The sequence below is a fragment of the Talpa europaea genome (assembly GCF_964194135.1).
Source record: "Talpa europaea genome assembly, chromosome: 12".
Lineage (NCBI taxonomy): Eukaryota > Metazoa > Chordata > Mammalia > Eulipotyphla > Talpidae > Talpa > Talpa europaea.
Window position 1 is genome coordinate 22,171,125 of NC_140079.1, and position 286,563 is coordinate 22,457,687.

The following is a 286,563-nucleotide window of genomic DNA, read 5'->3' on the forward strand; positions in this document are numbered from 1 at the left end:
AGAATTCTGACCCCAACAGAGCAGTACCTCTTGTCAGGTTACCCACTTTGCCTAACTATGCTGGGTTTGCTCAAGCATTTTCAGAATGCTTCTATCCAGTCAGACCTCTATGAAGAAGACATTCACAGGAAATGATATCAGCAATTTGTTATTCATCCTTCATGGACTGTTACTCATCCTGGACAAGGGAATAAATGATTATTTTCAAAACAGACCAACGCATATGAGCAAGCCACCACCAGGGAGGCCATTCAGATCTCCTGTCAAGTATCACTCAACTTCCCAGAATTTTCCACATATGTTCAGACGAGTAGTTGCTGCAATTTCACTGGTGGTCACTTTCTGAATGGGGAAGTGGGTTGGCTCTGAGGACAGCTGTATTAGTCACAAGAGCAAGGGATGGCGACATTCCTGAAAACAGAAGGGACCAGAAATGGAATTATAGATATCTAGAGCTTTCTTTTCTCTAGAGAAAGACTCAGAAAGAATAGCTTTAATGAGGGGGAGTAGGGTAGTATGTAACAAGACTAATGGGAGGCAACCCCATACAGGAAGCAGCACTTCCTGAAATGGTCTGAAGAGCCTTCATTTATAGGAAAGATTCTGAGCATCTGAGGAAGAACCATATTACTTAGATTTCAAAAGTCAACCATGATGATGTTCTGAGCCCTTAGTTGCTAGAATTGTGGGATTATGGGAACCTGTAGTGAAGTGAAAGAGGAAAAAGCCTATGAATGGAAAGCAAGCAGTGACAATGACTTTGGAAGCTTAGGAGCTTGCTGCTTGTGTAGGGAATCTTTGTAGGGGTAATATCTACATCTCCAGTGTCACCTTGAGCCATGTTAGCCCTGTTAGAAAGACTTAAGACTATCCCTTGCTCAAGTCTGTCATCTTTCCTAAAAATCCATCACCACTACTGGAGAGAAATTCCAAGTCCTATCATCTGAAAGACTTAACAATCATTTCTCAATTAAAGAAAAAAATTGAAAATTTCAAACCCATGGGAAAATTGAAAGAACAATTCCATAAACACCCCTCCATTCCTTCACCTAGATCAAACAACTGACAAGTTCTTGCCATGCCCACCTTACATGGCACACTCTATGTTTATTCGCATTCTTTCCTTTAGTCAAACCACGCAAAGGTTGTCTTGCCATCTAAAACTTCAGCTTGCCTCTCCCAAGGACAAGAAGATGTTCCTACATAGTCACCACATCATTAATCACACCTAAGAAAATTAACATGAAGACAGTGATAGCATCTAACATTGAGTCCATACTCAAATTTCCTGAATTACCCCCCAACTGTCCTTTATGGTGGAGTTGTGTTTTTGATGCAAGATGTAGGCAAGGTCTGAGCATTGTACTTGGTTGCCATGTTTCTCTACTTTTCCCGACTGTGTAGAACATGCCACTGGCTCATTCTGATATTCGTGGATTTGGGCCCTTTATTGGCTGAAGACTACTTGTCCTGTGGGATGTTCCACCTTCTGGATAAAAGACAGTTTCCTTGGGAATAAATGTAGGTGACATTTTTGTCCCACTCATTGTGTCTCATCTCAGGAGTTACAAGTCAGGCCAGCCCATGATTGGCAATGCTATTGTGGAGTTAAGTACATGACCTATTCTCTCCATGGTAATACATGCTTTTCCTTCTGTAATTAACAGAAAATCTGTGGGGGCAATACTCTGAAACAGGGTGAAGATCTTATTTTCTAACACCTCCTTTTTCCAATAGCTTGAACATCTACCAGGCAATCTTAAGTGAATCTGCCATTACCTTCAGAGCTACAAAATGGAGACAGCTAATTCTATCACTATTCCTATACTTATTTATTGTCATTATTTAGTAAAGAACAATTTCCACCCTGATTTCCCCACCTTTTGTAAGTTCTCTTTATCTTTGAAAATGTCACTATAGATTTATGTATTTTTCTTTTCCACTTAGCCTGTTATAATCCAGTGTCATCACTTGTACAAGGTGGTATACAAATTGGATGTAGCTGTAGGAGCTCCTAAAACTGACTCCTTTATCATTTTCCTACAATCACATTAATCTGGGAGCAAATCCTCACGTTGCAGCACACATGTTCCAGGCTGACCTTGTGCCTCCTGTTACCCTGGCTTGAGCATCCTCCATGGAGTCTTGGTTTCTTTTTAGTAGGAAATGGTACTTAGAAATTGAAATCTATATGCTAGGTGTACTCTCTACTCCAATTTTAAGTCAACTAATTCCTAGGCCTCAGCTGCCCGTGTGTGGAATTAAAGAGACACCATGAAGGCTAAGAGCAATCCAGAATAACGCTGAGGATCTTCCTGAAGGAATCTCTATTTTGGATGTCTTTTTGAAGCTGAGGACTGATCCATGCCTTTGCTTGGCTTCACTCAAGAGAAGTCTATATTTTAAGGAACTTGCCCTATCCTCAAAAAGAATACCAAGTCATGAGAGAGTTTGGGACCTAGTCCAAGACAAAGAGAAGCACATTGCTAGAATGGTTTTCATTTCTGAAAGAACTGGGTCTGAACCCTGATTGATGTTCCTGCATCACTGTATTATCATGAGTAGGTCATATATATTCTGAGCCGCAGTCTTGTTTTTCCCTAAGAAAAATATATTTAATGCATCCGAGACATGAAAGAGAGATGAAGATTTGTCTAATCACCATGGATATAGAGAGAGGGAAATGTAAACTTTTGACCTGTACTTTAATCCAGTCCAGCCAGGGTGGGGTTGTGGGGTGAGAGCGAGTCTCTTGGCCTGGTGGCACAACCAGGGAAGCAAAGAAATGCAATTGCATATGTGCTATCAGGGGCTCTCATCTCAGCTGGAATGCAGTTCGAGTCCTACAGATAGTTACTAAGAGCCTCCTGAGGGCATAACTATGGGTAAAGCACAGGGAGTTCACAGTCTACTCTGGAGTCAAGCACTGAGCACACATCTCCCTTGATTGATAATCGGGTTACATCCCGATAAAACCCATCGCAGTTTGAAAATATTGTAAGTCGAAATTGCAGTTAATACATCTAATTGACCGTACTCCTAGCTTAATCTCGCCTAATTTAAATGTGCTCAGAACACTTATCTTATGTATAATTGGGCAAAATCACCTAACACAAAGCCTGTTTAGAATCTTCATGTACTTTATTCAATACTATACTGAAAGTGAAAAACAGATGTGATAGAATGCAAAACACAAAACACTATATCCCCAAAATGCTGTTTACCCTCAAGTTCCTGGTGTTACTGGGAACTGGACCTCACAGCTGCTACCCCACAGCAGCTTATCACTAGCCTGGGGAAAGACCAAAATTCAAAGTCCTGTTTCTACTGAATGCCTATCATTTTCCTGCCAATATCCAGTCAAAAAGTTGTAAGTTGGCGAGTTTGTGTGTGTGAAATGCCACCATTGTGCTTGGTGCTTGATAGAGGGGACACAGAGGACAAAAGTGCAGGAAAGGTGGTGAGGTTGGAACAGGGTGGTCCGCAGGGAAAGGGGTGGTTCCAGCTTCCCTGTCCCACCCAAGGAAGGGTGGAGCTGAGCAGGTAGGAGGAGCAGAGAAGGAAGATCAAGAAGGAGACTTGGAGGAGAGAGACATGTGAAGAAGCTGCACTTACTTCTTGACTTTGGACTTGTACTAGGGACTTGGGGGACATGGAAGGTGATATTTGAAACAGATGCAGGTGAGCTGTGAAGAGGCTGAAAATGGCAGACTTTATCTTGATGTTTATTTTCCTCTTTTCCTTGCAGATTGTCTGGCCCCCGTCTGCCAGTTTCCTATGGGTACCCACCAGAAGGTACATAAGACTTGTGGCAAGCTTTTGGGCCTCAGTGGTCCTACTTTGTGCCAACCCTGTTTGGCTAGGCATTTACCCAAGAGGGGATGGGTAACTTTGGGTGTTTATTGTTAATTGTATAAAAATTCTTTTCTTTTAAAAAAGATTTATTTTATTTATTTATGCATACAAGAACTGGGGTATAGGCCAGAGGTATGGGGGGGTGGGAGGATTCACCAGAGACAGAGTGAGGAGCAGAGCAGGCGGATCCACTGAATTACACTGCTGAGGGGAGCAGTGGGCGAGATAGAAATCTGCTGTGCCCTGTGTGCCCTGGCCAGGGATCGAAATCATGCTGCAGTCGTTGGTGATGGCTTGATCGCGCTGAGACTTGATAGCACTGAGATCACCAGGGAGACCCCTAAAGTTCCTTTCTATTGAAGGTCTTATGCACTAGAGTATGTTTTGTCTTGATGCAGTGGATAGCAGAACCTATTTAGAGCAGGAAGTTTTGGGGCTTCCTGGGTTGCCCCTGATGGTGCCCAATAATAAGGTCAGTCAAGGACTCTTAAAGGTCTGGGAAAGGAGTGTGAGATAGAGAGAAGAACATAATTGATTCACTCTGTCCCTCCCCATAACCTGTCTCCTCCCTTTAATCCAAATCAGGAGGTTAAAAATATTTCCCCTGAATTTTGATGTCCGGCTTCAAAATTAACTGCTCTAAGAAATACTGATGCAGACGGTTGAATAATGTCCACTAAAAGATGTCAGATCCTAAGCCCTGGAATCTTTAAATATTACCTCAGAAGGAAAATAGGGATTTTGTAGTCCACGATGTTTGTTGTTTCCTTGTCTGTCACCTGATGACCTGTTGAGTTTCATAAATGTTATTTCAATGTCTGATTGGCTACAACTGCTTTTATTCACATGTCTTTGCCAAACAACCTTAACCTGCAGGGCGAGGCAGTACTGTGGTTCATTTAATAGCATAGCCAAATAATTATCCACTAAAATTAATTGCCTATTAAAATAGTTTAATTGCTATTAATTAATTAAGGTTAATTGTCATGTGCCCTGCAGTTAGATTCGCATTTCAATGCCAGTTCCAGCACTTAGCAGCAATGTGAACTTGGGGAAGTCACACAACCCCTCTGAATCTCAATAGTTTATCAGTAAATTGCCCACATCAATATTTGCCTGACAGTTCTGCTGATGGGATAGAATTATGACATGTGAAAGTCCTCATCCATACGTGTGTTCCTTTTCCTCCAGGGATCACCATGAGAGGGTAGGGAAGCTGGGGAAGGAGGATAAAAATTGGCTGGAATATAGGAGAGCTCTAGTGATTAAGCACTCATCAGGTGTCCTGTGCCTTATGTGTAGCAACTCATTTAATTCTCACAGCAACCCTTTGGGATTTGGTTCTGAGAGGTTAAGTAAACTGTCTAACTTTTTAATGAGATACTCTTTACTAGTGCCCTTCCACCCACCCCCCTTTTCCACTATCAGTTCTCAGGGCCAGGGGGACGCATCTGCCAATTTCCATGCTGTAAATATTCCCAGTATGCCTGGTTTCCAGCTACTTTTGGTTGAATAGCTGGCTCCAGGTATTTCTGAAAAATTGACAGTGAACTCTGACCAGTTGCTTGAGTGGGGTCTGGCATTCTGGTGCCTGCCTGTCTTAATTCTCCACACCCTCATTGTTTCAGCTTTGTTGACCATTGTGTTCCTTTGGCCATTCCTAACTTAGAGCATTGCATCTTCATTCGGCTGCTTCCTTCTTGTAATTCAGATCTTACCTCTTATGTCACCTCCATTCAGGTGACCTTCCCTACCTACTTTTGCTGAAATAGCTCCCTACCCTTACTCACTCTTTAGCACATCACCCTATTTTCCTTTCTTTATAACACTTTTCATTGTAAGGAATTTTTGCTTACTCATTCAATGTCTTATCTCTCACTACTGGAATGTAGGCTTCTTGGGAACAAGGACTTTATATTGTTTATTTCTATGTCTTCAGCACATAGTAGATGCTCAGTGAATGTTGAATGAATGAGTGAGTGAATGAGTATGTTCAAGGTCACATGGCTCATAAGGAAGAAAGTAGAAGCCAAACATAGAGCCCTTGTTCTCTAACTCTCTAACTATGTTAGTTTATCCTCAAGTAACTTGTAGAATAGTCTGCAACACAGAATAGTTAAGTAGCCACAGACAATTATAATACAAATCTCGCATGTGCTGCTGTTGAAAATACAAGTTGGCATAATTACTCTAGAAAACATTTTTCCCTCATCTTCTAACTTGAATATGATCCAGCAAGTCTGTCCTAGGGATAGTTCAAAGAGTGATTCTTGCATACATACACCTAGAGACATATGAGGAAAAAAATGCTCAAAATAGTATAATGCTAAAAGCAAAAACTTGGATATGATCCAAACATGAATTAATAGGAGAGTGGACTATCATACAAAAAAACAAACAAATTACCCAATATTCAAAAGTATAGATAGACTATAGATAGAAAATATAAATGGTGCAGACAATAGTATATATAGTGCCCAGATAGACCTAGATAGTGTAGATAAATAGGATCTTAGCCAGGTACTATGGAACCAAAAAAAGTAAATCACAGAAGAACACAAACAGCAATGTATCTTCTCATGATATTAAAAAAAATTCTCAAATTCTTTAAGTATTCTTTTCAAGGAAAACATAGATGCAATAAAATCATATGAATGGAAAACCAAGGGACTACAAGATTACACCAACCTCTTGGTGTTGGGAAGCAGGGGATGGGTTTGTTGGAGGTGAGAGTGGTCATCTGGTAACAAAGCATTTGTCACAGTCCTAACTTTTGTTTTGGGCAGAGGGCTTGTGGGTGCTTATCATATTACTAAAAATGAACTGATTAAATAACCAGTTTAAATTGCTAAAATGGAGCCACACATGGAACATTTACAATTAATTAATATTAATTCTGTTTTTTTAATTTTATTTTTATATTCCCCATACAATTGCAACCCCCTGATTTTGACCCAATCCCTCCTTTCCCTGCCCCCCACCCCCCACCCCCCATAGTGTGTCTCTGGTTCATAGTTGTTTGTTGATTTTGATATTTTCTTTCTTATAGTTATTCTTTTTCCTGGTCCCTTATTTAGGTTTTCTAAATTCCTGTAATGAGTGAAACCATCCGGTATTTTTCTTTTTCTTTCTGGCTTATTTCACTGAGCATGATCTCTTTCCGCTCCATCCATGTTGCTACAAATTGCATGTGTTTATCTTTTTTGATGGCTGAGTAATATTCCATGGTGTATATGTACCACATCTTCTTGATCCAGTCATCTATTTTTGGGCATTTGGGTTGTTTCCAAAGCTTAGCTATTGTAAATAGTGCTGCTATAAACATAGGGGTGCAGGTGCTCTTTGGAATTGATGTTTCTGTGTCCTTTGGGTAAATACCTAGGAGTGGAATTGCTGGATCATATGGAAGCTCTATGTTTAGTAGGTCAAGAAATCTGATTAATTCTGCATCTAAAGTTCTAATTAAACAAAGAAGCTACACAAATGTGGTGAGAATGGAAGGTGAATAGTGCATAGGGAAAAAAATAAATCCATTAAGCCCCCAGAAAATAGGTGGCATCTTGCTTTTTATATATCATTCACATAATTATCACAAAATCTCTATGAATTATTGTTTGCAGTTTAAAAATGAGGAAATGGAGGCAAATTATTTTGCTAGTTTTCCCAAACTTACAACCCAATCCTAAAATAGAACTTGTCATCAAGCGTGACTAAATACTTTTTAGGGTGGTTTGGGTCAAGGATGGGGCAGGCCATAGGTAGGGGAAGTAGCAACTGGCACTTTTAATATTTTAATTTTCAGAATGAAGATGAAAAAACTATCACAAGCCAGAGTGTTAGTCTCCTTGTGACTTAGTCTAACAAATTTTTCCCTGTGCTATTCCTGTTCACCTCATATAGCGTGCATGAATTAGAAAAGTGTAACTCCAGTGAGGCCCACAGGCCCACAATGCTTCAATAACATGCACTTTATAGAATTTTAAAGTAAACTTACATTTTCAAAAGAAATATTCAGAAATGACATCTTGCCATCACTGAGAACACTGAAATTTTAAATGGTGAAAGTTGTTTTTCTGCATACCTTGTTTCATGACGATGGTGTCCACTCTTTTAAATCTTTGCTTCATATCTAGGTTTTTCTAGTTATTTGTTTCTTAGAAATAAAATTTCTCTTTTGGCTGCCTGTACATTTCCGTTAGTATACAAAGAGGAAGTTGTGTGAGAAGAGGGGGGAAAACATTTTTTATAAGCTGGTACAGTTTATTTCACAACACTTCCATTGTTATTTGGCAAGTCAAGGACACACACCCTGGAGCAACGATATTCAGACCCAGGCTTCCATGAGGAGGAAATGTGGACAATGGCGTGTCTCCTACAAGGATTCCAGAATAGACAGGCTGGGATTTTTGTTCAGAGATGAGCAAAGAAGAAATAAAAATAGACTCCCTCCCCTTTTCTTCTTTTTACCATTGTGGGACAGATTTTAATTTTTCAGTATGTGAGAAAAATATAAACTTTTTATTGGTCTGAAGCAATATGCTAAACTTTTTTTCAGACTTAGCTTTTCCTGCTGGGTGACACAGCATCGCAGATTTAACAACCCACCAACTATCATGGAAGATGCTAGAACATGTATTATGTGTGTGTGCATTGTGCTACAACGTAGGGACAATTCCAGGTCCTTAGGTCTGTCATTATTGTGCCTTGGGACAGGTCAGAGCTGACATGACTTTCTAAAGTCTAGTTCACTCTATAGTCTACCTATACAGATCCTGCCCTTTTTCCTACTCCACCTCTCACCTCTGGTCCCTCTCTTGCCAATCCCACTTCATCCCCCTTCACTCTCCTTTTTATTAAATTACGGTCTCTCAGAACTAAAATGGCTGCTAAGGAATCATCTAGTGCTTTTCTGAATGTCTTTTTGATCCTCTAAAAACCATCTTTCCACAGAAAACCTTACGTAAAAACCCCAAGACATAAAACTGATAGAAGGTACTCATTCTTGAAACTGTGATGGTCTCAGCGGTTTTTCTTGCTTCTGTTCATCCTTTGACAATAGCAGGCAGGCTAGCAACAATGGCACAAAAATATACCTCCCCACTTGAAACAAGGAGGGAAAACACTTGATATTTCATAAGTTGACAAGTTGTGTTTCAGAATGCAGGCACAGAAGATTGTTCATGTCCTTGAGATGACAGTTCATTGTCTAAACCAAAAATAGCTATGGGAGATGGAACTAAGATATCAGACTCATGGTTAAATGGACAACATTCAGGAGTAAGTGGTGCTCAGTCTGTTGCAGTTCTGGATCCAAATTTGAGTGACACCATGATTTAGCAGAAAATGCAACTCGCATTTTCTATATTTGTTCTTCATTCCCATAAACACTGCCCAGAGCCCCATCCTCTGGGGGACGGATTTGAAGACCTGGCCTCCAGTCTCCTGCCTGGTGACCTCATATTAAACTGGTTCTTTTCTCTAAAGCTGGTGGCATGGATTTTGGCTTCTGTGCCATCGGATAGCAAGCCCATGTTCTGCAACATTCTGAAGAAGGGAGGATGCCTTGCTTCCCCCACTCAACCAATGGAGAAACCACAACCCCAACACATTACCCACAAAGAGTCCCTGAGGGTCCCTTGCCAAAGCCCTAAGAATCCCCAGTCTAAGTTACCCCCTTATACGACAGATAGGGAAGCTGAGTCCCAGAGAGATCATAACTAGGTAATAGGCAGCACTGAGGCACCCTAAATCCCAATTCTGGAACCCTCTCATCGTTCTTTCCCTCTGTCCTTACCACATAGTTTCAAACACTTCTGGTCATGGAAATCCCCCTAAAATCTAGGGCTAAAATCATTCCCAGTGATTTAAAAGCTGTCTTTATTTGCCAGGGCAACATCCCAGCCCTCAGCACTGAAGACATTCTCACACTTTGTAGCTCTTCTCAGTGCAGGCCCTTGACCTTTCCTCAAGGACAGAGAAGAGAAGGAAAGGCAACAGGACATGCTCCAGAAATTACATGTGCTGTCGCCTGGCCCATTCTGGGCATTCCTAGGGCCATCTCAAAACTCCCACACCAAGAAAGTGGCTGAGGTCAGGGCGGGTAGAGTTCACCATTGTTCATGTGAACAAAATGGTTTATGCTCCAAGGTTGACTTCTGACATGACCTGCCGGTGCAGAGGGACAAGACAACTTGCTTTCCCTTCTGAGGAAGCAATTGAATGCTAAAGTGTCAGCTCCTTCTCCAGACAAGGCTATGTTCCCACCTGACTCCTCCCTGCCACTGCACCACTGCCAGATCTCCCGTCAGATGAATAGTCATCCTGACTCTCTTTGCAATATAACAATATGGACATTTATAAAGCCTCCCTAGCTTTTCAAAGTCAATGCAATTAAAGCACAATGCATCTTAATTGCCAGGACCCTCCCCGGGGCAGAGCAAATGGCAGCCTTCCTAACTAAAACAAGTGCTGGCACCCAGCTGAAGCAGGGCGAAGACGCCAGGCTGGGGTTTCTGTCAAAGTGCCCCAGACAGAACAGTCCACATCTTAGGTGTCTGGTTTTCCATAGTGCTTTTTCCAGGCTACCTCAAACTACTTTTATAGCCATCATTTCCTCTCACAGTTTGTCTAGAGGCAAGGGAAATGATAATCCAATTTTTCCGGTGAAACAGATATCCAGCAATTCTGTATTGACGTGTATTAGAAGTCCAAAAGATGACCATGTTCTTTTAATGGTTGGCATCTCATTATCGTCCTAACAGTAGCAATAAGTGGTCAGTCAAAGCTGAAGAGTTCAAATCCTGGTTCTACCACTTATTAGCCATGATCTTGGGACATGACCTTGGACAACATACTAACCTCTGCTTCAATATCTTCATTTGTTAAGTGACTGATGGTGGTATCATGGTACATCCTTCAACTCCTTGACTAGGGAATAAATGAGTTATATATGCAAGACACTAAGAACAGTATAGCAAGTTCTCAATAAATTTGAGTTACTATTCACATAGTCCTTAAATTTACAAACTGCTTCCACAGATATTATCTCTTGGCTAGGCTCATTTGATGCTCCACCCAAGCCTTTGAAAGAAATTCAGAATATTGGGTGAGGTCCAGCATCCTTTACTGAACACATTCCAAGGGGCCTAGTCTACTAGGTATGGTTTTGACAGCCGAGTGCTGTCTCTGCTCCATGCCCTGGAAAAGCACTCTGTCAGACTCCAGGACACTTCCCTTGCTCTGCCAGAGGCTCCCACCCAGGATGTGTGAACTTGCCCTCATCCTTTACACAGCAAGAGACAGCTATGCACATTGTTGTTTATGCCCCAGCAAGCTTTATCACCCCATTTCCATACAGCACTAGATGGACATTCCTTAGAAAACCAATTCTGGGCTAAGGAACTCAAGCTGTGTCACTTCCCTTGGTGAAAACTTCAGCTGCCTTTTAAAGCAATATCAAGAAGTCGCTCCATGTGTGCTGGTCACCATCCCTCCCACACTGTCCAGGCTAGGAGAGGAGCTGACATGCATGAAGAACCCAGCGTGCACAAGGCTAGGTTACTATGATGCACACAGATGAGGACATGCACTCTGCAGGACAAGGAACTTGTCCGAGGCACCAGAGGGGACAAGAGTTCTGGCTATCCACTTCCGTCCTCAACCTCTCTGTGAATTTTTTATTCTGTAAAATTGGTATAATAATCATACACACCCTTATAAGGTCATTGTAAAAATTCAATGACAATTAATTTATTATGCTAAGCATAATGACTGATGCATGCAAGAGCTCAATGAATATTGGATTTACTAGTGGTTGTATTACCTGAAAAAGGAGCAGCTACAGTTGACTGCCTTGTGCACTATATCAGTTGGAGTTTCAGTCACCCATGGAGGGCAATTAAGTTTGTCTCGGAATGAAAGAGCTTTAACATCCCAAGTCGAGCTCATGGTGTGGGGGGGCTTGAAGGTGTGGCTGTGTCTAGGTCTTCCACCGACATTGAGGTGGTAGTACTTTCGTCCAGCCTATGATACGATTCACTTAATCACTTCTGAACAATGATACTCCAGTGTTTCTTTGAGTACTTTTATGACAGGATGCTCAGTCCCTCCTGAGAAACAACCCATTCCATTTTGAACGCCTCTTAAAATTAGAAAGTTCTTTCTCTGTTCCTTCTCCCTCAGCCTCCTATCACTTCCCACTTCCTCTCGCTCCTTCCTCCTTTCATTTTCCCCTCCCTCTTCTTTCCGCCTAGCCCTCTTCCTCCTTTCCTTTCTCCTCCAAGGCCCGAGAGCTTGAGATGCCACCCTTTGCCTTCCAGTCACTGTCTCAGTCCAGGACCGCTCAGGCGGGCTTCATTGTACATGCCACCCCTTGGTAGGATCCTATGGCTTTTGCAAAGTCATTAGGGAGCAAAACCCTTTATCCAGGCATTATGCCTGATCTTTCTGGTTCGTGTCTCCCAGCTTGCCCGGTTTCCACTAATAACCAAATCCAGAGCCACACAAAACTTAAAATGGGTTGACCTGATGACTTGAGGCCCAGCCGGCCCTATATGCATGCCAAGGAGTTGATTGGCACGCTAGGGATGGGAATGAGGAGCGAGGGCGGGGCCTCTCGGAGCCAATGCACCTTGGCAGCCCTGCAGCCCCTAGTCCTCTGCCCACCAGCACCGGGACCGCAGAGTAAGCGCCCAGCCTGGAGCTGCCTCCTGCGGGCTCGGACCGCGCTGCAGCTTTAAGAGAGGGGCGGGGCCCGCGCGTACAGGCAGGGCCGGGCCAGCCCACAAGGCTCCTTTTTCTTTTTTGATCCATTCAAAAATTACTCATTGCAAATTCCCGGACTGCTAGGAGAGCAGCAGGGGGGCGGAGGAGAGAGGGCTGCTGCGGGCGCGCGCGGGGGGCGCGCGGGGGCTCGAGGAGCTGCCGCCGGGTCGGGCTGGAGCCGCTCGCGGGCCGTTCGGGCTGGGGTGGCCTCACCAGGAAGCGTCAGAATCTCGACACCGGGGGAGCTCGGAGCGCCGCCTCCCGCCCGGCTCCGGTCCCCGAGCCCCCTCCCCTCTCAGTCGGGCGCTCTCCTCGCTCCTGGACGCTCCTGCTCCGGCGCCCTCCCGGCGATGGCTGGCCGCTGAGGCATGGCTCAGCACGGCCACCCCAGCCCGCTCGGCATGGCTGCGAGAGAGGAGCTGTACAGCAAAGTCACCCCGCGGAGGAACCGCCAGCAGCGCCCCGGCACCATCAAGCACGGCTCGGCGCTGGACGTGCTGCTCTCCATGGGGTTCCCGAGAGCCCGCGCGTAAGTGGCGGGGCGCGCAGCCCTCGCGCCCCCTCCCGCCCCTCGCCGCTGGCCCTCGGCTTCGCTCCGGCTCGCCTCCCAGCGCCTGCCCGGCGGGCGGGCAGCGCGCTCCCCGGCTGCCCACGACCTGTTGGGGGCAGGATGGGCACCCCGGCTGCCCCGGGCGCGTCTCCTCCTGGAGAGGGTGCAGGGCCAGGCGCCGCGCGGGAACGCTGGGCTGGGGCTGGCTTGGGATGCCTAAGGTGAGGCATACCTGAGGGCGGGGAATGCCTAAGGTCTGGAGCACGGGTTAGAGTCCCAGGCACGGTACCCGGCGTCCAGCCTCCTGGGTGGGGCTAAGCCGCGCTCCAGCCGGCTCGCGGAGGTCTCCAGAGCCGAGCCCCTGGGGAGGCGGGGCCCCACGGGGCATTCCGGCACCCTCAGGTCTGGATCGCTGGGCTGGCTTGGGATCCTCTCATGGCTGGGAAAGGGCAGGGGACAGCGGCGCTGGGAGGCCGACGCTCCCACTGCATCGGCTTCCAGCTCCGGATGTCGCTCTCCGGTTCTGTGTCCCTCCGGAGTAGGAGGAGCGGGAGCGTGGGTGTTGCTGCGTGTTCATTGATAGGGAGGATGGAATAATAAGAAGAAGCGATTCCTCCAGAGAGAATCTGGGTTCTCGTCAGTGGTGACGGCAGCGCAGAAATCTGTGGGTGCCTGAGAGTAAGGAGGGGGAGCTGTTCTCCCTCATCCATCTTCCCCTTGGAGGGTGGGGTTGGGTAGGGCAGCGGGAGCCGGAGGGCAGGTGGCTGCCCCTGCTGCCCGCCTGGAAGAGGCCTGGTAGCCAGCCTAGGCTGCAGAAGCAGCGGGAGCTTTCTGAAGCTGATCAACCCAGACCTTGGGGGCTGGAACCCTGCCTAGGAGGAAGCCAAGGCCAAGGCCAAAGCCAAGGCCAGGCCCTTCTCCCTTAGGTAATTGCTGAAGAGCTCTTTGGTGGGGATGCAAGGCTGGGAGCCTACGAAGGGGGCACTGCTTTGAATTACTCAGCTGAACCTGAGACTTGGGCAAACTTTATCAGGAAGGGCCAAGTTAATCAAAGTTTTTCCCTCCCTCTCTTTTCACGTGGTGAGTCCAGGTTTCCCTTCCACCACCTCTGAGCAAACCTTGCTACACTCTTTGCTAACTTGATTGTAACCTCTTCGTCAAACAGACCCATTTTATCATCCTGCCCAGCCTGCTGGGACAGGGTAAGTGGCCTTGGAAGGCCAGGAATAAACTGAGTTTCTACCCTGTGCTGCTACCCCCTTTCTTATGCCACAGCTACAGGGAGAGGAGGTGGTGGGTTGTGCTGGAGTGTGTCAGCGGCTGCTGACAACTAGGCAGGCACGTCTATGGATGACCCTTGGGCACTCTTCCCCTTAAGAAGGGAGTAGGGGCCTGGAAGTCTGCTGGGCCATATATTAGCAGAGCTCCTAGCATCTGTCTGTTCTGAAATGAGGCCAGCCTTAGGACCTAAATTGGTTAATTCAGGGAAGAAATACTTAACTGCACAGATTGTCATGTTAGCTATTCAACCATCGTTAAAGGGACATCTTTTATCCTGTTCTAAGTGCAGGAGGCCTTGTCCTGACAGATTAGGATGGTCTCATTTCAGTTTGTGCATCCCCTGAGATCTCATAATAGCCAGCACTTCTTCAGTACTTACTACATCTTGTTCTAAGCACTTTGCCTTTATTATCCATTTGATCCTCCTGGCAACCCAGTGAGAAAAGGTAATGGTATGCCCATTTTGTGAATCAGATTTAGAGAGATGATATAACTTGCTAAGTAAGGCTCAAAACAGTAAACCGTGAATCTGGGTTTCAAACCCAGGGAGTGTTCTTCCTCAACCCCAGCCTCACATCTAGCACTGGGATGTCCTGAGTTCGAAGGTAAAATGCTTAGTGCAATGCCTAACACACCATGAGCAATCCTTCAGTGTTCCTCTCTGTGGATGCACTAACAATGGCCACAAACTGGGTGACTTAAAACAACTGAAATGGACCCTCTCCCAGTTCTGGATGTCAGACGTCGATATCAGTGTCTCTGGACTGGAATCAACGTGTGAGCAGGGCCGTGATCCCTCCAGATGTTCCAGGGGAGAATCCATTCCTTGCCTTTTCAGCTTCTCTCTGCTGCTAGCATTTTGAGGCAGGGGCCCCATCACTTTAATCTCCACTTCTGTGGTTACATTGTCGCCTCTTCTGTCTGTGTCTAGTCTCTCTCTGTCTCTTTCTTATAAGGACACTTGTTATTACATTTAGGGTCTATCCAGATAATTCAAGATCAGCTTCCTATCTCAGAATCCTTAGCTTAATCACATCTCCATATCTCCTTTATTTTGTCAAAAGGGGATAGGCAACAGTTCCCAAAGATGTCTTTGGGGCTGCTGTTATTCAGTGCAGCACAGATGCTACTTTTCTTCCCAGTGCTGCCTCTCCTGGAGGTCATGATGAAGCAGTCCCCTAGGTGGGAGGGCAGTTGGATTTGCTGATCTGTCTCTTTCCAATCCTCTGCTTCAGAGAGGATGGAGCTCTTGGTGGTCTCCTGGTCTGCTCTCAAGCCAGGTTCTCATCTCTTCTACTTCAACACAGAAGGGCTGACACTGGTCAGCCTTCCACTTAACGATGACTCAGGTCATAAGAAGAGGGACTTCTGCATGGGCCATCTCAGAGTCTAGAGAGTCATTGAACTTCGTTTTGGAGAGCTGAGAAGGAAGCGAACAAGGTCATCAGGTGTAGCCTCTAAGGGCTTAGGTCTAGAGGGAGGAGCGCGATGGAATTCAGAACGGGGGAAAACTGGGGTGGTTTTCTGGGTCCAGCAAGACTTGGCTGTGATGCCTCATAAAGGGACATCTGTCATGTGGCTCTTTGGATTGCTGGCGGCAGCCAAGGCTGACACCTCTGGGTGTAATTTGGTCTGGTATTCTGCAGCAGCAAGACGGGGCCTTCACTGGGCACTGGGCGGCCTGGCAGAGAGCTCTGAGACCAGTAATATTTGGATCCCACCCCATCCTGTGCCATACCTACGTCTTGGATAAATTGCTCAGCCCCTCAGAGCCTCCCAGGCTCCCTCTGAGGGAGCTGGATTAATTAGTGCTGGTTTGTTAAGTGCTTGACAGAGCTATCAAAGAGCAGTGCTGAGCAAGCAGAGTGACCTCAGAGTATGTTCTCTCTAGCTCATTGCTCCCTAGAGCTGTGCTGGAGTTTTTCCATCCTGTCATATGAAATGGGGTCCAATTTGGACAATGCTGCAGAGAAACCTGCTGCATGGAAGAGGATGGAGAAGTGGTGATTTTTATGATGTGTGTGTGTGTGCATGTGCACACATGCATGTGCAAACACAAGATAAGGGGTAAAGAAGTATTAATTAGGGAGACCTCAGGAAGCAAATTTTCATGCCACCAAAATGGCCTATCCTTGCCTTTTTTCTTTCTATGCCCATCAGCTCATCACTGTTCCAGAAGTTTTAAAAATAAAGGTCTAGCTTCTTCAAAACTGGAGAGAGGGTGGGGGAAGCAAATGAAAATGTGTGTTTGCCAGGCAGAGGTGTCAGGTGGGGGAGGCAGGGGCCAGGACAGGGGCTGACATATGTCCCCTGAGAAGGCAGGACAAGACCTGTGCTTTGCGCAACCCTACTTGATTTCTTAGCCCTTACCTCCCCACCCCCCAACCCCCTGTAGTTTCTGAGAAGGGAGGCTCTTATCTCTTCTGTAGCTGGAGGCCAACTGAACAATTGAATTTGAGGCATCCTTCCCCATATAACTCTGTCCTTTTGTCTTGTTTTGGTTGAGTTTGTTTAAGACTGCCTGTGGCTAGAACTCCTACAAAAGGCTTTCCAGTGTTTGGTTAAGACAGAGAGCTATAATCTGGTAAGAGGACTGGCATTGGGTGTCCCGAATGCCAGCCTAGCTTCTGACTGATACTTTTGAAGTCTGTACTTCAGGTCTCCTCTTGCAACCCTATTCCTCCATATCCTGGTAGATTCTGTGTGTGGCAATACCTGTCTGCTATTACTCGTAAGACCATGTGAAGACAAAGGGAGATAATGGGCAGGAAAGGACTTGGAAAGTTAAACCTATAACATAGACAAAAGACATATTGTTACGGCATCATTGTGTTGAATTGGAAGAAAAGGGAGATGGTGGTTGAGACTGATGACAGGGATTTACATGGGCTCTTACGTTGTCCTTTTTTTCTGTGACTATTTGAACAGTACCTATTTAAAGAGCAGGGCAGCAGCAGAGAGGGAAGAGTTGGAATAAATTCCTTCGATTTTTGCTTTGGACAGTAAGCTGTGTTAGCTATGCCTCACTGCCCAAAGATAAAGGCAGCTCAAAACTGTCCTCACAAGGAGTTGAGAGGCATCTTGCAGAGCCCAGAATTTAAAGTATCTGTTACAGGGCAACCCCAGTGTGAAATGTGTTGGCCAGTTCCTCTGGCTATTACTTGGGTATTGACCTTGGAACCTCTGAAAGCACATGGTCCACCCAGCATCTGGATTCTGGCTGACTCTGGATTGTGGGAGCTGCAGCTGCTTTCTTAGGAATCTTGAGTAGAAAGAGAAGACAAACTGGGGCCACTTGGAGCTGAAGGCAGTTTCAGGCAAGAAAGTTTCTCATGTACTCATCAGTACTCTCTCTGCACCCTTGAGACATTCTCTTGCACTTGTGTGTCATTTTGCAGTTTAAAAATTGCCCTCACGTGATGTTGCACGGGTGCATTGGTGAAGGAAACTCTATGGGGACTACACCTGAGGGGGTGGGGTGAAGCAAATATTGTTTAAAAATGAACAATGATGTAAAAAATATATAAAAATAAACAAAATATTCTGATATTTTAAAAAAATAAAATAAATAAAAATTGTCCTCACGTGCACTAAATACCCCTTTTGATCGGCGCAGCAGTCCTGTGAAGCAAACTACATGATGAAGACCTGGCTTTCAAATTGAGGAGACTTGAAACTCAAGGCACTCAGGAACCTGCCTTTTGTGGGGTCGTGATAGCTTCGGGCTAGAACTTCAGGTCCAGTGAGCTACACCTAGGCCTTGGTTTCAAAAGAACTGACATGCTTTCTTTTTTTTTTTTTTTAACTTTATTGAAGCATCATTGATACACTCTAAACTAGGACATGCATGTGCAATATACTAAACCTATTTAGAGATGGGTCAGTTTTGATATTCCAGGACTTGCCACCATGGAATACAACACATGTCTGTCACCCCCAAAATTTTCCTTTTATCCCTTGGCAATCAATCCTTTCTTTCCATGACATTCCCACAAGTCCACCCAGCTGCTTTATGTCACAGTAGAGTAGTCTGCAGTTTCTAGAGTTGTAAGTGGGGTCCTGCAAAGCCCATGCTGGTACCTGCCTGGCTTCTTTTCTTTAGCATAATGTTCTTTTTTTTTAAATAAATTTTATTTTTATATTCCCCATACAATTGCAACCGCCTTATTTTGACCCCAATCCCTCCCCGCCCCCCACCCCCCTTAGAGCGTCTCTGGTTCATAGCTTTTTGTTGATTTTGATTTTCACTTTCTAATAGTTATTCATTTTCCTGGTCCCTTAGTTAAGTTTTCTAGATTCCTGCTATGAGTGAGACCATCCGGTATTTTTCTTTTTCTTTCTGGCTTATTTCGCTGAGCATCATCCCTTCCAGCACCATCCATGTTGCTGCAAATTGCATGTATTTATCTTTTTTGAATTTAGCATAATATTCTTGACATTCGTCCATGACTTTGTCGGTGTCAGCAATTCATCTCCTTTGATTGCCAAGTAGACCTTGATGTGCTTTGAAGGTACTGGTAATGCAATTAAGGCCCTTGGTACACAGCGTCAGGTTGAAAATTCCCAATCACACCCTCGTACTACCTTAGATTTTTAGACCATTCTATAGATAACAGAGCGGATGTCTATATACACGCAAACATATCAATACAATTACTATTAAGTCCCAGACATGAGTAATTTCATGAGAAAGTTCAGAAGATTGAGAATGAAGAGAACCTGCCTTGTGACTCTTTCCTGTGGTTTCTGTCACCCTTTCACCCTGCCTTAGGACACCTGCTACTCTGCCTGCTTTTCACTGAGTGGACAGTAACTCTCAGAGCTTAGAGGCCTTGCTATCCAAAGAGGCAGCACATCTAGGGGATTTTGTGTCTCCCTCCAGCCCTGCTTCCCCTGCTGACAGTGGTTATGGAGTCATCCGTGCCACCCCAGCCCAACAAGCGTGTGTGTGTGTGTGTGTGTGTGTGTGTGTGTGTGTGTGTGTGTATGTGTCCCTCTGCTTGGTCAGCCAGGAACTGAAAAGACTCCCTCACTATATGCCTAATACACAGAAGTCCAAACTCAGACCAGCTCTGGCCCTTACCAGCTAGGTGACGTTGGGCAAGATGCTGAACACGCTAAGCCACAGGACAGCTGCCCACAATAGTATTTATCTCAAAGAACCATCACGAAGATTAAGGGGGCTGGGCCCTGCATATGTTGGATTTTCAGCACTTGGTAAACCCTTAGTAGGGAGCTTGGGGTTATTGCTGTGTCCAGGGCTGGTCTCATTCCACAGTGCCCCCTGTGTTGCCTGGTCCCCAGGCTGCCCTCCACTTTTACCCTTCCCCACTCCTCACTGGGCTGTGGGTGTTAAAGAAGGAGTGCAGGGCAGAGGAGGCCAGCGATGTCCTCCTTCAGTTTTCACCCCTGTGCCCTGCACCTCTCTCCGTCCAGTGCTCCAAGGGGTGCCGGCCAAAGGGACACAGACCAGTACAGCCCAAGATGCTGACTATGATAAATGCCTGGGCCTGGAGGACTTGAAGGAGTGCCACATGGTCACTGTGGCTGTGTTCTGATTAGTTGCAAATAGAAACAGACTCCAGTCCTGGAGATTAAAAAAAAAAAGCACATTTAAGAGGAGCTCTTCTGCACTGTGACAGATAGTCCCCAGTAGACACCAGAGCCATTGCTGGGAGAATGGGGTGCCTGGGGTTCCTGGGGTCCCCATCAAGCTGAAACCCTTTTCTTCATTAGAAGTTTCTCCCAGGGGTCACTGGTGTTACCTGGAAGCTAGTGGGGAAATCTCTGGCTTCCCTCTTCCCTGGATGGATAAATGTGCCATTCTGTCAGGGACTCAGGCTGTGTGATGGGGCAGACCCTTTCTTGTTTTTCTGTCTTGATAACAACCCCATTTTCCTGGTGACTGCAGGCATGTTCTCTGTCACCTACTATTTCTGAGGATGAAGCCTTGGGGAAGTACCTCAGACTTGGAATGGAATTGTTATAGCTCTTTCTGTGTGCACAGCATCCTACTAAATCCTGTGCACAGCTCGGGAGGAAAAAAGAATGTCAGGTTTCCCCTCCTGGCACTCTGGGTCGGCCTCACTCTAAGGGCTGCAGATCCTGCAGGGACCTTAGGGGAGAAGGTCTGCTTTTTCTAGGCATGGGGTAGAAAGCATTGCAGTGACAGGTAACTACAGGCTCTGGATTCAGCGTACTCTCCATGGGTCTCCCACTGGAGAAAGAATAAAAGCAAATTTCATTTATCTTTCTTTCAGACCCTGACTTTGCACTCTCCATTGCTGGCTGTTTGTACTCACAGGCATCCTGCTCCCTCTGCATACTTCTAGTTCCCCACTGTAAAGGGGGTTGAAGTCTGATGACTGGGGGTGACCTGGGAGTGACCTGCTGACAGGGATGTTTTAACTACTTGCCCTTGCCTATCCATACGGAAGCTTTGGGCCTTTCTGTTCTTGTTTTGTTTTGTTTCCCCCTGTGCTTTATTGTCTTAGTCTTCTCTTCTCCCTTTAAAGAAAACTCTTTAGGGCTGTTGATATTCTAGAGAGTAAATAAACGGAAAGAAAGATATGAGGCAATTACAACGGTGGGGAGTCTTTCAACTAGTAGGCATTACTGTAATTTTTAAATTGGTACATAATGTGCATTTTTTTTTGCAAAATACAAACACTGCTTAATTGAGAGTGGAGGTTAGTGCTTGGAGCCCAAGTTCTCAGGGAAGGAAATGCCCCTGGGCACCTTTTTAATTTAAGGGACAGCTCTCCTTCTGGGGAGCAGGCAGCTGTTTGTGTGACAATCCCATTGTGTTCAGTTGCCCCAATGGAAGCATAAACATTTTTGTACATAAAGCGACAGTGGCAATGAACTCCACCAGGACCAGGACTATTGCCACACACAGTGGGGAGCTGAAAGAAACTCTACCCTAGCAGCTCACAGAGGCTCGAGGTCGGGAAGATGCCAAGGAGAAGCTGACAGCACAGATGGCCAGAGGCAGTGAAACATTTCCGATTTCTTTCAGGTTTTGTTGGCTAAACCTCCACAAATCAGGTGGTAGGATTGTTTAGATTCCGACTTCCGTCTTGACTGTGCCCCATTCAAAAATATTTACTGTGACATTCACTCTCTAAATGTTTATTCTTTTACCTTGGGTAGGAAGCTCTGAGAGAGTAGGAAAGGAATCTGCTCCTGGCTGCTTTTGAGTACAGCACATTCAAATGCATGCAAACACAGGCGCGTCCTGTGGCCTCTGCTGCCTCATGTCTTAATCTGCCCTGGACTCGCCTGTCTGCCTGTTCTTTCTCTCCTCTTTTTGCCTCATCAGATTTTTCCTGTTCTGGAGCACTAGCTAGACCATAGTACATAATGCTTTCTGCTTCCCTTTGCTTTCCTTCCCTCTACTTCCTTCCTCTCTCATCTTCTCTCCTTTTCTCCTTGCTCTTCTCATCTCTTCTCTGTCCTGCCTTACTAAGATTCACCCTGGAAGCAAGCGAGGGAGAGAGGGTCATCCCCCTCTCAACAAAGACACAATCCAAGGTCTTCAGCTATTTGCCTGCAAGTGATCTTTTCTCTTTGAAACCTCCTGTAATTTATCTTGACAATCGAAGGTCTTGAAGAACAAGACCAGGCAAACAACCAGCATCGTATTTATTTCATCTCAATGAAGTTTCCTGGGTAATGCCACTTAAACAAAAAAAAAAAAAAAAAAATCTATAGACACTTCACGAATATATGGGCAACTATTAGAGTCTGTTTTAAGAGAGGTTGGGGGTGCAAAGATAATTAGATATAATCTCCACCCTCAGAGAACAGGCCAGCCAGTGTGGAAAATAGGAAGTTACGATAAAAGTAGTTAAGTGCTTTGCAAGAGATAGAGACAGTTTTCTGTGCAAGAGGATGAAGAAGCTGGTGAAACCAGACAAAGGGTCCTGGTGTGAACTAAAGAGTAACCAGACAGCACCCTTCTTCAGTTTGAGGGGTAGGAGCTGGAGAAGATCAGTAGTTCAAACAATTTAATATTACACCGTAGTATAGAAGCATAGGCATGCCCGCCTTCAGTATCATCAGTTTCTTGAATTATTCTACTCAGTCCTTCCCTCTTCCATCTCACCAACACTACCCTCATGCACCCTACCCCCCAGTAATATAACTACTATGTTACTATCTAGTTTAGAAAGAAAAGGAACATGGCTACCAAAGAAACAGCTGGGCCCACAGTTGCACCTCACTTTATTTTTTTTATAGATATTGTTATGTTCTTTTTTTTTTTCAGATTTATTATTTATTTATACAATAGCTGGGGTAAAGGCCAGAGGCATGAGAGTGTGAGAGGATTCACCAGAGACAGAGTGGGGAGCAGAACAGTCAGACAGACCAAAAGCACTGCTGAGGGGAGCAGCGGGCAAGACAGGAGAGGTCTGCGGCGCCATGTGGGAATGTCCCTGGCCAGCCAGGAATCGAACCCTCACGGCAGAGGCTGCGGACAGCCTCATAATGCCGCGCTCAACCCTCTGCGACATTGGGGAGGCCCGTCGCACCTCACTTTAGATTTGACATTATTTCATTCATTCATTCATTCATTCATTCATCTATTTGGCATTTTTTGAGTGCCTTCTCTGTGCCAGGAACTTCATAGGCATATGAAGATTGCCTTTCTTCTACAGGAGCATCAGGCTTTCTCAAGAAAGACATGTAAACCATAAACATAATATAATTATACAATTAGTGCCAGAGTAGAGGTTGGAAAAAAGCTCTGTGGGACCAAAGAAAAAACGATCAGCTCAACCTGAGAAGGTTGGGGCTAAGCAGTGACCATTAAGGCAGACCTTAAAAACAAATCAAGACTTTCCAGGCACAGAGCAGGGAAGGGCATGACAGTCAGAACAGCCCCAAATGCAGAGCCTAAGGCACAACGGGTGGGTGTTGGAGGAAGGACACAAAAGAGGAGTGAAAGATGAGCGTGGAGAACTAATTTGGGACCAGATTGTTTCCTAGAAGTTATGGAAAATAACATTTTAGTGCAGAGAAGTTAATATAAAGAAAGGAAGTGAGCAGAGGAAAAAAAAAAAAACAGATATGGAAACCACTAGAATGTGGTAGTTAATAGCTCAGATTAAAAGATTAATAGGGTCTGGATTAAGATGAACAAGAGTGAGATTCTAGAGACGTTTTTCAAAGTGAATTGGCAGGATTTGTGATCTGTTAGAGGTAAAAAGTAAAAAGTAGGGCAGCAAACAGCTCAAGATTCTAACTTCGGAAACTAGCAAGGTGGAGACATTTTTTAACCAAGGTATAACCTACAGGAAACAAGGCAGCTAGAGGATGAGGGGATGAACTTGGTTTGAGACATGTTTTAGGTGCTCTAAAAATGTAGCTAAAGATGCAGTTGGACATGTGCAACTCAAAAGAGAGCTTAGGGCTAGAAATGCAGTTTTGGGAATTGATGGTAGTAGAAGGCATGGGAGTAGGTGTAAGAACCAGAGTGGAAATGAAAGGAAAGAAGCCTCAAGGATAGAATTCTGGGGGACCAGCTGGTGGGTAGAGGGAAAGGAACAGGTGGAGGAGGCTAAGAGGAATGATTTGAGAAGCAGGAAAAGAACAAAATAAGAGGTACCCTGGAAGAAGAAAGAAGAGAATTTTATGAAAAAGAAGCTGTGTGGAGGTTCCTCAGAACACTAAAAATAGATCTATGATCTACGATCCAGCTTCCACTCCTAAAAATCTACCCAAAGGACACAAAAACAGTAATTCAAAAGGTAACCTGCACTCCTATGTTTATTGCAGCACTATTTATTTATTTATTTATTTATTATTATTTATTTATTTATTTTATTTTTTTTTTAGATAATAAATTTTATTGTTATATTCCCCATACAATTGCAGCCCCCCCATTCTGACCCCAATCCCTCCCCTCCCGCCCCCGCCCCCCTAAAAGCGTCTCTGGTTCATAGTTTTTTGTTGATTTTGATTTTCACTTTCTTATAGTTATTCATTTTCCTGGTCCCTTATTTAAGTTTTCTAGATTCCTGCTATGAGTGAGACCATCCGGTATTTTTCTTTTTCTTTTTGGCTTATTTCGCTGAGCATGATCCCTTCCAGCGCCATCCATGTTGCTGCAAATTGCATGTGTTTATCTTTTTTGAATGCTGAGTAATATTCCATGGTGTATATGTACCACATCTTCTTGATCCAGTCATCTATTTTTGGGCATTTGGGTTGTTTCCAAAGCTTAGCTATTGTAAACAGTGCTTATTGCAGCACTATTTATAATAGCGAAGATATAGAAATACCCCAAATGCCCCCAAATAGGTGAATGCATAAAAAGATGTGGTATATTTATACAATGGAATATTACTCAGTGATCAAAAAAGACGAACTCATGCCATTTGCTGCAACATGGATGGAGCCAGAGGGAATTACGCTAACCAAAATAAGTCAGAAGGAAAAAGATAAATATCCAATAGTCTCACTTATATGTGAAATATAGAGAAACTAAGCAAAAGGTCAAGAAAAAGTTAAAACTAGCAAGCTGACCATAGATCTGAGGCATACAGAAAGGGAGGGGGATCAAAACAGGGGAGGGAAGAACACAAGAAAATATGGTGATGGTTCACTGGTGATACGTTGTTGGGCAAACTATGGGGACTATAATGATAAAAGAAAAAAAATAATATAAAGGGGGAAAAAGATGCAGGTTAACAAAACGTTTCTTTCCCTTTGCATTTCCAAAGTGAGTAAAATCATGATTTGTAAGTGTAGCTGGTTGTGAATAAGATGTTCCCCTACTAAGATTCCAAAGCTGCTCTGGGGTTTCTGGTGATCCCCCAAATTCTCCTAGTAGCCTGAGGACCAGGACTCTGGGATCCTGCTAGCTTTTTCATAGCGATTTTGTCAGAGAACTGGAATCTGCTCTCTCGTGTTGAGGCTGCTAACTGAGATCTGACTGTGACAAGACAGGTGACCTGGATTCTCCGACGGAAGAATCATCTGCCCTTCAGAATTACCTCATCGCTAAGTTCATTACAGATTTTACTCCCTCCCTCCCATCCCTACTCAGTATCAAACTCACCACGCCCCTGACAACTCCCATCTGAACTTACCTGTCCTCATTGGAAATCCAGTCAGAGACACCTGATTAACCTTGCTGGATAGCCTTTATTCATTTCTTTATTTGACACGTCTTTGCTGATCTTTACTGCCTGCTTTACTGCATGAAGTGCTATGGAGAAAGAATTGAGAAGCCTTCTCTTTTCTCCTCTTTTTAGTCTTGGGATGCTGAGGTCTCAGCCTGCCACACTCTCTTCTGTAAGCCCTGCCACCACTACCAGCTCCCCCACCAGAAATAACTCATCAGGAATGCTGGTCATCTCAGCTGTCCAACGGACATGAAGACTCATGAGGTGGGGGGTGTTCTGGGGCTAGAGAAGCTTCTATGCTCTCAAGGGAAGGTTTTCTCTTCTCTAAAGTCTTTGGAGTTACTGTAAGTTGTGTATTTAGGTCTGTCTGTTCTCACCTGCCACCTGGAGAGGAGAGGGCAGGTGTGGCATATGAATGGATGCTGGGCTTCTGGGGTGCTTTTGAAGGCAAGTGAAAGAAAATCAAGGAAGGAAAAAGAGAGAGACCTTGAACTGGGGGTACCTGAATCAAGGTTGGAGAAAATTACATTTACCTCAAAGGGGAGGAAGTTTTATTTTACTATGGTAGGTTGTATGTGTGAACTGGATATCGAAGAGACACTAAGACTGAAACACAGAATGAATAGTTTAAAATTTAGGTGATTTGATGAGTGATGGTTCCTCAAAGGTGGCCAAAGGATGTGAAGATGAACAGTGTCCTGAACATAGTATTTTGTGAAAGTTTAGATAGCAGATCAGTATAGGTGCTCAAGAAATGTTATTATTACACCCTAAGTTGTGTGTGTGTGTGTGCACATACACACATTACCCTAAGCATTATCCATATTCAACGCTGTTTCTAATATTATATCATTCCTAATAGTTATCATTTGCTTTTGGTTGGAGCCTTGCATAGGATGGGAGCTATGTTTTGTTTCAGAGTGAGAAAACCCACACAAGGTTCCTGCCCTTGGTTCAGAGTCACTCAGGTACCCTACCAAAATAAAGGTTCCTGCTTGGGGAAAATACTGCAGTGGCAATTTTTTCAGAATTGGATAGCTGGAGTTTCTGGTAGAGCTTTTCTTGTCCAATTCCCTCTCCTTGCAAATGAATAAAATAAGATGAGCAACTTCAAGATCAACAGCTAGTCTGAAAGAGCTGGGGCTTACCTCCTGACTTCCAGTCCAGACCACAGTTTCTGTTTTCAACAGCAGGCTACTTCCCTCACTTTAGGCTCTGCCTCTATGAAATAGATTTCTAACAAAATTTATTAGGTCTCTTTCCTACAGGAATGGGCCCGTCTATTGTCTAGGTTTAGACTTTTCATCTTGTTTCTCTGTCTTTTTTTTTTGCTTTGCCTCCTTCCTTCTGCCTGCCACTTGTTTGTGCCTCGGCTTATAGAAAACAACACTAATTTGGTGCTAGATCACTTGGGGGATTACCTCTGAGAATGAGGGTGGGATGAAAGGGTGAGGAAATGTCACACCAATGGTAGCCAAATGTTAGAGGGGATCCATAATAGTCTTAGTCACCTACCCACGAAGCTAAGAACAAAAGTGCATTCTACTAACGGGAAAAGAAAAAGAGTGAGTTCAAATTCTGGATCTGTCACTTTCTGAGGATGTGGTTTTGAGCATTATTTCTATAGGTTGGATGAATCTAAGTGAGGCAATGTGTATAAAAGTAATAAAAACCACAACATGTCATGCACACATAAAGTGATACTATTATTTATTTCATTGCTTGGGTCCTCCAGAAAGTGTGTAGAACTGTTGGTTTTGTGTGATGTTGGCAGATTATTCTAGTCTTCCCCAACCAAGCTCCTTTGTTTCAGAGAGAGTAATTACACGCGGGTGAGGACCCTGAGGAACCATTTGAGAGGTCAGATCCATCCAAGCAAACACTTCCTTCAGGAAGCTTACATTTTCACTTTGCCCCTTTTAGGAAGTAGGGACATGAGTCATAATGAGTTAGCAAGTGGCTTTTGTGAAATATGAGAAGTTTTGTGAAATACAGCACATGTGAACAAAAGCATGCCTAGTAGTTTTTTATGGTTGCAGTGACTTAAAATTCCATGACTTAAAACAACACAAATTTATTTTCTTAAAATTTGGAGGTCAGAAGTCCAAAACGGGTACTGCAGTCTGAAATCAAAATGTCAAGAGAGCTGTGTTCTTACATGCAATTTGCAGCAACATGGATGGCGCTGGAAGGGATCATGCTCAGCGAAATAAGCCAAAAAGAAAAAGAAAAATACCGGATGGTCTCACTCATAGCAGGAATCTAGAAAACTTAAATAAGGGATCAGGAAAATGAATAACAATAAGAAAGTGAAAATCAAAATCAACAAAAAACTATGAACCAGAGACAATTTTTGGGGGGTGGGGGCCGGGAGGGGAGGGATTGGGGTCAGAATGGGGCATGTGCAGTTGTATGGGGGAATATAAAAATAAAATTTATTATTTAAAAAAAAAAAGAGAGAGAGAGAGCTGTGTTCTTTCTGGAAGCTATCGGAGAGAATTTGTATCCTTCTCCAACTTTTGCAGTCCACCTGCTTTCCTTGGCTAGTGGTCCCTTCCTTCATTTTCAAAATGTATGACTCCAACTTGTGCTTCTGTTGTCTCATGTCCTATATGTTTCTGACTCTTCTGCCTCACTCTTTCCCATATAAAGAACCTTATGATTATCTCTCTCCTGTTAAATCTCCTTAGCACAATCACAACTGCAAAGACTCTTTTGCCATGAAAGATAATACACTCAGAGGTTCTAGGGTTGAATGTGGACATCTTTGGGGAATATCCTGTCTGCCATGGCATGTGCGTTTGTAAGCAGTTGGTCTGCATTTCTCCTTTATTTGTATTTCTCACAGCATAGGGGCCCACCACTAGGCTGTCCTCATTTGCCTTTACTATTACTAGCTCCTCATTTCTTGTCTCATCACTCTCATTCCCAACCTAAGCGCCAAATATTCATAACTAACCTTTACTGAGTGTCTACTGTATCCCAGACCATACTGTAAACACTTAACATTTGCATTATTTTGTTTACTCCCTATGTGATAAGAATTATTATTATCCACATTTTACATGTTGAGAAAAAAGAGGCACAAGGATGTTTAATTTGACCAAGATCAAGTAGTTGTAAGTGGTAGAAACAACATGTAAACCTCAGGCAGTCTGACTCTGAGTGTCAATTTCTAACCAGCACCCATGGTATTGATCTGGAGCTGGTATTTTGTAAAGTTCAATGAGTAACAGACGAGAGGAAACTTGAGGTCCAAAGAAGTGATGTGATGTCCCTAGATTACACAGAGCTGGAGTATTGTGTATTGTGTCTTGCGTATTGTTTTGATCTGTTACTGAACCCCCACTAACTGCAGGGTGGCTGGCAGCCTAATGGTGGTGTATAGAATTGCAATATTATCACCCTTTCTGAAACATGTGATGAATAGTGTGTGAGTGTGAGTGTGAATGTGTGTGTGTGTGTGTGTATACTACCCATCTCAGCTCCAAACTATGAGGAGACAGGTACACAGGATTGTACTCAGGAGTTAATTGAACACCAAGTCCCTGCCAAACACCTCTCCCAAGTCTCCCTCTGCTGCTGCAAATTGAGCATCCATGAGAGAAACGGAAAGCATACTTCTAGCCCCGGGGCCCCCTGAAGGGGTTCCTTGGACAGAGTGCTAGTTGACTTGCCTGGTACTTGATTTTGTGATCAAAACACTACCTTTACATTCTTATTCCACTTTGGGAAAGTCACTTAACCCCTCTATGCCTCAGTTTTCTCATCTGTGAAATGAGGGTCATGCTGTCCTCCTCAAAAGATTGCCATGACTATTAAATTAGATAATACACATGAAATGGTTAAGGCAGAGTCTGATTCTTATGCACACAGTGGTGAATATGACAGGGACTCACATTGGAATCACAGCATTATGTGTGGTACAGTAGGGATCTCTGGGTACAGATTCCTAAGCCATTCTAAATCTTTGGTGAGAGTGTGTTTCTAAGTTTCTAGATGCCAACATCTTTTTTTTTTTTTAAAGATTTATTCATTTATGCATACAAGAACTGGGGTACAGGCCAGAGGTGTGAAGGGTGAGAGGATACACTAGAGACAGACTGGGGAGCATAATAGGCAGACTGACCAAAAACACTGCTGAGGAAAGCAGCAGGCGAGGCAGGAGAGGTCTGCTGTGCCATGTGGGTATCTCTTCAGCCAGCCGGGGATTGAACTCATGCTGCAGAGTCTACAAAAGCTCCACAGTGCTGTGCCCAACCCCCTGCCCCACCAGGGAGGCCCAACATCTTTTTTTTTTTAACTTAATTATATCTGTTTTTAAATAAGTTCTTCTTAAAAAATAATTATTTATTTTTGCATAGAAGAACTGGGGTGCAGGCCAGAGGTATGGGGGGTGAGAGGATTCACCAAAGACAAAGTGGAGAGCAGAACAGGTGGATCTACTGAAATACACTGCTGAGGGGAATAGCGGATGAGACAGGAGAGGTCTGCTGTGCTATATGTGGGTTAGCTCCCTGGCCGGGGATCAGACTCAGGCCATAGTGGTGACAGTGCTGAGGCTTAACCATTAGACCACCAGGGAGGCCCGATGCCAACATCTTTAAGACCTGGGACCTAGGGACCCTTTAAAGAGGGATTAGTGGATTGGGTAAGCATTCTGGGGAGTGGTGAAGTTAGGTGGGGAGCTGGCTTAGGAATAGGGATGCCTATTCCTCAATACAGCATCCTAACCACTCACTCCTGCCCTCTGTCTGGTCCCAAGAGCACACTGAGCCACCTTCCTTATGAAGAACCCTTGACAGACACATCAGCAGTGTGGTGATTGATGGCAAGGGGTCCAGCTTGTAGGGAGGTCTTGAAAATCAACTGATCCATCAAGATGAGCCTCAGACCTCACTTGGCCCCCACAGCGACTGAGTGCATCAGGATTGAACAGAAAGTCTGAAGTTCTTATCTCCCTCCGATGGGAGATCACAGGCTCACAGCTTTAAGACCAAACAGACAGTCATACTCTGCTGTCTGGCTGCTTCGGATGCCACAGCTCTCTGGGTGTCACTTCATTTATCAGGCCTTGGCAGGGAGGCAGCCAGTGTGGTTGTCTTGTTATGGCCTGTGGCTGCCTGCCCTGCAGTCAACGGAGCAGAGATAGGTTAGATAGGTTGATGGAGGAAGAGGGGCTGGGCGCAGGCGACACCACCAGAGCAAGATGGCCTGTGTTCTGTGAGTCAGGGAAAGCTCTCAAATGGAATGACTCTCAGGGGATCCTGAGTCGACAAAGAAGGTTACTACTTGCTAGGCAGCTGGCTCACGAGATGTGGAAGAGAAGATGAGCATAAGCATGTTTTTTATTTCTCCTCTCCTTCTTCTGTAGCCTGAGGGACTTAGCAACTGCTTTTCTGAATTGACCTGAGGGGCAGGTTATGTGGGGCTAAATGTGTTTAGCCTGAAGCTTAGTCTGAAGAAAGCTTGGAAAGTAATAAGGCACAGAAGAGCGAAGATCCTTTTTGTCCAACACAAATTAATTGAGCAATGACTTTGTGCCAGGCCCTGGGGTTTGTGCTAAGTGCTTGGGGGTGCAAACATAGTAAGTTTCAGTCCCCACCACAGGGGCTCCCACACTCTTGAGGAAGACAGACTGACTTTGACAGAATATGATAAGATATAGAGGAAAGGGAGGTAACTCTCCTCTAACATCTTGAGGGCTGTTATGCATGAGGATGATGCTTATTTTGTGGACTTTTCAGTGAGACCTTAGTTATAATTATTGGGGCCACAGGAGCAACAGCTTTGGGGAACCAGTGGCCCAACTATGGTATGCGCTGCCTCCCCAGGAGTGTTTTCTCTCTATGGTTACCTTTGCTTATAATCCAAGCTGCCTTGTCAGACTCCTCCACAAGGACCCAAGAGTTCTGAGTTGGAGTCCAGAGCATATCTGAAGTCCCTGGGGGATGAGCCTGGGCCAGCCTAGATGCTGAGGTTCCCTGGGAAGGATGTGGAATCTGAGGATGTCCTTTATGGGTAAGCTTTTGGATAGGTGTTTTCACATACATGATGGGGAATAAAAGGAGATTTAAGGAAGTGAAGTGCACACGGAACCATTAGACCCTACAGCTAGGCAGTCCTAAGCATATACATAGAGAAACCAAGGGGAGACCCCAGAGGGACCTAGTACACTCCCAGAGGTATTGACCAGCCTAGATGTAGGAAGGGTGGCAGGAGGAATAGTTCCACAGCAATCCAAGCCTTTGGCTATTAAAATATCTTGGGCCAAGTCTCCAGGACTCTCTGAACCTCCTTTCCTATCAGGGTTGGTTGGGAATGGTTTATCCATCCACACAATGGTTGAAGAAGAGGTGTGCAGCGTTGAACTGGGAGGGGATGGTGGTTGAGCAAAAGTCTACGAAGTGGTGAGCTTTGAGCTTGATATATACTTGCCATTGGCTGGGCTCTGGCTACATAACAGTGAGTTGTGACCCACATTTGGGGACGGTAAGAGTGGGTGGAGGCTCAGAGAAACAACAGTGAGCAAGATGCAGTAGAGGAGACTGGCCAACAAGTCCAGCATAACCAAAACAGCACCGAACAGACACTTTAAAAAGGAAGAAAAAGAACTGTTAAGCAGGAAAGAAAGGGAGTGAGAATGGGTTTGAGTTTATCATCAATGAAGAAGCCCCATGTTTTTAGCAGTAGGAGGAATAGCCTTCAGTCAGCCATTAACTCCTTCCAGCAGAAAATCCCAGAAGGACTAGTGTTCTTTCTGTCGTCACTGCAATTTCTGATGATAGAAAATATATGTTGCAACTTTTTGCTAAAGAATCCAAGTTTATTTCCTTGTTTGGGCTTCTTTGCTCTGGGATTGCTTTTCTACAGAGGGAGTTTTTGTCTTCAAGAGAAAAAAGAAGAGTGGATGAAGGAGGAAGTGCTCTTATGTTCCTTCAGCTTTTCTCAGTCTGCTGGACTCCTGCCACAATATTGAAATATCATCTTAGAGCTGTATGTCAAGGGTTCAAGATGCCTCTTTTTCTCCCTTCTACTAATACTCTGTTAATATGGTTGATTTTTTTTTAAAAAAAAAAAACACATTTATTGGACCTGGGATCAAAAGAAATGAATATGAATAAAGAGTGACTTCCTCCACCTTGCTGCTCCCACCCTCATAGGGAAGAGAAGAGGTCAAATAAGTTTACTACTCAGAAGCAGACATATGCGGCCCAGGAATAAGTGGGTAAATTCCACTGGGGTCCTTCACTTCTTCAAAGCTCTGGGCATTCTTAAGTGAATTCTTACAGTGTTTCAGGCAAATACCATTACAAGCACAATAAAAGACTTTATTATTTTTTAAGACCAATTTTAGGCTAATGGCAAAATTGAAAGGAAGATACAGAGAGTTCCGTATGCCTCATGTCCCCCTCCGTGGACTTCCCCATCGTTAAGTTTCACTCACCAGGATGTGGTACATTTGCTACAACTGATGAACCTGCATTACCCCCATCACCACCACCCAAAGCCTGTTGTCTTCCTTAGACTTCATTCTTGGTGTTATGCGTTTTGTGGGTTTGGACAAAGGTATAATAGCCTGTACCTGCCATGGTAATATCATACGAATATTTTCACTGCCCTGAAAAACCTCAAGGGCTCTGCCTGTTCATCCCTCTTCCCCACCTTCTGGCAACCAGTGATCTTTTTATTCTCTCTAAAGTTTTGCTTTTTCCAGAATGTCCTATAGTTGGAATCATACAGTAGTTGGCCCTTTCATTTTGCCTTCTTTCATTTAGTAATGTGCATGTAAGGGTGTTCCATGTCTTCATGGGTTGATAGTTCATTTCTTTTCCATACTGAGTAACATCCCATTGTCTGGATGTATCAGTTCATTCACCCACTCACCTACTGAAGGGCATCTTCTTGCTTGCAGGTCTTGACAAACATGAAAAAAGCTGCTGGCAACTTCCATGTGCAGGTTTTTGTGTGGACAGATATTTTCAACTCATTTGGACAAATACTAAGATGCATGAGGGTATAGATCACTTTTGACCATCTTTTTTGTTTCAGTCACTAGCACCTTACACTCTGTCACTTACCCTTCATGGAAAACCGGTGCATTAGTGAAAATAGACCCATTTACAAATGAGCAGTGGAGTCTCAAGAGGTTATATGACATGCACCATGAATAAGGGGCAGGTGGGGTTTCTAACCCCAGTTTTTCTGACTCCAAAGGCCCTTCCTTTAGACCTATAGTCAGGGTGCCTCTGTTCCTGCTTTGCTGGTTTATTTTCGTTCCTGGATCACAGCTTTAAGCTCACTCACAGAACTGTAGCACTCTGACTGGCAAGAAGACATTACTGGCAACCCAGCCAGCTGCTGTTTCCTGTGTTTACAGCCTACATTGCAGGAAAGTGTCTTAAGAGCTGTTTCGAGTGTTGTGTCTGAGAGCGCCAATGCCGATTTGGGGAGAGAGGACCGGGACTCAGGATGCTGGGTGCTGGGTGGCGCTTTCCATTTGCTGGAGACCTGGAGGGGGATATGTATGTCACTGGGTGAGATCGGAGTCTCTCCTCTGTTTGGTCTGAGACCATGTGGTCTCAAGAAATCAATGGACTGTGAGGTCAAAGTTCTAGAGCTGGCTTCTCTGTCGTCTGTCCTGTGTCTTGGGCTAAGACTGTTTATGTCGGCTTTGTCTGTCTGCACGGATGAGTTCGCCAAAGCTCCAGGGAGCATCCAGAGCATGTGTAGATCTGTGGGGCCCGGAGACAAACAGGATGCATTCCTGGCCCCTGTAATCCCTGAGATTAGGAAGAAGGTTGATAAAGAAGCAGCAGATAACCACCAAGCCAGGAGGTACCATGTGCCACGGTGGGCGAGAGCTGGTTTCTTCCAGGTTTTCAAAGGACCATCTTAGAACTGCAGGTATTTGGAGCTTCTTAACATAGATGGAGACAGATAAGTATCAAGAGCTGACATTTGTAGGGATCCTACTATGTGCGATTTTACCCTTTTCTCAGTCCTGAAAGGATTAGTAAACTAGTAGTATTTCCATTTTACGAATGGGACAGTCAAGGCAGACTGGATTTATCCAATCTATCTCAACTAGTCTGGCTTCGGAGTCTTTTGCCTTTCAACCTTACCCTAACAACCCTTGGAAGACTTCGATTTAAAGTTTCAGACATCTAGAGTCCAATACTCTACGACTCCACTGAAATGTCTTTGGCTCCCTTTTGTGTTTTCAGCTATCCCTGTCAATCAACAGTAATCACAGTCTGGTTGCTGCCAGTCTCCTTCTTTCCCCACGTTCCCCTCCCCCACTCCCTCTGAGACTTGCATACTCTTTTACCGCTTAAGTTTCTGCATTTTCAAAACCTCTGGGTTTTCTTGAGCTTATTAATGAATCAGTGAGTCAACAAATACCTTCTTCCTGGGTACATTTTTTCTCTTAGGTGAAATCATATAACATCCTTTTCAAATAAACTCTCCTTGGAGATGATTTCTCATTTCACACTCCACCTACTTCTCTCTATCCCATCTCAAAGCAGAGTATGTGTGCATGTGTGTGCATGTGTGACTGCGTGTGTGTGCATGTGTGTTTGCTGCCCTAGCACGTGGGATCTAACCCTCCCCTACTATATGGAGGACTTTTTCTCTCACATTGTCATATCACCCCAGACTGGGCCTTTTAAGACCTTTTAAGTCTTACTCTTCTGTTTCCATAGTATTTTGCATGGTGCCTAGAACATAGCAAACACTCACTTTATTAATTCATTCCTTTATTGGCATTTTATTTACTATTTATATGCCCTGTGCTAGGAACTAAGGAAATAATGGCAAGCACGTTGGACTGTCTTGATCCTGCATTCAGGAGCTTAGTAAAGTTTGGTGGAAATTGAAATTAATCAACTTACCTGTGAAAAAGGCTGCTGTCAGCTCTGGCTGCTATCACAAAATACATGGACTGGAGCTTAAACAGCACACATTTATTTTCTCAGAGTTCTGAAGGTTGGAAGTCCAAGATCAAGATCCAGTGAGGCTGGGGTTCTGGTGAGCACCCTCTTTCTGACTTGCAGATGGTGTCTGCACTTGGCCTTTCCTGGGTGGGTGATCATGGTAGAGAGAGCAATTTCTCTTCTCACCAGGGCTAATCCTATCAGATCTATGCCTTGCCTTCCTGCCCTCTTCTGACACTAATTACTTGCCAGTGGTAATTTATGTCTGCAGGTACCATCATGTTGGGGGATAGGACTTCAACATATGAATTGGGGGGCTGGAGACAAAATTCAGTTCGGTCAATAGCAGCTATCAGCAGTCTGGAGGAATGCCTCTGTGTATTCAGTGATACATGAAGAAAGGGAGGGGAGGCACTAATTGAGCCGGCCGGCGCATGTATCCAGGTAGGGTACAGCTTTTTCCACTGCCCCCTCTCCACCCTTCCCCCACCTCTCAAAGTCAGACTGAGTCAGAGGGTCAGGCAGGTGGCCATACTTTCCCTTGCTTTGGCCCTCAGCCTCGGTCTGTCTGGCTGACCCACATTCCTCTGGGTTCAGGTGACCAATAAGGAAATAGAAGTCACAAGAAGCAAGAAGGGAAACTCCTGTGGCCTCAGAGAGAAGTGGTGCAGACTGAGTCTTTTTCCCAGGCCTTGTCACTAACCACTTATCAGCGCTCTGGGCAGGTCTGTCCCAGCACCCCTGACCTGCCACTGCTGTGGGTGCTGGTCTTGTTGCTGTGAGGCTGAAAGGTATATTTCCAGGAACTGCTGCTCAGACTCAGGAGTTCTCTGTGCCCCACAAAGTGGCCAGCATGGGAAGGGGCTTCTATTCTCAAACACTCCAAAGAGTTTCAGCCTACCAGCAGAACTTCCCTCTATTTGCAATGCCAATACCACCATCAGTTAGAAAGAAGAGTATCCATCGCTAACATGTGGCTTAGTGACAAGAAACCACACACAAGGACCCAGGAGGTGTGAGCTCTACCCCTAACCTTTCACTGGCTTTACTGGATAATCCTGGATGATTTATTTGTTCTATTCCAAACAATATGCGGTATCTGTGCTGCGTACTGAGAGCTGGGCTTTGCTTGTGGACATGTAGGAATAAACAGGACACCCTCAGCTCCAGGGATATCAGTGCCACAGGTCATGTGATTCAGGCTGTGAAGAGGGGCATGAGGTACAAAGGTACCTCACCAAAGAGTGCCCTGGCCCAGTCTCAGGGAATCCAGGAAGTCTCCTGTCAAAGGAGGTGCCATTTGAGCCAGGGAGCAGAAAATAAGAAGTTGGATGACTGGACATGCTGATGGTGGAGGGGGAGGCAGATATGAGGGGATATTTTAGGCAAAGAAGTGAGGGTGTGCATGGGCACATGGATGAGCATCAGGGTAGAGGGCACAGTGCCCATGTGGGAGTGTGTTCCTGGGTATGTGCAACAGCTGCATGGTGGACAATGATGTTGGAGAGACTGTCACATCATACTAAGGAGTGTGAGATTAGTTTTCAAGGCTTTGGAAGGGCACCGAAGGGTGTTGAGCAAGTTCATGGCATAACCAGATTGTCTGATAGAGCTTCTCCTAGCCTCCCCAAGTGTGGTCCTCAGAACAGTGACTCTGGCACAACTTAAGAGTTGGTTCGAAATGCAGGAGCTCAGCTCCCCTCTAATTCTACTAATTAGAACCTGCATTTTAATATTCTTAGGTGATCAATATGTACAACAAGGTAAGAGACATGTTGATCTATAGTAAGGGTCAGCAAGGTTTGTAAAGAACCAGAGAGTAAATATTTTAGATTTTGCAGGCCACAGTCTCCGTGGCAACGACTTAATTTTTTGCCATGCTGCGCAGAAGCAGCCAGACAAAATGTAAACAAGTGAGGTGGCTGTGTTCCAATAAGTTTATTTATGGACACTGAAATATAATGAACACATGTAATTTTCAACTGTGACAAAATATCCTTCTTCTTTAGATTTTTAAATTGTTTAAAAATGTAACAACAAAAAACATTCTTAGTGTGTGGGTTTTACGAAAGTAAGTGGCAGGGAGATTTGACCATGGGCTCTAGTTTGCTTGTCCCTATTCTACAGGATTCCAAACCTCTGCTTTCACACAATACCTCCTGGCTTTTCAGCTTTATTGTGAACATCCAATGAGCTGGGAGTGACATCAGAAACCAAACTTGTATTATTCTATTTTTTATTAAGCTTTTTTATTTTCTTATAATGTTGTTCATTTTTATACAATATTTGATTTCTCTGCTCAAGTCCCTATAAATCTCCCACCACCACATCACCCATGAGCCATCACCATAGTCCCTTATGCTCTTCCCTCTCCAATATGGATCCCTCTCCCTCCCCTGCCCCTGCTATATGCCTCAGCACTATAAAATTTGCCTGCAGATTTTGTCTTTTTTGTTTCTTGACCCTTGTGGGGTTTTCCTGTATTCCTCATAGAAGTGAAACCATCCAATATATTTCTTTTTCCTTCTGACTTACTTCACTGAGCATGATCCCTTCCAGCTCCATCCATGTTGCTGCAAATGGCATGAGTTTATCTTTTTTGATTGCTGACTAGTCTTCCATTGTATATATATACTACATCTTCTCAATCCATTCATCTGTTTGGGGCATTTAGGTTGTTTCCATATCTTAGCTATTGTAAATAGTGCTGCACTAAACGGGAGTGTAGGTTTCCTTTTGAATTAATGTTTTTGTGTCCTTTGGGTAGATTCCTAGGCGTGGAATTGGTGGGTCATATGGTAGCTCCATTTTTAGTAATTTGAGGGTCTTCCACACAGCTTTCCATAGTGGCTGGACCAGTTTGCATTCCCACCAGCAGTATAAGAGGTAAACCCTTATTTTTAGAGAACGGAGTGCAGAACTAGAGTGGAAAGATGATTTAACTGATTAGGACTTAAAAACAGGCCTGCTTTCTTCCAAGCAAACACTTGTCCCCTCGCCCACCTGTAACTGATCTGAAGGGAGAACGAGAGCCCTATCTTTTCTACAATGGAAGCTGGAAAGTATGCTTAAAAGGGAAGTTAACTTTTTCCTTCTGATACGTTACAAGGGACTTTTGAATGCCAAAGCTGCTTTGTCAAAGCTAAACGCTGTGAGCAGTCTATCTTGGGGGAAATGTGTTATTCAGAGTAAGACCCAAGGCTTCAAAACCTGAAATATGACATCAAACCTCATTTGTTTCTTTCTATTTAGCAAAATAGTAGCTAACTTAGGTGCTACTCGACACCAAATGAGGTTTGCCTAAAACTGGAAGAAAACTAACGATTCTTATAGCAAAAATCCACAACACTGTAGATTTAAAAAAAATCCACCAATCCATTCGCATCTTCCATAAATACATGCCCCAGTTGTGACACTTTTTCTCTTTTCCCACCCCAAATCTTCAGACAGAAGCAGCCACTCATAAAGGAAATGGGGTTTTTACATTCTTGTTCTTCTTGGCTTTGCCTTTGGATGCAGAAATACAATGATGAGATTCAGAAGATAAGTCCTGGATAAGCCAAACTGGAACTCCACTTGGAAATCAGATGTGCAGGGAGGTTCACTGGAATTTGGCCAAGTAACCTTTAGCAGGACTGGGGAGGTGGGGGTCCTGTTACAGATGTTTGGTGCCCTCTTCCCTGGGTATCCTTTATGGCACTGGGGTAGCCCACTGTCCCCCTCCACCTTGAGGTATTAGGAGTAGATTCCTATGCATGCTCTTACATGCACACACACACACACACGCACATGCATACACATACACAATACACATGCATGTCCCTCTTGCTACCTAGAAGAATTTGGGAAAAAATGTTGTACTCAGTGGCTGGGAGAAGCCTGTTAGGTTGTCGAAAGCCTCAGGGGCAGGGGACACAGAAGATAGTCATCTGTTCTGTCAGACCACAGCCACTTGAGTGTGGGCAGCAAGGCTGATTCATCCCTGCCACCCGGGGTCACCCAGCTCTCAGAACTACATGCCATCTACTCTTCTCCATTCTGTGCACTGTTAAAAAAGCACCCGGGTGTGAGTCAGCTGTCCGTGGAGAGACGTGAGGGAAGCTCAAAGGGTTAGTTAGCTGAGAGCAAAAGCTCCTCCTAAGGAGCACCCTGCTGACTCACTTTGAGGCCTTGAACAAATTGCTTTTTCTTAAATAATTAATTATCACAGTTTTCATTTATTTAGTAGTTGACTGTGTGGATGGTACTAAGAGCCACCATTCCAACCCACCACGGCACCAGGCAGCTTCTCTCCTCCCCATGAGACCTCATCTGATCCCCCCCACTTCTCTGATGCGGATGGTGACAACCCACCCATTTATGGATACACACATTAAAGTACTGAGATATTCACTGGCCCCAGCTGTGCAGCAAGGAGGGGCTCTAAAACCTGTGATTCCAAGTCCTATGTTCCTTCCCATCTGCCTTTCCTGAGTTTTAACTGTTCCTTATGCAAATGAAAGATTACTTTTTGTTACTTCCTTTGTTCCCTGAGGGTGAAGCCAGGAGTTTCTTTTCATTTTTTTTTTTGGCATAGAAAACTGGGGTGTAAGCCAGAGAGGTAGAGGGGTGGGGGTGAGAGGATTCACCAGAGACAGAATAGGAAGCAGAACAGTCCAATTTACTGAAATACACTGCTAAGGGGAGCAGCAGGTGGGTCAGGAGAGGTCTGCTGTGCCATGTGGGTGGCTCCCTGGCCAGGGATCAAACTCAGGCAGTGGTGTGATAAGGCTGACTCTTAACCCCTAGGCCAACAAGGAGGCCCACACCAGGAGTTTCTCTGAGGAAGATGTTGAGAAAACCAGGGATCAGCTCTCCTGTTCTCTTCTAGCAGGTTTGGAGGGACAGCCCAAGGCAGGGCTCTGTGCAGCCTGCCACCCTCCATGAGGGGCCGGCACCAAGTGCAGCACTGTCAGGGCCGAGCCTGCTCTGGAGTGAAGTGAGATTCCGTACACTACTGATTTCAAAAAATGTTAATGGAAATTTTCAGACTTTTATAGAGGTAGTGAGAATAGTATAGCAAAACAAACGTATCTAGCAGTTCTTGTCCTATCTGATTTCTATACCACAAATTTCCCCACCTACTTTATCCTCCTCCAGATTATTCTGAATAAATCCTAGACATCATATTACTTCGTCTGTACATTTTCCCCATATGTATTGCTAAAAGAGTACAATGCTTTTGAAATATAGCCATAGGATTCTAATCACACATGAAAAATAATTATGTTACATCATTAATGTCTAGTATCTAGTTAGTGATCACATATCTTCAATTACCATATGTATGTATATAAAATTATTATTTTCAAATAATTTCTTAGATGTGAACCAGGATTCAAATAAGCCTGTGAGTTGATAAGAGAGGTCTCTTAGGTGTGGCTACATTTCCATCCTGCCCTTTTCTCTCTCTCTTTTTTTATTTGTAACTTTTTTGTTGATAAAACTATTAGTCCATAGTTTCCCATAGTCTGTATTATGCTGATGGCAGCCTCAGGAGGTCATGGACATTTTCCTCTAGTAGCTCCTATAAATTAGTAGATCAAAAGGAAACTTTCCATTTTTAATCTAGCTCTCATTCCAATCAAAATCTCCCCTTACCAAGAATGATTGGTATGACATTAGATACAGCACAAGTGCTTCTTGAAGAACTAGCAAAGTCCCTGAAGAATAAACCAATTTGGGGCATTTGTATTGAAAAACCAACTTGCAAATATGGTCTAGAGTCTATGTTTACATTTAACTCAAAAATATTTTTTTGTTTGAATTCCTAAATTGACTAGAGATACAAGAATGACCAGTGAGAAGTGATCTCGTGAGTAAACATTTATTGAGTACCTGCTATGTAGCCCCCGTAATACTAGGTTTGGGGATTCAAAGTCAAAGAAAGTATAGCTTTGGAGAAGTGGGGTATTCATCTCACTGAACAATAGGAGTCTTCCTGGAGGAGGTGACATATAGAGGACGAGATCTAAAAATTTTAGAACTGAAAGTGTTTGGTTCAGTTCCCTGCGTTTGGAAACTCAAAATGATTCAGACTTGTATTTGTTTCTTTAAAATTTTTCAGCACAGATTCCAAGCAGAGGCTAGAAATCTTCATATAACTGGAAAACCATTTGCCCGAGCTGTCATTCTTTAGCTGTTCTGGTCCATCAACATTTTATCATGCTGCCACTGTGCGAAAATAAAGAACATTTCCTGGGGTATCTCCATGTGCCCCAGGTCTGAAACTTCAGAGGGAAGATAATTTCTGTCTCCAATTCTGGGTCTGTTCCCTGGAATTTCATAGGCAACATTCCTTTAGCTTTGGGACCAGAAAATGGAGAGGGCTAAAACCCTCTTGTGCTCACAATGGGTCAACAACTGCCCTTGTTTTTGTTTGCTTGCTTGCTTCTCCTCTGCCCACTCTCCTAGAACATAACTCTGAGACCTTGACTGTCAGGCTCATACCCTGCCCCTACTATCTATAAGACTTTGCCAGAGGAGGTGCCCCAGAAATGTTATAAATTAATTAATGTGCTTATCTTTGTCCTCCCTCTACTCTTATTACCTGTGATAGTGTTTCCCTGGTAAAGTTTCCTCAGGTGAGAGCCCCAGGTTATGGACTGACAGGATGTGGACTTATTCAAATGTCAAGTGTTATAGCCTGACACACTCCCAGGAAAACACACAGTGCAGTTTATAAAGCATTTCCGTTTCTCTTACTTGAGCTTTTCCTCAGCCCCGTGAAGGTGAAGGCCGATCAGATATTATCACCACCATTTGTTGGTGGGGAGCTGGGGCTGCTAGTGGCTGAGTGGGTAGCGTTAGGTCCTACAGCAGGGGGGGGGGGCAAGGGAGGCACTGAAACCCGGCCTGCCTGACACCTGGCTGGGGCTATTTTCCAGCCCACAGGCCTGTCTCTTTTCTCTTTTCATGAAAAATAAAGACCAACATGGAGCCAATTTCATTCTGGGCCACTCTGAAAAGGAACGTCTGGGTCCAGCTTCAAATTGGAATTTGAATGAATTGGGCTATGCAATGTATGGGGTGAAAAGTCTGCCAGATGTAGCCTCAGTGCATCTAGGGGACAACGGGCTTCTCCAGAGAGGATCACAGGGCCCTGCATCTCCTCAGGGCTCAGAGCTGGCAGCACCTGCTTCTCCTGGCTTGGGCCCCGGCAATGCTGTTTGCTAAGTCATGGTAGATTTATAGGAAAGGTTGAAATGCTGCTGAGATGATCTGAAAGGTTAAGAAAACAACTATAAAACATATTTGGGGGGTGGATCTGTCCAGGGTGAGTAAAGCTCTTGACCAAGGTAAGCAGGGAAAGGACGTAGCCTTGGAGGAAAGCCGTTCAAGCACATGACTAGAGCTTGCAGGGGTGGATGTTGAAGAATAAAGAGCAGAATATTTGGTCTGCTCCTGCTATCCTGTCACAAATGCCTGACTGGAATCATTCTCCCAGCCTTAACTTCCTCCTTTCCCGTAAATCCCTGTTCCTCCACCTCTACTCCTACACGCTAAGTAATCTTGGACAGATCAGCCCATTTCTCCAAATAAGTCCTGTTTTTTTTCCTAAGTAAAATGAAGCTATTTCCTACTTTGTTCTATACTTCCAGGTGAGGTGAGGTGCAATCAATATGAAAAGGTCAAAGTTCTTCACAAACTACCCTGGTGGTAGATGGTTTTGATGCAATCACCTTAGATTCTAGGAATGTCTAATAAATATGACAAGGATGTGGCATCTTCAGGTATGCATAAGATGGCAAGCTGCCATGTGCTTGGGGTCCTGCCAGGTTTCCATTTGGCATGATGATTGATTCAAGGAGTGGTACTCTGATTCAAACCCGTGCTCCAAAATGGTCCCTCATAAAACTGGGCTTCAAATGGGAGAGTTTTATTTCTCTCTTGCAAGGGAGAAGATTTTTAGAACTTGAGGACAATGGAGAACAGGTTTGCTATGCTGGGGTAAGGTTGGATAAGGAGGCACTGGGTGAAAGATATTAAACACCCACTACTACATGTCCCATACTAATTTGTGTGTTTTACATACTATTTTTTTTAACAGCCCCTTTATAGCTATTTTACAGATGAGAAAGTTAAGGGCTTGCCTACGGTCACTCAGCAAATGGAGATCAAGATGCTAAGCCATGTCTCCCTGAATCCAAAGCTCATGTTCTTTCCCCCATACTCCAGAGAATGGCTGCTTCTCTATGGCCATCTTCTTGATGCTTATGCATCTCCAATTTGAGAGAACTTTCCCAGTCATGAAGCCAGCTGTCTATTGTCTCTTCTCCCTATCCTGACACAAATGCCTCATTTAAATAAATATTATTACTGGTGATGAGAACAGTAATAATACTAATTGGTTTCATTTTGGGTTTTCTGCCTGACTTCTTCAGGGCATGTTGGTCTGGGCCAGTTTGCAGGGCATGACCTGTAACTGCAGAGAGAGAATGGTTCATCTGCCAAATACGCCATCCAGTCCCTCACTCTCCTATCATGTGCTTCAGGAGGAAAGAGAAGGAACCTCTCAGTTCTGGTTGGAGATATGTTCATTGCACAGAAGCTGAGTCTGGTAGAGGGTCTTCTCTAGGAGACTTTTCTAGAGGGGTGGCAGTGGCCTCAGATAGGATTTTATGTAGCTCCAGACTTTAAAAAGTGACAGATAATAATGTGTACATTTAGGTAACAGGAAAATATAGAGGAGAACAAACACCGTATTTTACACACACACACACACACACACATTACTATATGTTATTATATATAAATTAAACAAAGTTGTGATTATTACTTGGTAATTTGTTGTGCACATTTTTGTCATTACTTATACTAAACGATTTCTCATGCAATTCTAGTACACCGTTAGATGAACATACCCTTTAATCAATTCCCTATTTTTGGAAATCTGGGTCATGTTGTCATGAACATACTTACACGTAGATTTCTGGGTCCTGAATAGCAGCGTGAGATTAAAAGTCTTAGTTTTATTCTTTTGTTAAAATGGAGATAATAATACCCATTTCAAAACAGTAGCAAGCATTGTATAGACTCGCATATATAAAGAACCTAGCACAGTGCTGTCCATGGCGTTAACTCATACATGTTATGTCCATACATAACTATTATTATTATTAGATGACTTTACCTCTGATTATCTTCTTTAGCAAATTTCCAAGAAGTAGAATTACATTCTCAAGGTTTTTGAGGGGATGCGGTTTCACAACATCAGCTTGTCTGAAGGTCACTGGGAAGAGGGTCAGGTGAAACAGGAAGCCACTGTATCACATAAGCTCAGCCACTGCTTGAACCAGTCAGGTAAGCTAGCCACTGACCCACAGATATGGAATGGCCTGACCCAGACATCCTGGGCTCCTAACCCCCTAACATACTGTGTGGTCCAGCAGCTGCTAAAGTTTAAATATCTCCCCATAAGTGCCAACGAGTGCCACGTAGAGCCATCTTTCCCTTCAAAACTCATCCATGTTCCCTTATTTCACATCTTTGTACCTCAGTTGTGAGTACTGGTGGCTGAGGATGCTGTGCTGGGTTCCATGAAATCATCTTTGCTTTGGGAGGATTCGCCTTAGGTGTGATTCCTTGATTTGGGTCAGACATGTCATCTTGCACTATATTGCCTAAGAATGGATTTCCAGGGCTGAATGGAAACTTCATGATTATTGGGCCTGATCCTCTCTCTTCTTTGAAAAACTGAAGCCCAGAGCATTTAAATGATATGTTCAAGGTCATGAAACAAATTAGTGGCAAAGCCAGAAGCAAACCCCAGGTCTTCCGGATCCCTCCCCCTTCTGGGACTTTTCTCCCTGGACCATGCTTGTTTTCAGCAAATAAAGAGGAACCCAGAATTCGAGGTTGCAGTTAACTTGTTCTCCAGATATGTTGCTTCTCTTTCCAAAACGGAGTGTTTCTCCTGAGAGGCTCATCACTGGAAAAATGAAACCACATGCTGTGTGTCCTGCCCTGGGTTGGGCTGGCCCTTTGCTGCCGAGAATTCTGGTAACAGCATCAAGAAGCAGGAAGGAGCTTTTATAAGGTGGCTCTTATTCCTTCTCTCCCCTTCTAAGTTTCATACAAATATTTGAAGCTGGGTCTTGCTGGATAAAGGACCAAAACTTCTGTAGCCCAGTGGCATTTTTCTCACTTCCTTGGGTGCAAACCAGAGGAAACTGGCCTTTTTTTTTTTTTTACCTCGGATGCTTTCAACACAGGCCTGTGAGTGAAGAAAGAGTGTGTATGCTTCTTGTGCAGAGAATGCAGTTACGAAAACTGCACCAAGACCCTTCGTCCCTCTGGGATGCTTTTGGGACTCTTCCCTTAGCTTCACAGTCAATTTAAAGTTTTAAATCTTTATTTTAAAAAAGTGTTTGTATTTACTTTTCAAAAACACCAGTCCATCTGTCAGTGCTGATCACTCACCACTTGCAGGAAAATCCCCCACGTCGAGCTGTGGGTTATTTTACAAATGCAAAAGAAACACTTTTGGAATCAGTGAAAAGGCTGCTGATTTTCTTCTGCCCATAAGTGTGGAGTGGGTGATTTTGCCGAGTCCCACCACTCAAGGGTGAGGCCATGATGGCCCTTCTGTGGCAGGGCCTTGTGCTTTGAACAGAGCCTATTTGGTGGCTGCATTGTGCTGTCAAAGGCCTGACTAGGGTTATCCATAGCAGGCCCACAGGTTGGCTTCTGATCATAAAGGAGGCCAGTAGGTCAGACAGAACAAGGTTGCAGACTGGACCAGAGTGGGAGTTAAGAACATTGGAGTTTTTCAAGCCTGGGTTCATTTTCTGGCTCTGCCACTTAAGTGGCTCATGCCACTTAATTTCCCTAAGCCCGGGTTGCCTCACCTGCAAATTGGCATCAACAGAAGGCCCTACCTCACAAGGTGGTGGGGATAACTAAATGAGAGACTGCTTAAAAAGTGCCTGGCAGTTAGTAAACACTGTAAATGTCAGCAGTCAATTTAATATTTTTATACTTTTACTGACCTCGACTCTTGGTACTTTGGGGATTGAGGAGGAGAGCGGTAAATAGAAAAATATTTCCACCAGCTAGTCATTTAGTGATTTTTCACTATATGCCAAGTATTCTCTAGTCCCTGAGGACAAAAACAAGTAGCTATAAACTGCTGAACCATAGTGGCTTATCAACAGGTATTTCACTGAGCAGGATAAGCCCCACTCTAAAAGGGGTATGTAGTGTGTTTTGTGGGAACAGAGATGAAGGTGTCACCCCATGGCTTGGGGTGAGGACCTGAAAGCCTTTTAGAGCAGGAATATGAAAGGGAGTTTACCTGTTGTCCCCTCTGGGAGTTTAGAGACTGGTAGGATGAGAGAAGACAAGAAAACGAGTGATTATCATCATGTGATCCTGGTGGTAATCATGCTTCCCTTGAGGCGGGATCCTGAACTGGTCCAGAAGATCCATGGCTAGAAGATGACACAACTAAGACTTGAAGATTTGAATTAACCCACTGAAGGAAAGTGGGGGGTGAAGGAAAATCATTCCATAAAGGACACAGAATAGAAAAGGGCATGGAGGTTTATGTGTGGGCCTGGGTCACTTGAACAGAAAATAAGCCTTAGGTATGACTGGAATCAAGAATGATGATGAGGCTAAGACATGCAGGGATTCATTCATTTAACAAAGATGTGTTAAGTTGCCCACAGTTTTCCTCCATGACTTCAGTGCTCCGAGAGTGCCATAGTAGAGCTCCAAGGGTGACGTGGGTGAGGGGCACAGATTTTGTTAATGGACCAGGGGTCTGATTTAGTCATGTGCAAACTACGAAAGCAGAGAATCACTTGGTAGACAAGTACTCCTTTCTCAGTTTCAATTGCGGGGGTGGGGACAGGCGTTTCATTGCAAAGTTAGTTGATCTTTAATTTCTCTCTGACACTTGTTAATTTCTCTTTTCAGCAGAGAGCTATAGGCCTTAGACTCAGAACTGAGGTAAGAGTATGTAACTAAAACTTAGTAAGATTGTTTTGTTCCATTTTTTAAAATTATTGGATATTTTCTGTCGACTGGAGGTGAGACTAGACTTCTATGTATAGAAATCTTATCAAGTTTTCTTTAAAATACATTTGCGTACAAATAAATAATTACAAAAAGTACTTAAGTACAGTAAGGTGTAGATGCAAGTAGCAAAACTAGTGATTGAGGTAGAAAGGGCCGAGGCCCATGAAGAAGGGTGTTATTGATGGAAAGCCACTGTAAGCTTGGGGAAAGAAGAGCACCTGATGGAGACTTTCTTGGACTAAGGGTTCTTTGGGTGCCAAAGTGAAGGTTGTCATTCTGGTTTTGAGGTTCCAGCTTCCAGTAGAGAGCTTTACACTTAGCATGTATTGAATTTGGGGTATCTAAGGTCATGACAATCACAACTGCTCTGATGTAAAACCTAAAGCTTGCATTTATTCCATTCACTCCAGTCATTGCTCAGGTGCATAGATGCTTGGAATGAGCTAGAAGCTCTGGCATTGTATGACTGGAACCTGTGGATAAATAGGAGTTCCTGTCCCAGGACCGGAGATCTTGTGCACTCAGGTCCTTTGCCAACATGTTGAGTCCCCCTGAGTATGTTATGGTGATGCTTCTACCCCTCCTGGGTTGTCTCTTTGGAGCCTGTTGTCGTCACTTCATTATTGTCAGAGATGGCAAACAGACATGGTGAATGCTAAGTGTCTAATACTATCTCAGAAGTTCTAACAGACTTTGTGATTTCTTTTTTTTTTTAAAGATTATTTATGCGTACAAGAGCTGGAGTACAGGCCAGAGATGTGGGGTGGGTGAGAGGATTCACCAGAGACAGAGTGAGGAACAGGTGGATTGACTGAAATACACTACTGAGGGGAGCAGTGAGCGAGGCAGGAGAGGTCTGCTGCACCATGCCGGTATCTCCCTGGCCAGGGATTGAACTCGTGCTGCAGTGGCTGTGGACAGATTCATAGGTTGCATCTTAACCCCTTGCGCCACCAGGGAGGCCCCTAGACTTTGTGGTTTCTTTCTTGCTCCTTAAAAGTAAATTGTTCAGAAGCATTTTTGCATGTCATGTTTTATGCATTATGATCCTCTCAGCACCTTGAACATGTTGTTTAAACCCTCACTGACTCTGTGCCTCTCTCCTTGGAGGTCCTAAGATGCGCAGGAAGGATGGAGAGAAAAACTGCCTTGTAGCACTGTTGCATCAGTTCATTGGTTCCTGCATCCCAGCCATGCAAAAGGGGATTAAAAATGAAGTTTTCAAGTATGTGACAGAGCACTGTGATATAGAACTGTTGTGAGGTTATTGAACAGACACGTTGAGCTGGTGACTCCCAGCCCAGTGACTAGTTCTAACTTCCTCCATTCTAGGCAGGCAGGTTTTTAACCTTAATGATTTCTACCAGGCATTACATCACTAAATATTTATTTTAAAAGAGAGCTAAAATCTAGATTGAGTGAGTTGCACGTATGTCTGAGTTGGGCCCAATCTGTCTCAGTCCATGCTTAGCACCGAAGACAAGTCACGGCAGCCTTGCAGGTGATGGGATGGCCTCTAGCTTCCCGTCTGTGCAGAGTACGCAGAAAGCAGCCCCACTCTAGGGGAGGCCCGTGTCTGTTGACAGATGTTTCTCCTTATCTTGTTTTCACATCGGTTGCAACACGATGTCTGTTCAGAACAAGCGTGGGTGGGGGTTCCTCCTGCCCTGCCCTATGCTAGCTGTTAAAATAAGAGGGTGGTTGATTGTATTGTTTTTTCAAATAAAGATCAGGCCACCAGTAGCTGGTGAGTCTGATGGGTCACTGGAAGGATTTGCTGCTTGCAAAGGAAAACCAGCCCATCTCTTTGGGAATTCATCAACAATCCACAAAATACCCATCCAACTTTGAAGATTCTGGTATGTGGGAAGTTTGAAGTTTTGTTTGATGGTTAAGGCTGTAGGTAGGCAGCTCTCAAAATACTTAAACTACATTTTCAAGCAGAAATAATTAGACAAATTTTCTAATCAATCACCAGGTCCTGCAATTGACTAGTTACATTTCAACTGTACTTTTTAATCCACCCAACACATTTATATACAGGATTATTCCCATGTTAGAGTTGAGAAAATTGGAGATCAGAAATATTAAGAAAATGTTGAGCAAATTTGTATTTCAAGGCTAGTGACTGAGGGAGCTAGAAACCCAACCCAGGTCCGCTGTCTTGTGGTTCTGGGTCTTTCTCCTCCACTATCACATTTGTTTCCATCTTCTTGTTCAAGTTGAACTGTCGACTTACTGCTGCAGCATACAGCACCTCAGTGTCTTGATTTAGGGTAGCCACGTAATTGGAGATTGTGCATTGTATCACCCCATAGATTTCTAGGTTTGCAGCAAATTAGAGAGAATTTTAAAAAGTATTTATTGAGTAAACGGCTGCTGTATGTGAGCTGACACAAAGAAACTTGCCCAAAGTTGCCGAACAAGTTAGTGGTGGAAGCTGAATCTCCAGGTGGGTCTGTCTAGTTCCAAAGTCAGCCTACATCCTATGAAGAAGGAAACCATCTGGAATGACAACTGTGGTCTCATAGCCAGTCAGTGGCAAAACTGGGTCTTGGCACAATCCCAATCCTCTGCCCAACACACAGACTTTATCTCACAGCTGACAGACCTTATCTCTTAGGGCTGGAATCTCCTCCTCATCAGATAAAAAGTTGTCAACATTGCAGATGACCTTCCTTCTCCCACCTAGATCCCTATAGTCATAGGAACTTTTTTCTACTTTATTTATTTATTTATTTATTTGCATTTTTTCTTGTATCTTGGGGGATGGAGTGATAGGAAGGCACAGTGCAGGATCTCTACAACCTGAGCAGACAGGGTGAAGGAAGAGAATCCTGGAGTCCTTGGTAGCTTTTTCAGGCTTTTATTGAGTTTACCAGGTACACGGCAGGCAGAGGTGCTGGGAGGCCAGGAGGCTGGCAGACCTCCCAGCCCCGGGCCATTCTTCTCTCTTCCTGGGCTCTCTGGCGTTCTCTCATGGTCTCTGCTTCTCTGCTGGTTCCCTTCTGGTCTCTTACTTGTTCTCCTGGTGGTTCCGTTCCTCCAGCGTCCAGTGATGCTGCTCTTATGAGCCCCATCTCAGCCCAGGTGTACCCACCTACATATGCCCACACCCTACTCCAGGTGCCCGCCATCAGGCATACATTCAGGACTGCAGGGATCCATCATCAATCCTAATGGCAGGAGGGCAGAAAAGCCTGTCAATCATTTACCCTACAGGGGAAAAGAGTACTTTAGTCTATTTTTTTATTGGGGTAACAATGCTTTACAATACTGTACGTGGTTTAAGGGAATAAGTTTACACCTTTAAGGATGCTGGTCAACACACCATAACCACCACTAAAGCACCCCTAATGCTCCACCACAGTCCATTGGGCCTCTCCCCATTTTGTTCCCCACCTGTCCCCCTTCCCATAGAAGCCTCGATTCTGCAGTCATAGTTTTAGGGTTTGTTTTGGTTTAGTTTTGGCTGTTGCTTTGTTTTGTTTCTCTATATTCCACATATAAGTGAAACCATCCAGTATTTGTCTTTCTTCTGACTTAGTTCACTTAGCATAATCCCCTCCAGTCCCATCCATGTTGTTGCAAATGGTAAGATTTCATCTTTTTTTAATAGTTGAGTGGGTAATCCATTGTGTATATATACCACATCTTCATAAGAACTTTTTGTTGCAATTCATACCAGACATTAATTTCTATCTCCTGTTGCTCTCTACTTTCTAGAATTTTCCATACTCCTCATCTAGGCTCAGACAAATATTGTTCATAAATAACTCCATTTGTCTATTTGATCTTATGCATTTCCCCTCTACCTTGAAACAAGGTGAGGGAATGACTTAGGAGACTGTAGAAAAGTAGGATATCTAACAAAGCTAAAGTAGAGAGAGATGAATGTGTCATGTAATGGAAACAGCACTGATAGTATATGCGAGCCCAGGGTAAGTGATAAATCAGCCCCACCTTCAAGGATTCTAGAAACAAGACCCTGGGCACCCTGGTTGCTGTATGTGGAAGGCTCCCTGTATTGCTACAAAGGCCAGAACCTAAGGCTGGCCCCCAATCCCCTGTGCTCTCACAAACCTCACTCTCTAAGCTCCCAACACACTGTGCTCCTCATCCCCTTGGAAATCTGCTTCAGGATTGTCAGACTCATTTTAACCTGCAGTGTGTGTAATGCATGCAAAGCAGATATTGGAATTCATTCTAAATCTCGTGGTCCTCAACAGTGTCAGGGGCCAAGGAGGTAGAGGGTTGCATGAGAGGGAACTAGGATCTATGGGCGGGTCTGCTTTACAGAAGTCATTTCATTTATTCCTCACAACATCCTGAGGTGGTGTTTGTCCCATTTTACTGAGGATAAGACTGAGGCTCATAGTGGGTCATTTGTTTACCCTAGCTTGTAAGCAGCAGAGCCAGAAGCAGAATTCTGCTTTCTCTCCAGAACCCAGTCTTTCTGCTTTAAGAGACATCTACCACCATGCAGGTGGCTAAGTACCTACATCTTCCAGAGGGTGAGATAATAGGACCCCTGACTTCAAAGAACTCACAACTGGAAGGCACAGGCGTGCATGTGGAGTCATGGAATTGGGTTTCAATCCTGGCCCAGCTGCTTCCTGTTTTGGAGATTCGGTCTATCCGTGCTGTCGCCTGGTCTGTGACACACCTGTAACTAATAGTACCTACCTTCCAGAATAAGTGTGAGAAACACATCGGCTGACAGACTTGAAGTGGTTTGTGATCTATGAAGCGAAATTATGAAAAGCCTTTAAGGACTGGACCTTGGGGCACACAGGCTGGCCCGGGAGCAGGGAGAGTGTTGCCAGGCTCGGGATTCGCTGCTTTCTTCACCTGCCTGTGTGTGGCGGGCAGGTGTGCGCAGTGAGTAATCAGCCATGAGCACACAAGGAGGCTGGGCAGTTCGGGGTCAGGAGGTCCTAAAAGGGGAGCAGCCATCTTCCCCCAGACCAGCCTGCCTGTGGGTGAGAGTGAAGTCGGTCCCCAGTGACTAGGCAGGGACCCAGAAGTTACTCTTTACAGATATGGTTTGAGGTCCAGTTCCTCAAAGCTTTAAACTGGTGCAAAGCTTAACCCCTCTGCAGAGGAGTTGCTTTAACACCCAGAACTCCGTGGTTTGGGCTTGGACCTACGTTACAGGCGGTAAGTGGTGGTTTTTTTTTAAACCATTCTCCATATTTAGGAGTTTTTTTAAGTTTTATAGTTGAGTGGATACCTGCAATGTTTTTTTTTTTTCAATTGAAATTTCCGCATGTTCATCTGATTCAATCTCATAATTTTGCTGTCGACGTTAGCAGTTTGGGAAACTGCTTTAGATAATGAACTGCATGTTAAGGGGGGAGTCCCATGGAGATTCAGCTCTCAGCACCCAGAAAAAGACACTGCCCCACATTCAACCAGAATAATCATGTTTCATCACCAAAAGACCATGAGTGCTGTGGGCTCTGTTTTCTGTTTTATATTAAAAATCCCCGGCCCCCAAGGTTCAAACCCAAGGGCCTGTACTAATTTGCATGGTTGTGTGATTCTGCTGCATCTGTTTTGAGTTTCTTGGCTGCTTTGTCCTGTCTGAGGGCATTAACAAATCTAGCTGTTTCTTGAGAGGATATAATGATATTGATTTTTTTGGATTACCTAGAAAAGAAAAAGACAGTGGGAAATGTTCTAATTGGCATTTTGATTGTGCCATGTAGCCTGAAGTGTCCCCGGGTCCTTCACATGAAGTGCAAGGTTCCAGAATGCAAGGCAATCGTTTACCCAAAGTCACAGGGTTGCAGCTTTAGGTACACCAGCCCACTGCTTCTCATCTGGTCAGAAGGATGGAGGGTTGAGAATGACAATTGAGACGGACAGCAAACCATCTCGAACCTCCTTTAGCAGCCTGTCTGGCCATTTAACTGTGTTGTTATCTTGACTCCCAACGGAGAAGACAGTTTCTGTGAGAGCAGAAGCTGTGTTTACTTTCTTTCTTTGTCCTAAAATGCGGTTTGGTCATGCTATAGTGTACATATAATAATGTTTCAGGGGTGGTGAGGGAGATGAGCTGGAAGCCCATGAAGAAGAGTGGCATTTATTTCTTTGAGAATGGTATTATTTGCTTTAATAACAAGTCAATCTAGTTCTGTGCAAGGAAACTTCCATATGAAACCCTAGTGATATAAGAATGGAGTGAGGAGCTGGTAGCTACAGTGAAGATCCATTGAAAGTACTTAAAGCAGGACAGATAATACAAAAATAATAAATTATAGGACTCTATCCCCAAAATTCATGAAGATTCCTTTAATCATTCAAGGTCAGCTGGAGATTTCAGAGAACCCCAAATGGCAAAAAAAAAAAAAAAAAAAAAAAAAAATGGAAACCAAAAATGTGTTTAGAGTTTGGGAGAGCAGATGAGACATTAGGCAGAAAGGATTATCAGATTTTAAGAAAAGAAAAAAAAGTACTTTCTCTTTACTATTTTTGGGCCATATTAACGAAATTAAGTGAAAGGGAGAAATTGCTAAATGACTTAACACCCTGATTTTGCATTTGTTGATTTCTTTACTCATTCTCTGAACCTAGCGCATGCTCCCTGAAGAGGGGTGCCGTGTCTGGCTCATTTTTGTAACGTCGTCTTCATTCCTCTTTCCCCTGAGCTTGAGTCCCAACAGGTACTTAGTACATGGCTTTTGAACTGATTTGGTTGCAAACATGCCACATACCACTTGGAAGTTTCTTTATCTTTATTTCTCAAAGCAAAAATCAAACGATGCTTATTCCTTTGAAAATATGGAAAAATATACTTGGTTGAGAGTAGAATAGGTTTTGGGGTAGCTTATTGATTCTAAAAAAGTATAGATCATGTCTGAATAGAAGCTTCTAGATCTTGAAGAGTTGGGGTCATCTGAGACACCAGGGTCTTTGGTGTAAAGGTAAAACTTTGTCCTTTCAAACCCCTTGCTTTGTGAGGCAAGCATCCTGCCTCTCAGGACACAGGAAATGCCTGAGGTTCTAAGAGAGCACTCGGAGACCTGGTGATGGGGAAGTGCATCTTTCTGGAGTAGGAAGAGATTAGTGATGGTGTAGGCCCTAGGAAGTGCCCTCTGGGGACCTAGCATGTGCCCAACTCATCTGGCAGTCCTTTGTCTACCTATCTTGGTAGACAAAGAGGGTCTCCTGCCTCAGGGACCAACAGTCTCGGCCTCACGAATGACTCATTTGGTCTCGGATACAAGCCCCACTTGCTCAAGGTGCTGGTGACTATATAGGTCCTCTAGAGACCAAGGCCATATTTTGCCAAAGCAGCAAATACTTTATAGGCTATGTGTGAACGAAGAGAAACCAAAGCTGGATGACCTTTTACATGCAGGCTGAGGCTTTGACTTGGGGAGCCTAAAGTCTGCCAGTTAAGCGGTCTCATCTGGCTAAATATGGAGCCTCTGAATAACAACCTCCCAGTGTCTTTCTCTGAGCAGGCAGCTGGAAGAAGTTCACAGTTTTCAGCTTTGAAAACACCTGCTGCTCTTTACCTTGGTTATAGACTGCCTTGTGAAGGGTCAGACAGGCCAAGGAGGGTAAGAGTATGTTTCCATGGAAGCCTGATCATAGGAGGCGAAGGAGACCTCCCTCAGTTGCAGCAGATATTAGGGGAATTACCTGGTTCTGAGAAGGGTGGGATATTAGGGAGGCCACTTTCCCCAGAGATTAGGGGCAGATATCTCTGGCAATGATTATTTAAATTCACTTTAAAAAACTAGATAACTTTATTCCAGGGTTTCTTTAAAGACTCCCCTTCCTAGAGGTACAGTAGGTAGAAATAGGCAACCCTTTTCTGTTTATCCTGGGTATTAGAAGAAAGGAAAATTTTACCCTGATGAAAGACTATGGTTAAAGAGAATTTGTATTAAAGCTCCAAGCCTAGTTATTTCATCAGGGGGAGGGAATAGATGTTAACCTGGTCAAAATTATGCGTTTGGCCATATCCCAGCTCTCTCTTCCTGCCGAGACAGAAACTGCCCTCACGGACGAGGCTGCCCTCCTAGTTGCTGGCCAAGATCTTAAGTACCAGAGCAAAGTGGCTTTGAGGTTGCAGCTGGCTCAACCCGAAACCCTCTCCATTACTGAAAATCCAGTCCAAGAGCCCACAATCCACTGATAGAGGGCAAGTGACCTCCCTCCCAATTACATGCCATGGCAGTTTCTCATAGAAACCATAGAAGCCAGGCCTGCCTCCCAGTCCTAATGTAGAGATCCTTTCCCAGCTAGTTACCAGCCTGGATGCTGATGTGGCCTGTGGGCTTCTTCACAAGTAAATTTGAATCTTACCAGCTACCTCATGTGGTTAGTTAATAGGGAGGTTGAGAGGCCTCGTGAGTAGGTGAGTAGAGAAAGAAAACAATTGCAAGTAGCTTCTTGTTCACCTTCCCATCTTCAGCATCGAGCTTATCCCAGGACCTTTTTCTACCCTTGTTTCTGCCTAACTCAGTCCTCAGAGGCTGAGATCATCCTCTTGTGAGGGAAACAGTTGAGTATCTGGAATTCTGATTGCAAATCACACCAAGACACTGGTGGTATACACACTCAACCTAACTGGGTCTAGACTTCAGGTCCCTTAATATCCTAATTAGGGAAAAAAGGAGTCCTAATTAAGGATAAAAACACTCCTTTCTGGTTCACTCAAGTTCTAATTCATAGTGGCATCCTCAGTCTCAGATCTAAGACTTGGGACTTTAGAAAGTGGGGGTCATCTGGGAGAGTCCATCCATACCCTTCCAAACAAAGTTGAAAAATAGATTTGCTAGCCTTCAGCTACACATTGTTGCTAGCTTCTATCGATAGAATCTAGCATTCAAAAGCATTCAAAGTTCTTGTTTGCACATCTGGCCGACTGTGGGAAAAATCCTCCCTTAAAGGTCTGGTGAAGTGGCTTTGTTACCAATTCCTGTTGTTAAGCTGGAGTGTACATTTTGCATTTTACGTGGTAGCCTGGATACAAGATTCCTTTAGGGAGTAGTAACTGATCCTCTTAACTGACTATTGGGGGAGTGGGTCTCTTGGGGAACAACCTTCAGAATCAAGAGTTAAGGCTTGTTCTGCTAATGTTAGACTCCAAAAAGGCCTGGAAGTCTTCCAGAAGACCTATGCAGATGGGTGGTTACAGAAATCACTGGCTAGAAGAAGCACCACGTACTCACACATAAGTTACAAAATATAATGTACAGATTACTTCATTTACTAAAAAGGAGAATTTTCACCTACACATACCTGTAGATATCTTATGTATACCAAGTATAAGATTGCACCATTCCAGGTGAAAAAATGATTTGCCTCTATTTAAATCTATCCAGATCTAACTGGGCTGATGGGCTTTCTTCCTCAATGATAACATTGGTCTCAAATTCTGTCAACACTAAAGTGAAATTCTTACAGAGCAGGAGAAGGGGTACCCCGGGACACCCAAATCTGCATGCTCTAAATGGATTCTGCCATCCGCCACATCAAAACATACTCTAGTGTGTAAGAGTCTTTGGAAAGTAACTTTAATATGTGTGCAATAAAGAGATGAGAGAGGAACGAATATAGTTTCCACATGGAACACCCAAGGTGGTTAAATGCCCAGCCAAACAGTGTTGGTCCAAAGCAAGACCACTAAGGCCCAAAAGCTTGCCACAAGTCTCAAGATACCTTCTGATGGGGAACCACAAGAAAGAGGCAGAAGGGACCAGGCAAGTCTTGGGACAAAAAGAGCAAAATCAAAATCACCCACGTCCCTATCTCTTTCAAGTGTCTCCTTCCATTTCCCCCAAGTCCCTGGTAAAAGTCCAAGACCCAAAGCAAAAGCAGCCTCTTCACAAGTCTCTACTCCATGTGCCTCCTCCAGGTCTCCTTCCTGATCTCCTCTCAGTCTTCTCCAGTTTCTCCTCCCTGCCCAGCTCCAGCCTTCCTTAAGGTGGAGCCAGGAACCTGGAACCTTCCCTTTCCCTGGGGATTATCCATTACAAAATGAGTAAAATACTGTGCAAAGTTGCCAGGTGATCTTTGGGAAGAAGCACCCTTCATTTTGGGATTGTATCCTTCCTACTCTTTTGATATTAAAACATCCTGACATCCTGTCTTTTTGTAAACTAAAGGTGACAAATCAGTAGTGGGTATTTTATATTAATATTAATAATTGAGAAAACTAAAGTTAATGACTCCCTGTGACCCACTCCTACCCACTTGCCTCTATTTTTAAAGTGCATTGGTCCATAAAATGTAAATACTGGTCCAACATATCTACCTATCTTCCTGTCAGTTACCAGGTAGATCAGAGTCTCCTGCTCCCTATTCCATAGGAAGACTCTACAAGTCTACTCTGCAGGTTTTTCTACTCTTCTTTCTCCTGTCCCTAGTAGAGTTGTAATTGTCTAGCTTGTATCTTCTTGCTTGATGCCCTTATGTCTTTTGTGAAACTTTCTAGAAACATTTTATAAGAGAACTAGTCTGACTCTTCCTCCTCTAGGCTGCCCAAGTGCCTTGTCCATACTTTGCTGTAGCCCATACAATGAGGGATAATTTATTGAATACCCTCTTATTAAGCTGTCAGGTCTCCAAGAGTTATATATACATACATATTTTTTCTGTCATCACCGAGATTGATAGGTATCTATATATGGAATGACTAAGCATCCCAAATCTTAGGTTGCAATTAAAGTCTATTGTCTCCTCTGTCACCTTTCTCCTGTATAATCCCCCCTATGATGCACAAATGCTTTGATGATGTTCCTCCTTGGTCAGCTCTTCCCTGACATTATAATGATTCTAGTAGAGAAATACTGGTCCAGGAATCTGAAAACCTGCACATGCTTTCTGACTTCATCCAAAGTCTCTTACTCTTTGGAGATTCTGCATTTTCTCTGTGAGGGTTTGGAAGTAATTATCTCAGCATCTTGCCATCCTCAACATCCTACAAAGAGGTGGCTCAGAGCCTCAGCTATGAGATGTGTAAATAATCTCCAGGATGTTTCTCTAAATCATTTTAAACTTTAGTTGGATTTATTTCTTCATTCTTACAACAAATTTTATCACCAAATGGACAGTACCATTCACTTGTATCTCTCAAGAGGCCTACACAAAATTTTACAATCCATTATCTCTAAGCTTGCTGTTGGCTTAAGTCCTATGTTTCAGGAGCCACGTGATAGGAACACAGGTCTCCATTCAGGGCCTCAATTTTTCCTATGAGAAGAATGTATAAATAACCCCACTGTCACAATTGTTGAGAGAATGAAATGAGAAGATATGTATTACACATCTAGCATAGTCCCTAAAGTACAGTGTTCTACAAAGTCACTTCCCATCACCTCCCCTTAATGAAAGGGGCATTCTCGTGACATCTGACTTAAACACGAGAAACTCATTCATACTATAGTTATAGAGACTTGAAACTCTTCACCTTCCCTACCCCATCCCCCACTTTGATATCTTTACTTTACCAAAAGTACGCTACTGGTACCAAATTTGCTGCTGATGTGATTTCAGGAGTGAAGATTTGGGAAAACTAGGGTTTCGTTGCATCTATGTAAGTTCCAGTAGAAGTCAGCCAAGGGGGTATTGCCTGATAAGCGAACTTTAACTTCAGTGAATCAGAGGGTGAGGGAAACATGCGTGGGTGTTGAAGGGGCTTAGAGATTCAGTGTATGTGTCCTGCTGCTGTGATCCTTTCTTAAAGACAGTGAAAAGAACCCTAGCAATTATGGGTAACTCTTTCCAGGTGTGGGCTGACGATCAGCAGAAGTGTTTCCAGTCATCAAGCACCCCTGGCAACCTCGGTGGAATCATCTAGTCCAAATGGGGAATTTGTGTCTCCACCCAGCTGTTTTTCCCAGAGACCTGGAAGAGCTTACCACAAGGCTTTCGATGCTAGAGTTCTAGGTGTGTGTGTGTTCATTTGTTCAGTTGCCTGGGATTGAAAGAGCATTTTCAGTTATGGATTTAAGATAATGTCTAATAAGTGACATGGTCTGGTCTTTGGTTCCCTGCACCAGGAGGCAGCTGAGATCAATAGACGTTAGAAGACAGAGTAAATGCAGTTTAGGAAAGGTGTTCAGGATTGGAGAAAGAGCCAGTTTGGTGTGTGATGGTTGCTGGGGTTGAGGGGTCATTATTGTGCATGCTTGTCACGTGCCTGGGACAGTGATGTCCTTTGCATAGATTAACTCATCGCTTCACAGCCCTCTGCTATGCAGGTCTAGTTTCCTCCCATTTTTCAAGTAGAGGGCTTAGAGGTAGCAAGTGTGATACTTGTGTCCTTCATCTGAAAAGAAGTAGAGACAGAAGTGAAACCCCCATCTGTCTGGTCACAGTGTGCTAAACCTCTGCTTCCAGAAGCATGTGATCTTGAATTCTGATTAAGTGGTAGCCGAACCTGACATAAGTCAAAAATGGGAAAATAAAGGCATCAAAGCAGAAATGATAGTGGGGGTGGAGTTGCTGCAACTGGGCATATGGGGAGAGCTGGGGTGGGGGGAGTTGTAATTGGTGGCTGTGGGAACACAGAAAGCCTGCCCTGCATATTAATTCTCTAGATCTTTCGTGCTTTCATTCCAGGGGAAGAAGTCCAGGTATAGGCTTTTGGAAGGTATGTTGGGACAGATGGTAGAGATCTTGGGAATAGCAAAGTACATATTTTGGGTGTTCTGGGACACTTTTAATCTTCAAATCATGTCTTTTATTGATAGGTTATAGACAAAACATTGATCTAGATTCTTATTTCAGAAAATAAGGTCACTTATAAAATCATGGTGTTAGGAAGTGTGGGGATTCTGTTACCTAAAGACAGTTGGAAACAAGATTAATGGAAAGAAAAATATGAGCTCTCCTGATTTTGTGATTCTGTATCTGAGCGGGATCCCCTCAGCCAATTCCCCAGAAAGGAGCCCATGCTTTCTCTTTAAAATCTCCGGCAAAGAAACCTCTCAGCCTTGCATTTCAAATTCCAAAAATCTCTACAGTAAATATTTCTTAGGGGGGACACCATCCTCAGCCCAAGCCCTGGATTCTTTATCTTTTTAGTGCATTAGTACTTAGGGAAAAGAGAGGAGAGGCAATTGGAACGCATTCAAAAATCCCTGTCCTTCCTTCCTTTTTTCTTGCCTTGCTCTCCAACTAAGTTGGTCCCATTCCAAGTCAACAACAAATGCTTGCCCCTGAGTCCTAGGCAGACTCACCAGACTCAGGCAGGGTGGAGCTCAGCTCAGGCTAGGATGTGGAACTGGTGAGGAGATCCGAGTGGTAGGCAAGGAAGGCATTGGCAACCCTCAGGTCACTTGCAAGGACACATTCCAGGAATACATATGCCTGTGAGTCTCTGGAACTTGCCCCCAGGTATTTCAGCCTAACCTTGGTCTTATTATGGTCTCAGTCTGCATGCTAGGCACAGTGCATGTGGGAAAATAACTAAGGTTTTCTGACAACTGATTTCCTGTGCTTAATTTTGGGCAAATTGTGTGCTTTCCTTGGACCTTTCTTTTTCCGCCTCCAAAATGGGGGTACTTACTATGTCCCTGATGCCCACATAACCCTCACAAGGATGTTGTGAGTACAAGGGAGTAAAAGCAAGAAGTTTCAGGTTAAAAAACATACCCCAGGGTTCATTTTGTCCATTCCCTACCTCCAGCCGAGTTGTCTACATAACAATACCCATACCAGACAAAGAATGTGCCAGGGCACACAGACCACCTAGGAGGAGGAACCCACAGCTTCCCCTTGGGTGGGAGCCAAGTTGGAAGTTGTCATGCCAGCTTTTGTTTTTTTTTTTTTCTGCATTACTGTTCATCATCAAGTAATTCAGGCCATTTAGAAAAAAAAAAAGAAAATACTTCTCTCAAAATGAGGGAGTGATTTGCAGCATCTGTTACTTCCTTTTTAATTGAATCTGTTCTTCCCAGATACCAGGAGCAAGTGCCAAAGTCAGCAGTAGAATTCAGCTGTGTACATTTTGAAGGCGCTGGAAGATAAATTTGTGTTCACTGTGTGGATGCAGATTGTACAGAAACCAGATGGCCATGTTGTCCTCAACGTCCTCTCGAGGGTGGTGGCCAATCTGAAGCTCTAGGGTGAGGAGGTGGAGGTCAGTTACCTTTCCTGCAGGGCTGCCTTGGTGGATACATGTCTGGGATGGAACTGATAGCTTCCTCCAGAGAAGGGGGTCACACGAGAGGGACTTCCTCAGCAGCCCAAATGGACCCAGAGGCTCTGCTTTCTCCTACCCTGTCACCCCCACTGCTCCTCAGGGATGGTTTAGCATCCAGGCTCCTGCTGGCCCTAGTCTTTTGCATTCCCAGCTTTGCTGAGTGCCCAGAAGGCCACCAAGGGAGGTTATAGCCTTTTCTACCCCCAGAAAGTACCTGGACTGAGTCTAGGTGCTGGGTGGCAAGGGAAGGAAACAGCAGGCTTTGTTAGTTCCTTCCCCCCCTTGGTGCTGTAATACACTACAAAATCCTGAAACATACAAACTGCCTGCAGTCTCATGTGTAGTATCTTCAAAGCAGTTGTTTCCAGGAGAAGTGGGGGTTTTGCTCCAGGGTGAATGAGTAACGGTGGGTGGTGCAGGAGTATACGCTTCAGAATTGAGCTCCAGTTGACTAGATATCTGTCTTTCCTCTCTGACATGCATTCTTTCTGAGCCTCATAAGCAGAATTTGGAGATTGTGATATGCCAGCCTCTTCACCGCCTTCTGTCCTGCTGTGAGACTAGACAAAGTGGCTTGGTATTAGTGTTCCCTATTTCACATGGGGAAGCTGAAGTTCAGAATGGGTAAGACTTTCCTTCAGGTGCAGGCAGGGTCCTAAGAGCAGCACCACATGAGGTAGAGGACTTTGGTTTGAAAAGCAAAAAGCCTCAGGATAGGCTGACGTGGCATCGGATAAGTGGGCATAAAAATACTGACTCATCCACTTGAGGAAGCCATGAGGGTCTTTCAGTGATGGCAGAGCTCTGTGGATGTGTGAATTCTGAGAGGAGAAGGGATACTAGAGCTTTAGCCTGAGGGGGTTGAAGAGTGCATGTTGTCCAAGGAGCTAAGCTTCTTGTTAGCAAATGTAAATAAACTATAGACATCTTGTGTTTTTCTGTGAGCCAGACCCAAATTCTTGGTAAGCGTTTTCCAGAGAATTACAATATTTTATTTTGGCTTGTAGAGCTCCAAAATCTGGCTACATATCAGATTCATCTCAGGAGTTTTACACAATAGATGTTCAGAGCTCACCGCAGAAAATTCTGATTCATTAGGTCTTGTGGAAACTGGGAACCTGGACTCTGCATTTATACTCAACTGCACTAGTATTGCACATGTACAGCCAATTTCGTGACCAGGTCTAATCCAACCTTCCATTAGAAGTGAGTGTCCCATGCCAGAAAACACCTCTAACTAGCTTAACAGAAGGTTTTAGGTAGCTCAAAGAACTGCCCTGAGCCTGTATAACCAGGCTCTAAAAACAAAACCAAGGAAACTGCTGTCCTTGTCACCACTCCTACACTTTGGGTTGCTCCTTTCAGGGGCTAAGTTCTTAATGGGAGCAGCTGATTGGCTGAATCTGGCTCATACCTGGTGTAGACAGTGTTATCTGGCAGGAAGCGGAAGAGCACATGGGTTCCACTGGCTTCCTTTGTAGGGCTTCATTTTAGGATGCTCCCCCAGCCCTCAAATAAGAAGAATGCTGAGATACTGGACTGCCAAAACAGTAGCTGCTCCCCACACATTCCCTGGACAGGATTCCTTTATCGCTGATCGGGAGCTTGCCACCTTACCTTGTCCTATTGGATATATTGGGGCATGAGGAAGCTCTTCACAAATTTGCCTCCCTGAAATTTCTACCCATGGGCCATTAGGTTCCAGTATTTTCTGAAGTCCCAGTAAAACATTTATGGCACCCTCAAGAAATCACCTGAAGCAATTGAGAGGTAGACCCCTTCCTGCCAGCTTTTGGTCGATAACAATGCCATCGAATGGAGAAAGCAAGGGTAGAACACAGTCCTTGCTCCAGGTCCTTCAGTGCTGCTTATTGCATGACTTTAAACAAATTACTTGTGATCCTCCATTTTCTCATCAATACAACTGGAGATAGTAACGGTGGTGGGAATGAAGCCTAAGTATGTCGCCAGTGTTCTTCCTCCTTCCCTCCTTGCTCATAGTGAGGTGGATGGTGGTGAAGGCAGAGGCACTGGACCAGCTTGAGTGTGAGCACAGGTCCCAGTCACTGTCTACACAACCCCATACAAATGGTTGACCTCCTTCTCCACTCATTATAGCATCATGGGCATCACAATAGTAGCTGCCTCCTGGAGATCTGGGCATTAAATGAGATAGATGTGTATGGCTGACATGGTGCTTGGCACATAAATAACACTCATGTTATTGCTTAGTGTTGTTGATCAGTAGGTGGGGTTATCACTCTTTGATCTGGAAGGACTTTGCATCGCTGCTATATGGAGAGGTGGCGGCTGCTATCAGCATCTCTCAGGAATGAGATAGGACAGGGGCAGCTTTATTGGTTTCTGCAGAGAACATCCAGAAAGCTTCTGGTTCAGTGAGTCCCTGTGACTGGTATTGCTTCAGCTGAGCTCTGAGGGGTGCTTATACCATGTTTCGCTAGGAGAGAGACAGCAAAACTTGCTGGAGAAACACTGATCAGAAAGTCCGTGATGATAGCTGCTACTCATCTCTGCCTCTTTCTCCTCTCCCTACCCCATCTGTTTCTCTCCCCCAACCCCCTTCAAAGCACACACATAGACATACACCCCTGTTTTTTTCCCTCTCTCTCTTTCAAAACAGGGAATCATTAAAAAACCAAAATCCAAACATCCAGCAGAAGTTTATGCTTGAGTCTCAGAACACAACATATGGCTTCCCAGCATTGCCAGGTTCTGCAAACCACAGAGAGCGAGGTCTTCAGCCTCGCCGCAGCCCCTAACTTTGAGAACATTAGTGACAGCGCTCCTCCCTCAAAGTTTAGGAGTCATGAAGTTCAACTCCTTGAATTTTACTTAAAACTACATTTTTCTCTCTTTTGAATGTGTTCCAAGGATGGAGGAGATTCAAATCTTTTTCTCTTGTTGCCTCACCAGCACCAACCTTTCTGCATTAGAATTAGAGATAGTAGGGAATGTGAATAGAGGATTTGGAGACAATTTTCTGACCACGTCACCCCGACCCCTGATAGATGCAGATCTGTGTGGTGGCAACAGATTGGGGCTGGTGAGAACACTACGAGATGAGCAATCTTGGGACTCAAATAGGAGTGCTGATGATCCACATAGGGATATCGGGGTGCCCGTTCATGTTCTAGGGCCCATTTGCCTAGAAACCTGGCTCAGAGCTCTCAGTGTTGGCTGCTCTCCAAGGAGTCTTGGTTGCAGACATGTGCTGTCTCCACCACATAGCTGCAGATAACACAACTACAGAATCGTCCACTCCCATAAAATTCCAAATTTTGGGGATCAGACCAGGCTGGAGAAGGGAGTCCCAGAAAGGTTTGCTGGAAGAGAGATAGAAAAGTCCAATCCTTTCCTCCTATTGGAAGACTTTGGACAATGTTGCTCTAAGCTCATTCATCTGTGGATCACAGGGAGTTTTTCAGTGACGGTTTCATCTTCTGCCAAGTGTTGACAGACTCGTGCCTTAACTTCCCATAGCAAGACTTGACTAGCTGCTCAGGAGCAAGGCTACTCCTAGGACCTCTGAATCTCATGGGGTTCCCCCTGGGCCTGGCTGCCCCGCAGGTGACAAAGACCATATGCCCCAGAATACAGTGAGATACCTTAAAGTCTTAGCATATGAAATCCCCCAGAGACTAGGGGATTCTTTCTTCTCCCCTTCCAAATCCTTATCTCCCCGGGAACTGCTACACCAGACTGGCCAACAATGGGAGTGTCAGACACCCCTGCTCACCCTTAGGGAGTGGTCATATGCTTTTTTTTGTCACAGAGTAATCACATCAGGAACTAAAGGACCCGTAGCAGTATAAAGGATGTTCTGGCAGGAACTGAGATGGGGTGGGGGTTAGGTGCCCGTGCCCACGCCTAGACTGCCTGGATCCTGTGGCCTCTACCACATCCATTAGGCGTGGTCATGGCTGCAGAGCAATAGGGGGGAGACACTACAAAGACCAAAGACACTTGTAAATGTCAGTTGCCCTCAGTGGGGGCTGGGGAGATAGCAGCTATAATTAGCTCTTGGTACTCCTGTTCTCAAAAGGGGAAACAACCCCTTGGAGATTGTCTATTTTCCACTGTGTACCCCATGATGTCACCACAGGTGTCTGCTGGCTGACCCCAAGGTTCTTGTTCTCCAGGAACTGCTATGACTGTTGGTGGCAGTTCTGTAACTCTGAGAAGTCACAGGGGGCCTGGTCAACCACCAGCAAATGATTTCCTGTTGCCTTCCCCTGCTCCCCACCAACAGCCCAGCCCCGTGATATTTGGCTCACAGCTGATGAGACTCAGCCAAAAGTGAACTTCTCGCTCAATTTTTAAACACCTTCAAGAAAGAAAAAGCATGCACAGCTAGTCAGGTGTATAAAATGCAATTCAGAGAGAGGCTTTTCTGTTTCCCAGGTTCCCAAACTACCTAACATAAAGCCCTAGAGCCGTGGGTGGAAATCAGACTTCCGGTGGTTAATCATGGGGGTGGGGGGGGGGAATCAGGTAAAGTGGTCAGTCCTACAGTGGTGGATGGAAACTAGGCTTTGGGTGGAGGTGTAAATTTCCCACATACAGATGTCAAACTAGAGTGCTATACACCCAAACCTGTATAAAGTTGTAAACCAAAACAAAAATTTTGATAATATAAACACAAAAGCCCTAGAGACCCAGTTTGCTGGTAGATTGCTGAGATGCTAGGACATGGGTGAACCTGTGGAAGGATCGAGGCTGTAGAGTCAGACAGACCTGGGTTTGAATTCTGCCTCTGCCACCTTTGGCCATCTAGCCTTGGTCAAGTTAGTTAATCTTTGAGCACCTGGCCTGTAAAATAGGATAGTTGCCCAGTCGAACTATGCCAAGGGCAAGTGTATAGATAAAGCAAGTAACAGAGCTCAGCAGACCCTTGGTGATAGTATGGTGTGTATCAGGAGAGTGGATTGGTGAAGGTATAATGGAGGGGCAGAGATGAAAACTCACTCACGGGTGTGTGTTTTTTTCCAGAGAGAAGGATAAGGCTATGTCAGAATTTGCCAGACTGGAGTGGAAAGAGAATGGTCCTTCCTGAACATCTTGCTACTTAACTGTGACACAAATTTTCTAAGTGATTTGCACAACAAATTAAAAATAACACTTTCCAAGCATCAACCATATACCAGGCACTGCTCCAAGTATCTTATATGTAATGATAATTTTCATTCTCATTATAACCCAAGAGGCTGGATAGTCTGATGACTGCCCGTTTGCAGATGGATTAACTAGTGCCGCGAGGTTAAACGGAGGGGCTCAACACTGTATGGTTAATAATGGAGAAAGCCAGGAAGTCAAGTCTCCTCTCTGAGCTTCATTTGCCTCTTCAGATGTTGGTTTTGTTGTTGTTGTTTAATACTCATGTCGAAAATTCTATTCTGAGGGCCTCCCCGGTGGTGCAGCGGTTGAGCGCTGGGTTGCGAAGCTGCCCGCGACCTCTGCGGCGCCAGTTCGATCCCCGGCTGCTCCCCGGCCACCGGAGGAGGGTCCCACATGGCGCGCAGACCTCTCCTGCCACCCGCTGCTCCCCTCAGCAGTGTACTTCGGTCCTTCTGCCTGCTCTGCTCCCCGCTCTGGCTCTGGTGAATTCTCTCACCCTCCCACGCTTCTGACTGTACCCAGTGCATGTATAAACAAACCAACAAATAAATAATAAATAATACATGCCTCTTTAAAAAAAAAAAATTCTATTCTGTGATGAATTGGCTTGGGAAACTTTCTGGAGTATGGGAGCATTTGGTAGTGACTCTAGTGATGGAAAGAAACCATTTAGGAAGCTTTAAATAACCTGGAACTCTTATTTTCTCTTCCCCCTCCTTAAAGTAAGAATCCAAGAGGGAAGAACCTGTCGTATGCACCATTAGCTCATCAGAACCAAGTGTCTATTCCAGCTTAAAAGTCACTGAGCCTCTGTAGAGCAGCCGTGCTTAGTAGCTGAGGAATCATTGTAGTTGTTTCTCTGCTTGGAAATCCTAGTGCATTAAAAAGGGAATCTGAACATCTCCGTCATCCTTACTGGCTGTTTCCACATCCCATCCTGTTCTTCTCTCAAACCTAACTCAGTCAGATTCTGGGTCCCATCTCTTGCTAAGACTGCTTTGGTCACGGTCCCTAGGCCTTAGTATTACAGCATGCAGGGGTCAGTTCCTCCTCCCCATGCCCATCGGCAGAACTTAGCACTGGTGACCCCTCCTTCCATCCTTGACATTTCTTTGAAGACCCCTGGCTGCCAGGAGTCCCTTCTCTTGGTACTCCTGCCTCATTAGCTGCTTCTGCCCCTGCCATCAGTGCCAGTTCCTCATCTCCTCGTTTTAAATGTTGGAGAGCCCCAGGTTGAAACATGGACTCGCTTCTCGAAGCTTGTTTAGATGGCTGGTTTGCAATAGCCATGAGCTGACAACCCAACATGTACATCCCAACCTAGTGGTCTCTCCTGTTTCCCAGATGCCATAGCCAGATCTCCTTAGGGTGTCTCATGGGGCTCTCCACAACAGCTCCTCCTAAAGTTTCTGCATCTCTGAGTCTTTCACACCGCCATGGTATGGTAATTCCATTCTTCAGATGTTCAAGCCTGATGCCTGGGAGTCATCTTCAGCACCTCTTTTTCTCATGCTTAATCCTCCAGCAAATCTGTTAGCTTCCCTGATCCAAACCACCCTCATCTCTTGTTTGTGTTATTGCAGTGGCCTGCACACTGGCCTCCCTGTTTTCACTTTTGCTTTCCTACTGTCTGTCCTCATCTATAAAACCAGACATCCTCTTAAAATGTAGGATAGATTATATCATCCCACCTGTCAAAATACCCGAATATTTTCCCCATCACAGTCAAAGTACAATCGAAAGCCATGTCTCTTGTGGTATATTCCCTTGGTACCTCTCTCAATTTCCTATCACCCTCCTCTTCCATACAACTGAAGCTGCAATTCTGCTTATTCCTTGAACACACTAAATAGGATCCTGCCTCAGGCCTTTTGAACTTTCTGGTCCCTCTGCCAGGAATGCTCACCACATCCATGCCCATCTGGCTCAGTCCCCTTCTGATTCATTTATTGTCTTATCTGACTGCCCTCTATAAAATGGGGATCCCTTCCCATCCTTCCCTGCTTTATTCTTTTCCAAAATGCTTATTGTAAAAGGCTTTACTTGTTGTCCTCTCCCCAAGAATATAAATTGCACAAAGGTGAAGATTGTGTCGTGTGTGTGTGTTTTGTTCACTGCCGTGTCCTCAAGGTGGGAACAATACCTAGCACTTGGTAGATGTGCAATTAGTATTTGTTAAAAGAATAAATGATGATAGGTTAGCTTCTACAACAGATTCTGAATGGCCAGCCAATCGCTTTATGGAAGCCTGCTCACTTAGAGTAGTGGAATCTCCTCAACACAGTGGGGTGTAAGGATGCGAGCAGGATGGTTGGGAGAGCCACTAGACCTTTTATGCCAAAAATTCCTTTTCCATGGGGTATTTACCACACCAAGGTTTCGGCCCTAAATCCCAAGCTTGCTTGAGGATGCACTTGCCCTGAGAATTCAGTAGTTCTCAGGATGGTTTCCCTGTTCCTTGTTGGAATACCATCCCTTTAAAAGGCCTGCATCCAGACTGTGCCTGTTCTGCAGACATTCTGCATTATTTAAAGTTATTTCCAGTGGTGCGTGGGTGGGAGGTGGGAGCTACATTTGTTACTTAGTGGTTTTGAAAAACCTTCCAGGATCTCTTTCCTTTTTACCCCAAGAGTTTGCTTTCTTTTAACCCTTCTTCCCCCAGTCACCTAACATAACCTCTTAGACTTTGTAGCTCAGCAAAAATGTCGGTGCCCTTCATCTGCCCCTGCATCTCACAGTGGGTGAACTTTTGAAACACACCACTCCCTTCTTTGAGGATGTCCTTAGGAAGGAGAGGCTTCTTTTCCTTGGGGAGTTCAAGAATGGTGTTCATAGAGGATACTTGTCAGTAAATGAACCAGTTGCACAGACGTAATTCCTTAGAGCATGTCCCATCTTCCAGGTACAATGCATTAGTCATAATACTTTTGAAGAATAAAAACATTGCATTGTATCTCTATGGCTCTTTACAACCCTTCACATCTGTTATTTCATTTGTGCACATGAAGCTTCCTGTAGCAGACAAATTGTATCTACATTTCACAGATGAGCGGGGAGGTGGCTGCTCAGGGTCGCTCTTCGCGGATGACCCTGTGGGCTCCAGGTCTCAGGTATTCTGTTCTTGAAGGTGGTCACTTCAGCACCTTCCCTAAATGTGAACAGGTGTTCCTGTGACTGTCCCTGCACTCCGGGAACTCATGTCTCCTCCTCAAACACCTGATGAAGGCGTCACCATGGGTGTCCCTTTCTAGCTTGCCTCTGGGTCTCTCCCTTCTGCTAGATGCTGAGAAAGAAGGGAAATGTCTGTGTCTCTGTATGTTCGGGGACAGTTCTTTCCTGAGACTGCTCAGAGGCAAAATGATCCCTGAAGAGCTACTCTCCTCCATTTCTGGGTACCAAACTCCAACGTGGTAAGAGTTAGGCCCACTTCCTAGGCATCCATCATGAACTCACATTCCTTGGAAAAACCTTCCACATGTAAGGGTACCCTTCAAGTATAATATTCAGACCTGTATTTCTTTCGCCACAGAGTTTTAGCACCACCAACTTTTGGGCAGCCCTTTAGAATTGAAACTATGCTGGAAAATACAGATCCAGGAACCCTCGTTTGGCAGTGCTAATTCAGTAGATTGGAGAAGGATCCAGAAATCTATAATAATAATAAAAAAAATTCCTTAGCAATTCTGACAATTAACCAGACTTGGAAACCACTGTTTAGATCACAAAGCCCTTTTGTATATAAGATTTCATTTGTTCCTCACAGCACATGAGGAAGCTGTTAACCTCTTTTGCAGATGTGGTTCAAACATGGTAAATAACTTATTCCAAGTCTCCGAGTTGGGGAATGGCACAGCCAAGTCTCTGGCCTGCGGCTTGGTCTCCAAGCCGGATTCTCTTTCCACTACAGTCTCCCTTATGAGATTCTCCCACCTCTGTTATTTTGGGATGTCTGATCGCTCACTGGCCCAACTCTTTGCTGAGAGCAGTCCTTAGCAGGTTTGGAGAAGAGAGTGGAGAAGACAGGCCAGGCGGGGGAGGGGTAAGGATGAGGAGATGGATTCAGACCACCCTTCCTGTCAGTTATCTGGGACTATTAGGCAACAATGGTGGACAAGCCTGGCCTCACCATGGAGCAAGCACAGAAGTGCCTGGGCCCCACACCAGCTTGCATGCCCAAACGGATCTTTCAGCTCAGTTCCAAGAAAGAATTCTGAAGAGCTAGGCAGAAACCACTGACCACTGGCTTAGAGAACTGGTAGTAAATCTTTCCTCTTTCCATGTGCGTTGTGTTTGGAGCTAAATCATCATGAAAAAAACCTCAGAATCTCAAGTTTCATTGTAATGGGAAGGATGCAGGGTGGCTTGGGGGTAGATGCGGGAAACTTCCAGTGGGTTTTCTGGTATTTGTGGATGAGGTGACACCAGCTAGTCAAGTAGAGAAGGGGGTCTCTTGTTCCCGTCACCCTGCACCGTGTCGAGTCCCTACAGCTGAGATCTCTGGAGGGTGTCCCTGCAGCCCACATTCTTAGTTGGCCACTGTTCTTGGCATTGCAGACCTGGAGAATATTTGCCTTAAGAGTATGGGTTTGATTTCTAGTTATTTGACTCATTTATTTATTTATGGGCATTATTACAAAAGCATGGGCTCTCGAAGCAGATGACCCAGATTCGAAATTTGAAATCTAGCATTGCCTCTCCCTGGCCTGGTAATGTACATCATGGTGCTTATCTGTAAGATCAGGATGACCTCAGCCCCTACTTCCAAGATTACCAGGAAGATAAGGGTTGGTAGTGCTGAGAAGGCAGATGGGCACACTGCAGGGGCCACCTGGTGCTAATGTCACTCAGCAAACACCTGGTTCTGTGTCCACCACCTAGGTACAGAGGTCAGAGACAGATCATTGCCATGTGAAGTGCTGAGTCCTGAAACAGATGAACACGAGCATAGGCAGCCTGCTGCTTTGTACAGGAAGGGGCAGGGCCTGGGCCTGCACCAAGGGCAGCCCTTAGCGGTGATAGCTTTTGTTCTTAAAGGTCAGATGGGGGGAAAGGTACTCCTGGTACGGGGGCAACGTGAGCAGGTCGGCTCTGCCAGGTGCAGGATGTGATGTGGAGTGTGATGCGTCAGGCAGAGGGACCAGGAGGTGGATGGTCAGCAGGCACCACTGTGAGCGCTAGACATGCCCAGCAATCTGGACCACACCAGAAGGAAGTCACAGGGGCTTTTGAGCAACATGTTCAAGTTTGTATTTTAATAAAATCATTCTGGTTGCTGTGGAGAGTATAGAATAATAAAAATGACATAGATCGGGTCTCCCTGGTGGTGCAAGGGGTTAAGACACAACCTATGAAGTTGTCCGCAGCCACTGCAGCACGAGTTCAATCCCCGGCCAGGGAGCTACCTACATGGCGCAGCAGACCTCTCCTGACTCGCCCGCTGGTCCCCTCAGCAGTGTATTTCAATAGATCTATTTATTCTGCTCCCCACTCTGTCTCTGGCCTGCACCCCAGTTCTTGTATGCATAAATATTTTTTAAAAATGACATAGATGACATAGATCAATTAGATGACTTGAGTCTCTCATCCTCATTAAATGTAAGGGCAGGTCATCAGCCATTTTAGAGAACCAACACTGTGACCAGAAAACTGGGGTACCGAGAGTGTGGGGCCCGCTCTGCTCAAGTCCTTCAGGGTGACATTAAGAAAGGCCCTTTATGTGTCTAGACCTCAGTTCTATAGGTTCCAACTTCCTCTCCTACCTCATCTTAAGAGGAGCTGTATTCCTTATGCTACCCTCTGGCCCCTGAAAATGCAGTCTACTCAGAAGGAAAATGGGGTGGAGGGGTCCATTGCTTGATCTTTCTATAGAATATACTTGCATTTAATTTTATTAAGTAGATAGCATTCTCATAATTCAAAAAGCAAAGGGAAAAAAAGCTATACAAGACTTGCACCTCCCTTTTTTGCTTATACGTCTTTTGAGTCTCATCCCTGCCACAAGAAGCCCCTCATACTAGTTTTTTGAATATCATCCCAGCATTTAATTCTGCAAATACAAGTGAAGATTTTTATTGTATCTCCTTCCTTTTATTAGTGGGGGTACTTCTAGAATATGTATGCTCTCTTACTCAGGTAGTATATCAACAAGCTCTTAGAAAAATTGTACTCATAAAGGAATTTCTGACTAGTCCAGTTATTCCTTCTAGAATGGAATAAAAGAATAGAAGCTTGTTGTAACTTGGTCTCCCTGCTCTGTAAAATAGGGACAATATTCTGTCTACCTTGACTCACACGTGGGAAAGTCAGAAGTAATTTCATACTCATAGGCCATTTTGAGCTTTCCAGTGGAAGGGATTCTCACGATGGTGATGTTTTGATGATTTCTCAGTGAAATATTTCCCTCTTGTCCTCTGGTCCCGGACCTCATTAAAAAAAAAAAAAAAAAATCAGACTGCTAATTGTTAACAAGTTGCTGGTCTTTTTCTCCCCTCCAGCTTTTCCGCTGAAATCTTCTGAGCCTTAATTGGCAGCCCCGTCTCTGCCAGGGCCATGTGTGTCTGATTTTAAGTGCATCCTGCCTGCACACATGTGGCTTCAAGTGCTTCTCTGGTATCTGTTGCAAAGTTCTTTATTTTTTCCACCACATGAGCTGAGCCACACAGAAGCTTTAAGGCTTCAAGTCACAGCACAGCAGTGAGCCAGCATTGGCTGTAATTAGCTGGAATTGCAGGCTCCTCCTGGTTAAAAAGTCATGGTATCTTCATATCTTCACTTCCTGGGGAGAATTTCCTGCCTTCTCTGGGGTCGCTGGAGAGGCTCAAAGGAAGGAAGTTGTCTGTGAAGTGGGGGAGGGACTAGACTAGATGATCTCTAAGATTGCTTCAGTTCTAAAATTACACTTTAATGACATCTTTGGGGATCAGGCCTGTCCCAACATCAGGTGTTAGCCATCATGCACAGTGAGGGTAGCAGACGGTGGGAGTAGAGGCTCCTGAGATGTTCCCCAGGAGGAGGACGGTGATGCTGCTGTCTGGAAACCACGGAACCTGGTTAATATTTTGAAAAGGAATCTGGGCTTTGGTTCACTGGAAATCTTTTTCCTTGAGGCAGTAGGCTTACCTGGTTCCTAGGAAGAGTGTAAGGCCAGGACTCTTAGACATGGACTCCGTCATGGGGAGCTCAGTTCTGGATCAAAACCTTGCCAGTGCCACCTGTGTGAATTGAAGAATTCCTGTCCCACCCAAGACTCAGAGGGGTTTTTCATAAGCACTTCACTCTCCCCACCAGGCAGGACAGCCACCTGTGGCTTATCTCCATCCTGAGGGCTGACAACCTTCTCCTGTGGAAAATCCACTGCAATGGGACCCTGTCTCCTGCCTGTGGTTTTCGCCCATATTGAAGCAGAACTATGCCGTTGTTCTGGATGGCTTTGTGCTTGATCTTTAAGAATATGCAAGAGCCATTTAGCATTCAACATCATTGGTCCGTTAGCTGTGGACCTCCCTTTGGGGAGACCAACCCTTGAGAGGTCTCCGGGTGCTATTGGGGAGGTGCTCCCCAACACCCTTCGACACTGACTTTTTTGCTAGGACCACTCTATGGGTGTTCCTGCTGGAGCAGGAGATTCATCTGGAGCATGTGGTGCTCACCTGCAAGATCAGAGACCCATAGATTGGGGCCACCAGTCCAACAGTGCCTACACATAGGTCTCAGCTATAAAGACCCCCAAACACTCCTGTTACAACTGAAGAGCTTTCCTTCTCCAGTGAGCTCCTATTTAAACATTAACCTCTCCAGGGAGATACTTGTGATCCCTAATCTGCAATGTCAGGGACTTTGTGAGTACTCAGTTGTTGGCTGTTGGATTGGGCACTTAATTCAGCACCATCTACTTAGTGCCTACTATGTGCTTGGTACTGTGCTAGACCCTGATAATGCTATAAGAAGATGCAGATCCTCCCCTTCAAAAGTTCATACTCTAAGAGAAGAGGCATCTGTGTGCTCCCAATATTAAGGACTGTACCAGAAACATAGTGGTCACTTGGTGGCTTTGAGTTTAGAATTCTAGAGAGTACTGGAGGGTCTTAGGGATTGTGGAGTCCCTCTCTCTTTCCCCTGAAACATACAGATGGTGAGAGCTGTACTCAAGGCCACCTAATCAGAGTAGAGAGACTTCAGCCTGCAGTCTCTGCTTGTGGCTCTTGCTAGCTACCCCATGCAGCTTGCCATTGGCCTTTAACTAGAGAGATCAAATCCTGAAAAGCAGAGGTAGTACGAGAGAGAACAGGAACCCACTTTCATTGCAGGCCTGCTGTTGCTCAGTGACCTAAATCCTGTAAGGGCCTGTAAGTTCAGACTGGAAGTTTCTGGGGCTGCAGAAGTGAGCTACTCAAAGGCACCAGGGGCCTGACTGCCTGCCAGTGCCCAAAGGGACCTCTCTCTTTTTAAAGATTTATTTATGCAAGAGCTGGGGTACAGACCAGAGGTGCAGGAGGGTGAGACAATTCATCAGAGAGAGAGTGGGGAGCAGAACAGGCAGATGGACCAAAAGCACTGAGGGGAGCAGCGAGCAAGGCAGGAGAGGTCTGCCGTGCCATGTGGGTATCTCCCTGACCAGCCGGGCATTGAACCTGCACTGCAGAGGCTGCGTTCAGCTTCACAGTGCTGCCCTCAACCCGCTGCACCACTGGGGAGGCCCTAGACCTCTCTTGAAAGACCAGAAGTCCCAAGTTGAAGGTCATCAGTTTTGATCTTGTGACTTCCTTCTGCTGAGATGCCAGGTGGTTTTCCGGTTAAGGTACATGAGTGGTTCCAGTTCTTATGTCACACAGTAGAGCTTTCCATCCTGCTAACATAGGGCTAGGACCTTATTTGACCCTGATTCAAGCAAACTAACAGTAAAAATACATTTTGAGGCAATCAGAAGAAAATGAAGGTGGATTTGACATTCGATGCTATTAAGGGATGATTGTAAATGTTAACTATGATAATGGCACGATGATTATGTTAAAGGAAAAAGCAGTCATCAGATAGAAATGCATACTAATGTCTGGGTTTTATATTACTCTAAGGGAAAAAGAAGTCTTAAGTGTTTTGGGGTGAGACTATATGATGTCTAGGATTGGTTTTGAAATATTTCAGGAAAAAAAAGTTGGAACAGATAAACACTGAGACCAAAAAAAATTAGCGTAATTATTAAAGTGGCGTGATGGATGTGAGACATTACTCTCTATTTTTGTATATGTTTGGAAAATTTTGAAACCTACACAAGATGGGGGCTAGCACTGCAATGGCAGACCAGATGGGTGGAGCTGCAGAGAACCCATAGTAATTGATTGGAGTCCCCGACAATCTTAGAGGGTAAGTAGAAGGACTGAAACACTTTTAAGCATGTTTAAGGACCTGTATGATATCACACACACCCCCTCCATTCATCCCTGTTGTCTCTGTCTCCTCCTCAGCCAGGGTAACTCACAGCCATTCTTGGTGTTGCCCTGCCAACCTCTAGTCATGTGCACTTTAGGCCAACCTCCTCAGATTCACCCAGAGAGGCCTATCCCCAGCAAGCCTGCTTATTGAGCTGTTAACACAACATATTGCCCACACTGCATCCTGGAACACAGCAGAGCTTATTTCTTCCCCACACTGCGGTGTCTAAATCCTTACCCCCATCCATGTTTTTCCTTTTCCTCTCCCCCTTGCCTTATTCATTTGTGAAGGTTTTGTTCCCAGCCCTGCTCTTAGATCAGAGGGCTCCTTCCTGTCCTGCTATGGTCATTGAACTATTTAGTACAGAGTGTAGATTCCTTAGGTCCACAGAACATGCTGACCTGGAGCATGGGTCCATCCCACCTCCCGACCCCTCCACTCCGCCACCACACCCTGGGTATATTGGGGACCTGAACAAGGACCCTGCCTCCTGAGTTTCTCACTCATGTCCAGCTACCCCTAACCCTGAGGGTAACCAAGGAGCAGCTCTTTGTGGACTGATCTTTTATTTCACTCTAAAAAAAAAATATTCGATTTTTGAAGTTTACATCATTAAATATGATTGATTCAGTAGAATAGGTTCACAACTCCTCAGATATGCATCACCACACACACCCACTCAGACCACCATGTCCCTTTATTGATTACCATTGTGCCCCTTCCCTACTTTGTTCCTACCTTCATCCCCTTCCAGTGGTCTCAACTCTACAGTTATTTCCAGACTTTGTTTTTTCTGTATTCCGCATGAGTCAAATTGCCTGGTATTTGTCTTTCTCCTTCTGACTTATTTCGCTTAGCATAATCCCCTCCAATTCCATCCATGTTGTCACAGATGGCAAGATTGCATCTTTTTATAGCTGAGTAGTATTCCATTGTGTATATATACCACATCTTCTTAATCCAGTCCTCTGTCAATGAGCATTTAGATTGTTTCTATAACTTGTAAATAGTGCTGCAGGGGTCATAGGAGTACATATATCCCTTTGAATAAGTGTTTTTGCTTCCTTTGGATAAATGCCAAGAAGTGGGATGACTGGATCATATGGTTTATCTATTTTTATTATTTTGAGGAACACCCATACTGTTTTCCATAGGGGCCGGACCAATTTGCATCCCCACCCAACAGTGGATGAGGGTTCCTTTTTCTCCCCCACCCACACCAACATTTGTTGCTTGTTTTTTTGATATGGCCTCTTCTCACTGGAGTGAGGTGATATCTCATTGTGGTTTTGATTTGCATTTCCCTATTGATAGGTTATGTTGAACATTTTTTGTCTTGTGCCTATTGGCTGTTTGTATGTCTTTGGAGAAATGTCTAGTTTCTCGGCCCATATCTAAGTGGGTGCTTTGGGTTTTGTTTTTTTTTTTTTAATTGAGTTGTATGAGTACTCGTAGATCTTGAATAGTTCCCCCTTGTTCGATGTATGATATGGGAATATTTTCTCCCAATCAGTAGTGTGTCTTTTTGTTTTACTGATAGGTTATTTCATAGTACAGAAGCTTTTTATTTTGATGTGTTCTCATTTGTTTATTTTTACTTTCATTTTCCTTGCTGCTAGAGTCCAGTCCCCAAAGATATCCCTAAAGCCAATGATGTAAAGTGTTTTGCATTTCAGATAGAAAGGCATACCAATGTCTAGGTTTTATAATACGCTAAGGGAAAAAGAAGTCTTAAGCTGATTTTTGAGTTAAGTCTTTGAGTTGATTTTTTTTGTGTATGGTATGAGTATTCTAGTTTCATGTGGCTGTCCAGTTTCCCCAACACATTTATTAAAGAAACTTTCCTTTTTCCATTGTATATTCTTGGCTCCATTGTCATAAATAAAATATCCATATAAATGTGGGTTTATTTCTGGACTCTCAATTCTATTCCATTGGTCTATGTGTCTGTTTTTATTCCAACACCATACTATTTTGAATACTATTGCCATGTAATTTAGTTTTCTGTCAGCAGTCTGAGCTGTTAGCTCCATTCCCCTTACTTTTGGCAAAATTGTTTTGACTATTTGGGGTCTTTTGTGGTTCCATATAATTTTTTAAATGTTCTATTTCTTTGAAGAAGTGCATTGGATTTTTGATAGGGATTGCACTGAATCTATATATTGCTTTGGATATGATGCACATTTCAATTATGTTAATTCTTCCAATCCATGATCATGAAGTATCTTTCCATTTCCTTGTGCCTTCTATATCCTCTAGAGGTGTCTTATAGTTTTTAATGAATAGATCTTTCACCTCCTTTGTTAAATTTATTCCTAGGTATTTAATACTTTCTGATGCGATGCTAATGTAAATGGGACTGTTTTCTTTCTTTCTTTCTCTTCTGGTTTACGGATTTTGTAGCCTGCCACTCTACTGTGTTGATTTATTGTTTCTAATAGTTTTTGTTTGTTTGTTTGTTTGTTTTTACACTGCTGAGGGGAGCAGCGGGTGGCAGGAGAGGTCTGTGCGCCATGTGGGACCCTCGCCCGGTGGCCAGGGATCAAACAGGCACTGCAGAGGCTGTGGGTGGCTTCACAGCCCAGCGCTCAACTGCTGCACCACTGGGGAGGCCCTGTTTCTAATAGTTTTTTAATAGTATTTTGGGGTGTGTGTGTGTGTGTGTGTGTGTGTGTATATAAAATCATGTCATCTGCAAATACTTTACCAATTTGTATTCCTTTTACCTATCTCTTGCCTGCTTGCTCTAGCTAGGACTTCTAATACTATATATGTTGAACAGTAGCAGTGAGAGTATACATCTTTGTCATATACCTGAACTTTAAGGAAAAGCTTTCAGTTTCTCAACATTAAGCAGGATGCTAGCTGTGGGTTTATCCTATCTGGCCTTTCTTATGTCGAAGTATGTTCTTCTAACCCTATTTTACTAAGAGTATTTATCATAAATGGGTGCCAAGTCTTGTCAAATGCCTTCTTATATTTGTTGATATTATCATTACTTTTATATTCCTATGTTAATATGGTGAATTATTTTAACTGAGTTACATATGTTGAGCTATCCTTGTATCCTAGGAATAAATCTCACTTGGTCATGTTGGAAGATCCTCTTAATGAATTGTTGAAGTCAGTGTGCTAAGATTTTGTTGAGGATTTTTGCTTCTGTGTTCATCAGAGATACTGTGTCTATAGTTTTCTTTGTGGTTTCCTTATCTTCTTTTGGTGACAGTAATGTTGGCCTCATAGAAAGTGTTTGGGAGTATTCCATCTTCCTCCATTTTTTGGAATACGAACAGAGCGTTGATATGTTTCTGGAGTGAGCCCCATGAGAGCACCTTCCTGGTGGAACTTGCATAGGGCACATATTTTCTATACCAGTTTGTTTGCTTGGTTTAATTACTTTTAAACATGTAGACATTGGGCATATGGGCCCCCTTTATACTCTTGCCCAGGCCCTGCTCATGTTAGCCTTCTATTACCTAATCGAGACTCAGGAATTTTGCTCCTGGCTGGGCTTCATCTTGTGTTAAGGTAGGCTTATATTCTCCCATGGCATTTCCTGAACTTGTAAAATACAGCTTGTAAAGTCCTATCATAGCACCACTTATTTCCTGTGTTTATAATGCAGGTGAAATCATGGTTTGTTTTCTACCATCCCTCTTTCTATTCCTCACAAGTCTCAATTGCATAAGCAAACAAGCTCATTTAAAGTACCCTTAAAGTGAGGGTCACTTGAGTGTGCCAGCAACTTTTATCATAAAAGACACCCCTGTAACTTCATATGCCCAATCAAGGGAACTGACAGTGTTCTGGACTCCATTCAATAGGTATTAGCCATAAGACTCAAAACCTTGAGCTATCTTTTTAAATTAGTTTTCCAAAATGACTCCTCCTCTTCAAATAATGCCAGAATTCCACCTTTATTCTCTCCCTTCACCCATCCAATGAATGCTTCATCTCTCTCAATGAGCATACTGAAATTCCTGATTTATTTTGGCACACCCAACATTATTCCTACATAATATCAAACAAAGAAGACTTGAAGACATTTCCAGATATCAGCAAGTTTTCCCACCCATATTGGCTATATAATTATAATTAATATTTGGTTAGACCCAAAGCTCTCTCTTTAGAGAGAGAGAAGCCCTTACCCTAAACAGGAAATGTAAAAGGACGTTGGGTATAGGGAATGAGTGTATGGGCGGGGTAAGCAAGTATGTGGCTTCACATAAACAGAAAAATCCTCCTGTTTTCATCAAGACTAACATTAGCAGATTTCACTCAATCCAGTACAAACCCCAATTAAATTATAATCCAAATCATCATGAATGCAAAGTTCCATTATTTCTGAAACTCCTTGGTGTCCAGTAATAAAATACTTCAGGGAAGGCTCTCTGGCAGTGACTGGATGAGTATATTGACTTTGGAAAGTCTTAACACGTATGTCAGTGATAAGTCATTAGAAACAAATCCCAGCCATCCAGTTTGCTTGTTTATGTGATTCCAGCACCTTTCATCAAAGCTTGGCCCAAATCCAAATTTCACATTGACAGTTGCTGCCATTCAACATATTTGACTCTTTTCACTTAATGGGTGTTACAAACAAGATCTACCTCCACAATACTTCTTTATGCAAGAGTAATTTCATTCCTACATTTATTCCATTAAATATGTATTGAGAAGCTCTGTGGTCAGCATGGGAGAAGGGATACCCATTACAGGGTAGTCGTTGCCATATCCATGGGTATGTGAACAGATTATCATAGTTATAGGAATATGTAACAGTAGAAGTATGTATCAAAATGTATAAACTCTGAAGTAGTTCCTGGGAGAATTGAATGAAGTATTAGAAACATGACATTTGACTTGGATCTTGAATAATGCATAGGAGAAGGGACAGCTAAAGTGGACAGTTGAAATTTAATTTCTCCTCTCTTGAGATTTGCACTTTAAAAGCCTTTGGTCTTCATGAGCACAGAAATAAAACTATAGGCCTGGAGGTTAATTGGGTGCTTTTAGATGGTTAACAGTGAAGAGAGAAAGCAGAAGAGCTAAAGATAGCCACGCCAGAGGGATGGGGATTACCAAGGAGAAAGGAAGGTTCAAGGGTTGACCCTACCCTTTTGTTTGTGCTATATTCATAGACTTTCTAGTTGTTCATGGTTTCTAGTATGCCACTGGGATGGGAACCAGCTGTCCAGAAAGGTCAGTGGATACAGTTGTCAGCACACATTACATCTGGTTCATTTCAACATCCTGAAGACATGGTGTGTTTCACATACAAACCTCACTGAAACCACCACCTTGATTCACATCTTGAAATAACTCCTCATCACTGGATGAGTATTTTAAGATGCAGCTTTCATCAAGAAGATTCCATTAAGCAATTCCAGTAGAGTGAATAATCATTTTCCCTTCTCATCAGACATGTTTGTCTTACAGAATTATGATGAGTTCAATTCTCACTTTAACCCTATCTTAAAAAAAAAAAATCCTCAGAGAAATAATCCTGCATCTGTGTCAAAAAGTTTCCCTCTGCATTTTCAGATCCTTCTTTTCTGGGTCAGCATTTCTCTTTATGGCTTTCCTTATCACAGTCTTTTTTTAACTTCCTGTTTCCTATCAAACTTTAGTACATAAACTCATTTTGCCTGAAGTCATTCAGGAGTGAACTTCTCCCCTTTTTGGAGGCCAGTGCTTTTTCTGTACCATCATAATCACTGTACTCATGAAGGTCATAGATATTTAAAATGTTTTGACAACGTTCAATTATTTGCACTTTAAGAGTGGAGTAGAGAAGAGGAGCTGCATAAATTATCAGCAAAGTGACGTGCGAGCAATCACATAAATAATATCCAGTAGCACATATTCCCTTTTTATTTGCCCTTGGAATGTACTTGAGATCTTGTTTTCAGCACACTAAGCTGCTTGCAATTGCAATTCTTATACATGTAGTAGATGGGGAGCAAGGTTTATAGTAGAAATTCATCAACACATGGATGAGAGAAAGCTGGGGTAACATAGCTCTTCTTTAAAGAGAACAGCACATCATAAAGAGAGGCTAAATACAGTTTCTAGTTAAGGAAAGGAACAAAAGAGTAGGTCTAGTCTGCTAACCTGTCTCACAGAGACCCTGACTCCATTCCTTTATTCAATATTTGCTGAACTTTTAATATATGACAAATGCTGGAGATTCAGCAAGCCAAGAGATGTTGCCCTGTCTACTCTGGGTTTAGCAAAGGAAAGAACAACTTGACACATGCCCAAATAGATCTGTGAGTCACTGGTAGCAACAACGCCACTGTGTGATACAGAGAAATATTTCATCTGGATATAGAAAAGTATGTGTGGAAATAGGGAAGCAATGTTCCAGGCACAGCGCCCAGCATGTGCAAAGACAAGGAAGGAAACAATGTAATAAGGGGGAGAGGGAGTTGAGGGTTGTTGATGTAGGGCCATGGGAGGGAAATCACAGTGTTAGCCTAGAAAGGTGAATTTCTTTGGGCACCATGATAGAAAACTTCTGTTCTGCAACAGAAAGTCTCTGAAGGATTAAGCAGAGGTAACATATTTAAATTCTGGAATAATAACCGAGAGCACTGGAGATGGGGAGAAAGACTAGAGAAGCCAGAGCAAACTAACAGGTGAGAGAGGAGATGTTCTGGCCCAAGACAGAGGAGGTGCTGATGGAGCAAAGGAGGTGGAGTCGGCCACATTTAGGTTGTTTGAGTACCTGGTGGAGGAAGGGGCATGAGGAAGTTGGGGAAATCAAGAAATGCCTCCTGGAAAAAAAAAATGCCTCCTGACTTCTACTTATTTCAATGGTCTGGCCCATTTTTAAGTGTTCAGATAAAAACATCTACTAAAGCACAGCCCCTGCTGCTTCTCTGCGTTCCTCCACCTCCTTCAGAGGTGGGCAGCTCATCCCTACAGTTCTTCGGGGCCTCAGCCTCATTCCACATTCTGCCTGTAGGTCTGAGGACTTGTTCAAGGTTTGGGATTTTAGCTCACTCTTCTTTGGTTCAGTGAACAACACCGGCAGGATGCTAGAAGAGAAGGCGTGCACAATGCAGACCCAGTCCTTTTCCTCAAGAAGCTCTTAAGCTCATGGAGGAGAAACACAGGCTATGTACCAACCAAGACAGAGTGAAAACTAGCAGACTGAGGGAGAAGAGAGAGAAGCCTGCAGGAGTCAGGAGGATTTCACATACAGGGTGGTTGTGTCAGGCTGGCCATTTTTCCTGAACATCTACTACATGTCTTGTACTTCACTCAGCACTGAAATAACAGATCCCATATACACTGTAAGGAGGAAGAACTTTAGGTAAGTAGTTATGAGCAGAATGAATCCAGGGAAAGAGAGATCATGATAGAAGAGTAACAGATACTAAGAGGTCAAGGAAGACAACCCAGATTTAAGCTGAGCTATGAAAGGTGAACAGGGAAATTGACAAAGAAGAGGGAAGAATGTTCCTGAAATAAGAAGTGCATGTGTCGCTGTTAAGAAAAAATGTGGCATCTTCAAGGAACCAAAAGAAATCCAATGTGACCAGAGCATACTCATGATTAATTGACTTGAATATGAGCCCAAAGAAGGGGTGTGGGGAGGGGAGTCAAGGAGGGATCTTAGGTCTCTAACTTGGGACATTGAGAGATGGCTTGTCCTTAAAAGAATCTAGAGAAAAGCAGTTTTGGAGAGGGAGGAGGGAAAGGTGATTATGGCTTTTGAACATAATGAGATTTAGTATAAGCAGGTTATTTTAAGATTTATTTATGCATACAAAGCTGCGGTGCAGGCCAGAGGTGTGGGGGGTGGGGGAGGAGACTCACCAGAGACAGAGTGGGGAGCAGAAAAGGCAGACTGACTGAAATACACTGCTGAGGGTGTTGTAGAGCAACCCCGATACAAAACGGGGTGCCTGGCTGTGGGTCTTCACCCGCGTGCTTAAAAGGACTTATCAATGCTCTACTGCAGGCACACGCGAAAGGTTAATAAAAGGTTTATTTACAAGGGAAGGGGAAATGAGGAAATGTACAGCTCAGGGAGAAAAGTGGGAGACAAAGTTTTAAATGAGTCCTACCTGATCCGCCGATCAGGAATCCCAAATGGCACTCTGAGACCTGGCTGCAAGCCAGGAGCCGTGAAGCCAGGAGGCGAGCGGCAGTGAGCCCCACCAAGGCCCACGTGTTTGGTTTTTATACCCAACCTGGCTGCTTAACTTCACCCTCAGGTCCCAGCCACCCTCCCTTTGGTGGTGATGGGATTTGTCTTTCCCAATGTCTTGATGGCTTTAGTCTGGACTGGGAGTGGAGTCCACAAAGCCTGTAAGGGATTAGCTCAGGACATCATTTCTCCCTAACAAGGGGAGCAGTGGGCGAGACAGGAGAGGTCTGCTGCACCATGTGGGCAGCTCCCCAGCCGGTGGGGGATCAAATTTGTGCTGCAGAGGCTGCGGACAGCTTCACAGTGCTGTGCTCAACCCCTTGTGCCGCTAGGGAGGCCCTAAGCAAGATATTTAAGTGGAGATTTCCAGGAAGGGACATGTTAGGAAATGAAGCCCTAAGGTTGAGCTAGATAAATAATGACACACATCGATGGGGTGTTGTTAGCATGTAGAGATGGGGGGGTTTAGCTGTAGATCTAGAGTGTGAACAGAATATGAAAAGAAAGATGGGCTGATTCCTAGTGAACACTGGCAACAAACTCTGATCCAGTAGAGGATCTTGCAGAGGATCAGGGTTACAAAGAAAACTGAGAAGAAAAACAGCAGAGAAGAAAAAGTGAGCAGAAAAACAGCAGAATAACAAAAATGAAAGGAAAGGAGAAAGTAGAAAACAAATGTGAAGTGCTGCTGAGGGGTCATAAGAGACAAATTCAAAAAGCCTATTGAATAGACTGGAACAATTCAAATTTTCACTGCTGCTTACTGAGTGACCTTAGACTAATTTTACATTGAGTCTCATCTATAACTGAAGTGATTATAAAGTATTCAGATTAACATCTACATGCTTAATAAATGCTAGCCATGGTTCTTCATATCACTTTTGGTATGAAGAACTATTGGGGACTGTCAGGAGAGATACTTTAGCAGTGACATTTAAGCCAGAGGGGAAAACAAGATTGAGGATTGGGAGCAATTGTTTAAATGCAAGGGAGGAGTTCATAGGAAGGAAATGGAAGATACAGGAGAAGAATGAACTGACTCTCATGGGAATAAAGCAAAACACAGAAGACAGACTTGAGCCAAAGGGTCGAAGGAGTGGAATCACACAGTAGGATGGGGGGACATGGTCAAGTGTGCTGGTTGGGAAGATGTGGGCCGAGCTACAGCAGAGGAATGCTACATGAATGAGTTTGAGTACGTGAATTTTATTTTGTGCCTGTAAGAGAACCATTGATAGTCTTAAAGGAATAGGAAAATTAACTTGTTGTGGGAAAATGACTCTACAAGTAAAGAGAAGGATGAAATATAGGTGAGAAAAATTATAGGTGAGAGAAATTTAGAAAAGAACTTTTTCACCTTGTGGTTGCTGGTGGAACTTTAAATACAGGGCTGAAAGCCACCGCGAGCATCTGATCTTGTCTTGGTCGCTTAACATCAAGACTCAATTTCCCCATCAATAAAATGGGGATGATAATGTTTATCTCGGAGGTTCTTTTGAGCTTTACATTCAGTGAACAATTCAACCAGTGTCCTTTTCCTTCCCCAGTGCCCCTTCCCACCTCTCCTGGTCAGTTGCCTGAATGTCTTACTCACCCCTGGTTTTCAAGGGATGGAACTATACTCCCCACTTTTCTTCTTTTTTTTTTTTTAAGATTTATTTCTTCATACAAGAACTGGGGTACATGCCAGAGGTGTGGGGGTGAGAGGATTCACCAGAGACAGAGTGGGAAGCAGAACAGGCAGAATGAATGAAATATACTGCTGAGGGGAGCAGCAGGCGAGTCAGGAGAGGTCTGCTGCGCCATGTGGGTTGCTCCCTGGCCGGGGATTGAACTCGTGTTGCAGTGCCTGCGGATAGCTCCATAGATTGCCTCGTAACCCCTTGCACCACCTGGAGCCACCGCCCCAACTTTTCTTCTACTAAATTACAATAATATTCCAAAAAGTTTCTTTTCAAGAGTAAGGCTAAATTGTCATCTCTGGTCACTCCCTACTTTGGCAAATTTACATAATGTATTTACTTTGGACCAAAATAGCTTAATGTCTTTGTGTTTGGAACTGGGCAGTGACTCAAGAGTATCGCTTTCCCATTAAGCTTTTAAGGCACTTTCCTACAAGATGTACAATACACCTCTCCTGGAAGGCTGATGAAGCCATTCCCCCAATTTCTCCTTTTATCCTGTCTCCCATGACATCTGATTTGGTTAAATTCATTGCCACCCATAAATAACTGCTTTCTGGAAATGAAATAGTACGGATTTCATTACTCTAAAGCCATATGTTCCATACATCCTGGCATCCCCACATATGCCATTTGATTCCATTTTGTTTTATTCATTCGATAAATATTTATTGAGTGTCTGCTTGGTGCCTGGCAGTGCAAAGAGGAGTCGTATTCAGCTCTCATTCTCATTCTCATTCTGAGAAAAGCAAGACTTAAAGACATCATTTTGGTAGCTTGTGACTTGGGTAAGTAGGAGCTGCCAACCTACATTAAAGTGGGAAGGACCTGGGGATCTTCAGGGATAAACTTCAGCAACGCTGGCCTTTGAACTGAGTCTCACAGTATGAGCTCCATTTTCCCAGGTGAAGAGAAAGGAAGGGATTTCCTGGTGAACAGCGTGTATCTGAGACAGGACCCCTGGCTGATGAAAGTGTGGATCCGTTGCTCACATCCCAGGATTAGGATGCTGACTTCTCTGTGTGCCAGGCAGGGTGCTCAGTGCTTAGTTCTATTTCACTTGACTTACAGAACAACCACATAGGGAGGTGTTATTATTATCCCCATTTTACATAGGCAGTAATTGAGGCTTAGAGGGGTTGAGAAACTTCCCCACCATCACACAGTGACACAACTATAATGTAAACATAAGCCCTCTTGCTCCCAAGGCTGAACTCCATGCTCCTCTGCTGTGCATGAGCTGGGGGCAGGGCTGGAGCCAGGATTGGGTGCAGGACTGGGGCAGGCTGGGGGCTGAATGAGGTACAGGAGGGCCTGAGGCCAGGGGGACAGGCTGAAGGCAGGAGCATGGATTAAGGCTGGTTTTGAGATACTGCACATTAAGATGGAGGTTGTTGATTTCTCTTTGCCTATTTATTTTTTATAAAAATTAAGTCTATTACTTTTAAAGTGAACGGGAGCCCATTAGTTAGACACTTTTCTTTAGCAAAAGTCATGCTTTAATGGGAGATAATAGTTGTATAAATGAGACAAGAGGCTTGGGATAAGTAATCTAACTTAGAAACCGAATGTTCTTAGGGAGGTAGCTGCTGCTAAAATGAAAGCTGCCCGCTGACACATACATGGGTTTTCAGTCATCAGAGTAGACACCAATAATGTAAAAGTGCTTCTAAGTTATTAGATCTTTTCATCTTAAAAATGATCAACTTATTTTCTGTTTAAAAAAAATTGAGAAATTCATACTGACTTTAACTTCACAGCTAGTTTGAGGAGTAAAGTGACATGAAATCTGATATGATTCAGATTTCTGTGAAACTTGTAAAGAAAAAAACCTCCATTTTCCTTCTGTTTGTAAATCATATTCATGTTCAGCTTTTTTTCCTACAATGAGTTTTGTGATCAATTTGGTGCTCATATGAATATATTCATGAAGTATTTCAAAAAGCAGAAATAAAGCAAACAAAAATTATCAGTCAGCCACAGGAATAGCACCCTTGTGTGTTCACTGTTGCCTAATAAGCAGGCTCCTGTCAGAATGCAGCCATGAGCATCACTACAGGGTCTGTTTGCTTCATTGCAGCCCCTGCCTTCAAGATCTAAGTCAGTCCCTTATCGTGGCTGTTCAGCTTCCCTGCACCAGAGCTGCCTAGGTCACCAAATATCCAAATTTTAAATATTGGTCGGGCTCCTGGCAGGACCGCTGACCTATTTGGATCATGAAGCCCAGTGATGTTCCGCTGAGGAAAGCACAGACCAAGAACAAGAGGCCAGCTGCTCCCCTTCCCGCCCATAAGGTCCTCCTGTCATCTAGGCTCCGCAAACATGAACTTTCTAAACTTGGGTGGCCAGGCTGCTTTGGATCCTCTTCTGGAGTCTGGAGGGAGCAGGCATGTTCCGCTCCTCCCTCCGGCCCTCTTGTGAGTTCTGCTGCCTGGGCCCTTGGCTGACCAGTGTCACCTTGAGCAACTCCTGGTGTGTCACTCAGCTCGAGCAGCCCGCTCTCCTCCCCTTTAGGAGACCCTCCGGAAGATTCTGTTCTGGAGCTTGGGCCTCGTCACCTCCCACAGGAGCTAGAGGTTGGTGGCCTCCCCACCCCCATGCAAGTCTGCAGTGACAGCAGTTGCTGGTCTTGGGTGGGCTCAAAGGCTGTTCAGCAACCACTTTCTCACATGTCAGTCAGGAGACGCCAGTGGTCAGTCTCAGCTCAGGGAGCACTAAAGCCTGGAAGGGTCAGGAGAGTTTTTAAGAAAAGGGTGGGACTTGGAGAAAGAGGGAGTGATTTGGACTGTATTCCAGACAGGAGATGCAGGAACAAGCCAAAGAGAGAGCGAGGCATTCTCCCCAGTGCAGGAGTCTCTCATCGTGGTCCAGCAAAGTCAGGAGAGGAAATGGCAGGGCTTCCCCTGAGTCTGACCCATCTTTTTCTTGTGACCGCTGATGTCCCATTTTATAGGACCTGGCTGTTAAATATGTGAAACCTAAAAGGAAGGGGAACATGTAAAGGAGGTCATGCCTGACAGAAGTGCTAGCCTGGCGGAAAAATCCAGTCTGGTCTCATTTTTCTTTTTTCTTTTTTTTTTTTTCCCCTTCTGTCCCCTTGTACCCAAACGTGCCCTCCTTCACTAGGGTTTATCCTCTAGGATAGTTTGAGAGGGCAGTCATCTAGCACCCTTTTCCACTCTCCAGAGCACCCTTTAGCAGGATATGAGGGGGGCCATCAGGGGTGCTCCGTGTGCTCCCAGCTTCATAGTAGTGAGGCCCAAGACTTTTTTGCAAGGTTGCTACAAAGAGGGGGAAATGTTTTGAATCATTTCTCTGCAAGAGAAAGTGAAGTTCCAGAAATGTTATTCATCCCCAGAAATATCATTTTCTGTAGCTCCCCTTCAATTTTTCTGTGTGCCTTGCGGAAACCAGTCTTCTTGTGTGCATGCACGCATGTGTGGAAAGAGATGGACAAGGTGAGCGTCTCTGTAGGCCCGCACGGCCACCAGCCTGGGGCAGTGCTTGCTTTCTTCTCTCTTTAGTGTTCTTTCTCTCTGTCAGTATTTGCTCTGGCTGTTCTGACAGACATGGTCATCTCAGACACACCTTCCATTGAGAGCCAGGGTGGGAGATGCAAGCTGGGACAATCTTGAAAGTGAAAAATGGGGATCCAAAAGTTGCCTCTTGGACCCTGGGATAAGTCCGTCATCTCTTTGCTCACACTTACTCATCTGTAAAATGGGTACATTGTTAACACCTTCATGAAACAGCCTTGAAGACCGAAGGAGGTGCTAGCTCTGAAAAGATTTTGTAAGATACAAGGTGCTGCAGGATTAATCAGGCCTGAAGTGCGTGCACTGCCCTCAGCTTTATGGCAGGAAAAAAGTTTTATTTTGCTGGACTAGTCAGATCTGCCTCCCTGCCCATTAAGAGGTTTTGAGCTTTTTTTTTTTTAAATAAATTTTATATTCCCCATACAAATGCAACCCCCTTATTTTGACCCCAATCCCTCCCCTCCCCACCCCCCACCCCCCACAGAATGTCTCTGGTTCATAGTTTTTTGTTGATTTTGATTTTCACTTTCTTATAGTTATTCATTTTCCTGGTCCCTTATTTAAGTTTTCTAGATTCCTGCTATGAGTGAGACCATCCGGTATTTTTCTTTTTCTTTTTGGCTTATTTCGCTGAGCATGATCCCTTCCAGCGCCATCCATGTTGCTGCAAATTGCATGTGTTTATCTTTTTTGAATGCTGAGGTTTGAGCTTTTAAAGAGTTAATGGGAGATGGGTGAGAAGGTCAAGAAGAGGGCAGGTGTGGTGTGGCGTTTACATTGCCTAGAGATATCGGCTGTTCATGTCTCTTCATGGGTTCCATCATATGGGGGGATTAGCGTGTGTTCAAGGGAAATTTGGGGGAATTGACCTCATAAGTTTACTCCCCTTTGCTACTTCTGGGAGTTTGTCCCTGTGACCTAGAACAAAGCTGCTCCATCACCTGTTAGAATTTGTTCGAACCAGTTTCTGCTGGTCAGACTCTACTGATCCTGCAAAAACAATCTGGCAAAGGTAGTGACAAAGGAGGGATGGGAGAAGGGGAGATAGGGAAGAAGAGAACTGTGGGTGTGACCTGACCGCTCCTTGAGTGACAGGGTTGGACTTTGCAAAAACAGTTTCTGACCATGGTTTCAGGAGGATTTGCTATTAGACACCTGACCTGTAGTGCAGAGTGGGGATGGGGACAGAGCACAAAGTGAAATATTTTCACGGCAAAGGTTCATGACTGAGAAAGTAGCAGCAGATCCATGGGGTGAAGCAGAGCAGGAGGTTGGTGGCAGTTAGTCCAAGGGCTCCTGGCGGAGGTGGTTTATAAAGGAGAAGGGGCTCTGTACTGGCATACAGGAAGGGTAGGGAGTTCCCTTCACACAAAACCCCAGGCCCAATCAGATCTGCGGGTCGGGAGAGCAGCTGAATTGACAACACCTGGCTGCAGTGATGTGGCCACCGGGGCCTCCTAGTTGGTGCTGATGTCGGAGCCGGGCCCAGCCTGTGAGGGAGCCAGGCGCCAGCGTGATGACCCTTTTGAATCCTGTCCATGCACCTGGTTGCCTTCACAGACTTTCTTGCTTCACCAACACCTCCCCTCCCCACTTAGGCTTCCTGTTTTGAAACCACCAATAGATGGAAAATGTGAGTACTGTCACTTTAACGGCTCAGGCTGGATCTGTGAGAGTGTGCTGTGAGCACCGTGGGCTTGTGCCCAAGAGTGGGTGTGTGTGCGTGCAAGGACATGTGTATACAAGTGGGCAAATGTGTGTGTGTGAATACACAGGCATGCGCTATGTGCATGCCTGTGTATCTATGCACCTGTGCGTGGGGTTGGGGTCCGTGGGAGCCTGTGTTGAGTGTGAGCATGTGACACGAGTGTATGGTTATGTGATTCTGGTGGACAGCACAGCCTGGGAAAGGCAGGTGAGGCAGAGGGCCTACCCTTACAGGGGATGACTATCTGGAGGGGCTACTGGGAGCTGGTCCCTTCCAGCAAGCCCATCTGCCTAGCTGGGAAGAGAGTGGAGCACTGTGAAATTAGTGGCTTCGAGCATGCAGGGGAAGGTCACCAAGGCCTTTCCTGGCAACCTTAAAAATACTCATCTCTCAGCTTATAGAAATGATTTTTTTCTTTCCAAGCTTTAAAACAAATGTAATTTCTTACCACTCCAAAAACACCTTCCTAGATCATGTAATAGACCTAGGGCAGGCAATGGGTCTGGGCCATTTCTTTATTCCTTGTACCTAGTATAGTTCCTGGAAGGGAGCAGGAATTCAGTGAATTTTCTAAGCAAGAATTTACAGGGAGTTTACTACACCCTGAGATTGTATGAAGCTGTGAAAATTCAACACAGATTATGACAGTCTCTGATCTCAACTTAGTCATCAGCAGCATGATTGCAAGGCCGTGAATACATACAAATATGGAAGGTGCTGTTAGCACCGGATGAAAGAGTGGATTCCTTTTAAAGAACTCTTTCCTTGACTTGTTACATAAGTCTCTGGCTTGTTTCGGCTATTGGCAAGGGGAGGCCATTACCACCTCCCTATCTTCATATTCAGTATCATCACTGATATAACATCATTGAGCCGCAGTCTTTTGGAAATGAAAATTTTCCCCAAGTGAGAAAATACAAATGGGTAAGATTTCTTTCCTGCCATGTCTCTCCCCTACCCATTATTATTGGCCACCATGGAGCTTCTAACACCTTCTCTCTTTTCCCACAAGTCCTACAAGTCCTTCTCCCTTTTTGTCTGAGTAGCAAACTTCTATTTGTCATAAAACTCTGGGAAGAGTTAACCTCTCCTCATGGTGACCCCCCCCGCACACGTGAAGTGACCATATATGTGTCTGGCACAGCACATTGTGATTATTTGCTCCACGTTGGTTTCTAACAGAGATCCTGAAGCCTAGGAATTATAGTCTGTCACTGAATCTCCCAGAGCCACACAAGGCCAGGTTCTTCTCAGATATTCAGCATGTGAGAGGTGGGTGAATGGGTGGGTGGGCAAAGCGGTCTCAGCCCCTTAACCTTCTGTGTCTAATGACAGACACTGAAGATCACTAAAGAGCTGTGATGAGAGTGGGGCCACGCAAGCCCATACAAGAGACACTCTGAACCGTGGCTGATGCTGCATCTGTGCTACTTTCATATTTTTTTAAATGATCTGTGAAAGGAAATTCAGACTGAAACTTACACATCTGTGATGACACAGAACTCTTTCAGTAGTGACATGCCGCACCAATGGGGTGGACCATGGGAGAATTTCCTAGAATGTGGACTGGCAGAAAAGTGGTTGGTGGCCTCAGCGTGAGCTCATTCCAGCCACTGCATCTAGGCAGAAGTCAGCTGAGGGAAGAGATGGTGTCTCCCCATGATTAGCATTGGTGGGAAAGAGCAAGGACTGGGGAGTCACTCCATTCTGTCAATAATTAAGCACCTACTGTGTGCTAGGGTTTATATTTAGGACTGTTCCTCTGGATCTAATGGAAAGGAATATTTCCCATATAAGGGGGAAATAGAGTTAGAAGGAAATAGTTAGGGGTAAGACTGGCAAGGGCTCACCTGTGCTGGGAGACCACAAAAGATCAGACCTCTGCTAGTGGGGGACAGCAAAGAAGTAGTTGTTTGTTCTTCCCTTTGATTTATGAACACTTCAGGGCATTTACATGCAGTGTGCTGTATTCTGAAGAGCTTTATCTCCAAGAAGCTTGCAGTTCTACAAAAATGCTTTCCATCCCCTCCCACCCACCCCCCCTCTGCCCATGTGCACTTACCCCACTGCCCTTCTCCATACTTCTCCAGCCTTGGGTTTTTGTTTATTTTTTTAAGGATTTATTTATTTATTTATACAAGCACTGGGTACAGTCAGAAGTGTGGTAGGGTGAGAGAATTCACCAGAGCGGGGAGCAGAGCAGGCAGAAGGACCGAAGTACACTGCTGAGGAGAGCAGCGGGTGCGGCAGGAGAGGTCTGCGTGCCATGTGGGACCCTCGCCCTCTGGCCGGGGATTGAACCAGCGGCGCTGCAGATTCTGCGGGCAGCTTCGCAACCCAGCGCTCAACTGCTGCACCACCCCAGGAGGCCCTCCAGCCTTGGTTTTTATCTCTTAAAGTATAGAGGCCCATACATTGAGCAGCTCTAGCATTTTCACTGTACTCCTATAACCTGGAAAGAACAAAGAGAGTCTACCAAATGGTGCACAGGTTGCCTGGGTTCAAATCCTGACTGTAATTTGGGAATATTGCCTTGGGCACTACTCAGTTTCCTTTTTTATCTAATAAGGTGGATAATCATGAGCTGATTGTTGCGAGGATAATCATCTGGTTGTGTCAGGACTGTGCACACAATGCAGATGCAGTGCTTAGTGCAATGAGTGAAACAAAAAGCATTTAGTATTAGCCATTAGCTGGGAAGAAGGTAGCAGCAGCCCAGTTAGTCCTCAAGTCCTATAGGACAAGAGAAAGAATACCTCCCTTGTGCTTGAAGAAATGCCTGGTGGCAATTTTTTAAAAGGTAGACCAAGCTCACACAGTGGGTGGAAATGGATGAAATTTGTCATCCCAACACCAATGTGAGTAACTGATCCTGCAGGTCAGCAGGTGTCTGGAGGGGGCCTGTATGGGAGTCCTAGTCACTTGCATAGGCCAGTGATTTGCCACCTAACACGTCTCTTGTCCGTCAGTGAGGGACAGGCAAGGGGGAGCAAAGAGGGAGAGAGGGAGAACCCTCACCTCTCACTGTGGTGATTCAGGGAAAGCCTTTGCTCTGGGTGGCTGTGTGTCTCTGGCCCTGGCACAGCGCATGCTCCAAACTACACACGAAAGTGTGCTTATCCTCCTTGGGAGGAAGAGCCATCTGCTGACATATCGAAAGTGCTCAGGTTGGATCCCTTATGGCTTTCACTGTCACCAGAAACCCTCCCCTGAGATATATCTGAATCATGTACTGCATGTCTTTAGTGGGCTTAATTTGTGGGGCTGGCTGCCTGGAATGTAGTTATCGCAAATGATACTAATCTCTGAGCTGAATTCCAGAGTGAAACTGCTCCTACGGATGCTGTAATTACATGGAGCAAATACTTATTGTGCTTTTGCTATATGCAAAGCACTGCATATATTGGCAAGACTTGCCCAAAGCCTAGAAAAGAATCAAAATTCTTTGCATTTTCATTGTGCTTTACACATCCATCCTCTCTCTAATAATAAGAGAGAACGTTTATTTGTGCCCATTCTATGTCAGGCATAGTGTCCATGAAGGCCTCCTTGATAACACAAAGTATTGTCACCATCCTCTAGTATCCAATGAGACAATTAGGGATTCGCTATAGGTAGTAAATTACTTGAGTTGTAGAACTGGTTAGTGAGTAGTTGATCAAGGTTCAAATCCAGGTCTATCTCTTGAGTTCCTGGGTTTGACCACTGTGCCAAATTCTCTCTTAACTTTCATAGAGGCTTTGTGAAGTAATTGTTGTCACTTTTATAGATGCAGTACCAGTGCCCAAAGAGGTTCTCCCTAAACTGCAGTTAGAAAATAGGAGAACCTGGGGCCTCCCTAGTGGCACAAGGGGTTAAGGCGCAACCTATGAAGCAATTGGCAGCCACTACGGCACCAGTTCGATCCCAGGCAAGAGAGCTACCCACATGGTGCAGCAGACCTCTCCTGACTCACCCGCTGCTCCCCTCAGCAGTGTATTTCAGTCAATCTGCCTGTTCTGTTCCCCGCTCTGTCTCTAGTGAATCCTCTCACCGCTCCCTCCACACCTCTGGCCTGTACCCCAGTCCTTGTATGCATAAATAAATAAATCTTTAAAAAAGAAAATAGGAGAACCAAGATGCCAAAGCCAGATCCTCTGACCACGTGTTCTGCGTATTTATTAGTGCAATGCTGGTGCCCCAGGCAGAGGGGTCGGGCTGCTAAGAGAATAGGCTTACTGGTGCCAAATGCCCACTGCTAAGAGGAGGGTCAGTGGCAGGACCCCCTTTCTGGCTAATTGCTTGGATTGATTAGGAGGAACAAGGAGTTTTCTCCACTCAGACACAGTATGTCCTCAGTTATACCACATAATGTGCTGGCATGCTTTTGACCTAAACCCCCAAAGCTGTAAAGACCTCTGTGAGGCAAGGGCTGAATCCAGTGTCTGTGCAGTATAGAGAAAGAGAAGAATCTTTCTCCCCAAATGTACCTACAGAAGAGGCAGAAAAGTCCCCAAAAGGTGAAATCTTGCATTCAAGGGGCACCTTCCCCCATAGTCTTCCAGGAAACTAGATGCTGCTTGGGGGAGAAAGCTTTCCATAGCCCTAGGAGCTAAGAAGTGGTGAGGTGTGCAGAGCGCTTCTCTGCCCTACTGCAGAGCGCTTCTCTGCCCTCCAACCCTCCATCTGCCCATGTGAAGAATCATTCCAGTCTGGGACCAGTTGTGGCTGATCTGGGAGATGCTGGCAGCCTGGTTGTTAGCTGCCTTCAAGGCCACCAACCAAGCCCACCTCCTGGTCCCAGCCTGCCCTGTAATTAGGTGTTTTAATTGGGTGCTCTGTTTATACTCAGCATGCACTGTTGTGCTGGCTTGAGCCTCACACAGGCAGTGGCTGCCTGGTGACAACCTGCTCTTCCCTGGGAAGATGGTATTTATTACAAAGGGGAGGAAGTCAGGGGGCACACACCCCAGCTTTTTGTAGTGGATTGGGAGTCTAGACTCATCTTCCGGCATGAGTTGGCTAATAACAGTGGTCCACTTTTCCCTAGAATGCCATTTGAAGTCGCTGGGCTCCACATCACAGCCTCCACCTATACCAGTGTGAGAAGCTTCTAGATGATGAATAGGACTTAGAGGTTTGATCCAGGAAACCTAGGTGAAGAAGATGAAGTATTCTCAAGCATTATGGCAGTGGGGCTCAAAAGCAACTTGAGAGCAGGGTCAATAACACAAACATCCAACTCAGTAGTATCCAAAGTCCTTACTTGTATCATTCCATTTGGTCATATCTACAAAGACTTGGGGTAGCATCCTGACCCCTGTCCTGCAGCTGAAACACACTGACGCTTAAGGGGGCTGATCATCTTGCCCCATCTAGCTCATCTAGCATCTAGGTCTTCTCATTCCCATTGTTCTGCTTCTTTCAGGACCCTTAAATATCTCTTACTATTGTTATACTATATCCCACTTAGCACCTGGCTTTGGGAAGTGCCAGTGGGCACTTAAAAATTTCTAGAGAAATCTGAATTTCTCAGAAATAATCTGTCACTTTGACTTATTAGCATTTAGTCTCTGCTCTAACTTGCCTACCCATGATTTCAATAGATGTACTCAATAAGCTAAGTGCCAGTTATGTGTCAGCACTTCACCATGCTGACCAATACTAAGTCCCTGCTCTTGGGGACCTTACATTCCAGTGCAGTACTATCCACTTGAATGTCTTCTGGTGATGAAAATATTCATATCTGTACTGTCAGCTTGGCAGCCACTAGCACTTGAGCATGATGAGGAACTGAATTTGTAGTTAGCATGTGGCTCGTGGCTATGTATTGGCCAACAGAGCTCCCGTGGAATAGTTATATGGGTAATAATGAGGGGAGTTCCAAATGTTGGCCTCAATTCCTCAGACAGACTATAGAGGGAATAAGGCTTTTCCTCTGAACAATGGAGGCTGCCTTCCCAGCATACTGTTACCACACCAGGAATAGCAGGTCTTTTAGCCTTCTCTCGTCTTATCTAGGTATCTGCCTTTTTGATAAACTGAAAATGACAGCTCATTTTTCTGAAGAATCATCTCTTTGGGTCTTTACCATTGAACACAGAACAATAATTGGGGGAACCTGCTCTGTGTGATATCTCAGAGAACAGCTGGAACATCGAGACCATGTATGAATGACTTGAAGACTGAGTATATGAACCCTCTGGGCTGGATGAAGCAGCTGCCACGTATAGAGAAGGCTGCAGCTTAAAATGGCTGCTCTACACTTGTTGGGTGTAGTGGGTATGACTCCTGCATTGGTATCTGGCGTCAGTTCCCAGTAAGGATGCTCCAGCTTCTCCATCTCCCCTAGCCTGACCCCTCCACCCTCCCTTGCAGGCCACTCTTCATGACCCGCCCACACTTGGCATCTCTCATTGCCATTTAAGGTTAAGGAAAGAGACCAACTTCCTCCCCCTGGGGTGTGGAAGGAGAAGAGAATCCATAGCATGAAGACATACCGGTTATTAGAACTGGAAGGGGCCTTTGAGATCCAAGTCCCTTTGACTTTTCCATGAGCTAGAAAGGTTAGGGCACTTGCCCAGGGTCACACAATGGCAGGACTTGGCTGTACCACCACTTGATACTGCTCCCCTCGTTGCACAACGGAGCAGTGGAAGGAGGACCTAGGTTGGGGCAGCAGAGTGGACAGAATGGCCTCATGACTTGGACTTCTAAGTCCTGGGATCTAAGCTAAGATGTATGCTGACTCAGTTTGATATGAAAGAAGTGGCTTTCTTCTCTAAGCCTCAGTTCCTTTTCTTCAAATGGAGAAGCTGAGATGTTCTCTTTCCCCTCCACAGGCCAGTGGCCAATATGCTTGCATGGGATTCAGCAAAACCCAGCACTTGGAAACACATGTATGAAGTCAGTACCCCCTGTCAGGGACACGTCTCCAGAGGCTCATACTGTGCACAAGTGAATACCCAAGTGCAAGTGCAGGCACCCCACCCCACCCCCACCATCCATCGCCATTTCTCTGTTCATAAACTAGATGCAGACAAACCTGCATAACAGTTGAGTCTTTGACCTGTAACCTACTAGGGAAGGGGCCTGAATATTTTATGCCTTTTTCCTTTTTTTTTTTTTTTTTTTAAGGAAAGTGAGAATTGGGCTTTTGGTCACAACCTGGGTCAGAGGGTGTGGTCACTCTGGGGGATGGTCAGGTACTCAGGGGCTTCACCCAGCAGGGTAGGGTCTGCCCCTGACCAGGGTGAGTGCTGCTAAGCCTCTGCTTATCACACCCTCCCACTGAGAAGGCAGCTTATCAGCTAAGGGGGAAGCAGGCAGGGGGAAGTGACTCATTTAGGATCCTCCTCTGAGCTGGGGGGGGGGGGGAAAGTCAGCTTAGCCCCTGTGGACTCTGGCTCAAGGCCCCATGACTTTAAGACTGGATTTATATTTAGATGAAAGAAGCGGGCTAGAAAGCACTTTTGAAAGTTTCATGGCAAGACACACCTGGTCTAAACACAGGTAATTCATTATAATCTGCTTCGGTTTTCTTATTCACTGGTTAATTTGATTTTTTTCCTGTACTTGGGGCTAATAACAGAAATCGTTTGCATCTAGACTTTGCACCACAGGGGGCGCTGGACAATTCTTGGGCTGGTTAAAGGAGAGCCCTGTTAGTTAGGACAGAAGGAATCAAGTCCACCGTTTAACATAAGCTCCACCACTTGCTGACCTGAGAGGAATCAAGGCTGCCTGCAGTGCAGGGTGACATTTGAATGTGGCGGTGAGAATAAACTGCGTGAAAAGTTCTTAAGTGCTTTTGGCCTTGAAAACCCCTGCAGTTACCTAGAGCAGAGCCAGGCGCCTTTTGTGTGAAATGTATAACTGAAGCCAGTGACTGGACTGGATTCTGAAGCTTGCACATTGTAAACCCAAGTCTAGTAATACTTCCTCTCTCTAAGCTTCAGTTTCCTCATTTTAAAAAGTACCTCAAATACCTGCCCTATGAATTAAATAAAGTATGGTTTTGTGAGCAAAGGTGTGCAGCTGGCCAGGTACAGTCCTTCCTGTGCTTCCTCCTATCCTGCTTCATCCTAGCTGCTGCTTCCTAGATCCCAGGGAAGGGGGATATTTAGCTCCTTGAAGTCTCCCCTCCCTTCACATCTGGGTGGTTCCAGTTCTCAAAGGCTGTAGTAGCCCCATTGTGGGGGGGGGCGGGTTAGGAGGAGGGGGAAAGCCTAGGGGCAACCAGTGTAGAGGAGGTCAAAGAAGGAAGTGGGGGGAAGGGAGGCTGCACTGTGAACAGGAGCTTTCGACCTATAAGTCCCCCATGATGTAGCCCTCACCAAGGAAGGGGGGGTCTAAGAAGCAAATTAGCACCTACCCAGGGGCTCTAGAAGAGTCCCTAGATCAAAAGGAAGTTGAGAAGCGTTATCTAAGCAAAACACAAAAACAAAACAAAACAAAAAACCCAGCAGAGAGACAGCATTGTAACATGCACAGAGCAGTTTGAGACTTAGGAAACCTGACTTCCTGTCCCAGACAAGTCACTTGGCCTCTGCGGATCTTAGTTCCTTGTCTGTAACATGAGAGGACTGAAGGAAGTGCTTTTGATCTCCAAGGCCTGTAATTTCGTGGGCCTCTTAAAATATTGTGTCTTCGTACATTGACTGCTGGGAATTCTGAAATCATAGGTATACCCCCACCCCGCTCTCATGCTGTCAGGTGCAGGACTGCTGCTAAGGACTGGGCATTAGTAGACAGCTGATAAATGTAGATATTCCAGGGGTGGGATACTAGAAGAGTGGGTTGTAGGGATCTCCGTCTGACGTTAAATTAGTAATTGCTTTGCAGTCACTGTGCTCTCCTTCTGGGGCACCTAGGGAGGGAGGCACAGGAGGTGTAAGGGCTATAGGCTCTCAGAAGCCCAATGGGAAACCTCATTTTAAACCCCAGCCAGTCTTTTGAGTGAGGCTCACTCCCATCCAGGCTGGCAAGAGCAGCCAGCAGTGTTTCCCACTCACCAAGTGTGTCTCCTGATTCCCGGAGCTCTGGGAGCACGCCCTGGAAATGGCCTAAGGGACTGGAGTCGGCCCGCAGATACATGGTTGGAGAACTTGGGTCTGCTCTGATTTCCCAGAGTGTTTGGTGAAGCCCCATTTATAATGCAGAATGTGCCCCATGAAAGGGGAAGCAGCAAGTCATTTCAGGAAATTGAGCCTTATCTCTCGGAACTTAGCAGGTTTGGAACAGGTTGGGTAGCATTTGCTGGGAATTCAGCTGCAGCACAAACTTCTGAAGCATCAGCCAAGATCTGTCCTACCGAAGGACACTGTTCAGGAGAATTCCAAAGTAGTCTTCTTAATCTTACAGTTGGGAAACTTAGGAGGGAACCAGTAGCTGAGGAGCACAGAGCTTGCACCAGCAACTTCTTCTGCTGTCCCACATAACAGCACGCTGTCATTGGTCATGTGTCACAGAGGTGGCACTGAGCTTAGTGAGCTTAGGTCATTTACCTGGCATGTCACAGCTTTCAAGGTATAGCTACTGATTCCAACTCCATGCTCTCTGACTCCAGACTCTCCTGGCCTCACCAGACAACCCCCTCTCTCCCCTACCCCTCTTAAGTTCTAAGCTATGATTCTTGGCCATGAATGGCCCAAGTCAAGTTTAGTGGCAAAAATGAGATAATGTTGTATTCATGATGAAGGAACCAGATCAACCAGTTTCTACTGGTTCTGACATTGGGGTCTCTATCTCTTGCACTTCATGCCTGGATTACTCCTTAGTGCTGATGTTGGTCTCACCAGCTCATACCAGCTGGTGAGTTACTTTCATACCAATGTTACTTTCCTTCCTATTTCTCCTTTTCTGAGAATCTGGGTATATTGGTTTTCCATTACTCATCAGTGAAAACTTAGTGACTTCAAAATATGCATTTATTATCTCACAATTTCTGTCAGCCAAGAGTCTAGACTTAGCTTGGGTCTCTGCTCAGAGTTCATTTACAGTCAAGCTGGTGACTGGGCTGCATTCTCATCTGGAAGCTCGACTAGGATCCACCTCCTGCTCATTCAGGTTATTGGAAAACCTCATTTCCTTTTGTTGGTAGGAGGGTCCCAGCTTTTTGTTGAACGTTGGCTAGCAGCTGCTCAAGTTCTTACAGGCACCCACAATTCCCTGCCATGTGGTCAGGGGCATCTCTTAAGATACTGCTGCTTTAGAGTTGGAAGGAGGGAAGGTGAATTATTAGTCTTCAGTCATAGTGGAATCACAAGAGTGATGCCCATCACCTTTGCTGTATAAGATCATCTAATTGTGGGATAGGCTCCATCACCTTTGTCATCTTCTCTTGAACAGAAGTAAAGTCAAGGGGCTCACCTACAGTCTAGGGGAGGGGACTGAATACCAGAAGGCGGAGATTCCTAGGATGTCACTTAGGGTCTATCTGCCTCACCTTGAACATCTTCATGAAGTTCACTTTATTTTCTTTGTAACACCAACTATGTGCCCACTGCTATGCCAGCTGTTGGGACAACAAAGAAAATAAGAAAATGTCTCTGCTTTAAGTAACTCACAGCCTATTGCAGATAATAGATTTTCAAATAATGCACAAGGTTCTGTGTGTGATACAGCCGGGTACAGCGCGCTCAGGGACAATTCCCTGGAGGAGATGACTCCCATGTGGAGTGGTAAAGAAAAGGCAGGAAATAGCCAGGTGACTAAGTCAAGATGGTCTTGCAGAAAAAGGGCCCAACAAATAGATTTCAAGTGTGAGACAAAGGCCCAGGAATAGAATGCTTGAGGGTGAAACTGCTAAACAGATAGCAGCGAGCCATGGCTGGCTCAGTGTACCCCAGTAAAGAGTTTATACCTGTTTTTAGAAAAGGAGATTTTAAAATTGGGTGTGGATGCTTTCTATCAGGCCCTGGGTGACAGGTGTCTAAACTAGACAATCCCCTTTGCATCACTGAGTCCTCTTTTCCCTCCTCATATCGCGTATAGGACTGTACTTCATAAAGTGGTCTCCAGGACTGACTAGTCCTTTATTAGCCTGGATTTTGGTCTCCATGAAATGTCTCATGAAATGCCAGCAGAATGACATTCGACTGTAAGAGTTCTTGCTCTGGTAGAATCTGACATACACACAAGACTTAGTGGTTTTCCTCTTTGTTTCATTCTCCTTCAAAGGTCCACTCAGGCATCCTGAGATAATAACCCATCGTCGTGGTAGAAAACCCTTAGCTCACTGAGACTGCCATGGCCTTACTTCTATCCTTCTAATCCAGGACTTATTTTCACCTGCCCACATACTCCTTTTGAATCTTACCTCAATAATTCAGTAGAGGGCAAGGCCTGGAGGACCTTGGACATTGTGGGGCAAGAGTGCTGACAAGAACGTGGGTTTGAAAATCAGACTGGGGTTGATCCCAAAACTCTAAGACCTAAAGAATCCTCCTAATCTCTCTATACCACAGTTTCATCATATATAGCTATATCCACCCCACAAATTGGCTTAGGGATTAAATAAGGAGATACCTATAAATTGCACAGCACATAACAAGTGCCCTGTTCATGTTTGCTTAATGTTCATTCAGTGTAGTGCTCTTTTGATGGCTTCTTGTAAGACAGGGGCCATAGTTTCCTGTCTTTGTATAACACAGGGTCTGGTAACAGCCGACACAATTACACGCATGTTGACAGGTCATTTGCTTGAGTGAACAAACCCATCAAGCACTATTGATAGATTGAGAGTGTGTTTCATAGAAAGTTCCCATGGACGAGCACCACTGCCCTGCACCTGGGCCACTGCTGGCACTGACATCCTGCTCGAGACACTTGTGGCCTGGGACTGAGCACATGCTTGCACGGTGTGCGACACAGCCACATTCTACAATCTCTCTCCAAACCTCACCTGATTGGTGAGGAAAATAACAGCACCCTCCTTGACAGGTTGAGTTAGGATTGAATGAGATCAAGTTTAAAATGCTCAGGACGGTGCCCCCTCCCCGTAAGCACCCAGGGTTCAGCTGCCCGAGTGAGCACACACAGACCAGCCACAGCAGCTCGCTGGGCTCCGTGGACTTGTCTCCGCCCCACCAAATCCTTAAGTCAGAGCCTCTGATGTAGCCTTGGGCTAAAACCATTTCAGAAGAACTGAAAATTCTCCCTGTTTAAGTATTTTTAGCTGATTCTAGTGGTTTTGAGAGGGAGGAGGTGGAAATGGAGGAGAAAAAAAATTAGTCTCTGCAACCTGAAATGACTCCGTATTTTCATCTGCTTCTCCCGGATTTTCTTTTTTTCTTTCTTTTTTTTTTTTGGTGGGGTGGGGGTGGGGCTGCTCCCTGTTCTGAACCCACCTCCCTGTTGTTGTGGAGATTACCCCCAGATCATCTCCATTCTTTGCTCCCTGAGGCCTGCTGAGTGCTACCTCCAAGGTATAGACAACACATGGCAGGCCAGGTCCTATGTCACTGGGTGAGCTGAACGAGTCTTAGCTTCTCTGTTGCCTCATCTGTGAAATAAAAATAACGGTATTCCTCCTACTTTGTGGAGCTGTTAGGAAGATCCCCATGTGATTTTCTAAAAGCCTTAGCTTCTGCACCCCACGTGGGTGCCACACGGTTTCTATCACTGAGCTCCGGCCCTTTCCTGGGCAAGGCCTGCTTCCTGCAGGCAGTTACTGCCTCCTCGGCTTTCTGGATCTTCCACAGACGTTTCCCAGCCTTCCCACACTGGAGCACTTCCCTGTGGCTGAGGGGTCCCCCAGCTCTCTATTAACTTCCTGCTCTCCACCCCGCCCCATAGGGACACAGCTTCTTTTATTCACTGAACACCTTTGACCCCCAAGTCAGCAGACTTTTCTCTGCAGGGACCCAGAGACTGTACAACAAACACTGCCCCCTCCAGGGGTGTCTGATTTCCATGGTTTTCTATAGAACCTGTAACCTAGAAACAGAACCTCCTGGGCTGACAAAGTCCGAGCCACTTGTTAAGCTCTAGCCCACATTCCACTCCCATGTCTCTCTTTAGAGGAGGTAATGTATATGAAAGCATGCAGAAGTGGTCAAGTCCTGGAGGCAGTGTCACAAAAACACAAATCATGGCCCTGTTTATTGAGCACCTACTATAAGCAGGGACTGGGCTAAATGTTGTTATGCCATTCATTATCCCATTTAATCAGTTCTGGGATCAGTGTGCCCCAGCTTGCTGTGTAGTATGTTCTTGGGCAAAATAGAGGCAGCTTGGGAACCTCTTTTTCAGGGAATAAGAATAGTTTAATGTATACGATAACTTGAACTTTCAAAACTTTTCTCTGATTCTCTTAAAGTAGCTCAGGCCTGGAGAGATGGTCTCATTCTGTGGTGGGGAGAAAGGCCCCCCATGGAGTCCTAGTCACTTTGCCTTGTCCAGAAAAAAAAGGGAACCCCAGCCAGTCCCTCTTAGGGCCTGATGACTGTGGACACCCAGCTTAGGGCAGCCCCCCTCTCCAAGGATACCTTCAGTGAGTGCCCCTACCCAAAGCTGAGCCTCTCCTGATCAAACCCAGTCTCTCCTGTCTGCCTCCCGACCATGTCACTTGCTGTCCACTCACAGTAGATTTCTCTATGTGAGTCACCGCTTGCTGACCGTTTTCCCCCTCTGTACTTTTTCTTGTGTGATTGCCATGCCTGGAAAGCTTTACTCTCTCCCCAAATCCCATACATCCCCCATGACCTTCCCAGATGGTCGTAGATTGTTTTAGCAGAGAAGAGGTCTGGGTTTTCTGATGCCCAGTCTTGAACTGTTTTTATTAGCCTGGAACTCAGACATTTATTCTTAGGAAATTGCAAGGATTGTTAGATAATAAGCAGAGGCATGGCGTGCAGGTGTTGTTTTGTTCAGTTCCACGTCTATGCCAGGCACTGTGCTGAGCTCTTCAACGACATTATTGGTGGGGATATTCATTGTCATTCTCCCCTGCAAGGTGGGGTTTGTTACGCTCATTTAGAGGCTGGAAAGTGAATCTTAGAGTAATTACCTTGTCCATAGTCCCACAACTAATACAGAGCGTGGCTCCTAAGAAAGGATGCTTTTTACACCCGCACCCTCTCCCACATGTGCCTCAGCGTAAAACTCATTGATCTTGGGGGGAGGAGAGGGTGTCTGGATGCAGGGGAGACTAGAATAGAGGCTGAGCAAAATGTGTTTTATTATGTCACCACCCATGGTCTAATGGCTGGCTTCCCAATTACAAACTGCTGCCTCCCTACAGCCGAGTCCAGAGCTCCAGCCCCTTTTTAGCAAGAACAAAACAAGGCCTCTCACATGTGCTGCTGGGCTCCACCACATAAAAACATTGGGGAACTTAAGCAGCATTTTCCCTGCTAACCACCCCCTGAGGAGAGCTGCTTAATAGGCTCTTTATGGGTTGGAAAACAGTCTTGATATAGAGAAAGAGACACGGCACAGTAGGCTGGAGTTGAGCTGGAAGGCCTTCTTATACCCCCCAAATAACTTTTTTTGGTCTTCTCTGATAATCTTTACTAGAAAAAAAGAAAACAACAAACCCTCAGAAAACAACAAACCCCTTGGCCGGTCCTGATGGTAGTGTCCCCGACCCCCAGCAGGCCGGCTAGGTCATTGATTACTAGATGGACAGCTCTCCTCCAGGCCACAGCAGCTGAAAGCACAGGCCATTAGCCCCAGCTAACTGAAAGGGTTCACCGCCAGGAGACTGATTCTGAAATTGGGTCTTTGTGATCAATATATTGTTCTCCATTAGGTCCATTTCCTCTGAAGGAAGTGGGTAGGGCCATTATGGTTTATGTTTATTGACAGACCTCTCTGCTGCCCTCCTTCAGCCTCATAGGGAGGAGTCCAGAGGAGGCAGAATCTTGGCTGTTAAGCTGACCTGCTGATCCTCTTTGCAAGGCTGTCTTACTGGCTTTGGTGGGAAAAACAACTGAATTCCTATGTGAAAGTGGCAGAATAAATTGTTACTTAAGAGAGGTTGGCTCCTCGGCATAGAAAGGGTGCTGTGTTTGGGCAGTTGGAAGTTCAGATTCGTGGAAGAACTTTTGAGTGCAAGGGCCATTGAGTAATCAAGAACTCCCTTCTCTTAAGGTCTGTAAGAACAAGAGGGTCTTTCCAGGACAAGAATAGTCTAAGTGTGACCTTGTGTGTTCACAGGAGGCATAGGCAGGATGGCCTTGAGATCCTTTGCAGCCACATAGGAATCACTGTAGATCACTTAGGGGTAACTTTGAAGACCTCAGGACACTTTATAGATGTGATATCTTTCTCAGCCTTCCCGCGTGTGCATCCGTTACCTCCTCTTTAAAAATGAAAAAGCTAAAGCATCAAATTGGAAATGATTTTCTTTAGGGAAAGAGCCCCTGAAAACCCAGAGCCCACGTTCTAGCTCCCGCAACAGCCTACCTCTCCACAGTATTTGGCCGGCCCCTGATTTTACTTAAGCAAAGGCTATGAATCTGTCTTCTTGCCTCCTTGGCTTGTGTGATTCATAGCTTAGCTCCTCAAAATGCTCTCCCTCATTCATCTGAGCATCAACTAAAGGTGGTATTGAACTACACAGATCTTATTGGCCACTATAGCTGAGAGGCTAGCCATATGAGAAACTTGTCTTGATTAACTGGGAGTGATGGATGAAAGGAGCTGTGGTATATGAATTCAGAGATCCTGGCCACTATGTGTTTTGTATCCATTCACCCCATGCCTTAACCCTACTTATCCTGGTGGGAGACTCAGCAGGAATTGAGAGCCCTGGGAAGCATCTCTGCCCACAGCCAAGCTCCCTCTTCTTGGGAAACCCATAGAGAAATAGCCCCCAAACCTCTCGGGTGGGATCCTGGAGATCTGCTCCAAACATGGGGGATATCTGTCCTTACAGAAGTCCTGTTCCAGGCCTCCCCAGTGGTGCAGGGTTGAGCGCTGGGCTGAGAAGCTGTCCGCAGCCTCTGCAGCTCTGGTTCAATTCCCTGCCACCAGCGAAGGTCCCACATGGCACGCAGACCTCTCCTGCTACGCCCGCTGATCCCCTTAGCAGTGTACTTCATCAGTCTGCCTGTTCTGCTCCACGTTCTGGTGAATTCTCTCACCCTCCTGCGCTTCTGACTGTATCCAGTGCTTGTGTAAATAAATAAATCAATCTTTTTAAAAAAATTCCTGTTCCAACCAAGAATGTATCCCAGGAGTTTGGAGCAGATCTCCAGGATCCCACCCAAGAGAGGTTTGGGGGCTATTTCTCTATGTTTCCCAAGAAGAGGGAGCTTGGCTGTGGGCAGAGATGCTTCTCAGGGCTCTCAATTCCTGCTTTGACTACTCAGTAGACTCTTTCACTGATTCAGGCTTCTGTCCTCAGTTGTTGGATGGGGACAAGCATGAATTTGACAGGGACTGGCCTGTCAGAGTAGAGGCACCCGGGTCCAGGGGGGCTCCTGACAATACTAACTTCACCTTGTGTGATGAAGTTTAACATCTGTTAAGTGCCTGGTGCGTGGAAGTCTTCCCATCATTATTGACTTCTTATCTTTATCTTTCTACCACTAGGGAAACAAATAGTTAGCTGTTTGCTCTCTCTTCTCAAGATACTGTCAGCCTCAGGCTGGCCATTTGCTGCTTCTCATCATCATGTGAGGAAGGTTCCACACAGAGTAGGCAGTCCTTCCTAGAGCACAAAAACCCTCTGATATTTCTACCTAAAACCACAGTACAAAACAGCTTCTGTTCATCATGCCACAAAAAGAATGCCTCAATTTTGCTTAGTGGCACAGAGGACTTAGAATATGACTGGCCCCTTGAACCAAGAAAAATAGGAGTTGGGTTCTACTGAAGTCAGCCCATTCCATGGTCTATCACAGATCATTAAACTGATTTTGAGGGAAAAGAAAAAAACTTCTGACTAACTAGGTCATCTTTTAATTGAATTGAAGGTATTAGATGTGGAAAATTGAGCAAATCCCATCCTGGAGCCTGAGAACATTTTTTAAAATTCTGAAGTGGGCAAAAAAATGTTTTTAAAGTCTGAGATTGTCTGACCTCAGGAAGAAAAGATAGAACTTAATTTTGGTTTTCAGGGCCGCTCATTCACTTGAAGGATTACCTACTTGACTCCTTATCTTCTCTTTTCCTACATAAATCTGACCTTGGTCATGGAGAATCAAAGCACAGAGCAGGTCAGATCCAAGGCCACATGTCTATATCTCCCCATGACCTAAAGCCAAGGACCCCTTCAGCAATCGAGAAGCTCAACAGATAAGTCCTTAATTACATTGAGGCCTTACTGTTTGGTGGGACTGTATTTCCATTGCCATGAGTGTTTGTTGCTTTTTACTTCAAGTTTCCAATAGTTGAGTTTCATGAGGTGCCGTAATACAAAAGGGGACCAACTCCCCTCCAAATGCACAGGAGAGATGAATTGCCCTGGAGAGCTTGGGGTTTGGGCCAGCCTTTCCTCCTGAGCCAGGGGCATTGAGCGAGTTGGGTACTGAAGGCATATCCTAGACAGGAAATAGGAACTCAGTGGGTAGCCTAAAAGAAATGTCTGGCTTACAAAAGAAAGAGACAAAGAATCACAGTCAAGCGAGGGGGAAGCTTTAGAACACGCAGACGTGCTCCGTTCTGCCCAGCTTCCAGTTCTTTATGGCTCTCTTCTGCATAATTAAAGGGGCTCCCAGCTCTCAGAAATGCCTTCAAGACTTTAGTGAGCTGTCCCCTGCCCACCTTTCAGCTTCACCATTACCTTTTCACAGCTTTGCTAATTTCGCGCTAGCATCACCAAACTCTAATCTCCGTCTGTGCGTAGTGCTTTCTTGCCTGCACACTTCAGGCCATTCTCTCCACTTTCAGTGTTCTTTTCTCCTCCCCTCTTCCTCGAACCTGTTCTTACGCAGCTGTCAAGGTCAAGCATCATTTCTTCCAGGACAAATACTCAAATTACCTCAGTTCACGGCTCCCGACGTGTCTCGTTAATTTTTACATACAGCTTGTAGGCCAACATAAATACCTAATAGTTGTTTATGGAGCACTTGATCCAAGCAGCTTAACAAGTATTTATTCTAACAACTTAACTGTGAAAAATATACACAATTGAAAGAGAAATATTTTCATGTCATTCTCAAATAACCACAACTACTTCATGATGAGAGAGAGAGTGTGTGTGTGTGTGTGTCGCCACACAGCTGCTCACACCTTCAACCCAGGTTGGGCACGGCTTCTTCCATTGAGTCTCACTGGGCACTTGCTTTTTATTACAGCAATTGTCACAACCCCAGCTTCGCAAACATAAGCCATTAAGAGGAATGTGACACAGTCTAATAATGGGTGACTAGCTCATTTCTTCTAGGACAGATGCTAAACTTGTGGCATGTCCAACAGACAATGAGTTTCACTATGTTTTCCGCAAAAATTTTAAAACACCCCTTGGCCCTGTTGAGTGTGCTGTGGCATCCCAGCCCAGGGTGGTCTTTATTCCCTTGAGAACCTTGGCCCCAGAAACTGCTGCCAACTGAGTTTGCACCCCAGTCTGAGCGCCCTGAGTGCAGCCTCCAACATGGTCATTAACACATTGCACTACAAGGAGCTACTCGTGTGTCTGTTTCCTTCTCGAAAGCTGTTGATTCTCTAAGAGCAAGGCCCACGCGCCTTGCCTCTGTGTGCCCAGTGATGGTACATGCCTGGCACACAGCTGCTATTTAGCCGAGAGGAACTGAACTTACTAGGAGGGTTAGAGACCACAGTGGAACCCCAGAGAACCAGGATGGCTGCAGAGGAAGCCAGCCTGAATGAAAGTTAAACAGGAAATTCCAGCTAAGCTTAAAACCTGTGATTCTGAGAGGGGCTGAAAATCCTGAGCGACCTGCAAATGGGGCCAGCTGGAGTCTCCCCGGAGCCAGCAAGGGGACCAGAGGCTGTGGCCCCTACACAGGCACTGACAGTCAAACTTGAGAGCAGAAAGCTACACTCAATAAGCTCTTGGTTTTGGTTTTATTTGGTTTCCTGCTAAGCGTTCCATAGGAGGAGGAGATGAGGGAGGAAAGAATAGAAGAAGAGAGAAAAAGAGTGTGAGGAAGGATTGTTCCTTTTCCTCACACAATCTGGAAAAGGGTGCTTTCTTTTCCAAATCGCCGTTAAAGGCATGTGGGCATCTCTGTGACCCTGGTGGCTGGATAAGCTGTGGCCGACCAAACCAGCTGCAAACCCCAAACACAAGAGAGCTGAGGGCAGACAGTGGGCAGAATCCCAGTGACCCATTTGGAGCCAAGCAAGGCCATCAGTGGGTGCTGCTGGATCCTCCCCAGTTGGCTAATTTCCTCACAGCTGCTTCCCTGATTTTTTGATGAGCAGTTGTTTTTATCTGATTTGCGCTGTCCTTCCCCATCATTATCAGGATGGGAGAATTTGCATTATTTTTCACGTTCTACTATGAATGACCCCCAGATGTAATTGGGAAATTGGGGCCAGGATCTGAAGCCATATGTATGTTCTCATATGACAGAACCCCAGCCATTCACATGTCCCCCTGATTCTAACCTCAAAGGTTCCATCCAAATGATGAGTTGCTAGAATCCAATGGCCTTTGAGTTAAAGGGATACTCCCCTTTTATCAGCTCAAGGTCTCAAGCAATTTCTGCTAACTTCTGAGTCACTATGAGGGGAGCAGCTGTTCAGGCGCTGCCTGGTGTTTGGGGTCCACCCCGCACACCCCCATCGCCCTTGGCATTGGCCCCATTGATGGACGGTGGAGGTGGGAGCTCTATGGCAACAGTGGGGTGGAGAGGGGGAGATGAGTTCTGCCACTGCCCATGTTCAGTCTGTTATGTGGGCAGAGTTCTGGGAACAAACTCAACCCAAGTTGTCAGCCCGGGGGTGGGTGAAGGACCAGCTGAGCGCTGCCTATGGCTTGTGACCTCAGGAAAGCAGTGATTTTACTACTCCTGCGGCCTCCTCCCTAGAGAATCATAACTATTTCAGAGCAGTAACTACTTTCTAGAAACTTCAAAAAAAAAATCTTTATAGTACAAGACTACCCATAAGTTCTTTCTCAAGTCTAACTTGCACCCTTGTGCTGGAGCTAAAACTATATTTTGTCTGACCCTCACTAGAGAAGGTGCATCAGACGCGATCACCTTCCAGAAAACTAAAGGTCTTCCAAGCCAATCTTCTCCAGAAAAATGAATTTGGATTCCTTAATCTTTCATCACAGCCTTATCATCAAAACTTTTCATTATTCTTCTCAATTATATCTTGAAGCTGTCTCCAAAATTTGCCTTTTGAGTTATGAAGATCATAACCTAATTAGATCTTGCATTTCCAGAGGCTATTCCTGGTGCTTAAGGAAAAATAAATAAAATTTCAGTCCAATAGATTTCATTGGGGGAAGGGCCTAGAAAAATAGAAATTGGATCCTTTATATAAATAGCACATTGTACCACAAATGAGTTTTCCTTTTCCCAATTGTTTTTGAAACAATGGGTCTTGCTTTGGTGAATTTAATCCCTCAGAGATCCTAACCACTAAAGGGCCATGATTTGTGTTTATTTGTGGGTGGGTAGCTTCAGGATCTGAAAGAAAGCAAGATGTGTGGCCTCTGATGGTCTCAGAAGCAGTAAGGGGGAACAGGAATGGCAACCTGGCAGTAATTAAGCACGTTATCCAGGCGCGTGGGAATAGGGATGTGAGTGGGAAGTCTCTATGGTTCTAGCCTTTTCTGCCCCATTTGGTTTTGAGCAATTCAGATGAGGTTCTATGACTTCATCTTAGCTGCAATTTTTTTTAACCTGACCATTTGGAATTTGTGCTCAGATCTTCAGTGTGGGCATCATATCTTTCAGCCGTGGGGCAGTGCTACAGAACCTGGCCTTCACCCAGGCAGTACCTTAGCTAGACTGCTGTGATCGCACTACTCCTACCCCTGGGATTCCCTCGTACAAGATGAAGTTGGGCTCACTTCTGATCTGACCCTCTGTGAGTCTAGCACATCAGCATTCCCGTTGCCCCGTAGAGGGACCAGGAAAAGGAAGGAGTTGGACTCAGCAGCCAAGTAGGAAAAGGAAGCTTTAAGGACCATTTAACTAGAATTCCCTCCCATCTCTTCTGTTCCCTTCCCCCCAACCCCAAACCCTGAATCACTATAGTATAAAAGGGTGGGACTGAGCATTTATTGATAACCTCCAAGATGGCAGCTCCAAATCAAGGAACTGTCAATATACAACTCTTACTAAAGAGTGGATGTACTGGTATCCTCCACCACCACTGCCCCACCCACCCCGCCCACAGGCATCTCCATTCTCCAGGTCTTACCTGAAATGTCACTTCCTCGGTGGAGCCTGGCCCAGCCCAGTTTAGCAATCCTGTCCGATATCCCTATGGTTCCTCATGCTTTCCCTTCTTTGCATTTACCACCCATGTAATTAAATAATCAGCTACATAGTTCATACTTTCATGCCAGCTGGACTAAAAGCTCTGAGGACAGGAACCATATACTTCTTGGTTTTTATTAGATTCCTGGAACCTAGTCTAACTGATAAAATAATAAAGTATTGATTGAGTAGCCATAAGCATGTATGCATGACCGGATAGGTGAAGGGTAAAGCTGGATGCAAGCTTCCAGCCGCTCCACCTGTTTGCCCAGGCACCTGTGATAGTGCCCCCACTCCACCCCCAGACTTGGGGCTGTTCCTCCAGCAGTGGGTGTATAGTGGTGTGGCAGGGGTCATCCTCTCACCCAGTGCTCTGTGTTCCCAAAGATATGTATAATATAGCAGAGACCACGGATGTAGCCTGAGAGGGGGGTGGAGGTTGGATGTGGTGGGAGGAGGCACCGAACCGAACCAAATCAATTGTCCTCCTGGGCACTGAGCCCCACTTTCTAACACACTTTGCCACATTTTTTGGAAACACTTTATAGGGGATCTGGGTCAGGAAGAATAAGTGGGTGAGAAGGAAGGAAAAACAAAGGCTTGACAACCTTTAGGGAAGCAAAAATAAAACACTAATGTGGAAACTACTGAAAATAGACTGCCTGGGCTGTGGGGCTGCAGGCAAATCCAATACTAATTACATGGAAATTAATCACTAGTCCTAACTTATACAGGCCTTGAATCTGACCCTGGGGGGATCCCGGTTCAGGTGTCTCCCCAACACCACCTGAAGGCTTCTCCAGTGCCCACTTCACACCCAATTCCTGCCACTGCAGTGGGAGAAGCCAATAAGAGGCTAAAAATACTAACAATAGAAATCTGATTTCTCCTTCCAGACAAAAAGCCTTGGCATCCACAGGAGGAAGAAGTGTTCAGGCGGCATGTGACTGGTTGGTATGAAATAAATAAATTGAGAAAATAGCATATAATTAACTCTAAGTGCATGTGGATGAGCAGAGATGTGCAGCCTTTCTCTCAGAGACCCTTCCAGGCGGCGCAGAGCCAAAAGATCACATGACAAGCCCATGCACAAGCCAGTTGCTTCCCCTGCCCTGGCCAAGCAGGCTTCTCCTTAGAGCTGTTGAAAGAAATCCAGAGCATTCCCAAGATAGCACCCCATAACAATACCCGCCCTACTCCAGTCACTTAAACGTACACTTGATGTGTGTGGGTGTTGGGCAAGTCAATTTAGAAGAAATCTTACTTCCAGGATGTCACTAGCCAGGGCAGCCCCCCTGGCGAGGTTTCCCTTGTCATTGGAGGCACAAGGGTTTAATCACAGGCTGAACTGAAGGGGCACACAGGGTTGGGACTGTAGTGGTGGACTAGGGAAGGACTTGGAGTTTATTGTAAAAATGCTCCCTCCTGGAGAGTGGCTTTAGGATTGTTTTTTTAAGATTTATTTTTATTTATGCATACAAGAACTGGGGTGTAGGCCAGAGGTGCTGGGGGTGAGAGGATTCACCAGAGACAGAGTGGGGAGCAGAACAGGCAGATCTACTGAAATACACTGCTGAGGGGAGCAGCGGCTGAGACAGGAGAGGTCTGCTGTGCCATGTGGGTTGCCTCCCTGGCCAGGGATCAAGCTCATGTGGCAGTGGCTGGCGATAGCTTGGAAGTGCTGATACTTTAACCCCTTTGCCATCAGCGAGGCCCGGCTTTAGAATTTTTTTAGGGAGTTATAGGATGACTGCAGTCTGACAGGCAGAAGAGAAGTTGATGCATCTGAGAGTTGGCTACAAAGTGTGTGAGCTTCAAGGGTAGATTGTTAAAGTACAGACGTGAAATCCTTCCCCATCTATGGGGGGTAGGAGAGGTGGAGGGTGGATCTCTCTCTCTGTACTTTCTTCCCTTCCATTGTTCTCACACAAAGTTTTCTGGGCTTCCTTGTCCCCTGCAGGTTGTTCTCACACGTGGGCGACCCCTTCCTGGACGACCCGCTGCCCCGAGAGTATGTGCTCTACCTCCGCCCCACGGGCCCCCTGGCCCAAAAGCTCTCCGACTTCTGGCAGCAATCAAAGCAGATCTGCGGGAAGAACAAGGCACACAACATCTTCCCCCACATAACCCTCTGCCAGTTCTTCATGGTGAGTCGCCATACCAGGCCCCTGTCAGGGGTCAATGTGCAGGGCCCGGTGGGAATGGTCCGGGGCTCCAAGAGTCAGACTGGCCCTCAGGGGCTCAGAGGTCCTCTAGGCTCACCCACTGCTCTTCCTGTGGTCCGCTGAGGCCCAGGAGCACCAGGGTGGTGCCGTGGCCTGCAGCCCCGAGGGTCACATTGGTGCGGTGGCCACAGCAGGAATGAGACACCACCCCACTTCACCCACATCTGTGGTCCACTTTTCCACTCTCAAAGAAAGAATGGAAACTAGCGAGCTGAGAACAAGAAACCCAGTCTACAGACAGGGAAGGCGACATCAGCCACACGAACACCGTGCAAGGTTGAGCTCACGAGCTCTTTCTAGAGACGGAGGAGGCGCCTTTCTGCTGTAGTTACCTGGCCCACTTCTAGCCGCCATGAGGCTTATTTAAGCACTACATTAAAACCCCCTCACTATAATTAATGTAAATACATTTCATCTATTTTAGGTCTCTGTAGAGGCCCAGGTGTATTCAAGATGAGGCAGAATGGTAGCATTTTCAGACAATCTCTTTTTTAAATATTTTGGGTGGTTGTTTTTCAGATTCTCTCTCGCTTTCCTTTTAGGTAAAAATATGTTCCTAACACCTTCTTTTTACCATTCACTCTGCAAATTAAGATGATTATCACTTCCTCTTACTCATCCCAGGATCTTTCTCAAAGACATTCAGAGTTTGAGAGACACTCATTCTTTTCTCCAAGCTCTGGAGCAGGTAGGAGGAGGCTGTCACTGCTCAGAGCTTCGTTCTTCCCAACCACCATGGGGGTGGACGCAGAGCAAGTTTTGATCATCTAAGTGGAAGACAAAAAGGCTCAGATGATGCGAAACAGTGGGAAACACACAGCAACTTCTCCTGGGGTGTCTTGTGCTCCCCCATGTTCTCTTGACCCTGAACAGGACCGCCTGGCATATCAGAGCAGGCAGGGGGTGGGGAGTCTGCAGTCCTCTCTCCTCACAGGCAGAAGTGGTGGGTCAGTCATGACATCGCAGCCTCCTGCCCTGGACTCCAGGCGCCAAATGCCAAGGAGCAGCACACGCCTGGCTCCCCTGGTCTCTGAATGGAGCCTCTTATTTCCCTGCCAGTGTGAAGACAGCAAGGTGGACGCCCTGGGGGAGGTCTTGCAGACCACCGTCAGTCGCTGGAAGTGTAAGTTCTCGGCCCCACTTCCCCTGGAGCTCTATACCTCCTCCAACTTCATCGGCCTCTTTGTGAAGGAGGACAGTGCCGAGGTCCTCAAGAAGTTTGCTGCTGACTTTGCTGCGGAGGCTGCATCCAAAACCGGTGAGCAGAGCTGTCCGACCAGCCTGGGTCCTGCTCATCAAAACGCTGGGAAGGAAAGGGATGGGGAAGGATCTTAGAAGTGGGATGGAGTCGGAGGGGCAGGGTCCTGCAGGAGGGTGGAACATAAAGAAACCGCTGCTCCTGCATGAGTCCTTGTCCTTGCAAAAAATAGGACGCTACTGCTTTGCTCACCTTCTGGAGAGACGCCCAGTGCCTGCTCCCCAACACCCAGGTTGAAAGGACACACATCACTGCTCCACATTGAACATAAACCTGTTCCTTTCTAGCACCACCATCTCCTCCCAGTTCAGAATTCAGAAGCCTGCCTGCTTCCTCGCAAACCTCCTCCCCTGCGGGCATTTAGCTGGGTGTCTCTCCATTTACTCTGTGAGGGGTGGCCAGTGCAGAGAGCAGAGTAGAAGCATGTAGTATCAAATAGTAAAATTCATTGAGCCCATCAATGCTCTTCAACCTGCTGGAACCCACAGAAGACCCCCACACCTGCGAGCTCAGGACAGAATCCAGAGGCAAATGCATAGCTGGAGACCCCAGGTTGCCCCCCACCCCAGCCCATCGTGTAGAGCACCATGGGGCAAGAGCCAAGTAAAGCCACACTCTTTCCTTTTAGTCTCCTGACTTAGGCCGGTAGGTCACCTGCCCGTGTTCCTGGGTGCTGTTTCCAGCCCCAGCTTGGGCCCTGGTGCTCATTTTCTTCTTTATCAGGACAGTCCCTAGCCCCAGTCAGGGCTGGGGACCTTCTGGGGAGCCTGTGATCGGGGCCCAGCATCAGGGAGCAGCTTGCAGCTAGGTCTCCACTCAAGAGACACTGCCTCTTTTTCAGACCATGCCTCCCCAGACACCCCTTTCACTCCAGGACTAGGCTCCACCCTGGCTTTGTTAGGAGCCTAATATTTCAGAGAAATGGCATAATAGAGAGGCAAAGTATTTCTTGTTCCCATCTCTCTACTCAGGAAAATGTCTCCGTTTCATCCCACAGTAGCTATTGTCAAAGCCACTAAACCTCCCACAAGAACCAAAACTAATGTTGCAGCCACAAAACCCAAATCCTTCACAACTGAGTAAAGATCTCAGCCTGGATTGTGGCTGATATGTATTTTTTTTTTTTTTTTTGGCTTCCCCATCTATTTTTTTTCCCCTTTCAAAACTGTATTGATTTGCCATTCATTTACAAAAATGTTTGAGAGTCCAACTTCATTCCTCAACATGAGCACATGCTTCCTGGAAAAGCGCATATTGTGGTTCTTGCTGGCTTTCCTTATAGGAAAGGGCAGAGCCAGTTCAAGAACACACAGTCAATTTACCAACTTGTGGTTGTGCCCTGGTGGCGCCCCCTGGTGGTGATTTGGAGAACTGGGTGGCCCTGCCCCCTGTTACTGGCCGGTCCTCAGGTCTTTTCCCTAGAACTTAAGTCTTGGTATTTAGAGTTTTTGGCACCTCTGACTCCTTTAAGTAGATTTAGTGTCATCCTCCACGCTAGGTGGCTAAGGCAATATGTTGATGTGTATCTGTTATTTAACAAGGCTTTGGAACAAGATGCACAGCCCTCATCTTGTGGGGTTTATACCAAAGAAATGCAATGCTGTGTGATAAAGTACTCAGATCCAAAGAGGCAACTTATACTTCTGTGTGTCTTGAGCTGGCCCCTTCACTCTTCAATTCCCTAGATACCTTCTAGTTGCATCTTTTTCAGTTCTAGCTCAAACCTTAAATTCATCTCCCCAAATTAATGAAGTATGAAAGAGAGGTAAAACTCCTCCAACATGTAAGTAGGATGGCTGGTTTTGTTTGTTATGAAGCCTTAGAAACAGACTGCATACTTGAAGCCAATAGTCCTCAACTAGGGGTGATTTTGCACCCCCTAGGGCATTTGGCAAGTCATTTTTGATTGTCGCAAATGGAGGGGGCGTTTTCCTGGCATCTAGTGGTAGAGAACTGGGGTGCTGCTAAAAACTCCATCATTCACAGATCTGTACCCCCAAACAAGAATCATTTGACCCAAAATGCTATTGGGAAATCCTGTCCTAAACTTTGAAAGTACTCCATCTTTCCCCTCATTTCTCCATCAGAGTCACCCAGAAGCTAAGAGACTTGATTTCAAAACAAAGGCAATAGAACTTTTGGAGTCATGCAATTATGATTTCTGTTCTTTATTTCTATATAAGTTAGCACATCCTGATAGGTCTCAGTTTCCTCATCTGCATGGTGGGATTGGTAATTAATTGGAGTTGCTATGAGGAGGAGCCAACCATGATTGCCTCGCAACAAATCCAAAGGTCCCACAGGAAAGCCATGGATAAAAGCTGCATGATTATCTCATACGGGGTGTGTGGATTCAGCATCTATTGCCCTCTTGCCTTCTGCCAGTGGAGGAGAGGAACAGCTTTGGGTGACAGAGGGTCTTCCTTCTTAGCTGGAAAGCAGAATTTATCAGGGCACCTTTCTATTTCCTAAGTCTTCATCATTGCTTTTATGACCACATCCTAGTAACTGACCTTTCCTTACTCTTTCCAGAAGTACATGTGGAACCTCATAAGAAGCAGCTGCATGTGACACTGGCTTACCACTTCCAAGCGAGTCACCTACCCACCCTGGAGAAACTAGCCCAGAACATTGATGTCAAACTTGGGTGCGACTGGGTGGCCACCATATTCTCGCGGGACATCCGATTCGCTAACCACGAGGTAGGCCTCACTGTCACTCCTGACTTCCTGGGTGCAATCAGAATTAGGAGCACTTGATGCTCGCTGCTGCAGAGAAATGGGCACCAGAGGCAAGCAAAGCAGTGAGTGCAGACCAGGAGTCCACTGGCCTGGGATCTTGCCCAGACTCTGCCCAACTCACTGGGAGGCTGCGAGCTTGTAACCCTCCATCTTGAGTTCCAAGTGGCTCATGTGTATAACATACCTATCGTTTTCTCTATCCTGCCAGTCTTGCTAGAAGGAGATAGAGATGAAATGGGAGAATAGAGAGGAAAACTATGTTGGAAAATTTTCAAATATTAGATCAATTCATGGTTTGACAGATGATGTTATCCTGATCTTAGGTGAGGAGAGCACATTGATAGAAAAATCTGAAATCACATGATCTACATGCTTGCTGAATGTCATGCTAGGTATGTGGGAATGTTCTAGAATCTTAAGGAACTTTGATCCAGCAGGGGAGGGAGAACAATTGAAGCACATGGTAAGTGTTTGTGGCATTGCAGGGACTCACTGAGTTCTGGGCAGGTAAGAAGACCAGCACAGTCCTTGCCTCTTTCTCTTGAGGGAATCAGCATTGCTTTCTAGGACAACCTCATGCCATCTCTGAAGAGTAACACTGTCTCTTTTTTCCTGAAGCAGAAGCTGAGACAGGTTTAGTGGTTGGCCCAAAGCTAAAGCCAGTGCCTGGGGATTCTGACCAGTGAAAGTGGTTAATCCTTCTTTAAAAAAAAAAAAAAAAAACAGAAAAAGAAAGAAAAAACACTTAGTTTGAAGGATTAGTCATCCACTTAACTTTATTTATTGAACAATACTTAGTTCTTTAACTGACATTAACATTGTTGTTAGTTTACAGTCTTAACATCTTTTATAGACATTTTATTTCAATGTGAGCTACAGAAGCTTGGGTTCTGGAACAGGCAGCCTGGTCATTGTTTTGTAAGTGCCAGGAAGAGCTGACTGTGACAAAGCTCCAGGCCTGGGCATGTGGTCCGTGTGGCAGGGACATGCAGGCTTGGCCTGACTCTGCTGCGAATGTCATGTCCTTCTGAGTCATTTGATGCATGTTTCTGTAAAGACACTAGGAGACTGGGTCTAAACTTATGAATTCTGACACCTCCTGGAATTGCTTAGTCTTACAGGTAACGAGAGAGGTCTGGCCAATAGGATTTCTTTGGAGGGCAAAGAAAAAGTCAAGGGTTGCATGCAGAGGAACTGTCAGAAGTCACCTTTCCAAGGGAAGGAGGTGGCAGTGGAATTTTACAAGGAATATCTTCTAATCAACACTGCCCTCCAGTTAACACAAAGGGTAATTGCTTTTCTGCCTGACCCACATTCTGTTCAATTGGCACTGAGGGAAAGAGGCAGCCAGTGCCCACAATGAATTATTTTCTAAAAATAACTTGGCCTCTTTTATCTTGTATTTGTAAAAGCTCATTTATACTGTTCCTTCTGATAACTCACCTCAGCCCCTTTAACAGAGACCTCCCCTCTGCGGTCATTTGGCTTTGCCCAAGCCCCCCTGCACAGGTAAGTCTCATCTTGCCTGCCTTCTCCCTCACTCTGCCCCTAGGAGGCAGGTCTGGCTGATTGCTGTAATGAGGTGACAGATGTCCAGAGAAGGGAAGAGGCAAGGACACACAGCAAGGCACAGTGCTGCTCAGGAAAAAGCCCAGGCCTCACCTCTCCACTGTGAGATCTTGACTTAATTGGGACTCACAGGTGCCTATTAGCACTTCACACGGTCTCTTCCACTTATAAAACTGGCACAGCCCCATGCGATTTCTATGACAATCAGTAGAAATCTAAAGGATGGAGTTACACAAAGAGCATACATTTTAGAATCTGGCACCCATGGCCTCAGATTCTTTGCTCCAGCACTTTTGCAGTGATCAGAGGCATGTTTACAATGCTCTACCTGTCCTTGGTTTTCTCATGAGTAAAGTAGTTATGATCTCTTGCTGGGTTAGATAAAAGGGTGCATGGAAAGACCCAAACATAAAACCCAGTACAGAGTGGTTGCGTCGCCACAAATCTAAGAGTAAAAAGGGCATTGGAAGCCACGAGGCTCAGTCCCTCTTATCACATCGAGCTGCCACTGCCCTTCCCAAGGTGTCAGCCGGGAAACTGAGTGTGGTGCCCATGCAGGAAGGGAGAAAAGCATACTAGAGATAGACTCAAGAAGATACTAAACAGCAAACGGCAGAGTTAAAGAAATACAGTGCAAAGCTATGCATGTGTCCTGAGAACTCATGTGTAGGTGAGTGGGGAAAAAAGTTGCAGGGACACAGGCAGCAGGTCTGGTTTTGGGTTTGCTGCAGTACCCTAATTCTCATATTTCTTGGTGAGTCAGGTGTGTGTTGTCCAGCCTCTCTGCTGGGCCTCCGTAGTCCTGGGGCTACAATTCTCTCCCTGTGATAGGGAGGATGAGCTGTCCCTGAAGCCGCTTGGAGTGTCTCATAGGAAAAGCTTCATTTGCCCAGACTCTGCTGTGTCTGAGTGTCTAAGGGGCACCAGTTCAGACTCACTCACCTTGACACGGTGCTTCCCTCCACCCTGTTCCAGGAAAAGGGGTGTTCCTTTTGGTGGATCATGACAATCGTAGCTTTGAGATTTAAGAGATTCCTCGTGAATCTTTGAGCTGTTTTAACAACCCAGCAGAACACCTTTCTGTTTAGCTTGGGAAACTGGTTTGAGTATTTGTAGGCAGGGGAGAGGGGAAGGGTTAGGCAGAGAGGGAGAAGATCTGGAGCTGAAAGATGTTAAGTAAAATTAAGAAGAAACAGTACTGCCCTCAATAGAAGGAAAATCGGAAATCTAGTGGCATAATCAAGCTCTATGCATTATCACTTTTAATCCTCTGGGAAAAATCCCATTTAACTGTTTCCTTTCATTAGAGCCTTCCAGAAGGAAATTTCTTTCCCTGGAAAAGTTTCTGATGTGTAACCTTGATACCAGTGAGCTGATTAGTATATAGACCTACCAGCTCAGGGTCAGCTAGAAGGGAAATTGGGAGTCATGGTGCACCACAATGAATTGTGCCCCTTTTGTATACAAGGCTTTGTCCTAAGGACTCTTCTAAGATCATCTCATTTAACTTTTATAGTCCTGTAAAATAATACTTGACGTGGAAACCGAAGCTAAATAAAATTAGAAACCTGAATGTGGGACCTAGAATGGCTAGCCTGCTCTGGTGCCTTGAGGCTTGTAGGAAAATCTGTGAAAATGGCTCTATCTTTGTGTGTAAAACAAATATTACTGAGGTCGCCTGCTATTGTTTTCCAAAGTATCTTCAGGCTGTGATATTTATTTATACCAGGAAAGGAGACCCAAAAAAGTGGAATCAATCAGCATGGCCTGTGGTTGGTCCTGGGGGCTTTTCTAAACCCAGAAAAGGGAACACATGTTCTCCATCTGGGCAGTGATGAAAGCCTGTTACACCCTGACATACACACTGATGACCATGAAAGATGATTTTATTTCAAGGTTGCTGTTGAAAATGTGGGTTTAAAGAAACTCCTTGAAGACAGTGACCACATCTCTTTCAAGAAGCTGAGTTGCATAAAGGGGAATGCTACAGTCCCACATTCTCCCTAGAGGCCAGTCGGCCCATTGGTAACCCCCAAATGGATGACTGGCTATCCCACAAGCTGGATTCCAAGTGTTTCTGTTGGTGCCTACCTGGTGGAGCAGGGAAGACCAGGTCCAACACACGAAGCCAGCGGTTTACCGGACAGCTGTGGCTTTTCAGATGAACTTCTCAAAATTGTATCTTATTCCTGAGGGGAAGAAAGGACACGCCTGAAGGAAGGTCTGGAACCATCCAGTAGCGCCAGGCCCCACCCATAATACCCTGAAAGAACAACACTTTCTGACCTGCCTCCAAAACTATGCAGCACCTGCAGTCCCTGGAGCCTCCTGTAAACTTCACATCTGGATGTGGATGCTATTAAATAGATGTGCCCCAGGGGCACGCCGAAGAATGGGTCACATGTGGGCCTCACCCATCCCCCTCTTTTTCAGACATTGCAGGTGATCTACCCTTACACACCACAGAATGACGATGAGCTGGAGCTGGTGCCTGGGGACTTCATCTTTATGTCTCCGATGGAGCAGACCAGTACCAGCGAGGGCTGGATCTACGGCACCTCCCTGACCACTGGCTGCTCTGGGCTCCTGCCTGAGAACTACATCACCAAGGCCGATGAATGCAGCACCTGGATATTTCATGGGTAAGCAGACCCTCAGTTCTTTGCTGTTGCTTTTTGAAGAACTTGTGATGGCAGAGCTTGAGGAGGTGACAGGGAAGTGGATTTGATCCTGGGCACACAGGGCAGTAGTCACAGCGATGGAGAAAAGAAAGTTGGGTTGTTTCCAAGCTGTCAGGAGGGGGCTGACTTGGGGCTTGAGAGCAGGGAGAGACAATTTGCCCTGCTTCACTCTGCCTGCCCCATTTGATGCAACTGTCTGAGTTTCTGGTCGGATACCAAACCAAGGCTGCTCGGCCCACCCCAGCACTGTTTTGGGGCTTCAGGGGTCTAGTCCCACAGCAGCTGGGCAGATCCCCACTGTGCCAGCAGGACTAGTCGTAAAGGACTTGATAGGGTCAGGAGACTAGACTGCCCCTCCTATGCCGGGTGGCCCTAGGAAGTGTCAGAGCTGACACACATGCCCAGATGACAGACTGCATGTAAGGAAATAGGTAGCACCCACAAGAGCTCTTCCCTGGTACTGGTCACTTCCCTCAGTACTGCTTGGTCCCTGTGTTCTATGGCCACCCTTCTCCAGAGAGAGAAACAAGAACAACCGTACCTTCTCTCTCTTCCACTGAGAATTTCTAAGCCAGACCTTCCCTGGTGCACGCAGCCATCTGGTTCTTGCCATGTGTGGCGTGGCTAGGAGCCAAGGGCACCGAGCACCAGCAGCGTGGTGTCTAAACGTCATTATTACCTCCACAAGAGATGCAGAGAGGGGCATGTTCGGTGAGTGTTTTGCCTGGAGGGAGAAAAGGAAAGACAGTCCCCGCCCCTAGTTAGCAGCAAGCAGACCACAAACCCAAGGATGGGAAAGAAAAAAGTTCTTCCTTAATAGTCCCTCCCCAGCCTTTCTGACTTCCTCCTCCTCAGCCTCCATCCACCCAGTGCACCTGCCATTTTGTAGCACAGGGTGGAGGGTCAAACCTGCCGCATGTTCCCCCCAAACATTTTCAGAAATGCTTCTGAACATCAACATAAGTTGGGTTTTCAAAAATCACCATTTTATCCCTATAAAAATAAGGCAAAATATACGTTAATAAACTGAGAGCGGAAAGATGATACACAGCTCCCAGATTACTCTCTTAAAAGTAGGGCTGTGACCAGGAAAGAGTAGATGTGATCAGCCCTGTCACCCCAGCCAAACCCACTGGTGCCTAAATTAGAGCGCAGGCTGGAACAGGGGTGAGTCTGAGTGACCTGAGTCACAGAACACTGGAAGGGCTAGTAAATGCTATTTTCCTGGGAACCGTCTGAATTTGGCACCAGCTTCTGCAGTCAACCCTGCGAAATGTGGGGAAATACTTACGTTAGGTCTTACGATGTTGCGATTAATAATATGAGTCCTTATTTCAAAAGTCTTGGATTTAAGTCCTAATGCACCAGTTGTGTGACCTTGGCCTATGTTACCTCTTAGCTTCTATTTGCTAATTTATAAAATGGAGATAATAATTGCACTTGCCTCAGAGGGGAGGTGTGGTGTGAGGCTGCAGTGGGAACTCAGAACAGCGCTGGACCCCAGGTAGCCATCAGCCTTAGGATCATTCTTTTTACCCCTAATGTCTTGTTTCCCAGTCCTCTTACATGCTTGTCAAATCAAATGTCTCTGCCACAAAAGTGATCCTATAGAAGAACTTTGCTTTTCTGTTTAACGCCAGAGGTGGAAGACAGGCCTTCCCTCACCGGAGTTACACACTCCTCACAGGGGCATGTAAACATGACCTGGACACCTTGATGGGAAGTTGGGAATTCAAGTAACAGTGGTCCTTCACAGCCCTTCCAACCCTGTCCTTTTCAGTTCTGAGTCCGCCCCCCTCACCCCAATACCCTCATTAGTGTCTTGCCTGGTTCTGAGTATCTCCAGATATTTGTCCATTGGTGAAGCTCTGGTGTCCTCCTACCTGGGGTGAGCTGATCTTCCTGGGCTTGCGTGCAGGCCTGGAGTACCCCAGCAAAGACCACCATCTCCCTGGTGCTAGTGTTCTTGGTGTCAGCTCAGCCTTCTTTCTAGCCTACCCTCAGCATCTGACTATTGTCACTGAAGCTCACAGCCCCAAACTCGCAGGGTGAGTCAGATCCTTTGGTTACGATGACAGTCAAGGAGGAGGGAGGCTGGCGCTGTCCTTGCCAAGCAAGCTGAAGGGGAGACAGGGATGCTGTCAGTGCCTTCACAGCTGCAATAAAGAAATTAAGGGACATGCACAAGCAAAATGTCAGGGCGGCTGCGTGCAGCTGGACGTTTCAGGCCCTGAAGCTTTCATGAATCAGACAGTGAAACCAGGTTTTCCTTAACTGTAATGTTCAGGAGGGTCTTGATTAAAAATAAAGAACGGCTGTTCTCTTTACCTGTGTGAACAGCACAAAATCTCCCTGGGCTATAAGGGCTTAAACTTAGTCTCTTGGCTGCTATTTCATACTTACTTATGAGGTCTTGTTAGCATTCAGGAAGACCTGGAACCTCGGTTTATGTTTGTGGAGAGCAGGGCCACAGCAGCTCTCCTGGGATGCTGAGGGCACAAGGGCTAAATCTTCACTTTTCCAGAATTGAGGCTTCTGAGACCTTAGCTTATAAGTAGGATCAGTAATCTTTACAGTCAAAAGGAATGCTTATAAGAAAGGGGTGCTAAAATAATTAAAATTGTGTTTTTTCATATTTTTTCAAAGATCTTTTGTAACAACCAATCAGCTGTATTATACTGGTGACTATAAAGGTTCTTTTAAAAAATAAAATTCAAGGAAGCATACTATATTAAGTAATCCAGAACAGATGCTAACCTGAACAGATTGCTGGGTCAGTAGTCACAAACCAGGATGCTCCTGGGCAAGTTGGGGTATCTGGCTACCTAGTTGAAAACAAGCAGGCAATCTAAAATCTCAGTGCCCTCCCTTGGCCCAGCCCAGGGAGCAGAAGGTGTTGATTGGACGTGCCAAATAACCACATTTAAGTTGAGATCCTTATTAGATAAAATTTACTAATCAAAATAATTTAAATACCACATGATTTGACTGCCTTCCCTTCAGCAAGACTTTTAGGGCTTCTGTAATTAGTGTTATACCCAGATCAGAGTTTTTGGCATCTGGCTTCACATCTGGTAAAAACGGTCTCCTCTGAAATAGTTCCATATTTCATATTGTGGAAGGTGTTATTGAGACATGGATGAGGTTTGAGACTGAAGAAGGTAAAATAAGATATAGTAGCCATGGGGTTTCCTTGATCATTAGATTCCTCAGGCAAAGGGGTGGAGAGAGAAAAACAAAACACACAACATGTGATTCATCAGTTCAGATGGAACTCACCATGGAAAAGACTGAAGGCAACAGGAACTGCTTTCCTTTTGAGTCACTGAAATTACTGGAAACCGTGATATAAAATTGATTCCTCATTTTTCTTTAACATGCCTTTGGTACCAACTCTGCCTGTGGCATCCTACTAAGTGCAAGATCATTGGGCCCCTTCGCCAGTGAATGTGTGTGTGTTCCAAGTATGAAAATCCATCCACCCATAATTTATTGACTGCAAGTTGCTCCTTCTCTAATGGGATCCCCCTACTCAGTTGCCCAGCCAGTGACCCGCCTAGAGGCGTTCATTACTGGGCCGCAGAATGAAGTACTGATGACTCCTGGCCAAGGCAGTGACCATCTTCCTCCTCCTCCCCTGTAGCTCTTACTCTATCCTGAATACATCGTCTTCCAGCACGCTCCCCTTTGGTGATGGGGTGTTGGAAAGGCGGCAGTATGAGGACCAGAGCCTGGGAGAAACAACACCCCTGACCATCATCTGCCAGCCCACGCAGGTAAGAAATTCCCTAGGGGCACATCCTTAACTCCACTCAGTATTTGCCAAGCACCCATTTAGTAAGCAGGAGGCCTTGCCCTTGCCGCTTCCTCAAAAGATCCCCGATCTCCCAAGGACAGAGGGCATAAAATTTTAAAACACAAAGATTCAAGGCTCAGAAGAATCAGATGAATGGTCCTGTCAGTGGTGACAGGCATTTAGGTCCAGGCTGGTTAGGAAGGCTGTGGTCTGAAGATGAGAGAGTAGGGCTTCTCTGCCCGGTACCTGGCACACACGACTGCTCACAGTATGTTAGGATTCTCCATGAAGCCAGATAGGTTGCAGAATGGAGGGGTTGGGGTGCGGGGGAAAGTCCTTGTTGATGGCACAAAGTCAAAGAGTTCAAGGATATTGAAGACCAGGCGAGCAGACTACTTTGGCACAGCAGGGAAGAGACCCTGCATCCCACACCCAGCAGGCCCTCTGAATATATGGGTTTAGATCACGTGGACCACGCCCATGCAGATTTCTTTCAGTTAGTACATTAGGCCCCCCCCCCATGTCTGAGTTTTGCACAACATGCCAAGCTGTAAATAGAGATGGCTGGGAGGTACTTGAGGACCCTCAGATTTTGGTGCCGGAGGGTGGTCCTGAAACCAGTCCCTTGCGGATGCCAAGGGGAAACTGTCAAGTTTGGGGCAAAGTTACATGTGGATTTTTGACAGTATGGGATGGGAAGTTGGCACATAACCTGAGTTGGTCAAGGATCAACTGTATTACCCTCATTGGGGCGAAATGTAAAGAGCTGGTGTACAGATCTAGCAGCACTGAGGACAGCTGGAACAGCAGAGCCACCAGAAAGAAAGGATGCAGAAAGAGCCAGCAGGACTGCCCGGCAGCAATAGAACAATGGGTGCTTGGACATGCCTTTGACTAGACTTGCCTCTTTCATCACCCAGGAGTAGCAACTGTCCTCCCTGAGGCATTTCTGGGAATGCAGTGGAGCCTAGATAGTGACCAGAGAGGGAAATGCAGGGCATTGTTGCTGAGCAGACCCTGGGACCCCACATTAGAGATGAGGCAGACATACTTGTGATAACAGAAGTCCTCACTCCCTGGAGAAGTGGACAGTGGAGGAAACTGTCCTACAGATGCCTTTCTCTCCATAATGGATAGTTTCACCTCCAAGCTGCAAATCAGGTGCAGTGATTTACTATTGGCAAAATGTTGCTTCTCCTAACAGCAAGGGGAGCGATGATAATGCCTTAGTCATATCCCTAATCTGTCAAACACCTGGTGTTCATCTGAGCCTAAACACCTTGTGAGGTTCTATACAACAAATCTTATGACCTCTACTGTATAGACAAGCCAACCAAAATCCAAGGCATTTAAGGGGCTTACCCAAGTTATATCCTGGCAGAACTTGTTCTAGAGCTCAGGGTTACATCTGCTTTCCTACATGCTTCCCACTGATGGCCTTTCTTTCTCTGCAGCCTCTGAGGGTCAGCGGCCAACCCGGCCCTCAAAAGCGATGCCTCTTTGTGTGTCGGCATGGCGAGAGGATGGATGTTGTGTTTGGCAAGTACTGGCTGTCCCAGTGCTTCGATGCCAAAGGTGGGTAGTCCTTTGACCTACTTGGCATACCTGTCATGGCCTCTAGGGGGCACAGTCAAGCTACACTTATCTAAATGGAGTCATCTACAGTTACATGTGCTGTAGAAAATGCCTATCTATTATATGGTAGGTCTGCCCTATTGTATAGACTTATAGGGAAGAGATAAGTATTCTTGTCCCCATTCTATAAACAGGGACAACAGAGAAGGCAGATGTTTTGCCCTCAGTCAAATGGCAAAGTCAGAGGCAGAGACAGATGTCCTGATTCCATGGCCGGAGTTCCCTGTGTTAAGTCAACGCAGGCTCATTTTTGTTCCATTTTCATTTGCGTGGCCTATTTAAGATAGAAGCTTCCATATCAGAGACTCCTGCCTGCTTTAGATTGCCTGGTGGTTACTTTCATTTGAAAACTACCTCTTGTCACTTTGTCACCTGAATGGAAGGATGGATTCCCAGCCACTACCAGAGGGAGAGTCTCAGCCTCCATGGTTCCCATCCACTCTGGAGAGTTTGAGCAAGAGAAAAGTGGCAGAGCTGGCAGGACCCACAACAGAAGTCCTAAGGACACAAACAGCTCACGCAGCCTCCTCTGACTTCCCCCTCCCCCCAGGCCGCTACATACGCACCAACCTAAACATGCCTCACAGCTTACCTCAGCGGAGTGGTGGGTTCCGGGATTACGAGAAAGATGCCCCGATCACCGTGTTCGGATGTATGCAAGCAAGACTCGTGGGTATGTGCCCCGGAGGGCGTCCTGGCTGCTTTTTCAAGTCTGCTCTTGGGGATGGGATGCAGGACATGTGGGGTTTCTGTAACTTTCTCACAGTCAGCATATTTCCTTGACTCAAAGGGGCTTTATCATTAAATTCAGCCTAGTTGGCACTTCAGTTTGCCAAAGTGAGTAAGAGGTGTTCCCTGTTGGGGGGCAGGTGGCCTATTGATGGGGCAAGGTCAGGCTTGGTCTTTGTCACTGGGGTGGCACATAGGTCTGTCTCTGTGCGAGGCTGAGGAGGAGGGAAACTGAAGGCATATAGCCAGTTGGCCCTCGGAAGATGCTCAGCTCTGATTTGCAGAGACCTGGTCCACACCTGCCACCCAGGGACATAGCCTTTTCCATCACTTAACACATATATAGGGTTGTTGGAAAAGTCATGACTCATTTTTGCTTTAAAAACAGAAAAGATATGACATGACTTTTCTGGCAACACAATAGATGGTTCACTTGATTAAAGGTACTGTGCCAGGTGTTTGGGATCTGAGCTTGAGTCCCCACCCTCAGAGAAATGTACGCGTGAGTAAATACCATACACTACAGTACACTCGAATATTAGGGAGCACTGATAGAAAGATGGGTAAGCTCACACCTGACGTGGAGGCCAGAGGGACAAAGAAGAGGCAGAAGAGTAGGAAGAAACAAAATAAAACCTGAGATGTGAGAATCGGCGCCGATAGCACAGGGGAAACAAGCTGTCTTGTAGCTAGAGCACAGATTGTGGGCAGGAAAGAGGAACATGGCCAATATATTAAGGTTTGCGGACATGATGCTGTAGAGAAAAAATGGACTCCATGAGGAAAGCGGTGAAGTGGTGTGAGGATTTACCTTGTGCTCAAGAACATGACAGGGGAGGATTTTGGTTGAGCACAGAATGAAATTTAAACCAGTTCTGATTTTCACGATGTAAAACCGCAGTGTTATCACATTCTTGAAGTCAGAACATTATCACATTTCTAGGCACCTCTTAATGAACACTTCACCACTGTTAGCACTAGAGAACGGGAAAGGAAAAGACAAGAAGGGGTCTGTCACTTGCCCTACTCATAGAAACACTGGGCAGGGGCAATGTTGGAAAAAAGCCTGAAGCTATCAGCTCTACCTCAGCCCCCACTGGGAAAGGGAAGAGATTTGCAGGACCTGCCACACTGAGGGTGCGGCTGAGCCTGAGCAAAGCCATCAGATGGATTTTTCCTGGGGTCTCTTTGCAGGTGAAGCCTTATTAGAGAGCAAGACCATCATCGACCACATCTACTGCTCCCCCTCCCTGCGCTGTGTCCAGACCGCGTACCACATCTTAAAAGGTAAGACCCGCCAAAGGTCAGCTGGCCTATCCCGCTTCCTCCAGGCAGCTCTGCCCCCACATTATCCTAGACCGGTGAATTCACTAATCGAAAGCTGTGAGTTTGGAATTTGTAGCAACAGTTCTTTTGGCAGATGACTTTGCAGAAATCCCCAAATCAAACTCTGGCAGCAGAAGCGAGATAAAAGGAAGTACACAAATAATGTTTCTCTTGAAAGCTAAAGCTCTCATGGATGAATTGTCAGCTTGTAAAATATTATTGTCTGGTGATAATTTAGAGCTTACTGATCCTTTCGTGAAATAGTTTCCGCCCACTGTGCTCTGTTTGCTTCTTGCTGACAGCAGCAGTGATGCTTCAGGTGTCTGCAATCTTAGGTACCCTTATTTCTGTTATTGTAAGTTGGAATGACTTTAAAAGATACTCAACTTTCACTTGAAAATGGTGGAAGCTTGAGGAACAGGGATCTCCACTCATTTCACTGTTAGAAACTAGAAGAAAAGGACTGGAATGTTTACTTATACCAAAACAAAGAATGAGCCAGAAAGAACAGTCAACAAAGAATTCACACTATGTATGAGACTTCTCTTTGCTAGCCTAAGGAAACTAGCTTGCATTTACGTATTAAAATGCATTAGATATTAAATTTGCACAGGAAAAAAAATGGCTAAACATGAAATTAAATGGGCAAATTCTACTAAGGATAATTATGCTGTGAGAAAGCACCTGCCTTGTGCATTGGCACATGTGAACACTCAATGCTGGGTTTTCTGATAAAGTGAATATATTATACTTAAGATTATGTAAGCTACCAAATTGTAGGATATGCTAAGAGAACTTCTGGAGTTTCTTGGGAAAACAATCTTGGGATTTAATTTAGGAAAAAGAATTCTAGTAGTCACAGAAGTGTATAATTTATGGGAAAAGACTTGTTTTTTTTCTTCAAAGCCAATACCACTTAAAGCTGGTCTATCTCCTAGGGATAGACCAGGGTATGAAACTCATGTGTTTATTGACGTTTTTACCTTCTTTTAACTCTATAGGCAAAAGAATAGAAGGTTTACCAGCATTTTGGTAACAGTTCGGCCAAGCAAATTCCACTGAGGACAGAGTGCTGCTTCCCTCATTTTCATTTTGTTTTACCTCTAAGGTTTACAAAAAGAAAATCACTTGAAGATCCGTGTAGAACCTGGCTTATTTGAGTGGACCAAATGGGTTGCTGGGAACACATTACCTGCATGGATACCTCCGTCGGAGTTAGCTGCGGCCAACCTTAGTGTTGATACAACCTACAGGTAACTTAAAACCACTGCTTTTGAGGCCAATTAAGGAGCTAAAGGACCAGATGTGGCTGACGGGCAGCTCTCTGGACTGGTGGAAGTTGTGATTTGAGAAACTGGAGGAAAAAACTAGCATTCTCTTATAGTTAACACGGAGTTATGTCCTGTCCCTCCTCCTTTTTCCCCACCCCTTCCATGAGTTTCTGGAAATAATAAAACCACTTTCATAATAAGAGTAATCACGACCGAATGTGCAGCAGGTCAGGAGCTCATTTACAGATAGGAAATGACAGTGCTTTGCCTTGGGTGGTCATTTTTAATTTTTCAAAACATTTTAAATTCTCTTTATCTTCATTTATTTTTGCTATAACCCCCAAATGTAGACAAACCACGTTTTTTATATGTCAAGTGGCTTGCCTTAAGTCAGATAGGGTCGCACATAACTACTTTCCTTGGTCATTTCTGCATGTTAAGTTACTGTGCAATCGACTAGACACTCCCCTCATCCCTAGTGCTCTGCTTTTCTCTCACTAGACAAGACTGCTGGATTAAAAAGAAGCACATGTAGATGGCTCAAAGGAATAATCTACATGTAAACAGTTAAGAATGAACCCAATAATATATGTCACCTATTATCCCCCTGAAAGAATTATCCAAAAATATAGTTACATTAATCATCAAAAATCCACTCAGGCATTTTAAAATGTCTTTGAGGAAAGAGATTTTCACAACCTTCATGTTAGGAACTGATGTTCCTATATCTTAGGGCAGGATTTAGAATTTCTTCTGTGACCTTTCATTTTGATTAGCTGCCACAATGTCAAATGAAGTAATGTGAGGTTCTGGCTAAGGCAGGAGAGAACAGCTCACTTTGCTGCTTACAACTAGGCCTTTGGATAACCCCATAAATCCTGTGCTCTCCCTCCTTGTGTAAAGGAATTAGCATTCTTCAAAAATAAAATTAAATAAATCCAATTGAATCCTCTATTAATATATTTCACAGTTTGTTCTATCCACGCTACGGTGGCTGCTTTACTGTGTTTGAATGTTCTTGGGGGAATACAGTGACATCTAAAATGGCATCAGCAATCACCCCTGTGGAGGGAGGGGGTGAGGTGATAGGAAGGACAGTAAAGAGATGAAGAGAGTGAAAGATGGAAGAAAGCTGAGAGGAGATGAAGTGAAGAGAAAGAAGGGAGGAGGTAAGAAGGGTGGGAAGGAGGAGAGGAAGGAAGAATAGAAGAGAAAGAGGAGGGTGGATGGAGGAGGGGAGAAGAAAAGCAGATGAGCGGGCAAGAGGAAAGAATGAAAGAGGAAAAGGGAGGAGATGGTAGAAATTGAGGACAGGAGAGGTGAGAGAAGAAAAGGGAGTAGAGGGGAGAAAGGGGTGGGGAGGAAAGGAGGGGATGGAGAGAAGAGAGGAAGGGAGGAGAGCAGACGAAGGGAAAGAGAGAGAGGAGAAGGGAAAAGGGAAGGGAGGAGGGAGAGAGGAAGTGAGGACAGGAGGGGAGGGTAAGCAGAGGAGAGCAAGTGTGAGAGGAGTAAAAAGGTGAAGGGAGATGAAGAGGGGCGAGAGGAGAGAAAGGGGAAAGGGAGGAGATGAGGAGGGGAAGAGATGGAAAATGAGGTTGGAGAAGAAAACGGGAGAAGGGGAGGAGATGAAGTGAGGATAGGAGAGGGCAGGGGAGGAGTGAAAGGGATGAGAGGACAGGAAAGGAGAAGAGAGGAAGGAAGGAGCGGGAGAAGAACAGAATAGGGTGGATAGGAGAAGAGAAGGGAGGGGGGAAGGAAGCTCAGAGGAGAGAAAGGGGTGAGAGAAGAGAGGAAGGGAGGTGAGATGAAGGGGGAAAGGGATGGGCGAGAGAGGGGAGGAGATGAGGACAGGGGAAGGGCAGAGAGGAAGGTGGAGAGGAGAGATGATAGGAAGGGCGGTGAGGAAATGAGGGAGAAGAGGAGGAAGGGCAGAGAGAAAGGCATGAAAGATGATAGGAAGGGAGGTGAGGAGAGGATAAGAGAAGGGAGTAGAGCAAGAGAGGAGAAGCGAGGAGAGAGGACAGGAAAGGAGGTGAGGAGAGGGGAGAAGAGAGGAAGGGAAGGGAAGAGAGGAGGGAGAGGAGGTGAGGACAGGAGGGGAGGGTAAGGGGAGGAGAGGAGGGGACGAGAGGAAGGGAAGGAGTGAGAGAAGAGAAGGGAGGAGGGGAGGACATGAAAGGAGAAGGGAGGAGCGGAAGGGAGGTGAGGGGAAGAGAGGAGAGAAAGGGAGGCTCGAGGGGAAGAGAGGGAAAATGAGAAGGACAGAAGGAAGCTGAGGGGAGAAGAGGACAGGAGAGAAGGAGAGGCGATGAAGTAAGGCTAGGAAGGGAGATGAGAAGGAGGGGAGGAGAGAGGGGGCAGGAAAGGAGAAGAGGAGAGGAAGGAAGGAGCGGAGGGGAAAGAAGAGTAGTGGACAGGAGAAGAGAAGGGAGGTGAGGAGATGAAGGGGACGGGAGAGAAAAGGGGGGAAAGGAAAGAAAGGGGTGAGGGGAGGAAAGGGAGGAGAGAAGGGAGGAGAGGAGAAAAGAAAGAGGCAAGGCTAGGGGAAAGGGCGGAGAGGAGAGGAGGAGAGATGATAGGAAGGGAGGTGAGGAAATGAAGGGAGAAGACGGAAGAGAGAAAGGTGAGAGAAGGGAGGACAGGAAGTGAGAGAGGAGAGGAGTAAGAGGAGAGGACAGTTGAGGAGGGGAGGAGACAAAGAGGAGGTGAAGGGAGGTAAAGGAAGGGAAGGCGAGGGGAAGAGAGAAAGGGAGGAGAGGAGAGGAAGAGAGGGGAGAAAGGGAGGCGGGGAGGACATGAGCAGAGAAAGCAATAAAAATAGAGAGGGAGGGGCCTCCCCAGTGGCGCAGCAGTTGAGTGCTGGGTTGCAAAGCTGCCCGCAGCCTCTGCGGCACCGGTTCGATGCCCGGCTGCTCCCTGGCCACCGGAGGAGGGTCCCACATGGCCCGCAGACCTCTCCTGCGGCTCGCTGCTCCCCTCAGCAGTGTGCTTCGGTCCTTCTGCCTGCTCTGCTCCCCGCTCTGGTGAATTCTCTCACCCTCCCACACTTCTGACTGTACCCAGTGCATGTATAAATACATACATAAATAAATAAATAAATAAATCTTTAAAAAAAAAAAAAAGTAGAGAGGGGAGGGAGGGAGGGAACAGGAACCTTTCCAGTGCACGGAAGGGCAGCCTGGGCAGGACGCTGTCACATGTGTCCAGGGTGGCCCCAGCTTCACAGAGGTTGATCTCAAATCCAGGCTCTGAGAGTTCCTAACAACTTCATAGGACAGTCCCATATATACTGAAGCTTTGCAGAAGGGTGCTACTGCTACGAGGTTGTATGCAAAGGATTCAAAGGGGCTCTGTGCACAGAGGCCAACGCGGGCGCCCTATCAGTAGTCACAGCAGCAGCAGAGCATGTGCAGATCAGGAGGCCGAGAGCACTCTGAGCGCTCACCACCACCCTCACGCACCAAATACCAATGAAGACTCAATATACAAGTGACAGTTACACTCAAAAACAATGTAAGCAGACACCCTGAACACAAAGGGCAGGAGAGGTAATGGGGATTGAAGTCTAGTGTTGGGTATATAAATCCTCAAATCCAAGGGACCAAGCATCTGCTTTGAAAACCCACTCTTGATCTAAGAAAAGGCCATAGGGCTTAGAAATGAGACCTGATATGATCCCCCACTTCATGGGGCTCTTTGCCCCATAACGAAAAGGTTTTCTTAAGATCCATCTTGGTATTTTCTGGGCTGAAAATTGTCACTGAGTTAGTATTTTGCTTTTCTGAATTGAAGCAACTATTCACTGGCCTGGAATCCAGTTCTAGAACCAGGAGAACCACATGTGTAAAACTCTTTCAGTAAGTATCCACAGAGCACCCCAGTATGGGAGGCCTCTCATGCCACTTCAGTGAAATAAGGGGAAAAAGGCACAAGGGGAGGCTATAAAGAAAATCTCTGAAAATAAACCTTTACCATTGTTTTCATAAGGTTTGCCAAATTCACAAGGCAATGAGGGAAGTATTGAACCTGCAAAGTTTTTTTGTGTGCCTTCTACTAGACAGTAAAAAGAGGAAATAGACATTAAACCAAACTTATTTGTCTAGCTACCACATCGAGAGCCATATGCAACTAATACCTGCAACTATTGAGACAAGTTCTGTAAAAAAAGTGGGGAACTTGGGAACATTCACTTGGCCTCCAGCAATGACCATGGCCTCACAGTCTGCAGGAAAAGGATCACAGACAAGGGTCACTGATGCCATAATTGCAATAAAGGGTGACTGATTTACAAAGTCAGCATTACCCTGATACCAAGGCCAGATAAGGACTCTACACAGAAAACTGCAAACCATTATCCCTGATGCAAACTGAATTCAACATCACATTAAAAGGATCATACCCCATTGTATGGAACCATAAAAGACTCTTGTATATACACCATACACAAAGTTGTATGTTAACAGCCAAAGCAATCATGAAAAAAGACAAAGCTGGGGGTATCATACTTCCTACATTCAAACTATATTAAAAAACTATAATCATCAAAACAGTATGAAGCTGGCATAAAAATACACACATAAACCTACCCTTAAGGCCATTGTGTGTAAGTAAGGTTACTGAAGAGAGACTCAGGAATTCCCTGGTGCTCTAAATAGATAATCAATTTAACCTCTGCCATGCTTCCTATTAGCTCTGTGACCTAGGACTGAAGGGCAATATGAGAAATGACAACCCAGAAATAATCTCTTGAATATATGGCTCAGGCTAAAATTTGACAAGAGAACAATACTACCCAGTAAGAAAAAGAGAGGCTGCAATAAATGGTGTCGAAAATCTAGATAACCACATGAATGAATTTGGATCTATATCTTACACTCCTCGCAAAAATTAACTCAAAATTAATCACAGCCTTAAACATAAGAACTGAACCCATCAAACTCCTAGAAATCAACAGGGGGGAAAGATCTTTGACAAGATCTTGGCAACCATTTTTTAGACATGACACCAAAAACATGAGCAAAAGCAAAAATCAGTAAATGGGACTACATCAAACTAAATAGCTTCTGCACAGAAAAAGCATCAAAATGAAAGGCAACCTACAGAAGAAGAAAATATTTACAAATACATATATGTAAAATAAGGGGTTAAAATCCAAATAGATGATTCAACAGTAAGGAAAAAACAATTCACAAATGGACAGAGGAACTGAATATTTTTTCAAAGAAAGCACACAGATGACAAGTACATGAAAAGATCCTTAACATCCCTAATTATCGGATAAATGCACATCAAAATCACAATGAGATGTCGGCTTACACCTGCTATCGTCAAAAAGACATACAAATGCTGGCAAGGATGTAGAGAAAAGTCTTTAATAGCGTTGGATGGAACGTTGTATTTCAACCACTATGCAGTCAGTATAGAGCTTCCTCAACAATTAAAACAAAACTACCCAGCATCCAGCAATTCCATGCCTGCGTATCCAAAGGAAATAAAAACAGGGTATTACGAGATAGCGCCACATGATACCACTTACAGTGGAATCTAAAACAGCTGTACTCATAAACAGACTAGGGGGGCTGTGCTGGGGGTGAAGAGATGTTGGTCACTGGGTAAAATTTCCATTGAAGTGAATTCTAGGGATCTAGTGCACAGCCTGTCTTGACAGTTAATAATAAAACCTAAAAGGCCCTAAGAGATCTGAAACATTTTTGCTACAAAAGAGACACAGGACCATGTGGTCTGTGGTGGGGCTGGCTAACTCTGTAGTGATGGCCATTTGCAATATTCTAAGTGCATCCAGTCAGTAACTAGTACACCTTAAACGTATACAAGGTTGTATGTTAGTTATATCCTGATAAAAAGTGGGGAAAAAACCTCTTATTAAATAAAACCTACCCTTGCAGTTTAACTGGAGAGAGGCAGGAATTATTCCCCAGTGATCTAAACAGATAAGCAGATTGATCTAATCTCTGCCCTGCTTCCTATTAGCTCAGGGACCAGGCCTGAAGGTCAGGAAAATCAAGCTCCTTTGAGTTTCCTGTGGGAGGAACATGCACTGAATGTTTCGTTTTCAACTGGTCACTCACACCAGGCACCTCGCCTGCTGGACTTTCTGTACAATCCAACCCTTCTCCACAGCGGAAATACCGCCAGCATTTCTAGGAAAATGGATTAACAGAAATAAAGGGACTGTAGAAAGGTCTTGAAATAAAGTGGAGAGCGATATCAATTGCTTTGTCTCCGAATCAAAATGTTTTTATTTCCTTTGTTCACTTTTCTGTTACAGACCTCACATTCCAGTCAGCAAATTAGTGGTTTCGGAATCCTATGACACTTACATCAGTAGAAGTTTCCAAGTCACCAAAGAAATAATAAGTGAATGTAAAAGTAAAGGTAGGTGGCTTTGCTTTGGTCTCCACATTTAACTATATGATTGTGGTCAATAGGCTATTCAAGACGTTCCAGCTTGCTTTGGCAGACTTGCTCAATAAGGACTCTTAGATGCTGTCATGTTAAATTTATAATGTTCTCTGAGTACCTAAGATGGTAGATATTCCATGGAAATATACCATGTTTAGTTACTATACTAAATAACTTAGAATTTTCATTATAGCTATTCCTCTTGCACTCTGTGAAGGAGGTTCCCTGTGACAATTTCCAGAAGTTCTTTACCGTTTTGCCTATAATTTGATACAGAAACACGGGTACCTTCTGCAGCACACCCCACCTGCTACCACCAGCCAAGAGCAGTGTTCTGTAAGATTCCAGTCTGTTAGCTTTTGAATTCTATAAACTGAGCTCAAATATTTAATGACATGGAGGAATGACTTTCAATTTTTTTTTTAGTGAAAAGGGCAGGTTACAAAAGAGTATGCAGTTTCCCTCTCCTCCCATTTATCTTCATAGAGCAAAGTCTAGAATGACACACACCCAGAGGCTCTCAGTGTAACTAGCCCTGGTCAGCAGTGCCATGGTGACTCCTTTCATGTGTCACTCAGAAGCTGCTCACCCCCCATCATTCCAACTCCTTGCTCCCTCCTGGGAGATTCCCAGGATGTTCTACGAGCCTGAAGTTCTCACAGTTCTACAGTGGCATACTAGAAGGAGTAGCAGAGGGTCCTGTAGACCAGAATTTTTTTTTAAAGATTTATTTTTATTTATTTATGCATACAAGGACTTGGGTGTAGGCCAGAGATGCGGGGCAGGGAGGGGTAGTAAGAGGATTCACTGGAGACAGAGTGTGGAGCAGAACAGGCAGATCTACTGAAATACACTGCTGAGGGAAGCAGTTGGTGAGACAGGGGAGGTCTGCCATGCCATGCAGGTCAGCTCCCTGGCCAGGGATTGAACTCATGCAGCAGGGGCTGGTGATAGCTTGATAGTGCTGAGACTTTAACCCCTGGGCCACCAGGGAGGCCCCAGAATGGTTTTGATCTAGATTATGGTGATAGCTACAAAAAACTACACATGATCAGCCTGGTGTACTATGAATGCTCTGAGGATTGTCCTCTGCCTGTGTCCTGGTGTGGCCTATTTAGGCAGGATGTCAAGGTGCAGGAGGCTGGGGGCATGGTCCATGGGCCCGCCCTGGTGTATGTATTTGCAAGTGTGTATATACACACACACTATGTCTGTATGTGGTATACAATACATGTATACAGTAGTCCCCCCCTTATCCACAAGGGATATGACCCCTAGTGGATGCCAGAAACCTCAGAGAGTACCAATATATACATACGATAAAGTTTAATTTATAAATTAGGCATAGTAAGAGATTAACAATAATAATGATATAAAACCATTCTAACAATATGTTGAAATGAAATTTATGTGAACATGGTTATTTCCTAAAATATCTTATTGTCTATAATAATTTTAGACAGAGCTTGACTTCAGGTAACTAAAAGCAAACCGCAGATAAGGGAAGATTCCTGTACACAGTGTCATTTAAAAACACTGCCTCGGGCCTCCCCTGGTGGCACAGGTGGTTGAGCACAGAGCTGTGAAGCTGTCCTTAGCTTCTGCAGCGCTGGTTCGATCCCGGCCAGCCGGCAAGGGTCCCACATGGCGCGGCAGACCTCTCCTGTCTCGCCTGCTGCTCCCCTCAACAGTGTAATTCGTCAGTCTGCCTGTTCTGTTCCTCACTCTGTCTCTGGTGAATCCTCTTACCCTCCTGAGAATCTGGCCTGTACCCCAGTTCTTGTATAAATAAATAAATAAATCTTTGAAAATAAATAAAAACATTGCCTCTAATATTCCCTAATTAGCTCAGGGACCAGGCCTTTAAATGGCATTACAAATGGCCAACAGGCATGTGGAAAATGTTCAACATCACTTATGATCAGGGAAATGCAAATCAAAACCACAATGAGATATCACCTCACACCAGTGAGAATGGCACATATTTAAAACACTGGCAACAACATGCTGGCGAGGATGTGGAGAAAAGGGAACCCTTTTACACTGCTGGTGAGACTGCAAACTGGTCCAACCACTATGGAAAGCTGTGTGGAGGTTCCTCAGACTACTGAAAATGGAGCTATCATATGACCCAGCAATTCCACTCCTAGGAATCTACCCAAAGGACACAAAAACATTAATTCAAAAGGATACCTGCACCCCTATGTGTACTGAAGCACTATTTGCAGTAGCTAAGCTATGGAAACAACCCAAATGTCCAAAAATAGATGACTGGATCAAGAAGATGTTGTATATATACACAATGGAATACTTAGCAATCAAAAATGATAAACTCATGCCATTTGCAGCAACATGCATGGAACTAGAAGGGATTATGCTCAGTGAAATAAGTCAGAAGGAAAAGAAAAATATTGTATGGTTTTCACTTATAGAAGGAACATAGGGAAACCATACCAGGGATCAGGAAAAAAAAAGATGAAACTAGCAGGCAACTATAAATCAGAGACATTCAGCCGGGGAGAGAAGAATTAAAACAGGGGCAGGAAGAGCACAACAGACTATGGTGATGGGTCACGGGTGACTTGATGGTAGGAATTTTGTGGGGACTACACCTGAGAGAGGAGAAATCAAACATTGTATGAAAATTAACAATGATGAGATAGATAGATAGATAGATAGATAGATAGATAGATAGATAGATAGATAGATAGATATAAAATTACATGGCATTAGGCGGCCTTAACAATACAAAGCACATCAAAATTATCTCCTTAAGAATGCTTGTTTCTTCCAGGAACACTGGGCTTCTAGCATGTACAGTATTTACATGTCTTTAGAGAAACTGTCTTCCCATTCTTGTTTTCCCCCCCAGGAAATAACATCCTGTTTGTGGCCCATGCATCTTCCCTTGAAGCCTGCACCTGCCAACTTCAGGGCCTGTCGCCTCAGAACTCCAAGGACTTTGTACAGATGGTCCGAAAGGTAACTCAAACGGACTTGCACTTGGGGCCTGTGCTGCTGCAGGGTGGTGGTGCAGCCAGTGACTGGTTGGTGCTATGTGCTGCGGAGCACGTGTGTTTACCCTGAGCTAGGGAGGTATCGCTTCACTCAACCAAGATGTATCGGCCGAGATGGTACCCTATGTTAGGCACATTTTTAGGAAAGGGAGTGTTTGAGCTAGCTCTGGCTTCTAAGAGTTAGATTTAGGAAGTGGCTAAGTATGTAAGCAAATTGTCTGAATTTCCCCAAGGGAGTGAGGCTTGGATGAAGAAGGTGAGTGGGTCAAATCACAGGATCTGACAGCTCAGCTAGAAGAGAGGCCTGAAGGCTGGTGGGCCAGAGGAAGCAGGGATTTAAAATACCAGGCTGAAAGGAGAGCCCAGGAACACGGAGGTGAGACAGAAAACCCATGAGGTTGATCACATCTAGATTCTCCCTCTAGTGCCTGTGGATTTTGTGGTCAGCCACCCCCACACACTTCCCCTCAGGCTGTTACAGGCTTCCTTTATCTGCCCCCAGGGAACCTGCTTCCCACTCCAGAGCAATTCTTTTCTTATTTTTTTTATTGTTATTGTTGTTGTTTGCTTTATGCATCTGTCCTTCCCATTAGTCTGTAAGCTATTTGAAGGCACAGATTTTTTTGTCTTGTGTATAAATGCAGCTCTGGATACACACACACACACACACACACAAAATGTCATGACTGCTAAAGTTGAGGAAGGCCGCAGCTTGAGCAAAAAACAAAGCAGAGTGAAACCATTTTAAAATTAATCTTACCCATTGTCCAAGGATAATTTCAGAAACATTGAGCTACATTTTTAACTTGATTTATAATTGGGAATTACCTCCCAGCATCTTGGATTTATATATCATTGTCCTCTTTTTTCCCCCACACTATTAGGAATCTATAAATAATTACTTAATTGCATTAGAGGAGTGCGCTGCCGCTAAGTAAATCCTGCTGATGTCCTCTCTTGCAGTTTAATACTCTTCCCTCTAAATCTGTCAGCTCTATCCATTTTTTAATTGATTCTGGGGGGAAGCTGCATATCTGCAAAGTCCCTGGACACCCCTATGAATACTCCTATCCTCCGGGGTCACCTGAATATATCTGTACCTAGGTAAAAGTTAAAGCACTAAGCCTCTGTTTTCTGTGTTCCCTTTTTTTTACTACCTCAGATCCCATACTTGGGATTTTGTTCCTGTGAAGAATTAGGAGAAACTGGAATATGGCAGCTGACAGACCCGCCCATCCTTCCTCTTACCCACGGACCCACTGGGGGCTTCAACTGGAGAGAGACTTTGCTCCAAGAATAGACCACAGCGTGGATGACCAGAAAGGGCCCTGGGAAGCCTTGGGGAGGAGTGTCTATTTGTGTGTTGCGTGACAGTGGGAAAATCTGAACCACCTTCTAAGCAGAACGCTCAGAATCATTTAGCATATTTCTTATCTGCTTTCAAGTTCTTCCGATGAGATGGAGTGAATGAAGGAAAGACTTGATTCAGGGATAAAATTCATTCTCTCTGGACTCTTGCCCAGCTAACAAGGCTTTCCAGAATTGTCTTCCTAAATCAGGGCCTTCGCCACGGCAGAGGATGCCTACTTTCCTCTGTCTCATCAGGACTAAGGAACCTGTGCCTCCCAAGGGGGCTGCCTTTCCCCTTGCCAAAGGGAGAAGTGCACCCAGAATCCAGCAAGGGCCCTGAGCTGCCAGTTTGGTGATGGAAGCTTCTTTTTAATGCCACGTTCCAGTAAAGCAAAGCCAGGCTGACAAATTCTTTTAAGGCTATTAAAGAAAAAACCTGCCCCCCAGCCCCCAGATTCATTCTTAGGTGACACATCAAGTTCTGCCCTCCAAATGCCCCTGCACCGTGCTGCTGGCTCCAGCGCCTGTTCCTGGACTCCGAGATTTACCTGGTACCACCACACTTTCCTAGAGCGACTGGCTACAGCTTTTGGCTGCAGCCCTTCCCCTCTGCTGCAATCTATGAAATGGGGAGACAAAGCACTTTTGGATACTCAGGAGGAGGATAAATGCGTGAAACATTCCATTCCAGGAACAAAGAACTTGCAAAACCTAAAGTGACTTGGCACTTGTAAATCACCAGGATCTGTTGGGCTTTGCCCCCATCTAGCTGTCACTCATTACGGAGGTTGACACTTTGCAAAGATGTACGTTACATGCACTGAGTCAGCCAGAAGCTCATTCTCAAGCAGCACAGACACCTTTACAAACTGCACCGAGGGTCAGGCTGTTGTACACCCGGAGTACACGTCAACCGGAACAGAACATTCACAGACGCATCACTTATACCAGGGATGTATGACGAAGTCAGGGAACTAATTTAAATGACAGTCACGACTGCACTGCTGCTTGTGCTGTCGTTCTTGTTTGTTTTTCTATAATAATTTAAATTTTAAGGAAAATCGGGAGAGAGCCACATCCAGTGGTTTCTCCTCAAACATGCTTCCTGAATTTAGAGGGAGTTAATTTAAAAGAAAAATAAATGACAATCAAGCCAAAACATCAGTTATCAATGTCTATTTAATTGTGTGATGAGCTGACTGCTGACAGCGCAGACAGCGATCAGGCGCGGTATGTAGTTCACTGTGTAGAATCTGTGTGCAAAATGAAATCCTACCCACCTAACAGAATGTTAGTGTTGAGCAAATCAATATATATTGCAGCATCGAGAAAGCTTCAAAGCCCAGATGCATAAAACATACGGTATATAAAAATAGATCTGTGCTCTTATTTGCAACTAGAATTTCATGATCCCTGAAAAGAGGAGGAAGTAAAAGGTTGCTGACTGTGTATGTTAATCAGCAAGAGGATAATAGTTGGAGTTTTTTTTTAAGACACTTAGAGAAAGAAGTCATGAATTTTATATTTTAAGAAACAAATCTTGATTTCTTCTAGCACTGCACAGTGATCCAGCTTCTGGGTATAAAAATAATTCTCTCTTGACATCATTGATTAACATCAAAGTTTTAACCTTAAAATGGAGAAAACAACTTCCATTAAAAGGTTTTAAGAAAAAAGTGACATAGCAGTAAATGTCACTGCCATTCATTCTCTTATCTGTAATGAAGTGACTCCACTGTTTAATCAGATCTATAATATCTACTAGATTCTACACAAGTTTTCAAGGACTTTCAGTGCTCAGAGTAATGCTTGCCACATCACATCAGATGTCCTTGGAAACTGTAGCACTGCATTCTGACAAGTCTGTGCTTGTATAGAACAAAAGTTCAGAGAAGTTATCTCTCTCTCTCGGTTGTCTTAGTCCAATGATAACCTGACAGGTCATTTCAGCTGAGCTACAATCCACTGTCCTTAGCCCAATATGGACTGAACCTTAGATCATGGTCTACTTGAGCAAAAATAGGCAGAGATAGGGAAGTCTGAGTAATGTAGGTTAAAAAAAAAAAAAAAAACCCTCGAGTGAAATAATCTAGCCTATGTTTAAATTGTCCAGATTGTTATCATGGACAATTATAATTTAATGTGAATCACCTGAATTCATGTTAAATTCTTTTTCACACTTATTTGAAAAATTACAATGGGATGCCAATTGAGAAAAATCTTTGGAAATTATGTTGAATTGATGTGTGATAAAAGGAATAGATAACTGTATTACATGGTTTCATATTCATCCAGAAATTCCAGGTTGATATTTCAACTTGAAGTTGAAGCTGGTTCTTTTTGATCTGTGACTGATGCTTATTAAGAACAAATGTGTTGGACAAGGAAGGAAGAAAACGCCAGATAAGAAGAACTAAATTGTTTCTGATAGACTGGAGTTTTTTGTTTTTTGGTTGTTTTTTTTTTTTAATGCAGAAGGTTATCTGAAATAAACTAAGTGAGAGAAAATTAGCTAGAGGATTTAATCTAGAATTGAAAGTCTGAAACAGCTTGCTGTTTGCACAAGTGTGCCACATCAACCATTAATGCTCCAGTATTATTCATAGATAGGACTTTGCTTTGGGTGATTTTAAAATGCTACATCTATTCCTCTGTGGATGAGAATAATTGGCACATTTTAATGCACAAGCTGGGGGATTCATTTTCCCAGGCTCTCTTCTCCATCACTGCACTGGTAGCTAGGAGCTTTTTGCTTCACCCCAGTATGGAGTTCAGAATACAGTGTTTCCCATTACATTTAGATTCAGAGAATCTGAATGGCTGATTAAATGGCCATCTGATGGCCGAAAAAGGGGGGTGGTCTTTTTCACCCTTTAGTGAAAGGCTGGGAGGAGTTTCTACTTTTTATTTTAATTATACTTTAACCAAAGAATTATTTTAAAGCAACCTTATATTTGAAAGATGATTTTGCAAAAAATAAAAATAAATAAAAAATATCTTCTGGAGTGATGTTGATTTGGTAATTCATTGTTAATAACTTTCTTGCATTTTAGACTGATGTTATCATCTACCTGTCAGTGGTATCTGGAATACATACAGATTGTCATTCAATTGTACATATATGTATCTTTTCCATTCAACCAGCTGTGTTGGTATTAAACAAAGTCTCTTATTTCAATTACCTAGTGTCATTGGGAACTAATTAAACTACAGTGAGAAAAGTTTGGTCCAGTTGCCTTGGCAGCAAAAAGGGGAGGCACTCTCCCCGAACCTAGGCACTCTGCCACTCAGTGTTTAAATTGAAAGCAGTGATGAATTGCTCTTTGGAATTTACTCTAAGTGACGCGTGTGCTGGAATACAGATTAGCCTCCTCTAATTTCACAGGCACAGTCACAACTGTACTGTGTCTGCACAAACTTCTCAGATAATGAGACACAGGGTTATTTGCATTTAAATTGTAGGCCAGCACACATGTGAGAACTCGGAGGCCTCAGTCCCGCCTGGCCTGGAGGGATGTGGCTGGCCTAGGAGGGTGGGCAAAAGAGCCATTTAACATTTATCTAGGTTAACGTTCACTTTACAGAGATGATGGGGGGATATTTGTTAGGTGCTGGCAGATGCTTTTCATGTTTAAACATAAGATTAAAATTGGATTTGCTTCTCTTTAATACTTCAACATATTGAATTTTCCTAAGAAAGTAGCTAGTTATAATGAAAATTCAAGAGAAGGGGAAAAAGTTGCCTCTAAATGCAGGGGAAATAACGATTTTTAAATACACAGAAAATTATGTTCAGTGTATGTAGGTTTGAAATGAGGATTAGTCTAACTTAATATGCATTCAGTTCTCAGCAATGTTTTTGCACAATACCTCAGCTGCCATGCCACAAGAATCAAAATTTTGCAGCTGTTCAACTATTCCTGGACTCTGTACAGGGAAATATGTATGATGGGAAACATGGATTGCTTCTTTCTTTGGTTGAGACATCCAAAGTGTTTTAGTTTTGCATAGACCATTCTAAACCTGTTTGGGGCGGTGCTTTGGTTTCTTATTTATAAGGCTGATGTATCATCTTTTTTTTCCTATGTGATTTGAGTGTATTTATTTGAAGAAAAGGGTTTGTAATTATTAAACCACACCTAACTGTATTGCCAAATTCCTTGTAAACTACTTGTGGCCTTTGTGCTTTCCTGGCCAACCTTTTCAGGTACAGCTGTGGTGCCAGTGTGATTAGTTCATTCCATCCCATTTAAATGGTTCATAGATGATTTAATAAAGTAAAACTGTGTTCCTCTTCGGAGGTGATCTCATATTAAATTCTGAGTGATCTCTCTTCCTATCATGTTTTCAGATGTTACTGTCGTCTATATTTCGTGAATGTCCATTAAGAGTGCAATTTTTGTCTCTGAGGGCCAGGGGGCGCTTGCTGCTGATGGGAATGGGGTGGAGGGTGGTTACTGTGGGAGCACAGTCGGATCTCTACTCCTTCCTGGGCAGTATCTTTGAGTTACCCAACCTTCAGAGGTACAAAGCTACCAGATGGAAAACAAGTTCCAAAACGCTCTACTCCATACGTGCCAGCCTCATCCCTCACCACCAGCCCCCTCAAGCAGGAGCACCACGAACTACACACAAACTATGCACAAGTTTGGATGTGGGTACGAGAAAAGGCGAATCCAGCTCAAATTAGCTCCCACACTACTAAAAGCCATAGACCGCATTTTTAAAATAAGGACATATTAAGGCAGTAGATTTTAAAATAAGCCACATATGCCAGGACCCACAGATTTGTGTTGATACCCCAGCTTCTGCCATGGTCAGGTTTACTTCCTGAGGAAACAACAGTTCACGCTCAGATCTGACAGGAGGGCAAGCTGTGTTTAGCCTTCGGACTGGTTCTCAGCTGTCCTCTGCTTGACAGATTCCCAAACTCATTTTGCCCTTTTGTGAGTATGTAAAGGCTGCCTGCACATCCAGAGAAAATGAATCTGTGTGTGCTTTGCATTTGTCAAAGCTTAAATCAGCAAAGCAGCTTTTCTTTTTCTGAAAGTGGAGAACCAAAAAGCCATCTTCTGAAGAAACAGAATACTTCATTTGGCCAAAAATAACCATGTAAAATCCAGATGGCTTGCTCCTGGCGGTGAAAAGATGTCAAGGTTTATTCCGCTCACTGACTGTCACTGTGTTGGGGGCAATCCAAAATGCCTGTGCGTCATTGGAGAAAAGCCTCCGGAACCAGACAAGAAGCTCTATTGCAAGAGTTAGAGTGAAGTTATGAGCCTGACTCTGCTACTTGCTAGATTCCTTAAACTCAGTTCACCTGCAAAATGGACACAGTAGTTCTCTACACTATGGGTGTGCGTATCAAGTAGCAGAGTGACTATAAAATATCTAATGCTACATGCTAATAAAAAGATACTGCATGCTAATAAAGAAATAATTGTTTTTGGCAAGCTCAAGATAAAATCACACATCTAGTCATTCCTGTTGCTATAGGAGAGTATCAGGGGCAAGGACTAAAAATGTCCTTATTCCTACTGATATTATTTTGCTATTTTTTCTAAACATTAGTTTAGAAAAGAATAGTAAAAGTGGTTAATTTGGCTGAAATTTGTGGTTTGTCTAAGAGGTTTCCTTAATGATTAACTACCTTCCTTTTGTATAATTACAGGTTTTTTTAAGATTTATTTTATTTATTTATGCATACAAGAACAGGGTGTAGGCCAGGGGTACAGGGGTTGGCGAGTGAGAGGATTCACCAGACGCAGAGTGGGAAGCGGAACAGGGGAATCCACTGACATACACTGCTGAGGGGAGCAGTGGGGGAGACAGGAGCGGTCTGCTGTGCCATATGTGGGTTAGCTTCCTGGCCAGGTATGGAACTCAGGATGCAGTGGCTGGCGATAGCTTGATAGCTCTGAGACTTTTAACCCCTGTGCCACCAAGGAGGCCCATGTATAACTACAGTTTTAAAAACACATTTCCATTTGATCCTCATAACAATTTCATAAGGCAAGGGGATCCAGTATTAACTCTGTGTGAAAGATACTAGGATACTGAGGTTGTGGATTCATTTTTTCTATAACTTTACCAAAGACTAGATTCCCAACAGGGTAGCAGGCTGAAGATACAGCAGCAAAGAAAGCAAGGTCTCTGGTCTTCTGGAGTGGAGAGACAATGAATACAGAAATAAGTAGTTACAGATGCTGATCTATGTTCTTTCGGAAATAAACTGATAAATGGTAGAGAGTAACTTTGGAAGGGATACGAGACATGGGGTATCACTTTAGATGGAAGTCTGGTTTGTTGTCCCTGAGCAGATGGTAATGAAACCAACAGCTAAGGCTGAGCAGAAGCTGGTCATGTTGAAGATCAAATGAGGAAGGATCCAGCAAGATGGAATGAGTGCAGAAACCCCCAAGTGGAAAGGAACTAACTAGGCTAGAACAGAAGGGATCCAGGAGCTACAAGCTTAGTAGTCATGACTAAGTAGGAGAGAAGAAGCTGGAAGCAGAAAAACCCAAAAACCCAGGGTCCTGGAACCAGGGGCCAGTGAACTCATCTCCAAGCAGACAGTGACCTATAACCTATGTTTGTGCAGCCTACAATCTAAGAACAACTTTATAATTTTAAATGGTTGAAAAACATCAAAGGAAGAATATTATTTCATGACATGATAATTCCATGAAATCCAAATTCCAATGTCTACAGATGAAGTTTTTTTTTTTTTTGTATTGTTTAAATTGTATTCTTTTCACTGAGTCACATTACAACACAATGATTTTGAGGCATGGGTTTGCATTATGTCTTCAGATTATGTCACCACATCACTCACCACCAAGGTACCCATAGTCTTCCACCACGGTCCATTGGGTTCCTTCCTCCTTTTGCTCTCCACCCCTGCCAAATGGTAGCCTCAATTCTACAGTCAGATTTCTAGGGTGTGTTTTGGTTTAGTTTTGTAAGTTCTTTTGTTTCTTTATATTCAACATATGAGTGAAATCATACAGATGAAGTTTTATTGGCAAATAGTGACACTCAATCACTTCTACATCACCTTTGAATATTTCTAGGATATAGGAGCAGAGTTGAGTAAGAGGAACCATGATCTACAATGCCATTTACTAGCTGACCCTTTATGGGAAAAGACTGCCTACCTCTGTTGCAGACCATGTGAAGCACTTAAATTTTATTCTTAACCCAAAAGGTCCACCCAGAAACCAGTTTACCTGGTTTAACAAATATATAGATTGGTGATATGCAGTGACAGGCCAGTATTGATTGAATGCTTATCTATATATCAGGCACTTTTCTAAGTACTTTACATATGTAGGCTTATTTCTTCTTCTCATCAACTCAGTAAATACTATGATTACCCCCAATTTACAATAAGGAAGCCCCAGTTATTTACAATAACTTGCCCAAAGTCACACAGAGCTGCCCAGTGCTGCAGCTGAGATTTTAACCATATCAGCCTAACCCCAGAGCCTGGACTAATAGTTTAAGAGAAATTCTAAGGAATAAAGGGCAGAATGCCAAGGCATCTGGGAGGGTACTTGGGTTCTTTGGAATACAGTTTGAAAGGCCTCTGCTGAACATCTAAAGGTACCAAGTCAGACCGCCCCAAGCTTCTCAGAACTGACCTCCTCAAGACACCCTCCTCTGATAGGCAGAGTATTTTGAGCTAAGAGCCATGAAATCCCTTGAGGCTAAAGAGAAGCTTCTGTCCTTGTCTGAGTCCTTGCTCCTCCCTAATTGAAGATGAGATTGTCCTGTCCTATTTTCTGCCCTTTTCCGAATAGGAGGAGCAATCGCTGCTCCCCTTTCATGACCCAGGCAAATGTATTTGGGGGGTGGAAAGGGGAGTCTTATCCAGTTCTAGGTTCAGTGAACATGACCTCTCATCTTTCCTCTCAGAGTACCCCTTCTAACCTATCATGTGAAGCGTACCCCCTACCCTTGATACCCTAAGCCGCTGAAAGCACAATAAATATCCCTGGTCTACTCCAATATTCTTTAGAATTTAAAACCACATAAATTCTCTATACATATGTCAAACTTTGACCTTTTATCCTGCTAACCTGTCTGACGTTAACTTGCTCCTCTGATCAGCTTTAGAAGAACCCAGATGGGGTGGGAAATGTCCCCCCATGTCCCAACACATGCCACCCATGCATCTGCTGATGAAGACATAGAGAAAAGTCACTTGTTCTAGGAGAGATTATGAACTGAGACCCGAAGCTGGTACCTGCAGCTTTGGTACATTCCCCCCAAACCACAATTTCCTTCTGAAATCAGCTCTACTTGGGTTCTATTCCCAGAATGACCCACTAAACTCTAGGCAGAAGCCTTAAGAACAAAGCTTACTTGGGCCTCCCCGGTGGCACAGCGGTTGGGCGCTGGGCTGCGAAGCTGCTCACAGCCTCTGCAGCGCCAGTTCGATCCCCGGCTGCCGGCGAGGGTCCCACATGGCGCGCAGACCTCTCCTGCCGCCCACTGCTCCCCTCAGCAGTGTACTTTGGTCCTTCTGCCTGTTCTGCTCCCTGCTCTGACTCTGGTGAATTCTCTCACCCTCCCGCACTTCTGACTGTACCCAGTGCTTGTATAAATAAATTTAAAAAAATATATATATATATAAAAAAAAAGAACAAAGCTTACTTGACCCTTTCCTTTAGCAGGCACATCTAACCCACCATGCTTCTGAGGGGTGGCTCCAGACACCTGGGGGCTGCAGGGTGACATGGTGCTGAGCCCCGTCCTTTGGCTACTGTAGTGAACTCACATCTCCCAGTCGCCTGATGCGGTGTGTCCCAGGTGAAGAGCAGGAAACCAGCACCAAGCAGCACAGTCTGCTCAGGTCACATGGCTGTTAGTGACAGTCTCCAGTGACCAGGCCAGCTCTGTCTGTCACCGACCCCCACAGTCATTCTGCTAAGCCCTGCTGCTCGAGGAAGCCTTTTTCTCAATCAGCAACTACTTCCAAAGGCTGTTGCTCCAGCTTAGGTCACCACACAGCCACTTAGTTGAAGTTGACAGCAAAATTCAAAAGAATCACACCTCAGTGATCTCACCCATCTTGGGAAAGGCCAACATTCTTCACAGGCACCGTGAAAGGCCAGGAAGAGAGCTCAGGGCCCTCTCGCAACTGTAACAAAAACCCCAGTGGCTTCTGTGTGGGGGGAACCCCCTATGTTTAGACCCTCAAAACTACGCATCTTTCACCTCCTTAAAAAAAATCTCCCTTTTCTCAGTTACTTTTCCCCTCCCAGACAGCCTACCTTGACCAAGATGATGATGGCAAACTGCATGCATATTTATTTACTTCTCTAAAATATGTCTCCACAAAGTCACCCATCAAAAGTGACTTCTGATTAGCACTGAGACACTGTGAGGACTTCATGAAATGGGGATCTAAATGGCAAATGAGCATCAGTGGCAAGGCCTCCCAATACAAGGTGGTCAGCAGACACTTTTCCATTTGAAAATAAGTAGGCGGTCACTCCCTGACCACCACACTCCACTCTCATTGTTTCCTCTCCCTGACTAGGAGGCCACCATGGGCTGCCCGCCCCTGTGGAACCCTAGGGCCGCAGGCTGAAGTGGAGGGGAGGCGAGTGGGGAGGAGGGTGAAAACCACAAGTGCATGTCATTCACAAGCCTGCCTTGCAGCGTTTCCCCTGACGACCACGTCTAACCTCTAAGTCCAGCAGGCTACCGTGACGTTTGTTGAGGTGTGTGGCCAGCGAACTCTCACATCCGTGGAGAAAGAGATGCATTCATCATTGCCCAAGTGCAACCTACAGCTTCTTTAATGATTTGAAAAAATTATCAAATACATCCTTTTACTCTTCAGAGCAAAAAGAACAGAGCTTATACCTCAAATGGAGAGTTCATTCATTCTCTCATTCACTTGCCCATTTGACATTCAATCTATTTTGAGTGCTGTCCTGGGCAGGTGCCCCAGGAAACAGGTTGAAATAGAGTTTTGGATGTAGGAGTTTACAGACTTGCTCTTTGGAATCACTCTTGGTCCACTTGAGCCCAGGGGACAAGACCTTTAACCCTCCTTTGGGGGTCCTCTGAGGGCAGTGTGACCTTGGGGTAGAGACCCAGCTGACAGATGCCATCCTTCCGCCACTGCAAGTTTGAGGGGAAATCCAGGTGGCACATCAGAGTGTATACCCCAAGTGCCAACAAAGAACCAGTGTTTCATATAACTGCTTCTGCTGATCTTGAACTTTTTCTCTGAAATAGGAGATATTACAGAAAGCAAATATGGGAATATACCAGTTTCCCTTTAGTTAAAGTTCCCCTACAAGTGACTCAATTTAGTAAGCAATTACTAAAACTATTATGGCAAACAACCCGGAAATTCATCTACATGTGATTGAGTAAATAAACCCATTATTAATATAAAGAACTACTACTCAGCAATAGAAAGGAGTAAATTCTTAACATACTACATGTAGTGAAAGAAGCCACACAAAAGTACATCTAAATGACTGCACCTATAAAATGTTCCAGAAAATTAACAGGAATCTCTAGTGACAGAAAGTAGATGACAGTTGCTTGAAGAAGAGAGTGGAGGAGGGTAGAGAGAAAGGATCACAAGAGGCAGGGGGAGCTTTGAAGGGAAGGAGAGATTCACTATTTGGATTGTGATGATGATTTCATGGGTATATGCATATGTCAAACTTTATCAAGTTGTACATTTTAAATATGCATAGTTCATTTTGTCAATTAAAACCCAATAAAGCTATTTTAAAAATAAATGGTGAAAGGGTATGTGCCAGCCTTTGGAAATACCATGGTAAATAATAAGAAACAAATTCCACTTTGGGGAAGTTCAGAGTCCAGCAAAGGAGACAGATGGATCTTCAATTAAATAGAGTAACAAATCAGAGTGAAAACTAGTATGAGGGGAAAAAAAGAAACTACTGTGGAAGAACTGACTTTTTCTGGGGGGTACAAAGGAGAGTTGCAGCTACCATCTGTGATATTTACCATATGCCAGGTACAAAATGCACCAACCTCTGTAAATCTAATAACCATTAGGCATGGGCTGCCATCATGCCCATTTCACAGGTGAGGAAGTAGACTTTGAATCCAGAGAGACAAGTACCAGAGTCTGTGTTCTGAATCACTAATTTCTATTCCTCTCTGAGAAGTACCTCATTCGATCTGGACCTTGGAAGACATCAAATCGCCCCAGAAAGAGAAGCCGATTTTGGGCAAAGAGGGCAGTGTGAACACTGACTATAAAAACTATATTTGAAATATACATACTTGAAATATAACAAGAATTTCCTTTGGGTATATTTTGGGGGTGATGGGAATAGAGGCCGGAAAGGTAAATCAGGGCCACAACATGAGTGACCTTGGCCCATTTGCTAAATTTCTTCAGACGAAAGGGAAGCACTAAAGATTTTCAAACAGAAGGATAATAGAGAAGCTTTGTGTTTTAGAAAGAGAATTGGAAGGCAAGAGAAAATCTTCCTGTCTGCAGTTATGTGAACACCAGGCAGATTTTACAAGAATCCCTTCTCAAACAGGCCACAAATATTGCACTGAAATCACATCAAAAGATTAGTTTACAATAGATTGATCAATGGATCAACAGATCAGGCTACTCTGTAAATTTACATTTCAGACTCAGAATGTTTTATTCTCCAGTGCTGACTTCTGTCATTATTCTATTTCCATATATGAACTGGTACATTTTTACCGGACATAAAAATCATAGAAAAACACAATCAGAAGACAGAGAAGTAGACCCTGCTCAGAATTAGCTCAAGTTGGCTTGTTTTTACTGGTTTAAATCAGAAGCCCCATGAAGCCACTTTTACTTTTGTTTCTTATAAAAGTGAGTTTTTACTTCCTCCTCTATTCACATTAGATGACAAACTCCAGATCTGGAAGACCACCCAAGGTCTACCTCCGGACAAGCTGCTGGCCACAGGGTCACATCTGACAATACTGGAAGAGAAACACTTTCCTCCAGTGCCTTCATAGGAAGTGTTAGTAAATCCCATAAGTAACAGCATTCTTCTTGGTGGAAAATTATTAACTAGCCACAGGCAATTCACACCTTCCATGGGAGGTGCAAAGAGAAAGCTTATATGCACTTTCCTTGGGTTTCCTTAAGGGAACATGGTACAAAAATAAAGCATCACCCTGAAGCAGGACATAGCATTAGCAAGAAAATCAAATGTTTAGACACCCATGGAGACCTGAATATAAAAACAGGAAGTCCCTGGAAGGGATCTTATGGGAAAAATAAATCAGGCCAAATACTCAAAAATCTCAGTTTATAGTCTCAGTTCTGCCACTGACTCATTGTACTACCTCAGGCAAACTCCTTAATTCTCTATTCTGAAAAATGATACAATGCAACCTACTCATTCCCAGCATCCATAAGCAAGTCATCATGTTTCAATGCATTCAACAAAAATTTATAGAGAATCTTCTATGACCCAGGCAACATCAACAGGATAGCAGAGTTAGACTACACATTTCAATTTCTATTCCAGCACATTCTATTAGTGTTGTTCAAAGTTGCCCGGGGATACCTGGAGGGCTTGTTAAACATACAGGTGTCTTTTCATAAAGTGAAATTCTGATTTAATCAATCTGGGGCAGCCCCTCTAGATCTGCACTTTTAAGCTGGATGCCCCTAAAATTCATATGATCATACAACTTGAGAAACATTATAGCATACAAAATTCTGAAAAAAGTACTATTTTCTCTCATTTCATTCTTTCTACCTCTTAAAATAGGGTAAAATATTTGAAAAAAAATTTTAAGATTTATTTTTATTTATATAAGAACTGGGGTAGAGTCCAGAGACACGGGAGGGTGAGAGAATTCACCAGAGACAGAGCAGGGAGCAGAACAGGCAGACAACCGAAAACACTGCTGAGGGTAGCAGCGGGTGCGACAGGAGAGGTCTGCCGCAACATGTGGTATCTCCCTGGCCGGCTGGGAATTGAACCCGTGCTGCAGAGGCTGCGGACAGCTTCACAGTGCTGAGCTCAACCCGCTGCACCACAGGGGGGGGCCCTGAAAAAATATTTTTGATGGATAAAATTTTCCCTATGCAAACTCTCAAAACATTTATAGCATACGGACAATGATTTCAGTTAGAACCAGTAAATATTATTTCCTTTAGAATTTTCCAAATCTTTCAGGCTAGTCTCTATTTGCTAAACACAGCCTATTAGTATTTTGCTGTGTGTCCCTGGAAAAGTGAAATAAAGTCTTTCTATCCCAATTTACAATGAGACTCAAATACCACCATCCATTAGATCATATTTCCCTAAATAAGCAATATACCCCAGATCAGTGCTTAGTGGATGGATAAACATATGAAGGGATAGATGGATAACTGAGTGGATGAATAGATGGAAGGATGGATGATTTTTTAAATATGTGAATGAATGAATTCTGCCTGATGACCATTAGAAATTGATGCTAGTATTAGAAATATAAAATCTTCAGGGGCCTCCCCAGTGGCACAGATGTTGAGTGCTGTGTTTCGAGGCTGCCCGTAGCCTCTGCAGTGCCAGTTCGATCCCCAGCCACTGGCGAGGGTCCCACATGGCTCATAGACCTCTCCTGCCGCGCCTGCTGCTCCCCTCAGCAGTGTACTTCGTCAGTCTGCCTGTTCTGCTCCCCACTCTGTCTCTGGTGAGTTCTCTCACCCTCCCGTGCTTCTGACTGTACCCAGTGCTTGTATAAATAAATAAATCTTAAAAATATATATATATTAAATCTTCAGCAGAAAAGTTCAGCAAAAATTGTCTGATTTTGTATAATAATCTAGAGTAAAAACTATACAGAAACATTTCAACATCCCATCTCTCCTCCTCCCCCAGGAGCCTTGCGTCTACTTGACTTACTAGTTCTACCCACGTGTGGTAGGATGTTTTGTGCCGCCAACATCTCACTCACCTCTCTCCACAACTGAGGTGACATATGTGGCCCCCTAAACGTTCCACCAGGAAGTTTGGGGGGCAGCTAGTTAAGAGGGGGCTCCCAGAGCAGATGGAGGAGTTGAGACACATGAGGTCACAGAACTACTGCCTCTCCCCCTTCAAAAGAAACCACTCGCTCCATTTATTTCAGAACCTAGAGGAAGTTGACAAAGTGTTGTAGCAGCACAGTGCACTATGTGGTGGAGAGTCTACTGCTTGCTGATTTGGTTCCCCTTACAAGGTAAGGACTCTGACTTAATGTTTTTGATGTTCAGTTGACTTAATGTTTTGCCAAATCAACCTATCAGTAGGTTGCCTGCATTCATGGAGGATGGATGACAGAAGACAACCCAGGTAAGTTTGCTAACACCTCCAGACCAAGCCAAAATTATGATTCTGGGGGATGGTACTACCTTTATTTAATCTTTTGGTCAATCGCTAAAGGGTATAGGAAGTATGTGTTTCTGGGGGAATCTATGTTATGGCAAGATGTAACAAGCTTATTTGGCTCTATCTTTAAAGGGTGAACTGTCTTTTGAGGGTATATCAGTTTTGCATTTTAAAAAATCCTTGCTATATAACCTTAGCCATTTCTCTGAAACTCAGTTACTATATCTTGAAACGAAGATAACAAGACTTGATCAAACTCCCTGGGTTGTTATAAGGGTCCAATTTCAAATGTGAAAATACTTTGAAAATGACAAAATGTTATATAAGTCTTAATTCATTCAGAAGTAATAATAGAAAATAATAATGAAAGATAAGTTTTCTTTATTTTCCCAGAGTCAGTTAAACTTTACACTTTTTCATAGTTCTCAGATCTGATTTTTAATGCTAATTCTAAATTGGCATTATGAAAATTAAAGACACTGTGGCCTTTTGACACAGGTTAGATTATCTCTACCCAAAAATAGAAGCAGAGATGTAGGTGACCCTGAGCCTGATTTTATCTTGTGTCAGATTCTTGCAAAAGAAATCACACATAAATATACTGCTTGCTTGTTGTGTGTTTGTTTCCAAATACTAAGTCTGTAGTTAGATTTCAGGTAAGGTCCTATCCTCAAAATCAACATCTGCCATACCAGTGTTCCAAAAGGATGCCAGCAAACAAAAACTAGATTTCCTATTTTTACATAATTCAACTTCCTATTTTATATGCTTCCATTAGTGCCTTCTTTTTTGGTCCCTGTACCCTGAGGCACTTTATAAAGATTCAAGTTTGGTAATAAATAATATTCATTTCTTTAAAAAGGAGATTAAAGAATCACTAATGCATTCAGAAAGTCCTTTTAGAAAGCTAAAAGAATGTTTTCAATTATTCCAAAGATTAAAATAAAACCTTTAACCGACCTTAACCTTTTTAGGATTCGAGTTACCTTCTAAAAATACCTCACCAATATAAGTTTTTAAATCAAGGCAGCAATAATCATGTCTTACAGTAAGCCTAAAAACTAGTCTCTAGTATATATTCAAATACTATCTATAAAAAGGGGGATAAATGTGTTTATTTTGTCAGGCATCATGCTAAGCACTTTATGGTAACTATTTTAATACTAGCAAAGATAGTGAGAGAAGTGTTAGTATCCCCTATTTACATATGAGAAAATTGAGTTTAAAGTAGTAGATAATTGCGCAAATTCCAAGTTTTTATAGTTAGTAAGTAGCAACATAAACATTGATTGACCTGCAAAACACATAGTAAAGGTATCTCAAAGTTTTAAAGAACGTTTGTATCTATGTGTTGTGATGGAAAATGAGTTTCTTAATGTGGATCAAAAGTTTAAAAGCCACTGGTTTCTACAATTTGGAAGATTCATTATGAAAAAAATCCCAAGTTAAAAACTCATCAAAAGGGCTCCAAGAAGGCCTCCAGACTTAACAGAATTTGGCATTTGTCCATTCTGACCTAACACTGCTCAGACCTGTCAGAGTTCCAGATTTGGGGGGAGGGGAGCTGAGTGTGTGATTTACTCGTGACCAAAAGGACAGCAATCAGGAGTGTTGGCAATAACAGAATTTGTCAACTTTTTTTTAATGAACTGAATCATAGGAAGATCACTCTACCTTCTTCTAGAGTAAATTTTATGGCTACTAGAAATTGAGAGACAAAACCAGGCCCATAATCTTGGAGTCTGTCCCTTTTCAAGGCAACTACTGACCAAAAAAAAAAAAACAAAAAAACAAGGCCCTAGGGTGGGTAAAAACACTCTAAGAATAAAGAATTTTTAAAAATTCATTCCATTTACCTATATCAGAGAAGATGAAAAGCTACAAATTTCGACCCCCTATTCTGGTTATTTAGAAAGTAGGATGCAGGAAACAAAGAACATTTCTTTCCACATTGGCTGAGGGCCTGCTGCTCCTTCCTTTGACCAAGAAGTCCCATCTGTACCTGTTGACATCTTGAGACAGATTCCTTAAGCTATATGGGAAGTGATTTGATTTTGACCAAATCGTTCATTTTCACACTGGTTGTTCTCACTATTGATTCTAGCGAATAATAATAATTACCCCTTTTTATAATGATTAAAATTGAAGAACCCTTTTGTCTACCACCTCATAGTGATCATGGACACAGTGTTTATTATTCAATAGCATTACAGAGCAAAGTTAGCAGCCTATTGAAATATTTATCATTGAATATAGGCACTTACTCATTTTTAGTCATTAAGACGCAAACTCTTGAGCAGGCTCTGGGAATATAAATTGAATGAATGGCAAGAAACTTTTCCATGATGAGTCTGCAATCTATCCATGGGCATACTTGTAACCAGATAATTATAAAGTCACATGTTAAGCGCTATCATAGAAGACTAGCCAATGCCTTTGGGGAAGAGAAAGTATGACACTGGTGAGGAAGGAGGCTAAAGCCTTGAGCAGGCAGATTTGACAAAAGTGTGCTTTGAGTTGTGTCTAGGAGGAGGTAAGAAAGGTATTCTAGGTGTAGAAACCAGTGTGGACAAAGGCAGTGTTTCTGGTGGAGCCTCAAAATTCTTGAAAACAGCAAGTGGCCATGTTCGCTAAGCTTCTGGAAGGGAGAATCTGCAGATGACACTGGGGGAGAAGAGAGAAGTCAAGTTGCCTGGATTTTGGGTTTGATTCCTACAGGCAATAGGAGCCAAGGGCCTACTGTAATGAAGGAAGAGATATGATCAAATTTATGTGCTTAAAAATCCATGTTATAGAAGCAGATGAGGATGGTAGATTAAAGATATAAGAGACCAGAAGGAAGTGATTGCAATGACCTAAGGGAGGAAAAAAAGGGGGCAGCCTCAATGAAGGCAGCAATAGTGAACAGAGAGGAATAAGCTGATTAAAGGGTGCTGTTGGAGAAAGGAGGCTGGGGTGCCTCTCAAATATCTGGTCCTTACTGGTCAATGGTGATATTAATTAATACAAGGAAACCCTGGAAGGAAGCAGATGGTCTATCTATGTTAGGAGTGCATGTAGCATAGGAACAGAGAGTTGATGAGTTCAAATTGGACACGCCAAGTTTGAGGTCCCTCCAGAAGCATGTAGGCAATAATGGGGCTACCGGGGGAAGGAAAAGAAAACTTTACTCTTTCTTCAACCTACTGTGATGACATTAACTGTGATGAAGAGGTGGAGCTCACACACTTCAAATCCCAAAACCTTGGCGAAAAGCAAGGCATCTTAAACATTGCACGGGATTTGTTTATGTGAACTTCGGTAGGTGACTGTGGCTACCACTTCCCCTTTTGCTGGAGTATCAGTCACATGCTTTGACATGAAGCTGTTCCACGGATAGGACTATTGTTCATGGGGCTGGGGGCTAAGATGACAATGAACGTCACAGATTCCACCTCTATATATACAACAATCATAATTTGTATGTCCACACTCAACTAGCAGCCTCATAATAACATATAGCCACACATGGATGGATGAATCCAGTCACAGAGTAATACCCAAACCCAGAACTCAATATCCCACCCAGTTAACAGGATCACCCAGGAGTACATGATCATAACCTCTCAGGAAAGACACCACTATCATTTGTTGCCAAGCTCTGTTGTCTCAGCATTTCTGAGCCACATAGGGATCGTTTTCAGACTGGAATTCTGAAGCTTAGATGGGAAGAACAAGTAGGCACCAGGCACTCAGGATCTACACAAGAAAGGCAGAGTGGGTAGGATACACGTGTCTTTAGAGCCTGCAGAGGAGGAAGTGGTGAGCAGAGAAGGTACCCCACACTCCACTCCTCTGACAAAGAAGGTGAAAGTTCGACTCCAAACTTAGATTAAAAAAAAAAAGTAAAAGATGAATTCCTGTCTAGTTTTCAATAGCAATGAGAGACAGGGGAATGTTTCCTTAGAAGGTGTGCTATTGCACTGAGGCCTAGTTATCCTCTTTCTGGCATTTAACAGGACCATGAACACTGAACAATATTCTGAAGCACAATAGCTGCAGCAGTGTGGGCTGTGGCTTCTCATTGGGGCTAGTCATTCTTTTCTTGCTACTGTGATTTCCTGTCTCTAAATCAAACATGGGGTCGATATGTTGACACTACAAGAGAAACAGGCCAGTGAAGCCAAAAGCAAAACATTTGGAGCAAACCATTTGGAGAAGAAACCTATATTCTATGCTTCAGACTCAGCCTTTTCCCTCTGAAATTCAGGCAGAAGTCACTGTGGTTCCTCTGATCGGCAGCCTGGTCCTGAATTTCAACCACCAGAACCAGCATTCTTTAGCACAGACCATGCTAAAAAGCCCAGCTACAATTCATTATAATGTTTCAGACATTATAAGTGTTCAAAGAGACTATTTGACTCAAAAGCATGCATCCCAAGAAAAAAACAATGACATATACATCTTTAAAATGGGAGGCATTTATTTCTATAGTTGAATCTCGCCACTCCATTCCCCTCAAAGACAAGCTTCCTAGTGTCTAAACCATCATTTTAAAACAAAGGTGAGGAGGGCCTCCCTGGTGGAGAAAAGAGTTAAGCAACGCACTATGAAGCAATCCGCAGCCTCTGCAGCACGAGTTCGATCCCCGGCCAGCCAGAGAGAAACCCACATGGCGAGGCAGACCTCTCCTGTCTCACCCGCTGCTCCCCCTCAGCAGTGTGTTTCATCAGTCTGCCTGTTCTGTTCCCCACTCTGTCTCTGGTGAATCCTCTCACCCCCCGCACCTCTGGCCTGTACCTCAGGTCTTGTAGGCATAAATAAATATCTCTTTAAAAAAAAAAACAAAGGTGAGGATTTGGGCAAACTTTTAAGTGTCCAAATCTGTCTTAAAGGATGATGAAATTGGGATGTGTTGCTTAACACTCATCTTTGCTATTGATTCAGTGCAGTAAGTCACTTCTGGCTCCCAGCATTCTTAATAAAACAGAAGAGCAAAGGAATCTGCCCATTGCCAGCACTATACTGCCATGATGAAAGCTGGCACCAAACCAGTGCTTTGCAAGCTCACACCATGATATTTGTCCATCAGGAATAAATTTTAGAGAAATAGCAAACATAGACACTCTAGAAACAAAAGTCTCTTTGAAGGAAGCAAGACAATGCACAAGACCTCGAGAGTAAGGCAAGTAGCATAACGGAATGATTATGGAAGCAATGGAAGCTAGTTCTGGATTCAAACTCTTGACTCAGAAGCTGCTTAACCTTAGAAAAAATTCCATTGTCATTTCAAAGCACCTCTACTAATATTACTCATATTTACTCAATTACAGGTTGGTTTTGTATGTGATGAAAGTCACAAATGACCCAACCTAAGCAGAATCCTGTCCTAAAGCCTCAATGCTTTATTGAAAACAGCCTCTTTTTATTGACTCCTCCTTGTTCATTATGGTATTGGCTGATGACATGGATATTTTTCCATTAGAATTTGAGTAAACTGTTTTCCCATGAAAGTCAATATGAATACAATACAATAATTCTGGGCTATTATTGCTGGAGGCTAGGTTGAAATTAATGACCTAGGAATGAAACAACCAAAAAATCTACACCAATTAATTCCCAGAGCTCTCCAAGTCATTTTTTCCTATTAGTTGAAATGCAACACAAGGAAATAAAGTCCCTTCTTCTTTATTTATTTTTAAAATATAAGGTTTAAAGTTATACAGAAAAGCTCATTACATTTGCTATTCAGGATTTATAATCCCACGGTAGTCTGTTTGTGGAAATGTTTTTGTACTTTCATTGATGAGAACTGTTTTGTCCTTGAGGGGAAATTCCTTTTTTAGTTTAAAACTTGAAGAAATAACACATGGCAATAAATGCACCCAATCAGCAGTAAAACCAATTTATTTCTCTATCAATTTCCTTTTTAGGAGGGTAAATTTGCAGCTGCTTAGAATCAATTGTTTATCATTGGCTGTGGGTTGTGATTTGGGGAAATTAGATTCTCACGTTTGCCTGGTGAAAGTACTGCTGTGAAATATTAAATTGGAAGATCTTAGAACATCCTCCCTCTGGGGCAGAGACTCATCTGCAGGTGGGGCTTGATGCTGCCTGGGAAAGCAGATCTGTGTTGCCCGAGAGCAGTGCAGGTGATAAATTCTGTCTTAGAACCACAGGCCTGTGACTTGGACTTGAAGATACAAGTTGCCCACTTAATAAACTGAGGCCAGGAAGACTGAGCTTTCTGGGGTCTCATTCTTTAGAGTGTCCAACTCAGTGACATGAGCATGGAGTTGGAAGCCCACAGACCCGAGCAGAGATTCCCAGATCCAGGGTGTAGAGCGAGCAAAATAGGGTGAGTCTGAAAGTTAAAAAGAATAACATAGTCTGCAGTTCCCAGCTTAGGGCAGAACAAGTGCTCAACAGATGTTCTACTCTTCCCTTCTTTCCTATCAGAACCGACCCCTTCAAGACCTTCAAGAGCCACAAACATTTATGGGCATTAAGTTATGTTTCATTTTTGTGAGAAAAGTATAGCAAATGATCAGATGAGTAAACCAGGTGATGTTGAGTCTAAGACCCGGCCTCAGCCCAGGAGAAAGCTGACTGACACTCACTCTCTTCCTTTACAGAGGCCTTTCTGACTAACCACACAGAAACCATCACTGTGGAGGAAGGTCAGACGATCACTCTCAATTGTGTGGTTTCTCAGACCATGACCACCTCTCTGCAGTGGGTGGCTCCTTCTGGATTCACCATTTATTTAGACGATCGTCCTGGTAAGTGAAAGAAATATAGATTGCCACCAGTCCTAACCTGAGGGATTTTCCAAACAGGCTGATGGGACAGAAAGTTCGTATGAGTCACCCCAACAGTGGGCTTGGCCCCACCTACTGCTTCACGTCAGTCACGCCTAGGAGGCTGTTCTTTCACACTTGGCTGCTTTTTCTGACAGGAAGTCTGAAATGGAAACCCCACCAGAATGGCTGGTAAAGGGGGCGCAGATCATAAAACGTAGTTCCATAACCCCCTGTTACCCCCACGTCACTCTGACTCTCAGTGGCCATGAAACCACCAATGACAGCACTTTGACAGGCAACAGACTGGTGGGGGTTAATCCTCACACAGCCAACAGTCACCCCCCCATCAGGAGCCAGCTGCTCCACTTCCCAACTGAGCAAGCCAAAGTCACATCACAAGACTCCCTTCCAGATATCTCCTCTTCTGTTGGTCTTAACATAAAATCAAGATGACAGAGTGATAGGAACCTATAGGACTTATTATTTTGCAAAGGAGGACGCATTAAAGCACATTAAATGAGACCTAGACCTCAGCAAATGCCTGATAAAAGGCACTTTTTTTTTCTTCAGATATACTGAGCTATGACACATGGCACTGAATTGAGTTCAGGTATACAACAGAGTTGGTAGGTGCATATACTGTGAAATGATCACCACAGTACATTTTGTTAGCAACCATCCCATCACATAATTATGTATTTTTTTTCTGTGGAATGGCATTCTTAAAAATCCATTTAGTTTATCTCTTTGGGCAGGATTTTACTAAATCCTTCCCCTTCACAAATGAGTCGATTTTATCTTCATTAAATATCCCTAACTGCCAAATACTCAGAAAGGTCTCCAAACAGCAATTTTATCTCCTTTGTTAAAGCAGAGCCTCTAGAAAAGTTGATGTGCTTGGAAAACATTATTAAGCATTGATATGTTAAATGTAAAATAACTATAGTCTTTCAAGTTAAATCTACTAACACTCGATTATAGAATCAGTACATACTAATTGCTAAAAGCGGGAAGAGAATGAGAGATAATTTTGTTAAATAGCTCTTTCTGTGATTTTGTTTTTGGCAATCTGGAAGATCGACATTCTCAAATTTTTCCAGCAGAATGCCTTGATCTACCTTGGTGGTTCTCAACTGGGGGTAATTTTTACCTTCAGGGGACATGTGGCAATGTCTGGAGATAGTCTGTGTTGTTATAACTGGGAAGGGCAGTGGTGTGGGGTGGGAGGGCTAACATCTAGTGAATAGAAAGGCCAGAGATGCTGCTGAACATCTTACAATGCACAATAGAACCCCCACAACAAAGACTGTGGGCTCAAATGTCAACACTGTTGAGTTTGAGAACTCCCAAATTCCAGCTCAAGCAACATCAGTGTCCCAGAACACATAGCCATTGTTCCCAAATGAAAAACAACCTTCCTTGGTCAGTCATTTAAGATTTAAACTACTTTAGCCTTGTTCACATTATAAACCTTAACAGCAAAAAAATAAAAAACAAAACCACTCATTTCAAGAGTCTCTGATTGGCTAAGGGGCCATTGTTTTGACCTAAGATAGAAATCCCAGGTCAATATAGGATCAAAAAGAACACTAGTTACTGGCTAGAAATTTCCAGAACTTTCCAGAACCCTGGAGGGCCCTACTCATAATCTTTGAGAAAGATCAAATAATGAACTTTTAAAAATTAAAAATAAGAATCCCCAGTTCAAACAGTGCATTTATCTTCTATTCTTCATATTTGTTATGACAAGATGACCTCATATAATCAGACTTCAAACAGGTAACAACCATTGGACATTTTTCATGATGTAAAAAAAAAAAATAAAAACTGTTGTACACCTAAAATTATTTCAACTGCAACTGAGCCCTTCATCAATGTAGTGTTCCTAATTTCCTACAAGCACAAATAAAGCAAATTGTTCATTTCATAGATCCCAGTATCAAAATATTTCCTTTCCTACACTAGCTTCAAGATACTGAGAGGCATCCAGCTGGTAACAGAATTTGAAAGGCAGCTCAATCAAGGATGTGACATTTGTTCCTTTCAAGTGTGAAAATCAAAAGCTATTCCTGTGAGGAATCAATCCATGGAGAGTCTGTATTTGTCTGATGCCTTTCCTCATTAACAGCCCTCTTTCCCTCTTGCACAGGTTTAAGGAATTCCAAATACCAGATTCTTCATCATTCCACCTATCAGTTCTCCATCACCGTGCATAATGTATCCCAGGAAGATGAAGGCGTGTACAAGTGTTTACATTACAGCAGCCCCGTGAGAACAAAGGAAGTGAAACTGATAGTGATAGGTAGGTACCTGAGAGCCAAGGAGCCAGGATGCAAATGATGGATTTAGGTACAAAATGTTGCCTAAAGTAAGGCATTTCCTGGGTGCCATATTTCCTCTGCCATCTTGTGCTGAAAGGAAACAGAATAGCACTGATAGGGGCAAGACTCAGATACAAAGGCAAATTTATAAAATTCATCTTTGGCATCTGCTGAGTTTTTTCTCCAAGGAACTAAAAGGAAAGAGACTTAATATTTGGTGGGCTGCGACTATGTGCCACTAGATGGCGGCTAGGGAATCGCGATGAATCAGCCACAGTCTCTACCCATAAGGAGATTGCACACTAGCTTAAAGCGAAATGTGTATATAAATAAAGCAAAACTCATGGCAGGTACAATGAATTCAGATGAAACTGCAGTGGACACCAGCTCACATCCTCTGCCACAGCAAGTTCCTCTCTTTGTATGTGGCGCTGGGAGGTGTGGACAGGAAGCCGCAGCTGCCTGATCTGCTGTCACTTAGTTCTGCAGATGGTCAGCTATGTTCCCTTTCTTGTGTGTGACCCAACAAAGCCATTAAAACCATTGCTTTCTACTGATCTCGAAACAATATAATCCTACATATCACGGAAAGAAATTCTTAGACTTCTCTTGTTGAGTTAGTAGAGACTAGTGTCTACCATAAGGTAAAGGCAAAGTAGCTCAGGAGGGGCTCTCTGAAGATCTGGTTACCAATGAGACCCAGCTGGGGAGCTGTCTTCTCCTCACCTTACTGGTCACCCCCAACACTACTATAGCTTAGACTGGTTGTGTGCCCTTTGGGGCTCTCACAGTATCCCAGGCACACCCTTTATCTTTGTACTTAAAACACTCTCTTAAGTAACAGTTTAGGAGCTGACCTATCACCAACTAGAAGCTCCTTAAGGGACCATAATTTTTTCATATCTAAATCATCAGCATCTAAGGACCTAGTGCACACTTGGAACTGACTTACATGGTGTCTCAATGGCAGGTGGATGTGGAAATCAATGTGAAAAAGCACGGCTTGCTAGCAGTAAGAATAGATGGGAGAGAGGAAGGAGTAAACCTAACTAAAAAATATTCCCAAGACAGGAGTAGGAAGCCAAAAGACCAATGGGCCTTTTATAAGAGAAATTTATCTGTGATGTTAGGAGGGGACAGAAGTAATTTACTTTGAGGTGAGTCATAGCCTCAAAAGTTTAGAGCTAAAAAAGGCAACTCATAAGCTAGCTCCTTCATGTCACTGATAAGGGAAATGATATGCTAAGAAGCTGGGGGATGCACTCAAATTCTTACAACTTGCTGGGGTCAGAAATGGGACTAGAACTCAAGCCTCTACCTAGTGTTTTATCAATCTAAGGCAGCCCTAGGTCATATTTAAGAATTGTTTTTATAACATACCTGGAATTTTCAGGGACTAATGACCCACTGGGTAACAAACATTCTAACTGTAGCTAAAGTAGCTTTACAAACACATAAAAGCAGTTGTATTCTGGGAAAAGCCAATTAAAAAAATATGCCCATTAATTACATGCCAATTATGAGACATGTGATATCTACAGCTTATAGGCTCTGTGCTTTGCTAAAAGATATAAACCAGCAAATTAAACACAGGAAAATCAAATTTCTTCTAGCAACTCCTTTCAAGCCAACCCTGGAATATTCAGTTAACAGAACGCAAAATGGAGAAGAACATGTTATACTTAAATGTTCCACCACGAGAAGCAAGCCCCCTCCTCAGATAACCTGGCTCTTGAACAACATAGAGATCGATGGTAAGTGGAAACACAGTTCTCTTTCCTTCTTTGTTTTCCTTCCTACTTAAATTTCCAAGGGATTTTAAAATGTTCTAGCACCCCCTAGTGGCATGAAGTGCCAGAAAAACACCACTCAATTTATCAGTAATCAGTTCTTTTCCAAATTATCTTTATATCCTAATCAGTATTATACTTTAATATTTAAGGAATAATTAAAAATAACATTACATGTTTTTGATTAAACCAAGCTGAAAACCTAAAATGGAATAGTATAGCCTCTTAAAATTTGACCAAATTTCATAAAAGATACCAGATAGCTATTACTCTGAGTGTAAACATTTTAGCATAAAAATGAAAATAACATTTAACATAATACAAGCAACCAGAACAGATAGCATCTTCCTTATATACTGTAGAGCCATGTTATACCTCCAGTGATGAATACAAATATTATAGTAACAAAGAATCTAAACTGTCAGCCTTTGGATTGATATAGGGTAACTAATTGTCATGCTTGGGAACTGTTTATAGTTTGTTAACATTTCAAGAGACATTACAAAGGATTTTACATAATCATAGATTCTTACAGCTGGAAGAAGCCCTTTATAGTTGAGGAAAGAAAGGGCCCATGGAGTTCTAGAGAAAAATGACATAAAAACTCCGATCTAATTCTCAGGCCAGTGCCTATTTTATGTCACTAAAGAACTCGGCCTTAATTTCTCTATTCATTCCACAGGAGTAGTCTTGGAGTTTTATTTCACAACATCTTCAGATTATCCTTCCTACCTGACTATGGAGAGCTTGCTTATCTTTTTCAACAGTGAAGGGTTCACAGAAACCTACACTCTGTCCAGCATCTTCCCTTTGTGACAAAGTTCTAGAATAAGATTAGAAATCAAAATATTTCGTCTAGATGTCAAGGTCAGCGGACTCTCAAAGGACCAACCAATCCAAAGCAAGAAACCGCCACAGTCTCACATACCTCTTTATATTGCTCCCTAGGTAAAATTCACCAGGAATTTGAAACTGATGGGAAGAAATGTAATAGCACCAGCACACTCAAAGTCCACGCCTATAGCAAGAACTCCAAGGTGGATTGCATCATCCGACACGAAGGTCTGCAGGGTGGCAAACTGGTCAAACCATTCCGGTTTGAAGATTTGGGTAAGAACTGCTGATTATCTTTAATCATTTTTAATTCATCTTAATATTACACTATCAAACAAAATTTAATGGAGTGGCAATAGTCTTTCAGAGCGAGATGACTGTCAATAAAGCTCTCCTTAATAGCATATTCCTTTAATGATGGAAATGTCTCTAGCTGCACATGAGGGCTATAACAGGGCCAACATTTCAGTTGTACAGAAAACCCAGCAGAGCACCACATGCAAAGACTGTCCAGTTTGCTTTGAGATAATGACAGTGAGTATAACTTGACCTTCAATAGTTTTACTGAGTCACATTTTTGGAGAAATCCCATAAAATGGACCAAATCTTTGTGTTTAACACAAAGAGGGATAACATTAACTCAAATAAATCTAACCTTGTTGATTACATTTTATGCTACTATAAAAGCCACATCAAGTCACGCTTGCTCCTTAGATTTATTTTATCATGCCTGTTTTGATTAGTTTAGCCTAGCCATTTTAACATTCTGAGAACACCACAATAAAAGTAACATAAAAGTAAAACACCAGCTATTCAGTAGGAAGAGGTGCTGGCTCCATTTTCACAATCTCTGTTCTCTGATTCCTTCATCAAAAGTTAAAGCAATAGTTTTAAAACCATATAAAACTTTTTGAGCCAAAAAGTAACCTATAAGAAGTAGCATGAATCACAAGTCTACAATGAATAGGAATCTGACCTTCATTACTTTCTATAGTAAATCTCGGTGTAAAAAGAGATTCCTAAAGTACAAGGATTTCCTTCTACTAGTGAAGGAGGAAACTGTCAGATGGCATCCACTGTGGGAAAAGCTCTTTATCAAATGCAATCGCTGATAATGAAAGACTTTCATTAACCAGAACCTCATTGTAGGAACACTGTGTGGGGTGCTGTGGGGCTGCTGCTGTGGTTAACAGGTCCCCCCACTCACCACCACGTGCCTTCCACAGGTCACTTTCTCATCAAACCAGAAGTAGCTACGAGGAAGGTGCACTCAGAACAGTCAAGGACCCACAAAAATCTGACACAACTATTCCTACTTCTTTATGATTCATTCTCCCCGCCCCCCAGCCTCCACCCCCATCTGTGAAATGGTGTATATGGCAGGTCGGGGGTGAGGGAGGCTCACCAAAGAGAAAATGAGACTTTGTCTATGTAAATGCTTCTCTGAAAGTCATTAAGATTCTTAAACAAGAAAAGCATCAATACTGAAAAATATATACATATATTTATCCCAAGAACTGTTCAGGTCTTCTACAAGGTTCTATATGACTCAAAATCACAATGATAAAATGTTTCAAATATTAATAATAGGTTATGATTTGACTTTTAATTGTGACCTATGAATGATCTAACGCTCACAGCCAGATCTCTAGTAAGTTTTCAAAGAGGAATTCCAGGATCAGCTGTTCATGACTTTTTTCTCTTTGATGAGCTATTATATTGACATGCAGCCATTACAAACTTTTTTTCATCCAATTCATTTTTAAAAGTTCACTAGCTGAGGATGCTTTGAAACAAGTGTACCAGTAAGGATTCTGACCCCTTTCATCTCTACACCCTGCATGGTAGGACCTGGCAAATGAGGATTACACAAGAACCCTAGCTGGGAAGAAGCGCCAAGAGAGCTGCCTTCCTTTGCAAAACCCACAGTATAATGCTTGGAGGAGGAGGCAGAACCACAGAAATAGACCAGACTCTCTTCATTAGATTTATTTCATCTTTTTAGTATTCCAAATGAAGGACCTTGAGTTTTTATTACTTAGCTGTAGAAGGAAAAAAAATTGAGCAACGTTTCTCAATTTTTTTTAAATTCAGGAATCCTCTGCACTCCTACAAATAAGTGAGAACCCCAAAGAAATTTTTACAGAATTGTATCTGTGGATTTACTAATTAGAGATAAGACTGAAAATTTTATTCATTTCAGAAAGAATTTATCCACTATCTATCAACAGAAATGGCTTATTTTATAGAAAAAAATATATTTTGCATGATCAAAAAGTTAGTAGGGAAAATAGTATTTTACATTTTGAAAATCTCTTTAGTGTCTTGTTTAATAGGAGACAATTAGGTCTTCTTAACTTCTGCATTCAATTTCTTGCAATATGCTGTTTTGATTTAATAACTAGATTCACCCAATTGTATATACTTCCCTCACAAGAGAAGAATATTTTACTAGCCTTTTTCAGGTAGTTCTAGATATTCTTTGATGCTACATGAAAACTCGACAGGAAGTAGTTTCATAAGTTTAAGTTGCTTCGTGGGATTCTGAAACCATGTCAATGAACTTGTCATGTGTTGTAACATTAAAATCCACTGAACAAACTTGCATTTTGATGGATCTTTTATCCAGGGATGATTTTGTAACATCATTTGGGAAATCTCAATTCACTGAGGTATACAGACCTTTCAAATGTTGACACATTTAGCATCAAAAATCCCTTTCCTTGATATTATCGTTTGTTCTCATTACAAATAGATAAGTATACAGAGCTGTTAAGTTCAGAGTGGTGGATACCAAGTTTTCAAAATTCTAACTTGAAATGGCTAGTGCAAGTGAGAAACTAAATTGTTAATACTATCTAATTTTTTTATTTAAATAGTATATCTAGTGGATATTGTATTGCACAGTACAGGTCCATAACATTCTAACCAAGTAGGGAGAGAAATCATAATGTACCATTATCTACCTAATCAAAACATTCACTGTAAATAAATCTATTTAGCAGCTTTCCAACTGAGAGCATAAATCAAAGGAAATTCAGACTCTAGTTTTAATGTACATAAGTATGCATCCTATTTTGTACATAATACATATTATTCTAGATCATTATGGATACATTTTTTTCTGTGTTCCCTAATATTTCCCCTGTCCTGTTCCTTTTATAATTTGTTTCTAATACTTCTATTTGACTAACTTTGAAGACTGACTTTTCATTGCTAGTAGCTCTCCTTTTTTCAATTTTTTTCTGGCATCTTTGTGGTCACAGAGCTCATTTTCACCTTATTACTATTTCTCTAATGTTCTTGAAATGTTCTTCCTTTTCTCAGCATTCTTGCACACAATTAGGAACATTTATGATTTTCAAAAAATTTAAATATTTAATAAATTTTCAAAACCACAGAAAATTCTTGGATGAAATAAAAAGCCAAGAAGCACTCTGAAAACATTACCCCCTGTCACATAGCAGGATCAATATTTATAAATTAAAAGGCACCTAATGCCCCCTAGTGGCAGCTCTGTGCATTGCCTGCTGAGACCTGCCCCATACTGAACCCCTAGAAACATTCCTAAACATTTTCTTGTCTTACACAATAGTATTTAGTCAATCTTATGCTGAATAAGTAGCCAGATGTTGAACTGAATACATTCTATAAATGAATACATTAATTCTCACCAAGAAACTCAAAAAAGTAAATGCTGTTAACATCTCCATTTTACAGGTCAGGAAAAAACACCCTTTGTGAGATTGGGCATCTTGTCCAAAATCATTTAGTAGCAAATAAGTAAAATTGGAACTCAACCAATCTGAGCCTGGTTTCAAAGTCACCTAACTAATAGACAAGTAGGAGATACTTATATAGACAGTCAGCTAGAGGGACTGATCGACAGATTGATGGCTACAGAAAGAGACGGCTGATATGCTTTGCCTGCTACTGCCAAATGCACCCTCTGTGGAGGTCCACAGGCAGATTAGCAGATGGACAATCAGCAGGACCCAAATTCAAAAACCAGAGTAAAAGCTACAGAACATATAGTTCTGAGGTTTCTGCAAAACCTCCACAAGCAGGTAGCAGCCAAATACCATCTCTAACCTATTGCACTGAGCACGATGTGGGTAAAATTGCTTTCAGTCATTGCAGAATTTTGCTTTTCCCCTTTCTTAGTCACTGATCAAGAGACAACCTCAGAAGCCCCGGAGAGAAGTTCTCCATCCTCTCAAGACCCTCAGCAGCCCACTAGTACCGGTAAGTGCCTAAACCATGAAACTTAAAATCACGCTTCTTTAGGAAGATCACCTTTCCAGTGCTAAGCTTTAGGAATATTTTTTATTTCATTTTTTAATAAGATTCTACAGGACCTTCCCCTAAAGAACTATAAAGGCAGGAGAAATTAGAAAGCCTCAACTATAACTCTAATTTCTTGGATAGTGGGCCCCCCTAGATCGCTACCTCTGAGTAATAATCAGATACCTGATTTACCTTTGTATTTTATCGAGTGGAGTATCTGGCAACAGCAGGTACTCAGAAAATGCCATCTGGATGGAAGGATGGATGGATGAATTTATGCATATGTTATGGTGCTTTCAGCAAGACAGCTTCATCCAAAAAGCATAAATTCTTACGTGTCCTCTTTCTGTTTCAAATGCTTTCTCAATAATTGCATTTGGTGGGAATATGTTTTCATGTTGTGATCACATTCATAGTTCGCAGACTTAGATCACATAATTTATCCTGGATAACATTTAAAAGTAGATGCTTGTGGTTTAAGAACACAGTTATAGCTGACACAACTACTAAACAGCTCAGTCTTCTCCAATTTAAGATTTAAGAAATGCGGTTTCTACAATTCCGTTCAGCTTCCAATTTCTACAATTTTATCACTCTAATTCCCGCTCTCAGTGAAATGGGTGACTTCGTTCCCCTCAGAGGCCACAGGGTGGCACTGTGCAATGGCTAACAAACAAGTCAGCAGAGGAGAAAACACAAGCAACAAAATCAGAAAAAGATTTCTCATTTTATAATTCTGCTTACCCCACGAAAACTTTGTCTAAGGGAAAGGCATGCATGGGCCTGCATGACAAGTCAGCCTGTGTTTCAACATCAAAAGCATTGCTCTGTGCCTCTCAGGAGATTAGGCTTTCTCACCTTAAAGCTGGGGGGCCACTCATCAGTGTTTGCTTGATACCTTGAAGCATCCTAGAAACCTCACTAAATCAGGAAGGGAATCTAAAATAATGGTTTAAAGTTGGAATTCTGAGTTTCAGCATTAGCTCTACCTGTATTTGCTGCAGGACTTGAGACAATTTGCTTAAATTCTCTAAACCTCCCTTTATCCAGAGCTGTGGGGAGAAACAATATATATACACCAAATGCTCCTTTAAGGCCTGGCACAAAGTAAGTGGTCAGAAAATGTGGACCTTAAAAAAAAAAAAGTTAGTCAAAGTGAGGCTGGCCTTTTGCAACTATATTTAGAAGTCAGTAATTCAAAAATTATCTGGTTGGACTTTTTAAAGAGACTCAATTTGATTTCCAAAGCTGCTTTGTATATGTATGTGTGTACACACACTATAGTCATAGGTATACACCTTGTCTTTCTTTCACCTTTGTTGCAGTATTGTTAGAGACTGGTACATCAGAGATTGACAAGGAAAAGGAAGAACAAACCACTCAAGACATTGACTTGTCCACTGGTAAGTGTCCCCCCATTTAGAATGAAAACAGTCTTTTAACCTTGGAATCAATAAATCCAAAGGCCTTGTCAGCCCTCATTTTTCCTGACCCTTCTATTGGTTAATGACTCCTATTTCTTGACTTAGTTGCCCCGACTGGCTTCCCTGACACTCTCCCTGGTGCTTTTTCTTTTTGGTAACCATTCCTCTTCTGTGTCCATCAGCTAGCTCCCCTCTCTCATCTCTTTTTTTATATGTCAATATTCTTCTGATTTTATTTATCCATCTTTGGCTCTTTCTTAATTCTTAACGAGTTTACCTATTCTGAAGATCAATCTTGTTATCACCAGTCAGAAGATTCCCATACATTTATTTCCAAAACATTCACCTGAGCACAAGCCAGTTTCATTTCATTCCTATATACTTCTCTACTTGAACTTTCTGGCATTTCTTCCAACTCAAACCTGCCAAAAAATAACCGCATCTTTTTCCACAAAATCTACTGTCTAAGGCATCACACAGGTGCAAAACCTCGGTGCTATCCTACACACACACACACACACACACACACACACACACACACACAATCACTCAATTCCCAAGGAGTCTGGAGTTCTCTTTTTCAGGGAGTTTTTCCAGTGTCTCCAACCTGACCTGGGCCTTTGTCAGGTTGCTGCATGAAGTATTATAACTTCAGTTGCTCCTATTAGGGTCCATTTCTAGCACCCTACCATCAAAACACCCCTTTGTACTCTTCACACCTGTATTCAGAACACCTCCATGGCTCCCCCAGTCTACACCACAAGCCTGAGCCTTAAGCCCTCCATAAGATGCACTCTACCACCACCCTCCTTCTAGAAAGCCCTGACAAGCCACATTCTTTTCTGCATACTTCATCCAATTTTGATTGTTCTGCCCTTGTTCGCCTGAGCTGCCCCATGGGAGGAAAGACCCCAGGGGTGCTCTCCTGACAACCTCCTGCAGGTCTAATATCCTCACTGAAAACCTTCCTGGCCCACCTCATCCCTGGGGCCCAGTCTTGCCCTGAACCCCTGAACACATTATGCTAACACACAGGGGGCCCTCAACCTGGCCTGGGTATCTTATTTCTGTTTGTTTTTATTATCTGTTGACATGTAGAAAGAACTACCCCCTGTCTGTAAGCACGAGGTTTACACACAGCAGGGATAAACCTCATGCCTAGACTACATTTGGGAAGTATTATGTATATTCCTCAATAACCAAAAAAAAGGAGAAAAAAACCCTCCAATTGTCTAACGTCCTTTCATTTTCCTTATAGCACCAAATCCTCAGTATTTGGGACTGGTGAAGAAGAAAAGTGGCATTCTGCTGCTCAGTCTCGTGTTCTTCCTCATTTTCATCCTGTTCATCATAGTCCAGCTTTTCATAATGAAGGTCCGGAAAGCACATGTGGTATGGAAAAAAGGTGAGTGGCAGAGAGCCCTGTGGAGGGTGCAGGGCGCTGAAACAATTGGCTGGGAAAAAGGAAAATCCTGTCGTTAAAGCTTTTCTATATAAATGTGGCATGATCTATTTAGTAAGTGCTGTCATTCAAAGAAGTGATTGTTTTGCACTAAAGAGAAGATATGAATTTCCATGGACTATGGTCAAAGGGAACGCACCAAGAGAAACTTAGAGCAGCTCTGAGAATGACCATTAAATTATAGAAGCTTCTATTCACAACAGGATACAAAAGGGACAACGTATCCATTCATTCATTCAGTAAGCATTCATTGAGTACCTACTAAGTGCTAGGCACTGATCTATGTCCTGGGAACACATTTTTCAACAAAAAAGGCCCAGTCTCTACTCTTAAGGAATTCCTCTTGTAGGAGAGGTCAATCAAAGGTTGAATATCAGACTGTTTGGTTTCTTTTAACATGGAAAGAATGAGCTCACTCTCCCTCAACAATAATGTCAGCAATTTATCCTTAAGCATTCTGATTAATAGTTATCATTGGAAACAAAAATAATATGTTGCTAGCATGGAAGTTTCTATTAAAATACATGGACACAAGTATATATCAAGCTGGAAGGAACTTAGAAGTAATTCAGAATAACCAGTTGCTCAATTCATTTCATAAATGTGTCCATGAGTAAATCCCCTCTTAATCTGAATGATAATTAAGTCCTGTGCTGTCCAGGATAGTAGCCACTATATGGCTAATGAGACTTGAAATGTGGCTAGTTGCTTTTGAAATGTGCTGTAAGGAAAAGATAAACACCCAGTTTTGAAGACTGAATACACATACACACACAAATATATCTGATAATAATATCTTGGATTTTTTTATTTTTTGAATGTGGTACTAGAAAATTCAAAATTTCTTGTATGATAGATATTATCATGCTATTGCACATTGCTGACTTAGTCACATATGATTCAGACACCTACAGTGACTGAGAATTCATTATGTCCCAAGACAAAATACTATGTCTTTGAACAGCTGACCCTCTTGAATCAGTTCTCCAGAGTAAGTAATATCAATCTTACTAGACATTAAGATAGATTAATTCTCATCATAAACAGACTGACTTTACCCACTTGATAGGCAAATGCATAGGATTTTTCAAAAAATATCCCATTAATGTACCCTCGTTCTTGAAGGGGTGTTACAATTGTTCCTTCTCGAGGTATAATACATGATTCTAATCTGCTGTCATTTGCCTTCTGAAGCTCTACCTAATACAGTCCTTGTATGAACCATAGTAAGAAATAAAAGCTTATTGAATGAAAACATGAAGGTTGGGAGGGAATGTTAAGTCCACTATTATAAGAAAACAGAGGTACTGTTCAAACTCACATTTCTATGTATAGATGACGTCTGTGACATGAGAAATGAATAATGGGTATCTTTTCTTACAGAAAATGAAATTTCAGATCACACTGTAGAAAGTTACAGATCAAGGTCAAATAATGAAGAAACATCCTCCCAAGAGAAAAATGGCCAAGGTAAGTCAATTCAGGGACCTGAGACTTGAAAACAAAATCCTTAATTTGTTGCCTTTAGGGGGAGAGTGAAATCAAAGTAGGATTTTTGCACTAGAAAGTCAAGGAAGTGCATCTTAATAAATGAAATGGAACCTGTGAATTCATGCAGCTTAAGGCATTTCCCCCCAGGAGGCCATTGTGGGTCTGTACACCCCTCCTGTCCTGCAGACTATCCCCTACACACACCTTACCAATGCAGCAATTCCACGTTGCATTGTCAATTTTTGGTGTGCTGGTTTAGCTACCAGTGTCCCTTTAGGTAGTAGTTTATTTACTCTGTGTCTCTATATCCTCGCTTGGCACAAATGGAATGTTTGATAAATTTATATTGACTAAATGAATATAAGGGAAAACAGAAATGTTTCAGCATTTTTGGATGATTTCATTGCAATTTCTCGAGCAAAATATGTGAAGGAAATGATGAAGAGTCTAAAATAAGATAGTGAGAGTGAGAGAGAGAGAGTGTGTGTGTGTGTGTGTGTGTGTTATGTACACGTGCATGCATGTCAGTGTGTGTGTTCTTGACAAAGATTCAGCAGACAGCGATTAAGACTAGAGAAAAGCAGGAATCATTTACCTCCCAACTATTGTTTCCTCCATGCAAACCATGCCAAGAATTGCAAGAAATGCAGTGAGCTTTGCCGCTATTATATATTGGTTTGAGGTTTTTGTAGGAAGCTAGTCTTTATAATACCTCTGCCTTTGTGTGTGTGTGTTGACATAGCAGAGTGTGAAATGGAAAGACAGCATAGCAATGCTGGCAAGGAGTGGGGCTCAAGTGAGCAAACTGGGTGAGAACTGGGGTGGGAGAGGAAATTGTAAGCTCCTTGCTCTGCTGCAACCCATGTTCCTGTAGTATCAATCACCCACGCAACTGGCAAGTAAGGAGAAGGATGGTGTCCATATAAACCCTGAACTGGCTCGCTTCCTATGCTGAGCTTCCTATGCAAGGAATCAAAACAATGGGAATAGAATTAGAATCTCTAGCAGAGAAAGAAAAGTCCTCAGCTCAGCTGCTGAACAAGAAGGTCTTGCAGTCAACTTAGGAACATTTAAAATGAGCATCTGTGCTCCAAGACCCACCCTAGAAAAGTCCATCTCCAGGGACTGTTTGTGGGAGACTGGACTTTCTCCTGGGCTCAGGCCTCGACTCTCTTCCTCCATCCTTCAGCATCCTCAAATCCAGCTTGGTTCCAACTCTGTTTTTGTTTTTTCAAAAGATAACCTCTGGAGCCACCTCCAGTCCATGTACATGGTTGCACAGGCTTTGAGTGCTCCATCCAGCCCTGTTTTGTTTTTTTTAGTTGAGCTCATGTTATTTTAGGAAACCGTATGTGTTCCAGGAACAAAGGTCCACATCTCTTCAAATGAATGCTGCCACACTGCACTCTGTACCAAATAACCGCACCTCCCCTCCCCCTTTGTTCTGCCCATCCGGTGACCTCAGTTTTGCAGTCAGAGTCCAAGGGTTTGTTTCAGTTTGGTTTTGTCTGTTCCTTTGGTTTCTTTAAATTCCATGTGCGTTAAATCATCGGGTATCTGTTTTTCTCTTCTCAACTTATTTTGCTTAGCACATTCCCTCCAGTTCTATGCATGTTGCTGAAATGGCAAGATTACATCTTTATAGCTGAGTAGTAGTCCACTGTGCATATAAACCACATCTTTCCCCACTCATCTGTCCTTGGGCATTTAGATTGTTTCCCTTGCTGGCTGTTGTAAATACTGCTGCAAATGAACACAGAAGTGCATAGATCCCTTCGAATTAATGTTTTTAGGTACTTCTGTGAGATACCAAAAAATGGAATTGCTGAGTCAAAATGATAGCTCTATTTTTAATATTTTGAGAAACCTCTTTACTGCTTATTTTTCTCATTACTCATTACTCATACTACTACAATTAGTATGAAATTTTACTGAAGGGAATGTGGTTTTCTCAGGCACACATGTTATTGTATTGCAGAAATGTCTACATGTTATTTTTCAGGCTTAAGAGTATATTGTTTATACAACGAAAGTCTTAAAAATTTAGACTACCACACATCATTCAGACCATTTATATGCATCAGTGAATTTCAGATTTGATTTTGAAAACATTAATATATAGACCTAAAAAAGCATGTACATAGTGTTTCAGACAAATGGGTACAATACTATTTAAAATATTAATCATTCACTTGCTTATCTTTCAGCTCCAAGCTCAAGCTCCAAGGGCTGCATCACCTACATCACTCAGTTGTACTCAGCAGCAAAAACAAAGTCACACCAATCAAAACAGAAGGAAGACCACACCCACATACCAGAGAGCATCGTATAGTCCCCCCCGGCCCACCACAACAGAAAACATGATTCCAGAGAAGCTACACCGTCACCTCGCTGGAGCAGCCTGTGCAAGGAGCGTAATTATTCTGTAACATGAAAAACATACTCTGAGTGCAATGTAAGGTGGCATCCTCCGATGTAACCTGCCCTGGATCCAGAGCAGCAAAATGAGGACTAAACCATAGACCGCAAGCTTCGTAGTTTAAAAAAAAAAAAAAAATAGGAGGGGGAAAGAAGAGCGAATCTATTATGCCTGACACTACTTCAGAGCAAGAGGATTCTACTAAGCCTTGGGCATCAGGGTCGACGTGACCAGCTAACATCTTGGCATAAAGGGAACAGGAATCTTTAGATTCTGGGCTCTAGTGGAACGACTTTTAAAAAATTTATTTTTAATCTTTCCTCTGGTCTCCAAATAAAGAGCTGGGATGTAAATGACCTTTAAAGAGTCTCAGATCCTCGGCTCTTACTTTCAAGATAGACTTTAAAAAGATGTCTCCAGCAAGTGCAGCATCAGAAGGGGCATGTCCTAATGAGAGATTCTGATGAGTGTGAATACCCAAGACACCAGGGTTAGTTCAAGATGGGGCCGAAGATTCAGGTTTTGTAGATTTTCTTGCTAAATCTGCCATATCACAAGTTGATCTGGCAGAGAAAGTTTTTACTAGGATGCTTCATTATAAAACCACGTACAGGAGAAAAGAATGAATTTCGTGTACTAATTATAGATCTAATGGATGCTTTAAGAATTATTTAATAAAGAACAGAATACATATATGTATTTGTTTTTCTACTGACTGGATGCCAAATTGTACTTATGCCTTTCACCTTGATATGTGAAAGTGTTAAGTAGCATGTCTTTTTTCCCTCTCAGTTTAATTATGGTATAGCCAACCCTGCCATTTACTTTCAACATTTCTCAATATTTGGAACTTTATAAACTAATTGTAAAACATTACTATCTGGCCCCACACAAACACACTCATATTATGGTCATTGGTTACAGGGGTTCAGAACATGAGGGGCTGAATTTTTTCTCGATTTTTTAACATCACACAGTTACAGAAAGGTGTAAAACTAGAAGAGTGAGTTGATATGACTCCCCATCACTGTTTAAAAACTGGCGTGTGTATTTCCTACCAACAAGGAAACTCCTCTGTAAGCACAAGAGAGCCATCCCCATCAGGAAGTGACTGTCAATTCATCTCCAACAGGCCTCAGACCTCATTCAGGTTTCTCCACTTGTCCCAGGGGATCCAGTTCAGAATCATGTTTCACTTTAGTCTCAATTTGACACCATTCCTCACTCTTGGCTATACTTTTATGACCTGGGCATTTGATAAGTTTACAGGCTAGTTACTTTGTAGACTTTGTAGATTTTGGCTGTGTCTGATGTTTCCTCATGATCAGATTCAGATTATCCAGCTTTGACAGGACTATCACAGAAGTGATGTTTTACTTATCACATTGCATCTTATTTATCCTGCTATTGATGATGTTTACTTTAATTACATGATAAAGGAGGTGTGTGTAAGATTTCTCCACTATAATACTATGTTTTCCACCTTTCTAAGGTATTTTCAGGAATGGTTTTCAAGAATGATCTACATATCCTTTCCTTGTCAAACTTTCATATATTTCATGTATTTGTTTATATCTGTATGTACTTATGGTTTCCTCTTAATCATGGGTTACAATCTCTTTCTATCAAGGTAATCTGTGGCTAATGTGATAATCAAAATGAGGAAATAGACTTTTCTGTCTTTCTTGTCCTCAATCTTTGAGCACTTTCTTCCAATCTGCTATAAAGTATATCAAGGTCATCTTAAACTTTTTGTCCCCAGTCTTGTAACCAGCTATTTCTCCAAAGAACCTTGGTTCCTTTTAATGGAAAATAGTATTTAGAATCTAGGTGTACATGTTGCATTTGATTTCTTTGTTATCAAGTCCTCTCAGCAGACAGCTGAGGAATTTGAGATAAAGATCCTCGTATTATTTAAGCCACGTGAGCTGGATTTTAAACTTACTTTCAACCCCTAAAGGGAGCATCTTTTGAACTACAAAATAGGTCATCTTGCAGAACATTAGCATTCTCACAAACACAATTTGGGAAATACTAATCCAGGATAATTTTTTTTGGTCCATAGAGAGGTATGGCCAGTCATCAAAGACCACACAAGGAATCAGTGACAGTGGGGATTAGAACCCTGGTCTCCCAGTTCCTAAGAGACCAAAGCAGGTGCTGCCCCTTTCCTTACCTACAACTTAACCCCCCAGAGCGATGCAGCTCATGCTTCCTTCTTCGTCACTGGAAGATGGCACTGAAAAACTATGAAATCTCTATTTAAAAATACTTATGAGTGAACTTTTGGAAATTAAGTCAAAAGGATGCATATATTACTTTCTCTTAAATAAATTAAAAAAATAAAAACCACCAAACACCCAAACCAAGATTTTCTGGCTCCAAGGATCTGCTGTACCATACATCTATCACTAGGTGAAATAACAGAGCAAAATTACAGCAGCCCACAGACTGAGCACACACCAGGCAGCAAGACTCCCTGCAGATGAAGAAGACAGTTTGAACTGCTGCTAATTCATGTCCACTCATCTAACCAACAACATAATCTCCTGTTACTTCCTCTGGTGGAAGCTATTGCAATTTGCTGTATTTATCACAGGGTTTTGATCTAGATGAAATGCAGTGCTATTTTTACAATGTCACACCTTTTCAGAAAGAAGCCATTATTCCTTCCTATAATGCATTCATAAGCAAATTTGTCATCACCGATCATTACTCCAGACCTGTTGAAATATGTTAATTTTGTCTCATTTTCAGAGAGAAGCAAGTCAAAACTAAGGCAGCACAAACTTATATTCTCCCCAAACATCTCATAGTTAATTTTTTAACCTGGTCGGAGGAAGGTCTAAATTGTGGGAGCACCCTATACTAACATTTAAAAAGAGAAAATGATTCTCTCTGCTCTTCTGTAACACCATGAGACAATGGGTCAGAATTTTTGAGTGTGAGAAGACATCTCTTTTGTGGGGCCCTTGCCAGTGGCCGGGGAACGAACCGGCATTGCAGAGGCTGCCGGCAGCCTCGCAGCCCAGCGTTCAATCGCTGCACCTGATTGTAGGGCAAAAATGGTATCCCATAAAAAATATTAAACCCTATGACTTCCAAGCAGTTTCAGAGAAACTAAGCCCCAGCTATGCAGACCACATTTTCAAATTGAACTACTCCTTTTACTGGTGACAGACATAAAACAAATAAATGAATAATACTCTCTAAATGAGGGGATGTTCTCTTTTGCTTCCCCTAATTCCTTACTTCCAAATTATGGTTAATTGGTTTTGTTCATGAATAATCTCGTGTCTTCAGTTTCCCCTTCTGTAAAATGGAGTCTGCCTGTTCTGTTCCCCACTCTGTCTCTGGTGAATCCTCTCACCTTCCTGTGCATCTGGTCTGTACCCGGGTTCTTGTATAAATAAATAAATAAATCTTTATTTAAAAAAAAAAAAATCAGCTTTTTACTTACTGGGTAACCAAATAGAAAAAGGATGGCGGTATAGCTGCTATTATAAATATAACTGCTAGAATTAAATCCAAATAGCTGCAACATTTAATTAAATACACAAACAACATCATAGAAATACCAGAATAAAACACAAGTTGATTGTCTAAAACCTAAGAGTAGATTAAGCACCCCCAACAATAACTCAACATCCAGAAGAGGGGGAAGATTGATAAATCTGACAATATAAAATGGCGTTTTGTGGCAAAAAGTAACAAATGAGAAACAGAGGAAAAAAAACTGCAACTAACATGGCAAACAAATCCCTAAGTAGAAATAGCATAAAGTTCCAACATTGAGAAAAATTCTTATTATTCTTAATCATATAAAAAATCAAATTATTCTTAATCATATAAAAAGATACTCAGAATAAGGGCAATACGAAATTAAAACTACATTGAAATATGATTTCTTATCATATTGGTTAAAATGATAGAAAATATCAGTACATAAAAAAATGTTAGTTTCACACCAACTTTCTAGGTTGTAAAGAAACAAGCACTCTCATATATTGCTGGTGGGAATGTAAAATAATAGAGCCTCTAGGAAGAGGAATTTGTCAGTCTCTAGCAAAATTATATTGGCATATAACTTTTAATCCAGCAATCTGATTTTTAGGAGTCTAACCCAAAGGAAAATGGCATGTGCACCAGACTGAGCTGCCTTTAGACACAATAGCTTCTGACAATGAATGTGTAGAATTTTTCTCCACCTCAGTCAACTTGCTGGACACCATCTGGATGTCCTACAATTCAACTCAACTTTGATACTAATTGCCCAGAGTTAGCACAGACCCCAAAGTGTTTAGCTCAAGACTGACCCCTCTGCAGATGCCAATCAAGGGTCCCAGGTCGCTTGCACTTCTGGTCATTTGTACCACAGCTCATAGAACACTGGGAAATATGACTTGCTATTACTAGTTTATTATAAATGATACAAATGAACAGCTAGATGAAAAAGTACAAAGGGTGAGGTCTGTGGAGAAGGCCTGAGCATAGAAGCGCCAGTCTTGGCGGAGTTAAGCAGCCATTTTCTCTGTTTATAAATAAAAACTAGCCATGTTAGTGGGGTCAGGCACACTTGGCTTGTGCTCTTGGCCAGGCAGGTTTGGTCTCGGTGGGTCATTTGGGATTCCAGGTCAGCGAAACAGGCAGGACACATTTAAGAATTTATCTTCCTCTTTTCTCCCTGAGTTGTACATTTCCTCATTCCCTTCCCTTGTAAATAAACATTTTGTTAACCTTAAAAAAAAAAAAAAAAAAAAGAAGACGCTCCAGTCTCCAGGAGCTGGGTTGCACCACCTTCCTGGCACCAATCTGGAAGCTGCCTGGACCCCATAATTTAGAGGATTTTATGGAAGCTCCATTATGTAGACATGATTGACTAAATCAGTGGCCATGGGTGACTGACTCAAAGTCCAGCCCCTCTTTCCTCCCCTCTCCAGATATGGGGGGATAAGGCTGAAAGTTCCAACCTTGTGCTGACACAGTTGGTTTCTCTGGTAACCAGCCCACACTCTGAAGCTCTCTCAGGCCCCAGAGTCACCTCATCAGCATAAACTCAGGTAGGATTGGAAGGTGCTTAATCTGAAAACAACAGACGTTTTTCTTACCTCTATCACTGAGTGACAGAAGCTTTTGTGTCAGAAACATGAAGGGAGGGCCTGGTGGCACAGCAGTTGAGCGCTGGGCTTCGTGGGAAGCTGCCCACAACCTCTGCAGCGCTGGTTCGATCCCCGGCCACCGGCGAGGGTCCCACATGGCGCGCGGACCTCTCCTGCCTCCCGCTGCTCCCCTCAGCAGTGTGCTTCATTGGTATGCCTGTTCTGTTCCCTGCTCCTGCTCTGGTGGATTCTCTTACCCTCCCACGCTTCTGACTGTACCCACTGCTTGGATGGATGGATAGATAGATAGATAGATAGATAGATAGATAGATAGATAGATAGATAGATGAAACATGAAAGCAAAGTATGTATTTTACATTATTACAGAATATTACAGCTATTCTTTGCCAGACCATCTATAATAACCAAGTATTTATCAGTAGGACATTGTTTGGACGCACAGTGAAGTAGTACATAACTGTTGAAAAGGGACGATGAAGAAGCTCATTGTGTTTATCTATAGTGTCGTCACCAGGATATATTATAGGCCTGGGAAAAAAATTTAAAAATTCCAGGCAAAAATTCCCCTGCTGGGACTACATCACAAGATAAACAGCTGGAACTACATCAAATTAAAGAGCTTCTGCACAGCAAAAGAGACAATAACAAAAACAAAGAGAAACCCCACCGACTGGGAGAAAATTTTTGCACACAACACTAATGATAAAGGACTGATCACAAAAATCTGCAAAGAGCTGATGAGACTCAACAAAAACAAAGAAAATAATCCAGTCAAAAAATGGGCAGAGAGCTAAAAAGAAACTTCTCTGAAGAGGAAATGCAAATGGCCAACAGGCATATGAAAAAATGTTCAACATCACTTGTAATCAGGGAAATGCAAATCAAAACTACAATGAGATACCATCTCACACCAGTGAGAATGGCACATATTAAAAAAACTAGCAACAACAAATGTTGGCAAGGATGTGGAGAAAAAGGAACTCTCCTGCACTGCTGGTGGGAGTGCAAACTGGTCCAACCACTATGGAAAGCTGTGTGGAGACTTCTTGACCTACTAAAGATAGAACTTCCATATGATCCAGCAATTCCATTCCTAGGTATTTACCCAAAGGACACAGAAACATTAACTCAAAAGGGCACCTGCACCCCTGTGTTTATAGCAGCACTATTTACAATTGCTAAGCTTTGGAAACAACCCAAATGCCCAAAAATAGATGACTGGATCAGGAAGATGTGGTACATATATACACAATGGAATATTACTCAGCAATCAAAAAAGATAAACTCAAGCAATTTGCAGCAACATGGATGGAGTTGGAAGGGATCATGCTCAGCGAAATAAGCCAGAAAGAAAAAGAAAAGTACCGGATGGTCTCACTCATAGCAGGAATTTAGAAGACCTAAATAAATGACCAGGAAAAAGACTAATTGCAATAAAGTAAAAATCAAAATCAACAAGCAACTATAGACCAGAGACACACTACATTGGGGGGCGGGGGGAGGAGAAGAGGGATTAGGGTCAGAAAAAGGTGTTGGGAATTGTATGGGGAATATAATCAAAATGAAAATGCATACATTATGCAAAAATGAAAAATGATGTAACAATTATATAAAATAAAATAATTCATAAAAAAAAATTCCCCTGCCCCATCTGGGTGCTTCTAAGGTTGGACAGAAAAACAAATTACATCTAAAAAAAGAAAAAAAAATTACATCTGACAGGCTAGTAGGAGAAAAAAGACAAAATTTTATAACCCACATGGGGAATTTACAGACAGCAAATTCTAAAGAATAATGAACAGGCTGGGAATATTCTGTGTTAGGAAACTGAGGCATCAAGGCCAGAGAGGAGACTTCACGTGACAGATAAGGGGGTGACTTCATGGAAACTTACAAATGGTGATACCCCCCAGCTACATTCTTCTAGGTCATAAAAGGGGGGAGAGAATCAATGATGACTTCTCTGATTAGGCAAAGGATAAAAGCTTAGGGAGGGACAATCTCTTCTCATTTGGGGAAGAACCAAGTACTCCTACAAGGACAAAAGCCCGGCCTCCAGGACTCTCACTACACTCAACTCCAGATCTACATTCTTTAAGTAACAATAATACCCCACCTGAGGCTCATGACCCACCTTTAATTGCCATATAAGATGGCAAGAGGCCTAGTCAGGCCATATTGAGAAAAGTTTATCTGATCCTTTTGGGGAACTGACCCTCCAAGAGCAAGATGCAAAAAAAGAATATATAGATTCCTTTCATCTGAGAAAGAGTTTTGAAAACCATCCTAGTCCAAGAGCCATGAGGACAATGCTGTCTGAAGATTCTTCCTGGGGAAGATGGAACTGAACTAGGTCTTGTAGACCGAACAGTAGCTGGGCCAGAAAGGAGTAAGGGGTTTGCAAGCAGAACATGAGTAACACTCTGGGGGAAGGAAATAAGTAGGGAGTTGAAGGGACAGATGGAGAGGGAAGGGAATTAAAATCAGTTTAGTATCACTACCGTATCCATTTTGATCATTTTTTGGATCTTCCACCTTTGTGTTTTCATTAGTTCAGGATCAGATTGGCAGCTTAATTCTGAATAGGTAATCTATTCAGCACTTTGTAAATGCTGAGAAGTATTATTCATATGTAAAGTATTATTGTTACCATAAAAAATGTACTTTGTGCTTCATTTTGTATGTGCACTCCATAATCCTTAAGAATTCTGAAGAACAGCATATTGCTGTGCTGCTTATTAAACCACACCGTCTCTCAGCTTCAAACACACTCAAAATACTCTGATGTGATCAGAGGGGACCTGGGCCAACCACATTTGTCCTTTCTCTGCCAGCAGGGGGCACTAGAGGAAGACTACAATACTGGAACAGGTGAAAGGGACTGCCCTGCTTCCTCTCAGGGACATACTGACAGTGTTTCTTCATGGAGCAACTCAATGCTTCAGTAGCAAGAGTTGATTCCAATTTCCCCGATGCTCCCAGCACCGGCTTCATCACCAGTTTCTAAATGTTAATCACAACAAATTCTTTCCCGAGTTCCTTCCTGAAATAGTGGTGTAGTTACTATGCCCATGATACCTATATTCATTTCACAATTGTTTAGTTAAGATTCCCATTCAATTATTTCCATTAAAGTAACTGGTGTGACTTCTGTCTCCTGACTGGAACCTGATTGCCATCCATGTTTACTATGCCAGTCTTCCACCATCACAAGGAGGAAAGTCAAGCTGAAGGTCTCCTGTTCTTCTATATGTGACCAGTCTCTACAAGTAAGTGCTAGATTGAAGAAGTATCCTGAATCATCTGGGTGCCATGTTTTCCTATCTGCAGAAAGCACCGGAAGTACCACAGCATCCATCTCCATGGATCAGTAGACAGAAAGTGGGCAAGTGTGAATGACTCAGCGCCCATTCCAAACATCTTCTAGAAGCTTCTATGAGGAATAAATCCTTCTGTTTGGGGCTTGTTTGCATGTTTGCACTTGTCCTAACATTAACTTGTGTGATACACTGGGCAGAATAACACCAATGCCTCCAGCTACCTTGCTTTAATTTCTTCAAGAAATATTGAGGTCCTGATGTATACTCAGACAAGTTCTCGTGTCAAAAAAAAAAAAAAGTTTAAAAAAATCTAATTCTAATAAAAAGCAGAAAATGGTAAAATTGAGCAGTAAAAACATTTTCTAATTCTCTATGCTTCTGATCATTGTGAGGCAAATCGTATTGAAGCATGCTTGCCTCGTTGAAGATAGTTACTTAAATCCACTTGCGGTCTTAATGTGAATATTAATTCTCATTAATATGAATATTAACACTGCCTTTCTTTTGTCTTCTTTGGAGTCTTTATCATAGCAAAATAGTCTACACATACTAAATGTATATTGCTTAATGAATTATTATAAACTGAATTATCTATGTAACCAGCATTAAAAGTCAGAAAATACAATCTCAAAAGCACTGTCCCAGAACCGCCATCCTGCCTGTCACAGCTGAACATGATTCTCAATCTACGGGAATCACTATTTTGCTTTTTTTCCCCCTCCCTCACAATTTTCTCCACTATGCATCCACAAACACAATATAGTTTAATTTCGTCTGTTTTTAATATCTATATACAAAACATACCCTCTATTTTTCTGGGGGTTTTTTACCCATCAATATTGTATTTTTATGATGCCATTATGGAGTAGGATTTCATTCATTTTCACTATTATGTATTATGTCCAAGCTATTTCAGTTGTCACAGTTTAACATAAATATACAGAATACCTCCATTGAATTAAGCACTCTATTATCATTGGACATTCCAGGCATTCCAGTCTGGGTACAAATAAGCACACACTGTTTTAGGGTGAACACTTCAAAGTGGAATTGCTGGATCACAAAGTATACCTGCCCCAGGTAAACACAAACCATTTTCCAAAGTGGCTGTGGCCCTCACACTCATCTGCAGTGAATGAGGTTATTTGCTCTCCATCTTCCCCAGCACCCAGCGTGTCCAAGTATTTTCATATTTGCCCCTCTGGTGAGGGTGTAGGGACAGATACTGAGGTTTTAATGTGCGTTCTTCTGATTTGTAATTAATTGGCCACTGTTTTCATCAACAACTAGTATTTATTGACGATTTGGATTTCTTTTGTGAGATTCCTTTCAACTTACTCTTTCACTGAATTCTTAGACTAGTTCTTCTCCTATCCTAGCAGATCGGTTGCAAAATATCTCCACCCTCTGGGAGGCCTGCCTTTTCTAGCTTTCCAACTTTGGAAAGTCTGGGTGGTCTGACAGCAAACCGTCCCCCTCAACCCCAGCTCCCTCGGGGATCCTGGGGGCTCTTCCCCAAGCTATCATCACAACCATCCGCCCTGGCTCTTGGCTCTTGCAGGTGGTGTCACCCTACACGGTGGCCTTGACCTGGCTCCGCCCTCCCAGAGCGTGCTGGGCTCTGTTGGCTGCGGCCTCCCGTCTCCAGGCAGCGCTGGCCTGGCGACGCAGCGGGCGGGGCCTGGGAGGTGGCCCTGCTGGAGCCCCGGCGGCTGCGCAGGAGGCTGCGGGGGTCGCAGCCCCGAGGAGCACCCGGCAGGTGACGGGCGGTTGCTTCTGGAACGGGGTGGGCGACGACTGTCCAGGGAGGGAAACGGGAAGGGTCTGAGGACAGGGTCAGGGGACTGAGCAGCAAAGCTCCATGGAAAACCAAATCAGGACTGGAGAGGGCGCAAAGGAGCCCGCCCCCACCCATCCCCCGCCAGCATTTGGGATGGGGCAGGAGGGGCGGCCAACGGGTCAGGGACTGGGTGACCAGGGTCTGGAAAGACTCTAGCATTGGACCTCCAGAGCAGCTCTGGTTGATTAATATTGGTCCAGGGCACCGGACGCACTGGACACCCCTCATGTGCTGCGCCACTGCTGGAATTTGTCCATCACGAATAGAGAGAAAGGGAGAAAACAAGCCATAAGTCCCTTAGGGTGGCCTGTTTCAAAACGGCAACTTTTTCCTCTCTTGTGAGGGTTAGCAAGGCCTTTCCACGCAAAGAATGAAACTCGCCTCTCTCCCAGTACTAGAGGGCCAGACCCTAGGCAGTGAGGAGACCCCAGGGAATTGGCCAGTTGCTTAGGTAAGGGCACTCTGGGGTAGAGCTCAATCTGTCATGTTGACTCTGATCTGTCAGAAATTTCAATGAAAAACTTGTCCCACTAGGGGGCACACTCAAACCCCCCACTTTCTCATTGAGCCCAACTGTCCGCTTTTCCTCCTTTAATCCTAAGGCTTTTATAAGATCAGGCCTCCACAGAAGGCCCAGCGTTCATGGTATTTGGTTTTGTTTTCTTCATACTCTCCCCAACTTCATTACTCTGTTAACAATTATTATCTTATTCTATGAGCACTGTTTTTGTTGTTGTTGCTAACTCCAGGAAACCCTAATGTATCTCATTCAAGAAAAGAAGATAAATTGAAGGAACCGAATTATTTCATGAAAGAGCAATTCCAAATTGAAATGATTAAGCTTTTTTTCTTTAAACACAGTGACTTGAACTCTTACAGTAAAACCAATATTTTCAAAAGATTTCAGATCAAATATATTAGTACTTGATGGATATACTGTTTTCTAAAACCCCCCTTAAAAAGCCACAGCTAATTATAAATAGTAAAATAATACAGTAGAATGCAGTAACTAGTTTCAAAATAAGAGGCTAAATATAGCAAACTAGTATGGTTAGACAATTATGTATATATGTGTACATATATAATATATATAATATATAATTATGTCTATATATAATTATATATAAATATATATATATGTCAGTCTACCAACAGGGGAGGATTAAAGGAAATCCACTTCATGTGCATTTAAACATGAATGCTACCTTTCGTCTGTCTTGTTTGTTAAGGTGCTTTCCTCCAAGGAGTTGATGCTGTTCCTTGGAAACGTTAGCAACAAAGTCAACATTATTAGGAGTAGGAATAAGGTAGTGTTACTCAATTAAAGTTAGGATTTGTCCAAAGAACAAGAGCAACCCATTAAGACAAATCTCACAGTAATCTCTGAAGGTAAAGATTTCTCTTATCTGACCCACAGAAAAAAGTGGCTTAAAGGCAGTGAGATAAAGACAGAGCAAAATAGAAACACCAGGTAGAGATGAAAGGAAACACAATCCAATAACATCATCTCCTTTCAATCCTACATGAACTCAAAGCCCCCTTTCCATAAACCACCTCGTAGGTCTTTATCAGAGCTCTTTGAGACAGAGAGAGCTCACTTGGAATCACACTCTGCAGTGAGTTAGAAGGAACCCTAGCTATTATTCTGACATGTCCCTCACCAACCCCCAACATTTCCCAGGACAGCATCCCTTTCAGGCAGATGGACGCCTAGCTTCTGCTATGAGCACTCAGTGACAGGATTCACAAAGCCACCAAAGCTTTTGTTGAACAGTCTTAACCATTATGGTTTGTTATTTTGTCAATATTGAGCAGAGCTTGATTTCCATGTAATGTCCACCTAAGCTGTATATTTCTCTCTAGCAGCAACTCAAGTATCGAGAAGTCTTCCAAATGATGAAACCAGATCTAGGAATAAAACAGCTTCCCTCTCTATAGTTTCAACTATGGAGTTTACAGTCTCCCCCCTCCACATCCTTTCCTTTCCAAGAGGTAGACCCTGACCCAGTCGCTCTATTCATGAGTACTGCTGATTATGGCATATCTGTTTCGGTGCCCTGGGTGTCTGAAATAAGGCCACTGAAATCATTACTGTCCATAATTAACCATTTGGCTTTGTCCAGGCTTGTCTGTCACAGGCCTTTGGAAGCTAGAAAAAGGAATGTGTTTCCAAGCAGCCATTTGATTGCCTCGATAAAGCTGCATTCGATTTCTCAGGCAGGTTATAAGCTCTTCATCAACTGTGTTTCTGAAGAGAGAAAAACACAATCGTTTTTCCGATAGACCTGCATCTCTCTCACACACAAAAGGGTACACACAAAAGCCTTCAGATAATATAACAAGGTTTTCTTACTCATTTAAACTTTTGATTAGCATTGATGTCAAAACTATTTCAGTAGTCACAATATAACAAAAATGTAATTTCCTTAGGTAATGCTTTGGTGACCCACAACTGTAAATATTCAGCCAACCGCTCCTATCAACATGAAGATGCCTGCTAATTTTTGTGTTTTTCCAAGATGAGTCATAGTAAATTAGTCCCCAAGTTCTCTTGTCAGTCTCCTGTCCATCATAGCAACTTAAAGGTCAAGTCCACAGAACCACCTTTTAATAAAGAAGACTTGCAAGTGATTTCAAAAGACTCCTTGGAATCTGATTCAGAAAGTGTCACTCAAGGGATTAAATCCCAGTCCAGACTGGAAGGTCGAATTCAAAACAAGGACATGGAGGCTGACAGCTTAGAGGAAGAAAGCCTTGTCCAGGAAAGTCTGAGTGAGACAGAAGAGGAGGCAAGCAGAAAAGCTGCACAGAGGGCCAGCAAGGACAACCTGCACATCCAGGACAAGGGCGCAAATAGCAGGTGAGGACTTGGTTTCTGTAAGATAGTAGTAGTGGGTTCTAGAATGTCGTGTTGAATAATGACTAGTATGGTCTCAAGTGATTCTCATAATGAGCACCTTGTGAGAGGTGGGTATCCCTCCTGACAGCTAAGGACATCTTGGAGCCAGGCTTTTTGTCTCATTCATTTTATTTTAAAAAATGCAAAAGACAAGAATATTAATAAGAATGTTTGTATCTTTACCCATATTTTCTTTCCATATCCCAAGATCATTACTGTTCTGACCTGACCTTGGAGAAATCCGAGCCCATTCCTTGGAGTAGGTGGTCTTGATTTGGTCCAGGCACTGCTGTTTAGCATACAATTTAGAGTAAGTCAGAAAACTCTTTAGCAGCTCTCTTTTTCTCACCTGTCAAATGATCCAACTTTAGTATCTCACAAGATTCCTAGGAGTGTCTGGAAAGTATATTCTGAGAACAGCATCCTTCCAAAGCTACCTCCCCCAGCTTCTGTAATTACATGGAGATTTAATTTCTATTCATCAGTATTTATGGGGTGTTAACATTATGCTCTGACTACAAAAAAAAATAAGAAAATATAAATTAGGGCAATATTATTCAGTTTTAATGAAAATATAATTATGATGGAAGAAGTGAAAAGCTATTGATTAGGAAAGGATTTTAGATCTGAAAGAATTGAGTACATATACACAAAAACTTGAAATCAAATGTTCATAGCATTATTCATAAAAGCAAAAAAAAGAAGTCCATCAAAAGATGAATTGATAACAAAGTGAGATATTGCCATACAATGGAATAATGTTTGTCAAAAAGGGAATGAAGAACCATTGGATGCTACCACATGGATGAAGCTTGAAAACATTACGCTAACTAAAAGAAACCAGTCACAAAAGACCACATGTCCTACAATGCCATTTCTATGAAAAGTCCAGAACTGAGCAGCTCCACAGAGATAGAATATAGATTATTGGTTGCCAGCCGCTGGAAGTGAAGAGGACTATGACTACTAATGGTTTTCCTTTGGGGATGATGAAAAAATTTTAAATTTATCAGAAGGTGATAATTATAAAATGCTATGAATATACTAAACCCCACCAAATCATATACTTTAAAAGGGTAAGTTTTATGATATTCATACTTTAAAATAAAACTTTAAGAAAGGGGGGCATACTATAAAGGAAATTACATTGGTCTGAAGCAGATCAGCTGAGTGCCAATATTGCCACTAACTAGTTGGGTGACCTTGGCCAAGGTCATTTGATCACTCTATGTGTGTTTCCACGTCAATAAAAATGGGGTAATAGTAATAGTTACCTTAGAGATATTGTGAGGCTAAAATAAATTAACATGCATAAATTACTTTGAACAGTGACTAACTTTATAAGTAATATGTTAGATTTCTTTTTTCTTTTTTCTTTTTTTAATCAGAGGTAAATATATTGAGGAAAGTTTATGGAAAGGCCTAGAACTTAGGCAGGCAGAGTTTTAGAGACTGGGTATGAATTGGGAAAAAAGGAACAAAATTCAAGTGCCATGTGTGGCCCACTGAGGAGCCCTGTGTGGTGGACAGGAATTGTTCTGAGTAAGAACTGGATTGTAGGGGCCACTGTAGAGCACAAAAAGGACATGAGATCCGGAACTCAAATGACTTTCCCTAGGAATATAGTCACTTCTGAGCTCATGTGGGAACCAGGAGTTGAGTCTAGTCTCCAGTCTTTTTCTTTCTTCTTTCTCTCCTTTCCTTCACTGGGAATATCAAATTGAATTGACCACATAGGCTTTTTAGAGGCTCTCAGTGTACACACAAAAGTGTCTGCGGCTGTCACCAGCCATAGTGCTGAGGGCAGAAGAAGAGCTTCAGCCTCCAGCAGGCCTGCCTGACCTGGGTTGGATATGCCAGGAAGAAAGAATGCAGGTTCCTGGAGGAGCCATGAGAGGAAGCAGCATGCAAGAAGATTACTCTGCACTCTGATGCACTTTGAGTTAGCAGGCAACACAGTGGACAAAGAAGCTACCTACCAGATGCTAATGATTACAACAAGAAGAAAAATATCTCTGAAATTCACTTAATTCTTCATTGTAATCCTGCAGCAAGTGCTGATATTCCCATTTTACAGACAAGGAAGATGACAAGTAACTTGCCTAACACCATAGTGCTATGAGGGGATGTCTGTTGCTTTGTGTTGGTCTTTTTAATTCTAAGCTAAAGTTTTAAAATTCTAAGCTACCAAAAGGCACAGAAGAAAATATGATATAACCTTTGCTGCCATGTTTGTTTCTGATATGTTTTTTTAAAAGCAAAATACATCCCTTCTCAAACCTATTCCCCCGTCTTCCTCCTCAGAAATAATCAGTACTCTCAGGTGAGTGTGTATCCTACTTAGCAAATGTTTATGCATTTTCTTCAAGGGTAATTTTTAATTAATGGATACAGATTGGTAGGTAGGTAGACAGACAGATGAGAGAGAGAGGGCTAGATAGAAAAATTGTGGGTCTCCCCGGTGGCGCAGCAGTTGAGCACTGGGTTGCGAAGCTGCCCGCAGCCTCTGTAGCGCTGGTTCAACCCCTGGCCATTGGGTGAGGATCCCACATGGTGCGCAGACCTCTCCTGCTGCCCGCTGCTCCCCTCAGAAGTGTACTTCGTCAGTCTGCCTGCTCTGCTCTCCACTCTGACTCTGGTGAATTCTCTCACCCTCCCGCGCTTCTGACTGTACCCAGTGCTTGTATAAATAAATAAATAAATCTTAAAAAAAAAAAAGATAGAAAATTTGTCAGAACTTGTTGACATACTGGATATGAAGGAACAGGAAATGCCAAAGATTGTTTTAAGATTCTACTAACAGCAGCTAGCACTTATAGACTGCTTACTATCAGCCCACTGCTGGCTAAACACTCCATGCATTATCTCATTCCACCTTATGGCAGTCTGGTAGGCAGACACTACGATAATCCAAATTTAAAAGTGGCAAATGAGACTTGAAGAGTTTATATTATACCATTTATTACATCTAGTGGGTGGTGGAACAGAAAACTCAGGCTCTGTGCCGAGCCACGTTTTTATCATAGCTCTAATCTAAGCGAGTCATAGTCTCCTAAGTAATAAGTGGTTGTAGTTTTATTTACAGAAAAGGGGCATCAGGAAGGAAAGATTTTTGTATGTACTTTTAAGATGAAAAAAACCAAAGCCAGAATCCATTAAGTGACCTCATTTCCCCAATGTCAAGTTTTTCCTTTCAAACCAGTGCTCAGGGACCTGATGTTTACCCTGTTCTTTACCCAAGGACAATGTAATGCCACTCAACTATGTCAAAATAAAGAGTAATACTTATAAAACCCAAAATGATGGTTAGATCTTAATCTTCTGATTCAGAGATCCTTAAATAATGCTATATTCCAAAGACTGAATTGCCTTGGAAATTTTTAATGATAGACTATGATCCCCAAGGTCAGATTAGGGGAAAGCCCTAGCAATTGTGTACTTGTGTAGTGGCTCATACATTGAAGATCAAGAGGAACAGTTCTTACTACAAAGGCAAATAGAGCTGAAACATTTAAGCCAAATAACGCCTCTAAAATATTCTGGTAAGGTTGGCTATTGGGCCTTTTCGTCTCACTTTAGTCTTAGAAACCTTTTCTGGGTGTCTGGTTGTTTGGAGCTGAGTCATTTATGAACCTTGAAAGACAAATTGATCTCAGGCTCTCAATATGAAATTCAAGTAGCTTTCATTTCGGAAGGTAGATGGCATTCTGGGAATTGTAGTTCAAAAAAATTAGTCAAAGCCTCATTTTAAAACCAAGGAAAATCTCTTTCTTCTTGCTTTTACAAGCAACTATTTTAAAAGCTGCCTGACAAATCACTTGAGTCCAGCTCTTATGTTTTGATGTTCCCAGAACCTCCACAAAGCAATTACTCCCTTGTAGCTCACCAAAGTCAAGCCATAGTTCAATGTATATAGATTAGAGAAAACCTTTTACTTAATGGAAATTGGAGCAGCATTGACTGCAGTGAATGAGTCAAGAGTGGAGAGTGGATCTTCATGTGATAATCCTTAAACCCCACTCCAGAACAAACCTTCTGACACTCAGCGCTCAAGAAGAAAGAGATCAATGTAATTCCTAGAGCATCAGAAATAACCTCTTCAGTCTTGGGGCTTTCTGAAACCTTATACATTAAAAAAAAGAAAGAAAAAGAAAGCAAAGACAGCGGTATAGTACTTAGTATATGTATTTAATAAGGTCTTGTTTACAAGAATACTTACATATAATTAGCTACCATTTGTAGAACCATTTGCTTTATATCTACTACCACATGTATCCTTACAAGAGCCTCTTAGGTCAGCATTATTATCCCCATTGTGCGGATAAGGAACCAAGGCTCTGGAAGCTGTGTAGGTGTTATGTAGCTACTCTGTGGCAGAGCCAGAAATTAGACTGAATGAACTCTCTCCTAACTCCAAAGCCTAAGACTCTACTTATAAGTATCTAGCCAGGTGATCAAGAGTTGATCTGATCAAGGATTCAGTTTCACTAATTAGCAAAAATTAAAGCTACAACAGCTTCAATATGGACTGAACTGAGGTCTCAGTAAATATGCATGCAAAATTATAAATTTTAGTAAAGTAATAGAAAATTTTAAAGGATAGTGTGTCTTGTGTCCTTGTAATAAACCAATAATGATTTCATCTTCCTTTGGGTAGTAGGTCATAGGTGCCTGTATTCCTTAGCACCTCACCTGGGAAACAGAAATGATTTTCTTCATTGAGGCCTGTAGGTGTCTTCATTTCTTATCACTTGGGAACTGTCACCTTTACAAAGAACCCATATTCTCTCTGATAAACGACCTTTTGTCCAAAATTACTGGGTAGGAGTAGACACAGTGAGGTGTTAAAAGTTAACTTCAGTATCCCTAATTATTTGAAAGGAAGAAAGGGATTCAGTAATAATCTCAATTTTTGTGTCATGGTATGCTTTTTTCCATCTCAAATCCTTCCATAGATAAGATTTCTCTTAATAATACAAGAATCAGATATAGTAAGTGATGGTTTCTAGGACTTTAAGAGAGCAGTCCTGGATAACCAGAACAGATAGTGGGTAAAGAGAGCCTTAGTAAAGACCAAAACTCAGCATTTTCAGCATTTCAAATTTCCCAGATTATTTTCTAGAACACATTGGAAATATTTAAGCTGAGGGTGCACTGCTTTCTCTCATAGGTGTTGTACTATCTTTTTTTTTTTCTTTGCACTATTTGGGAGAGTAAAGAGGTCCAATCTTCTAGTATTGTGGAAAACATTCTGAGAGCTTTCAGAGGTCAATTTTCATTCCTATCAGTTTGTTTCTATTAATCCATGTTGATTTCTATTGACTTCATTAGATTTTCAGTTGAAAGCTATTGGTTGGCCAACCTCTACAAATACTTTGCACTACATAGCTATTCTAGGGGGTTCACAAACTATTTGGGGAACAGCTACTAGTGTTTTAGTTACTTATTTCTGATCATATAGGAATAGCTAGATCTGAGAAGAAGACTTTTGTCATATTAGTCATTTCTGCTTTATGTTGATTCACTTGCTCACAAACTATGCTGTAGTTAAGCCCTAGAGTATTCCTCAGAACAGGCATGATGCCATCGTAACAGATGAGCAGCCAGAGGAAAAGTAAAGCATGTGTGTGGGCATGAATTGTGTCTATTAAAGGCAGAATCCCCGCCAGAAATGCTAAAGCCACCTGACTCCAGGGACTTGCTGCCCTCAGAGACAACCACGTTCCTTTCTGGCTTATTTCAAAGCTGGGATGCATTACAGCATTAAAATAAGTAAATAAATAATGAATTCAAAACCACACCAGGTGTAATTTAAATTTATATCACCCATAATCCTGTGAGTTTATCAAGAGGACTAAGAAGATTGTAACCAAGTTACTAAAAGGATTTTTTAATGCATGACCTTTACTGTATTCATTTATTTCCATTTCCCGATAAGTCTGAAAACAGGAAGATTTGATGCCTGTAATTTTTGAATGCATTGAATTTAAATGCTTAGTTTCATATACTAGATCCAGCCCAACTAATAGAATAACTTACTCTTAGAGCTCCTAAAGTTCAATCGGAACCCCAGGTCCAGAGTGAAGCGCAGCCCCCAAGTTCACACAGCTGCTCAGTGGCAAAATCTTGACTAGGTATCAAGGTGTGACCATTGCTTTCCCCATGACATAAAGCTGCCTAGCAAGTCCAGGGCTGTTAACATCTGGCATTTAAAATACAAGAAACTATCTAAAGAGAAGTCACCTAGAAATTTTATGAATCTGGATCTCTGTCTCTTAGCCATTGTTCCTGGAAAAAGAAAAGGACACCCAAACCTTCCATGAAAATTGTAAGCATGAACACTGCAAACCTTCACCGAGTGAGAGGAAGTATGTATCAAAGTACTCTGTCAAACAGCATTCTCCTTAAAATAATTTCACTTAAAATAACCTTAATAAAAGTAAGGCAATAGAAGTTTACATTGCAATTACTAGCATGCTCTCTTTAGAAAAATTATTTAACTCATAGATTGCCCATGAATCAAAACCAGTACTAATAAGAAATTGGGGCAAATATCTGTTACTTTGTAAACATAAATTTGTTATCAAAGAACTGTGGTGATGGTGCATGGGTGCTTTGGAGAAGGAAATTCTATGGGGACTCAAACTGAGGGGGTGGGGGAAGCAAATATTATCAAAATAAATGTAAAAAATGATAAATGTTAAAATAAAAAAAATTAAAAGAAAGTTTGATTGGAATTATCCAAATTATGTAATTGCTGTAAATAAAATTCACTAGGTAACAACTCAGCCCCTTCACTGTAGACAGCCTTTGGCCTTTGGTTCATTAAACAGCCTTTTTTTTCCCTTGTAAATACTCTTTTTATATAAATGTTCATATAAAAATTAGCAGAATACCTGCATTAAAAGAAATTTTCTGGGTTCTATATAACCTCTCCAAAGTACTTCAATATATTTGTGGAACCATTTTATGTCATACTTGCAAAAGTGATTTTTTAATCCTTTGGATTTATTTCATTTATTTACTTAAAAGCCTTTGATAAAAGGATAAAGATGAGCAGAGAATTCAGAAATCCTTGGAAACAATTGTCAGTTTTATAGTTTCTTAAAGAAGCATTAAAAACTTTACACTTAAACAGAAATTGAATTTGCTGTTCATAAGCATAAAAGATTTAATGGCATATAAATTGGGAATAATTGTTCTGTTTAAAAGGATTAATTCAAACCTAAATCAATAATAACATGTGCAGTTTCAATTTAACGGCCTACTTAAAATAAAGTGGCAAATAAATAACAGCTAAATGATTAATAGCAATGCTTTTATTCACCTCCTCAACAGGCAAAATGGCCAGTTATTGAATATTTTATTATGAGTGCAAAGGATGTTAATTGTACTAGAAACATGCTCTAATTTTAGTAATTTTTTGATTGAATAGTATACTGAATATGGGTTCTTCATTAAATGGAGATTTGATTTTATTTTGTTTGAAGTTGTCACAGTAAGCACTCAAATGGGGTCCATTAAAGCCAACAAATATCATGGCACATGCACATGAAACCATTCTCTCCCTCCTCTTCCTCTCTGCATCCATTTCTAACCCAGGTATCTCAAGAGGAGACCTGGCATCTGTTGTCTGAACAGTAACAAAAGAACTGTGTGCTCATTGTCTGCGTAACCTTTCTATCAGATGGGGAGGAAAAGAGGTGCATATTTGGTGTGCAGATGATTACTGGTGAAGGAGCCCTTCATACTCATTTGGTCCCAGTGTGCTGACCTGGCCCATACACGACAATTGAGCTTCTTAGCATGCAAGCTCAGTACAAGGGGGTCCTTTAGTATCATGTCCTATTTCAACCATTACATTTGTTCCTGTGAAGTATTACAGCTCATCAATGCTCATGATTTTGCAAAACATAACCTCCCATTTGTTTCAACATCAGGTTTCCATCTAGAAAGGGGAAATTTAAAGTCATTGCAGGTGTAAGTAGTGCAGCGTATTTAAAGCTCTTTTAGAAGAGCTGCATTTCCAGATTGTAACCTTGTATATATATTCTTAGACTTTTTCTTCAACAAGTGGTTCAAAAACATTTTTCCCAGCCAGAGCAATTCATTTTATCTGATGTATTTCAAAATCCTCTATTTTCTATGTTCCCCTTAAAACACCAGTGTTTCCAGTAGCACGTGCTATTATACCTGTGGACATTTAAGAATGGGAATCTGTGGAGGTTAGAAATCACAGCCCTTTCCAAAAGTCTAAACTAATTTTCACTCTCCTAGGTTTATCATGTTCATCATCTTTCAGCAGTCCTTAAAAGATATCTCATCATGCAGAAACACTGCCTCTCTTAATCCTATTTCCTAAATTATAGTTCAAACAGATTCTCCACACTGCTTAAGTCATGACACAGTATTGGAGTTTTTAAGATAAATGTTAATTCCTTCAGGTCACCAAGGTGCCACTTAATGTAGTGCATCACAAAGCAATGTTGTGCCGTGGAAATAAGTTAAGCTCCAGGGAGGAAAGAATCCCTTGAGATCGTCAGCAGGAAGCACAATACACAATCACAACACCCAACCGATCATAACACTTAGCGCACAAAGACCAGTGACGGAGTCTGTTTTGGGCCCTCATTCTGTGTCAAGGCATGGTTCTAAGCATTTATATATATTCGTTTGCTTTATCCTCTCCAACATTATTATACCCATTTTATGGATGAGGATGCTGAGCCACAGAGAAGTGAAGTCACTTGCCCACACTCCTGCTGTGACTTGGGACACCAAGAATTGAGTATAACACAGTCTGAATCTACAACCCTACCCCTGAGACACTCTGCTGTGCCATTTCCCTGACACAAAATACTCCATGTTATTCATAAAGATGGAGCACCACAGAGACCCCAAGGAGGGTCTCTGACCATGACAATGGGCATTATGCCATTATCAGTGGATGCTGGTTAAATATGATCAGCCAGTATGACCAATGGAAGTCAGGGAAGGCACTGAAAGGAAGGAAGCCACTTCCTTCAATCACTGAAGACTAACTACGTTTTTAGAATAGTGGCTATTCCTTATTGTTTCCTTTGTGAGTTCATTGCTGGATCTTGGAACAACAGAGTTTGAGATAATCATCTAGCAACTGAATCTGGAAATAGAAGATTAACATTTTCAGTGGTAATAGTCTTCCTATTTTAAATACCCATTACATCCTGCATTTCTTTATGCATCAGATTCATAACATGGTCATTAAAGTTGGTGCATAAAGCCCGTCTTCCTCACTAGCAGGCAAGCTCTATCAGCCTGCTTCCATTTTATTCACCACTCTATCTTCAGCTCTCAGTCCCTGGGGAGCTACCCAGTGCTATTCGCTGGCTGGCCAACTGACTGATGGACAGATTTATTAACTCACACGAGGCAGGCCCTCGCCAGCGCTTGCACAAACAAGGAAGAGGAAGAGCTGCACAAACAAGGGCCACTTCATGGGCCAGGGCCAGGTCCAGAGCAGACCTCCAGATGGCCACCTGTTAGTTCTGCCACCTTGGGAAAATGATATCTGCTCTTGTAATCTCAGTTTCTTCATCTATTAAATGGGTATAACAATTGCACCTCCCTCATAGGGTTCACTGGAGATTCACCATACGCTTCCATAGGCTAGCATGCAGTCCTACTGTGGTGTTGTCCCAAAGTCAGCTCTTCACATCCCACCCATGACAAAGGGGTGGGATCCTTAATGGGACAATGTGTCACTTTTAAGATCGCCAACCTCTGCTTTAGTGCAGAAGACTACCTGTTCTAAAACTTTGCCCTCAGAGACCCTATCACCTCTGTAGATAATCCCTTACTAAAACTATCACCCTGGCTATTCAGAAGTACATATGTCTTACTAGAAGTCTCACTTTCAAATTAAATCCAAACTCTCAAGCCAAACTCCCCCAGAGTTAACCGAACCCTTCAAGATCTCACCTCTGTTCAACTTTCCCTCCTCTCACCCTCCATTTTATCCATACAGGATTTGTTCTTAGAAGCCCCACATTCTCCTCCCTTCTATTCTTTTACATGCTGTTCCCCAGGCTAGCATGCCCTTTCTGTCCTTAGGTGTCAGCTAAGCCACCTCTTCAGAAAGCTTTCCCTGCCCTCCCAAGGTTGGCTGGCCCCATATTCCCATCTGGATACTCAGCATCCCAGCATTAAATGGCTTATTTCCTTGCCTGTATGCCCCTTTAGGCTGCAAGTCCCCCACTGTATGTCCCTGACTTAGTAAGTGCTCAATAAACATCTGAAAAAAAATCAGTGAGTAAGCAAATGAAAGAGCAAAGTTAAATGCACTTTTTTTTTCAGCATATTATAGATACAGGAAAATACCTATATTTTCCTATTTAAAAAATCTTCATTAAAAATTTTTATTTTTATTTGAAGATGTAATTGAGATACTTCTAATTGTTTTCTTCCCACCTAAGCAACTACAGTTGAAATTTATGTTTGACTCAGTACAAAATAAGCCCTAAAATCATTTACCAATTTGGCTCAATGCAAGAAGCTCTTTTCCATGTTTAGATTCTAATTTATTGACACTTTTTTTTTTATATTTTACATCATTGCTCATTTTTGTACAATGTATGCGCTTTCTCCTCCCAGGTGTAGTCCCTTTAAAATTCCCACCACCAACTGACATTGTTTTTAAAATATATAAATCTAATGCTAGATTTGCACTGACTGCAATACTTTGAGAGGCTAAGTTACTTAAGAAACATTCATTGACTCCACTGCCCACCGGCCAATTAAGAGTAAAGACAGAGGTTAGGGATAGAAGAGTAAACCCCTTTCCCAGCTGCCCTGGCCTTAACTAGGTGGAGAAGCAAGATTACCAAAGTGAAATAGGTGCAAGTAAGAGCTTTAAGAAACATAGTCTCATTTTGATTTTTATGCAATCCCAAGAAATAAACAATAAGATTTATCCCTACTCATGCATGAGTGAAACTGACTCAGAGATGACACGATTTACCAGCTGATGCACATACAGGTAGTGACAAGCCCAGAACCTAAGCTCAGGTCTGTCCAGTCCCCAATCTAGACTGTACCCAGCTGGGTCACTCCCTGTGCCAGATCATACCCAGTAACCCAAAGAGCCAAGTGAAAGGCAGGGCCAGAAAGCGCCATGCGTTCACATGGGAGAAAGTGCCCCATCAGAGCCCAGATCAGGTGCCCTGGCGTGGGGAGGGGACAGTGAGACATACAGCTCCACACACCCTTTCCTGACAAATGTTACCATCTCCATAGAGACATTTTGCTGGACGAGAATATTACTTCTCTTTTCCACCCTTCCTGGGTGGAAAAGGAAGAACATCCTCTTCTAAGAAGTTTTCCATCTTAATCTATGAACTAAAAATTCAAAATGACAACTGAGCAAGACATGGGAGCTTTGGCTTTTTGCTCCAGTTCTTGCTTTCCATCTAATCAAAGAAGTCTAGGTCCACATTAAGAAGAATAAATTAGCATTAGGGGCACCATTAGTTTGTTTACCCAGCATAAAATTATGTCCGCAGTAAACGGGAATATCAAATAGCATAAAAAGCCTAGGTGATTTACATTTTCTTTTTGATTAGAGGATTGCATCTACTGTACTCAAGGAAGGAAAATCTCTCCCATTTAGCTTTTGAAGATCAAAGGGGCCATTAAATATGCCGTATTACCAGGGTTTTTTTTTTTTTTTTTTTTTTCATTTTTGGTTAAGGCTAGGCGGTGCTTTACAAATTGAGATTGTCCTGGGAAAAGGGGATTTTATTTGGGGCCCTCACACTGATTATAGACTTCGTTCATGTCCCTCTGGCAGGACCTCATGCTTCACCTTTTACTTGACCAGGGCTAAAGTGCACACTGACTTTTGGGTTATCTGCCCAACAAGCAAGCAACTGTGAGCCAAGAGCCCTTCAGCAGCTACCACCGGATTCTAAATAGCGGGGATCATTCTGTAGTGCCGTCTTTAAGATACACAAAGGCAAAACAAAGCGAAAAGTAAAATCACCGAGCAGGAGGGTAAAACTATGTAGGTATTCAGCTGAAATAAATCTTGCTTCCCATCATCCCCTGAAAAGAGGGCAGACTGAGGCAAATGTTTTTGCTTCAGATGGCAGTGACAACATACTTCCTAGATAAACAGCCCAATGTGTCTGTCACCAGCTGAAGTGTGAAGTCCATTTTATCTTCACCAGCTGAAAGGCTTATGGTCTACATAAGTAATAGCATTGCTTGAACCTCTGATTCCCTGGTTTGGCATTATAGATATTAACTATTTTTCATTGTTTTCTACACTTAGAAATTAACTTTGGGCTTCCCTGGTGGCGCAGGGCTTAAAGTCTCAGCGCTATCAAGCTATCACCAGTCACTGCCGCATGAGTTCAATCCGTGGTGAGGGAGCTGACCCATGTGGCTCAGCAGACCTCTCCTGTATGACCCACTGCTCCCCTTAGTGTATTTTGGTAGATCTGCCTGTTCTGCTCCCCACTCTGACTCTGATGAAATCTCTTACCCCCCAGACCTCTGGCCTACACCCTAGTTCTTGTATGCATAAATATATAAAAAGAAATTTTAAAAAAGAAATTAACTTTACCCCCATTTTTATTCAATTTTCCCATCAATTTGGTTAGTTAAAACCAAGTTATGTGTAGGGCCTCCCTGATGGCGCAGTGGTTGAGCGCTGGGTTGCGAAGCTGCCCGCGGCCTCTGAGGAGCCGGTTTGATCCCCGGCTGCTCCCCGGCCACCAGAGGAGGGTCCCACATGGCGCGCAGACCTCTCCTGCCGCCCGCTGCTCCCCTCAGCAGTGTACTTCGGTCCTTCTGCCTGTTCTGCTCCCCGCTCTGGCTCTGGTGAATTCTCTCACCCTCCCGCGCTTCTGACTGTACCCAGTGCATGTATAAACAAAACAAACAAACAAATAAATAAATAAAAACATACCTCTATAAAAAAAAAAAAAAAAAAAAAAACCAAGTTATGTGTAGCATTTAGGCCTAATGCGGGCCTAGGTTATACCTTGAACATAACAATGGGATGAGGAAAGTTTTAGGAAAAAGTTTGAGATTGCTTTCAAATAAAATGATCAACTAAATACAATGAGTAAATCTATTTCGATTAAGAAAATAATCTCTTTTCTGCTTTGGGCAGCCGACAACCAATAGAAGACAAATATTCAGACCTCCGATATGACCCCAACTGGAAGAATAAGAAAGAAGAGGTCCAGCTGTTGACCATAGAAGCCCTGCCCGAATCTATGGAGAGCTCAACAGAAAATCTGACTCTGGATCCTCTCTACCCTTCGAAGGAGACCTCAATGGTGCTCTCAGCGGGGAAAGGCGAGCAGAAGAACAGCCCTCAGAGTGTGGTCTCCTTACTTGGCAGTGAATTTGTAAGCCCAAACTATGAGCACAGAGCCCCCCACCGCAGCCAGCCATTTTCCGAGCTGAGTGACAGTGATCTGGAGGAGTCCAGCAACCTCTCTGGGTACTTGAAGAGTTCAAGTTCACATAATGAGGTTTTCCTGCCAGGATCACGTGGTCCTCGGCGAAGGAAGTCCAAACACTATTTTGTGGAAAAAAACAAACTGACTTTGGGATTACCCACTCCTAAAATGGACTCTTACCTTCAACTTCACAATAGAAAAAGGGGCGAAACTCACCTCGAACAGGTATGTACGTACATGGTGGCTACTTAAAAATCTCTCCTGAAACACTAAAGTGGAATTTGCCTTTGTTTGAAATGGTTGGATATCCTTTGGGGGGGATGATGTCACCATAACCAGCTGGTTGAGCAAACTAACTCCTGCACCCCAGACCTTGCCCCTCTTTGACAAATCAAGGGAATGAGTCCCCAAATTCTTAAGAGCAAAGTGAAAGCCGTCTGTGTACTGTGATTGCTGATAATCCATTATCATATCCAAACTGTTTCCATTCAAGGAAATTCATAGAATTTTCAAAAACTGCATACTCCAGTAGACAAACTGCAGGACCAAGGGTTTGATTCCTTGAGGTATCTGCCTTCAACACTGGTGTTCAACCTTGGTAAATGCCTCCAAAACACTGGTGATAACATGATATATCAGGAATAACAACTCATCTCCAGAAGCGATTTTTCAATTCAGATTCTGCATGATGGTAGGAGTGGGGCAGGCAGGGTTTAAAACATGGGTTATTTTTTTGAATTATCCAAGTGATTCTATTACATTTCCAGCTCCCATTGATCATCATTGCACTGTCCTTTATTATCCTGTGCAAATGATGTGATAGAATTAATCCTTAATCTCTCCATCTATAAAACTAGAATACTCAGTGTCCTCTCTTTCTCCTCTGATCATGTTAAGGATTAAATTCTATCCTAGATGGTGGGTACCAGTTAGCCAATAAACTTGAATCTGTTTCATGGACCCACATAAAGATCATGTCAGTCTACCTCCTAGTGGGTACATTTATGGAAACAAGCATTAAGATCAGTGCATCCATCCCCTTTATTGAAACAACTTGCAATTCATCAACTAATGTGGGATCATTTTCAGATATGAGGCAGGGGGTATTGCATTAAACTGAAGCCTTCAGAACTACTCTAAATCCAAATTGGTATTACAGGTTTCCCTTGGTATCTACAAGTAAAGTGTCACTATTTGGTATCATTTGATAGGTTATTTTGGAATGTGGGAACCTTGAAAATTATTCCATATAAATGAATATTAAGAGTGTACCCCTTCCAAAAAAAAACCTGCCAAATCACACCACATAACACTGTATTTTCAGATGGTGGGGAAATCTGTAAAGTACTTTAACCTGAACAAACTCAAAAGATTTTCTGATGATATAAGAAAGATGAGGTGGATGACCTCTTGTGATTTTTCCTCTTGATTCAGCATCTCTCATTCTGGTCTTAAAGAATTATGGCCTCCCTGGTGACGCAAGTGTTAGTCTCAGAGCTATCAAGCTATCACCAGCCACTGTGGCATGAATTTGAACTCCGGCCAGGGTGCTAAACCACATGGCTCAGTAGACCTCTCCTGTCTCCCCCACAGCTCCCCTCAGCAGTGTATTTCAGTAGATCTGCCTGTTGCTCCCCACACTATCTCTCACCCCTCCCTCTGCACCTCTGGCCTACACCCCAGTTCTTGCATGCATAAATGAAAATAAATCTTAAAAAAAAAAAAAGAATTGTCACATCCTTGCCTTTGTAACTAATAACAAAACAAAGGAATGGGTGTAGTATATTTGGCTGAATTATCAAAACAAATAGCTAGTTTAAAGCATTTTTGACATTTTTTACTAACTTTGGGTGTTACTGCACTTCTTTGTTTCATAAAACTTATGTGAAATTTTGAATTTTGCTTGACGGCTCATTTAAAAATATAAAGCCCAACAGTCCGATGTGTGTGAAAATGTTTCTAGGTACTAATTTCTTTCATGTTAGAGTAATATTTTTTCATTACTTTTAAATATGTTCTCAATAGAAGCTGATCTAGAAACAAATAATGAGGCCAAAGGAAATAGTTATATTTCTAGTAATAAAAGGGGAAAGAGCTTTATTATAAACTCTCTAATTGCTGATTTCTTAAATGCTAATTTTTCTTAGTAGTTATAATTCAATTTACTAAACAATATTGGGAAGAGACAAATGTCAGAAATTGCTTAAGCCTAATTTTCATTATGCCAAGGAGGAAACTTTAAAGTATTTTAGGTTTGCTCAGTCTAAGCTGGAGAATTATTCTTTAAAGTGGCCATTGACCTTGTCCACAGATTCTGCAGGATCAAATGTCTAAGGGATGATTAGTTATTGTACTCAAAATTGTTTTTTCATTTTCTGACATGCATTTCCCTCATCTTACTCCTATTCTGTTAAAAAGGAGCAAAATTAGCTTGATCTAACAGGGATAGAATGATATATGTAACTTGTTTTATTGGATTACAGTCAGCAGCATAAAGTAATATGTTCCTTTCGAATTATTATATATGAAATGTATACAGGTCTTTTCTGCTAAGACCAATTACATGTTCCCTTATAGGCAGAAACTATGCTTTATACTTATTTACAATCTTCAAAATAGCTAGGGATTTGTCCTACTTGTGTGTGTGCGCAGAATAACTCCTGTTTAGGATCATTCATTTCTTTGTAATATCAAAAGATTAGAAACTATCCAAATGTCCATCATATGGAGAGTATGTAAACAAACTGCTATATCCACATAGACTATACTAGAGCTGTTAATCAAAAAGTGAGAATGTTCTTCATAAACTGTTATGGAAAAATTTAATCAGGATTAAGAGAGAAATAAAAGATGTAGCACAATATATACCCAGTATTAAAAAGTGGGGAGGAATAAAAATATACATAATATAAATTTAAAAATCACTTGTTAGTAGGTATGCATAAAAAACTGGAAGACTACATAGATGGTTTATAATGGGTGGAGGGGGCACATGATGGGAGCTCAATTTTTTACATTGCACTTCTTCATATCTCTTATTTTGGAACCATGTCTATGAATTTATAATATACAACATTTTGTCATAACCTTTGTAAATGCACACCCCTGGTTCTCAGTCACCAAAATGCATGTTATGCTTCTAAGTAATGGCTCAGAGTAGAACTACTGATTTCTGAATTGCTGCACAACCTTTTTGCCATTTTTCATATATCTGTTGATCAGACAGATCATTGTCCATCTTGGAAAAATTACCTCCGAGTCCATCACAGATCTTAATCACATGATGTGTGAAGCAAGGAGTTGATGTGAAAACTCACACACGCTAGAGGGCACCTAAGTATCACGGTCAGCCAATAACTTTGCTGGTGAATATTCAGCGCTTGCTTATATTCATGATTTGTTCAGTAGCCACAAGTATTTGTCTGAAACTCATTAGAATTTGAGTCAATTTATGATCTACCATTAAAGGAAATTGTATCTTGGAAAATGAGCTACCTTTCTATCTTATTCTAATGTAACTTTGAAGACTGATGAGAGTGAAATTTAGTATGGGCTCAGACAAGAGCAGTAAGTGCTTTATACATACTATTCTGTTCTTTCCTTGTAATGTCCTGGAAAGAAATGACAGATGCTTAGCAATGAGACCATGAAAAGGTGATTTCAATCACCTATATTGTTGAATTCTATAGAAAATCCTATCTAGAATCTACCATTCATTCTGAGAATCAACACCCCTTTGTAGCTGTCAATGAGAGGGAAAGTCAGTCAACAAACACTGAGCACCAGCTAGTGCTAGATACTCTTCTCTGTGTAGGGGTGTAACAGTAAGACATGCAGAGCCTAATCTTTTTTTTTTTTCAAAGATTTACTTATTTTTATACAAGAACTGGGGTACAGGTCAGAGGCGCAGAAGGGTGAGAGGATTCACCAGAGACAGAGCGGGGAGCAGAACAGGCAGACGGGCCTGACCAAAATACACTGGTGAGGGGAGCAGCGGGCGAGACAGGAGAGATCTGCCGCGCCATGTGGGTATATCCCTGGCCGGCAGGGAATTGAACCCATGCTGCAGATGCTGCGAGGGAGCTTACAGTCCTCATATATATCGCAGGCATGAAACATGTAACAAAATAACTGTAAATACTGATAAGCCCTCAAAGGAGTCTGAATAAACTTTAATAAAGTAAGCAGGTGGGGCTGTCACTAGATGCTTAGGGAAGGAATCTGAGGAGCTGCCTTTCAAGTTGAGATGGAAGTGGCTGAGAAGGAGAAAACTATGCAAGATTTGGGGGCAGAGTTTTGGTTTGCCCCCACCTTGGGAACGGTACCCTCTCATGGAAGCAACATGATACAGTAAAAGAAAAAAAATCAAAACAAAACAAAACACTGGTATAAGAGTCAGACAAACCTGGATTAAACCCTGGCTCTCCACTGCGAGGTGGTACCGCTTACTGTATAGATATTTGAGCAAGTGACTCATTAAACTTTATCTTCTTCATCTATAATAGGGGGTCAGCTTATGCCTTAAAGGCTATTGGAAGAATTTATACAAAGCTCCTGACACGTGCCAGACACATAATGGTAATTATTATTACCACTGGTATTCCTTAAGCCATAGGAAAGAAAAGAATCCATGCTGGGATTGTGTCCTTCTAAACAGCTTTTTCTTTCTTCTTTTAGGCAACAGTGGCTCAAAATGAAAGGGCTATGACTTCATAAGAACAAAATGTAGTCAAAAGAATAGCCTCTGTGTGCTGTAGTAGGCCATTCTATGGTATGACTCCTCAACACTGTCCACAAAAGGGGGTAACATCACAACCACCGTGCTACCTCTTGAGGGTCCCCAATCAGCCCAACACTGACCTGACCCTACAATCTGGTATCCAACTCAGCCATGTTTCTTTAAATTTGCATTTGATCTCGGACATTGTTTCAAATATTTATACTTGGTGATAAGGAAGGTAGGAATAATCTTGGGATCACATATTTGATACTTTGATTTGGAAGTTCAATGTTGTATCACAACTCTTTCCAGTTAATCTTCTCTATTGCCTTCCCAAGGGTTCTTGGATTCAAATCTGATCCTACTGATCAGCCGCTTCTTGCCATTACATTGCTGTTCAAGTCCCTGTCAAGTCAACATAAAACTCTGAGTTGATGTGAGACAAGGCCCTTTGCAACACCCCCACCCCTCGCATCCTAATCTCCAGCTACATCTGGAACTCATAGCTCCCAGACTCCCAGCATTTTCTCCAGGGCCCCTGTTCACGCTGACAGGCCTCTCTCCCTTGCCTTATTTGTTTGGAAAAAACATTACCCTCTTTCTGAGATTCAACTCTGGCCTATGTCTTTCTGAAGACTCTCTGAATGGCCACCCTCCCTCATGCCAAGCACCCACCATAGCTCACACAGTCGTACATTTTCTTATGTGAGTGTGTCTCCCCCTGTCTTATCTCTGAAGGAGCCTTGTCTGGCTCCTCACAGAATCCTGGGAGCCCAGCATGGACTAAACACTATCTGACCACATGGTGAAGGGATATCATCTTTAATACACTGTTTTGGTCCAGAATGTGTTTAATTTCAAAATGAAAAAAGACAAAAGACTAACTAGAGTCTGTGCTGCTGACTTCAATACTGGAATTTGACACTAAAAGATCTGATTGAGCCCCATTATTATTAGAGTCATCCGTTACCTTTGACAAATGACAAAATCTTAAAGAGCTTTGTTCTTCCCAGTCAGAGGGAGGTTACACATTTGCCTTCTACCGCAGACCCAGTATGACTAGCACGACCAACTGCAATACTGAATGTGAAAGCTTTATGTAATTATGTTGCTCTACATATTATACTGTATTTATTATTGAACATTTGATTCAAATTTAGTCTCCTAATGGATAAGATTAATCTCTGACCTATTGCTCTCCTTTTCCACGGTTTTGAATTTAATGAAACTTTTAGTTGTCTAAGAATTAAATTTCACCTATATTTAAATCATGATCTTTTTCTAATTACATATAGAATTTTTTTTATTGAATTACTCTAGCTTGCTGGTGTTTTTGAGCTCCACCTTTCATAGTGTACTTGTAAAATCATCCTATAGAGTAAGTACTCTGTGAATGTGCATTGATTCTTAGATTTTTTTTTTTCATTTTGCCCTGTGTAACCACAACTTAAGTAAGAGCACTTACTTATGACAGCAGAATTTAAATTGAACTTCATGGTTTTTTCCATGCAAGACATTTCTTAGGGCACCTTTCCTGTATGCACTACTCAGCACTTAGTTGCTTAACTACCGATTTGTACGATCTATAGATGATACTTCATCAAGTCAACATTATCGAGGGATTCCTGAAAAGAAAACTTGTTTTGTAACTAGAGCAAGCCCTTTTGTAAATCAGAATTTCAACATACTCATTTCAAAGGACAGCTTTCAAACTCATGCCTGGTATATCTGGTATACCTGATAAATCTTTAAAAAAAAAGATTTATTTATTTATAGAAGAACTGGGGTGTAGGCCAGAAGTCAGGGAGCAGAGAATGGTGAGAGGAATTACCAGAGACAGAGAAGAGAGCAGAACAGATGGATTTACTGAAATACACTGCTGAGGGGAGCAGCAGGCGAAGCAGGAGAGGTCTGCTGCACCATGTGGGCCAGCTCCCTTGCCAGGGATGGAACTCAGGCCATATGGGTGAAAGGGCTGATCCCACCCTGATTAATTCTGTGCTCTATCCTACAAGGCTCCACAGCACTATCTGTATCAGTCAGGAGCTGTGACCATGGGACCACTCATTGCTCCTTTATTAAATGCCAGACTGTTATGAGTCTGTGAGCACTTTATGCTATTGTCAGTGCATCTGCCCTTTGGGAGCCTCTGGTTTAGAGAGAAATAGACTTGTAAGTGGTCAGCACCAAGTGACAGATGCTAAACTAGACATGCCTAGTCCCAAAGGGACCCAGAGGAAGAAGTGTTCCTGTGTGTCAAAGGATGTTTGAGAGGCTTCACAGAAGAGGTGATCATTGAACTGATTCTTTAAAAAGTAGCAGGTAACAGATGGAGGTGGACAGGGAGTCTGTGCAATGGTATAAAGGCCTGGAAGGACTTTATAAAGTCAGGTAAAGCCTGCAGGCACCCCTCTATACTTTCTATTAGGAACTGGTACTTAGCCAGTTAATCAAATAAATTGCTTAAAGCCAATGAGAAATAAGGACTTGGAATATTTGATTTTCACTTAAAGTATATAAATATGCATGTAAATATGCATGAATTCACTAATCTTTTATCAAGCGAGGGGCGAAGGCCTTTTCTGTCCCTGTGTAGTCTATTGATTGGCGATGGCACTGTCTTCCCCCCATTAGTTTGAGAGATCGATGAGTTCCACTTTGGGTTTCTTGAAAGCAAAGTGAAAACATACAACACCGTTGGAAGTGAGCTAAGAACATCATCTGTCTAGATTTGTTTGCCTAATTTCTCTAGTTTGCCTAATTCACAGTGCTTCCTCACACACACTTGTTATTTCGCCATTCGTTTTTATTGAATCGTTCTAAATTGTAACTGAATTTACATGAAAATAACAAAGCCCATTCATGCTTGGATTTCTCCAAATGATCTAATTTTTTAAGTGGATCTCATAATTTTCACAAGTAAAATAGAAATTTGCTTTTGGGAACAGATGTATCAGACTCTTTGGAAACACGCAACTCAACTGGTGGAGACAGAACAAGGCAGACTAGGGAGCTGTCCACCTGCCATGAGCAGTCAGCTGCGGGCAGGAGTTAGGCTGGCTGAAGACAGAACTGGGAGGTGCTACTTAACCCTATGAGTCAGCTAAGGAGGAGGTGGATGCTGCCACATTGGATGTGATTAGTTGCGAGAGTAGGGATGTGGGGCTTTATGCCAGAGGAATCAGCAGCTACCTTTCCTGGAGGCCCTGGCATGTCATTTGAAAGCCAGGACTCTCAGAATATGGTCACCACACCAGCAGGATCATCCAGGAGCTCACTGAAAAAGCACATTCTTGGTCCCCATCCCAGGCCTCTTGCATCAGCAACCCCAGTCTTAACAGCCTCCAGTGATTGTGATACAAGCTCAAGTTTCAGGGCCGTTGTGCTAGAGTTAGGCCTTTCCTCTAAATGATGTGAGTGGTGGAGGGCTGCTAGTGATTGAACACTAAATAGTGACCTTCCAGAGGCCACACTCACATAAGCTGAGTTGCTTGAGGAGACTTCAGGTTGCTGGCTAATCAACATTCATTTAGGTTATACGAGACATTTCTAAAATCTCTTTCACATTCTTGAAAACAGCTAATTGCTTCATTCATTTGCATATATTTATTAAGAGTTTATTATGTGTCAGGCATTGTCCTAGGTACTTGGAATACATCACTGAGCAAAACAAAACAAAACCTGAGCCCTCGTGGGACTAGCTTTCTATTAGCAGGAGATGGACAAAGACAAAATAGATAAAGTCGTGTATTAGTGGGTGATGTGAGTGCTGAGGAGAGCCATGAAGCAGGGCAGAGGGACAGGGAGTGGTGTGGGGAGAGGAAATTACAATTTTAAATAGATCAGGAAGGAAGCAAGAGAGCCCTCACCTCTCTGCAAATATTTGGGGGTAAAGCATCTCTGGAAAAGGGAACAAACAGCAAATGGAAAGGTTTGAAGGTCAGTGGAGACCCAAGGAGAGAGGGAAAAAAATGGAATAATCTAATTTCCCCCTTATTTTGTTGACAGTTGACTGCCTGGTTTCAATGTAAACCACAACTCTAACCAGATCAACAGATTACATGTATTCGTGCAGATGGGGAGCTCAGTGAGCAATATAGAAGGATCTTTTTCACTCTGTGATATTTGATGAGTACGCATGTGCCAGGCACACCACAGATCAGACAGGCAATGTCCTGGAGCTGTGCAGCACCAGAGCCCCACACAGAATTGGTACCCCCTCCTGCCTTCGTGAGACTTACAGTCTAGAAGGGAAACACACACACACAGTCACCGGGGCAAAACCTGTTACTAAGGGAAAATAGAGAGTACCAAGTCCACATGCTCAGGAGCATCCACTGTTAACTCCTCTGGGGTATCAGGAAGGCTTCCTGGAGGAAGTGATATTTCAGCTGAAGCTAGAACAGTCAGTGAGAGTGATTAGAAAAAGTGAGGTAAAGAGGAGTTTCCAGCAGTAACAGTGTATCTATCATACCAGTAGAACTGAAAAGTATAGTATAAAGAGAACATGGAGCCAAGGCTGAAGAGTAGCAGACACAGGCCCTTATAAACCTCTGAAGTTTAATGACAGTGGAAAAGCATGGGAGGTTTTTTAAGCATGTGACTGACACATAAATGCTGGAGTGCTTTATAAACTTGAGTAACTTATGTGGATAATGGATATAAAAACAACATAGCTCGGGCCTCCCTGGTGGCACAGGGGTTAAAGTCTCAGTGCTATCAAGCTATCACCAGCCACTGCAGCATGAGTTTGATACCTATCCAGGGAACTAACCCACATGGCACAGCAGACCTCTCCTCTCTCACTTGCTGCTCCCCTGAGCAGTGTATTTCAGTACATCCACCTGTTCTGCTCCCTACTCTCTCTCTTGTGAATCCTCCCACCCACCACACTTCTGGCCTACATCCCAGTTCTTGTATGCATAAATAATTTTTTTTAAATCTTTAAGGAAGAAAATAACATAGCTCAAGGATTCAATGTCATCAAATTCTTACAAAGCTCATATACACTAAATGCATTCTGAAATGTCCCAAAGGAATGGAGAAAATGGCCAATGGCAGGACCAAAATATATCAGTCCTGTGTTTGTCTCTAAATAGCAGGATAATTAATACAAATCACCAGAGAATTAAAACAGCTGGGCTAGCCAAGCTGACGCCGGCAAAGGCCAACTGTATTGTCACGTCTCCACCTCCATGCCGGCCATGGGGAAGGACAGGCTGTCGTGCCGACGTCAGCCGGCACAAACCCACAAGGAGCAAAATGTCTCAGCACCAGGACAGGGAACTAGTACTGCTGATCCCTCATTAGCCAAGGTAACAAAGAAATATGCCCCCGAAAAGACAGATTACACAGCAGAGGTGCTGGGACGACAGTAAGAAAACGTGACATTAAACATACATCAGACTCTGTGGCTTATTTTAATTCAGCTACATGCTAGTCATCACTACCATCCAGGAATGAGAATACCAAGGAAACTGAGGAATTAACATGGGGTCCCCCACAATATCTACACACTAGATAGGATGTAATAAAAAACAGTATCAAGAATAAAAAGGAGCAAACCCCCCAGGGGCTGGAGAACTTAACATGCTGCTTATCTGCTTTGGTGTGTGTGTCTGTGCAGGACGCCCAGATTCACATAGAGTCCGTGGCAAAGGCATCGACTTTTTTCATGATGCTGAATCTCTAAGAACCTGATGAGTTTCTCTGAGAGCGAAGTAGCAGCCCAATCTAGCTCAGCTATACTCAATCTGAGTTGCTTTCCTACCTACAAACCCTCACTTCAAAGCAAGGAACATAATGTACAATTTTTTAATGGCTCTAGACCCAGGCACTCAGGCTCTCTGCTCTGCGCCTTACCTCAGTGTAAACACCTAATCAAGATTGCCTGTGCTTCAACAATAGCAGCCAAATGCAATTCGAGAACCACAAGCCTTTGAAGTCCTCCCTGCAAAGGCCGGTTTTCTAGTCTGGGATAATGACATGCCATGATTGCTGTCTTTGTTGTATCTTTTCAGTAGAGAAGCAATTATAGGCCCCAATTTAACAGAATAGACATTACACAGCTTATGATGCTCAAAATGCAATTTCATTTGATCATTTTCTCGATTTGATTGGTATTAATAGAATGGTTCACAAAAAAAAAAAAAAATAGCTGGCAGAGGTTGTGTCCCATTCCACTTTCAAAGAGATAATGTAGAAGTATGCTTTACTTGCTCAGAGACTCTCTCTGGGGTGATTCAGGCACTGAGTTCCACCAAAACAGCCTGTGGCTAGAAATCACATACATCCAACATTCTCTGGGGAAGGAAGCACAGGACGATGCATTTTTAATTTGTAAACTTTTTCCCAGAGCTACCTAAGGGATCCCATTATTGTCAATCAAACAATTGTAAATGGAACAATCGAACAATTGAAAGCCTGAATTAACTAAACAAAATGGCCTTTACAAAAAGCCAGAGAATCAGACATCCTAAGAGCAGATCTAGGAATAAGCCAAATTCACCTTCTCCCAAGTTCCAGACACTGCCTGTTTGCAGTTTGAAAAGGATTATTTGCTGGCCAGCTTAGAGGGCTCTTTAGATTATTTTTGCTCTCGTGACCTTCATTTCTCCTCCAGGACAAAGTTGATTTTTCTTTTCAGTGAGCTATACTCCTTTCTCATTTGTGACAATAGGGGACTGAAATCTTGACAATAATGAAAAAAGTTGTAAAAGCTAGTATTTTTATAATCACTAGTGCTTCCTGAGCCAGAACTGGGAAAGGTAGGAGTTGAAAGCACAGAAGTGTTTGGACAGCAGCATTTACAGTTCTAGATTTCCCATTTCTGCACAAGTGAAGCCATTTCATGGTGGTGTGGAGCCTCTCCATCGGTGCAGTAGGGAGTCACCCAAACCTGTGATTATGACCCTTTATAAACAGAAAAATCTCAGGATTTAAATAGCACTGTTTGTTCCTTATATTAGCAGTGAAGATTCATGCATTAGAAAGTTTTATTTTCATTTTTTCCCACTTTCAGATCAAACTTCAGGTATTGAAACTTCCAAATAGCCTATTTGCTTACCCTTTGTATGTGAGGATGTATAGCCACTGTATATGAGCACAGATGGGAGTTGAGGTCGAGAAAGGGTTACACCCCAAATCAAGGAACATGTCTTTACCAGAGAAGCCACATGGAATGATAAGGAATGAGGTTCTCGTCACTGCCAAGTGCTTGCTTTCAGCAAATATTTCGGCTTCTTTTCATATTGAATACTAGCTCATGTCAGTATGATGTAAAAGCAAGTACCAGAGGGCGAATTTGAATGCAACAGGACACAATCTCAATCCTCTGTTTTATCCAGTGTTATACTTGCTTCCCAAAAGATCGAGCCCACCCATGGGAATTTGGCAAAACAAGTATGAAGGCCTGAATCTAAATTTAAAAATTAATTACATCAGTTTAGAGAGGGGCAGAGCAGCAAGTGTAGGTGATAAAGCAAAGTGGCCAAATGACCCCAAACCAAGTAACCTGCTCTAGCAGGAAGGACAGCTAAACCTTGAGAGAGGTCTATACCTAAGAGAAATCTTAGGAAAGATCCTCAGCAACTTCTAACAGTCTTAGTCTGAGAGAGAGATGGGCTTAGTCTGAGAGAGAGAGAGTCTATTTCAGAGGGCAGAGGGACAGAAATGACAAGATGACACACCACTGCTCTTAGAAGAAAAGTTGCTCACTGATGGAAGAATAGGTTCATCACCCATGAAAGAGATTAAGAGATCTAACATTTTACCCCATGGGGGATTGAAAAGACCAGGTTTTCCAGAGAAAGGGAGTCTTTGTAGATCACCATATTCCTTTTTTTTTTTAAGATTTATTTATTATTTATTTATACAAGCACTGGGTACAGTCAGAAGTGCGGGAGGATGACAGAATTCACCAGAGCAGAGAACAGAACAGGCAGACTGATGAAGTACACTGCTGAGGGGAGCAGCGGGTGGCAGGAGAGGTCTGCGCGCCATATGGGACCCTCGCCCAGCGGCAGGGAATCGAACCAGTGCTGCGGAGGCTGCGGGCAGGTTCGCAACCCAGCGCTCAACCATTGCACCACCGGGGAGGCCCCTCACCATATTCCTTTTCTCTTCCCTGGTCATTAATCTTTAAAAGCTGTACTAACACTGACAAACAGACCCCTCCTGCCAGGAGACGGGACATGTGTCTAGGCAACCAGGGGGTGAACACGCACCAGGGATAGAAGTGCTGGCAGTTAAACTCAATTACCTGCAGGATCTATTCCATCATACAGAAGGTATGACTTTAAGTTGTTTTCTGAAATGCTATAGGATGGTTAGGATTCCACACAGCAGTGAGACTACTTCATTTCTTGATTTAAAACAGGAAAGCAATGGAGGCAACAAAGACCCCTCAATTAGTTGGGGACCTAATTCCCATGTAGCTGCTTTCATCAGGGCTTCCAAAAGCTGGCTGCAGATTAGACCCATGTGATATCTTGCCACCCCCAAGAGCTTCAGGGCATTATTACTTTTAAAAAAGCTTCCTAGGCTATTGTACTATCTAACTGAAGTTGAAAACCAGCATCATTCAAATTCACTGAGTGCCAAAACTACAAATTCTGCAAGTCAAAGATGATATTCTAAGAAGTAAATTCATTTAACAAAACTGTTCAGTGTGCAGGTGCTGGCGTTGGACTGTCTAGCTCCTTTGCTTACTAGCTGCTGGTCAATTCTGGACAAGTCACCTAACCTCTCTGTTCCTCCCTTTTCTCATTTGCAATAAACAAATAATAATAGTGTATCTTTGATAAGATAGTTGTGAGGATTAAATGATATAGAAGTGCTTAGAACAGCTACTAGCACCCCATGAGCATCCAATGTGTATTAAATATTTCTATTATTGTTATCATCTTGAGTATAGCATTACATCATTATATTCATATTTCATTTGACATATTCAAACAGTAGTTGTAGCATGCAGTTCAAATAACTGTTCTAAAATCGTATCTCCATGAATATGAATGAAGCATTGAAAGTAATTATTCATTTCACCTAAAAGCACAAGTTCTCACATCATGCCTCCAAAAAACACATTGTTTATTCTATTTTCCTTGGGAACCATCCAGGTCCCCGAGGACGGAGATGAATCCTTAAAATGAACTGAAAGTAAAACGTAGCCCTGCAGGACTTCTTTCTGCAGCACACAGACTGAGCCTCAAGCCTCTAAGACTAAAATGAATACAGTTAACATGCTATATATGTTTTACCCTCTTAGATCTCCTACATGGTCAGAGTAAGTGACAAGACGTCCTTTCAGAATGCCAAAGAGATGGAAAATGCTGCCATCGATCCAGAAGACAAATGGCATCAAAGAGCCCAACAGCTAAAGGTTACCTGCTAGATTGCATTTTAAGTGTGTTTCAAGGGTTACTGCTGAATACAAGTAATGTTCGTGACTGACTTCTTATCACTTAAGGGTCTATTCTTATGCCTACCTCCCTATGGGTTGGCCTGGCTTCTGCCCAGATAAGCCAATGCTTGCTCAGCCAACTCTGTTTTTCCAAAGGTTCTGTTTCAGGGAGGAAACTCATCCTATCACTCTTTAAACATAGAGTTAAAAGCCCTCACAGAAGAAGAGCATGGAGAAAACACAGGGGGGGAAAAAATCACAGGTACAAAACATTGGCCAATTCTATGCTTCTCTGAAGTCTGTTTCCTTTTGGAGTTAGCAGTTCCATTGTATGTCTAGGTGATGGGGTACATGTGCCCAATAATGGATATCCCACAGAATCATCCTTCACAGAATAGGAAAGTCTACTAATGAGCACTGAGCATAAAAACATCCTTTTCTGACACAGAAAGGTGTGCTACTTTGACATCATAAGTGGTTTCAGGGCAGATTCTTGTGAAACTATTCCCATTGACTGCTTTTCCAGAAAAATCAGGCAAAGCATGAGCAGCTGATTTCTGCTTGAGCCAGTGTATGGATTTATGTGGAGCTGGTCACTCTTGGGCCACGTTTTATCCCTGCTTAAGAAGGGATGAGCCCTTGGAAATCACTGAAGCCTATGGACACTATCATTTAAAATTATATACATACGGGGTAGCGGGGAGTAGGATCAAGACAGGGGGTGGGAATAATATAGGGACTATAAACAAGAGGAAAATGCATACATTGTGCAAAAATGAAAAATGATGTAAAAAATATATAAAATTTAAAAAATTATATACAGTGGTAACAGTAGTAAAACAATAAAGTTCACTCCATTTTCAGAGAAGTTGGAAAAGAGGGAGCACTCAAATCATCATCTTCCCTCCCCAGACCACTCTCAGAATTGTAAAAACAGAAATAAAAGCTGGACTGCACTAGGTCTCCAGAAATCAGGTCTAATGCTCGAGAGGCCACACCCACAAGTTGAGAGGATAGGAACAGAAATGGGGCCAGAGGACAGGTTATGACACCAGGGCTGAGTACCTGATAGTGAGTCTGGGGAGGTTGGCCTGTAAGATGGAGAGGACAAAGGAAATGCCTTAAGGCTCACTGTGTATTGTAGACAACAGGCTGGATCCAAAGACATTAATTTCTGGGCCTTCACCAACCATTTACTTGCTGCATAACTTTGGGCAAACTTTCCCCAAGTCTTCAGTTTCTTCTTTAGTAAATCAAGGGTTGGTCAAATGAGCTACAAGGTCTATGCCAGCTGCAAAATGCTATGGTTCTAGGACCTTCTATTTCTTGTTAAACTATTTTACAAAACACATTTGAAGTATACACAATTTTTATAGCTTAGAGCTATCATAAGGAAAATTATAGTATTCCTGTCACCAAGGAAAATTATAGGATTCTTAGGCAATAATAAAATAATCAAGGTCAAATCATAGTCCTTGATGCATGGCATGGCCCTAGACAGAAGCAGCCAAAAAGGAAAAAAAAAAAAACTTTGGAAGAAAATCAGAAGACAAAAGAATGCTGCTTATTCTCTGTGTAGACTAGAATTCATCTGTTTATAACCTGTTCCACAGACAGAGATCAAAACATCTAAAGATTGTTAGTCCTAAAATCACAGCAACAGAGTAGACAAGCAATGGTTTCCTTTCTTTATTCAGAAAAGATCCACTCACTGCCCACTGCCTCAGACACACGGGGTAGACATTTATCATACACAAACACTCCAGGTTGCCTCTTTCTCCCTTTAACTACCCAGATCTGATGCCTTCTCTCTGTCCTCTCTCCTGCACAGCTTTCCCAGCCTTCCCCAGACCCCATGCTCAGGTCCTCTCTTCGCTCCCACTGTACAAGAGTCCAGAACATTCCCTCAAGGCTCAGCATATTTGGCCTTGTCTTATGAGCTGCTTTTGTACCAACTTTTGTACACCATAAGCACCTGGAACACTTAACATGGCACTTTTCCCATATCACCTAACACGGCTTTGCCCAGGGTTGATGCCCAGTAAGTATTTTCTAGTTGGTTGAAGAGACCTTTAAATGTCATGTCATCAGTCTGCAAGTGAAAATAGATTGCATTTGAAATTGTATTCTTGCAGGATGACTTTCAGAGAAGATAAATATCCCTCAATAAACCTACCCTAATAATGGATGACTCTAATAAGAGATCAAAATAATTCATACAAGAAATATTTACTACTGAGTATTTTTATTATAGTCCAGGTACTGGGAATTAGATGCCAGGCCAAAAGCCATGGCTGTAAATAAATTAAAAAAAAAAAACCTCTGCAAAAAAAAATAAAAGTGAATGAAAAAAACTTTTTAAAAGTTCCCTACCCTCTGGGCCTCCCCAGTGGCGCAGTGGTTGAGCGCTGGGTTGCGAGGCTGCCCACAGCCTCTGCAGCGCTGGTTCCATCCCCGGCTGGCTGCTCCCCGGCCACCGGAGGAGGGTCCCACATGGCGTGCAGACCTCTCCTGCCGCCCACTGCTCCCCTCAGCAGTGTACTTCGGTCCTTCTGCCTGCTCTGCTCCCCGCTCTGGCTCTGGTGAATTCTCTTACCCTCCTGCGCTTCTGACTGTACCCAGTGCATGTATAAATAAATAATTAAATCTTAAAAAAAAAAAAAAAAAAGTTCCCTACCCTCAAGGGGCTCAAAACTTTAGTAGGAAGACAGTGATGTAACCATTACAAAGCAATAACCATTACAAAGTAATAGGTACAAAATGCAGTGGTATTAAAGAAAGCATTAATTCAGTCCTAAAAAGACAGGAAAAGACAGAGAGAGACAGCATTCAAGTGACCCTAGAAGGATGAATCAAAATCTGCCCAGCAGAAAAACGAGGGCAAAGACCTGAAAGTTTGAGAGAATACAGTACTCCAGTATCACCCATGGGCCAGTAACTGACCAAGAAGTGTGAGGGAGAAGAGAGGTGGGGTGGGCGCAGCACAGGACCATGAAAGGCTTTTCAAGCACTGGCAAATTTGAGCAGGCTAATGACATAATCTGGTTTGCATGCTAGAAAGTTCATGCTGGCACTGGTCTGAAAAATAGATTAGAAGGAAATAAGATTAGACAGTCAGGTGACCTTTGCTGTGGTTTCCACCTAAGAGGATGAGAGAATATGGCCGCAAAGTGGCAGCCTTTGCTCCATCACATTCCACCTACAACTAGTTCACTTTTCAGCATAGTGGCAGTGTCTTCCTCCACCAACTGGATTAAACTTCTTTCTGGTCAGGACAGCCTCAGACCCCCCTCTGCCCCTGCCTAGAGAGGGTCAGGAAGTGCAATTAACAAGCTAAGCAATTGCTTAAAGACATGGAGAATAGGGGAGAGAGAAGCAGAATGGTTTCTAGGTGTCTGATTAGTGGCATCAGTCTGCAGAGGGATGAAAGGAGGGCCTGGGCCCTGGGGCTGGCAGGGAGGACTTGAGGTCAGGGGTGGGTTTGATGCTGAGTCTGGAGGTGCCGGTGGGGAAGAGGCAATTGATCTGAACATGGAACTCAGTTAAGAATTCACTGGTATGTTGAGGCTGTGGGAATTGCCACCGTGCCTCCTGGAATTACAGGTTACAGAGAAGAGAGGAGGGTCAAGAACAGAGCCCTGGAGAGAATGGAGGAATGTTAAGGGAAGTCAGAGAGGCAGAGAGCAGAAGGTGGAGACTAAGAAGGAATTGCCAGAGAGAGAGATCCTTAACCAGTAAACATCAGTGGTTACTAGTAAAACAGTTAACCAGGGAAAAAATAGAGTGGGGGGACCCTGAAGAACAAGCTTTTAAGAAAGAGGCATCAGTGAACAGTAGCAAACTGCAAATAAGTAAAAATGAGCCACAAAAGGGAGGTTATATACGCGACTCATATGCAAATCTCAAATGAGTCAGAAAAAAATATATTATTTTTGTAATATTTATATAACTTATATTAATGCAAGCAATATAAATGAAAAATATATCTATTTGTGTGTCTACCTGTATATACAGAGACAGCAAGAGTGATGACATGTGGCAAAATGTTAAAAGCTGGGGAATTGATAAGGTATCTGAGAATTCTCTGCGCTACTTCTACAACTTTTCTGTTAAGCATAATTTTGAAGGGTGAAACGATACCTCTGAATCATATGAGGTTTTATACATCAATATTAGTGCAATAAAAAGAAATACAATTTTAAAATAAGTAAATTAAGAACAAAAAAAAAATAAGAGGTTGAGGAAAAGATGCCCATGGGATTTAGCAACGTTACCAGTGTCCTGAGCAGAGGCATATCAGGGGGTGGTGAATACAAGGGCATGTGGCAGGTGCAGAGGTCAGGATGAAAGATGGATAAATGGAAAGCTGTGCAGTCTATACTTTCAAGATGCTTGGCTGTGGATTAAGAGATGGAGTTTATAATTATCCACTGATGAGAGCGCTGATAATAATAATGATGACAAAGAAAAATAAGGTCAAGAGGTTTAACACAAAGAAAGAGATGGGGGAAGATGAGCCAGAATGTAGCCCTGGGAAGAAATCAACCTCCAAGAGAGAGAAAAGAGCAAGAGAGGACATCCTATCTGGCTTTGACTTGAGCCTTATGTGTCTTTATTTTCTTAGCTGAATCTATTCAACTCTTTTGATTAAAGAAATAACATTTAAGAAAACAGAGACAGAGTTTAACAAGAGACTGAGATTAGCCGAGGGATTTTTTTTTTTTTAAATGGGCAAGACCAAACACATTTACATGCTAAAAAGAAAAAGAAACTAGACAGGGGACAATGAAAGAGAATATATGCAGGGGAGAAAGTCTCCCAGATAATTTAAGTCCTTGTGTTTTCACTTGTAAAATATTGACAATTGATGGTCATCATCATTTTCTATGTAAGAGTCTTCTACGCACCTGAGATCTTTACTTCAAGCCAAGAAATCCCTCTTCACTTAACCTCTCCACCTACGTCCTGAATCATTCTGTGCTCTCCTGTTGACTTTTCACAGGTTTTCCAAATCCCATCACCATTGTGCACCCGGTACTGGATGCAATATTGACCCCTGCTGGCCAGGTCGAGCAGCACAGCCCACTAGCAGAAGACCCTCAATAGACAAAATAGAAAGTTCCACCATTAAGCAAGCCTTCACAAAGATGAAATAGGATGTCTTCTTTCTTGCCACTCTAAAATAACTCTTGATTTCCAGGCAAGGAAAAGGAATGGCAGAGTGAAAAGTATGTATGATTTTTGACTAATTAATGTCAACGCGCTGTCATCACACCCTAAGGAATCCTCCCACCTTACCAAACAGTTAATTTGATTTTAGCTCCAACCCTATCAATAAATCTAGGCTTCTTTAACTCATTGCAGCATACGCTGCTTCCTTGCTGATGCTGAAAATGAAAGCCACTTAATATGCATGTTGCAAATTTGCTGAATATAATCAGATGAAAGTTATAATCCAAGCTCAAGGTACCACTTTATTGTTAACACAAGAGAAACTTCACGTTAGAGCTGGTCTTGGAGCCCAGGCATGACCCTCAAGACTCTGGGGTTGGTCAGAGAAACGAAAATCAAGAATGGCTTTTGTTTTACAGCAGATGAAGTTTCTGGTTGCATCCGAAGCGCTGGTTTTCCCCTTTGCTCTTGCTGCAGAAACAGAATTGTGGTAAAAGAGAAACAGCCGGGCGCTGCCTTTCACGGGGTTGGGGGCAAACTTCCCTCGGACGGCACAGTATGAAGGAACATTAATAACTAAGAACAGGTCTTACTAAGAAATTATCAACCCAGCATTAGGCATCAGGATTCCCGAGAGGAGCGCTCCTTTAGCCAAAGGGCCCCGCTCTGCATGTGCCGGGAAAGCCACCACCATTAAGCAGTTATTCTGAGTGCATGTAGTACGGACTGATTGCAAGTGTGGGTAACAAAAGAACCCCAGTGAGAGTGGGATGAAATAGAGGATTTCAGTGCTGATGGAGATTAAATAGCCTGAGAATGGCTTTGTATATTAACTTCAGGGGACTCGGGTCTTGCCACCTAAAGAGTGACACCTTATGCCTCAATTGTGGGGTAATAAATCTTCAGTAAACCCACAGATCTCAAGTAGGCTGCTTGGAAGGTGAGAGAAATCACATCAAGCCCCTAAATGTCTTCCTTTCTTGGAAGTGAAATGGCATCTCTGGGCACTTACGTGTATGTGAATAGCAGATTTAACACTTGAGACAATTGAAGTTTCATAAAATGATGAGCTCTTGGCCCTATTGACAAAGCACCCTGTGAAGAGTTCTCTTGCAAGCGAACTGTCAGCAGCAAAGGTGTAATGTGATTAAAACCAAGTGGTAACCCAAGATTTCGGGCCTGGTATCCCAGGGGGGCTATCTTGATAAATTTTTCCCTTTTTGGTGGGGATAGGAGAGTGGAGAGAGAAAAGGACAATTGACAACAGCAGGAAAAGAGTTCTTGGTCATTTAAAAGTCTGAACAAATGTTGGAAAGAATGTCATGATCAGTATGAACTGATGCATAGATGGTAACCAAGGGGGTCTTTTTGACCCTAGTGAACACACCAATGAGACTGTTTCATGAACACACCCATGAGATTATAAAATAACACATTTCTTCTGGCTCTACTACCAGAAGCATGCGCTCGCTCGGGGCTATTTGCAAAACCTTCATCCTACATTTCCCCCAGGCAGCTCAAAATACTGCATGGGAGGGAGAACCTTTCTCAATTGAAAGACCAGGAAGGTTGTCTTTTTGGAACAGCACAGGTGAAAATGAAGTTTAGAGGAACTAACCAGAACCTGACCAATCCCTCCAAAAGCTCAAATTCTACAGAAAACATACTCTAAATTTCCAATCATAAGTTATACATTCTTATTTCAAAATTTGATCTAAGGAAAAAAAATTAATGAAAAAATCTGATATAAAAATACCATGTATATCATTGCTTTAAATCTAACAATGTCAATCTTTCCATTATAATGAGATTTCACTAGCAATAGAAGGCCTCTCAACATTCTGAGAATAGGATGAATCTTAGCAATTGTATCAGAAATGTGAAGCATAAGTGGAACTCATAGCAGTAATTTGGTCGTTCTGTGTAGCAAGCAAAAATGTGATTTAGTCGAGATTTTTCTTCTCAAATGACCCAGGTAACTTGCATTTTTCAATTAACATTTCATAGATGCAGGCCACAGAGATTTTTTTGTGTGTGTTCAGAAAGGGGAAAAGTATGCCCCATTAGGTAATACACTGGTGCATATGGTACCTTACTGTTTTCAGTAAGCATTTAATCATTCTTTCCAAAGACCTCTTAACTCAGCTAGTTTTTCACAAAATAATGAGTACTTTATTCCTTGGAAAATATGTCTAAATGGCTTTCGCACAATATAGTTACATAGTGTATCTATTATACCAAGAGTACATTTTGTTGTTATAAGACTTTGAAAAGCATAAAGACTGTTCTGAAATTGAAATATCCCCCAGATGTTTGATTGCCTAAGTACAGGCTATATTAAGGAACAGAAGCAAAACAACCCTTGTGGTCTCACAGATGTCCTATCACAGGCAGACTCTCTTAAAACCCTCTGAATAAAATCTAATTTGTTTCATCTGGTGAAGGGGTCATTTCTAGCTTCTGACCTTTATGAGTAAGAAGATCTGATCATCTGAATTGTATTTCATACTATACTTGTACTTAGTCAGTAAAGCAAATCATTGATGTTCTTCCTGCTGAATATTTTTTAAAATATTCATTGTGGTTCAAATAAGCTTACATTATTTGGATGTAGATTTGTACGTTTTTTGTAAGAAGTTCCTTATCTTTAGAGGTAAAACTCTTTTCTCCCCATGTGGTAGTACTGCATTTTAAGTATTTTAAGTCAAGGCTTTTCCTTAATAAAAATCCCATTTTAAGCTCTCTATTTCTGTCTAGAAAATGTGTAACCTAAAATGGCCAGGAAGAATTATTCCAATAACCACCCTAATTGCTGGAAATTCAGAAAGGACCCTCTGTCCTCTGATCTTCTTTCAATCCCATGGTAACCTGATTAGAAGTTTCAACTCCCAGTTTGAAAAAGCCTTATTTAAAGTTGGTGAAGCATGCCTTATCTTTTAATTTTACATTAAATAAAAATATCTTTTTAGAATTACCAGGAACAGTGGTCTCAACAGGAAAGCACAAAATCCAACAATGGACTAAGAGGCCAATCTTCTGAAACATCCAATGGCCAGCAACCTTCCAGAAGACGAGCCAAGCACAAGATGCGAAGACGGTATGAACATTACAAAAACCTCAAGTCTTTGGTGACTGAGGAGCCAGTAGTCAGTCAAGGAAACCAGAATAACAATCTCCAGCAGCAGCAAAATCAAAATAAAGCCATTGACACCTCAGCAAAGCATGAAGCTGTTGTGATGGCAAATGCCCCAAACAATGACGTACATCAGTCGAACCCTCTTAGGAGCCAGGATCCCAAAGTAACCTCTGATATATTTGCTCCACCAAAGCAGGCTTTTGACAAGGTGTTATACAAAAACACTGTTGGCTATCACACAATGAATGTTAATAAAGAACGAGGACGCAAAGACCAAGAAGGGAAGAAACTTTCCTATCAGCAGCTCTACCTCGACACCCTTTCTAACATGGACTTGAATCACCTTAATGAACTTTCTAAGAGACAGGTGCCCCCGAGACAGAAAGACACTCAGTCTGTCTCCAACATAAACATTAATGGGCCAACTCAACAGAAGAAGCAACCCAAACAGACTCCTGCAGAGACAAGATACAAGAACTTAGAAATACTATGGTAAGAATTCCCTTTTCTCAAGTGATGAGCTAGGGAAGAAATGAGACCCTGATGAAGCAGGAGAGACAACATGGGAAGGGGGTGTGGAGGTTGTCAGGTGAGAGGGAACCATTCACCTAACCATGTCCTTAGCTGTGATTTATGCCTAAAATAGTACACGTTTCTTCTTCCCCATTACATCTACTTTTTCCACAGTGGTTAAACCAGATGTTGGCAGAAGGGAGGGATTTAGGAAACCCAGTAAAAGAGATCTGTATATTCTGAAGTTTGCAAGTAATGTTGGGGGGAAACAAATGATCTCCAACACTGTAACAGCCTATCCTAATAACCTAAAATATGCACAAAATATCATTTTTAAAAATGACAATAATCTAAAAATTTGATTAACTATGATATTGAATATCATGTAGCCGTTATAAATTATGATTAGGAGGAAATACAAATAAGATACAAAATGACATAAAAAAAATGCGCCCAAATGTCGACAGTGACTATCTGTGGCAAGAGATTGGGGTTATTTTTCATTTCTTCTGTGTATATTTTGAATCCTTCAGGTTACTACAATGTTGATATATTACTTCTATAATCAGGGAAAAAAAGTCATTTTAAAAACCACTTCAGGGACATTATTTGATGTCATTCAATCAAATGCATCCCTCCTCTAGGATCTTGTTTAATTTCCTGGTGCTGGATTTCCATGATTATGTGAGTAACATAACACTGAACCCCAAATACTGTCCCATAGTAATTCAGGGGGCATACTTTTCTGATTCAGAACCTACACCAAGACAGATAGGCTTATAGGCTTATAGGCTTGCTTTGTTGTTTCTCATGGCTGGTGAGTGGGTTTTGCACAAATCCACCCCTTTTTGGTGTGGTTTTTTGTTGTTGTTGTGTTTTGGTTTTGTGCTGTTTTTTTTTTGTGTGTGTGTGTGTGTGTGTGTGTGTGTGTGTGTGTGTCTCACTGTAGTTCTTTGAGGGTCACAGCCTTTATACAGGCATATCAGCTCTGATTCTCTGCCTCATACAGGGCCAAGATCTTGTATCTCCTGTACCAGCATCAAATGTTAAAACCCAAGCTCTTGGATTCAAAACCTGCACAAAGAAATTCATAGCTTCATTTTATCCAAAGTCGGCTTAGTTTTAGTTCCTTTTTTTAATTTCTGACCTTTGAAGATTCCCTGCCTCACTCATAAATCCAACTATGTATTTTGAAGTCTGTTTATTTAATTTAATCCAACATTCCCAGGTCTTCTGTAGTGGGAAAGACTTTGATTTATTTCCTATTAGTATCTTTTCTATCCTGAATGTGCTAAATGAAAGGTCTCCATAAAACCCAAAATATACTAAAGAAACAAAGGGGACAATTTGAAGAAGTCAATATATTTATGATAAGGTTAAACCCAAGCTCATTCGTTTGATCTGGGGAGCAAGAAATACATTGGCATAAATCACTTTAGGACCATTTATCTGATCATTATACGTATCCAGGTTGTAGTAACAGATCTGAACTTTTTTTATCCCGTCAGGAAATTCCACTCAACCTCAGACCAACCTGCTAGAGCGTCTCCAGATTCGCGGCTGGCCGAGATCATGGAGCAGCACCAGCAGGCCTTGATGCAGCTGACGGAGGTGCAGCCCAGCGACGGGGCCTCATCCAGCATCACATTCCCACCTATTCTGTCAAGGGTAGAGAGTGAGTCCCGGCTCAGTTCAGAAAGAAGCCAAAGGAACCAAGTGAAAATTAGTCGTAGCAATTCTGAAGGCTATCTGTTACAACTGGAAAAGGGAAAAAAGCATAGGAAAAGAAGCGGCATTAAGGTATGGAAGCATTTTTATCAAGTAACCTTTTAATTTGGGGAGCACTCTGGTTGACATTCCCCTTGCTCTAAGCCTTGGAGCTGGTGGGTGCGTTCACAGTCTCTGCCACTCCGGGTGGACCAAGGTCCTGAGGAACTTCCTTGCTGGAGACCCTGCTACTTCCTCGAGTCTCTTTCTTCCTCCTGGAAGCTGTTGCTGCCACAGATGCCCATCTCCACCTCCTTATCTCAGGAAGGGTCTGTATTAGCAGAAAGGCTTGGTCCTCCTTTGGGTCATCACACTCTCAGGAAAGACCCCATACCCCATCTCAACCCCATCTAGGCTGAGTCACCCCAGATGCATTCTCACTCCCAAGAAGAGGGTCGAACGAGCAAAATGCCCTATTGCCACTGCCATCTTCCTTATCTCCCTCTGTCTCTCTCTTCTCCCCTCCCCAAGAGCTCCTCTTGACCATAATCACACCTCAGCTCCTACAATAAAACGAATACTAAGGAGAGCAATGACTTAGCTTTCTTCTGAAACATTGGCTCATCTTTACTGAGTTTCTCTGTCTGCGATAAGATTCACCATCACTAGCACCTCTGTGAACAAATTTTTCCATTAGCTCTTCTGGTTTGTAAGGGGAATATGGAGATGAGGGACAAGGTCACAAAATGGAATGTTTTCAGGAAGAAACAGAGGTTTATTTCTCCAGGTAATAAAAACTCCTTGGTAAAGATGATTTTCTGCAAGGAGGAAAACAGTAAGGAGAAGGTGCAAAATGTAGTCTGTTTTATAGGGCAACAAGGAAAGACCTGGCTGGAAGAAAAAGGCCTGCGGTGACTTGGGTTTCCCAGTAAGAGATTCTGAAATGGAGGCCTAAGTGCTGGGGTAAGAGGATACGAGGCAAAAGGATCATGAATAAAGGGGACACTAATAGGGAGCTTTGGACAAAGAAAAAAGAGTTGTCTTCTCCTTGAGGGGGAAGCTAGACTAGAATGGGCAGTAGGTTGCAGCATAGGGAAGACAAGGAGGACTGGCTCAGGGCTGCACTATGACCTCAGACATACAGCCAAGAACTCGCTCACCCACCTCAGCTACCCACATAACCCATCCTAGGGTCCCTGTTCCCTCAGCCATCCATGTTGCTAGGGTCCCTAATCCTTGTCCAGGCCATGGAAACCACTATCAGCAGCTTGAAGATGGAATAATCCTCAGTTTCACAATAAATAAGAGGAAATGGTGTTTCTAGGATCATAATTTTTTTTTTTTTTCACCAAAACCACCACATGGTAGTTGGGTTCTGAGGCATGCTTAGTACTAGCTTCAAGTACTTCCTAAATAGGTTTTATAGACTAGACCGGGAAGCCAGACACCATGCATGCTATCAATATTATTCCTACAGGGAAATGTATTCAGCACTTTGGAACCATGTTCTCAGGTGAGGACGGCCTGTTCACTAGGAGCTTATGTACTGCCAGGACCTAAAGCACAGCTTGAACACACTACCTCAGAAGAAAACCTCCTAATTGAGGGTTCTTGCCAATATGGCTTGTTGAAAACACAAGCTTTTAAACCCTTCTCGGTGAGCAGGGTTTAGGGGAAGTCATGGACTCTGCCATCCCCAAGTTCTCATCTCTGTTCTACCTCTTAATAACTCGGTGATATGGGCGAGTTATTAACTCACCGGAGCTCTGTTTCCTCAGAGGCACAATCAGAATTGTCCTTTTTGTAGATCTGGTGTGATAATAAAATATCAACAGCTCCACTTGGCCCCTAGCAAATAATGGACATCAATTAAATTTCCCTCCACCTCCTCTTAGCCATTGAATTCATATCTTACTGAGAATAGAGGGGGGACGTGGCAGAGACAGCATGTGTCCCCAGAAATCTACAAGCAAGGGTGGGAAGGGGAAGAGAGAGGACATCCAGTTTCTGCTTCCCAAATCCACTTCCAACTTAGAAAATTACTTGCTTTCTGTCAGGAATGTCACAATCCCAAAGTCTCCCCTCTCCTGTTCTAATGCCTCCAGCCTACATCTGACAAAACACACAGAAGCACTCTTTGTCTTGTAAGTTCTTCCAGAAGCTAAAATGACTTAGAAGTGAGCTATTTGTAAGGGACAGCAGGTAGCCGGGGCACCAGCAGAGGGAATCATTAGCCAGGTCATGCCCATTTGCTGGTCACAACCAATCTTTTGGTTTCCAAGGGAATTGACTTGAATCACATTAAAAATTTGAGGATTTGTGAAGATAATAGGCCCCAGCGCCCTTCCTTCTCTCCTGGCAGTTCTGTGGTGGCTGATTGATGAATACTAAGCATTGTCCATCGCCAGAAAATCCAGACATTAGGCAGGGCGAAATCAACGCAGGCCAAGGGATGACAAACAGTATAAAAATATCTGTCACCACCCGCCACAAAAATCACAGCTTAAGGACTTCTCTGTGCTGGCCATGCTGAGCTGGACTGCAGTAATTAACTCATGTGTTTGTGCTCACAGACAATCTGGCAATTGCTGCTTGACTGCTTCTAAGAAGAGGTTTATTTGGATTAAGTTTAGCAACCACAGAGCAAATTTCCTTTACTGGCTGGTCCCTGGGACTGGAGGCATTGTTTTTTGTCCTGTTTTTGAATAACTGTCTCACTTACACATCTGAGGAATGTTCTGGAGTGAAGCCCTGCGGTGTCCCCCCCTGCAGCAGGGCACAATATTTCAGAGTTGAAACAAGTTCCCATAAGACAGCCAATGTCATTTTCGATGCAGGCACACGCTACTCCAAGTTTACAATAAAAACCTCACTTCTGTATTGAGAGGTGTGGTTGATTGCTGCCTGAAGCCTTCCATGAGGACTGTCCTGTAGCATCCTGCGCTAAAGCAATCTATGGTGCGCCGTGGGAGGGGGCAGGCCTGGTCTTGGTAATCCTCAGATGGTCCCAGGGCTGGGTGAGGACAGCTAGGGTGCATCTCCTGCAGAGACTAACAGTGATCCCCTCCCTAAGGGGTTTGTTGAGGACATGTCTATGATTCCCTGCTGTGTTTGGAGACCTAATGGGACTATCATTGCTAAATTCTTTTTTTTTTTTTTTTTTGGCATAATGCTATTGTGACCTTTTAATCTCCTAACAGCCAAGGAGAGGTAAATCAAAGTAAATTCCCTGGATTATTTTACTATAAAAGCCTTTTGAACAGATAAAGTAGATTAGTGGTTGCCTAGGGCTGGAGGTGGAGTGGGGACAGTGATAATGGGGACAAGGTTTCTTTTAAGGGTGATGAAAATGTTCTAAAATTGGATTGTGGTGATGTTTGCACAACTTGAAGAATCTATTAAAAACCACTGAATTGTGCAACTTCATTTGTTATGGCCTATGAATTATATCTCGATAAAGCGGTTAGGAAAGTCTCAGTGGAAAGAGATCAAACAAAATTGCAGGGCTGAGAACCAATCAAGATTACTTGAGCTAAACTTAAGTAAATCCAGGATTTTTCACTGCCAGTCATCCAGAACAAACTCCGCCAGGAGTCATCCTCTCCTTGGAGAAATGTCTCGTTGCTAGAAGTAGCTCATCCTGCTAGGGAGTCCATGGCATTTAGAAATAGCCCCTTTTAACCACATCCTTCTCTTCAGGTCACTATGTACTGCTAGATCCTGGGCTCTGTTTTCCTAGGACAGTCAAGACCTTGGCCGGATAGTCAAGACCTTGACAGTCTAAGAACGGAGGGGGGTCAGGAATGAGCAATTATTCATGCCTCACGATGTCTTGCAAGTCGGTGGAATAATTCAACGTTAAGCTGCTTCAGACTAAGGATGTGATTTCTGGGCAGTGATCATTTCATTCTCATCAGTTTTGGTCAAATTGGATTTATGTCTTGGCTAGGAGCAAGGTTCTTACATTCTTTCTCATTATTAGTTTACTTTGGCAGCTAGTAAGAGCGGTCACAAACCAGCGGTACAGATGGCAGAAGAGAAAGAATCAATTTCCAAATGTGAAAAATACGATCTCTGCATTCATTCACCTATTAAAAATGAGCAAGGATTTTTCAAACGGGGTAATACACAGTGTGATCAAGGTTTGGACAACATGAGCACTGGTATACATCACTAATGGCAGTGCTCAGTATGACCTTGAACAACCTTGAACATTTATCACTTTTTCTCAATCACTCCACTTCTCTTCATTTATCTCAAAGAAACTACCAGTAGCCCATCAACAATACATGTCTCAAATGTTTGGAATTTAGAGGAATAGCTAAAAAATAAACCAAATGAGACAAAAGAACATTATGCATAAAAAAAGCATTTAATGACAGGAAATACACTAGAATGGTGTAACGCTCAACTGGTTAGTGGAGAAAAATATTTCTAGGTGGTGGACAATTTTATAGAAGTATAGGCAGAGAGAGGTAGAGGACAGGAAGCTGCCAGAGTGACTTTACTACATACAATGCCTCTTCTTAAAGGATTTCTTTTTGAAATGCCCTTCGATGGACTTTTCCTTTAAAAAAAAATTTATGTCTAAGAATATGATGATTTGAGTCCAAAGGTTTTAGAAAGAATTTTCTCTTACCTTTTAGAATTAGATACACTGAAAGAGTTTTGACTATAAATCTTTAACGTTCTCTAGTCAGGTAATTCTATTTCTAGAATTTCTCATCCTTGCAGTACAGAAAGCATCTGAGATGTTGCTTTCAGCTACAAGTCACAGAGTGACCATTTACAGCATCATCAAAGATGTAGGCTCATGCTAAGAAACAAGGTCATGAAGAAAAGAAGTCATGGTGGATGCCACCGTTTCTCCTGCCGTGGGTCTCTCCTTTCGCAGACCTTCCCACAGGACTGTGCTGGGTCAGCTCCTGGAGGGTCACAGCCCCTGTGATCCATAGTGGCCACCATTAGGGTTAGGGAAAGAATCTGCCATTTTTACTGGAAAAACAAGAACTACTAATTCTGATGACTGTGTGATCTGGATTTGCTGAGCCTTTCTTTAGAGATCTGCTATCAATTGTTTAAGAAATAAGGATGTTTTTGCTCAACCACAAACACATATGAAGAGGAGCATTTTAAATAATGCAATCTCTGAAAAATCAAGCTCTTGAACTCAGCAGACTAGATATGTTTGTGAATAAACCTAAGGCATGAATCCTTAATGCCTCTTTTCTGAAATATGGAAAAATCTATGGGTTTCATTCTTCTTACATAGGAGTCCACAAATAGGTAGTTACAAGCACTAGTGGTTCCATAGCTCAAAATATCAGAATCTGTGCTTGTATGATTCCTTTGTTGTTTTTTTCTTTCTTTCCTGGCTTTAAAATTATTGCTGCAGCTCCATCTCTAAGGAATCACTTCCACATTGGAAATGAGATAAAGGGGAGGGAGAGACAGGGAGGGGCTGTGCCAGCCCAAGTAAAAGCTTTCCGAGATGTACCTGCAACCTACTCCAGCAAACTTGCACTCATGCCTCTTGGGCTAGGGCTCAGAGGTTCTGAGCCTCCACAGTGGGAAACAGTAAGAGAGAAGCTCATCTGTATGACCTCTGGGTATCAGTCAGTAGGCCATTGTGGGTAGAAACACATCATTATAATGGTTCATGCGGCAAATGTGTACACACATGTCTCCATACGCTCATGTTTGTATAGGTTCACTTCTAAGGGTTGGGAATCTTCAGTAACTACATCTCTTGTTGAAATTTTCTAAGTCTCTGGACTATCTCTGCCAAATTCTTATAAAAGGCATGCTAGCTGCACAGCATATCTTAAGACTTAATGAACAGGAGCTTACAAAATCTAGAAAAATACCATCTTCATCATCAGCACTACTGGGGTGTAGCCTGCCTACGGTGCAGAGTCTTCAGCAGGGCTGTTCTTTCTCCATCCCCACCTCCAACTTAAATGTGCTCTAAGGTCAATCCTTTCATTTTAACCATCTCTTTGGTCCTATCCTTCCTACCCTCCCCAAGGAAGGAAACCAAATGAATTCACAAACTCAAAGTAAAAAAAGATTTGATTTCCTCACAAGGGCATCTGCTGCAAGTAGCAAGTCGATTTTAATATCGAACGCAGCAGTTTGGGGAAACACCTTTATGCTACAGTCAGGAGAGACCATTTGCATTTTTCCTGCTTATTTCTGCTCATGTCCTAACCCAGTAATTAAATTGCCTCAAGAGGTCACTCTGTTCCCTTTAAATCTGCAATGGCTGGAAGTTATATGAGATTATTTGTACTCCTCAAAATATCCAAAAATCACACTGTATAAAATTAGTTTCTCAGTGGACCTTAACCCCTAAATGATTAACCCCTAGACTCTTAACCCCTAAATGTTTGCTTTCTTCTGACATCATTAGACAGGGCACTCTCTTTTGAACCCCTAAATGTTTACTTTCTTTTGACATCATTAGATAGGGCTTCTCTTTTGAAGCAGTATACTTACCTGATTCATTCCATTGCTTCTCCCAAGAAAACCATTTAAGGCCCACAGCCTCTGAAGCGCTAGTTCGATCCCCGGCTGCCAGCGAGGGTCCCACATGGTGCACAGACCTCTCCTGTAGTGCCCGCTGCTCCCCTCAGCAGTGTACTTCGGTCCTTCTGTCTGCTCTGCTCCCCGCTCTGGCTCTGGTGAATTCCCTCACCCTCCCGCACTTCTGACTGTACCCAGTGCATGTATAAATAAATAAATCTTTAAAAAAAAAAAAAAGCCATTTAACATGTTCAGCATAATAGTAACAGCAGCCACTCAAAGGGGTGATGTGTGTGTTCCGTTTATAATGTTAATAAAAAAAAAAAAACAGCTCTTGACTCACTTGAAATGTTTATTTATAATTGTTAGAATTTACTTTTATTGCAGAAGTGGAAAAGTCAAACATGTTAACTAACCAGCTACACACAACTACCATTACAATGGAAGAATAGTTGGGAAAGGCACCCACTCTCCACAGTCCACAGCGACTTGCTGTCCTTCCTTCTCCCTTAACTTTTTCTTATGTGGCTGTGACAACTTGGGACATCCAGGTCCTTAGAAGAAACTGTCTCTGTGATTGTATTTTTAGAGTTCCAAGCTGAAAGGGTATCAGAAAAGAGACGTGAAGCTTGGAGGCCTTGGACCTGACCTTGAGTCCATCAGAGACAAAGTGAGTGTGATGTTCATACAACAGCCTCACACTGGGCTTTGCCCATCTGTCCTTTAGCAAAACTGAATATAAACGCCCCCCGTAACAAAGTCCTAATTCAAATGTCTCGCTCTGAATAGAGACCTTTCTGCAACAGCATTGGTTAGAGAGACCCAGACACTCCTTTTACCATGAAATGAAATTACTTAGCCAATGTGGCTTTATGGATCCACCTTTTAGTTTTGAAGGCCCAAACAGAAAAGAGGGCCACGTGTACATGAAAAGAGATGTGTATGTTATAGGGTTGTTGGTCTTTCCCAATAGAGTTATCTTGGTAATTTTGAAGAGTGGCTACAGAGAAGACACTTAGGGTAAGAGTTTCCCAACCCATGAAAAGTGCATCCACTTTATTCTCTTTCCTCTAGTGAAAGGAGATCTTCATTTAATGTGTTTTAACTGCAGTTGCACTCAAGGCATAAAAAGAGAGTATAGTTCAAAGTTGGAAGCAAAAATGAAAATAAATTGGGTAAATGCAACAAAGAAGGGGCTGAAAGTGATTTAGCCACTGTTAAGGGAACACTGGCTGTGCTGTTGCAGTGACGGTCCCCCTCCGAGAGACCCTTTCGAAGAGGAACAGGAATTTAACCATTTCACTGCCGCCTCCTTCCATGTGGCCACCCCTTTGCTCCCCCTTGTGCTGGTACAATGTGCCTCTCCACTACAATGAGGGTCACTTTAAATAGAGAAAAGAGGCTCAAACTGGACCTGGGAGGCATTGTAACTTTGTTTCTCTAAACAGATGCAGAAATTAATACAGCAAAAGGAATATGCAAAGCAGGTGAAGGAGCACAACATGAGGACACTATCCATTCTTTCAAAGCCACAAACAGCAAAAACCGAAAATAAATCTGTCATCCCCCGGCAGAAGGTAAGAAATTCTCACCGAAGCAGCTGTCTTTTCGATTGGAATGAAAAGAAAATTTCTGTTACCTCATCATTTAACAAGGTCCCCCAGCTTATACTGAACACAAGGGATGTTTTAGCTATTGCCATTCCTGCAGCTACTCGACATTCATGGATGTCAATGTAAAAATGACACGTACACACAAATGATGCTGAAGGTGAACCTTATGTTTTTCTGATATTTGCTACTGTTGTTAGTCCTCAGCGTGTTTCCTTCCAAGTATAGTATTTCATGTTTGTCACACACACAATGAATATGGTGATTTCTTAGAAGAAACTAATCATCCTGATTAGCTATCCATTTCCTGCTCTATCATGAAATAAATTTTAACGAAATCCATGCCTACTGGCTATTTGAGTACTTATAAGCAAAGATTTTCATTGTTTCTCTCAAGTTCAAGTTCCCCTATCTGTTTCCAGAGGGATTGTCTATATAGATTCCTCTACCCAAGAAAAGTGATTTCAGCAAATACAGAATGTTCTCCTGCTCAGATGTCATCAGACTACAAGTGGTGATGTGAAGGAAATACGCTCTACAAGGGAGACAGAATGTGGCTGATTTGCCTCCGTCCCACTAAGGACATGGGACCCTTTGCATGAGGGACAAGTGACTCTTTTAGGAATTTGTACTCCGTGTTCTCTTTCACAGACCATCATATTTCCTCCCTATTGCCTTTCTTCCTCAGACCTTGAAGACCTCAATCCACTGGAGTTTCCATGGTGCCACTTTTTCTTTTTTTTCTCCTTAATTTTTTCATGAAGAGATTCAAGGCAACAAGTCTATGATTAGAAATTCCTACAGAAGTCACCTCCACACAGAGAAGTCTGGAGTTTTTTCTCCAGGACCTCAATATACTACCTATTCTTATTACAGCTTTCAATAAACTTATTAAAATATCATGCTGACATAAAGGGAGATTTAGATATTATGATCTCATTTGTATTGTAATTCAGAACTCACATCACTGGAGGAAACAAAACTGCCTTTTTTGCATATCCAGGTTTCTGTAAATACATTAAAGAAATCATTTCAGGGCTCCAAAATGTATGTTGCAGCATTCTAAGAGCCTAGAAACAAGAATAGTTGGTGTGATGATGGCGGCTCAGTTTTATATCACTGCCACAATGTCTTTTAGTCTCAAGCTGTAAAAAGTTCTTTTTGGATGGAAAGGTATAATATCTCCTAAGAAATTCTGTATTACTCCCAGAAGCTAAGCAAATCATATCCATGAGACACCTATTTTCAAACACTTGATCAAAAACTCAGTTTTATAAAGAAAATATCAGGCACCATTGTATGCATCAATCTGCAACTCCTGCTTTTTCCCCACAGCATAAGGTCATGTGGCTAATTTCTTTTGTTTAAATTGTGTTCTGTTGCATCACTCACATTTTACATTTGATCTCCCTTTCCACCTACGTCTTATAGTATGTTACTGTAGCAACCGTCTATTTTCCTAAGACTAGATGTAATTTAAGGAATCCAAGATGCACTTCCCATTTCAAATAAAATTTTCCCTTTATGCTTTTTTAGGCTTTGGAATATGCTAAGACGATCCCCAAACCCAAACCGTCAAATCTGACGGATCAAACATCCAAGGAAAAGAAAAATCCAAACTATGCTGGAAAAGAAGAAACTTTACCAGAAATCTCACTGCTGGAAATATTACAGAACAGACATGAAAGGGAAAAGCAGGCTGTGGCCGCTTTCAAAGTGCTTCACATTGTATAGGCAACACATGCAGAGGAGACCAAACTCCTGGAAATGGATGTGCAGTAAAGAAACTCCAACCAGCCACTCTGCTTGGAGGGAGATGACCTATTATCACCATAATTGCAGTCCATGCTCAATTCGTGTAAGATTTAAAATAAGGGCCCTATTCTCTTATGGTGTCATACTTACTTTCTAGGAAGAAATTTTTTTAAGTATTTATTTTCAAATCAGTTAAAATTTGGCCTGAAGAAGTAGGGAATAAAGCCTATTGTTTTATAATGAATCTTTTGATTTCTTAAACTATCTCCACCCTTCCTTAGAATAATGAAAACTATGAAGCTGCCCAAAGAATAAGTTCATCTACTTGTGTTTCTCTTTCACCCTCTTGATAAGGAAAAATGAGTAAAAACACTCCAGTTTCTACTAACAGGAACTCAAATTGGGCTAATTCCCAGTCGATTTTGAGATACCATTTCTAAAATATTTCTAGATTTACCAAAGGGTTTATATATAAGATTGAAAACATAACAGGTACATCAAGATGTGCCTGTTCAAGTGGATCAAATCCCAATGTTTTCCAAATAGAGCATCAAGACATTCCCCAGGAATCTTCCAACATGTCCAGAAACACCCATCTCAGGCACCCTGGGAGCTACTTTCTCCAAGTGGCTTACTCCGAGTATACAAATCTGCTAGGCATCTTGCCATCACACTCGTAAGCTGTCAAATGTGTGCTATCACACAAAAGAAGAGTAGGTAAGACAAAAACCTTCCACAATTTACTGCTGACTATTGCTTTACTTTTCTTCATCTTTTGGAACTGAACATTGTAAAATTTCCAGGTCTTAAAATAGCTGGAGGGTTTAATTTTTTTGTTACATGTTCTATTGCATTCTTAGATGGTCACATCCAGAAATAATCAGATTTAATAACTTAGGACACATCTGTTTACCTATACAAGTGGCATAGTTTGGAGATTTACTCTTATGTTGTCTCATTTTACATATACCATGTTGTGGTATACAAGTTCCTGCTATCTAACTTTCTCTTAAAGATGGAAGCAAGCAGAATTGCAGTTCTAGAAAGATAATAAGTATCTGAAAGTGAATAGAAAACTAGTGAAATGTTCCAATGATATTTAGAAGATCATATTAGTTCTGAAGACTTGTTTTAGGAAAATCACTGCCCACGCTGTTCCAAACAGCTATTTGCAAAAAAAAAAAAAAAAAAAGGAAAAAACCATCAGGGTACATGGCGAAGACTTTAGAAATATGAGATAGAACAATTTTTTTTCCTAAGTGCTTTTAAATTTAAACTTATTCCAGAAGATAAAATAGTACAGATAGAGATTTCCACATTTTCATACTTAAAGGGGCAGGGTAAACTGCTTAAATATTCCATTTCTATTAGACGATCTTAAAAAGATTTAGAGCTTGGAATGTTTTTTTCTTACCCGACTGCCAATTTTTCAGAAGAGAAAACATGTCAAGAAAGGACAGATGACTCTGAAATGGTCAGTCCTACTGATAGTTACGGGAGAGTAACTGATCTACACGCCAATCTTTCACACCTAATTATTCATGGAAGAGGTTTTTCCAAGCAAGAGGAATGAAAACGTTAAGAATTTCAATTCTGGCCCTGAACTTCCATCAAATTTGATTTTTAGAAATATGTACTACTCTATCATATTTGAAACACGTATCATCCAGCAACTTCATCACTACACTGATAAAGTTATGAGACATTAATAAAGCAACTCTGATGTTGCCTAATAAAAGACTCCATGTACAATTTTTTTTCCAGAGTATTAAAAGCCTTCCCATAATCATTTCTCAGTTAGCCTAAGCATTTTGAAATCCTTCAGGCACTTTCACACATACAGTCAAGAATCCATCCTTAGCAGAAGCAGGTCAAGGATCCATCCTTAGCAGAAGAATCCATCCTTAGCAGATTCAGTTGATGTCAAACATTACACAGGATCTTTATTACTACAAGTCCTTATCATCTAGTATATAAAACTCTAAAACATCAAGAGTTCTTGCACATTGAAAGTAATAGGCGGTATCTAAAATTACAAATCCTTAAAAAAAGAAAGACATATTTGCTGAAAGTTTGAGGTTGAAATAAAAAAATGGATCCAAACGGGCTTTTTTCTAGCCCCAAGTCATCCCAGTGGTGGGATTCCATGTCAGAACATCCCTCAGCTATACCAGGATGGGCTTAAGATTCTTCACCTATACCTTTTTGCTCCTTTAAATTATACTAATAACAATATTGATATTTGATAGATCCAAGTGGATTCATGATCAATTTTTATGGTACTTGCTTCATATTTTAAAGAAGTACAATCTGCCTGTTAGAAGGGAACTTCAAGTTTGTGTGTGATTTTAATGATGGAGGACCTGTATTTGACCAGATGTTCTATTTGTCACAGAGACTTAGTGCCTAATCTGCCTAATCTCCATAGAAGTTGGTGTAAATAAAGGACCTTTAAACCACATATCCTCTCCTATTCTAGCCTCCTTTTTATGGTGTTTTTCCACCTCAAGTCTCCAACAAGAGCATCCTCTTACAGGGAGATTTTTTTCACAAGTAGCTGCATTTAATGACAGCCATCTTCATGACAGTTGTTTTGTATAGTAAGGGGTCTCTTGGGAATTATCTAGAAACCAACTCAAGGAAAGAAAATATTGAGGAACAATATAAAAGGTAGGCCTAGCAAAGACATGATGCCTAATCGTTCCAATTGGGGCCTTATTATTGGTTAATGAATGATTGTCAAAACATCACAGCAAGCATAAGCGAGCACGGTCTAGTCTACAGTGAGAAAATGACTCTTCATCCCAACAGTTATTAGCTGGGAGTTGTTTGCAAACACATCCAGTAATTATAATAACACTGAAGCTAATTGAGAACCTAGAGTTGATAGCAAATGGTCGACAATAGCAGACTAGATAAACTCAAGGGGGATTCTCTTTTAATTACTTATGGAAAAACAGCAGAAAATGAATTGAATGTAGGTGATAGTCTGCAGATATCAGGGCAAGTTTAGCTCATTCTTGCCAAGATGTGCTTCAAAACCTGCATTACCCTTATGTTAGAGGCAGCATTTGAAAATATAAAGTTCTTAAGGGAAAAAAAAAAAAATCAAAGGGACTCCCTAAATACACCTTGTTTTTTCAAGATTTATCTTTCCCTATTAGAATAAGAATAAATCATATTTCATCTAACTCTCAGATATTCCTACGATGAACAGGGGTCTCTCCTCCTTAAAACTCAGTGCATTTCCATAGCTTCCGTTATGAACAGTTAAAAACAAAAACAACTTGTAAATATTCCCTTTGCTGGTTAGTGTTTTTCCAGTGAGTAAAGAATTTAAAACCATAGCTCAGGGTGAAAAGTTGTAATTATTGTGGATTTTGTGTCTCTATAATACCTCACTGCACCTCCCATCCCTAACGATAGGAAGCTGTCTATATTGTCAAACAAAATGTGTACATTACAAAAGGCTAAATAATGGAGAAACATGTAGTCTAATAAAATTTTTATTTAGATATTTATTCTACTTACTATTATATACATAGGATCTCAGGGTAGCTAAAAGTCTGATATTCAAAATGGTTTCCTCATCCAATGCCTGCAGACTAAATACAGTATTCATTTCTGCTCTCCCTCTAGTTTTGTTAAGCACAGCCATACATCTTTCTCACAAAGGTACAGAGAAAACATAAAACATCTCAATTTCCTAAGCGAACATCTGGTCAATGGAAAGCAAAAGGTTATGCATGGATGGCAAGTTTTTCTTTTCTCCCTCTTTTTTATATTCTAGTCCTACAGATTCCCATTTTCATGTTTGGTTACTTAATTTTGATTCCCTGAAATGACTGGAAGGTTAGGGTCTTCCCAAAATGTTATGAAAACCTCACTTTACAAGATGCAACAAGATACAAAATAAATCGTTTTTCAGCTCTCTATCCCTCAATATGGGGCTCCCTGGGTATTATGAAGAGAGGAAAAAAGAATTTGGTGGGCAGAATTTATCTCCCTTGCTGCCTCTCCATTGCCTTTTCATTTCCCCCTGCAAACCTGAGCCATCTAAGTAATTAATTTTCAATAAGCTGAATAAATGATCTTTCACTACTAAACAGCCCTAACAGATTGAGAGCTTTATAATGATGGGAGCATTTCAGGAAAATATATCTATGAAGCCTTGGAAAGATAAGATTTCACAAATATCTTTTATTGAGTTGCCAGCCCATAGACACCAGCTGCAAGACAGCTTCTCAAGGTGTCCTTGGTCACCAGGCTGTGGACCTCGTGTGAGAGATATTTAAATAGGCAACCTTATGGTGCAAATTTGAGTGTGGGGGAAATAACTCCAGAGACTTAAAACCAAAAAAAGCATAATCACTTATCCTTTGGGAAACTGTCCAAACAGTAGAAGGAAGCAGAGAAGAAAATAAATATCCAGCAAATAAAACTAACATAGATCTTTATGCTAAGTAACATGGGCCCCAAGTATTCTCTTTTCTCTATGGTAGATTTATTCCCCAAATTAGTTCTATGGCTTCTTTTGCCGCCCAGACAACCATCAAAATCACTATCGTGAAGCTTGATTGGCCTCATCTCAATTCTCTAACCCATCACCTGGCAGTGACGCATCCCTATTTCCTCTGTCTCCACACAATGGTGACACTTTGAAGCAGTGCTGAGAAGGTCCCGAAATTTTTTCTTTCTACTTAAAATTGATAGTCTCCTATCATACAAACTCAAGCACCTATTTTTTTTTATTATTTAAATTTTATTTTTATATTCCCCTCACAATTACAACCCCCTTATTTTGACCCCAAGCCCTCCTTTCCCCGCTCCCCACCCTCCATAGAGAGTCTCTGGTTCATAGTTGTTTGTTGATTTTGATATTTTCTTTCTTATAGTTATTCTTTTTCCTGGTCCCTTATTTAAGTTTTCTAGATTCCTGTCAAACACCTATTTTTTAATGAAACCTTTAGATGAATATCAAAGAACTATTTAGCCATGTCTAATATTTTAATTAGATTATATTCTCAATTTAACCCATTAAACCTCCTTTGATGATCCCCACATTTAGTGTTTAGCCTCAGATGCACGAGGTAATGAATACCGGACCTTTTGATTTAATGAGAATTTTGGCTCTTCCAGCCTGCGCCTCTTTTGTATACCTTTTATTTTGCTGGCTATAGAATTCAGTTAATTGAAGCAGTCTCTTACCATCGCACATTAAGGGGTATAAATTAGCATCCCCATTCTGATTGGAAAATGCAAGCAGACAGTTCTGCTTTGATCTGAGGACTGAACTGAAGAAGGCAGCAGCCCTCTGAAAATGAGCTGATGGCCTTGTTATCCGAGCAAAATGCAGATGCGTCCATGTGTCACAAAACACTTAATGTCTTAATTGATCACCTTCCAATTCTCCCTGTCCTGTTTGTCCTGTTTGCATCATTCTCTTTCACAGTGAGTGTGTGTGCATGTGTGTATGTATTTGCATCTGTAGCTCTGTCTTGCTTTCTCTGTTCATCCTGTTTTTCTACTCAGAACCAGGGACCTGAGTTATAAATTAATCTGAGATCAAAGAAAATGAAATAAACTCCCTCACTTTAAAATCTATAAGAATATCCTATAAAACTAGTCAGGACCTTCTCCAGACAAAGATTCTTCAGGACTAATTGTAACATCTAATGTTCTCAAACTGTTATATCCAAGTGATGGGTCCCTGAATAAGAGGTAGAAAAGGCTACCCTGCGCTTTAACAATAAAGTCAGCCTTTGAATCTGTTCCAATGAAAATGCAATTCTCTTGAGCCTCAACAAATTCAGTTACATAAAAGAAACATCAAGATAAAAGATCAATACCTCTCTCACTCACTGTAGAAGTCAGAATAAATTAAATTCAAATTTTGAGACTACTAGGAAAATATGGTAGAGTGAAAATATATACATTATTTCCCTCCCTTGGCAAGCCTCCATTGAAACCACGGTAAAAGGGAATTTTGTTTCTTTAAAGATTTTATTTATGCATCCTGTGGTAGGCTGGGGAGGGGAGGGGAGGGATGGGGAAGTGGGGGGGTGTGAGAGGATTCACCAGAGAGAGTGGGGAGCAGAATACGAAGACTGACAGAAATACACTGCTGAAGGGAGCAGCAGGCAAGACAGGAGAAGTCTGCTGTGCCATATCCGTTAGCTCCCTGGCCTGTATCAAATTAGTGCTGCAGTGGCTGCCAATAGCTCCATTGTGCTGAGACTTAACCCCTTGCTCCACCAGGGAGGCCGGGTAAAAGGGAACTTTAAAAGACAAACATAAGAACAGGAGGGACAATAGTAACAATCTGGAAAGCAGATGAATGAGTTACAAATAAAAAAAAAATTTAGCTGATTCCAAAAAAAATAAATTCTAAACTAGCCAAGGGGAAATCCCAAAATCAATTTGATATGTGCTCAATTTTTGATCGTGTTAATTACTTCTAGAAGTAGGGGTGAGGGTGGGATAAAGGAAGAATTACTGCCCCCCCCTCCCCCTGCATAGGTGTCTCTGAAACTCCAGTGCCTTTGTTGTAAGGACAAGTGGCTGTTCTGAAGCAAGCACTGAAAGTCAGCACTGGGCCATGTGTTCTGAATACTGAGAATTCTCATCCTCTTCTACTACTGGGCACCCAGACCCTTAGCAGTAGGTCTTCATCTGTCTACAAACAGGAGCTTGGAAAGTTATTTTTTCTTTCAGGTGTGCATCACTGAACATCAGCTTGTGTAGATACTATATTCTGTCCACCACGAAAAGGTAAATTCTTTCCTGGGGAATCTGACTGAGCTAAAAGAAATGACCTAAAAATTCTATCTTCAGAGATTCCCCAACTCAAGAAACTCAACTATGTTATTCTGAAGGAAAGCTCACAGTCAACTAGTTCCCTGGGTACTCAGATTCCCATTAGCCATTTAGTTTCTCATACTTAAACATGAGCAGACAATCAAGGATTTCCGAACATCTGAAAATATTATGCAGGATACCATTAAAAGAGGAGGGTAAGGATATTTTGAAGTATTTTGGGAATCAGAAATATGATAATAAGAATTAAAAACTCTAAGGTCAGAAAGTGAGACAATTTCCCTAGAAAGCAGAGCAAAAAGGCAAAGAGAAAATTAGAGGATAATCCATGAAGTAAAAAACAAGATAAAAATAAAATAAATAGGATTTCCCTGAAAAACCAACATAGAAAATGAGGAATAGAAATCATAAAAAAATTAATTCAAGAAAATTTCCCATGACTGGAAGAAATGAGTTTTCACTGAAAAGGCCTATGAAATATCCAGAACAATGTGTGGAAATAGACCTCCATTAAGGAACAGAATTGCAAAATTTCAGTATACTGACTACAAAATATTTTACAAGCTATCAAAAAGGAACATTAAAAAGTAGAACAGGATACATAAACAAAAATCAAAACGGTTTGTAGACTTCACAATAGCAACTGGAAGCTAATTATCAATTGAGGGTTGCCTTCGAAATTATTCAAAATTACCCAAAAATGACTTCCAACTTAAAATTCTATACTTAGCCAAAATGCTAATAATCCATGAAACTAAAGAATGTTTTCAACAAGGATGACCTCGAAACATTTATCTTTCACACACACATGAGGAAACTACAGAAGACTCTCCCACCAAAAGAGAGTAAACCATGAAAGAGGAAGACACAGGAAGTCAGAGTAAAATTAAAGGAATCCCTAGGACAGAGGGGAGGGGAGACACACTAACAGAGAATCCAGAAGGCTCTGGGAGAGATTTGTTCAGGAACATGAAATATTAGAATACATGCAGTATCTTGGGATGGGAAAACAGACAAATGGTGAAGAGATTTGGAGTTAATTTTTTAAGGATTTATTTATGCATACAAGAACTGGGGTACAGGCCAGAGGTACTGGTGGTGAGAGGATTCACCAGAGACAGAGTGGGGAACAGAACAGACAGACTGACGAAATACACTGCTGAGAGGAGCAGTGGGCAAGTCAGGAGAGGTCTGCTGTGCCATGTGGGTAGCTCTCTGGCCGGGGCTGCAGTGGCTGCTTCATAAGTTATATCTTAACACCTTTGTGCCACCAAGGAGGCCTTGGAGTTAATTTTAAATATATTTGTGACTAACTTAAGAGTAAGTATTAATTCCAAAGAAAAAAGTCTCACACTAAAAAATCATAGTTGATGACCCAGCTTAGCTGAGAATTACACATACATATAATAATGATTGAGCCAAAATTACAGTATTGAAAGAAAAGATGGAGAGAATGCACATGTCAGGTGAGAGGAGGAGCAAAAGAACTATAGCATGATGTTCTAGATAATTCCTGAAAGCGAAACATCAAAAAAGCAGCAACCGTTTAGAAACATGAGGGCAGATATCAAAATAATCAACCAAAACAGGGAAGATAGGAGCCTAGTCCCTTTTAAAGTAACCATTGCAGAACTATTTGACTCTTTGATGGAGTGCATGAGTAAATTATAAAACTCCTGAAAATTAAAATCAGAATTTTAGGGATTGAAAAAAAATGATTGGGAAAAGAGCAGAGCAGGCATGAAGTATTAATCCTTTTTTTTCCACTTGTAAATTATTCTCATTTGAAACTCAGTTTACAGAGCTGCCCACAATTTTTATTCTCATAATTTCCTACATTTTTTTTCCTCAACCCCAAATATTTGAGAAAGAGCAAACACTATTTGACCATTCTTTAATTTCCAGCTAGAATATTGGCAAGTCCACTTAGTTCTCCATTATCTGTAGCCATGGTAGTTAGGGAGAGAACAGATGTGAGAAATATTCAGATGATTCCAAAGATTGTAATTTAACCTTTTTCAACAACTCTTGTTTATTGTTGCAGAGATATTCATAAGATGTGCCTTTATTGAACTGAAAAAAAAAATTTTTTTTTAATCTTCCAAGGAGGTTGGTAGATTTCCCTGATAGAGTCTGCACTGGAATCATAAACAATTCTTTATCTCCAAGAAGGTTCCCGTGAATTTAATTTCTCACCACCATCCCTACATAGCATCACCTTTGTCACCAAATAGGAAACGAGACCTTGGAGGGACAATGGGGATAGGATAGATAAGAGGGACAAAAAGTAACAATTAAAACTGAGCGTCCTATGAAATTTTCTGTTTCATCAGGGCTCACGTGTCTTGTTGCAGTCCACGCAACAGGACAATGACAAAGTGAAAATAACATAAAGTCATTAAAAAAAAAATTCCTTCAAAAGAGACTAATAACCCCTCGGTAATGATGGAGATTTAAGTACAAGACCAAGCCTCACCTTTTAGTTAACCATGTTGTTACAGTACAGTCCTGTGCAGTTTGCAACAAGGAACAAACTGATATATTCAGGTCTCTATTGTAATCCATGATTTTCCTTTGTGCTTTTCATCCAAGATTTCATAATAGGTGCTTCTTTCTCTCTTATGTCACATCCCCTCACCACTCTTAACTGATTTATTGGGGACTTTCCTTATTTTTCAGATGCCCACTCGGCCATCTAATCATTAGCAAAAGTAAGAGTGAGAATATAAGTCTTTTAGTGGCTGTGATGCTGAAACCAATTGTGGTTCTATGACATTATAAAGAGTAATAAAAGAAGTCTCACTGAATAATACAAATGAAATCATGGAGGAAAGGTTATCTGGTGTGCACACAGAATTTTGAGAGGGAAGTAAATAAAATTGAAAAGAAATATGCTCTTCTAAAACATCCCAACAAGTGCAAGTCAACCTTGGCTTGAATGAAAATGGAATTAAGGGACTCAGTATCTCCCAGGAAAGTGAATTCAAGTTTCAGATTGCTCTACAACACAAGTTTTCCCATACATTTAGTAACTTTGCAACTAAAAACATTTCTAAATTTTACAGCAAAAATTGGGATGCAAAATTGTCTCCTCCACATAATGCAATGACAATAGTCCTACAGTCACTTTTATATGAGTTACTTATAAGGTCTGATAATCAAAATTGGTTTCTGCCATTGTATATCTGACATTGACAAGTGTCTGGATCTTGATTTCTTCACTTGTAACTAACGGGCTTAGAATTTATCACATGTCTCTTCTAATACTGACGATTTCTTTCTGGCTGCATCTTGGTCATGAACTCTGTGGAACCTCACTTTGTTTTCACTATGGGAATGAGATATTTGGGGCTTTCATGAATAGAGAAATATCCTATTCTTTTTTTCTCTGACCTCTTCTAATTGTTATGGATATATTTGAACAAATACATGAACTGAAATCTTAACCTTAGTGAAATGACAAATAATTTTTAATAAGTTAAATCTTATAATTTCCTTAAAAAAGACAGAGTACTAGAATCTTACAAGTCAGAAAAAAAAAAAAAAACCACACACACAATAGAGAGCCAACCCAACCACCCACTAGGGGAGAAATCCAGAATAGATTATCCCAAATATTTTGCTTTCCAGTTTCTGCTGAAACTTTTCTAGTGTAAGGTGCTTAGTGCTGTGTGCATTGATCCTGTTCTATTGATGAACCTAGCCTGCAGAAGGTATATTCAAATGTTCCAAAATTGACTTCCCTAAAACCACTCATTGGTTCTCGTTATGCTTTTTATCATGTCGGAGCGGATATACCTCTTGATTCTTAGCAATCCTATAACCTTTCAGATACAAATACCATAGCTCATCTTTTCCCCCCACCCCTTCCCAAACTTTGCTTCTCCAAGCTATAAAGCTCCCATTCCTTTGTTTTCCACACCTTTACTATCCAGGTTCCTAGACATTGGGTGATTTTAGCTTGCTGACATCCTCTTTAAGATATTATACCAAAAATATAACAAACATTTCAATTAATACATTATTTTTGCACATATATCAAGCCCAGTTCCAGAAAACCAGGGAGTCGGTATACTTCAGCTAAATAGGTTATTGCACAATTTTCTTAGTACCAGAAGCATTCTGCTTGCCTTCATATCTCTATATCTAGATATCAGACAACATCAACCAGAGCCAGTCTTCTCTCTTGCACAGTGGTGTCAAGGATTCCAATTAGTCATTTCTTAGTGCCTTTATTAGCTAACACCAGGCTGGATGGCATGCTGTCCATTTCTTACGTTCTTAGATCCTATGAGCAGAAATATCACCAAGAGTTCCACTCTGACAATCTGAGCAGCTCATCCAAAATAACATTAGGATCAAATACAGAAAAATTTCTTCACTACATTTTGAGTTATATGTATGATGACTTGCCCAATTGGCTATTTTAAGATGTTTTTACCTCTTCAGAATCAGACCTATGTATGTCTTGCTTTAATATATCATAATGAACGTGGTTTTGTCAGATCTTCACCAAGTGGAACTGAGTTGAGGCAAAAGCCTGGGTAATTCAGACAAAGTATCTTTTCAGCCTATGGAGTCTTTGATCAGAATTGAAGGCCAAAAACAAAAAGTGCTATCATGTTACATTAAGTTGAAGCTAAATTGTGTCTATCCTCCACTGTCAACACTAACCCCCTTGTATAAAAAAAGGAAAGGAAAACTAAGAGAACTTTGCTACTGAATTGTTTGCTACCAATTTCAGGGAATACTGTCTGAAAGAAAATCATGGCACAGAGTGGTGGCTGCCACAGGCCTGAGCTCTTCCCTGCCCACCTAATGTAGCCCAAAAGAAGGAACCACCACAGAGGACCAGGGTAAGACAATTGAGCACCTTCCCATGTTTAATGCTTGTGAATAGAAGACAATCATTCTGAGGACTGCAAGACTCATCAATCAAGCAATCATGCTAATGGTGTTCACAAGTTACCTGCATTTTCAAGACAAAAGGTCATGAAATACACCTAACCTGTTCATCATAAACCTCTAATAAGCTCTAGCATCTCCTTGTGAATGCAGAAGAAAGTGAATGTCTGGTGCTTTTAAGTTTGTGCTAACATCTCACTTAATGTTTAAAAACTTCCCCCCAAAACACAGTACTCACTTTAAAGATTCTCAAATCTTTTAGAGTAGCTGTTCTTCCTGGGATTGGAAGAATTTGGGATTTTTTTTCCCCTTGTATAAAAATATCCACCTTCCCTTTCAGGTTTCCAGAAAGATTCTTATTCCTAATCACTTATTTTCTATAATCAAGTAAAACATTTGCCCAAAACTCCTGCCTTAAAACGCTGCTGTCATTTCCTAAACTGGGGGAAGAGAGACTAGCTTTGTTTTTAATGGCACATCTACACCATCTAAGTTAATGAGAGATTCATATAGTGGTAAAGACAAAATGCCAATAATGCTTCGTTTCCAGAAGAAAAAAATGTATTGGGCAAAGAAATGAACAAGGAGTTAGAAGTTTGGGTCCTACTCTGATTCTGAGCTAGTTCTGATTTTCATCAGGAATTCCTTCCATCTTGCCAAGCCTCAATTTCCCCATCTATGAAGGGTAAAATGAATCCTTGTTATCTGTGCCTCACAAGATGGTTGACTGATAAAGAGCACTTCGGAAAATCCAAACAGCTATACAATGCTTGTGTTTTTAAAGCAAGAGCTTTGCCTCCTAAATGGTGCAGATTAGACAAAGGTCTCACTCTGGCATTCATCTTTGCTTAAATTAATTCCCCCAACTCTTCCGTGGGAAAAAAAAAAATGTTCTGCTACATTCATAGAATCATAGAACTCGGACCTAGAAGGATCTTTAGGATTTATACCATTATAGAAATAGGGAACCAAAAGAGTAAATATAATGAAGCTCACACTGTGTTCTCTTAGTTACTTCACATCATTAGAAATACCTAGGACCGGCCTCCACGGAGCCAAGTTCACTCTCCTCCAGCCTTCCTGGCCTCATTTACGAAAATATACACCCGAGTTACAGGAAGACGGAAACTTGAGGATGAGGATGGCCTCTGGCAAGCTGCTATATTTGGAAAGTGTACTACTAGGTATGTAGTGTCGTCACAATTCGTTAGCATAATTTCAAACTGCAAATATCAAGAGATCGCCATACCTTCAGCATTTGAGTAAATAAAAGAAAGAAAACATTTGCGGGGACATTCCCATGGAGGTGGAACTCAACACTATTTTAAACGTTTAAAAACCGAAAAACCGAGGAGGGAGGTGGGATCTGTCAAGGAAAGGTCCTTAGCCCTGTTGACTCCCACCGAGAACAGGAAACTGCTGGGGGCGTGCGTAGGAGGACGCGGTAACAAACGATTCCCGGAAACTCGAGTTCGTTCCCAGTTTTGCCCGGAGAGCCCTTTATTTTCTGAGTCTGCAAACCTAGGAATAGAATAGACCTCCCGGGGGAAGGGAGGAGATACGCGCAGGGTCAAACTCCGGATGCACCTCAACAATCCCCAAACAGGTGCACGCCGGGAAAGGGATGCGATTCTCCCCTTTAGCCACAAACTGGCTCAAACTCCATATTCTTTAAAATGCAAACAAGAAGGAGCATTTCCACACACAGCCCGAGAAACACTTTAAAAATATCTGTGACTCTTGGGACTTGGAAGAGTTGTGAGACGGGCGGGCGACGAGGTCGGCGAGTAGAAACTGCTGGGCGCATTTTCTCTGCCCGGACCTCCGGCGGCGCGGGCGCTGCTCAGTATGGGGGCGAGGATGGGGGTTAAGAACGCGGGTATTTGCGGGGGCCACCGCTCAGGAAGGATTCTAGGGTGTGGAACTGAGAATCCTTGAAGGGGAAAGCGACCAGACAGGATGGAAGCGCTGCCCTGAGGAGGGACGGGAGTCGCCTTAGTATTTGAGGTGGGGGTGCAGGGGATCCCAGTGGGAGGTGAGGGACTAGCAGCGCGAGTCTGTCCCGGAGTGGACGTTCGAAGGATCAGATTGTGGCTCTACCTGGATCCCCGCAGAGCGGGAGGCCCAGACGCCCCTTACCTGCAGCCAATCGATCAGCCCAAGGAAAGGCAAAGGGTCCGGGTGGAGAGGCCGCGAAACCTGGACAACGGAGCTGGGGGCAGGTGGTTGAGAAGAGAGGGCCGAGGGGGTCTGCGATCCGGGCGGAGAAAACGTCTCCCACAGAATAAGAAAGCCGAGGGCCCTTGTTCCAGTTGCGCGCTTAGGCGCAGGAATGCACTAACCCAGGCGCACGTCGCCGCGAACAGATATAAGGCGGGCGGGGGCTGGGGGAGGGCGGGAGCCAAGCCACGGGCCGCGCACGTTCCGCACGGGTTGGAGGGCTCACAGGTGGATTTTGTTTTGTCTTCCAGGAGCTGATCTCCCAGGCCCGCCCGGGCCCCGGGCCCCAGTTTTCCAGTGCGGGAGGGAACCGCGCCCCGCCCGCGGTCTCCTACCCGCCCTCCCCAGCCCCAGGACTCAGAGCACGTGCGACCCCGAGGCGAGCTCCGCCTCGTCCCCAATGTCCACCTCGTCCTCGGGCTCCGTGAGCACGAAGGGGCCGGCAGGCAAGCCCAGCCGAGCCTCCGCGGGCGCGGCCTCTGGACCGCGGGGGCTACCCTCAGGGCTCTCGGACCCATCCGGCCCTTTGGGCTCATCTTGGCTTTTTCTCAGCTGCTTTTTATGCTTCATCCGTCGGTTCTGGAACCACGTTTTCACCTAATTTCAAGGAGAAAAAAGATGAAACGACGTCATTCCTCGTACCCAGTTACTGATAAGAGCTGAGGGTGTGCCGGGGGTTGGGGAATAGACCGTATTCCATTGACAAGTTATCAAAATCTGTGCTGGTCGCTCCCTGACAAGTCACCCACCGTCTTAGGTCGAGTGAGAATCAAACAAACTGAAGTTCCCAGAGGGAAGTAACTGAAATAACGATGAGGGTCAAAATTTTGTGGTTGGTAAACACTAATACTCTTATGAATTAGAATTAGTGGAGTGCTGCATGGATGAGTCTCCTTTACATTTAATTTACATTCCTCTGGGTGTGAAACCTAAACACCTGCTCCAGCAAGGCTCCAAACTTGCTCATTCTCCTCTGAGAGAATCACGGGGCCTGGCAGGGCTAGTGATTCCACAGTAAATTGGGTTTCCAGGTGTAGTGAGAAGATAAGAGCGCGTGAAGGAAGGAGTTTTGAGGTTGCAGGTGAATAGTATCTGGAAGAAGATGAAAACAGTTCTTCCATCCGGGACAGGGAAATAGGAGGCTAAAATTACAGCGGAGGGGAGGAGATAGGACTTGTGACTGTGAGAGAGACTGAAATAGGAAGGGGGAAATCCCCTTGCGTGGGTTTCTCATAAGGAGCCCACCTAACCTCTTGTCATTTTACGCCTGACCCGGGTTGCTGCCCTGATTCCGAGAGGAGGGAGGGAGGGAGGCACACATGTGATTGTTCTCAAACAGAGCGACTAGCCCCCAGAATAACCCAAGGGGGGTTTTCCTTGGTGTCCAGCCGGCTGGAGAGATTTGGCTTCAGTAAGTCTGACCTGAGGTTGGAGGTGCTGGTGCTTTTACTAAGGATCTTCGGAGAATCCTGGAATAAAGGCGAGCAGGATCATTCCCACTCAAGAACTCTGCAGTGGGTCCTGAAGGTGTTAGGAGCTGAGCGGGAGAGAAAAGCAAAGCCAAAGCAAGGCCTCCCTCTCCCTCCTGCCCACCTGCGTCTCAGACAGGCTGAGAGCTGTAGCGAGCTCCACCCGCTCCGGCGTGGACAAGTAGCGCTGGATCTCGAATCTTTTCTCCAGACCAGAGAGTTGGGAGTCGGAAAAAACCGTGCGAGCTTTGCGGCGGCGGCAGTGCTTCCCCGGCAACTCCGTGTGCTGGGGGTGCGGGAACAGGGCTGGGACTGGCACCCCTGCAGAGAGAGCAGCCAAGCGGGCAGAGCCCAGTCACTCCCGAGCAACCTTCACCTCACTCCCCACCCCTAGTCCCTAGCACCTCTCACTTCTTGCTTCCCTCAACTCCCTTCCTCCAGCCCAAAGCTTCCCAAAACCTAATCCCAGGAATTCGAGGGGGGAGGGCGGAGATCGCCAGAATAGCGCTTGGAGATCATTATCGGGAGAGCCATCTAGAAATACAAACAATGAACAGTAAGTAAAATGGAAACATAAAATTATAAAATAGAGCCAGAGGCCGTAAAAATGTCATCTTGGAAAGACCTGCCATAGCGTCTGCTTGCGACCAGTCCTCTACTGCGCCCCTGGAAGTTTTCTTGCGAACATCCCTCGGTCCAGCAGTTGTCCCCCCAACATATACCCCCATCCTTTCAACCCTTGACGACACTGCGTGAATATGACCTTGCCTCCCAATCTCACTAGAAACACCTCTTTTCAGAGCCCTCGCATTTTCCCGCCTGCAGCCAAAGGGAACAGATCAAAAAAAACTCTTATCCAAAAAGGCTCCGAGCAAGAATCATGGAACAATTCCCGCCTCGCGCGTTTTTTTTTTTAATCAGTTTTGGGGTTGCCTTGAGACCCAACTTTCTTTTCCTCTGACTGCAAACAAAAGAATTGAGGAGCTCCCACTCTCCTCATGTTTCTCCTTCCCTAGGAGAGACTTCTGTCTTTCCTGATACTCTCCAGCTTCCGCTGTGTCAGAGACTCACCAAGCAGACAAACTGCCACAGACATCAATACCGGCGAATCCCAGAAAAACAAAAACATCAAAGTAGCAGTTTGGGTATCATGGGCTTGGGCACTGCTCTGTGGGGGAACATGTGTGCAGCCCAGAAGAAACTGTTGCTAGCCAGGCAGTGAAGCTAATGCCCAGATATAGACATCAAAGACTAGACTTTCTTATCTTACCTGTTCAATCCAGTGTCCCAGAATCTGGGGTTGACTACCTCACACAATTTTAGCTTTTGCCCTGCAATCCAGTGCCCATATTTCACAAACTGCCACATGTTTCTCCACAGTCCCAAACCCACCAGAGTTGTTTGTCCTGATGCACGCTCTGCATCTGGACTTAAGGAACTAGTCCATTCTGGATGTCATGAAAATGCCAAAAAAATAAAAAATAAGCCTGACTGTGGCCTTTCAGAGAGTGGCAGAAAAAAGTCAGGTATTTTCCATGTCTCCCTGTTCCAACCTGACTTTGCTGATTCCAGCTCCTCGCCATGCCTGGAAAATCAAAATACTCTGACAGTGTTCCAACCTCACAGGCAACTGGGGCAGAGGAGAGCAGTGGAGTCCAAGATTGTGAGTTAAATGCTAGATATTGGGAGTAAAGAGAGTTAAAGAGGGCTGTGTCGTCCCTCTCCTTTTTTCCTTACCCCTTCTCTCTTATGCAGTCCAGCCCAAATCTTCAGTCTTCAGAGCATCCCAAACCATGATTAACTTCTATACCCACAGAGTAGGAATACTCAGCACCCAGGAGGAGAGAGCTGGCCCCACTGGAGCATTTCAAACTCCTGAGTTGGAAAGTTGTGTTCCAGTCTATGCATGCATTGGGATGGTATGGGGTCTCTCTCAGAGCAAGGAGAAGCTGGATAATCTCAACTGTGAGAGAGACCAAAGTGGCCAGGAAGAGGGAGACTAAATACTGCCTATCAAGAATACCGTGAAAACCTCCAGCCCCCTCCTGGTTAGGCACATTCCCAATATAAGAAATACCGAGTGACCATGAATTATCCCTGAGGGTTGGCGTGCCTGGAGGGAGTTTCACATGTTCTCAACTACATCCCCTACCTTCCTTAGTCTCTTAGAAAAGGAGGCCACCAAGCCAGGTGGAGCCAGCTCTGCTTATCCAAGGCTCCACCACAGGCTCAGGGACGGTCCTGGAAGACCTAGTCTCTCATTCCCCATTCCTTAAGGTCCCTCTTACTTACCTGAAGTGGTGAGGAAATAAGGGTGATGGTGGTCTCCCTTATGCAGAGGATGATGGGGGTGAGGAGCCAGGAGAGTGGGTGTGGGCATGAGGGGGTAGCCATAGTCTAGCAGAGGCACCCGGGATGCCAGAGAGCTGGCAAAATGATCTGGAGCCACCTCTCTTAGCGGCTTAGGCTTGTGCAACAGGATGTCCTCGATGAAGAAGGATGTGGGCCGCTGAGAAGAAGCAGGGTGTAGAGGGGAGGTGAAGTTGAGATTCATCTTGAGCCGAGCGCCTGCCCCAGGGCGAGGGCCGGGGACGAAGTATTGGAAGCAGGCAGCGTCTCAGCTAGCCTAGTCGACAGTCAACAACCACCACCCTCCGAGGCTCGGATCCCCGCTGCTCTCTCCTCGGCCAGGGCTACCCCGGGCGCAGGAGAGGCGAGAACACCAGCTCCAGGGTAGGTTGGGTTTACGTGTAAGAGAATTGGCAGCTTGGAGAGGGGAGTCTGGAGAGCCAATGGCAAGGCTGCCAGCGTCAGAGGGGAGGGTGCGGTGGACACGGGGCGGGGCGGGGAGCTGTCTGCGGTGCTGAATACGACCGGCCAGGCCGAGGAATTGCGGAGCAGACCAGTTCCTTGTTCCTACCAGATTTCTTGTCCTCAATTTCTGCTCCGCCTCTACAGGAGCTGCTTTGCTCCCAGGCCACTTAAAAGTAAACTGTCTCTGTCATCCGACAAACTCCTCTTTAGAGAGAAGAAAGCATTTAGAGGACCCCAAAACAATAAGGACAAGGCAGTTATTCAGGCATCTGGGTTTTAAAACTTTAGAGAAATGATAGCAAACTGAGAAGGGGAGGTGCGTGGAGAAAGAGTTCAAATCTGCCAGAGCTAACTTAAATTGATAAATGAGGGATGACTGGGTCGTTGAGATAAAGTATTTGATAATGATCATAATATTCTTTACCTCAATTATACTGGGGGAGAGGGGTATGAGGAAAGTTATATCTATATCAGCCAAGTAATTTGGTTATTTTCAGAGCTACTTTTTAATACCAGCCTCCACTTCCTATCAAATTTTCATTACTTCTTTCTCATTCCACTCACATAGTGTGCTATTTGTGCTATACTAGCCCTTTCAACCCTGGTCCCCCAAAATAATTGTGCTAGGTTTTTGTTTCCCATTCCTTTTCTCAGTCCCTTTTCATTTCTCTCAAACCCCCCCCCCCCCATCTTTTGGGTTTTTTTATGTTTGTCTTTTTCTAATCTGTCACATTTATTCCCCTGGAGAAAATTTGCTAAAATTAAGGTGATCATCTACAGCACAGCAGGGGTAATTTCAGCTCGCATCTCCGAAAATTGCTCTAATTATTGATGTTAAACTCAGGGAAATTAAAAGAAGCCACTTCTCTTCCATCTCCCCATTTTTAAGCTCTAATTTGTTGAAATCTAGTCGTCATCACAATTCCAATCACTACAGCTAATAGTAAAAGTGTCTTAATAGAGACTGAGTCCTCACAACCCATGCTATTAGATAATTAGGGGAGATGTTAGAAAGCCAAGTGCTAATCCTTAGGCGCGCTGGTAGGATTTCCATCTGATCTAGCAGGTAGAACAAATTAATTACCAGAATCAATTAGGCCCCAAACTACAGTGCTCCAGGAAGTGAGAGCATCGTATTCCATACGGATGAACTGCTAAATAGTAAATAGATGAGGAGAGTGAGAGGAAGGACAAAGAAAGAAGAAAATAACTTTAAAATATGATCTTGGAGAGGAGGCATTTAAAAGAAATCAAGATACTTCGACCTGGAGTCTAGCATGTGATTTTTTAACCTTTGTAATGGTAAAAACTGAAGACCCAAGGGCAGGTGGGTCTGAGAGGGAAATAGATTCCCAGGAGTCCTTCCTTAATCCTTAGCGCTGACTCCACCATCTCTCACAGAGCTAGAGGGAGCAAAAGACTCATGAAACGGTGTTGGAAGTGACGGTCCTCACCTAACTTGTGAGTCTAGAGCTTCAAGTCCACAGCGAAAACTCAAGAGTATCCAGCAAGTGCGAGAACAGCTATCCTATCTAACAAAGACCCTAAAAGCTGAGTAGCAACTGGGAGTGGGGGCGGAGTATACAGACACCGTCCTCAGTAAAGAACCTGACTCTGCCAGTATGAACCCTACACACCAGCCCTACACACACTTCTGTACCCACCCACCCTCGGGGTCTGGTTTCACCTTCATTCTAGGGCGGGGACTAACTTCTGCCTCAATAACTGAAAGGAAGAGACTATTGAATAGCCCTTTGGGAGCAGAGGCAGTAAAAAGTGTCTGTGGGTGATAGTTACCCCTGAGCCACAGCACTGCAAATTCTTACTCAGAACTTAACCTTAGACTTTGCCCAACGTGTTCGTGGCATCGGAGGAGGGACGGGAAGAGGTAGGCTGCCAGCTCCATCCTTAGCCTCCTTTTTATTTACTATATCCGGGACTCAGCTGCTCTCCCCTCAGCCTGAGGCTCTGTCCCCAGGCCCTGCTCCGTGGCCGGAAAGTTGAGGGTGGGGGTCAGAGGGACTCCTTTGGTTTCCCTTTTTCCAGTTTTGCTAGATCACATTGGGATTCACCTTGCCTGCCCGAAAGCCGAAAGACTTGAAGGCATTTCACATGGGAATCCAGCAATATAGCCTTTCCCAGGCCCCGGTAGGAACCTAAGATACTGAGGGAGGAGACTGGAAAGCTGTGAGACCAGGCAGGAGCTTGAGGACTGCTGGCGTTTTCCTTTTCCTTTCCCTTCTGTCCTTTTCAGCTACCCTGGGAAACAATGCTTTGTGGCTGAGAGGGTACGACTGGCCGCTGGCACCAAAGCCGGCCCCTGGGGGCGCTGGGGCGAGAACTGGGGCTCTCTCGAGCGGAGGACAAGACCGGGATACCGGGCTCGCCACCTTTTCAGTGGAGACCCGGTTCTTCCAGGGTGTTCAGATAAATCACTGCCCGAGTTTGTCACGGAGGGGCCGTGGGACCTGAGTCCAATACCCACATGGGCAGGCTGTGAAAACAGGTCTTGTCCTGGAAAGTTCCTGTCTGGTCCCTGTCTCACTTTTCTCTTAGAGTTAGGGCGCAGACCCTCCAGGAAATCGCGAGGTCCAAAAAGCTAGGAAGTTTCTCTCTGCTAGTGGGGCTACAGAGCAGAACCCCCCCCCCACCCATTCACCCTGCAATGCCGTGGTTACAGATGCAAATCCCTATTTCCGCCGGGGGCACTGGACTGACCCATCTTTTGGCTGAGGTTGGGGGAAGTCCCCACCCCACCACCACTCCCTCCCGCTCCAAGATGTTCAGACCCTTTGGAAATTCACTTCTAATCTGTCCTGTGGTAGAAGGAAGAGGGAGGCATTCCAAAGCCCGCAAACCTTTTTTTCCCCCTCTCCTGCTCCCACCAAGCCTCAGATCAGTCTAGGTAACAGGTAAATGTTATCTTTTTAGATAGCTTGGAAACAACTCTCCCCATCAAAGAGGAGAGGTTTCTTCTCCTGGATTATTTCTAAAGCCTAGACCCGTGCTATCTATTAAATAATAATGCCAGCCACATAGGTGATTAAATAGATGAGACGAAATAGATGAGATATTAATGTATTTCATTTAACACAATATATCAAGAGATTATTATTCAACATGTATTCAACATAAATATGAATAAGATTTTTTTGCATTTTTCTATACTAAATCTTCAAAAGTCAATGTATAGTTTACACTTACTGCACATTTCAACTCAGATTAACCATATTTCAGACATTCAATAACTGCATATGGCTGTCTACACATGTCTAACCAATGCTGTAACCCACATTATTCTCCCCAATGTAGGTATGGAAACACACAGAAAAATGGAAAGCTGTCACTGATGCCAGCCTAGCACATTTTCAATGCTGGCCCTTCATCCATCCATTATATTCAATTATTGTGAATATTCATTGAGCATCTACCATACATGAGGCTACTCACAACATACCTTCCCAAACTTTCCCCAAACCTAAGAAGATTAAATAAATATATTGACATTGCATTTACTTTTTAATTCTCATTTGACTAAAATCTGTCACCCAAAGCCAGCAGGCAGTAGCTCTTTGCCAGACTGACACACAAAGTCAGATCCTGCACACTGCCTAAGGAAAAAAAAAAAAAGAAGACGGAGTGAATTTCCCCCATCCTGCTTGCAAGACCTAATAGAATTTCTGCTTACAATTTCAGCTGAAGTATTACTAATTTAAAAAGAGAAAAGACATGTTTTCCAGGGAGCTAATAATTAAACAGCCCTTTCTCTTTCATGTCAGCCTCATCTAAAACTGTCATCTGATCTGGGACTTAGTTTCCCGAAAAGATAACCCTATTGATGATCAAAGGAAGAGACTGGTTCCATTAGCCAAGTTGCCTATACTGCGGCCTTCAAAATAAAGGGAGAAATGTATTTTAGAAGGATCTGAGTAACACACTTTACTCATAACATTTTGTATTATATTGCTTGTTGTCTGTTTCAACTTACCTCTATTTGAGTACTTTATTTTAAGCACTACCAAAGTGGATGACATGTCTAGAGAAAGGACAGGAGTCACTGACTGCTCCCTGCAAATGCATCTTCAAATAATGCTTTTACACTGGAAATTAGGATGGGAAGTTGCATGAGACTACATTCAAGGGTAGAATATTCAAATTAGACTATTTCTCATGTAAGGAGGTTTAGATACACCAAATTTGCTTATATGGGACCAGATCAGTCTACAGGATCAAAACCTTTCATTTCTCTCTTGAAGTTTTCTATGCTTTGTATTTCTCTGACTTCTCAAATCAACTGGTAGAAAGACCTGGAGTGGGGAATTAAAGATTTGAAATATGAGAGGTCATATATCATTTCTGAATCCTCTGAGACGTATGTGGTAAAATGAAAATGATCTTCAAATCACTTTCTGATTAGGAGTTCACCATTTTCCTCATCCAGTCCTAAAAGAGCCGCCAAATATATTACCAGAGAAAAAAATGAATAACCTAACAAAAAACTGCAATTTAAATATCCTTTTCTTCTATTCTAAACCATCCAAATTCTATTGTCAGACTTAAAACATAGCACCTACTAAAATAATAAACTTCAAACAATGATACCAAATCAGTATGCTTAGTTTTGAATATAAGGGGGCACAAATTATTACCATTATCTGTTGTACTGTGAATTTCTGTTGTTAAAGATTATAACACCCTTTCCAACTCTGTTGTTGGGTATAGAGGTAAGCTTGTAGCATTTCCCAAAAGGACTGTGTGCATGGGACTAAATATTAGATAATAAATAAGAGGATAATATTAAATTTGTAAGAGGATAATATTAAATTTGTCTTCCAGTGACCAAAATGGTATAAAACCTTTAAAGAAACAGAAGGGAGAATTATAGGAGTGGTTTCCTCGAATAAACTTAAAATAGGAAAAGTCATTCTGTATAAACAAATAACTTGGAAGGCAGAGAAAAAAACACTGTAAAATTAACTATTAATTTTTTTTAATTCTGCACAACAAAAATTATATAAGGAAAGCAAAAACATAAATAACAAAATGGGAGAAAGTATTTACAACTCATATCCCAGACACAGTGATGAGTTATTATATATGAAAGGTTTCTACACATCAACAAGGAAAAGAGATTGAATACAATTTTTGAATGGGTAAAAAGACACTTCTCCAAAGAGGAAATGCAAATGGCCAACAGGCATATGAAAAAAATGCTCAACATCACTTGTAATCAGGGAAATGCAAATCAAAACCACAATGAGATACCACCTTACACCAGTGAGAATGGCTCATATTAAAAAAACAGGAAACAACAAATATTGGCAAGGATGTGGAGAAAAAGAAACTCTCCTGCACTGCTGGTGGGAATGCAAACTGGTCCAACCACTATGGAAAGCTGTGTGGAGATTCCTCAAACTACTAAAAATGGAGCTTCCATATGACCCATCAATTCCACTCCTAGGAATCTACCCAAAGGGCACAAAAACATTAATTCAAAAGGATACCTGCACTCCTATGTTTATTGCAGCACTATTTAAAATAGGTAAGATACGGAAACAACCCAAATGCCTAAAAATAGATGACTGGATCAAGAAGATGTGGTACATATACACAATGGAATACTACTTAGCAATCAAAAAAGATAAACTCATGCCATTCACAGCAACATGGATGGAGCTGGTTTATGCTCAGTGAAATAAACCAGAAAGAAAAATATCAATGGTTTCACTTATAGGAGGAAGGTAGGAGAACCAAATAAGAGATCTGGAAAAAAATAATTATAATAAATTAAAAAAACAAAATTAATAGGCAACTATAAATCAGAGATACTCTGAAGGAGAGGGGGAGAGAGAAGGATCAAAACAGGTAAGGGAAGAGTACAGGGACTATGGTGATGGTGTACAGTGAATTGGTGGTGGGAATTATATAGGGACTACACCTGAGAGGAGAAAGCATACATTGTACAAAAAGGAAGAATGATGTAAAGTATATATAATAAAAAATAAAAAGGGGCAAAACAAAGGAAGAAACAGGTCATTAAAAAAAAAGAAGCAAATATAAATGGTTCTTAAGCATTTTAAAAGGTGCTAATAATAAGACTAAAATAAGGCTAATAAAATTTTACCTACATAGAGACATCTTTAATCTATCAAATTAAAAAATAAAAAGTCTAATTGCCCACACTCTTGACAAAGCTGTGGGGGAAGCATCATGCCATACACTGATGCAAAGACTGTAAATTTGTACGATCTCTATGGAGAACAATTTGCCAATGTGTTTCAAAGTTACAAATGCACACTGAAATTTATCAAACAGGGCCTTCCTGGTGGTGCAAGGGGTTAAGACACAACCTATGAAGCTGTCCGCAGCCTTTGCAGCATGAGTTTGATCCCCGGCCAGCCAGGGAGCAACCCACATGGCGCAGCAGACCTCTCCTGTCTCGCCTGTTGCTCCCCTCAACAGTGTACTTTGGTCAATCTGCCTGTTCTGTTCCCAACTCTGTCTCTGGTGAATCCTCTCACCCCCTGCATCTCTGGCTTATACCCCAGCTCTTGAATGCATAAATAAATAAATCTTTTAAAAAAATGAAACTTATCAAACAGATATATTTTTTCACCATGGCTAAGTTACAGAAATTCAAAATGAAAAGAGCTCTAAGTACATTGTTAAATGAAGAGTCAAATACAATATGCTAACAATTGTTTTAAAGGAGAAAAGGATGAGAAAGCTATACAAATTTGACTGTTTATGCTATACATACTTATGGAAAGATGTATAAGAAACTCACAAAATCAGGGGAACTCCATGGTGGCACAAGCGGTTAAGACACAACCTATGAAGCTATCTGCAGCCTCTGCAGCCTGAGTTTGATCCCCGGCCAGGGTGCTACCCACATGGTGTAGCAGACCTCTCCTGATTTGCCCGTTTCTCCCCTCAGCAGTGTATTTCAATCTGCCTTGTCTGTTCCCCACTCTGTCTCTGGTGGGTCCTCTCACCCCCCACACCTCTGGCCTGTACCCCAGTTTTTGTATGCATAAATAGATAAATCTTTAAAAAAACACACACACACAAAATTAGTTGCCTTTACAACTGAGGTTCTGGGGACTTGGTGAGATTTTCCCCTATATGCCTTTTTGTACCTTTGAGTAAGAATGATATGAATGCAACATTTAGTCAAAAATAAATAATATTAAACATAAAACACAAGAGAAAATTATTTTACTTCAAAATAACTTGGATGTTCAAAATGTCCAAATCAAAATTAACAAAATTATTTTTATTATTATTATTTTAACCCTTCTCTATAAGTTACTGGACCCAAATTAGTACAAATTGTGTTTAATTGACATTTACCTATAAGGAATACTAAGTTATTATTCCTTAGTAAAAGTTCTTTTTTTTTTTTTTTTGTGGGACCCTTGCTGGCAGCCGGGGATCGAGCTGGCACTGCAGAAGCTGCGGGCAGCCTCACAACCCAGCGCTCAACCGCTGCGCCACCAGGGGAGGCCCTCCTTAGTAAAAGTTCTACAACTCTTTACTTTCACATAAATCATATATAATTTCAAAAAGTTGATCACAGACCCCAATTCTATCTAGAAACCAGGGGTAACATCTATTTAATCACTTAAAGAAAGTCTTTGAGGAATGTTTTTTACTAATTAGTGATGGTGCTATGGATAATGAGGTGTGTTCCTTTCTATTACATATCATATAATTTCCTCTAACTTTGAATATCACACCTCTTCTTTTTACCTATAAAGAAATGGAGGATCATTTAGAGAGAGTCATGGGCACAGGATCATTCGGCTTTATATGTCAGGATTTTAACTCAGGTTTATCTGACCTCAGAGTCCATACTCGGATTATGGACAATAACAGATGTTACTTATTTCTCATGTGCAGTGGAACTTGGAACAATAAGTCCTGATTTAAAAGGCTAATCTCCTAATTCTTCTCCCTAGAGGGTTTATAAAATCATGTCATGACCTGCAATAACTAGAACCTGAAGGATGACTGAAGGTGTTTTGTTTTTGTTTTTTTTTTAATAGAGGCATATTTTATTTATTTGTTTGTTTGTTTGTTTTATTTATACATGCACTGGGTACAGTCAGAAGCGTGGGAGGGTGAGAGAATTCACCAGAGCCAGAGCAGGGAGCAGAGCAGGCAGAAGGGCCGAAGTACACTGCTGAGGGGAGCAGCGGGCGGCAGGAGAGGTCTGCGCGCCATGTGGGACCCTCCTTCGGTGGCCGGGGAGCAGCTGGGGATCGAACCGGCGCCACAGAGGCCGCAGGCAGCTTTGCAACCCAGCGCTCAACCGCTGCGCCACCGGGGAGGCCCTGAAGGTTTTTATTTTGTAGTATAAACACACACACACACACACACTTACCATTATTTCAAAGTGCTGAGGGCAGTATGTGTTACCAATGGTAAATAGGACAGGGCTTGAAGTCAAACAGACCAAGGTTAGAAATCTCATTCCATCACTATTACATACTAGCTGTATGACCATGGAAATTTTGCTTAACCCTCTCTAATTCCATTATTCTTATTTGTAAAATGGGGATAATAATAGTATCTACCTCATAGATAGTTTGGGGGAGTAATTAAGGTAATGTATACACCCTAATTATGCACCTACAATATTTCAATTTTATCTTAATTTAAAAATAGGTAATATATGTAAAATATTTTGCCCAGAGTTAATGTTCAATAAGTAGCACTGCTTCTACTGCTACTGCTCCTGGTGATGATTTGATGGTGGTGGTAGTGATTGTGGAGGTGCTGGTGATGGTGGTCTTACTAACTGAAAATAGCAAGCCTAGTTATCAATGCAGGAACCCCTGGGTTACCATGAACATGAGTGATGAATGAGTATAATACCATGTTTCTACCTAAAAGCAGGTTGATATAAAAGCAGGAATGTTCTGCGTGCAAGTGGGGAGCATCTAGTTAGCATCTAGAATGCAGCTTAGAAATAATTTTAAGAAAGACCATATCTTATTGAATGGCTACACTATTTATGTTCCTTCTTTCCCAGCCAAAATTTGTAACTTTAAATTAGAAAACACTTTTTTACTTAATTTAATTTTTGGACTGCACATCATTAACATTTATGGATATACCATGATTTATTTTACCAGTTTATTATCACCTTTGGTGATAATAAGACATTTAGCATGTTTCCAATATTTTGATAATGTAAACAATGCTGCAATATGCTGACTACCTGTGGGTATATAGGTTTCTCTTAAACCTACCCTTTTCAAAAAAGCAACTCTTGGGCCTCCCCGGTGGCGCAGCGGTTGAGCGCTGGGTTGCGAAGCTGCCCACAGCCTCTGCAGTGCTGGAGGGTCCCACATGGCGTGACAGACCTCTCCTGCCACCCACTGCTCCCCTCAGCAATGTACTTCGGTCCTTCTGCCTGCTCTGCTTCCATCTCTGGCTCTCGTGAATTCTCTCACCCTCCCGCACTTCTGACTGTACCCAGTGCTTGTATAAATAAATAAACAAATCTTTAAAAAAAAAATGCAACTCTGGACTTTTAAGTCTGCCCATCTGCATCTATATTTTTTAAAATAAGTAAATAAATGTGGTAAATAACCACACATTTATATTATTTTGCGCGACAGCAGATATGCTTATAGGAATTCTTATTTTTTAATTAACTTTTAAATAAGGTAATATTGGATTGTCCCCATCAGGTATTACCACTATAGTACACCCACACCAGCTCAACCATAGGAATTCTTAGGCAATGAATTGCTGGGTCAAATTTGTGATTTTAACTGATTTTAACAAGCTATAATCCATAAAGGTAGTTTTAATTTATACTCCTATCTATACCAAAAATATCAGAAAATATTCTTTTTCTTTGTAGGTCACTTAAACTTTAAGAGCCTTCATTATTCTATCACCAAAATGTGGATAATGTCTCTCACCTTAAAGATCCTTTGTAAGGACTATTTTTTGAGGAAAATATGCAAAAGAGCTTTAAAAATTGTGCAGCAGAATGAAAATGTTAATTATTATTAAAGATTCAATGCTAGCATTTAATCTGTGGTAGGCACTGTATTACATGCTTTAATATATTCTCTCTAATCTATATTACAAAGTAAATATAACTAGAAGCTCAGAAAGGGGACTTCCAAAGGTTATATCTGGGGGCCTCCCTGGTAACCTCCTGTGACGTCTCAGTGCTATCACCCCAATGACCTGAGTTAGAACCCCAGCAGGGAGCTAGCCCATATATGGTGCAGCAGACCTCTCCAGTCTTGCCTGCAGCTTCCTTAGCAGTGTATTTCAGTAAATCCTCCTGTTCTGCTCCCCACTCTGTCTCTGGTGAGTTCTCTCAGCCCCCACACCTCTGCCCTATACTCCAATCATGTGAACAGCAGAAGAGGTATTCAACCCAGACTTGCACTTGCAAAGATCAGGTTTTTTCCACCAAACCTCATTTTGACTTAAAATTTAATTAGCTACTATGGATGCTTTAATTTTTATAAAATTTTATTTAAATTATCTATCAAATATAATGAATCAGTGAAGATTTCATGCAAGACAAAGACGAGAGCTAGACTGCCAGAGATTTTGGAATGCAGGCAAGAAGAATGGATTTGGTGAATTGTTCCTGCTGAGGTGACCAGCATATATGAGAGCTTGCAGTTGGGACAGAACATAGAACATTGGCAGGAGACTGACTTCAGCATAACTACAGAACCTACAGTAGTATTTGGAAGATTGACTAGAATCTTGTTCATTATACTGTTAAAGCGTCAGAAGACTCCTAAAGGCAGGGGCCAATAAAGATTTGTTTAGCACAGCTGAAACTGGGGGGGACAGATTCAGGAGGGGTCAGGGTCTGTAGTCTCTAACTACCTTGTCTGTATGATTCTTTATTTTGCTTTTAGGATTCTGGAGTGTTTGGGGTGGTAGAAACTTAGAGATTTTTTCTTTTTTTGGTATTCCTTTCACAAGTAAATCCCAGAGAAGGTGATTTGTCCAAAGTCCCCTTTCTGAGCTTCTAATTATATTTACTTCATAATATAGACTAGAGAGAATATACTAAAGCATGTAATACATTGCCTACCATAGATTAAATTAGCAAATTAGTGGCAAAACTGAGGCTAGAAAACCCAAGTCTCTCCACAACCCGTGAAGTGCTAGCATTTCATGACAAAGGGGTTGGATTCTCTCACCAATGTAATAGTCACAGGTAGGTTTGCAGAAGTTCTCATTATGTTAATTTTTCATTTCACCCACTTAAAGCCTCACACATGCATCCTTTCATTCATTTACTCCAGCCAGTATTTGTTGACTGTTACTATATATCTTTCACAACTTGGCATTGCAAAAACTAGGAAACTCTTTGATGCAGGGTCCCTCATTTGATTTGAACTATGAAATAGGGGAAACTGGATTTTTGCGAGGTGCTAACATATCACCCTACAGATTACTTGTTATTCCTGGCAGAGGAGAACATATACTAACAAGAAGTATAACTTTATATAATGCGATCACTCCATCACCACTTCGACTCAGTGATTAGTCTTAGCACCCTAATGGGGCAGTAGACATTATATGTGTCCCTATTATGATACTAAATCATACCTTACCGCCAAATGTTTAACCTGAATCCAATCAGGTTTATAGTCAAATTCAAGAAAATACAAAGGCTAGAAAAGCAAACTAAACTACTGCATGGAAGCAGCCAAATTCAGGAGGTCCAAGGTTCTATAAGATGATTTCCCATTTCCCTCAACAAGGGAACAGTATGAGGAAAATAAAAGTAAAGTGAAGACTGTTGACTTAAGTAGCAAAATCAAATGCTATGTATGATCCTGACTGCTTCTTTGAACATATCTACTATAAAAAAATACAAACTTTTTGAGAACTAAAGAGATTTAAGGGTCTCCCCGGTGGCGCAGCGGTTGAGCGCTGGGGTGTGAAGCTGCCCGCAGCCTCTGCAGTGCCGGTTCAATCCCCAGCTGCTCCCCAGTCACCAGAGGAGGGTCCCACATGGCACGCAGACCTCTCCTGCCGCCCGCTGCTCCCCTCAGCAGTGTACTTCGGCCCTTCTGCCTGCTCTGCTCCCCGTTCTGGCTCTGGTGAATTCTCTCACCCTCCCGCGCTTCTGACTGTACCTAGTGCTTGTATAAATAAATAAAAATAAATCTTTAAAAAAAGCAAATATTGTACAAAAATGAACAATGATGTAAAATATATATATATAATTTTTAAAAATAAAGAGATTTAAGTAAATACTAGGTAGTAAATGATATTAAGGAATTGCTTATTTTGTCAAATGTGATAATGGCTCTGTGGTTATTTAGGAAAATGACCCACTTTAAAAAAAAAGAATTACACTCTTAGTAATGTTAGATGTTTCACTATGTTCAAACATCATGATGTCTGTGCTGACTCTAAACCTTGGTGGAAAAAGAGGATCTACCTATAACAAATGCTTGGTAATTGTTATATTTCAGTGATACAAACATGGAAGTTCTCTATACTATTTTGTTTTTCTAATTTTGTTGAAAATTTCCATAAATCAAAGAAAAAGGTGGCACAAAAATATCATTCAGCCATAAAAACAAAGTTGAACAATGGTAAAAGTGAGTATACGCTCAGTACCCATTGTCCAGAAAGAAACACAGACCCAAAGCTTTCTAGAAGTCTGGGTAAAAGAGATCTCTTAGCCTGAGGGGGCCAAGGAATATTTCATGGAGGAGGGAGACTCAGATGAATGAAACTGAACTTGCACTGGGCAGGCTGAATGTCAGTTATCAAAGCAGAGCCCTGGCAGGTGCAATTTTAGAGACACACTTTCCTCCACCCTCCTCCTGCGGAGGGATTGGGCTGCAGGACGGGTGCTGGCTAATTTGACACTCTGAGATGCGGAGATGCTGCGGAGATGCTGCGCCTCATTGCCTACTTTGATATTAAAAGTTCAATCACTATTGGTCTACAGAGAGTATATCCAGAGCCTGACCTTCCACCAAGCATAGCTGTTAAGCTCCCAGCTAAATAATCAAAGCTAATTACAAACACAAAGGGATGCTCATTTACAAAGAAATGACCTCCAGCTACTTGTTGCACAAGTAAGAGGTCAACTCAGTCCAACCTAATTAGTATTTCCCCAGAGATTCTTGAGACACAGTCCCCCATCCTCACAGTCAGCTCTCGCTTTAACCCTACAAAACCACCCAAGAAGCCTTGGGGAGTCAGAGGGGCATGTTTTCTCTCGAGCTCAATGTTTACCATTTTTTCCCTAACTGTTGCTCCTTAAGAACAAATTCAGTGAATACACATCAAGCAAAACAAGAGTCGAATGGATGATGTTGCCATTTATATGCTCTGACTAATGCAGTTCCTGATTTCCCTTCCAAATTAAATGCATTTCGCTTAGTACATTTTCAACAGACGTTACTCATCTGCTCGATTAATGAGTTTGCTGTGAAAGCCTACTTTGGTAGCAATTTGAAACAAAAGCACCTTAACGTGGCTGAGGCTTTTCTTTTCCCTTCTCTCCATCTTAGCCTCTCTTTCTCCCTCTCCCTCCCCAGGGCAAATGCATCACTGAAGCAAGGATGGGGGAGCTGAGGGTTCTCTTCTGTGTCACTACACTACATTAGGAATAAAACCTTCCACTTAAACACTTAAATGAAAACATCGAGAAACTAATTTACTATTTGCAATCACATGATTTAAGCCAAAGCCGCTTTAATTTCCTTCCCATTTTGCTTCATATTCAATGTGAGCACACACTAGATTGGTCTATGAAAAGGCTGTCTTCGAATCACAACACTTAAGACCTCTTTCATTTTCTTTTTGATTAAATAATTGAAATTCCTGTCAGGGCCTGCACTTTACTGACGCACAGATTTGGTGTGTGAGGATAAAGACTACGTTTTGTTTGCTGCCTGGGTCTTAAAAGCCAGCAGCCTGTACTTCATTGAGGGGCTGATAAAATGGAGCCATGCTATTCACCCATTTTGCAGAAATCTCCTGCGCCCATTAAGTGATTGTTTGAGACAAATTATAGAAAGCATCTCCTCTCATTTAACCATCCTCATTCACTTACAGGTTACTGCCTACTGTAAAGAGCTAGCTACCCCAATACCAAATTCATGCTTAGAAAAATAAAAACATTCCCCGCACCCACACATATATATGTAGACACAAAACACACAAATACCAAAAAGAAAGAAGTCACCAAAATTTTTATTTGCTTCAACTGAAGATATCAGAGGCTATTTACAGTTTAGTAAAAAGGTCCCAGATCAGCAGCTTTGCCTAGCATGGTCATGGCCTCTGAGCAACTTGAAGGTGAGGTGCGTGATCCTACTGGAGAGAGGAAGAAACCCTCACTTAAAACAAAGGCTATCTGGGCCCCCCTGGTGGCACAAGGGGTTGAGACACAACCTATGAAGCTGTCCACAGCCACTGCAGCATGAGTTCGATTCCCAGCCAGGGAGCAACCCACATGGCGCAGCAGACCTCTCCTGTCTCCCCCGCTGCTCCTCTCAGCAGTATATTTCAGTCATTCTGCCTGTTCTGTCCCCCACTCTGTCTTTGATGAATCCTCTTGCCCCCTACGCTTCTGGCCTGTGCCCCAGTTCTCATATGCATGGATGGGTAAATCTTTTAAAAAAAAAAAAAAAGGCTAACTCACCACCTCTCCAACCTCATCATCTGGTGAGCCAGTGACACCAGCAGCAGGTTTTTCTGTGGCTCTGCCCTTTGGTCTCTGAAATACATGCATAGACTTAGGGGGCATGTGTGTGTGTGTGTTTATAATATGTGTGTGTTTTAAAATACAACCACACATCCTCTTTACAAGGTTGTTGTTCCTCCTAGCTCCCCCTAGCTGCATTGCCCTTGGGCATATTGCCTATGAGCGCTCTCAGGGACAGGCTCATCTGTAAAATGGGAACAGAAATAAAAGGTCTCTGTCTCCTCACAGAATATTGGAAAATGTCAATGAGATAGTGCATGGAAAGTGGTTAATGCAATGCCTGGCATGTGGTAACTACTTAATAAAAATTAGTCAATAATGTTATGTGCTTATCCATCTTTAGATGTATATGTATGTGTGAAGCAGATTCACATTCCCTCAAACAGTGTACTTCCATCCATTTGAAAAAAAAAAAAACAACCCACAACATATGTGAGTAGAAGGAGAGAGCCAGCAGCTATCCATACACTCATGCACATATACATATAATATCATTTAAAGCAAGAAAGGGCCTTGAAGAATAGCTGCTCCAACCTCCACTCACAGTAGGTGTCACACCCAAAACGTCCACAGCATTTCTCCTGCAAAGCTTCAATTTACTTTCAGGTTACTCTCCTGCTGATCCCTATTCTGACCTCTGGAATCATATAGAAGACAACTCACTGCTACAGCTAAAAATTGTTATATTTTATAATGTTATAAAAACATTAAATATTAAATTTTGAGAAAGTGTTAATGCCAAAAACAAACATTAAAAACAACTCTGTGGTTCATGCTGAGTGACCTCTTTCCCAGAAAAAATATCCAGAACCTGCCTTGCCAGTCCTCATGACACACGGTTTTTTTAGACCTTTCACCCTTAGCCCTGGTCTTCAGAAGGGTGCCTGCCTCAACTTGAACTTTATATTCCAAGTGGTCTGAATAATGCTGGATAGAAATACGTATCGTATTCACCCATTGACTAGCTACTTAATCCAGCATTTATTGACAGCAGAAACTAATCTAGTCACATAAATGGGCATCTATATGAGGTAGCATAATAAAAGCTATATATAAAAGATTACCTTCTAGTTGTGCATGTTGAAGATTATCCATGGCAAAATATTAATTCAAGGGTGTTGCTATCATCCTAATTGCGTTTCCTGTGATTCTTCATTTGTTTTCAATTCAGGGACCAAGAATTCATTTGGAGCCTTAACCTAAGAATAAAACAAAAAGAGATGCATCTCCTTCAAAAAGTGACTTCATACTTCTCAGTGCCAAGCAGAAAGATCTTGGTATTGGCCAGGGTCTTGTACAGTGACCCTGCTGCCTTCTTCATGAGCGACTGAGAATGAATTCCAGTTAGTGAAGAAAATGGAATGAGAATTATCAAGATTAGGCTTGTAAATGCACCACACTGAACTCAGCAGAGGTTTCTATGGGAGGTGAGTTGGGAAGAGCACCTCTATGAGCAGAAATATGGGTGGAAGAGCAGAGGGCTAGCACAGCTCTGGTAGGAGTAGTGTAAACACAGCCCTGGTGGGAGGCCAAATGCAAAAAATGATGGCCCTTAAAGATCTTGGGAAGCCAGAATGTCCTTCTTCCTAAAGCAAAACAAACCATGCTCATGCAGAATAGGGGAAGCTGGGTATTTATTTTCCAATTGTCAAGCTAGAGCAAGGATCCTGGCCTTCTCATGTCCACATTCAAGATTTCAGTGATCCTTGGGACCCTTCCAGCCTCAGACTTTCAAATATGTTTCTTTCGCCTAATTCCCACTTATTATGCTTGCCCTGAGGTATAATTTTTCAGTGTTTGAATCATTCATTGGTATTTCCATGCTTGCTGGGCAGCTCAGTAAGTAAGAAATATTAGCCAGGCAAACCTGTTCCCCTGAAGACCAATGTCACTGTTTTGGGCAATTTTGAAGAGGTAGGACCCAAACAAATGAGGGGTAAATAATAAGCAAGGTACTGTTACAGAGACCTGGAGAATAAGCTTCTAGTCTTTTTTATTCTGACCACAGATGACTCTTTGATTCATCCCATGAGTAGATTCAGGATGAAAAGCAGAAGGGCTAGGATTGGTCCTGAAACCATTTCTGTGCTGCCAGGTTACCTCTTCCCAGGGCACAGTTTCCCTACGTGTGAAACAAATTCAGAGAGCCTCTTGGGGCTACTGATGAATGAAAATGAATTGATAGATGCAAGGGACTGTTTTGAAAGTTTCCCCATCTTACCATTGCATGTAGAAAAAGCAGACAAAGAAGGGTGATGTAGAAAATGGTGATGCCACACTACCAGCTGAATCACAGCCAGAAGTTGCACTCCCAGAAATCTGGCTCATACTACCCTGCAGTACACAATGCCACATTCCACTCCCCACTTGCCCTGTGAGCACCCGGTTCCACGGGAATCCACACAACATTCAGATTTTGCTCTGATTTCCTCCCATCTGCAATAACTTCAGAGCTCCGTGTTTGGGAGCAGATAAAAATGCTAGATCAAAGTTCCCAAATGCTGGTCAGTGGACCAAAGCTGACACATGACAAGCTTTTTATTAATTAGATGAAATGAGAACAATAGGACACAGGGTAAACTTACAGAACCCTAAGAAGTGTGTGGCTCTCTTCCCCCTTGTAGCCATTGCTGAAGTACCAGAGGACGAAATGAAGTTCAATCCCTTTGTGACTTCTGATTAGAGAAGAACCATAAAAGGCATTTCAATGCACCTTCGTGCATTCGTAGGAAGATTATGTCTTCCCTCTTTCCAAACAGCTGAGACAGATGTACGAAGTTTTGCCTCTGCCCAATTGGAAGGATGGTGAGGTTCAGGTTGTGCAAGGACATTACAAAGGGCAGCAAGCTGACAGAATAATCCAAGTTCACAGGGAAAAATGTGTCATTTTACCTGGAACAAGTGCAGGAGGAGAAGGTCAATGGCACAATAATCCAGGCAAACATTCAGTCCAACCAGGTAGGTATCACTGGACAAAGGTAAAACTGCACAAAGACCACAAAAAGATTGTAGAAGGCCAAGCCAAACTCACCAGCAGGAAAGGAAAAGAGCAAATACAATGGAGAAACATTGAGAAGATGAAGGAATAAAGTAGCCTTACATACAACTTTCATTTAAAACAGCTAAATTTTTTAAAAAAGATTTATTTATTTGTTTGTTTGTTTGTTTGTTTGTTTGTTTGTTTGTTTGTTTGTTTGTTTGTTTATACAAGCACTGGGTACAGTCAGAAGCGCGGGAGGGTGAGAGAATTCACCAGAGCCAGAGCGGGGAGCAGAGCAGGCAGAAGGACGGAAGTACACTGCTGAGGGGAGCAGCGGGCGGCAGGAGAGGTCTGCGCGCCATGTGGGACCCTCCTCCGGTGGCCGGGGAGCAGCCGGGGATCGAACCAACGCTGCAGAGGCTGCGGGCAGCTTCTCAGCCTAGAGCTCAACTGCTGCGCCACCTGGGAGGCCCCTAGATTTTTTTTAAAAAGAACAATAGGACACTGTAATGCATGTTTCCAAGTTCAATTAATTTCACTTGAAGATAATATTTTATCCTGAAATTATATCATTAGATGGTAGATTCCAAGAGAGCAAGGACTTTGAAGTTCTTGCTTTTTCACCAGCAACCATAAGAATACCTGTGTATAATAGGCACTTGATAAATATTCATTGAATGAATGAAAGAAGGAATTATTTCCTTTCTGTTTTCCTGGTATAAAAATAATCTTTGTTCTATGAAATGGTGCTAGTAGTAAATGTGAGGATTTTGAAAAAAAAAATTCCTTGAAAAAAATGAAATTATTATCTTTCAAAAGATTTATTGATCTATTTTGTTGAAGTGTGGAAATCCCTTGACCAGGTGATCCACTAAAGACCACTGAATCCCATGGCCCATGTCACATATCACATCAGAGATGTTTCCCATGAGGCCTTAGAAGCAGGGAGATTTGGGCTAGATACTAGAAAACATGCGTTAGTGATATATGACTTTGGACAAATCACTAAAGCCAATTTCCTCCTCTTAAAATGGGAATTATGCTGATTCTTTTTCCTAGTTAGGGGGTCTGCACCATTTCTGTTTTTCCAGCACTGTGAAGGAAGGAGCTTGGAAGTTGTCCCAGTGCTCTGGCTGCCTGAAGGTTTCTTTAACCTTCTCTGGGAAAGATGCTCTCCCTTCTAGACGGTTACCTGGTTCCAAGAATCAAGACAGCAAGGGTAATATTGGCTTCTAAATTGGGCACATTCTGGTCAGTATGAATGAAAAAAGCATACACAGATTATAGATACCAAGATTATGACTTTATAGCCAAGACTTACATGCATGAAGGTATAGTAAGAATGTTCATTCTTCAGTCCAAGGAGGAAATTCACAATCAACTGTCAGAGAAGCAAAAAGATAGCAAAAGAAAAAATTAAAGAATGAGAACAGAAAAAAGTCCTACCTGAAGCTGAGGACAACTTGCAGATGTGATGGCACCAAGAGCACAGTAGGAAGCCTCTAGGGGGAGCTCTTCCTCCTAACACCTCATTCTTGCCAAAAGTGATGGGATTTGTGTCAGCCTCTGCTCTGTTCTGATGGACATTTAATCTGGGTGTCTGGTAATCCCATTTTTTCTGCATCACCCTGGGCCCCTTTGAGGTCCCAGCCCTGTATTTTTTTCTCCTCTCCCCATTGGGGTATGGTCAACCTCTCCAAGAGGGCAGAGGGGAGCCAAGGAATCTAGGAGAGCTCTGCCTGAGCCTACTACTAGCCATCCAGAACAAACCAATAGAAGGCATCTCCCTCTACCCCCACGGAATGTTTATTATGCTGTTATTATATGATGGTGATAGTGGATGGCAGTTGTTTCCTCTTGAAATTAGTAATTAAAATGTAAAGTTTATAAAAAAAACAGAGTAAATAAAGTTTATAAAAAACTGAGTAAAAATTAAATTAAAAAAACTGAGAAACTACACCATTGTTTCAAACTGACCTAAACAATTCGTTCATGCACAATGATTAGGTTCTTTCTGATAATTTTTGGTATCCTCCAATAGCTGAAAGAGGAAAGGGGTTTAGTTTTCTTCCCCCAATTTCCCCATCAAGTCAAATATTACAGCGAAAGAGGGACTCAGACTAACTTCTGCCACATACAAACATTAGCAATTATGTCAAAACAGTCACACAGCCCCTTCTGTGAGCTCAAGAAGTCTTAGTTCTATCCTTTCCCAGAGTTTCTGCAACTATAGAGATTTAGGGGTGGGTTATTCTTTGTTGGGGGGCACTGTCCTGTGCATTGTTTGATGTCTAACAGCATCTCTGGTCTCCACCCACTAGATACCAGTAACACCCCCAAACCATAAACACACACACACACACACACACAATGTTGACAGCAAAAAATGCCCCCAAACATTACAAATGCCCTCACCAAGCCACTTGTCTTGAACACCACTCACTTCAGTCGTAAAAAAAAAAAAATCATTTCTAACACCAGTTGTGCATATTAACAAAATTCTGGGGTTAATCAGAGATAAAGATCGTTAAAGTGCTTATACTGGCCACTTCAGGGGTATGGATTTCTGATTAGAGACTTTCAAATGGTAACTAACCACAGAGAAGGATGAGAGATACACCCCCCCTTCCTTGTACCGACAAAATTTTAAATAAAGACAAAAATATAATAGTTCAATATAACTATTTAGATACCCCAACTCCATTATTATTATTATTATTATTATTATTATTATTATTTTAGAGATGTTATTGATGCATGAAACCCAAAAGGCTGAAAACCACTGCCCCATACACATCCAACTGCTTCTTTGTCAAAGGCTATTCAGGTGGAAACAAGTCCCTCCAAAGGGACTCTCACACTCAGATTGGTTCTGCCTGTGATTTGGAGCCAAATTTTAATGAAAATCAATGTCACCAGCCACTTTTCCCAACTGACAGAGAGGATGGTTTAGAACAGAAGTCAGCCTAGAGTCCATCTTGGGGGTGAATTGCATGATTGCCAATCAGAGTTTGTTTCTCAGCGAGTTTGTGTGTATAAGAATGCACAAGTTGCAATTAATTCCCAGTGAAGTCACTCCTCAAGTTAATTAGAAATGCAAAGTGTGAGTCTAAATGTTATGAGATTATAAAATGGCTTAATAATGGGAACAATGAGATTGAAGCATATGCATTCTGGCCATGTAAATATTTCATAACAGTGCCAATCTGATTTCATTTGCCTAATCATGCCATTGATATGCAGCCACCAGCCTGCAGATAGAAAGGCTGAATTGCAGCAGATCACCCTTCTAATGTCATAATTATTAATATTGGAGGGAAATGGAGCAGCTACACTCCAATGGAAATTGCTGGGCTTTTCCAATTGCGATGGGGATGCATTGCTGGGGGAAGAGGAGGCCAGTTGATACACCAGCCCCAACATCCCCATCCTGATTTTTGGCCAAAAGTATTTAGGTAATTAGGCAGCTCAACAAATTAAAGTGAAGAGAATGCTGGAGAAAAGAGTTGTAGGTCATAAATTAATTCTCCAGCTCACAATCAAAATAATAATGAAACACATACACAACTGGAAGAAAGATGACATTTTGTGGCAATAAAGGATTCTTTCTGTGCATGTGAGTTTAGCTCAAAGCTGAGGGGTTGTGAGGCTGAGCAGGGCAGCTGTCCTCATCCCCTCTCCAGTCTATCTATCCAGTCAGCAGTTTTTTCATACTTTGTACACAAATCTGTTATATGCACAGAAACTGACTTCCCCACTGACATTTAAAAACTGCTTTTCCTTTATTTTCAGTTTATGGCTTTGGAGCATTTTTTCTATCATTAACTAGTCTCTCCATGTCTTGCCCCTCCACTTCAAGCATAAGGAATGTCCAACCAGATGCTCTGACTCCCCATGGCATTTAGTGGGGTTGTGAATGTGGTGGCTTGACTGACTCCACCTGGCAGTGGCATCGGCTCTTCCTGCACTGGATAGTGCAGGGGATGGCCGCTAGATGGAAATGGGTAAGATGAAGATTTGAGTCCCAGGCCCTGGACTTAACTTGGGCAAGTCATCTAAGCTGTCCACATCTGCATTTTCCCATTTGTAAAGTGAGGATCATAATACCTATCTTACGATTTTGTTGTGGAGGATTGTTCAAGAAAAAGAATGCGAACTTGCCTTTGATTTAGCTACACAATACTATGTTTCAAAAAAGATCTAGGGCAACCATAACGTACCTAATAAAATGCCAAATGCTATGCAGTTGAAAATTTCAGCCTTGAGTTTCTCTGCTCCCTTTTGCTCCAAGCAATCTCTCCCTAGCCAACCAGGTCATTACCTAGAAGCAAACCCTAGAAGTTTCCTTTTAAAGAATAGTTTCCTTATTCCTTGTTCCCTGAACTTCTTGTCTATAAGATTCATAGATATTGGTATCGGAGTATATAAAATTTAGGCAGCACACTTTTGTACTTAAAATTGACTGAACTGGGCCTCCCTGGTGGTGCAGGTGGTTGAGCATCGCACTGTGAAGCTGTCTGCAGCCTCTGCAGTGCAGCTTCGATTCCGGCCAGCAGGCGAGAATCCCACATGGTGCAACAGACCTCTCCTGTCTCGCCCGCTGCTCCCCTCAGCAGTGTATTTCATCAGTCTACCTGTTCTGTTCCCTGCTCTGTCTCTGGTGAATCCTCACCCTCCCGCACATCTCACTTGTACCCCGGTTCTTGTATAAATAAATAAATCTTTAAAAAAAAATTTGACTGAGGGCCTCCCTAGTGGTGCAGGCGGTTGAGCACCACACTGTTAAGCTGCAGCCTCTGCAGCACAGGTTCAATCCCAGCCGGCCGACGAGAATCCCACATGGCGCAGCAGACCTCACCTGTCTCGCCCGCTGCTCCTCTCAGCAGTGTATTTCATTAGTCTGCCTGTTTTGCTCCCTGCTCTGTCTCTGGTGAATCCTCTCACCATCCCACACATCTGGCCTGTACCTTAGTTCTTGTATAAATAAATAAATCTTTAAAAAAATTGACTGAACAAATTATTTATCTTCTCTAAACCTCAGTATTTCACTCTGGAAAATGGAGATAATATTGTCCATGTCACATAGAATTAATGTGAAGATGGAAATAACATGCACATAAAATGTTTATCCCGGTGTTCAACTCACAGAAAAGTCTTTAAGTAATCTATTAATAGTATTACTTTTAATTAATTTTATTACTAAGGTATCATATAAAATAATAGCATTACTAATTATTATTTATTATAAACAAATAAACAGAGATATAAAGGTGGACCCCGGGAAACCCAAGTATAACTTGATTACCTCCTTGCTGTCAGACAATAGAGAGAAGTGTGGGTTGTTGGCATATGTCCACGGCATCCAGAACCTGTGAAATAGGGACCATAGAAATGATAGTTGCTAACTCTGACATGGCACAAAGTATATGCCTAACACTATTCTGAGCACTTTACATGACTCACTTAATTCCTACAACAGTGCCCATAAGTGGGTCTTACTATTCTCCCTTCTTACAGATAAAGAAACCAAGAGAGGGGGAGACATATAATTTGTACAAAGTCACAGGGCCAAGAAAAAGTAGACTGGGGTCAAAATCAGGTAATCTGGCTTAGAGCCCTCCATGCGTTTACAGTGGTGGATGAGTCTTACCATAAAGGAACTCACAGGAAGGAGGAATTCTGGGTTCACTCCTCCCACTTGGGAGCAATGAGACTTGCAGTGAAGGACCTTGAGGATTTTGCCTGCTTGGCACAATGGATTTAGATTTTTTTTTTTATCCTGAAAATCTTTAGATAAAATGGGCACACTTCAGAATAAGCCAGATGCACCACTCAGACTTGGGGTGGGACCTCAGGTGTTTGTTTGTGCCCAGCCACAGAGGACCTTCAAACAGGTAATGCTGTGCTCTACGAAGCAGAAGGTCAGAATCTGGTATTTCTATCTGTAGCCAAGCTGTTTTACTCCTGCAAGGAGGATGTTGGGTTTTGCCAGTAGGGTTGAAATGAGAAGTTGCAACCTGGAGAGGGATTTCTTCTTCTCAGGTTTCATCCAAGGCAAGCACCCTGAGACTGGGGAGGCTGGCAGAGGCCACAAGACCTCCTATGCTTTACTAGGGAGCTTGGGTTTGGATCTTAGACTGTTTGCCTCTATTGGCAGATATTAATTTGCCTCTGTTGATCTCAGTCCTTTGCACATCCATTTCCCTATCAGTCCAAGGCTCTCCTAGGGCCACTTCTCTTTCTTCTGCATTTCCCCTCTGCAGCCAAGTCAGAGCTCTGCCTTCAGGGACCATCTCCTACCTGATGCACATCAAGGCCTCTCAGCAGATAATGGGGAGACCATGAGACCGAGGTGTCATGATTTCTCGGCAGCAGCAGCTGAACTTGTCTTTGCTTCAGTGGTGCAGCTGATGGATTACTCAGCTCTCTGAGAGCAGCAAAGGGCCACTGCACTGAGTGGCAGCACAGCACAGTGGGTATGAACACAGAAGCAGGAGCAGGACCTGTAAGCCATAAATCTCATCCCTTCATCTGGTTGCATGACCTTGGACTACTCCTTAACCTTAAATGCCTCCCTTCACCTCATTTTTAAGTGGAAATAAGAACACCTAACTTGGAGAGTTGTTGAGAACATTTAGCATAGCATCTGTGCAGAATAAGTGCTCGAGCAAGATACTTTTTCATTATTCTTCATTGTTTGTAAATTAGTGACCCAAGTGTGTAGGTAGTTCCTCTTTCACTGTCCTCTGACCCCATGGGCAGTATACCCTTTCTGTGATTGCCTTCTTCTAGACTAGAGACAAAAGAAAGATAGAGCCCCAGCCCTCCAGCCCTCCCTCACTGTCTCAGGGGCAATGATTAACAAATAGAACAGTACAGGTTGGACTCAATTAAGACAAGATCCCAAAACAGATTGGCTTCTGGTGTAGAGGATGAAGTAAAAGAATTGGGACCAGAAGGCTTGGGACCTAGTCATATAGATGCTAATTTGTTTCTTGCTGGTAATTTTTCACCCTTAAGTGAACAAGAAAGAGGGTGCCTCAGAGGCTCATCTGCTTGGCAGGTGATCAGGCATATGAAAATCTGTGCCCGGGAAGAGGTGAAGATTGTTTCTCTCTCTGCCTCTCTCTTTTTTTTTTCTCTCCAAAGGGAGTATAATCTCATTTGTCCCAGGCAAAGATTTAATTCCTGGCAAGTCTACTGAGCTGGAGGGAAATAAAGGTCACCTACAAATTTTCGTAGGGGCTGTGACTCTTGCACACTCTTGGGAAGTCCTAGGGTCATGGAGGCTTGGGAAAAGTTGGTAGCCATTTTATTACCAAAGAGTTTGGGGAGAAGGATGGTTATGAGACAGTAGCCTTGGAGACTGTGAAGAGTTTGACTTAGCAGTGGAAGGATCAGTTTGAAGAAGATAGACAAGCATCCATAAGCATCACTCCCCTTTAGGACTCTTTCTGGCCCTTGTGTATATGTCTTATAATTGCAGAAACTTGCTGGACTATATGAATCCAATAAAGCGCTTTTGTCCTTGAGGAGTGTTTCCTGTCTCTAGGTGCTCCTCGTGAAAAAACTAGGATGCAAGAACTTGAGCATGTTATCCAAACTCTTAGTCTCTACATCAGTAAAAGAAAAAGAATCACAACTGGGCTTCCCTGGTGGCGCAGCGGTTGAGCGCTGAGTTGCGAAGGTGCCCGCAGCCTCTGCGGCACCGGTTCGATCCCCGGCTGCTCCCCGGCCACCAGAGGAGGGTCCCACATGGCGCGCAGACCTCTCTTGCCGCCCGCTGCTCCCCTCAGCAGTGTACTTCGGTCCTTCTGCCTCTGCTCCCTGCTCTGGCTCTGGTGAATCCTCTCACCCTCCCGCGCTTCTGACTGTACCCAGTGCTTGTATAAACAAACAAACAAATAAATAAATAAATAAAACATGCCTCTATTTAAAAAAAAAAAAAAGAATCACAACTGCTTGGTAGGATTGTTGAGGGATTAGGGTTAAGTCATTTTTAGCCAACAAACAGTTTTATTGTCTTTATTTATAAATAGGAAAACATATTGTTGTACTTAATAAATCTACTATTATAGGCATAATCTTTCCACTGTGGGGTCATTTCAAAAAGGAAAAGTTTGGGCATCACAACCACAATTCCTGGAAAGCCCTTCTCGGTGATTTTCATTTACTGCTCTTCTCTCTGCACTTCAAGACTTACATCCAATTTTTCCTTACCCAGGATAGTTTTCCTGACTCCATCCAATATATACATATCTCCCCATGATGAACAACAAAAGCACTCTTTAGCATGTGAGATTTGTAGCATCACCATGGGAGGGTTAGTTTTGGCCCATCTCAAAGTCACAAAGTCCTTGGGGGCGGGCCTACATCATCTTTTCACACCCAAGTGAGTGCGAAAATATCACACTTTTAGGAGATACATTGTTCCCACCTTTCTCCTTCCTTGTCTCTCTTCCTACTTCATATTTAGTCTCTTCTCTTCTCTACCTCTGGAGGTCCTTCCCCACTGGACTTCACTCCTTTTGCAGAACATGATGTGCTGGACACATGGAACCATTCTTAAAGCTTCAACAAAGGAGGCAGCAGAGATTGCAAAGTAACTGCAAAAAAAGTAAGTGGGGCCTCCCCTGGTGGCTCAGCAGTTGAGCAGTGGGCTGCGAAGCTGCCCGCAGCCTCTGCAGCACCGGTTCGATCCCCAGTCGCCAGTGAGGGTCCAACATGGTGTGCAGACCTCTCCTGCTGCGCCCGCTACTCCTCTCAGCAGTGTATTTCATCAGTCTGCCTGTTCTGTTCCCCGCTCTGTCTCTGGTGAATTCTCTCACCCTCCCCTGCTTCTGACTATACCCAGTGCTTGTATAAATAAATAAATAAATCTTAAAAAAAAAAAAAGTAAGTGGTACAGGCTATGGGCTGGTCAGATGGATGAGTTTTCAACTTTGACTCACATTCATCTCCTGCCCTGATCTGGGCAATTGATTTGAACTCTCTGGTCACCAGTTTCTTTAGCTATCAAATGTAAACAAAATGTAAACAGCAGCACCTATTCCATACAGTTGTTTTTAAGGATTAAAGGAAATAATAGATGCAAAAGTCTTAGAACCGAGTGTAGTACATATAGGCACTCAAGAAATGTTAGCTAGAGCTAAAATTCAAGGGCATTAAAAAGACCACATACCCTAAATGGCATTCACTGCCTGCTGGCTGGTGCCTAAACTCTACAGAGTCAAGAGAGTGGGCTGAGGAACCTGATTGCCTTGCTTCAAAATTTGCTTCCCTACTTACTAGTATTGTAGTTTTGGATAAGTTCCTTAACCTGGACTCTATTTCCTCTTCTTTAAAATGGGGAGCGGTGCTGATAAGGTACTCCCTCTCAAGGACACTGTGAGGATCCATGAGTGAGTGCATGTCAACTCTTTTAGGTTGGTACCTGCTACACAACAAATGCACAATAAATATTAGAATTAATGGTACAAATATTAAAATTTATGGTACAGCCCCCAGAGAGTAGATTTTGATAA

At 42.9% G+C, this 286,563-nt stretch overlaps 4 protein-coding genes across 7 annotated transcripts; 3 read left to right on the forward strand and 1 right to left on the reverse strand.

Annotated features, from left to right (window-relative positions):
* Positions 1–12,986: 12,986 nt before the first annotated feature.
* On the forward strand, positions 12,987–142,707 carry UBASH3B (ubiquitin associated and SH3 domain containing B; the record flags this gene model as incomplete). The annotated part of the gene is made up of 14 exons (XM_084248998.1): positions 12,987–13,147; positions 113,633–113,686; positions 114,697–114,883; positions 116,021–116,219; positions 118,752–118,921; positions 122,963–123,171; positions 126,854–126,986; positions 128,461–128,581; positions 129,192–129,314; positions 130,565–130,657; positions 131,805–131,949; positions 138,257–138,363; positions 141,263–141,372; positions 142,570–142,707. 14 exons carry the CDS (start codon positions 12,987–12,989, stop codon positions 142,705–142,707), a joined length of 1,950 nt encoding a protein of 649 aa, XP_084105124.1.
* Positions 142,708–156,678: 13,971 nt separating this feature from the next.
* On the forward strand, positions 156,679–179,843 carry CRTAM (cytotoxic and regulatory T cell molecule; the record flags this gene model as incomplete). Its single annotated transcript, XM_084249849.1, has 11 exons — positions 156,679–156,971; positions 163,735–163,881; positions 166,052–166,204; positions 167,837–167,977; positions 168,962–169,123; positions 170,195–170,237; positions 172,953–173,092; positions 174,460–174,537; positions 175,817–175,963; positions 177,404–177,490; positions 179,719–179,843. Exons 1-11 carry the CDS (start codon positions 156,926–156,928, stop codon positions 179,841–179,843), a joined length of 1,269 nt encoding a protein of 422 aa, XP_084105975.1. The 5' UTR covers positions 156,679–156,925.
* A 12,886-nt stretch (positions 179,844–192,729) lies between these two features.
* Positions 192,730–241,080, forward strand: JHY (junctional cadherin complex regulator; the record flags this gene model as incomplete). Of its 4 annotated transcripts, none has more annotated exons than XM_084248840.1 (8): positions 192,730–193,070; positions 206,266–206,785; positions 220,549–220,662; positions 228,825–229,483; positions 231,013–231,304; positions 238,326–238,406; positions 239,185–239,313; positions 240,883–241,080. In XM_084248840.1, 8 exons carry the CDS (start codon positions 192,730–192,732, stop codon positions 241,078–241,080), a joined length of 2,334 nt encoding a protein of 777 aa, XP_084104966.1. The 4 variants fall into 4 exon arrangements, with proteins under 4 accessions (XP_084104966.1, XP_084104967.1, XP_084104968.1 ...); XM_084248841.1 differs by having other exon boundaries at positions 228,834–229,483; XM_084248842.1 differs by lacking the exon at positions 238,326–238,406.
* Positions 241,081–255,399: 14,319 nt separating this feature from the next.
* Positions 255,400–259,065, reverse strand: BSX (brain specific homeobox; the record flags this gene model as incomplete). The annotated part of the gene is made up of 3 exons (XM_084248687.1): positions 255,400–255,639; positions 256,636–256,832; positions 258,804–259,065. The coding sequence occupies 3 exons, from the start codon at positions 259,063–259,065 to the stop codon at positions 255,400–255,402; spliced, it is 699 nt and encodes a 232-aa protein (XP_084104813.1).
* Between the last annotated feature and the right edge of the window lie 27,498 nt (positions 259,066–286,563).